Genomic DNA, 269,392 nt, shown 5'->3' with positions numbered 1-269,392 from the left:
GGGAAGTCCTTGAAGTCTGTCTCCTTCCCGTTTCCCGCAGCTGAGAGCTTTGTGATCTGGGAAGGTGCTGTGGGGTCACAGGAGATCTCCCCCTGTCCCCACCCCGTCCGTCACCCTGCCGCTCCCTGTGTCCGGCTTCCTCCCTCCGTGTGCGGTCCCTCGTCGGATATGCATACGTATACGTACGTCCGCTTGTCTGGTACAGGCTTGATGATTCGCCCCAAGACTGAGAATCTTGATGTCATTGTCAACGTCAGTGACACTGAAAGCTGGGACCAACATGTTCAGAAGCTCAACAAGTTTTTGGAGCGTGAGTGAGGGGCCGGTGATGTGGCCGTGCAGGGGCTTGGGCAGGCGATCGGGGGACCCTGGAAGCAGGACATTGGCCCCGTGACTCTCTCTCTCTCTCTCCCTCCCTCCCTCTCTGTCCCCCGCCTCCTTAGCTTACAACGATTCCATCCAAGCCCAGAAGAATGACGCCTGCCGCCCTGGGCGCTATTACGAACAGCCAGACGACGGAGTCCTCAACTACCCGAAGCGTGCCTGCCAGTTCAACCGGACCCAGCTGGGCGACTGCTCTGGCATTGGGGACCCGACCCACTATGGTTACAGCACCGGGCAGCCCTGTGTCTTCATCAAGATGAACCGGGTACGGGTGGCCTTGGTCACCAGGGAGAATGAAGCAGGGGGCTGGGGTCATCATCTGCGGGCAGTTGCTTCCTTTCACTGGGGCGATCTGGGGAGGTTTGAGCAGCTTCGAGAACCGGAGGCGTGGGGCCGTGGGAGGCCAGGTTCTGTGGAGGGGGGAGGCTGGACACGTGTGTCTTCGCCACCTTGTTTCTCTGACTCCTCGTCCTCTCTCTTCATTCCAGGTCATCAACTTCTACGCGGGAGCGAATCAGAGCATGAATGTTACCTGTGTGGGGAAGGTGAGTTTGTGGGGCCCTGTCCACCTGCCCGTCTGTTTGCCCTTCTTGGCCTGCACGTAATTCACTCGTGTCTTTCTGTCTCCTTTGCTGTCAGAGGCCCCGTCACTCTAGGGACAAGGGGGTAAGAGGGCGTGCCAGCGTGGCTCCAACTCCCAGGGGCTCCCACCACTCTTGCTTCTCTCTAGATGCTCTCGCGTGGGTAGACACCCACCTGTCTGAGCCCACCCAAGCCTCGGCCTCTGCTTCTATGCCTGACCCCTTCCACCTTCTCCAGTCCCTGATCACCGTGTCTTCCGCTCCCCCTCCCGTGTGTCTCACCTTGCTCTTCAGTTCTTTTTAGGTTTCTGGTAGTTAGGGCCACCTGCCACCACTCAGTTGTCCTGGGAACCCTGCGGCCCCCTCCTCTGTCCTCTCTAGAAACTTCCCGTCCCCCTTTACACACGCGCACGCACACACCCTCCCCTTCCTTCCGAGCCCTTACTCACTCATCTGTTCTCTCTTGGCTCTGCTCCAGAAACCGATTGCTGAGACCGGGGTAAGAAGGTGGTGTGGGAGGATAAGTGGGCGGCTCCAGGGTCATTAACACCCTTCAGGACTTCCCAGTCTGACGGAGAGACAGGACAGCCCCTCCCGCACACATGCACACACAGACTCACAGCCCAAGGGAAGCAGATTGGAGCCAGAAATCACTGGGGGCGAAGGAAGAGTAGAGGGCAGTCTGGAGAGCTTCTGGGTTCCTGCCGCCCCTAACCCGCTCTCCCCCTACCCTCCTGCTCCCCCACAGCGGGACGAGGATGCTGAGAACCTCGGCCACTTTGTCATGTTCCCTGCCAACGGCAGCATCGACCTCATGTACTTCCCTTACTATGGCAAAAAGTTCCACGTAAGTTTCGTGGGAGGCCCGGCCCGGTGGCTCCGCCCGGGGAGCGGGGTCCTTGGGGAGGAGGCTGGAGTTGCCAAGGGCCTGGACCTGTGCTCTCCTCCTCTGGCCCAGGTGAACTACACGCAGCCCCTGGTGGCCGTGAAGTTCCTGAACGTGACCCCCAATGTGGAGGTGAACGTAGAATGCCGGATCAATGCCGCCAACATCGCCACAGACGATGAGCGGGACAAGTTCGCGGGCCGCGTGGCCTTCAAACTCCGCATCAACAAAACCTGAGGCCCCTTCCTCCTGCCCCCACCTCTTTCCTATGGATGCCTCTGGAATGTCCCTGACCCTGCCTGATCCCTCCCTCACCCGCCCCAAAGGTATTTTTTATAACAGAGCTATGACTTGTTTGAGCCTCACGCCCCTTTTCTTTACTTGTGAACCCAGCCTGATGGCCATTGTGGTCCCCTGACTTCCCTCCCGTCTCCACCCTCCCCTCCGGATTCCAGCTCCGTCAGAGGCAGGGAGGCAGGATCCCAGGAAGGCCGGCCCGAGGAGTTGGGGGCCGTTCTGGTTCTGGTTTAGCTGTGAGTGGGGTGTCTCCACCCCTGCTGTCCCCAGAGAGCAATAGAAAATGCCTGCCTGCCCGCCCACCTTCCCACCTGCCCACCTTCGCACCTGCCTTCACCCTCGTCCACCTCCCCCCCGCCCCCCACGCATCTCCCTCCATCCCTGGTTTGCAGACACGAACGTGGCCCTCCATTCACCTTCCTCTGTCTCTCCCACGCTTTCTGCCTCATCGACACCGTCACCGTCTTGGCGGCTTCTGACTTTATCCGGCTCCTCCGGCATTGGCAGGGGTGTCCCCATGTCCTCTCCATCCCCGTTCCCTCCTCTGAACGACAGCTGTCTGTAACTGAGGACGAGGTGGCTCGGTGGCCCTTTCCCTGTCTTCTGGCACATTTTTCTCCTCGCCCTGCGGTGACTGGCGCGAGCTGGGGACGAGGGTCTGGAAGAGGAGTCCCTGTTGGTTCTTCTTGAAAGTTCTCTTCCTGTCACCCAAACAGGCACTCCTCGGAGGGATGGGGTTGACCTAGGCTGAACATCCACTTTGTTTTTTTGCCGCCGACGGCTCACTGTCTCCCTGTTTGTTTTCCCAGAATATCCTTCAAGTTCCCTTTCCCCAGAGCGCTGGGGGAGGGCAGCCATTTTGGCTGGGTCCCCAGTGGCCACCTTGGAAACGTCAGCTGGCTGTGGGACTGTTTCACCTCCTTCCCCTGGGCCCGGAGCCACCCCCCCTCCTCCCTCTGGCTCCTCTTAGCACGTTACCAACTAATCACTAGCTCCTCCCCTCTCCTCTGCCTCTCGGCCTAAACGCTGCCAATAGCCCCCCAGTCTAGGCTCTGAACTTCTCGGCCCATCTCCTTCGGGACCCCTTGGCGTTTTTAAACGACCCCGTAGTGCCCATAGAATGTCACATGAGGGGCCTCTGGTGTTCTTGAGTGAGCGTGCCCTTCATTTCTGCCCTCTCTAACTCCCCATTTCTTTTCTGACCCTGCAGCCTCCACACCGCCCCCCCCCTTCAGATGGACCCTTCCCTCCTCCCCTCTCACTGGATCTGAGTCTCTTCCCTTGGGGTCCCCCATGTTTTCCTGCATTCCCCTCGCCCCAGTGGTCTCTCTCTGCAGTTATTTAATGCCTGTGTCAGATCTACTGTAAAAAGAGGATAAAGTACAATAGAATGAGAGCAATTATATATATAAATATATATCACACACGGAACCCTGCGTGTGGGTTGTTCCTTTCTGAGCATTCGGGAGAGCTCTGGGAAGGGGAGGGAGGCGATCTGGGTGATTTGGGGGTCGCCTGGGCCTCGGGGGTCCTGCTTCCCAGCTTTGACTTCTTCATCCAATGTCCAAACGTCTACCTTCCAGATCGCTCCTTCTTTCATACTGTCTTTGAGACGGCTCAGAGCAAGAGAGGCAGGAAGCCTACATCCCTTTGTTGGGCGATACTTACGAAGTGCCTACTGTGTGCATTCTAGGCGCCGTGAAGATACACTTATGAAAGAGACAGACTTCCTGCTCCCAAGGAGCTCCCCAGTTTAACGGGAGAGGTGAGGAACACGCGAGAAACTCTCCTGCCAGGTAGACCTAAACATGCCTCCAGGGAGGGGAGAAAGCCAGTGAGGAGAATATTCAGAGCGGTCAACGGGCTTTCTTTCTACTCCGGGGCTTCCAATGGCAGGTTTCTTAGAGCCTTAAAGGGTGGGGTGGTTGGGGAGAGAGAACAGCCTCCGCAAATGCCCGGGGACATGGGGAAAGTGGACCGGAAGAAACAGATCTCAAAAAACAATGTGAACCGTTAGGACCCTGATTGGGGGTGAAAGTATACACACAGCATAGGAAAAAAAAAAAAAAAAAAAAGGGACGGACAGGTGCACAGTACGGTGTTTACTGTGACATACGTGGATGGGTTTAGAGCTACTTTTTATTTTCTTGGGCTTTATTTTTGTTGGTTTGCTTGCAACGAGTCAGGATTTGCCTCGCAAGATAGCTTTATTGCACAAGCATCCGTATACACGATTTCATCACGAATGAGTTGTATACGCACACGCGAACGCACGCGCACAACCTGCTGGGGTTTGCTCGTTATCATGCCGGAACTGGATCCTATCATACCCGCTTTTGTGCATTTCACTGTTTTTCACTCAATAAATTTTCTTGTGCCATTATGCCACCTGGTAGAGCTCGAATGCATATATTTATTTATTGAGTTATTTAATTTATTAAAATTTTTTTCAATGTTTATTTTTGAGAGAGACAGAGACAGAATGCGAGTGGGTGAGGGGCGGAGAGAGAGGGAGACACAGAATCCGAAGCAGGCCCCAGGCTCCGAGCTGTCAGCACCCGGAGCCCGACGCGGGGCTCGAACTCACAAGCTGTGAGATCATGACCTGAGCCGAAGTCGGACACTTAACCGGCTGAGCCACCCGGGCGCCCCTGCATATATATTTTTTAGATGGCTGCGTGGTATTTTTTTCCCGTTGGGTCATTCTTCCCTGAATCTGTTCAAGCTCCTTGACAGCTACAGATAGAAACTGTTTTCTGCATTGCAAAATTCTGCCCTGCCCCCCTGCCCTAAGCAATGTTTGCCTCTTTGTTAAAAAGTGTTAGGTCTTCCTTCACATGTCTAGTTTTTTTTTTGTAGTTTCTGGGCATCCAGTCACTAGAGCATATGCCTATTATCTAGATTTTTGTGGGTGTTGGCGGGGGGCGGGGGGAGACTGGATTTTAATTTCATTAAAATTTTTATTTTCCCTTCAATTCCCCTGATCTTTATTTCTTTTTACGTGTGGTGTAATTCAGAGTTTTACTTTTTAGTTTTCTTAACCTCACTTTACTTTTAAAAAAATCTAGGGAGCCTGGCAGGCTTAGTTGGTAGGACGTGTGGTTCTTGACCTTGGGGTTGGTGAGTTTGAGCCAAATGTTGGGCATAGAGTTTAGTCAATAAGAAAACTATTTATTTATTTATTATTATTTAGAAATCTTTTTTTTAAGTTTATTTACTTATTTTAAGAGAGAGAGCATGGCGGTGGGTAGAGAGAGAGGAGAGAGGGAATCCCAAGCTGGCTCTGTATTGACCGTGCAGAGCCCAATGTGGGGCTTGAACTCATGAACTGTGAGATCATGACCTGAGCTGAAGTCGTATGCTCAACTGACTCAGCCATCCAGGAGCTCCAAGGGGAAAAAAAAATTTTTTTTTAATGTTTATCATTTATTTTGAAAGAGAGAGACAGGGGAGTGAGCAGGGGAGGGGCAGAGAGGGAGGGAGAGAGAGAATCCCAAGCAGGGTCCACGCTATCAGCACTGAGCCCGATGCGGGGCTCAAACTCATGAACTGTGAGATCACGACCTGAGCCGAAATCGAGAGCCAGACTCTCAACCAACCGAGCCATGCAGGTGCCCCATACGCCAAGCTATATTCACTTGATTTCGGTCGTTTTAAGTGTGTTTTCTGTTACCATAGGAAAGTAAGTAGGTTTCCCTCCATCCTTTTTTTTTTTTTTTTTTTTTTTTAGTAATCTCTACATCCGACACAGGGCTCAAACTCATGACCCCGAGATGTTTAAACATTTATTTATTTACTTTTTTTTTTCAATGTTTTATTTATTTATTTATTTTTTTGGGACAGAGAGAGACAGAGCATGAACGGGCGAGGGGCAGAGAGAGAGGGAGACACAGAATCGGAACCAGGCTCCAGGCTCTGAGCCATCAGGCCAGAGCCCGATGCGGGGCTCGAACTCACGGACCGCAAGATCATGACCTGGCTGAAGTCGGACGCCTAACCGACTGCGCCACCCAGGCGCCCCTATTTATTTACTTTTTAAAAAGGTAATCTCCATGCCCAACATGGGCTTGAACTCATGACCCTGAGGTCAAGTGTTCGTGCTGTTCTGAGCCAGCCTGGTTCCCCTCTCTGTGACTTTTTTTTTTTTTAATTTTTTTTAACGTTTATTTATTTTTGAGACAGAGAGAGACACAGCATGAATGGGGGAGGGGCAGAGAGAGAGGGAGACACAGAATGGGAAGCAGGCTCCAGGCTCTGAGCCATCAGCCCAGAGCCTGACGAGGGGCTTGAACTCGCGGACCGCGAGATCGTGACCTGAGCTGAAGTCGGACGCTTAACCGACTGAGCCACCCAGGCGCCCCATCTCTGTGACTTTTTGAGAAGATAAAAAATATTTATCTACTATCTACCTTATTAAATTCTAACTCCAAGAGTTGTTTATTATGGTCTCTAGAGTGCTTAGGCGCATAGTCCTATGATCAAAAAGGCAAAGAGATACTTAACCAGTGTTGTTTTCTTTCTTTCTTTGATCCTCTTGAATGCATTATAACATTGTCCATATGCATCCCTGTATGGTTCTTTAATCGAAATTCTCTTAGTGTTTAGCCATTCGGATATCTCCTTGTATTCTTAATTTTTTTTGAAGGAATGGATGCTGACATTTAATCAAATTCCTTTCAGCATTTCTCGACAGGATCATATTTTTCTTCCTTAATTTGTTAATGTCACGAATTATGTTGATAGCTTTCTCTACAAAATCAACTTTGTGCCCCCGGAATGAACCTTTACTTACAGCGTTAGTCTTCTTTTATTTATTTTTTTTTTTAAATTTTTTTTTTTCAACGTTTATTTATTTTTGGGACAGAGAGAGACAGAGCATGCACGGGGGAGGGGCAGAGAGAGAGGGAGACACAGAATCGGAAACAGGCTCCAGGCTCTGAGCCATCAGCCCAGAGCCCGACGCGGGGCTCGAACTCACGGACCTCGAGATCGTGACCTGGCTGAAGTCGGACGCTTAACCGACTGCGCCACCCAGGCGCCCCAACGTTAGTCTTCTTTTAATTCATCAATGTATTCTGATACTATGTTGAGAGTTTTGCTTCTAAGTTAATTTAGCTTCCAGGTTTTTACAGTCTTTATTATCAGGTTTTATATTAATGAAACCACAACTTTACATAAATTGGAGATTTCATTCTTTTCCTGTGGCACAGAATAGTTTAAGTTGCATTGGACCAATCAATGGTCCTTGCTGTGTTTTCAACAAGCCCTTGAGTTTTTTAAAATTATTATTATTATTGCATTTTTAAGTAAACTCTACGCCCAACGTGGGGCTCGAACTCATAACCCCGAGATCAAGAGTCACATGTTCTGACTGAGCCAGCCAGGAGCCCCTTCTTTTCCTTTTATAAATTTATCTTTTTTCTAAACTCCTGCTTTTGGGGGTGCCTGGATGGCTCAGTTAGTTGAGCGTCCAACTCCAGCTCAGGTCATGATCTTTCTTGCATTCTGTGAGTTCCAGCCCCGCGTCAGGCTCTATGCCGACAGCTCAGAGCCTGGAGCCTGCTTCGGCTTCTGTGTCTCCCTCTCTTTCTGCCCCTCCCCCCTCACGCTCTTTCTCTCAAAAATAAAATAAAAACATAAAAAAAAAAAATAACCTCCTACTTTTGGATTTTACCCTTTCAACCAAGTTTGCTTTCTTTTTCAACAATTTGTATCATTTTTAGGATGCATGCTAGGTTCCTTTGGTTTCTCTTTCTCCTTTTTTAATATTTATTTATTTTTGAGAGAGACAGAGCGTGAGCAGGGGAGGGGCAGAGAGAGGAGACACAGAATCGGAAGCAGGCTCCAGGCTCCCAGCTGTCAGCACAGAGCTCGATGCGGGGCTCGAACTCACAAACCGTGAGATCATGACCTGAGCCGAAGTTGGACGCTTAACCGAGTGAGCCACCCAGGCTTCCCAAGAAATATCCCAAATCCCAGTGGTACAGGGCTAGGGCTCTGAACTTGAGAGCAGGGGCCACGTCTGCCATGGGCCCCCATGTTCTAGAACAGAGCCAGGCAGAGGAAGGCACCGGTGAGTGCCTGTAGCCTAGACAGATGCCTGGATGAACGCGACGGAAGGAAGGCAGGTAGGACCAGAGAGTCAGGGACCCAGTACAGGTCACCTCTGCCCATCGCAGAGTTGGCCTGCGAACCCAGCCTTGTTCCCAGCCCAGTGATCTATGGGCTCACGGGAGTTTGGGCAGAGCCGGATCGGATCTGCTTTCTGAAGGAGCAGAGCAGAAATGGACCCGGTCCCATTGCTGGGGATGCAGTCTAGGGAGATGCGAGTAAGGGGTGCCGGGTGCTGGTCAGAAGGCATTTTCAAGGTGACCCGTCTGGAGGAGTGAGGAGAGGGAAGAAGTTTCGAGAGCGCTGGTTTGCCAAGGCCCCGGAGGGTGGGGAGAGATGGTGAAGCTTCAGGTCTCTGAAGGAGATGGTTCCAGGTCTCCCGGGGAGCGTTTGGCGTTCCCCGGCGAGAGAAAAAGGTGGTCTTGAGGCCAGGGGGGCTGGTGGGTGCACGGCCATCTGGGACCCTTGGGGCAGGCCACGCCACTCCCCATAGGCACCCTCAGCCTGGTTGAGGAAGCTGAGAGGACGCTGGCCCCAGAACCCTCTCTGGACCTTAGCACCCCTCCCTCTGCCTCCAGGGAGGAGGTGGGCCAAGCCATGTCCCCAGTGTCTGGCCGCCCCTCCAAGCGCTGGCTCTGGCAGCAGTGGGTGATGGAGAGAGCTCCCCCCCCAGCCCCCCTCCCTGGGAGCCAGCAGCACCGAGGAACAGGACAGGCGGGGGAGCAGAGCTCCCCAACCTCAGCTCTCCTCCCTACCCCAAGAAGCCCTTTGAGGTTTTCCTGGCAGAGTTTAAAGCTTCAATTCATTGAATTGCCTGGCCTGAGGCCCAGGATGAGGGGATGCCGGGAAGGCCCCAGCCCCGCACCCCGGCCCTCACCTTAGCCGCCCCCACTTTCCTGGGACCCTGGCTGGCAGGCCTCCCCGGCTGTCTTCATCCAACGGCACCCACCATCTTCCTCCTCGGGGACCCAGGTATCCTGCCCCTTTCTTGTGAGCAGATGGCCACCCCGGAGGCTCAGGCTTGCTAAATCAGACATTTAAATCCCATAATCCTTGGTGAGAGGCTGACAGAGGGGGGCAGCAGCCCAATCCTAGAAGCAGGGGCAGGAGAGAACCTTGTGCCAGCCCTGGTAGGGCAGGGGGGCGGGGGAGGAGGGACAGTTGGTTCCCGAGTTATGAATGGAGTCCCCCCCTCCCTTGTTGTCATGCAGCCCGCAGACTGACCCAGTCTCCAGCTTTTGTTCTCCTCCCGGAACCCCGGCGTGGCACCCCCCCTTCCCCCCCCCCAGCCCCCACTCCCCGGACACTCAGGTGGCTGCCTCCCAACATCACCTCCTGACTCGCCCCTGCGGCACGGCAGGCCCCACGCAGCCTCCACGGGCACCCGCCCCTCAGACACACAGGTGTTAGCAAAATTTTATTGTAAAATAAGAAACCGATATAAAAAGGGGATATAAAAAGGGGAGAGGGGGAAGGGTGTGGGGAAATACGCAGATGTGCCTCGAAGAGTGCAAAAGAAATTGATCCTGAGGAGTCGGGGGCAGGGAACAGACCTTGATAGATACAGATCCTACACCAGGGATCGGATCCCTCGCGGGCGTAGGACAGAGTCAGACTTCCTTTTAGGAAGTGAGGTTCGGCGAGAGGGAAGACAGGATTCGGCCGGGCCAGCAAGGAGGGGACCCCTGACCAGCTGTCCCGGTCGTAGGAACTTGATCATCCCATCCACCAACAGGGACGTTAGGGAATCAGCACCCGTGAAGGCACCAAGTCTCAGACATCGCGTAATAAAAAAACTGTTTGGGGGCAAGACATATATCATTTCATTAACCCTCACAACAAACACCGTGAGGTAGGTATGGTTATTAGCATTTCATAAAAATGGACAATAAAATCAGGACAAATTCAATAGCTGGTTAAAATGGTAGAGAACTGGGCTTGCGGCCCAGCGTATGATTGGTTCTAGAACGCTCTTTATAGGCAGGAACATTCTCCTGTCTCCCTCACGGTTCCTCATAGTAAAAAATCTTTAAAAACTCGGTTGGAAGGTCCCACCTCCCCCTACTAACCAACTACGTAGGCCAACTTTGTTAGCAGAGCCTTAGGCTAAGGTAAGTGGAAAAATTCATGGTGTTTCCGAGGCATACCTGTACCAAGCAGGGGAACAGACCAAGCTTGTGTGTTCAAGCTCCCAAGTCCCAAAAATGCCAGGGAAGGAAGACAAGGGTGAGGGGGTCAGTGGGGGGGGGGGGGACCGGAAGCGGAAGGACATCAGTCTGAGTCGAGCCCCTCTCTCTTCAACATTGGCTTTTTATGGCGGGAGGTAGACTGCCCCTTCTTAGCCTTCAGGTGGCTGTTGGCGAGACAAGGGGCAGGGAAAGAGATGACGTCAGTGAGTGGGAGGCGTGTCTCAGATCCAGGCTCTGAAGGGCCCCAGGCAGGAGCAGGGGAATTTAAGCTGAAATGGTCACTACCACCCGCGGATGTGTTTACTGAGCACCCGGGGTACTTCTGGGTCGTGTCGTCGTCTTTCGCCACCCCGTCTGACAAACAAGGAAACTGAGCCCAATAAAGGGAGTCGCGAAGCCACGCAGACCTGCTGGCGGTCGGCAGGGCTGGGGGACTGTCTCAACCCTGCAGTGTCTCATACTCCCACATGGTTATCAGGCCTCTATTTGGGACCCCAGCTCTGAGCTAGGGGTTGCTGGAAATGACCAAGAGGCACGAAAGGGGGTGCAGGATACAACTGGGGGAAGACTGAAGCATGACTGAGCAGGGCAGGTCCCACTTTCAGGGCACCAGTTCCTTTTTGCCTTGACAGTGGGATTAGAATGGAGTCCTGTGGCCTTTCGCGGCAGGAAGGCAGGGCAGCGGGGCTGGGAGAGGGCCCAGGTCACTCACCTGGAGTGAGCCCTGCTTCCGCCTGGCTCCTTTCCACTCTGGGCATCCTTCAGCTCCAAGGCCTCATTCAGCTCTCGGAACATCTCGAAGCGTTCACGCCCACGGATCTGCGGCAGGGGAGGAGGGGGATAAAGAAGTATTAGGGCGAAAGTCACAGTACCACTTAACGCACCTTGTGACTGGAGATCTGAAGTTAGGCACAACCTTGAGCCATTGTCTTAAGGCACCACTGCCCCCTACTGGCAAACGCCCTAATTGCAGGCAAAGCCGTCAAGCAGAAAACCACATTTTGAAACAAATCTTCAACCCAGTAATATTAACTTCAAAGGAATCGGGGCACCTGGGTGGCTCAATGGGTTAAGCATCCCGCCCTTGATTACCTGAAGGGTGAAATATTCTCCATCCAGTGGCTTCTTCTTTTGTGGGGGAGTAGAGCTGGTGCTGGGGGGCAGCGCTGGGAAAGAGGTGAGGAACGGCGAGAGAAGAGTAAATTTTGAGCCGAACTGCACCCTCCCTGCCTCCTCTCGTCCTGCCCGCTTACCTCGCTTAGTGCTCCCAGGGGGCGGCTCAGGGCAAGGCTCCCCCTTCTTGCGGAAATTTTCCTCCTCGGTGCGCCGGTCTCTCCCAGGACAGGCACAAACTCGTACCTCGAAGCTGTTCCGTCCCAGCAGCTTCCCACTACCCACGTAAGAAGACAGAAGCTGGAGGCAGTGAGGGAGATGGGGCCCCCCTTACTCCCCACCTCCTTCATCCTATGTGGAGCCTAAAAGCCTAAGGAGTATCGAGAAGCCGGGTAAGAGAAGGTCCCAAAGCCAGAGAAAAGAAAACTTGGAGGCGGAGGGTGGGGGACAGCAGAGGGGATTCCACAGGCGGGGATGGGAATGAGCGGGAAGGACGGGACGGGCGGTAGCACGGGAGAGAGTGGCCTGGGGCAGGGTGGCGTGCGGGTCCCTACTTGGAATCTTCCAGGGTGATGATGGTGATGATGGGCCTCCGGTTCATGCCCCCCATGCAGGAACTGTTACACATGAAATTGTAGTGGATGGTGGTACAGTCAGAGCCGGCCTGGGAGAGAAGATCCGGCCGAGTGAGGCCACCCAGCGCCGGGCAGGCCTGCAGTGTGTAGGCTGGTTTCCTCAACCGTGGATTGGGGACCACCCGGCTGGCCGTGCACACCGCACACGGCCGTGGGGAGGTTGAATAAGAAGGAGAAAGCCCCCCCCCCATCTCCCCCCTGGACGGCCGCTGACAAACCCCTCCCCCACCTCCTCCCAGAGACCCCAGATGCCAAAGCAGACCTCGGGCGGCTCGTAGGGCACCACGACGCTATGTCGGAAAGTGTTTCTGTCGTCCAGGTACTTGGCATGCAAGTTTCCTTCCACTCGGATGAGATGCTGGGGAGGCGCCAGACCTGAGAGCAATCGGGGAGGAATCAGGGGCCGGGGGACCCTAGCAGCAGGCCCTGCCCCATCTGTAGCCCCCGACGGCTCACCATCGCTACTGTCAGGGCAGCGCTCGTGGTGGGGACAGCGCCTCACGACCTCTGTCATGAACTCTGACTTCTTATAAATGGCCATGGCTCGGACACAGGTTCCCGGTGGGGGCGGCGATCGGACCCACAGCTGCACGGGGCAGGTCTTTGCCAGCTGGCAAAACAGCTTGTTGAGGGGAGGGGAGTACTGTGAGGGAAGGAGAAGGGATGGACAGGTCAGGGGACGAGTGCCCGGGGCGGCGGGGGGGGGGGGGGGTCACATGCACCAGCACCACTTACACACCAACCGGAAGCCGTGGGGGAAAGGTGGCTCCGGATGGCGGGGCTGGGGGTCTTTATCCCAGAAGCTCACTTACAAAAGCCAAGAAAGGAAGGAGTGAAGGAAAAAAGAAAAGTTCCAAGGCCCCGTGAGCGAGGCTGACTGGAACAGGACGGGTGCCGGAAGCCCAAGGTCAAAGGGGAAATGTCAACTTTGGGACAGGGGCAAGGCCAAAGGTCACGGGCCAAACTAAATAGGTCGGATGTAGGAAGACTGACAAGAAGGTAAGAGAGGAGGAATCCCAAAGTTCTGAACAGAGAAAGCCAGGGGGGCTATGGCCTGGAAACCGGCCCCTCAGGGCCACTGACCGTGCAAGTAACCGACTTGGCTGTCCCCGACTGCAGGAACCCTAAATGGAAACCATAGGCGCCCGGGTAGGTCTTCTGCGAAGGGACAAAAGATGACAGGGGCCAGGAGATGGCTGGCGCAGGGGTGGCTGGTGCAGGGGCTGCTGGTGCCGGAACCACTGACATTCCGGAAGCATCATCTGGTGCTTCATCCAGCCAGTTTGCGACATCTTCCGAGAGCGGCAGCTCATTCATCGCTGAGGACAGCTCGGAAGACTGCAGGGGGGAGAGGCAGGAGTCAGAGGGCCAGGTCTCCGGCCCCTGTCCCCATAGTGTCCCCCCCAGCAACCCCCCACCTCCAGTCCTTACCAGAACATTGTTTTCGGGAAGTCTGAAAGAGAAGAGCAGAACGTCAGTGCTGGGGTTTGTTTTCTACAGAGGCTCCACCGGGGGGCTGGGGAATGGGGTGGGTGGGCAGGACTGGGGGGTCCTGGGGGGCTGGCAGGGAGCCGCCCCGCCCCCCACTTACAGGTTCCACAATTCCGAAAATGTCTCCTGGCTCAGAGGGGGCTCGATGGTGAGTTCCAACGGCGGCTCCTGCATTGTGGCCCCTGGGAGGACAGTGCGGCCGCTGTGGAGGGAAGGAGGGTCCGGCATGAGACACACCCAACCCCGGGGTCCCCCGTCTTCCCGGGAACAGGGCTGCCCCTGCCCGACCCTTTGCCGGCCCCTCGCACATGTCCTCCAGACACAAAGGTACCCAGAGAGGGAATCCCAACCCTCCCACCACTGAACCCACGAGCCTTCGTGGAAGGGTACCCTACTTCTGCTCTCTTTCCTGTTAAGAAGGATGAAGTGACTGTCAGCCACTCCCTCCACCTGGGGGACGATCCCTCCATGGACCCCTGACATTCCCCGCCAGATCCCTTCATCACAAAGCCTTCTTCTTTCTTTTTTTTTTTTTTTTTTTTTTTAATGCTTATTTATTTTTGAAGGAGAGAGGGACAGAGCGTGAGCAGGGGAGGGGCAGAGAGAGAAGGACACAGAATCCAAAGCAGGTTCCAAGTTCTGAGCTGTCAGCACAGAGCCCGACGCGGGGCTCGAACTCACCAACTGTGAGGTTCAAGAACCTTTGACAGGTGTCCTGTCAAAGAACCACCAGCCAAACTCTGTCATCTGATTCTAATTCCAGGGTGGTATGCCATCAGACACCTTTGCTTATTCCTTTCGGCTGTTGCCTCTGGGGGACTAGAAACTTCCTCAGTGCAGCCACGTTATCTGTTGTGCTCACCTCAGTAATATAGGTAATGCCAGATGCCTTGCATCTGGTTGGGCTCTCTAACTGTAAGTGAATTGTCGTGCCCAAGCCATGAGCAAGCGGGCTGTGAGCGGTCCAAGGGGCAGGCGAGTTCAGAGGGGTGGTCCCAGTCCGGGCCGGGGCACTTGCCACCATCTCGTGGCACCTTCCCTGACTCCAAGTTTATCAGCTTTGCGAGAAAACACACCTGCCGCGTGGGTCCAGGTTCATTGCTTTTTTGTTGCTGTCTCGTAGGGCCTTGACAAACTATCACCCCCCACCCTCGTCCCAAGCGGCTTTTTCCATTATAATCTCCCTTAACATTCGCCTCCACCTGCGTGGGATCCAGGGCGCGCTTTCTTGTGGGTTCGGTTTGTGAAATCCTTTCAAGCGCCTCGTCTCATTTGTCTCGGTCACCTGACAGGCGAGGAAGCCCGAGTCCCAGGGAGAGGTGAAGTGAATTGCGTGCCTGACACACAGGCGAATGAATGAGCTTTTATTCAAAATGACCGTTCAAACGTCTAGGAGTAAGATGCTTACTTCGTCACAGACGACTCTGCAGAGCCCTCTTTTGTAATCAGTTAAGGCTGGAGGTGCAGATTTGGGGTTGACAAAAGCCCTTGGATTAAGAGGTTGGCAAAGGGCTGCCTGTCACGGCGGCTAACGCTGGCTGACGGGGGTATTGGCTACGCACGTGCGTGGAAGGAAGCAAGAGAGGGCCCCAGCGGGGAGTGATCCCAAACATTTAATTTGTGGGGACGGACCAGGACCCCTCCTCCATCAGTGATCAAAAGAACTTTGAGATTTTATGGAAGGGAGCTCAAGAGAACGGGGAGGGGGCTCAGAAGTCAGAAGGGTTGAAATTGCACTGTTACACTTGCTGGGTGACTTTACCTATCTTAACAGGCTAGCCTTTTGGCTTCCTCCCATGCAAGGCACTGAGTTTTTGTGTGTTTAGTGAAAGGTCCCCAGGACCAGGGAACACGGAGCAGCTGTGGCAGACAGATCACGGGCTCGGGAGCTGGACAGGCTAGGCCTGCATCCCAGGCGCACCACCTAATATTCGCAGGATTTGGGGAGGTGAGGGTTAGGGTTAGGGTTACTTAACCTCTCGGAGCCTTAAGTGTCCTTTGCTCTAAAACTGCACCTTACTTATTACGGATGATGTAAGGAGCTGAGAAAAGTGCCTGGAGCGTAGGAAGAGCCCAAAATGTGCCACAACGGGATGTGTGGCAACGGTTAAGTCCGAGACTCAGTCCCGCTGGGAGGGACACAGCCCCACAGACAGAGGTCTCCCTCTCTTGGTCCTGGGCAGCAACTAAATTCTCAATGTTTCTCTCTCGAAAATGCACAATCACTAGGAAACCTTTTCAGAGCAGGTACTCCCCACGGAGAAGAGCCTCAAGGGCCATTAAATGAAACTGTCAGAAGCGGAACCAGACTTTCCAAACGTCTGGGGAGGCAGGACTTGACATTGATATCCCTGGCGGGAAGGCCATAAACTCAGCTGGGACTCCAAGGGCAGGCCCACCCCACTACCATCATGACAATGGCTGCTGTTTGTAATCAATCCCCACAGGGGCCCACTGCTTTCGGTGGCTTATCTCATTAATCCTCTCAAGAAGCCTATAAGGTAGGTGTCATCAGCCGAGGGAACCCGAGGTTAAAGTAATTAAGTCACTCACCCGGGCTCAGGGCCAGGGATTTGAACCTGGGCTGTCCACAGCCACCTCCAAGCTCTAAATAATTATGTCCCCCCCACCCCCGGGGCTTCATCCAGAGCCTTGTGCCAAAAACATTTGTTTTGGCCGAAAGCTATTTGATTGGGGGGGAAGAAAAAAAAAAGAGGGTTCTGGAAAGTAGTCAGGGCAGCGTCTGGTAAAACGGAACACCTTACTACTTTGTACCGGGAGGCTAGCGCAAAAATGTTTGTCAGTATGGTTCCCAGATGGCAGGTGATAAGAAACAATGTTACTATCAGCAGGGAGTGGCTAAATGACAGTGGTATCCTCACAAGAGAAATTTACTACAGCAATTTAAGGAAATGAATTTATTTGTATATGTGTATCTGGATATAGCTCAGAAACCTGTGGATTAAAAAATACAATTTGCAGGGCGGGAGGTGGGGAAGAGTCAAACACAGTAAAATATACGTAGTTCATGTAAATTAAAAATACAAAGACTACAGTTGACCCTTGAACAAGGGTGGGTGGGGGTTAGGGGTACCAACACCCTGTGCTGTTGAAAATCCGAGTGTATCTTTTGACTCCCCCCAAGTTTAACTACTAATAACCTACTGGTGAGCTAGGATCATTTTGATAGGATAGTAATGGTTTCAGAGAAAGGGGGATATGTATGCTCATGGGGGGGGGTACTGTCAAAGGGTTCTAGCTTGATTAATAAAGAAAAAAAAGGGGGTGCCCCGGTGGCTCAGTCGGTTGAGCGACTGACTTTGGTCCAGGTCACGATCTCGGTTTCTCTGCTCTCAGCGCAGAGCCCGCTTCGGATTCCTCTGCCCTTTTCTCTCTGCCCCTCCCCTGCTTGCGCTGTCTCCAAAAAATAAAAAAAATAATAAAAAAAGGATGGTAGTCATACATGTGTAATTAACATACGGACTCAGATAAGACAAAATATTGTTATAATTATTTGGTGTACTTACTTGGTGGGAATCTAAGTGTTGTGTATTTTTCTAAAATAAAGCTAAAGAAGGAAATGACATAATACTCTGGACAACTTCACAAACGTATGTCTAGCTGCTCCCCAGAAGCCCACCAATGTTTCTGAGGTAAAAAATCTACATAAGTCGAAATGCATAATTTTACCATTGAGATACCAAAATTGGACAAATTGATACAAGCTTGTGACCCAGCCCTGTCAAGCCCAAGATACTTTGCCATATTTCCTTCTAACAGTCGTACAGCACCATTTATTCACTTTCCTTTCCCCACGGATTCATTTTGGGGCCTTTGTAGAGGACCATTTGACCACACTCACGTGTCTTTTCCTGGGCTCTAGTCTAGTTCATGGTTGTCGTCCGACTGTAGCTTTATAGGAATCTTGAGGTCAGGTAGTTTAAGACTTCCAACTTTGTACTACACTTTCATTTTGGAGTCAGCTGATCAATTTCTACAAACGAACCTGCTAGGATTTTGCATGGTATTGAATTAAATCACTTTTGACCTCTCAACACTATTGAGTGTTCCATCCACGAATATGGTACTCTGTTATCTACAACTTCCGTAAATTCTCTCAGCAATATTTTGTAGTTTTTAATATAGAACTCTCGTCCCTTTTTTGTTCAATTTATCCCCAGGATGCCATGTTTCGGATGTTACTATAAGTGGCATTGTTTTTACAATTCATTTTCTGACTTCAGATTCAATGGTTGCTATTATATAAAAATACAGTTTATGTATATTACCTTTAAAACCTGTGACCTTGCTATAATCATTTATCAGTCATGGTAGCTTTGCTTTTTTAAAGATTTTTAGGGGCGCCTGGGTGGCTCGCTCGGTTAAGCATCCCACTTCAGCTCATGGTCCGTGAGTTCGAGCCCCGCGTCGGGCTCTGTGCTGACCGCTCAGAGCCTGGAGCCTGTTTCAGATTCTGTGTCTCCCTCTCTCTCTGCCCCTCCCCTGTTCATGCTCTCTCTCTGTCTCAAAAATAAATAAACGTTAAAAAAAAAATTTTTTTTAAGGATTTTATTGTTTAAGTAATCTCTACACCCGACGTGGGGCTTGAACTTACAACCCCGAGGCCAAGAGTTGCATGCTTTAGCGACTGAGCCAGCCAGGCAGTGCCCTTCATGATAGTTTTTCAATGAATTTTCTATTAGCCTGGCTAACACCTTCAGTACAATGTTGAAGGGGTGAGAGTCCAATCCTTTTCTATTTCCTGATCTTAGAGGACAAGCATTCGGTCTCTCGCTATTATGTATTGATGGTACTTGATTGGAGGTGCCTTTGAACAGCCTAAGTTTTCCTTTTTCTGGTTTGCTGGGGGGTTGGCTTTTCTTTTTTATCATGAAAAGGTATTGCATAATGTCAAGTGTTTTTTATGCAGCTGTTGAAATCATCATAGGATTTTTATCCTTCAATCCATTAATGTGGCAAATTACACCCATCGATTTTTTGAATGTTAATCATCATTGCAGTCTAGAGATAAACTCCACTTGGTCAGGATGTATTTATCATTTCTATATAATATCAGATTTGATTTGCTAAAATTTGTCACATTTTTGCATATATATGCGCTAGCAGGAATACGGGTCTAAATGTTCTTTTCATGCAATGTCCCTGTCTGGTTTTGGTATCAGGATTCTGAGGATTATCCTAAAATTAGTTTGGAAATGTTACCTCTTCTTTATTCTGCAAGAGTTTGTGTTAGATTGGTATTGTTTCTTCCTCAAAGTTAGAGAAGAACAAAGGAGAAATAGAATAGAAAATAGCATTAAGGTGGCAGACTTAAACCCAAATTTTACAATAATTGCATTACATTTAAATGGGCCAAACACTCCAATTAAAAGCAATTTAGTGGGGAAAGGAAGGCTGTTAGGAGCTAGGAGAACGGGATACCCATATAGGAAAAACCAAAAATAAAAACAAAACCTTGACCCGTATGTCCCATCATGATAAAAATTACTTTAAAATTAATTAATTATGGCTCATAGACCTAAGTATAAAGCCTAAAACCCTAAAGGTTCTAGAGAAAAATATCCTAGAGTATCTCATGACCTTGGGGTCAAGCAAAGGTTTTTCTAAACAGGTCACAGAAAATATTTGAAAGATAAAAGAAGAATCTTCTGCTGCTCCTCTTCAACAAATAGGCAAGCAACAGGTCAAACACAGGAGAAAACACTTGACAAAAGACTCCTATCCAGGATATATAAAGAACTGCCTGCAACGGAACACAATTTTTAAACAGCACATACACCAACTTAAAGAAATGGGGGGAAAGATCTAGAGTCACTTCCATTAAGACGTAGGAATGGCCAATAAGCAGATGGAAATGGATCATAGTGCAGAGGACTGCAAATTAACACCACAACGATGTACCCAATATTAGGAAGACTGACAAACCACACACATGTGAGGAAGGACAGATCTTGCTGGTGGGAATGTAAAACGGGACAACCGCTTTGAAATATAGGAATTTGCAAGTTTACATCTCCTCTCTTATCTAGCAATTCCACTCCTAAGTAGTCGTCCAAAAAAAAAAAAAATTGTACAAGAATGTTAAAAGCAGCTTTATTAAGAATAGCCCCAAACGGGAAACATCTCAAAGGGTCATCATAAGAAGAATGGATAAACAATCCATCGTTTATTCATCCAATGGAGTAGGCTAAACACAAAGCAGCAAAGCATTGATACAAGACTGATACACGCAGGAATGTCACACGGGTGAATGTCACAGGCATCACGCTGCAGGCGAGAAGCCTACACAAAGGAGCACATACTGTGTGATTCCATTTACAGGACGTTCTCCAAAGGGCAAAACTGGTGACAGAACCCAAAGATGAGGGTCAGAGATCGACTAGGAAGAGAGGCACATCCACCTTCTCCGGGGCGATGACAATGTGTATTTTGACGGGCTTTACGCGGTGGTTAGTTGCCACGACTCGTCTAATTGCAGTCGGCGGAAACGCTACCCCAATTTCGGAACAAGCAGCACGCCAGCACCGCGCGCGGGGTCCAGGACGCAGCAGGTGCGCCGACCGCGAGCGCAGGCTGGAAACACCGCGCCCCAAGTGACTGACAGGCGGGAAGCCGGCCCCCCGTCCGCTCGGCTCGGCGGGCCCCGCCCCCTCCAGGCCCGCCCCTTCCGCCCCCGCGACGTTCGCTCTGCGTCCGAAATCGGAATGGCTGGGCTGCAGCCGGATGCCGGAGAAACCGTGTCTCCGCCACAGACGGACCGCGCATCGTCGCCCGCTTTCACCATTTAATTCTCAAACGTACCCAGTCTCGAAAATACCCAGGGCTTGCCCTCGGCACGCTTTTTAAAACCCCGTCGCACGCAATGGTAGCGTCCGTCCAGATGGCAGGCAACGGGGTGGAGCACACCATTCAAAGAGGGGGAGGGACTGAGGTTTGCATCAAAACAAATACCCCTTCCCTCCCCGAAGCGGCTGCTAAGTAGCTCGGGAAGGACAAAAAAAAAGTAGAGGAGGGGGCTAGTAGCCTCCCTCCGCAAGTTAGAGGAGCCTGTCGGAATGACATTTTCTCTCTATGCCCTCTCGTCGGGTGCACAGTGAGCTGCTCCGGAAAAAGAAACCGGAAGCGCTCCTGTAAGTGGCAAAATGTAAATGCAGAGCCAAACAATAACAGGGCTCGTGGGCCTCTCCGGCCCGGACAGTCCTCCCGGGCTTCGCGGGCAAATCTCTCGTTGAGCACTTCCCACTTCCACAACTGACAGTCTAATTGGATTTGCTCCATCTAGCGGAGCCGGGGACCGGTTGGAAAGATCACTCCAGGAAGGACAAAGGTCCGGAAGTTATGGGACCTGAGCAGCTTGGGCTTCCCGGATCATCCCCCGAATAATCATTTCGGAATGGAGCCCGAGGTTCCACCAGGATGCTGTGGGCCCTAAAATCTCGGATCACGGGTCCCCCAACCAAATTCCGAGCGTCTCATATCCTGATGCTTTGTGCGTCCTATTTCAGGGTTCCCCACACCCAGCCCTGGGATGGGGGTGGGGTGGGGGAAGAACCCTTTAGGCCGGCTGAAGGTCCCACTCTCTTGTTCAGCTCTGAGTTCGGCTGGTCCTAACATCCCCATCATCCACACCGAGGCCTCCCAACATTGCATTCCTATGTCGGTGCCGTCAACCAAGCGTCCATTCCCCCAAATCGCTAAGTCCCCAGTGCCCCATCCCCAGACCCCACAATTCTCCCAAGCTGAAAATACACGGAGCCAAGAGCCGGTGACTCAGAGAGGACTCATCTGGCTCAGGCAGGAGCTTACCCGAACCTCAGGGGAGCGTGTCACCGTCCTGGGAAGCACGCTCCGAGGCCGGACGCCAGAGGACCCCGGAGCCCAGCAGCTACCTGCGCCTAGGATGGTGGCTCTGGACTTTTGAGAAGCTCAAAACTTTTAGCGCCAGACAGAGCACATGGGAGGGGAAAATCCCAATCCCAGCAACCCCCGCGAGGCTCCTGGCACAAAGCTGGACAGTCGCCATGACAAGTAAGGGCAAGCAGTTCGCCGGGGGGCGGTGGGAGTAAGACAGGATTCTCGTCGTGCTGGTGCTGCAGCTACTTGACACTGGGGTGGGGAAGTTCGACCAGCCAGAACTGGGAGGGCAGAATCGGTGGAAACCATTTTGGAAGACTCCCGCCACTGTGTCAAATATGAAGGTGGAAGAAAGAAAGACACTTGTCATCCCTCTCCCAGATAGCTGGATAGTTTCTTCTCATCGGCTAAAATGCCACCTTTTTAGGAAGGACTTCCTTAATATCCCAATCCAACGCATTCCTTCAGATACTCTGTATCACACCATCTTGTTTAATTTCCTTCACAGCCCTTGCCGCTCTCTGCAAAGATGTGTTCCTTGCCTTAAATACACAGCAACGTAAGCCTTTTAGGGAGGGCAGAACCCTTGTGCTGCTATCTTACTCATTGTTGTATTTCTCAGTGCCTGGTACGGTACTGGGTCGCAAGGAAGAGCTCAATAATAAATACTTACTGAATGAATGAAAAGAGACGGAAGTGTGAGGAATTTGGCGAATGAGAAGCAAAAGGATCAAAATCAAGTATAGCGCTAGCGCCCTCTTGGAGGTGAGGGGGGAGTAGGTGCTTTAAGAGTGACGGAGGGAGACGGCAGGGGGAGCTCAAGCCCTTCAAACAGAGGCGGAAGCTTTCGGACTACAACACCCAGCAGCCACCGGGAGCCCCAGGGCGTGATGGGTACGGTAAACCCTCGTGACCTGTTACGTGCTTGCCCCGCCCCTCTCGCGGGTCGCCCGCGAAATCCGATCGGGAGGCGGAGGTCCAATTGAAAGGTGAGGCCAAATCCCGCGAGAGCGCGTGGCTCTTAGGGACCGAGCGGGTTGAGGAACGCCGAGCTTGCCACCTTGGTGTCCCTGTGTCCGCCTCGCCTTCCCGGGGTCTTCCGCCCCCTCCCGGAGGAAGGAGGCAGGCGCAGGTAGGTGCTCCAGTTCGGCGTCCGGAGCCTTGCGAACTCTGCGGCGGGGCGAGGGTTGCCCGGCCGAGGCCAGTGTGGCCGCGCGTCCTCGGCAGCATGAACACGCCGGAGGCGCCCGTGTTAGCCCCGGACCCGGCCCCGGACCCGGCCCCCGCCCCGGCCCGCCTCTCTCCTCAAGCTTCCCTGACGGATAAAGACCCGGACCCTGAACTGGTACCACCGCCGGCCGATGGGGACGAGCCGCCCCGCTTGTCCCCAGATCCCAAGGCCGGTTCAGCCGGTTCCCAGGAGACGGGAGAGGGAGGCTCAGCTTCTATCTCCGCTCCCCCGGAAACGGGGTTCGGTACTCCTAGGGAGCCGAGCCCTCCAGTCGAGGAGCCAGAACTTTCTGAGAATGTGAGCACTCCTGCAGAAGAGACGGACAGGCCGGAGCTGGGGCCCGGAGAGCCCACAGCAGGTGTGCCTGAGGAAGCTCCTTCGGAGGATGAGGGATTCAGGTAAGTGGTGACGGCGTGGACGCAGAGATCCGAGGAGATTGGGAGCGTGAGATGTGTGCTTCTTCGCGGGTCTTGGGGCCCACTTCACCAGGCCCGTTTCCTCCTTGCCTTGTTGTCTCCCCATCTTCCTTCCAGCACCTGGAGCTATAGCTTCTCCCAGCTACCTCGATTTCTCAGTGGTTCCTGGTCGGAGTTCAGCACCCAGCCCGAGAACTTCTTGAAGGGCTGTAAGTGGTAAGTTAAGGGTAATGGGGCTGGGGGATAACCGTGCCCAGGATTTTTACCATAAAGAGACCTCCAGTTATCTTGGAGCAGAGCCCATCGAGGTGGGAGTTGGGAAGAAAGTAAAAGTTCCTCTTGGACTGAGCTTGCATTTCACCTAGAAATATGTGTCTTCCACTTTTCTCAGGGTCTTGGGGTGCTTACCTACCCCCAGAGGGAGCCTGGCACTTGGAAAATAGAGCCCTGCCCAGCTTTCTAACTCTTTCCTATTTCTAGGGCCCCTGATGGTTCCTGCATCTTGACCAACAGTGCTGATAACATCCTGCGTATTTATAACCTGCCCCCAGAGCTGTACAATGAGGGGGAACAGCTGGAGTATGCAGAAATGGTAAGGGTACGGGCTGCCTCTGTCCCGTCACCGGACGCTGCACGTGTCAGTCCTGCGCATGGCTGGAGAAAGTTGAGCCCACGTGTTTCCTGATCGCAAACAGAACGTTTCTTCACGAACGTTCACAGGTAGCACGTTCTACCCTGGACGCGGAGATATTTAAGGTGGTGTTTGCCCGTTCTTTACTCGCGAATGTGTGTTTTCCATCAAAGAACGGTGGGTTTGTCGTGGCGGTATTTAGTTGACTTACAGATAATTATTGAACGCCTGCAATGTGTCAGTTACCGTATTTGGTGCCGGCATAAAGTGCCGAAGGAGACAGAAGAGCTGGTTTGCTGTCTTGTGTGGGAGACAGGCGACAAACGTGGAAACTGACAAACGAGGAAGTTCGTTATAAAGGATAGCAAGTGGTGTGAAGGAAATAAATAGAACGAGGAGGAAGTAACCAGAGGACGCCACTTTACTTATGTATTTTAAGTTTATTTAGAGGGAGAGAGCTCGAGCACGAGCGTGCACAAGTGGAGGAGGGGCTGGGAGAAGGAGAGAAGAAGCCCGAGCGGGCTCCGCACCGTCAGTGCAGATCCCGACCGCGGGCGCAAACTCATGAACTGTGAGATCATGATCTGGGCCAAGATCAAGACGTTTAAGCGAGCCAGCCAGGTGCCCCTAGAGGAGACCACTTGAGATAAACTGGTCAGGAAGGAGCTCTGAGCAGGAGACGGTTGAGTTGAGACGTGAAGGGTGATGGGGTCAGTTATGTGAAGAACGTCCCGGGAAGAGGCAATGATTTTACAGAGGCCCAGGGCTAAGAGGGAGCTTTGTGTGTTCAAGGAACGGAAAGTAGGCCAGTGTGCCTGGACTGAGGCCAGTGAGGGGGAGAGTGTGGTGAGGACGGATTCCACAACCCATATCGGGTTGGATCTGGTGGGTAGGCCATTTGGGGTTTCTTTGGGAAGCCAGGGGAGAGTTTTAAGACAGAAGAGTGTGGGGCGCCTGGGTGGCTCAGTCCGTGAAGCGTCTGACTTCATTCAGCCCAGGTGAAGATCTCACGGTCCGTGAGTTCAAGCACTGCATTGGGCTCTCTGCTCCTTTTCTGCTCTCTCTCTGTCTGTCAAGCATGAATAAATGGTAAAAACGCACACACACAGAAGAGTGAAGGGATGGCCAAAGTTTAGAGAGCGGATTGTGGTGAGCAAGAGTGAAATCGGGGGGATCCATCAGGATGCGTTTATCACGGTCCAGGTGAGGGACGGTGGTGGCTGGGGCCAGGCGGTGGCAGGAGACGTGGAGAGGTGTGGATGGGTTTGAAGTGTATTTTGTAGGACCTGGACGGTACAGGGAAGGAAGCGATCACTCGCGACGTCCAGATTCTCGCAGCCCGGGGGACAGTGGTACGATTTACTCAGAGGAGGAAACAGATAGGAGGAGGCCCCGGACAAGTGAAGCGTTTTTAGGTCTGTGTGAAGTGTGAAGCTAGGGGAGAAGCCGGGGCTGGGATGTACTTTGGGAAGTGGAGGAGCACGTGGACGGGATCTGGCATCTTGTGAATGATTCAGTGTCAGGACCGTGTGGCTGGAGGAGGAGGAGGCTCACACAGAGCCCGGAGCGCTCAAGCAGATGGGGGTGGCGTGCAGGACGGATGGCAGAGGCCGAGGCAGGGTCAGGTCTGATGCTGCTGAGGGCGAGACGCAGAGAATGGCGGAAGGCGTTAGTGACCCTAGCGGGAGCGCTTTGAGAAAAGCAATGGAGGCAGGAGCCCAGGTAGAGCGGGTAGAGGAGGAGGTACAGACAGTTCTTTGGAGAGCTTTCTTGTGGAAGGGTGTCGAGAAACGGAATGGTGGCCAGAGGGAATGTGGGGCCAAAGAAGGGTTCGCGGGGTGCTTCTGCAGCATCAGGAATAACCCCGTAGACACGGAGGAATTGATGCTGAAGGGGAGAGGGGGGTAACGGGTCCCCGAGCGGCTGGCCGAGGACAGGATCCGGAGCCCATCAGAGGACTTGGTTCGGTGGGGAACGCTCTCTCGAGGTAGGAAGAGAGGCAGCCGTTTGGGGGTCGGAGGGTTTCTGGGTCTCCTCTCTTGGCTTCTCAGGGAAGCAGAGAGGGAGCTGACCTGCTGAAGGAAGGGGGTCTGTGGGGAGAGAGCAGGAGGCGGGGATGACGGGTCCCGGCGGGTCGAAGATCCAAACCGGCAAGGAATGCGGTAACGTGGCTGTTCCGTGCTCAGCGCCCGCTAGGAATTTGTTGCCGTCCGTTTAAGGTGAGATCTGTTAACTTCCCTGTGCGTCGCTTCCCAGCAAGCGAATCGACCCTGTTTTTCCTGTGTGCGACATGAGGATGACAGCAACAGCACCCACCCCACACAGCCGTCGGGAGCGGTAAAAGAGTTAGCGGAACGTGTGCGAACCAGCGCCTGTTCTGTATTCGGTGAACACCGGTGGCGGGTGTGAGCTGGGTCGAGCGTGGCAGAGGAGGCTGGTGTGGCTGGGGTTTGCCGGCCGAGAAAGGCGGGTGTCTCGAGAGCGTCTGCGGGGGCATCCGTGTGGCGGCGGACTCGGACGGAAAGCAGACGAGGAGGCGGATCGCAAATGTGTTTTCGATGAAGCGGGATAATTGTCGTGGTGGAAAGAGAGCAAGTTACCTGGCCGGGTGGGAGACGGTGGCCAGAGAGGGTGCGGTGACAGGAGCATCTGCGGGGAGCGAGGCAGTGAATCGGTCTCCCGAATCAGAGAGGGTGACAGAAAGGTGGGGGGCCGGCGTGGTGGCAAGAAGTACGGCTGGGGCTCCTGGCTGGCTCAGTAGAGCATGGTGACCCTTGATCTCGGGGTCGTGAGTTCGAGGCCCACATTGGGCGTTGAGATCACTTAAAAATAAAATCTTAAGGTGCACCTGGGTGGCTCAGTCGGTTGAGTATGTGAGTCTCGATTTTGGCTCAGGTCGTGATCCCAGGGTCATGGGATTGAGCCCCAAGTCAGGCTCCATGCTGAGCTTGGAGCCTGCCTAAGACTCTCTCTCTCTCTCTCTGTCTCTCTCTGTCTCTCTCTCTCTCCTCCCACTTTCTCTTCCTGTCTCTCCCATCCCTCCCCTCTCCCCTGCTCTCGCGCGCGCGCGCGTGCTCTCTGTTTCTAAAATAAAAGTAAAATCCTTTTTTTTTTAATTTTTTTTTAATGTTTATTTACTTTTGAGACAGGGAGAGACACAGCATGAACAGGGGAGGGTCAGAGAGAGAGGGAGACACAGAATCTGAAACAGGCTCCGGGCTCCGAGCTGTCAGCACAGAGCCCGACGCGGGGCTCGAACCCACGGACCGTGAGATCATGACCTGGGCTGAAGTCGGACGCTCAACCGACTGAGCCACCCAGGCGCCCCTAAAAGTAAAATCCTAAAAAAGAGCTTAAGGCAGTGCCTGGGTGGCATACTTGGTTAAGCATCTGACTCTTGATTTCGGCTCAGGTCACGATCTAGTGGTTCATGGGATGGAGCCTGGAGTCAAGCTCTGAGCTGACAGCATGGGACCTGCTTGGGATTCTGCCTCTCTGTCTCTCTCTCTCCCTCCCTCTCTCTCTCTCTCTCTCTCTCTCTCTCACTCACATACACAAAATAAATAAATATATATTTTTTAAATGCGGAGAAGCTGGAGTTCGGGGAAGCGAAAAGATTTGGAAATGGCTACCGTGAGCAAGGTTGACACTCACCCGCCCCCTCCTGTCCCTGAGGTGTGCCCTGGGGAGGAGGAGAACGAGAGAAAGTGGTGACGAGAGAAAGTGGTGACGGCCGCCTCGAAGATGGGGGCCCAGTCCTGGGGACGGCTTGGTCGCTTACCTAACAGGCAGAGGCCGCCCCTGTTGGCGATCTCTGTGCGACATACGGGGCGCTCCAGGCCCGGTTCTTGCAGGTGTTGTCTCGGGGGCCGGGTGGGCATGGTGGGCCGTCCCGAAAGAGCTCAGGAGCAGGGGTCGTTAGAAGAGCTTCTGGAAGCGTGGCAGGTTGAGAATTTATTGCACCACTCGTTTAAGAAAAACGGGAATGGTAAAAGAGAAAAGGTATCATCAGCCACCACTCTACAAAATTCAGCCTTTAAATTATCCCCTCTTCTTTCGGCCTGTACAGTACGGAGGCTTTTTATGTGGTTGTGTTCCTACTGTAGATGGTTTTGTACGCTGCTTTTTTGTTTCGTTAACAGTCGTCTCCTAAGTGATTTCCGTGGTGCTTCGGTCTCCATAGTTACCGTATTTAATGGTGTATGAGACTACACCGAGTGCCCGCGATTGATGATTTTCATACCTATTCCCCTGCTTTGGGCATTTGGGTTGTTTCCAGGATTTTTGTATCCTAAATTATTCAGTGAATGTCTTCACGTGCTTTGACGGAGATTCTTTTCCTAAGAGAAATTTGATGAGTAAGAAATACTCTAGGTCAAAAGTATCAATATTTGTTCCTCATCTTGTAGACAGATACCCAGTCTGTTTTCAAAAGCTCTTCTGCTTTTTTTTTTTTAAACTGCTGTTAGCCGTGTCAGTGTACGAGTTGTATCACGAGTGCACGCATCAGATGATTACACTTCATGTGTCTGCAAGTTTAGGATTTGGAAATGGATACAGTTAGTGTAGGTGGGGAAATGGGAGGAGGTCACTTTTGAGTATTTCCATACACTTGTTTCTTTTTTTTTTTTTTTTTTTTTTAGTGTTTGTTTATTTTTGAGAGACGGAGTGCGAGCAGGGGAGGGGCAGAGAGAGAGGGAGACACAGAATCCGAGCAGGCTCCAGGCTCTGCGCTGACAGCTCAGATGCGGGGCTTGAACCACGAACTGTGAGATCATGACCTTAGCCGAAACGGGACATTTAACCAACTGAGCTACCCAGGCGCCCCTCCCTCCATGCACCTGTTTCTTCTTCCCGGCATGCTTTCTTAATTCCTCTCCTCCCTTCTGTGCCTTTTCACGGAGCTTTCTGGAACTCCTATCCCTAACTCCCCAGCCTCAGTCCTGAGTTCTGTCCCTGCCCTGGGGCCCTTGCCCGAGGCTTTCGCTCCCTATAGCCCTGCCCAGGGGAACCTGCATATCTCAGGTTTGGAGGGGGGCTGTCCTCATCCCCCAAATGCTGCATCCAGACACTTGCGCTCTCTCTTGTAAAAACTTTTCCTTTGAGGCTTGTGCCGTTTGGTTCTCCCTCATTCACCAAGGACATGGGCACCTCATGGCTGTCCTGTGCACCCCAAGTCTTTCTACCGTCGTGGTGACGTCAGGTATCCAGACCGGAAGGCTGGTCTCATCCTTTCATTTTCCCTGACCCTTCCGCCCCTCTCCCCCCATCGAGTCCCCTTATCTCTCGGTTCCATCTGCTTCTCCCTACTCCACTGTCCCCGCTTTAAGTCAGGTCACTATTGGGGGCCTCATGTTACTGGAACTGTCTTCTCTCTTCGCTCATCAGAACATTTCTTTCTGACTGCCGATGATACGCTAGGTGTTGGGGAAAACGTGGTGAGCCGGACAGGTGTGATTGTTGCCTCCTCAGATGGGCACGATGCAGGGCGAGGGGCAGAGGGCTGTAGGAACACGGAGTGGGGCTCCTTGCTCCGCAAGAGGGGTTAGGGAAGGCTTCGCAGGGGAAGACGCCTCTGAGAGACTGGAAGCGTGATCGGCATTCAGCCAGGAGGAATTGTTGAGGGGAGCGAAGGAGGAACATTCCAGACCTGGATGCTGGCGTGTGTGAAAGCCTGTAGATCGGGAGTACGGTACGTTGGCAACTTCTGGGAGCTGGGAGTCCCACCGGGATGTGGAGATTCTAAAGGGGTGAGTACGGAGGGGTGCGCCATGAGAGGTGGGTAGGGGCCAACACCTGGTAAGGAGATCGGGTCTCATACTGAGGGTTACCCGGAGTCACTGAACGTGTTAAGTAGGAGAGTGACGCAGGGCCGGATTCCAGCCCGATGAGGTCTCCGCGGCCCGCACGTGGCTGCAGCGTGGAGAACGGGCGGGCAGGCTGGGGTGCGGCGGTGCGGGGAGGCCCGGAGAACACGCAGACTCGCACAAATGCTGGCAGGAAGGCGGTGGCTTTGGTGGGAACGAAAGGATGTGGACACGTTCAAGAGACCCCGGGGCGGCGGACCGGGCAAGATTTCGGATCGCCGGCCGTTACTTGGTCTTGCGCGGGCTGGACCAGGAGTGGAAAGTGGGTGAGGGGTAGGAGTGGTCAAGGCTGCCGCTCAGATTTGCGGCTTCCACACTTGGATGTGGAGCCCCGGGTGGGGGTGGGGGGGTGGGGGAGTAGGTTTGAAGGAGGCGGAAGCCAGGTCTGTCACAGACAAGCCGAGTGTGAGGTGCCCGTGGGATGTGTGAGCGGAGCGTTGTGCCAGGCGGCCTGACGTGTGTGTTCGGAGCGGGGGCTGAGGGCATGGGTGCGTGACATCGCGCCGAGGGCCAGCAAATAACTGACAAAGGGCTGTTACCCAGATGATTGAAAGACTCCCTTCCGATCCGTAAGGAGAAGCCAGTAACTTGGAAAAGTGAGCAGAACTTACGAAGAGGTGTGCTTAAGCGAATACTGAACGTAGGTGAACGTCTGACCCCAGTGGTCATGGGGGAAAGGCAACTTCGTAGTCCAGTGAAATTCTACTTCACAGCCTTTAAAAATAAGTTTTTTTAAATGTTTATTTTGTATTTGAGAGAGAAAGAGACAGCACGAGCAGGGGAGGGGAGGGGCAGAGAGAGAGGGAGACGCAGAACCCGAAGCAGCTCCAGGCTCCGAGCTGTCAGCGCAGAGCCCGACGCCGGGCTCGAACTCACGGACCGTGAGATCATGACCTGAGCTGAAGTCGGACGCCCAACCGACTGAGCCCCCCAGGCGCCAGCACAGCCTTTTATTGACAAAAACTTGGAGGTCTGGCCGCACCAAGGGGCCACGGGCACTCCCTTGCACGCCGCACAGCGGCGGTGGGAGAGTGAATCCCGGATGATCCCTCTGGGCCAACGGGTGACCCCATCCGGCAGAGTTGGCAGAGTGGGTGCCATAGAGCCCGGTCATCTGGCAGAAGCTGCGGAGGGGCCCTCCCACACGCGCACCAGAATGTTCAAAGCCCTCCACCCAACATACGGAAAAACGTGGGTGACTGTCAGCAGAGAAGGATAGTGGGGGTGCTGCCCAGCGGTGAAGGTGCCTGAGTTAGAGCTAAGCGTGTCTCTGCGGTGAAATCCCCCAGTCACAAAGGGATGCAAAAGGTCTGGTACCATCGGTATTAAAGGTAAAGGCCACGAAAGACCATGGTAGACGACGTCGTCGTCTGGGTGTTTCTTGTATGAATACATTTCTAAAGAAATGCACGAATACCTCTGAGGGAGGGTGTCCTTGGGAAGAAGTTTTAACTGTCTTGTATTTTCCTTTCTTAAGCTGGGTGGAGGAGTCACAGGAAGTTTTAAATATACTTCTTTGCATGTTTGAACTGTTTAATACAATTTTTTAAAGGATCTAATGGCATCTAGTAGGTGCTCAGTAAATATTGGTATCAATGGTTGGTTTGTAGTTTTTGTTTCTTTTCTTTACTTTTCTCTTTTTTCTTTTCTTTTTTCCTTCCTTTTTTTCTTTAAGCTTATGTATTTTGGGGCACCTGGGTGGCTCAGTTGGTTAAGCATCAGACTTCGGCTTCAGTCATGATCTCACGGCTTGTGAGTTTGAGCTCCATTTTGTTTTTTTTTTTTTTTAATTTTTTTTTCGACGTTTATTTATTTTTGGGACAGAGAGAGAGCATGAACGGGGGAGGGGCAGAGAGAGAGGGAGACACAGAATCGGAAGCAGGCTCCAGGCTCTGAGCCATCAGCCCAGAGCCTGACGCGGGGCTCGAACTCACGGACCGCGAGATCGTGACCTGGCTGAAGTCGGACGCTTAACCGACTGCGCCACCCAGGCGCCCCTGAGCTCCATTTTGGGTGAGCATAAGACCTGCTTCTCTCTCTCTCTCTCCCTCTCTCTCCCTCTCTGCCCCTCGCTCATGCCCTCTCTCAAAAAAAAAAATTAAGAAAATAAAGTTTAAGAATTTTTTGAGAGAGACAGACATTACAAGCAGGGAAGGGGCAGAGAGAGAGGGGGACAGAGGCTCCAAAGCGGGCTCCCCTCTGACAGCAGAGGGCCTGATGTGGGGCTCGAACTCATGAGCTGTGAAATCATGACCTGAGCTGAAGTCAGATGCAGGCTCAACCAACTGAGTCACCAGGCTTGTTTCTTCTTAAGTGTTTAAAAAGCAAAAGAAGAAGTCTGTATGGCATTTGGTGGCCCGAATCCGACACGACAGTCTGAGCTGATCCTTGAACGTTGAGATCAGGATTCTGTTCTTCGTATCGACACCATCTGCCTTCTCCCCCCGGTTAAGTGCCGACAGACAGTCCCCCTTTGGCATAAAGCTTCCGTAGCACGAGTCTGCCTCCTTTTCCTGCCCGTGACCCAGGCGTTCCTGCATCTCTGTCCAGGCCCCCGTCCTTCGAATGGTGGAAGGTGACACCATCTACGATTACTGCTGGTATTCGCTGATGTCTTCAGCCGAGCCAGACACCTCCTAGTAAGTGATGTCCTTTGCCTCCCCTCCGCCTTCCCCTCTCATCGTCCCTCCCCCCCCCTCCACCACAAGTTTCAAGGGGATCCTCTACGGAGAGCGGAGAGCGAGCTAGGGACTGGCAGGGGGCTCGGGAGGAGGGAAGGCTGCTGTGCCCTTCGATGCGGGCTGAGAGGGCCGGCCAGTTGGCTTCCTCCCCTTCCTTCGACAGCACCGGGGCCTCAGTGTCCGTGTCTCTCTCAGCGTGGCCAGCAGCAGCCGGGAGAACCCCATTCACATCTGGGATGCATTCACCGGACAGCTCCGGGCTTCCTTCCGTGCCTACAACCACCTGGTAGGGGCCTCCCCGCCCATCCCAGGGCTCGTCCTCGCCCAGCTCCTTCCCGGGGGCCACCTGAGGCTGTTTGCACGGCTTTCCTGCCTCTAGGACGAGCTGACGGCAGCCCACTCGCTCTGCTTCTCCCCGGACGGCTCCCAGCTCTTCTGTGGCTTCAACAGGACCGTGCGTGTCTTTTCCACGGCCCGGCCTGGCCGTGACTGCGAGGTCCGAGCCACGTTTGGTGAGCATCTGTGCCTCCCAGGGGAGGAGGAAGGGGGAGGACACTGCCACGTGCAGAGGGGCCTCGTGTGAGCCGGGGGGACCGGGCCCGTCACGTCGTCTTCAGTACAGCCCAGGGAGGCAGGTCGTACTCGGGGGGGAGGGGGCAGAGGAGAAAACAGATTCAGGGAGGGGGCGACACTCTCCCAAGGTCAACCTGGTTCACTCCTGAGCCCGTGCCCTGTCGGCCGTGTGCCTCTTGATCTCTAAAATCTTGGTCTCTCTGGGAAATTGGAAGTGAGGCGGATTTCGTTTTCCTATAAGCCTTTAGGTTTCCATCCCTTCGAGGAGAAACAGATTTGAGAAGGAAGAAATAAGTCTTGAAGAAGAAGTTTAGGTCCTTTGCGGGGATAGAAGGATCTGGGGAGCATCAGGGATCTTTAGCCTGCTTGAGGCAGGCGGGACAGGGGAGGCACTGGTTCCCTGCACGTGGAACAAGAGACAGAGATGCGTCCCTGATCGGCCCGGTTAATGTCCGGTGTCCTTGCCCTGTCCCCAACTTTGTTCCGTCCCTTTCTAGCAAAAAAGCAGGGCCAGAGTGGCATCATCTCCTGCATAGCCTTCAGCCCAGCCCAGCCGCTCTATGCCTGTGGCTCCTACGGCCGTTCCCTGGGTCTGTATGCCTGTGGCGACGGCTCCCCTCTTGCCTTGCTGGGAGGACACCAAGGAGGCGTCACTCACCTTTGCTTTCACCCCGACGGCAACCGCTTCTTCTCAGGAGCCCGCAAGGTAGGGGTCACGTCCTGAGATCCCAAAGAGGGTGCACAGAAGGCAGCAATGGGGATGCAGTCTGTGATGTGGCGGGGTCGGACGTGGGAAAAAACTAAGCCAAGCTAAGGGAGTGTCTGCAAACCTTGGGGGAAGCGGGGACGTCTCGTGCGGGAGGGGGAATGGACTCCAGGCCCCTGGTCTGTGTCTTCAGGATGCTGAGCTTCTGTGCTGGGATCTCCGGCAGCCCGGTCATCCACTGTGGTCCCTGAGTCGAGAGGTGACCACCAATCAGCGCGTCTACTTCGATCTGGACCCGTGAGTGACCGAGTCCTTCCTGCCCAGGGTCCCAGTGCCCCGGGGATGTCAGAGCCCAGCCGTAGGTCCCAGCCCCTGGCCGTGAGGGGTTCCTGCCCCCGGGGGTGATGACTCCGCGTCAACAGGCTTCTCTTCTCCCCAGGACTGGGCAGTTCTTAGTGAGCGGAAGCACCAACGGGGCGGTGTCCGTGTGGGACACCAGCGGGGCCGGACGTGAGGGGAAGCCGGAGCCAGTGCTGAGTTTTCTGCCCCAGAAGGACTGCACCAACGGAGTGAGGTCGTCGGTTAATGCCACAGATCTTGGGGCTCGGGCTGGGGAGGGACGGGGGTGCCGAGGGAACAGGCATCCTCTCTCAGGATGCTGACAGGCGCTGCCTGTCTCTCCCTGCAGCCTGCACCCCAGCCTGCCATTGCTGGCCACCGCGTCGGGTCAGCGCGTGTTTCCGGAGCCCACGGACAGTGAGGACGAAGGGGAGCAGCGGGGGGACCTTCCTCTGCTTTCCATGCGCCACGTCCGCTTTGAAAGTCAGCTTCAGCTCTGGTGGTGTGGGGGGGGCCCGGACACCGGGATCGCTGACGCTCACCGGGCCGGGCAGGGACAGGGAGGGACAGAGGAAGGTGGGGGCGAGTTGATATAAAAAGGTTTTATATGGTACCAAAGTCTTTGTGTCTTTGGGGGGAGGCAAATGCTGGGGATGGGGCCGGGTGGGGTACAGGTGGGCCCCCTTGTCCAGCAGCGGCGGGGGCCGGCGGCTCCTTCCCGACACCGACCCCGGGGTTGAGAGGTGGGACTAGGCGGGAGCCAATGGGGCTGCGGGGCTCGGTGTGAAGTCAAGGGAGTGGGGGTGGGGCTTCATGCCATTGACTGGCCGGTTGCTAGGCAACTCGGTAAACTGAAGGGGGGGAACCTGTTTGAAATCTCGGTCCCAAGGTGGGGGCGGCAGGGGTCAGGGCGAGCGGTGGCTGAGCAGGAGTGGCAGGAGCGGTGTGTCAGACTGTTGGGTGTGACTGCGTGAGACTGTGCAGACGGTGACAGACAAGACACCCGCTCACTCGCGCTCGACACTGTTTACCACCATCCGGCAGCAGAGGGACCATTACTCAGCTCTGGGGGAAGGGGAGCAGGAGCACCCGCCTCTCCCCTGGACTCCCCCAGGAGGCAGGCGACTGAGTGGCCAGAGTCAAGGACACATACGAAAGAGTAAAGGTGCCTCCCGAGAAACCACAGGCGTCACATTCCGTATTTCGGATAGATGCGGGACAAGGGCGGGAGTCTTCCATTGGGCAGCTGTCCCTGGTCCCGCTTCTCCATCCATCCGCTTGATTGGGGGTTGGGGTGGGGGGGGGAGTATGTTATTTCAGGCGGTGCCTCCGCCCCACCCCCTCCCTCGCCAGACACTGAGAAGGGGGCTCTGAAGAGACTGTCAGCGGGGGATCTGCTTTGGGACCTCACCATCAGAGGGAAGGGACTGGGGGCCTGTGACGGCAGAGGGGAGAGGAATGTCACCTCTGCCCAGAGATGCTGAAAGCGAGGGAGGGTTCTTACACCCAAAAAGGCAAACCCTCCTCCCTTCCCCCAGGATAATTGGAAACAGCCCTTCCGGCTGACTGTGGGTTTGGGGAAAGGTACTCCCTTCCCTCCCCCAGCCCCGCTTCTCCCCACAGCCGTCCAAGAAGGGCCCGAGTTTACCCCCTTAAACCCTCGCCTTCCACCCAATCCCAGGTAACAGGAGAGGGCCCAGGAGCCCGGGACCAAAAAAAAACAAAAACAACGACCCCAGGAGGAGGAGTTGAGCGACCTGGGTTGGGTTTCCGCCTTTACCCCAGACTCCCCGTGTGACCTTGGGCAAGTCACGGGGCCTCCCCGAGCCTCAGTTTCTCTCCCCCCCCCCCTGCAATGGGGAGCCTGCGGCTCTGCCCCTCCCACTCGACACAGGTAGTCGCGACGGCCAACTCAGCCCACTTCGCAAAGTGCGGAGCCTTCAAGGTTATTACTATTCTCTCCAGACCCGCCGGGAGCCGCGGCGGCGCTCCGGGCTGGGGGAGGAGGCGGCGGCTGCGGGAGCCACGGGGGCCGGGCTCCTCCGGGTGGCGAGGGCGAGGGCCTTTCTGGATCCGAGAGCGGAAGGTTCCAGCCGCTCGGGCGGCCCGGGGGCCGGCGGGGGAGAGGCGGCGGGGGGCGGCGGGGACAAAGGGGGCGCGGGGGGCCGCGCGGGCGGCCGGGGCGGGGCGGCGGGGCGCGGCGGCGGCGGCGGCGGCGGCGGGGCGGGCGGGAGGTGCGCGAGGTGAGGGCGGCGTGGGGGGCGTGGGCTGCGGGCTCCGCCGCCCGCTCCGCCGCGCGCTCCAGCTCCGGCTTTTCCCTCCGCCAGCCTCTCCCCCTCCCCGCCACTCCTTTAACTCCCCCCTCCTGGGCTCGGGACTGGTTTCCTCCCTTAGCCCGCTGCCCTCAATCCCGGCGAGGCTGGGGCTCCGGCTCGCGCCCCTCCCGCGCTCCCTCGTGCGGCGCCCCATGCCGCCCCCGCCCGGCCCCCGGCCGCCCCAGTCCCCCACTTAGGCCGGCGCTGCGATCCCGGGGCGCTGGAGCGTGGGCCGGGGGCGTAGGGCGCCTGCAGGCGGCCCCGGGAAGGGCTCTAGCGGGCTGAGCGCTCCGCGGCAGGGGCGCGGGCAGAGCAGGAAGCGGGTCCGCGTGGGAGCAGGGGGGCGGCCGCCACCGGGGTGGTCGGGGCCGGATCGCCGGGGCAGCCGAGGCAGGCACCGCAGGGGGGGGTGAGCGACTTTGGGGGAGTTGGTGCCCCGCCCCCCCCAGGCCTTGGCGGGGTCATGGGGGCCCCCCGTTCTGGGCCGGGGGGCGTGCGAGTCGGGGCCCTGCTGCTGCTCGGCGTTTTGGGGCTGGTGTCTGGGCTCAGCCTGGAGCCTGTCTACTGGAATTCGGCGAATAAGAGGTGAGTGGCCCCGGGCTGGGGAGACCCCACACCCTTCGGGCAGGGAGTAGGGGAGCTTCGGGGGTTCGGGGTGGGGAGCTGGCTTCTCTGAGCTGGGAGGAGGCTGGAGGGAGGGTGCCAGTGCTCTGATGCGAGCCGATGGGTAACGAGACAGAGGTGATCTTGGGAGCCAGACTCCTGGGTCGCCAACAGACACGGCTGGATGTGGGTGGTGATCGCCATGTGTCGGGAGTTGGAAAGACCCCACAGGGGGCAAGGATCGCAAAGTTCACGGGTAGCCGCCGGGAGGGTAGTGGAGTGGTTATTTGGGTTTGTGAAAGACGCGTGTCCTGTCGGGGGCTGGGCTTGGAGGGAGCCTGGTTAATGTCAGCTCTCCGGAGAGCCGCCGAGTAGGTGCCGCTGAGCGCGCTGGGGAAGGGGCAGGGTGCCTCCCTCCCCAGAAGGGACTCGGCGACGGGAGGGAAGGGGGCTCAGTTTGGGGGCTCCGGGGGACAGCTCACCCAAGGCTTCTCGACTCTGTCCACACCGTCAGTCCCCTAACTCTTGTCCACAGCCAGAGGGTCAGTGAGCCCTCGGCGGATCCAGTTCCCAAACCAGAAGATACTCCTGCCTTCCTGGCTTGGAGACTTTTTTTTTTCTGGAAGAAGCCTGGAGCCCCCTAAAGCCTCCTTTCTCTTGCATCTGGAGTCCTGAGGACTCCTTTGCCACACCCCCCCCCCCAATCTGTGTTGCAAACTCTTCCATCAGACCCCTCTGTTCCTTGGCATGCTTGCTTTGCTCTGAAAAAAGGCCAGGGGTCACATGAAGCTTCTCATCACACAGGGTAAGACAGAACCCCTGGGAGGTCATCTAGGACCCTGGCCTCCATGCAGATCCCACTCCCGCTGGGCAAGAGTTCTGTGGTTTGAAAACTTCCTGCCTCCCTGGGGAGCCTGTGTGAGGCCAAGGGAAGGGGGTCGGCTTCGGAGCCCATCGGATCCGAGGTCTTAATCCCAGCTCCGCTGCTTTCCGCTGTGTGGCCTTGGGCCACTTAACCTTTCTGAGTCTGTAGTCTCCACCCTGACACCTTTTATGAGGATTAGAGGTAAGGTGTTTGAACGTATTACACGCTCATTAGAGGAGAACTAGAATTATTGGTTGTGTTCTCTTGACTTCCCAGCCTCCCCTCCCTCCCTCCCTGCTATGTCTCTTTGGGTATAATCTCAAATGTCTTTCCTCCGGCTCCTACCCACCAACTCCCAGCTGCAGTTTGAGTATCAGGTGCAGCCTGAGGAAGTAAGTTAGGCTTATTCTGATAGGGTTGAGGAAAGGGGGGGGTAGGGTGTTCTGGGGGCTCTTTGGGATGTTGGCGGGGAGGGGGTGGGTCCTTTGGGAGTCTGGGAAGATAATGAGCAGCGGTCCCCGGGGACCCAGCTCTGAGACCTCGTGGCCGTTAATGCACAGGGAGGGGTCACAGGCATTGGCAAGTGGCAGTGCTGGGCCAGTGGATGGCTGGGTTGAGGGAGATGTGGGCTCTAGGCTGTGGTTAGAAAGGTCAACTCCCTGAATTCCACAGCAATAAGGCACTTTCCCTAGGAAGTCCGAGACCTGGAGGAGGAGGGGTGACTGAGCAGGGGGGTGTCTGGGGCACCTGGCCCCCAGACCGTGGTTCCCGTTAGCCTCACGTAGGGCCATGGCCAGGCCAGGCATTTAACTCCTGGCGCGTCCCCTGGCTGACTTGGGAGGCTGGTCTGGATTCCCCTCCCCCGACCCACCCCTGGTGCCTCCCTTGCCCTGAGATCCCTCAAATTCAGTGGTGGCCTGGGGGAGGGGAGGCTCTGCCCCCATGGCCGTGCAATAGTGAAATCACCTGGGATGGGTGGGCTGTGTGGTTCCAGAGAGGCCAGCTCCTTGGTAACTGGCATCCTGTTGCCATGGCAACGGGGCTAGTGATGGAGGAGAGATGACAGTGTGCATGTGGTGAGGGCGGGCTGGAGAGTGCATTTGGGCACCGAGGGCCTAGAGACCTGTGAGCCTGGCCTCCCACCGCTTCCGAGCCCTTAGCGTTTGCCCCGTCGGAACAGACTTTCCACTCAGACGAAGGCCGAAGGCCGGCCTGCCAGGGATGTGGGGTGAGGGAGGCAAAGCTCTGGGGGCCAGACCTTTAACACCTCTCCTTGTCCACCTCGCCCTCCTGACAGATTCCAGGCAGAGGGGGGTTACGTGCTCTACCCTCAGATCGGGGACCGGCTTGACCTTCTCTGCCCCCGGGCCCGGCCTCCTGGCCCCCACTCCTCTCCTAATTACGAGTTCTACAAGTTGTACCTGGTAGGGGGTGCCCAGGGCCGGCGCTGCGAGGCCCCCCCTGCCCCAAACCTGCTTCTCACTTGTGACCGGCCGGACCTGGATCTCCGCTTCACCATCAAGTTCCAGGAGTACAGCCCTAACCTCTGGGGCCACGAGTTCCGCTCACACCACGATTACTACATCATTGGTACTGCTGGGCGGAGGGCGGGGTCCGCGGGGAGGCTCTCCCCCACCCAACCCCAAGACTGAGGGGCAGGGGAGGAGCCGAGAGAGACCCCTGATGCCCCCCGGGGTGGTGTCAGGGCCAGGGAATGGGGGCGGAAGAGGGGCTCGACTCTGGAGTGCCAACTTCTCCGTCTGACTCTTCTCTCCCAGCCACGTCGGATGGGACCCGGGAAGGCCTGGAGAGCTTGCAGGGAGGTGTATGCCTCACTCGGGGCATGAAGGTGCTTCTCCGAGTAGGACAGAGTGAGTGGGGGGGGCCGGGGCGCACCTCCTAGGAGCCGAGGGAGGTTGGGGCAGCACCGTCAGGGTCCGGGGGCTGCTGTCTCAGCCCCTGCTGTCGGGTCTCCCCCATTTCCAGGCCCCCGAGGAGGGGCTGCCCCCAGAAAGCCTGTGTCTGAGATGCCCATGGAGAGAGACCGGGGGGCAGCTCACAGCCCGGAGCCCGGGAAGGAGAACATGCCAGGTAGGAACCGGGGGTCCAGTCTCCTGCCTTCCCCCCCCACCCCGCCCCAACCTCCTCTGCTCTCAGACCCCAGCTGCCCGCCTTCACCCTCTCCCTCCGCCTTCAGTTTTTGTTGGTTGTTTTTTTTTTTTGGGGGGGGGTGATACAGGAAACAGAAGAGGGGATGGGAGGGTGGGAGGGGAGTGGAAGCCGAGTGAGGAAAAGACTCAATTAGAAGTAATTACCCGAGCCAGTGTTTCAATCAGTGCAGTCAGAGAAGTGGGGGAAGACTGCCTCGCGCCCAGCTGAAGGGCTGGACCCACCTGGATTCTGAGTGGGATTTCGGGGGGAAGGGGAGGCGGGGTCCCCAGGGGGCTCGGGCGCTGCCGGGGAAACCCACGGGGACCCCCGAGGCCGGGTGTCCGGAGGCCCAGGTGGCTCCTTCAGCCCCTCCCCCTCTTTCCTCCTTCACCCCTTCCCTGCCAGGTGACCCCACCAGCAATGCAACCTCCCGGGGTGCTGAAGGCCCCCTGCCCCCTCCCAGCATGCCCGCGGTGGCCGGGGCCGCGGGGGGGCTGGCGCTGCTGTTGCTGGGCGTGGCAGGGGCTGGGGGCGCCATGTGTTGGCGGAGACGGCGGGCCAAGCCTTCGGAGAGTCGCCACCCTGGTCCCGGCTCCTTCGGGAGGGGAGGGTCTCTGGGCCTGGGGGGTGGCGCTGTGATGGGACCTCGGGAGGCCGAGCCTGGGGAGCTAGGGATAGCTCTACGGGGTGGAGGGGCTGCAGACCCCCCGTTCTGTCCCCACTATGAGAAGGTGAGTGGTGACTACGGGCACCCTGTGTACATCGTGCAGGATGGGCCCCCCCAGAGCCCTCCAAACATCTACTACAAGGTATGAGGGCTTCTCCTCCCCGGCTCTCCTGGATCCAGCCCTTCTCGGGTGCTCCTCCGGTTTAAGTCACGGTTGGAGGGCCACCTCTGGCATCTCCTCGACCCCTCTGCGCCCCCCCACCCCCCACCCCCAGCTCCCGTGCTCCTGGCTGTTGTCGCCCTCTCCTCCACTGTTAGGATTCCTTAAGACTCCTGCCCTCGGTTGGCCACGTGAGCCCCCTCCCCGTCTCTGTGCTCCTGGGTCCTCTTTCCTTGGGGAGGGGGCAGGGACCCAGCCTCCTCTCCTGACCGCGACCCGGCGATCCCTGTGCCCCTCACACGCCGAGAGCCAGGGGCGGGAACAGTCTGTCTTTTGTTGGCACCCCTTCCTTTCTGCCTCTCACTGGTTTTCTCTTCTTGTCTCTTCTCTCTCTTATTCTCTCTCTGTCTCTCTCTCTTCTGCCTCTAGGTCTGTTCCTCTTCCCTAGCACCCCCCTCCCTACGCCTCCTCTTACCCTCTTGGCTTCTTTCCTCCGCCTCTCCCATCTCCCCCGGGTGGGGGTATGTAAGCATTCGTGCCCTCGGCCCCCTCTTCTGACCTCTCTCACCGACCCTCCCCTCAGTCTGCCAAAAATGGGGGCCTTAATGGGGAAGGCTCTGGCACTCCACCCCAGCTCTCCGGGCGTGGGCAGCGGGGCCTCCTTCTCTGCCCTGCCCCGGGCCCCCTCGTACGTCCTCCGGCCATGTTGGGGTGGTTGGGTCATGACAGCCGCCATGAGAAGAAGTGTCCTGTTTTGTCAGTGGCCCATAGCAAGATACGAACCGGTCGGGGCACGGCGTGGATTTGGTCTGACGCTGAGTGGGCCACTGGGGACAGGAAGTGACTTGCTCCAGACGGGCAGTGGCAGAAGCAGTGCGGCAGAAACTGGAAGTGCCTTCGTCTGAAATAGGAAGTGGTCCGGCTGGAACTCCAAGTGGCTTAGTCCGGGGGGTGCTTGTTGGGAGGGGGTGGGGGGCAAGGGGGAGGCGGCTGGTTCTTACTCTGTTGGGGGGGGGCAGGAAGAACTTCCTGTTTGAGGAGGAAGCTGGAACTCACGGACTGTGAGAAGGTAGGGTGGACTGAGAAGGATCTTGCTTCCCCGGATCTCCCTTCCCTGTTCTCTGCGCTGCTTTTGGGACAGCGAAAGCGACTGCCATCAGCTGTGGTGGGCCCAACTTGTCATGTTCTTCTTTCCTTTCCCTACCCCGGTATAATCTCTGTCCATCAACGGGACTGTCCCAAGAACCCACGTGTTGTCCCCAGTAACCCGGAGGGCTGTCTTGTTCAGCACACCCTCTTACTTTCTAGTCCTTTCCGACTCCACGCGGCTCCCTTCTTAGTGACCAAAATGGTGGCCTACTGACTGGTCTAGCTGACCGTGGTACCTAGCAACCGTTTCCGTAGTGACCAGCTTGTACCTCTTCCTGCCCTCTAGTGCACCATGGGCCTCAGTTTCCCCCCAGCTCAGTCTCATTAGACCAGAGCTGCCCCTGGGCACCAAGTCGGCCACCTTCATCACCAGCCAAGATGGTTACTTTGTCCACCAGAGGTCATGTCACCTCTCTGGTGCGGTAGTTCCCAGCTCCTTCCTGATTTTTCTGATCCGCTCCTTCCAGAGAACAGGAAGTTGATATTGCCATGGGGGAGGTGGCGGGGTATGGCCGTCACCTCAATAGTTTTACTGTAAAAGGGAAATTTGAACAACAAAAACCAAAAAAAGGAAAAAAAGAATAAAAAAGAATAAAAAACTTCAAAAGTTGACAAGAAGGCTGGAGAGTGACTGGGGGTGAGTTGGAACAGAGAACTGGTAGCGGGCGGCGGCGGGGGGGGGGGCGCTTTCGAGCTGAGCTGGATCTCATGAAGCCAAGGGGAAGGGTAGGGAGACAGCTGGGTCGGAGGGGGGAGGTGGGCAGTACGTGGGGAAGGGGTAATGGGCTGGGTGAGAGGGCCGAGGCAGGGGAGGGAGAGATTGCCGATACATCCGATGGGATGCACGTGGATGCGCGTTCACGCGTGTCTGTTGCTAAACCAAAGCGCCGGAGACAAGGCAAGTGGCGGTCAGAGACACAGTGGACCAAACACGTTCGCAGGTTCGGGTCTCCCCGCCTACCCTCCCTGCCCAAGGCACCTGTGACTTGGGGAGTTTTGCCGTTGGGGACCAGTGTGGGGAGAAGCGCCGTGTGAGTACCCGCAAGACGCAGGGACCCGGGCGTCACGCGTCCCGCCCCCCCCCCCCCCGGCTCCCTGCGTACCCATCACCCGGGCTCTTCTCCCCCCAAAACCCCTGGTGCCCAGCCCCCTGGACTCAGCCCCATTCTCCGGCCACAAAAGCAGCCTGTCAGGAGCATGGCTGGAGCCGGTCGGCAGGGGTCACAACCTCTGCCCCGCCCGCCCCTCCCCTGACTTTAGGTGCCCTCCCGCTGTCTCCCATCTGCCTGGAGGTCAAGGGGTCCTCCTGCCCGGCTCTGTCCAACGGGACCCCTGCCCCTCCTCCTGTTTGAGCAGGATGCCTGGGTCCCGAGAGGCGCAGGTGCCCTGGGAGGGGAGTCGAAAACTGAGGCCAGGTGCTGGACTGTCTGGAATTCACTCCTGTCTTCTGAGCCCCGCACTGGAGGAGCCCGAGGTGGGGAGGCTCGAGGGGGGTGGAAAGGCTGGTCCCTGCCCCTTAGTGGGGGTTGGTGGTCATGGCAACATCCCCTTCTCCACACAATGGGAAGCCCCCCTCAGCCTCCCGCGTGGATGGAGCCGACAGCCCCATCGCTGGCTATCAGCCTCAGGGACTTGGCAACCGTCACCATGGCAACCCAGAGCCCAGCAACAGGGCCCAGTGTGAAAGGGAGGGGTCCCAGACCGGGGCAGGGCTGTGTGTGTGAGGGGGGCAAGGGAGCCGAGGGAGGGCCCCCCCCCGCACCACACACACACACACACACACGCGCGCACGCACACACACACACACACACACACACACACACACACATCTAGAGACACAGGTGGAGGAAAGAGAAGTGGGGATAAATACTCTGTGACGAACACCTCGCCCAAGCAGCCAAGACATCATAACGTGCTGAGAGACAGGAAGACACCTGGGGACAGATGCACAGCTGGGGAGAGGAGCAGCACGTTCAGCACCACCCCCTGAAGTACACCCCCTCGCCACTCTGGCATCCGCGGACTCCCCCCTGCACGCACGCCCGTTAACAACACGAGACCTGCCGCCTGCCCCACGCGTGGCGGCTTGTGCATCTTCCGGGCGATTTGAAAGCACTGGTGACTTCCACACGGAACGACACATGCCGTCCTGTCCTCTTTCCGGGTACAAGTACGCAAACATGCTCCCCGGGCGATAACCACAATAAAGCCAGGAGAGGGGAGGGAAGACGTTTGTTTTCTGTTTCCTGGTTTTTTGTTTTTTTTTTTTTTTCATTCACTTATCCACTCAGCATCACGTAAAGTGTCTATTTGGTCCCAGGCACCGTCTCGGGCACTGAGACTATAGATTAAATAAAGTCCCTGCTTTCACAAAGTCCGCATCCTGGTGGGGAACAACATAGTAACATCTCCGGGCAGTGACAAGCGGTGTAGACAGAACGGAGTAACAGCATGAAGAGGATAGAGATTCGCAGGGAAGATGCTTTAGGAGGTCGGGAAGGTCCCTCTGAAGAGGTGACCTTTGAGTCAGACCTTGAGTGAGGTGGGGGAAGGGCACGCCCCGGCGGAGGGAACAGCAAATGCAAAGGGTAGAGGTGAACTTGGGACATGTTTGGGAACATCCACAGCCTTGTGGATGTTCCAGATGTGTCCTGTCCTTCCCCAGCCTCAGCCTGGCGGGGAGCAAGTCACGTAGGGTCTAGAATCCACATGCGGGAAGCTGGTCTAATTCGGTATGTCCCCCCTTTTGTTTCTTGGGCGTGTGGTGTGTTTTCCTCCAGTAGAGTTTAAGCGCTGGGTGGGCAAGGACGATGCTCTGAGCTTTTGCGGGGGGCTGGGGGACCGCTGCTCGTAAAGGGTCTAGAGCAGGCAGGCAGGGAGGAACTAAAGGGACCGAGAGGCTGGAGACCATGGATTGTGAAGCTGTCCCAAACAGCAGAGGCTGTCCTGGCTGGGGGCTCACACTCTGCAGTATGTAAATTAGGTTGAGGTGTGTGTGTGTGTGTGTGTGTGTGTGTGTGTGTGTGTGTGTGGTTTATGGTGGGGGTTTTCAGGAAAGAGCTGCGGTGGGAATTTCTGATGGGGAATGGTTGACATCGTAAGTGGGATTTCAGTTAGAAAGAAAAATGGAGTTTCCTAAGGGGCTATATGGGGAATCAGGAACATAGGGCGCACCCCGCCCCCCCCCCCCCCCCGGCCCGCGGGAAAGTTTCAAGATTGGGCTGGGAGAAATGTGGCGGGCTGGGATACGCTCAGAGAGTGGAGGGGGGGGGGGGAGTCTGAAGAGGAGCGAAAACCGGGCAGGAGGAGAGAGGTCAGAAAGGTGGCAGGGAAGGTGGGGTCCTGAAACGAGTTCTGAGGGCACCGGGTCTGAGGAACCCCCCGACTCCCGCGGTGGATTGAAGCATCTGGGGTCCTGGTTCCCCCTCTTCCCCCGGTTGCCCTCAGAGGCCCAGGCATCAGCTCCCTGCAGCCCCAGTGCTGGCGGTGAGACTGAGCAGCCTTGGGGGGCGGCAGCTGGTGAGTGGGGAGGAATCTGTGTGCTCAGCAAACAGCAACCTCCTTGGTGCCCTGGTGGCTGCCTCCTCCCTCATCAATCAGCCCCAGCCAAATGTCCTAGTATTCCCACCACCCCAAGGGGACTGGGGCTGGGCCAGGGTCCCCAGGGGAGTGAGATGGGGATGCGTGGGGGGAGGTGGGGGTGGCGCCTGGCTCCCCATCTCTTGGCCTCTGTTCTCTCCTCTTCTGGAAGCTCTCAGCCCTTCGTGTCCCGGAACGACTCTCTCCTGGCCCCTACCATTGTGAGGGCATCAGCTACAAATCACCTGTGGGGGTCTGCCGGGGGACAAGGGGGGGAGAGGGATGAGTCAGGGCTGGAGAGAAATCTACTCTGGTTCTCACGGGACCGGCCCAGGGCACAGTCAGCAGGAGGCTGATGGCACAGAGGCCCGGTCCCCCCACGCTGGCCTCTCCATCCCTGACGGATGCTCCGGACAACAGGCCGGGACCCTGACTCCCTGAACGTCCTTGCTTCCCACCTTCTCCCAGCCCCCATTCCCTACTTCCCGCCAAGATCCAGAGGCCCGGCCCCCAGCTCACCCCAAATCTGCTGCTCCCCACTGGGGACTGAGGCCTCTAGACCTTAGCCTGCGGCTCTCTCCCCCTCCTCAGCCCTTGCTCCCCTCGGGGACCCAGGCGTCCTGCCCGCTCTTTTCACCATAACAACCATTCTTTTGGAGTTGCTTAAGACTTTAATATCATTTCATTAAGTCAGCTAGTTAGAGAAGGTTGGGGGCACAAAGAGACTGGGGTGGGCAAAGGACGGCCAAGGTAGGGGGGAAGCAAGGGAAGAGTCCCCCTCTCTCCGTGGAGATGGCTCTGAGACATCAAATATTGACAGTGAGAGAACAGAACTTATTAAATCTGGGACAGGGGTGTGTGTAGCTGTGGGAATGGCCGGATGCCTGGGTTCTGAGGGTAATGAAGGTCTGGGGGGAGGGGAAGGCCTGGCTGAGGCTGGGGGGTGCGGCAAGAGTAAGGGGCTTGTGGGCACAACCCTCCAGTCCCTCTCCTTTGGGAGGTATTGAGTCTCGGTACCCTGGCCGTGTGTCTCAGCTGTCCCCTTCATTCCCCCAGGGACAAGACCCCCCTCACAGCTGTGGTTGGCTCCCCTTCATCCCTCCCCCGTACCTCCACCTCTGTTGATGAGCTTTTCGGCAGCGTTTAATCGGATTGAGCAGTAATTAGCAAAGCGAGATGTTTGATTACCTATTTAGCATAATGGAGGGGGCTGGGATCCCTAGGTACAGCCAAGGTTGGGGGGGGGGGCAGGCAGAAAAGAAACGGGGTCTACACTGCATTCTTTTCCCCGGGGAGCCAGGAGCCCTGCCTAGAAGACTCCCCACCCAATGCCTCCCCTCAAATCTTCACTCCTTGGGGACTTTTCCCTGGGGGATCTGGCCAATCATGCCACCTCTCTCTGCCACCCGCTGCCTCTTTGGTTAGGGGATCTATCACCCACTTAGCCCTACTCGCTGCGCAGCTGGCTAGGGGTGTGGCAGGACCCCTCACTACTTCAATCCTGGCTTTCAGCCGGGACTCCGGCCCAGGCAGGGGGCCAGCAGAGCCCAGGAACCTACCTCCAGGATAGCAGGGGTGGGGAGTGCCCAGGCCAGGGGCTACCAATGCTGGAGATTAGGATAGGTGGGGTGCAGAGATTAGGATAGGTGTGGATTAACCCAAGGGCCCTTCAGGAGTCCCCGAGACGGCCTTGTAGCGGTGGACGGGCAGAACGAGATCTGTCAGGTGTGAACGGCAACCAGAAAAAGGGGGAACTGAGGTCCCAGCTTCTCCCCCCTCCGCATCCGGCAAAGAAAATGTCATCAATTTAGCTCCTCATGGAAATGTAATCAGTGGGCTCGCTGCTGGCTTTGTCTTAATTAGGCACTATTGATGGAAGCAGGGAGGGTGCCTACCCATTCCCCTGACTCAGCCTCCCCCCCTAGATCTCCGAGGCCTCCTTCCAGCTTCTGGCGCCGCAGGTACGGCCCGGGCTTGCAGGCGCCCCCTCCGCGGCCCCGGCCCGCAGCGCCCCCTAGCACCGGCTGAGGTCTGCCCCCCCATGGCACACCCCTCTCCTCTGGCTTCCCCAGGACTCAGCCTTTGTTCTCACGGAAAGCCGAGCCCCTCCCCGGCCCGGTCACCTTCCCCAGGGAGTCCCCGCCTCCCGTTCCCCCCAAAACGGGCGACGCTTCCCAGAGCCGATCCTCAGGTTCCAAAGACTCCAGTTCCGTTCTTCCCTCCCCTCCCCCGCCCCGCGCCGCCAGGCGCTCCGAGACCCCAGTCCGAGCTCAGACGAGGGAAACCAGCGGGAGGGCAGGGGTGCTCCAGCCCCGGTTTTTCCCCCGGACCCAGCTGCAGCCGCGGCTGCCTCGAAATCCTGGAGCGCCTTCTAGAGCGTCCACGAGCCCCGCAGGCGGGACGCCGGGCGCCACCTGCTGGACGCGCTCGGGAGCGCGCCCGCAGACCGGGGCGCGGGGTCGGTGCGGGGGCTCCGCCGGCGCTTTCGCCGTCCCGCGGGAGGGGGGCTCGTGGCCTCAGCCTCGGCCCTTCCAGACTGTCCTCGGGCCGAACCCCGCCTCCTCCGGCCTGCCGGCCACGGTGGCTCTCGCCGGCTCGCCGGGCCCTCTGGCCCCCGCTCCCCGCGGGGCGCACGCGGGCCGGGGCGGGCTGCCGGGCGGCGGAGCGGAGCTGCCCTGCGCCTGCGCCGAGGACGCCGGGCTCGCGGGCACGCGCCCGGGCCGCTCACCCGTCCCTGCCCGTGGTTGCCTTGGCGACGCGTGCAGGCGCGGGCGGGAGCGGGCCTCTCGGGGCAACTTCCCAGACGGAGCGGCCGGTCCGTCGGCCTAGGGAGGACGGGGTCGGCGTAGTGAGGTGTGTGTCGGGGGCGAAGAGGAGGAGGGGAGACGGGGGAAGCTTCGGGGAGAAGGGGCAGCTGTGGGGGAGGGGAGGGCGGCCGTGTCCGGGGAGAAGGGGGCAGGGGAGGTGGAGAAAGGGCAGTTGTGGGGGAGGGGAGAAGAAGGGGCGGTTGGGGTTGAGACGGAGCAGCGTGGGGGGGGGGGAGGCAGTTGTGACCGTGGGGTGAGGAAGCCCCTGCAAGGGCAGGTTTGTCGACGACAGGCAGCCACTTTGAGGACCTGGCCGCTGGTCCCCTGCGTCCTTCCTGAGTGACGGCGCGAGCCCTCAGGCTGCTGGAGCGGCCCCTCCTGGGGTCCGCCCTGGCGGATCTGGGGGTGAGCCCCTGGGGAGGGTGCTCCCGGCCTCGCCCGCGGACGCCCTCCCCTTCCCCCCCCCCCCCCCCCCGGGGAGGCTCCAGCCGCAGGCCGCTTCTCTGGAGGCCCCTGGCTGGGCTGCGGTTGGTTTTATCGATGCGTTGGCCTAACAGAACGCTTCTCCTTGGAGCAAAGCACGCATCCTTCAAGTCTGGAACTCATAACCTGTGACAGGTGGCTGTCGGGCTGGAGCCGGAAGGCGCGGCCAATCACACAGTGCCCCTGGGCCGCTGCAAGCCCGCCGCGGACGCCCCTGCTTCCGCCCCAGAGGCCTTCCTCCTGCCCCATTTTCTTCTCCCCCCCCCCCCACACACAATTGGAAATTCCGTGTCGGGTGACTTTTCTCCTTCCTTCTGCCAGTCTGTTCTCGGCCTTAGGAGTCAAATGAGGTTGGGCTTCACTATGGCCTAGTTCAGGGTTCCTCAGTCAACTATGCGAAGAGATCTTTTCAGCACCCACAAAACGGAGTTCCTACCCCCCCCAGCAATGAAAACCTAAAGAGATGTGTTGCAAATACTGTTTCTCTTTTTCTTTATATGTTTTGAGAGACAGCACGTGAGCAAGGGAGGGGCAGAGAGAGAGAGGGAGACCGAGAATCTCAAGCAGGCTCCTTGCTGTCAGCACGGAGCCCGACTCGGGGCTTGAACTCGCTCACGGGAGATCATGACCTGAGTTGGATGCTTAACCCACTGAACCACCCAGGCGACCCGCAAATACTGCGTTTCTTTGTTTAAGGGGGTGGCACATTTTAGCGTGGGTAGGAGGAGAATTTTCCACGTCCCCCCCCCCCCCCCCCCGCCTTGCTTGGGGTATGGCAGGAGGAAAGGAGGGTTGGAGGAGAATCATCTTGGTTTGCTTGGGTGACTTGATATCATGACAAGGGATGGGGGGACGGCCTTCCCCTCCCCGGGCCTTCTCTCCACCCATGGCCCTGAGGGGGAAAGTGGCTGAAGGTGTGTGTGACCACGCCTGGGTGGTTGATGGAGCAGGGTGAGGTATCCCCAGATATGAGTATGATATGGGGAGGGGGTTCTCAGTTTGTGAATTCAAAAGGGACCGCGTGTACGGAGCGGGGATGGGCTGGGAGGCGTGGATCCGGTTGCGGACCCCCAGCTGCCCGTGTGTCCGCAGGTGTTGCCCACGCCATGTCCAGCAAAGAGAAGCAGAGACTGAGTGGCCAGGGAAGCGCCAGCCGTGGTGCCCGCCAAAGAGCCTCCGAGGCCACCCTGGCCTCGAAGCCTGGGGACGCCGCCCTGCCTCCCCAGCCGGAGTCCGATTCCTTCAAGGAGGAGCTTGGTGGGTATACGCTGGGGAGGAGCCCGGAGGCAGAATGTGTGTCTTCAAAGAGGGTCTGAGGGTTGTGGGGGGGTTGAGTGGAGTGTCAGGCCTGATGCTGGGCTCCTGTCTCTGTGTTTTCCTCCTGGCCAGCCTTGTCCTGTTCTTTCCCTCCTCACAGTACCCCCCCCCCCCAACCCCCAACCACCCAGTGACCCCGGAGCTCACTAGCCGGTCCTTTCTTTCTCCTAGCCTCTTCTTCCTCCTCACTTCCAGTGTTCCAGGTTGCTCCGACCACACCGACGAGGGTTTGATCTCTTCCTTTTTCCCATCTTCACCCTGGGTGGCAAAACAAATAATGTTTCTCTTCCATTAAGCCCATCACCATGGAGACTCAGCCTGAGCGCTGCTTTCTCCCATCTGTTCAAGGCTCTTGCGTCTCTGCCTTCATTTTGGCGGAGCCTTGGTAGACTCAGGAGGGTCAGGTTCAGGGCCACACACACAAAAAGAAGCCCCATGTCTAGATTGAGGGAGCAGAGAGTTTAAAGAGGCTGCCTCCTGTGGCTTTGATCTCAGGGATGCCTCTCCTGTGGGTTGGAAGGTTTTTTTTGGTAGCAGTTGCTGTCGCTGGGCCGTGCCTTGGAGCTCTGGCCGGCGTAGATAGGACTGTGAACTAAGTATAGCCCCCACATTTTCCCACTGCAAGCAGCCTCTCAAGAAGGACAGAAATAGAATCCTCTTTTCATGTGAACAGTGGTTAAGCATGGGTGTGGGAGAGAGGTCCAGGGTCCACGGGATACCTAGGGTCCAGAGGTTAGAGACCAGCAAAGCGTTTTGTTCTGAGTTCTCCCAGAAGCATTAAAAATGGAAGTAGCTCCTGGAGGCTGGGCGCCTGGACCAGGGATGCGGAGGGAGCGGGAGGCGCGGCGAGGTTCAACCTGGAGACTCCTCCAGTGTGAGAAGGGAAGGAGAGTCTCAGTGGAAGCCTTGGCCATCCAAACAAAGAATCTATGACTCCCTTAGCTCTAAGCCTTTTTGTCGTTTGGTGGGGAGCTTCCCAGCTGACCCAGCAGAGGTTCAGAGGAGATGGGGACCTCCGCAGCATCCCTGCCACCCACGGTGATCCCTGTGCTCTTTGGAGCTGGGGAGGGGATTGAGGTCTGTCCCTGCTGGAGACAGAGGGGCCGGCCATGGTCTGAATGTTTTGTGCCCCTCCCTCCCCCAATTCATAACGCCCGATGTGATGTGATTAGCGGGTAGGGGCTTTGGGAGGTGCTCTGATCAGATCAGGAGGGTGGGACCATCATGGAGGGTGGGACCATCGTGGATGGGATAAGTGCCTTGGGAAGGTGGTTCCAGAGAGATCCCTTGCCTCAGTCCTCCGTGTGAGGACACGGTGAGAAGTCTGTGACCCAGAGGAAGGGTCTCGGTGCCCATGGTGCATCCTGGTTTAGGACTTGCAGCCTTCAGAAATGGGAGAGAGAAGTTTCTGCTGTTTAGAAGCCACCCAGTCTGTGCTGTTTTTCTTTTTTGTAATGTTTATTTTTGACACAGAGACAGAGCATGAACGGGGGAGGGTCAGAGAGAGAGGGAGACACAGAATCTGAAACAGGCTCCTGGCTCTGAGCTGTCAGCACAGAGCTGGACGTGGGGCTTGAACTCACGGACCGTGAAATCATGACCTGAGCTGAAGTCGGATGCCTAACCGACTGAGCCACCCGAGCGCCCTCCGTGCTGTTTTGTTATGGCAGATGCAGGGATAAAGGGCCTAAAACACACATTGGTAAAGGTGGGTAAGTGGGCAAACACCTTTTGGAGGTCTCTGTTGACAACCTTTGCTTCCTTAGGCGTTCCTCAATTCCCATTAAGAAAAGGAGGACAGGTTTATAATCCCATATTTGTAGTTTTATTTGTTTGTTCATTTGTTTATTTTGAGAGAGCAGTTGTGCGTGTGTGTGCAACCAAGGAAGGGGCAGAGAGAGAGAGAGAGAGGGAGAGAGAGAATCCCAAGCAGGCTCCGAGCCGAGCAGGTACTCGACTGGGACTCCTCCGGACGCGGGACTCCATCCCGCATCTGTGAGATCGAGATCTGAGCCGAAATCAAGAGTTGGGTGCTTAACCGACTGAGCCACGCAGCTGCCCCCATATTGTAATTTTAATTATGTATGTATGTGTGTGTTTAATTTTTTTACGTTAAGAAATTTTTTTAATGTTTCTTTTTATTTTTGAGAGAGACAGAGCATGAGCGGGGGAGTAGCGGAGAGATAGGGAGACACAGAATCCGACACAGAATCCGAAGCAGGCTCCAGGCTCTGAGCTGTCAGCACAGAGCCCGACGCGGGGCTCGAGCTCCCGGTCCGCAAGATCATGACCTGAACGGAAGTCAGCCACTTAACTGACCGAGCCACCCAGGCGCCCCCTCAAGCTTGCTAGTTACATTTTTACTGCACGTAGCCATGAACATCATATACCGGTATCATATCTCATGACTTGGATTTTATATATATAAATTGTGTTGTAGGAGACAAAACCGATATACTCTTTAAGCAGTGTTTTTTTTTTTTCTTTTTTGAGTTTATTCCTCCACTTGGAGAGTGCATGCGTGCAATCATGAGCGGGCGAGGGGCAGAGAGAGAATCCCAAGCAGGCTCCCTGCTGTCAAAACAGAGCTCTATGCAGGGCTCAATCCTACAAACCCGTGAGATCACGACCTGAGCCGAAATCAAGAGCCGGATGCTTAACTGACTGAGCCACCAGGCGCCCCCCATCCCCCACTTACCCTTGAGGTTGCCTCAGTCTTCTTCCCCTTAGCCTTGGTTCCATCTGGCATCTTGAATGCCTTCAGTTTTCTCAAAGGGCATTAGATTTCTTGGTTACCCGTCTCACCACCGCCAAGCTCCTGGAACCGTCTGTCCCATCTTTTTCATGATTTTCTTTCTTGGCTTCTGTGCCTCAGTCTCCCCTGTTGGGATTCCTTTCTGAAGTCGGAGTGTCCTGTTCCCCAAAGTCTTTTGGCTCCGTCTCATTTGCTGCTTCTTCCTTTCGGCCCATGGCAGGTGGGAGACCCACCGGCTTTACCCGTCTCTTGTGTGAGCAGCAGATCAGGAGGTAGAAACACACCCTCCTGGGTATTCTCGGCGTCCAGAGTGGGTGCGGCAGAAACGAGTGCGCCGACTGAGCGGGGCCGGTTTCCGTGGGCCCCAGCTTCTGCATGTGGGAAGAGCAATGGAAGGCCAGAAGCTGAAGGCCTAGAATAATCTTAGTACTGCTTGGCCTTCATTCCCCTGCCTCCCTCCACTCCCTCTACTCCTGCCCTTGTCAGCTTTTTCTTTCTTTATTAATTAAAAAAGATTTTTTTAACACTTATTTATTATTGAGAGACAGAGAGACACAAAGCATGGGCAAGGAGGGAAAGGGCAGAGAGAGAGCGAGACACAGAATTCAAAGCAGGCTCCAGGCTCTGAGCTGTCAGCACAGATCCCGACGTGGGGCTCGAACTCACAAACTGCGAGATCGTGACCTGAGCCGAAGTCGGACGCTTAACCGACTGAGCCACCCAGGTGCCCCCCTCGTCAGCTTTTTAAAAGAAAATTGGGATAGAATTCACTTACTATAAAATTCATCCCTTTAAATTTTTTTTCCTAAATGTTTATTTTTGAGAGAGAGAGAGACAGGGTGAGCGGGGGATGGGCAGGGAGAGAGGGAGAGAGAGAATCCCAAGCAGTCTCTGCAGTGTCAGCGTGGAACCCGATGCGGGGCTTGAACTCACAGACTGTGAGACCTGAGCCAAAACCAAGAGTCGGACACTTTACTACCTGTGCTACCCAGGCGCCCCCAGACCCTAGTCTTTTGGCAGCCGCTCCCCCTTCCCCTTGCCCCACAGATCCTGATAACCGCTAATCCACTTTCTGTCTGTATGGATTTGCCTGCTGTCCACATTTCACGTAAATGGGTCCATACAGTATATGGTCTTTTGTGACCGGCTTCTTACACCCAACATCATGTTTCTGAGCTTTGTCCCTGATGTAGCGTGGTACCTGACCCCTGTTCCCTTTCTTCTTTTAATGTTTATTTTTGAGAGAGAGCGCGTGCGTGCACGCGCGTGCTCATGTGAGTGGGGGAAGGCAGAGAGGGAGAGAGAGAGAATCCCAAGCAGGCTCCATACTGTAAGTGCAGAGCCTGATGGGGGGCTCGATCTCATGAACCATGAGATCATGACCTGAGCCAAGAGCAAGAGTTGGACAGACGCTCAACAGACTGAGCTACCCCGGCACCCCACCTCCGATTTTTAATGTTTGTTTATTTTTGAGAGAGAGAGAGAGACAGAGCGTGCATAGGGGAGGGGCAGAGAGAGGGGGAGACACAGAATCCGAAGCAGGTTCCGGGCTCTGAGCTGTCAGCACAGAGCCCGACGCAGGGCTCGAACCCACGACCTGTGAGATCATGAGCTGAGCCGAAGTCGGACGCTTAACCGACCGAGCCGCCCAGGCGCCCCACCTCCGATCCTTTTTTATGGCCGAACAATATTCCACCGCAATTTTGTTTATCTGGCCACTCGTTGATGGGCACTTGAGTTGTTTCCACCTTTTGGCTGTCGTGAGTAGTGTTGTTGTGACCGTGGGTGTGCAGGCATCTGTTCGAGTCCCCGCTTCGTTCTCTTGGGGATATACCTGGGGATGGAAGTGCTGGGCGGCGTGGTGACTGTGTTTAAGGAACGCCCTCATTTTTGAATTTTTTTTTTTAATTTTTTTTTCTACGTTTATTTATTTTTGGGACAGAGAGAGACAGAGCATGAACGGGGGAGGGGCAGAGAGAGAGGGAGACACAGAATCGGAAACAGGCTCCAGGCTCCGAGCCATCAGCCCAGAGCCCGACGCGGGGCTCGAACCCACGGACCGTGAGATCGTGACCTGGCTGAAGTCGGACACTTAACCGACTGCGCCACCCAGGCGCCCCTGAATTTTTTTTTTAACGTTTATTTTTGAGACAGAGAGAGACAGAGCACGAACGGGAGAGGGTCAGAGAGAGGGAGACACAGAATCTGAAATAGGCTCCAGGCTCTGAGCTGTCAGCCCAGAGCCTGACGCGGGGCTCGAACTCACGGACCGCGAGATCGTGACCTGAGCCGAAGTCGGCCGCTTAACCGACTGAGCCGCCCAGGCGCCCCATGGAATGCCCTCATTTTTGAATTTTTGTTCTTCCCAGAGCCAACATCGGAGGAGCCCGAGGCACAGAAAGAATTGCCGAAGCCTGAGGCGGATGTGGTAAGTTAGGGATTTCCCTGAGCCAACTCTTCCTCCCCGGGAGCCAGCCAGTCCGAGGGTTAGCTGTAAAATGGAGGACGAGGAGTTCTCTCCAGTCTGTCGCTGGCGTCTACTCCCTCTCCACTGGGAGCCTGCTTGCCACAGATTCAGCTCGCTGAGTCACGAGAAAGTTCTCCGTGCCCCGCACCCCTCCAGAGGGACGGGGCTTTGCGCGAGGGACAGGGCTCTTCACTTTCCCTTCCTTGTGTCCCCGCCTTTTTTTGTTTGTTGAGTTTTCAAATGTCTTTAATTTTTATTTTTCAGTGTTTGTTTATCAGAGAGAGAGGGACAGAGGGTGGGAGAGAGCGAGGGAGACACAGGTTCCGAAGCAGGCTTCAGGCTCCGAGCTGTCAGCACAGAGCCCGACGCGGGGCTTGAACTCGTGAACTATGAGATCGTGACCTGAGCTGACGTCAGATGCTCAACCGACTGAGCCACCCAGGCGCCCCGCCCCTTGTCTCCCCCGCTTTGAATCAAACCGGGACAGGCTCACCGCGTAAGGCCCAGCTGTGCTCGCTGTGGCTTCGTGCCAAGAACAAGAACTCTCTGGGCCCGGGTGTTAGCAGCCGAGCACTGTGTGCTATATCCGTGCTGTTTTTATTTGTACTTCTTTGATTTCAAGTGACACTGAACGGTTTTTTCATATTTTCAGTTTCTCTTTTTGCGACACGACACGTCCGTTTGTGTCCGTTTATTTCCTGGGGTGGTTGCGTTTTCCTCGTTGGTCCACCCTTGGCTCTACATGGGAGACATTTTAGAGCATGAAGTTTTCTCGACTTGGAAACTTCAGGTGAAGGAGATTCCTTCTCATCTTCCAGGAGCACTGGGAGAAGGACAGGGTGACTCCTCGCGTTTGTCCTCATGTCTTCCGGTTCCTTTAATTATTTAGAGGAGTTCTCCAGACTTTTTTTTTTTTTCTAGTCACCACTTACAATTTTTTTGCCGTCTAACTCGTGCGTTCTTCGGTGTTTCCCAGTCTTGTCTCTTCCCCTTCGTTCTCCCTCTCTGCTAATGCTAGTTTGCTTTTTTTTTTTTTTTTTAAGTTTATTTACTTTGAAAGAGAGAGAGAGACAGAGAATGCACTCACAGGAGGGGCAGAGAAAAAGGGAGAGACAGAGACAGGGTGGAGCCTGACTTGGGGCTCGAACCCACAAACCATAAGATGATGAACTGAGCCGAAATCAAGAGTCAGACACTTAACCGACTGAGCTGCCCAGGCGCCCCTGCCAGTTGGCTTTGCCTTGACGTCTCCCGTCCGGTGTCCCGGGCCGGCTGCACCCTTCTCCTTTTTCCAGCTCATCATCTTGGAGCCTGATTGCCTGCTTTAGGCTCATATCCTACAGGGTCCCTTGATTGAGTTTTACTCCGAGGTCGAGGATTGCTGGGCGAGGTGTCTTTGCAACCACAGGCATAAAGGAGATATCTTGGGAAGATCGTGTCCCCCATTTTCCTCTGTGGTCCGTTCTAGTTTCACTCGGCGAAGCGAGGGAATCTCACTGTCTGCTTTCTTCAGAAGCTTGAAACCTGTCATTCAGCTTATCTGCAGCCTTCCCTTCACCATCCTGGACCCGTCAGGCTTCTCGCCTCATGTCCTATGTCGCCACGTGCGCTTGTGAATGGGGGAAAGGACGCCTCCTGACGGCTGTACCTGCTTCGGCCCTCTGCTCCCCTCCCGTAGAAGCCCCTTTTCCTGTCCCGAGCCGTGCTGACAGGACTGGCGGGTGCGGAATGGACAGCGGACCACGATGCCGTCCTGGAACACTTTGCCCGGGACCCTTCGGAACCCATCCTCACCATCTTCATCGACCCCTGTGTGGGGCTGACGCTGGAGCTGGGCATGCCTGTACAGGTGGGTGCTCGGCTCTCCCGGACCCCGAGGTGGTCGGCCAGGGAGCTGAGGGTTTGCATCCCTCCATCATCTGAGTCTTACCTCCTGTGCCCAAGGTGTGTTGAGCCTCGTGGTGGGTCCGCTTGACGGTGGAATACAGAGGCATGAGGCAGGGTTTTGCTTTCGGCGATCTCGTGGTCTGGTGGGGGAGACAGACGTATAGAAACTATTCACAATGTGTTAGGATGCACGGGCAGAGCTTAATAGGAACTTTATGGGGACAGTACGGCCAGTGGGATGCTGGCAAGGCCTGGCGACAGAGGTGACATTCGAGCTGGAAAAGAAAGGTAAGTCCGATTTCATCGCGTCTGGGTGAGAGCTGTGTCGGCAGAGAACGCTTTATGGGCAAAGAAAAGAGCTGTGGGAGGCGATCCTGAAAAGGCGGGCTGGGGTCACTTCGCGGAGGGCCTTGTGTTTATGCTGGAGAATTTGGCCTCCCTCCTGCAGGGAACTAGCACAGCCTTTCGTGGATTAGAGAGAGAACGCTTTCAACCGTGTGGAAGACACACGGGCGAGGGGTAAGCCACGGGTAGGGAGACGGTTAAAAGATGGCTAGAGTAGAACGTTAGTGGTGGAATCTGGGCATTGTTGTAAACCTCTTGTAACTTTTCTATATGTTCGAAGCCTTTGAAATAAAGTGTTGGAAAAGAGAAAGGCCTTTGCTTTGCTTTTATTGGCAGCACGTACACAAAACGATAACGATAACGGAGGTGAACATGGCCGTGCGCCGTGACACAATTTGGGAAATGTTCCAGATCAAAAGCAAAAATAGCTTGCGGCTTTTTCCTGTACGTTGGCGTCAGGCAGCTACAAAACATCATGGAAAAAAAAAAAAAAGATCTCATTCGTAAAAGGAAGAAGAGTTTGCCAAAAATGTGTAGGACTTATATGAAAGAAAGCAAGTTTGTTGCAGGCCATGAAACCATGAGAGAAGATTTGACTGGATAGCCATATCCTGTTTCTGGGTGGGAATCTTAATATTATAAAGATCCTTTATCTAAAAAGAAATGTACCATTTTAAATTTTTTTTTTTTTTAACGTTTATTTATTTTTGGGACAGAGAGAGACAGAGCATGAACGGGGGAGGGGCAGAGAGAGAGGGAGACACAGAATCGGAAACAGGCTCCAGGCTCCGAGCCATCAGCCCAGAGCCCGACGCGGGGCTCGAACTCCCGGACCGTGAGATCGTGACCTGGCTGAAGTCGGACGCTTAACCGACTGCGCCACCCAGGCGCCCCGAAATGTACCATTTTAATGCAACTCCCATCACAGTGCCAAAGTCCCTAAACCCCTTACGTGAAGATTTAAAAATACATCCAGTCGGGACGCCTGGGTGGCTCAGTCGGTTGGGCATCCGACTTCAGCTCAGGTCATGCTCTCCTGGATCATGAGCTCGAGCCCCGCGTCGGGCTCTGTGCTGGCAGCTCGGAGCCTGGAGCCTGCTTGGGATTCTGTGTCTCCCTCTCTCTGCCCCTTCCCCCGCTCACGTTCTGTCTGTCTCTCAAAAATAAACATTAAAAAATATCTATCTAGGGGCGCCTGGGTGGCGCAGTCGGTTGAGCGTCCGACTTCAGCCAGGTCACGATCTCGCGGTCCGGGAGTTCGAGCCCCGCGTCGGGCTCTGGGCTGATGGCTCAGAGCCTGGAGCCTGTTTCCGATTCTGTGTCTCCCTCTCTCTCTGCCCCTCCCCCGTTCATGCTCTGTCTCTCTCTGTCCCAAAAATAAATAAACGTTGAAAAAAAAAAATTAAAAAAAAAAAATATCTATCCAGAAATATGCATGAAGAAGGAAAGCAATGTAGGAGAGTTGTGAATACGAAAACCTCTTCTAATTAAACTGAAGTAATTACAACAGAGCTGTACTGGGACAGGAATATACGTTGATATGCAACATTAAAGACACCAAGTACAGACGCATATATGTAAGCATTTTCTCTAAAAATTGCATTTAAAATCCGTGGGGAAGAACAGATCCTTCGGTGAATAGAATTGGGAAATACAGAAAAGTTTTCCATTAAAAATCTAATCAGCTGGGGAGAGCAGGGGGAAACAGGCAGATGTTGGTCAGAGGGCACAAGGAGATCAAAAGCAGAGGCCACAAAGCAAAAATACACACACACGGGACTACATCAAATCCAAAAGCTTCTGCACAGCAAAGCTTCTTCCATCAACAAAATGAAAAGGCAAACCTAAGGATTGGGAGAAAATACGTGTAAATCGTCTATCTGATAAAAGGTTAATATCCAAAGTATATAAAGAACTCCTACAATCCAATAGCAAAAAGAACATCCTGATCGAAAAATGAGCAGAGGGATCGAAGAGACATTTTTCCAAAGAAGACCTACAAATGGCCAACGGGTGTTTGAAAAGGTGCCTCCATATCATCAATGGGAGAAATGCAAGTGAAAATCGCAGCGAGGTATCAGATACCACCTGACACTTGTCAGAATGGCCATCGTCAAATAGACTCCCAAGAGTCAACAAACGTTGGTGAAGATGTGCAGGAGAGGGAACCCTCGTGCCCTGTTAGTGGGAATGTAAGTTGGTGCAGTCGCTCTGGAGAATGGGATGCACGTTCCTCAGAAAATTAAAAACAGAACTACCCGATGATCTGGCAATCCAGTTGTGGGTATCCATCCAAAGGAAATGAAATCGCTGTCTCAAAAAGATACCTGTACCCCACGTTCGTTGCAGCATTATTTACAATAGCCAAGCTATGGGAGCAGCCTAAGTGTCCACCGATGGATGGATGGATAAAGAAAGTTCCATGTACACACGATGGAACAGTATTCAGCAGTGAGAAAGAAAAGAAGCCCGGGGCGCCTGGGTGGCTCAGTTGGTTAAGCAGCGGGCTCTTGATTTAGGCTCAGGTCATGATCTTGTGGTTCATCAGGCTCCACACCGACAGTGCGTGGAGATGGTCTCTGATTCTCAGTTTTTTTCTCCTAAAAAAGTGAAAAACAGAAAGAAAGAAAAGAGAATCTTGCTACTTGCAATATCCTGGATGGAACTTGAGGGCATTATGCTGAAATAAGTCAGAGAAACGTAAATACTGTATGATCTCACTCATGTGTGGAATCTAGGGGGGACAAATCCCAAACTCACAGAAACAGAAGAGATTGGCGGTTGCTAGAGTCAGGGGGTGGGCAGGTAGGGGAAATGGTTGAAGGTGGTCAAAAGATACAAACCTCCAGTTTTAAGAGAAATCAGTTCTGGTGATATAATGTACAACCCGGTGACTATCGTTAGCAATAGCATGTATTTGAAAGTTGCTAAGGGAGTAGATCTTAAAAATTCTCAAGATGAGACGGAAAAAATTGTAAGTGCGTGAGGTGATGGATGTTAACTAAACTTACCGTGATCATCACTTTACATATATCAAATCACGTTGTACACATTAAACTAACAGTGTTATCGGTCAGTTATATCTCAATACAACTGGAGGGAAAGGGTACAGTTTCATTTATGCAAGGTGAATGGTTCTGGAGATCTATTAGCATGGTAACCACAGTTACCATGTGTGTGCACCTGCAGTTTGCTAAGAGGGTACGTCTTCAGTGTTCTCACTGCACACACACATGCACACGAGAAGAAAAAGAAAAAAATGGTACCTAATGAGATAGTGGATATATTCATTCGGTTGATTATGGTGATGATTTCACAGTGTATACATATATCAAAGCATCAGGTTGTATACCCTAAATCTATACATTTTTATTTGTCAATTATGCCTCAAGAAAGAGAAAATTTATTTGGTATGCTGAAATACATTCTAAACGAGATTACAGCCTTAGTTGTATGCTTCTGGGTCAAGATGGCCAATTGGACTTCCTTAAAGAATTATTACTCTTGGGGTGCCTGGGTGGCTCAGTTGCTTAAGCGTCCGACTTTGACTCAGGTCGTGATCTCACAAGTGTGTGAGTTCAAGCCCCGTGTCGGGCTCTGTGCTGACAGCTCAGAGCCTGGAGCCTGGTTCGGATTCTGCGTTTCCCCCCTCTCATGCTCTGTCTCTCTCTTTCAAAAATCAATAAACATTAAAAAAAATTTTAAAGAATTATCACTCTCGATAAAAGGAGCAAAAGGTAAAACCAGAAAAAAAAAAAAAAAACAACACCCAAGAGTAAAGAAGGAAAGAAGCATAATCCAATCTAAGAAACTTGATGAAGTGGGGACCAATGAAAGGTCTGTGCTCTGAGTGACAGAAATGTTCTTCCCAGGGGAATGGTGGACCCCCAGCAAGATGGGACCCTCAGGGCATGTAACAAAACCTGAAAAGGAAGAAAGCGCCCAGGTATTTCCTCAGAGATTTTACGTTCTTTTGAAATTAGCCTGAACCACCCGCCCATCCCCTCGTGCTATCCTCTTAGGCTGGCGAAGAGGGACTAAAACATAAAATACGCGATCCTTCCACTTGGAGGGGGAAAAGAAACACGGCTCTCCCAGCAGGACATCAAGGAGTCACCCACAGTCTGTTAGAGCAGAAAAGACGGGGTCACAGAAACTGCTCACGCATGTGGAAGGTGGAGAGGAATTGCGTGGCAACCGCAGGCATGTCACATCCAGGGGACACAAATGGAACAAAGCAGACACAGGAGGAAAAGAGCCAAGCAGAAGGAAATTCCTCACAACAGAATTTGTGCTAGGAACAAACCTAACAAGAGCGTGAATTCAATTTTTAAAAAGCTGGGAGGTGAAATGATGCAACATGGGAAATACATAAAACGGAGATTGCAAATTTTAGGAAATGAACATAGCAGCATGTGACAAAACCCAGTAGGTTAGAAACAGCGAGGGACTGACGAGCGATCGCTGCAGACCCGAGTTGCCAGGGAAGAGAGGCTCGAGATCATCATAGTGCACGAGGAAGAGAAAGCCAATGACGACACGATTAAAGGAAAGTTAATAAGACAGGTGATCTAATATAGAGTGCCAACGAATGAGACAATAGAAATTTAAAGATAAAGCACAAAAGAATTTCCTTGCCCTGCAGAAGGAACTGAATCTGGGAATTGGCAGAGCATACTTCTCTTCCACAAAATTTGTTACACGATGTTTAATGTCAACACACATCTTAGGTAAGCTACTGAACTCCAAGGGAATTAATTCTTCGGGAACATCGCCTAGGTGGTATTCCTGCCAAGAAGATTTAACCTGCATCTAATACTGAGGAAACAATCAGATAAATCCAAGTTAAGGGACATTTTGGAAAACAACTGGCCTGGACTGTTAGAAAGATCAATGCCATGGAAGAAAGAAAAAGACAGGGGTGGTGGGGGGGGTGGCGTCTGGGTGGCTCAGGTCGGCTCAGATCATGGTCTCACGGTTCGTGAGTTTGAGCCCCACGTTGGGCTCTGCGCTGGTGGCACGGAGCCTGCTTGGTATTCTCTCCCTCTCTCTCTCTCTCTGCCCCTTCCCCATCTGCACTCTCTCTCAAAATAAGTATAAACTAAAAAGAAAAAGAAAAAAAAGGAAAAGACCGGAGAACCGTGTGGAATGCAAGGAAACTGAGGAGACGCGGCTGTGTGTGATCCTGGATTGGATCCTGGGTGGCAAAGAACAGCCGTATGTGACGTTATTTGGACCACTGGGGAAAATTGAATATGGATTGTGTATTATATCAAGTATTGTATGAAGTTCAGTCTTCTGAGTGTGTGATAATTATGGTGTTGGATGTGTTGGAGAATATCCTTTTTCAGAGCTATATGCCAAAGTATTTAAGGGCTCCCTATCACGATGTCTACTGCTAACTCTCAAATGGCTCAGCTGGGAGAGGGAGCGAGCAAGAGGGTTCCCTCAAGCACAGATGTTGACAGTGATGAATCTAGATGGAGGGTGTGCTGTTCATTGGATTTTTCTTGCAATTTCTCTATGAGTTGGAATTATTTAAAACACAAAAATTTGGGAAAAGATGACTTAGCCCTCGCCAAAAAACAAATAGTCTGCCACGAGGAAACATTAGGCTAGTTGCCCACTTCTCTGATCACCAGGAAGAACACACTCAGAGTTCTCTCGGAAGGACAGTGTGCCCCAAGGGTATTATACCCAGCCGAGATGGTCAAATACAATGGCAACAAAGAGGTGGTCATTTTCTTTTCTTTTTTTTTTTTTAATTTTTTTTAACGTTTTATTTATTCTTGAGACAGAGAGAGACAGAGCACGAACGGGGGAGGGGCAGAGAGAGAGGGAGACACAGAATCGGAAGCAGGCTCCAGGCTCCGAGCCATCAGCCCAGAGCCCGACGCGGGGCTCGAACTCACGGACCACGAGATCGTGACCTGGCTGAAGTCGGACGCTTAACCGACTGAGCCACCCAGGCGCCCCAGAGGTGGTCATTTTCAATCTTGAAAGAACCCTACTTAAAAAAATGTATATTTATCATCAGTGGAAATCTATTCCATTAAGAAATGAACCAAATAGGGGCTCCTGGCTGGCTCACTCAGTGGAGCGTGAGACTCTTGATCTGGGGTCATGAGTTTGAGCCCCACGTTGGGTGTAGAGATTACTCAAAAATAAAATCTTAAAAAAAAAGAAAAGAAATAAATGAACCAAATAAAGAACTCAGGAATAAAGAATCTAGGAACGTTCAATTCATTTAAATAAAAATTAATACTAGGGGTGCCTGGGTGGCTTAGTTGGTTAAGCATCCAACTCTTGACATTCAACTGACAGCCACCCAGGTGCCGAAAGATTTTATGTTTTTATTTATTTATTATTTATTTACTTATTTTGGGGGGGGAGGGAGGGGCAGAGAGAGAGAGAGGGAGAGAGAGAGACTCCCAAGCAGGTTCAGCACTGTCAATGCAGAGCCCAACGCAGGGCTCGATCCCATGAACCTTGAGATCATCACCTGAACCAAAATCAAAAGCCAGACGCTTAACTGACCAAGCCACCCAGGTGCCTCAAAGATATTTTATTTTATTAAAAAAATTTTAATGTTTATTTGTGAGAGAGAGACAGAGTGTGAGCAGGGGAGGGGCAGAGAGAGAGGGAGACACAGAATCCGAACCAGCCTCCAGGCTCCCAGCTGTCAGCACAGAGCCTGACGTGGGGCTCGAACTGACAAACTGCGAGATCATGACCCGAGCCGAAGTCGGACGCTCAACTGACTGAGCCACCCAGGCACCCCAAAGATATTTTTAAGTGATCTCTATGCCCCAGATGGAGCTCAAACTCACAACCCCAGGTCCAAGAGTCACATGCTCTATTGACTGAGCCAGCCAGGGGCTCCTCCCCCGCCTTTTAAAAAGTTTTTATTTTAATCAGCATGGCAAGTGCTCTCCTTAATTCCTGTCACCTCTTACACCCATCTTCCCGCCCACCTCCCCTCTGGAAAGTATCAGTTTCTTCCCTATAGTTTAAAGTCTGTTTCTTTTCTCTCTCTCTCTCTTTTTCTAAGTTTATTTATTTATTCTAGTACGCTCTACATCCAACGTGGGGCTCGAACTCACAACCCCAAGATCAAGAGTTGCATGCACTCTCACTCGTACATACCACACTTACACCACACACACAGGCAAACCACACATATCCTAGAATCACGCCAATGCGCACCGCACACGTACTGCACAATATACCACACACACTCACTAATCTTAACACGTACACACCAGTAATACAGCACACAAAAGCCAGCTGAGCCAGCCAGTCACCCCAAGAGTCTGGTTCTTGGTTTGCTCCTCTTTCTCCTTTCCCCCTTTGCTCGTTTTATTTCTTGAATACTACACAGGAGGGAAATCATATGGTATTACATATATATATCATTTTAAGAAAAATAATAGTGTTAAGCTTTAAAAAAAAAAAAAAGACCCTAAATGCCAAAATTTAATTCTGGGCAGTGGGAAGATGGATGGTTATTAATTTCTTCTTTGTGATTCATTTTCAGTTTTTGGAATGAACTAAATTGTAAAGAGTAGTCAAATGCACGCCCACACGAAAGGCAGATCTGATCTTAGGGAGGAATGACCTTTCTGAGCATGTAGGGAAGTCAGGAACTTGAAAATTGTAAAGCTTTAACTACACGAAAGCTGTACATTTCTGGATGTGGGCAACGACAACAGCCACACAAACTCACCATTAACCAGGTTGAGGGGTAAATGGACAATTGGGGGAGACGTTCACGCAACTGAAATGGAAACACCCAAGTCAATTGCCTGTTAATTCCATTCCTCTCCTTCCCGCTTTCCCTATACCTACAAGTGCTTCCCCCATTCTATCCCTTTCATTCTATCCATCTGTCCAACATTTATGGAGCATCTAATGTGTCCCAGTCAACTGTACTAGGTTCCGGGACCAAGTTGGGCAGAATACACCGTCCCTCCCTCCCTTCAAGACATGCTCTCTGCATTTCCTCCCTGTGGTTCTGGGTGTGGACTCTGTTATGTCCCCTGAAAGACACAGGAAGCACACCGTGACACGTTTGGAGATGAGCCAGGATGCCCGAAGGGAACGTGGCCGAGACCTCAGCCAGGCCTTCGTGATCGGCGCCTCAGATCCTGTTGGGTACCATGCTGGGGTCTGGACGCTGATCTCTGACCTCCTGTCTTCCATGCAGACGCAGAACCAGATTGTCTACTTCATACGCCAAGCGCCGGTTCCCATCACTCCAGAGAACTTCCAGGCCACCGTGCAGTTTGGGACGGTGCGTGGTTCCTACATCCCGGCCCTGCTTCGGCTGCTCAGTGGCGTCTTTGCCCCTCAGATCTTTGCAAACGCAACCTGGCCCGAGAGTATTCGAAATCATTTTGCTTCTCATTTGCACAGATTCTTGGCCTGCCTGACAGGTGAGCAGAAAACCCCCCGTGCCTGGTTCCTGTCTGGTGCCCCACGGACGGGAGGGGCGAGCGAGGCGGGTGGGAGATTCCTCCCGAGTACCTGTGCGGCCCGGCGCGGAGTCGGTGCCTGTGTGTGTTTGCTGAACGCGTGGGTCGGGGTGCAGAATTTGCCTCCCGGTACAGGTACGGTTTTCTGCCGTCGACGGTTGACCAGATCCGCTCAAACGTAGAGTTGGGTATTTCGTGAGTACACGTGGGGTCAGGGGAAACGCGGGCGGTATGGGGCTCCTGGGGGGAGCGCATGCATCGTAGAAGAGAATGTTGAAGACGCGGTCCAGATCTTTGACCTTATTTTATGATAATCTCTTATTTTACCTCAACAAGGTTTCCCTCTTGCCTTCTGTCATTTTCCCTCTTGAGGTCAAAAAATTAGGAGTCGTAGTTTCTTTTGCCCGTTCTCCTGAAATCCCCCATACTTCCTGGGCCCTGGAATACCAACCACTGTTGGAACTGGGGTAGCATAAACTCAGTCCCGTCTGTGAACTTCCACGGTCCTTTCCTTTCCTTTCCTTAGATACTCGCTACAAACTGGAGGGGCACACGGTTCTCTACATTCCCGCAGAGGCCATGAACATGGAGCCTGAGGTGGTAGTTAAGGACAAGGAGCTGGTGCAGCGGCTGGAGAGTGAGTGGCTGGCATTGCCAGTGTGTTGCGGGGCCGAGGGGACAGCGGAGGGGCAGCCCAGAGGCCGAGGAAGGAGCTGGGTTGGGAGGGCTGCGCGGGCGGCGGCGGGAAGGACACAAGGGGGAGCAGCTTAAAGACGCGCGAGAGGTTTTGTGCTCTCCCCCGCAGCCTCCATGATCCACTGGACCCGGCAGATAAAGGAGGTGCTCAGTGCCCAGGAGTCCGTGGAGATAGGAGAAAATTTAGGTCCTTTGGAGGAGGTTGAGTTCTGGCGCAATCGGTGCATGGACCTGTCTGGCATCAGTAAACAGCTGGTGAAGGAGGGAGTGAAGCACATCGAGTCCATCCTGCACCTTGCCAAGTCGTCCTACTTGGCACCCTTCATGAAACTGGCCCAGCAGATCCAGGTTGGTGAGCGGGCCAGAGGATGGAGGCTTAAGGGGAGCCCGGGGTGGGGGCTCAGTCGGTGAAGCGTCCGACTTCGGCTCGGGCCATGATCTCGCCATTCGTGAGTTCGAGCCCCGCGTCGGGCTCTGTGCTGACGGCTCGGAGCCCGGAGCCTGCTTCGGATTCTGTGTCTCCCTCTCTCTCTGCCCCGCCCCTGCTCACACTCTCGATCTCTCTCTCTCACTCTCTCAAAAATAAATATACGTTAAAAAAAAAAAAGGATAGAGGCTTAGCAGAAAGTGGACAGTGGATGGGACAATATCAGGTGCTAAGGAGGAGCCAGAGTAAGCACCAACAGCAAAGATAGATCCACCCAGTGTTTGGACTTGCACTTGGTGGGGGGGGGGGGGGAGTACACAAGGAGGAAGACACAAGGTCCCAAGGAGCTTATGGTTTAGTTAGGGAGACTGCAGTCAGTCAACAAATAAGCACTGAGTACCTTCTATGAGACCCACCCCTATAATCTGTCTCCACGAACCCCACCCCTACAGTCCAGCTCAGAAAATAAGGCTTCCACAAAACAGAATCACTAGATGGCATGGGGTCAAAGAGGAACCCATAGGGTTCAGCCAAGAGAATTGCAAGATAAACACTTAAAAAATAAATTTAAGGGGTGCCTGAGTGGCTCAGTCGGTTAAGCGTCCGACTTCAGCTCGGGGTCACGATCTCGCGGTCCGTGAGTTCGAGCCCCGCGTCGGGCTCTGGGCTGACGGCTCGGAGCCTGGAGCCTGCTTCCGGTTCTGTGTCTCCCTCTCTCTCTGCCCCGTCCCCATTCATGCTCTGTCTGTCTCTGTCTCAAAAATAAATAAACGTTAAAAAAAATTAAAAAAAAAATTTAATAAAGTATGACGAGATGATTCTGTTAGCTTTGGGGACATGCAGAAGGGCAGAGTGATCTGTGGAATACAGGCAGAGAAGGCGGAGGCCTTCTCTTCCCGGGCAGGATTTTGAGCTAGGTCTTAAGGGAACTGAGCCACAGCTACGTGGAAAAGTTTAGAACCCTGCTCGAGACCAGGGCGGTGAGGGATACTGGGCGAAACCGTGAGGGTGTTCGGTCAGTTGATCAACAGTTATTGAGTGGTGCGGGGTTCTGAATTCAGCTGGAGACGCTGGGGGAGTGGACACAAACCCCGAGCGTAGGGAATCCCAGTCTGGTGGGAGAGATGGGACTCCCCACGGGAAAAGACACCAAGGCCCCGCGGTGGGAAGTACGAACGAAAGCGGACAGGTATGAACTCCGCTCTTGAGGGCCCACGGAGACCTGAGATGCCTGGCTAGGCTCTGAGAGGGGCAGGCCAGGGCGGGGTTCCAGATGGGCAAACGGTGCTGGCTCCGGGCCGCTTCTTCCCAACGGACGGGACTCACTCCTCGTTGGTCTTCCCTGCCAGGATGGCTTCCGGCAAGCCCAGTCAAACCTGACGTTTCTGTCGATCCTGAAAGAGCCCTACCAGGAGCTGGCCTACATGCAGCCTAAGGACATCCCCAGTAAGCTCCCCAAGTTGATCAGCCTCATCCGCATCATCTGGGTCAACTCTCCCCACTACAACACTCGGGAGAGACTGACCTCCCTCTTCCGAAAGGTGCGTGTTCCGCAGGGGTGGGGCGGAGGGCTTTAGCAGAGGGGCCCGATTCGCTGAGGAAGGGGCATCCGCAGTTCCAGGCAGTGGGGAGCGGCCCGGGGGTGGGGGTGGGGGGGTTCGGACAGAGACCCGTGGCTTCTTCAGCTCCCGCGGGCTCCGGGTGGGGGTGGGGGCCTGGGCTGGACAGCCTGCTTCCGTGGTGGGGGAGGCAGGCAGCGCAGACCCCCAGGCTGAGCTGGGCAGGAGGGGAAGGCTTCTCATCTCCAAAGCCGGACACGGCAGGGGGCGAGAGGCAGGTTTGGGAAGGGACGCCGGCTTTTGAGGAGCGGGACCCACATTCCATCTGGGCTGACCGAGACAGGGCGCTGAGGCGGGAAGTGAGCTGGGCTGCAGCAGGGAGCAGCGGGGAAGGGGCGGGTGCCCCTCGGGCCACCCATCCGCCCGTCCGCCCGTCCGCAGATGAGCAACGAGATCATCCGCCTGTGCTGTCACGCCATCTCCCTGGACCGTATCTTCGAGGGCTACGTCACTTCCAGCAAGGAGGACCTCCAGGGCTGCATCTCGTGCTGCCAGGCCTGGAAAGACCACTACCTACAGGCCGTGCAGATGCATACCCAGTACGCCGTGCGTCCCCCACGGTCCCGTCTGTCACCCCTGCCACTCCCGCTGAGTGCAGATGTTTAAAGCCTACGGATTCCGGTTCCGAGACCCGGTCCCAGTTCTCTCCGGATGCAGATACTCTAGTGCCTAGCCCTGGCTCCTCCTCTCCCTCGTCCCGGGAAGCCTTCCTGGCTCACTCCTCCTTTCTTGGCTTTCTTGGCTTTCTTGGCTTTCTTGACCCGAAAGTCTGAAGTTCTAAAACTTCTAGAACGGAGATGCTTTGCCTCCTCTCTGCTTCTCCTCATCTCGCGTCTCCTCCCTTCAGGGCTCAGGAAAACTGCCTCTTGGGGTCCCCTTTTCTAAGGCCCCCCCAAACCCAGGACTCCCAGTTGGAGCTTCGCGCAGGCCGTTTCCTACATTTTCATCCGGTCCACCTTTCTCTGGATGTAGGTTCTCCAACCGGGGCTGGGTCCTGGACCAGACCAGCATATTCGCTCAGGTGGATGCCTTTGTGCAGCGCTGCAAGGACCTCATTGAGGTGGGCAGACTGTCAGGGAGGGAGGGGCGGGCGCAGTGGACCCCAGACCCCGGCCAGGGGCCGAGGAGACAGGGCAGAGGCTGAGCCGGGAGCTTACTGCTTGGACTCTGCATAACTGTGTGCCCCACCTCTGTCCCGTCCTTTTAGAATCTTGCCTGTTATCACTGCCTGGGTGTCTTCTAGTTCATTCTGCAGCCCCAATTCATCCCAGTAGCTCCTTGTGTCTGGTGGGTCCTCCTTGGTGTTTAGACATCTTGAGCCAAACCGAAGAGCTCAGGGCCTACGAGGTCAGAAACAAGAGCAGGGAGGCCTGACGCTCGCTGACTTCGTTGTAGGTCTGTGACTGCCAGTATCATTTTGCCCGCTGGGAAGACGGCAAGCAGGGTCCCCTTCCCTGCTTCTTTGGGGCCCAGGGGCCCCAGATCACACGGAACTTGCTGGAGATCGAGGACATCTTTCATAAAAACCTCCATATGCTGCGGGCTGTCCGCGGGGGCATCCTGGACGTCAAGAACACGTCCTGGCACGAAGACTACAACAGGTGAGAGTGCCCGCCCCCCCCACATCCCGCCCCTGCCCCGGGCTGGGGAGGAGGGGGGTGGGGCGGGGCATAGGGGGCGGGGCTGGAGGAGGGGCCGCAGTAGGTGATGCTAGGCACACCCCGTTAACCAGTGAGAGCCTGTTTCCTCCACTAAAACAGAGGGCCTAGTGGTAGAACCCAACCTCACTGTATCGCTTTGCGGAACGAACGGAGTCGGGCACGTGACGCCCTTTGCGCCTGGCACCGGGGACGCCCTCGGTATCAGCCCGGGGGGAATCTCCCTCGGGGCGTGGCCTTGAGGCAGGTGAGGGCGCCTGCCAGTCACGGCTCATCACGCTCATCACGCTTCTCTAACGGCGCAGGTTTCGTTCTGGAGTCAAGGACCTGGAGGTGATGACTCAGAACCTGATCACCTCCGCCTTCGAGTTAGTCCGAGATGTGGAGCAGGGAGTGTTACTGCTGGACACCTTCCACCGGCTGGCGTCGCGGGAGGTGCCGCCCGCCCCCCTCCCCCGCCCCGCCCCGCCTGGCCTCTCCTCTGCCTCCTTCAGTTCTTCCTGATCCTTCCCGACTCCGTGCCACCTCCAGTCGTGCCCTCCCACGTCCCCCCTGTCCTCCACCGCCAGAGCCTCTTCTTCCGTCTGCTCCCTGAGTTTCCAGATGGCCCCGGGAGAAGGTGTCCTCCAGCTTGAGTCCCTGGGGGGGACCCTGGATCCGCCGGGGCGCGGGTTCAGGCTGTCTCCCTTCTTCCCTTAGGCCATCAAGCGCACCTACGACAAGAAGGCGGTGGACCTGTACATGCTGTTCAATAGCGAGCTGGCCCTCGTGAACCGGGAGCTGAACAAGAAATGGCCGTACCTGGAGCCCTACGTGGCCCAGTTCTCCGGACAGGCGCACTGGATGCGGATCCTGCGGCGGCGCATCGACAGAGTCATGAACGTGAGCGCCTGGCCTCTCCCCAGACTCGTTCTCGTGAGGCGGTGGAGGTTGGGGGCTGTGCCCCGTGCTGGCCGGGGACCCGACCCGGGAGTTTCCCCAGAGCGTCTCCACGGTGGGAGCCTGGCAGGTGCGGGGCCTGGACAGGACGAGGCCGGAGCTTGGGATTCACAGCGACGGCGGGCGTGGTGGGTGGAACGTGAGTCCCGCTAGGATTTTCCTGTCAAGCTGGAGAGGAGGAGCCGGCCCAGCATCTGGGAAGCTGGGCCGTCAGAGGAGGAATACGACCTTGGGCAGCTGTGGCCCTTGAAGGGCCTGGTCTAGAACAGCAGGCATGAAGAACCAGAAAAAACCCAACAACCTCTAAAGGGCAGTTTTGGGCGCGTAGGTCTAACGCTCTTGAGGTATCTGCCATCATGTGATTGGTTCTGGTGAGAACCAGGCGGCCTGCGGACAGCGGAGGCCGCTTCACGGTCGCTGAGCTGGGACTTGGGGAGGAAGGGCCCGTACTGGTTTTCAACGTCGTACCTCTTCCGTCCTCACCTCCCGTGATTTACTTTTTTTGCCAACTTCTCCTGACCCGAGTTTCCGTGCTTCCCCTGCGCGCTGCTGACTCCCTGGCCGCCTCCTGTCACCTGTGCGCGTGGCCCACCTCCCCCCCCCCCACCCCGGGCGGTCGGGGCCGGCCTCCGCTGCAGGCCGCACCCCGTGTGGGCCCGCGGGCGGGGAGACGGTGCCTCGGAGGACGGTGGCCAGCGGGCTCCAGCCACCCGTTGTCCCCACCCCCCCTTAGTGTCTCTCCAGTGCCCACTTCCTGCCCCACATCGGGACCGGAGAGGAGAGTGTGCACGCCTACCAGCAGATGGTCCAGGCCATCGATGAATTGGTTCGAAAGACTTTCCAAGACTGGACGTCAACGCTGGACAAGGACTGTATTCGGCGGCTGGACACACCGCTGTTACGGGTCAGCCAGGAGAAGGCGGGCATGCTGGATGTCAACTTTGACAAGTACGGGACCCAGTCCCACCCCTTTCCCTGTGCTCGGCCGTCTCCCGCGCCGCTCCCTGCGCCCCGCTCTCCCGAGGCCTTAAGGCCCTGCCCTGGGTTCCTCGCGCCATTCCCGCTTCGAAGTCTCTCTTATGCTGTGGTATGCGTGCTGTCACTTCCTAACTTCAGTTCTGCGCTTTATCTCCAAAGCGCAGCCCCCGGTAACCCCCTGGGCCGGCGATGTAGGCGTTCGGCCACTAGATGGCCACGACGGCTCAGCTAAGTCATCCGACCGCGAGCTGAGGTGCGGGCTTTCCTGGGAATCCGTCAGGCCCTCTCCTACGGCTTTTACAATGATGACGTTTTCGGGTTCCAGTGATTTAAAATGTAGTTAATTCATGTAATCGTCGCTCAGAAAGATACGCTCAGGGCCCTCTGTGTGCTGGGAACCGAGTTAGGCACTGGGACCGTGTCAGATGGCGAAGCCCGTGCCCTCTGCCACTCTGGAAGGGAACTGGGGCCGTACTGCCTTCCGTTCCGTAGAAGATGCAGACGGGAAAAATAAAGAAGGAGCTATGCAAGACATCTGTCTGTAGAGATCGCAAGCCTTCTGGTGACAGTTTTTTCTTATTTGGAAGGAAATAACTTTCCACTTGATTGGTTTGGCTCCCTCTTGTCATCAGCCAGGCCCTGTGATAAGAGCTGCTTCCTGGGCTTCTAAGGCTGTTGCCACGGGCACTGGCTTTACCTCCCAGAATGTCCTTATTTGTTGGGCACGCGTGGCAGGGGCTCTGCTAGAGAAGGCCTGCGTGGAGATGGAGTCCGGGGTGGGGGGTGGGGTCGGACGGAACTAACCAGGGGGAGAGGTCACGTCGTGGTCGAGGAAGGAAGGGGAGACCCAGGCAGTCGTTGAGAAGGGCAGAGACGCTCGAGGCCGGACATGAGTGTTGGGCTGGGGAGGGGCGTCAGACAACGGCTTTGCTCAGGCTCGTGAGGTTTGGAGGTGTAACCAAGCATGATCCTAGAGAAATGGCTTCATACATCAACACCCCGCTTTGGACGAGACAGAGGGCGAGGCCGGGCTTACCCCGGCCGTGACATTTGCAGGCGCGTAACGGGGCTGGATCTGCAGGGCGCATTGTCCCGTCAGGCTGGGTGCTCCCGAAGGCGCCGTGTTGGGAGAGGCGCCCAGACGCACCTGGCCTTGCAATGACATGAATACTTAACCCGCACGGCCCGATGGTTGTCCTTTCCCCCGGAATTCAAGGCCTGCCTTCACGTGACGGAATTTTATAAAGTCCCAAGGATCCGTATGTACGTTTTGAGCGTGAGAGAGGCCGTAGGTAAGCATGGGCTGGTGGCTCTGCCTCCGCCCCATCCTCAGGGCCAGACACAGCAGGGTCTCACCGCGGGAGGCCACCGGTCTGCCGCGTGACCTCAGGCAGGCCGCCAAGCTCCTCTGGGCCTGCGGTTCCTTATCTACCCGAAAAATCCACTTGCGAGACTGTCATGAGGAGAGCTGGCTTGTGTAGCAGCCCTCCCAAAGAACAAGCAATAAACGTTGTTTTCCTTTCAGGAGAATTGCCCGTAAAACTCGGTGAACACAGTGTATTCGAAGCAAATTTAGCAAGGTGGTAGAATACGTAATTTTATTATTTTTTTTAATAATAGTTTTGATTTTTAAAACAGTCAAACCTTTTACAAGGGGTGATGTGAGGTACACGTTACAAAATCGACAAGTTGCACTAGGGTAGAGAATGGAGAATCTCGCTCCACAGCTGCCCCCCTCCCCCGGCTTGACTCAGTTTCTCTTTAAAGAGTCAGTGTTACCAGTTTCTTGTGTAACATTTCAGAGATAAGAGTCTATATGGACATAAATAGCTTTTTTAATGTAAATAGTAGCATGCTATCTACGCTGTTTTGTATATCCATAGTGTTTTCAAAATGATTTTTTTTTCCCATTATAAAATCATCAACAATTGTAGAAAGTTTGCAAAATGCAGGGAAGTAGAAGAGAGGAAAAACATTTCCCCAAAGACAACCCCTCTTAACAGTTCGGTATGTTTTTTTCCACTTTTTTTTTTTTTTTTAAACATTCATTTATTTTTTGAGAGACAGAGACAGAGTGTGAGCAGGGGAGGGGCAGAGAGAGAGACACACACAGAATCCGAAGCAGGCTCCAGGCTCTGAGCTGTCAGCACAGAGCCCAACGCAGGGCTCGAACCCACGAACTGAGAGATGGTGACCTGAGCCAAAGTCAGTCGCTCAACAGACTGAGCCACCCACTCACCTTTTTCCACTCTTTTTTTTTAACCCCCTACTTAATGTATTTGTGTGTGTGTGTGTGTGTGTGTGTGTGTGTGTTTTATTTTTAAAATCTTTAGTGGGTATTTTAAAATTATAAAAATAGTGCATGCTCACTGTAAAAAAAAAAAAAAACTTGACGTAGAGGTATATACAGGAAACTGAAAAATCCAGCCCCCAGCCCCCTGCTCCCTAGAAGTAGTCCTGATTACCATGTAATTAAAAATAAACACCGCACACAAAATAGGATCACCCTGTAAACAGGATTTTTGTAACCTGCTGCTTTTTAAGGGTTAACAAGGTGCATGGGGGGTTTTCATTCTGTATGCGGAGAAGTATGTTTTCCATGGTTTATAGCATCCCATAGCTTGGCTTATAAGTTGTTGTACAGCTTCTGTAAGGTTTGTGAATAGTTTGTACCAGAGGATTTCAAGCGGGCCTCCTGTACCTTGTTGCCACCCCTCCACAGCGTGTGTTTGCCTGATGTCCGCGCATCCTGTCCGTCGGGGAGAAAACTTTCCTCTGTGCTGTGATCACCTCCCGTCAAGGAGCATGTTCGATACTCATCTAAACTGCCATTTGCATAATCTTTATAGCAGAGCTTCACAAGGCAGCTTCGGGCCAAATATTTATGGCCTAGGTTTAACTGAAACCCAAATAATGGCCAGACGCTTCTTCCAGAGAAAAGTGATTCCTCTGGAGTTGTTTTCCAGAGGGATCTGTTAGAAGCTGCTTTACATTTTTGTGGTTTTAAGATAAAACTGCCTCAGTAAATAACGTATGGGGCAAAAACAAAAACAAAAAGAACAACAACAAAAAAAAAAACCCAAAAAACCAAACCCGTGATCGTAGAGAAGGACTTTGAAGAGTCTGGGCTCATCAAGCCAGCAGAGAAATCCAAGGTGGTTTCAGCTCTTCTGAAGCATTACTGCTCCCCGGACGGAGGTGCAGATGACTGCGTATCAGGCTCACTCTGCTGTGCTCACGGTCTAGATAAGATCTCGAAATAAGCATGCTTCTCAGATGGCCTGACTGTTGCGCAGAATTTCCTGCCTCTGCCTTAGTTCTGGGAGCCTTCCAGTCCCTAATGGCACCTGTTTTATTTCACCGGGGGCTTTGTTACCCCACCTTATATCCCAAATATTTGAACTCCGGAGTCCGAATTGGCTTTGGCCGACGTTTTATGGCCGGACCAGCCTTGCAGACTGCACTTAACTCAAACATATCCCAGATGCCGCCTGTCCCCTGGCTGAAGAGAGCTGTGTTATCACAGTATACACAGCAGACGCCTCTGTGCAGCGCGGTGTCCCCAGAGCGGGACAGGGGCCACGGACGTCTGTCAGTGTTCCGGGTGTAGGGCTTTGACTTCCTCCTTTCCTCCCAGCCACGCGGGGCCTTCTCTCCGGGGTCAGTTCATTCTGGGCTGTCGGCACTAGCCTCGGCTGGCCTCACTTTCCTGCCTCTACTGCGTGACCGCTGCTCTGAGGATGAATTACGAAATATTTTACAGAAATAATTTCCCAGACTAGTTTTTTTTTTTTAAGAAATTTTCTTTGTCAGGGACTCCTGGGTGGTTCAGATGGTTAAGCGTCTGACTCTTGATTTCAGTTCAGATTATGATCTCGTGGTGAGTGGGTTTGAGCCCCGAGTCGGGCTCTGTGCTGACAGCTCGGAGCCTGGAGCCTGTTTCAGATTCTGTGTCTCCCTCTCTCTCTGCCCACCCCCCTTTCTCTCTCTCAAAAATAAATACAGGTTAAAATTTTTTGAAAAAAATCTTGTCAAGATGAGGAAATGAAACATTTTGATGTGCTGGTGGGTGGTACGTGCTCAAGCGGGCTGGCTGTGATGTTTAGGGAGACAAATTCAGGGCCTCCAGCTTGAAAAACAGAGGAAGATATGCTTATGCAGCTCAAAATGTTCCCATATATGTTTGTAGCCCTCTATCCTAACCTCTAACCCATCTACAATTTTTTTAATGTTTATTCATTTTTGAGAGAGAGAGAGAGAGAAAGACAGAGACAGAGACAGAGCGTGAGCAGGGGAGGGGCAGAGAGAGAGGGAGACACAGAGTCCGAAGCAGGCTCCAGGCTCCGAGCTGTCGGCACAGAGCCCGACGCGGGGCTCGAGCCCACAAACCGCGAGATCATGATCTCGTCCTCCTGCTGTAGGACGACTCTTTGGTTTCGAAGGCCTGCTACGCAGGGGTCAGCCTGGAGCTTCCCCTCTGCCCACCCCCCCCCCCCCGCCCCCAGCCTCTTTTGTTGGATTTCCTATTTCCTTGTCTTCCTCTCTCTTGGTTTGTACCCTTGTTTTGGTGGAGCACACTCTTTAGTAACTTTCTGAGAAATGGTGCGTGGGAAGCAAATGTTTTGAGTTCTTATGTGAGTGACCACGGTGGTTTCCTGCCCTCTACCTGTCGGGCGTTTGGCTGGACTTGGAGTGCCGGATTAAAAGTAATTTTCCTTTTGTTTTCACCTCCTTTACTTTGGAGGCTGTCCTTAGCTGCCTGGTAATCCACTGTTCATTCACATTTGAGACACTCTCCTTCGCTTGAAAATAATTTCCCTCGCCAGAAGTTTGCTCTCCCGTAGAGGTGAAAATATAATCCTTTGCAAAACTTCAATTGTGATATTATTTTCTTATACTGTCATTTCAGTGCTTGCCTGTAGAACAGACACAAAACATTCTGGAATTTTCACCTCAATATTCTTCCAAGTAACATTTCAGTAATATTCAGAACGTAGAGTTTTGTGAGAGCATCTTCAGATTGTGGGGCTTTTTGTTGTCTGTGATTAAAAAGTGCAATTTAAAGGAAGGAAGGAAGGAAGGAAGGAAGGAAGGAAGGAAGGAAGGAAGGAAGGAGAAAGGAAGAAAGAGAGAAAAAGAAACCACACGGGTTTTAAAAATCAGGTCATTTTTATTCAAGGTTTTTTATTTTGAAAATATTCTATGTTTCCTTCTGGTATTTTATCCTTTACACTTAGATGTTTGATCCATTTGAAATTTATTTTGATGGAGGCAGACAAGTTCAGGGGCAACTTGGGTGGTTGTTTTTTGTTCAGTCCCCAGGTGGCTGGCCAGGTGACCTGATCTCATTTACATCATAAAACAAATTCCCGAATAGAATTGTGTGTCTATTTTGGGATTCACCATTCTGTTCTGGTCTCTCTGTCTGTCTGTCTGTCCGTCCATAGGAAGGAACCAAACTGCTTACTTACTGACCTCATTGCTCTCCCTTTTCAGAATTTTCTGGGTTATTTTTAGTATTTATTTCCCGTAAGAACTTGAGAATCAATCTGTGTAATTCCACAAATAGTTCCGTGCCTATTTTTATAGGAACAAGGATTGGGTTGAATTTATAGGTTAATTTAAGAAGAATGAACATCTTTAAGATTTGAGTCTTTCTACCCAAGAATAGCATTTTTTCTTTCAATGTATTTGAATCCATATAAAATGTCTATAAATCGTTTTTTTCCAAATAGATTAACCAGTTAACAAGAAACGTCATAATATGTATAAAAATTTGTTTCCATACAAATGTTATATATAAATATTTCTTGTTAATTCGTTATTTTATTTATCTTATTTTATTTTATTTTATTTTTTTAACGTTTATTTTTGAGAGAGAGAGAGACACACACACACACACACACACACACACACACACAGAGCGAGTGGGGGAGGGGCAGAGAGAGAGGGAGACACAGAATCCGAACCAGCCTCCAGGCTCTGAACTGTCAGCACAGAACCCTACGCAGGAGCTGGAACCCACAAGTGATGAGACCATGACCTGAGCCAAAGTCGGATGCTCAACCGACTGAGTCACCTGGGCGCCCTGTACTTTATTTTTCTTGCTTTAATTGTCCTGGGTCTCTTTTCCTCCACGATAATGTTCAACTGGTTACAGTTTTTCTATTGGAAGATTGCGATTTTAATAAGCTAATTTTGTACCCAGCCACTTTTACAAATAATCTCATGGTTTAAAATAGTTTTCCCCTCCAAATAGCATTTCTTGTTGTGAGGTGTATCATGCACACAGACAAGTACTTAAAGCTTATGCTACCACTTTAACAAACGGGCACGAAATAAATGCCCTGGCAGCGATGGCCCAGCTCACGGAGAGCACGTTGCTGGCAGTTCAGAAGCCTCCATCTGTAATTATTTCTCAGTTGCATTAGTCGTCAGCGCTTAAAATGCAGGCGATTTGATATAAAAACTGGCTTTCTGGCCTCTCTTGAAGAGTCAGACCCTGCACTCAGGCTGGGCTGGGCCCCTCCTTCCCACCTGGTGGCCCGTGCCTGGAGCCTTGACTCTTTTAGATGACCTTGCGCTGTTGAACGCAACTTTAGGCCGATGTCAGCTGTCACCGAGCGTCGCACTTGGGGGACATGTGCCTTGGGGACAGCAGAAGTTCCGAACTTTGCTTTGACCGTAAAACCCGACCAAGTCGGTGGTTGGTTGGATGCTGGAAGGTGAGGCTCTGGTTCAGGCGGCAGGACGGCGCTGTTCCCCGAGACAGGGGCTCCCCCTCCCGACCCCAAGTGCAGAGCGCACAATGAGCTTGTTTCTGGACGTGTGCAAGGCACTTGGGGCAAGGTGGGGAGATATCTAGGAGGCCGTTGGGCGTACGAGCCTAGACTCACGTTAGCTCTGTAGATCTGGGGGCCAGCAGCTTCTAGAAGGCAGCTGAAGCCTTGGGCATGGACAGGATCATCCCAGGGAGAGCGCTGGATGTGCAGGACTTCCAGGAGCCTTCGCTCCTGAAGACAGTGTGGAGTGTCCAGTGCCTAGCTGAGTGGTATTTCCAGGGGACACTAGAAAGAGAAGGACACTTCTACAGCCAGGCGGGGCAGCCACAAGGACAGCTGTGGCCCAGGAGCGAGATAAGAGCGTGTCCAAGGACGGCAAGGCAGGGAGGAGTCCAGCATGAGGTTCAGGCCTGCAGAGAGAGGAGGCAGGGCCAGCCAGGCCTGAGGAGGCCGGCAGGGTTTGGTGACAAGACGTCTGGGGGAGACTTGATGCAGGCAGGTGTGGAGGTGAGGGGACCGAGGAGTTTGCGAGGACAGTTGTGTGTGGAAGGTGTGTGGTAAAGGGGCGGTAATGGGGTGCAGGGCGCGGTACCCGCGGGAGGAGGTGGAGTCCGGGCCAGGTGGGGAGAGGAGGGTGGGTGTGCGTGTGTTGGTTTTGTTTCAGTTTTTCCAAGATTGTAGGAACTTGGCCTTCCCTGACTGTTGATGGACGGAACTGGCAGGTCGAGGAAGCAGGAGGACCCCGGGTTAGGACGCGGAGCCCAGGAGGAGGGTCAGCCTTGGGTGGGAGGAAGGCTTCTTCTGTCAGAAACGGGAGGAACCCTGTGTGTGATGCGAGTACTCAGGCTCGTAGGTTTCGTAGCAGGAGGGACACCAAGTGCTCGCCTCATGGCTCCTGGATCTCTGTGCTGAAGGAGGTGAGGCTTTCCACAGAGACGGGGGCAGGGGGGTAGATCTGAGAGAGTGGGGAGGCTCTGGTGTGACAGCAGGAGGAAGGGCAGACCGGTGAGACCTCCAGGATGCAGGGTAGAGGGCCCTCGGTGCGCCCATCTGTGTGGTCCCGCCTCGCTCGGCCGCCGTCCGGGTGCGCAGCGGGGATGACAACAGATTTAGCCAGGGTGGGGGTTCCGCCAGGTGGCTTACACTGATGAGCCAGCCAAGCCGGTGAGGATGGCAGGAGGGCGGTGGAAGTGACAGATGGCAGGGTCTGTGGTGGAGGAGGCAGTGATGGGAGGGGACACATAGCTGGGAAGAGAGCCCAGAGTCAGTGGTCTGAAGGTGTCTGTGAGGTCAAAGAGCAGGTCCTTTGGGAGGGCTTGAGGGCGAGTCCCTGGACAGGGCTGTAGGGGGGGTGGGGCAGCTGGGCTCCGGCAGAGCCGAGTCTGAGTGGCTGATCCCTGAGGTGGAGGACACAGGACCTGGGAATGATGGCTGGCTGGAAGGGAAGGGGTTGAAGCTCACCGGGTAGGAGGGCCACAAATGCAGTTAAAATTTCTCTGGCATTTGGGGTTCCTGGGTGGCTCAGTCAGTTGAGCGGCGTCCAACTTCAGCTCAGGTCATAATTTCACGGTTTGTGGGATGGAGCCCCGCATCGGGCTCTGTGCCGACAGTTCGGAGCCTGGAGTCTGCTTCGGACTCTGTGTCTCCTCCTCTCTCTGCCCCTCCCATGCTCATGCTCTGTCTCTCTCTGTCTCTCAGTGACAAATAAACGTTAAAAAAAAATTGCTTTTTAGATTTCTCTGGCATTGCGTTTAACAAAGGAACAAGAAACAATTGAAATCAAAGTTTTAAAAAGTTTACTTGTTTATTTTGAGAGAGATAGAGCACAAGTTGGGGAGGGGCAGAGAGAGAGAGGGGAGAAAATCCTAACCTGGCTCCGCTCTGTTAGTGCAGAGCCTTTTGTGGGGCTCGAACTCACAAAACTGTGAGATCATGACCTGAGCCAAAACCAAGAGTTGGACACTTAACCAGCTGAGCCCCCCCAGGTGCCCCTGAAGTCAATTTTAATACTCAGGCCAATATTCCCCAAGTATTATCATTCCAGCGTGTAATATAAAACTTACTAATGGTGAGTTTTCTATGCTTTTTTTCCCCCCTTGCAAAGTCCTCTCTGTCTTCCATCTCTGTGTCTTTTTCTTTACTTTCCAAGAAATTTCTGTCAATTTTATTGTTAATGGGCTTGTTTTCGGCTATCATCTTTAACTTCCAAGAACCATTTAGGTGTTCCCTTCTAAAGCATCTTGGTTTCGTTTCACAGATAATTCTTTTGTATCTTTTATCTCTCTCAGGGTGTTAGCGACAGTTGCGTTTAGTTTTCTTACTTGGTGTGGACAGTCTTCTTTCTGTGGCCTCTGTCCCCTCTTGTTTCCTTCTCGTTGCCTTTTGTTTTTTCCTTCCGCTGTTTGTTTGTTTTGGTCCCTGCCTTTTGTGCCAGGAAGGACAGAGACTAATGTTTTGTGATCCTTGGTTGTCCATATTTAAGGACAGGGAGCTGGAAAGCAGATTGGATGCTCGGCTGAGCAGGTGAGCAGGTAGTGGGGCTAATCAACAGTGAGCCTCAGGTTTATCTGGGGGGCTGTTTTCAGGGGACTCCTGAGATCACGGTCCTTGGGACTTGCCCTCTCAGGCTGGCCAGAGGTCACAGAAAACAGTCTGAGTGGCTCCGTCGATTGAGTGTCTGACTTTGGCTCAGGTCATGATCTCACTGTTTTGTGTGTTTGAGCCCCGCATCAGGCTCTGCATTGACAGCGTGGAGCCTGCTTGGTTCTCTCTCTGCCCCTCCCCCGCACGTGTGCGAGTACACGTTCTCTCTCTCTCTCAAAATAAATACATAAACATTAAAAAAAAAAAAACAGGAAAAAAAAGAAAGAAAATAGTCTTTCAAACTTTGTTCTGGAAGGTGTGGATCCAGTGGCCTGAGAGCCGGTTGCTGGGGGGGGGGGAAAAGAAAGCAGGGGGGGTCTTAACATTCATTGTGCATATGGGCCCTTAATGTCCCCTTCTGTCAGTATGTTACCCTCTCCCTTCAGCTGGGCCTGGGGTCCCCAGTCTAGGTCAGGCACTTGAGCTGCTTTGCTTTACTTCCCCCCACCCTTGCCCCCAGGTCCCTGCTGATTCTCTTTGTGGAGATCGACTACTGGGAAAAGCTGCTCTTTGAGACCCCCCATTACGTGGTGAATGTCGCTGAGCGAGCAGAGGACCTGCGCATTCTTCGGGAAAACCTGCTCCTGGTAGCTCGAGACTACAATCGGTAAGGCGGCCTCCCGCATGCACTCTGTGCCCCCTCTGTGTCTTATCTGCCCCATGATGTCATCTAGTTCCTACACTATCTGTCCTTTACCTTTTACTGGCTCAAAAAAAAAAAAAAAACAACAAAAAGCTTTCTCCTATTCTCTGGTATGGTCCCGTGATTGCTCCTGGCCCTTGCTTTTATCTTCTAGCTTCAGAGCAGAGGGCAAAAACAACCGGGTCCCCTGCAACCCCACAGGGCACTTGGACCACGTATATCGCGGGCCTAGGTCACTTTTCCAGGAATGAAACTGGGGGCATTAGGATTATGAGCACAGTGTCATATCAGATGTGTTGAACCAAGGCCACGCTGGCACCCCTTTTCTTGATACCCTTGGTACTTTTCTCTGGAGTGAGGCTTTGTTCTGGGACGGGTACCTTTCTGGTCCCGGTTAAAGCCCAAGTGGGTGGAACCACAGTTCAAGTGTCTGTCTAGAACCGCGCTGTCCAGTATAGTGGCCACCAGTCGCACGTGGCTCTATTTTTTTTTTTAATAAAAATTTTTTTTTAATGTTTATTTATTTTTGGGAGAGAGAAAAAGACAGAGTGCAAGTAGGGGAAAGGCAGACACAGAATCGGAAGCAGGCTCCGGGCTCTGAGCCGATGGCACAGAGCCTGACGCGGGGCTCGAGCCCGCAAACCGTGAGATCATGACCTGAGCTGATGTTGGACGCTTAACCGACCGAGCCACCCAGGCGCCCCTCTTTCTATTTTAATTAATTAGTTGGAATTAAGTAAGAATTTTATTTTTTTTTATTTATTTATTTTTTTTTAATTTTTTTTTCAACGTTTATTTATTTTTGGGACAGAGAGAGACAGAGCATGAACGGGGGAGGGGCAGAGAGAGAGGGAGACACAGAATCGGAAACAGGCTCCAGGCTCTGAGCCATCAGCCCAGAGCCTGACGCGGGGCTCGAACTCACGGACAGCGAGATCGTGACCTGGCTGAAGTCGGACGCTTAACCGACTGCGCCACCCAGGCGCCCCTTAAGTAAGAATTTTAAATTGAGCTATTCACTCGCACAGGCCACATGTCAAGTGCCCCACCGCCACATGTTGTTAGTGGTGACCCTGCTGGACAGCACAAACTGTAGAAGGGTTTCCATTATCGCCAAGAGTTTTATTGGAAAACACAGCCCAGCTCGCGAACTTTCAGATTTCTCCACCGAGTGTCCTGGTGTGGGGGAGGGGTCTGCAGCGTGTGTCCGGCCGGCTGCCAGCCTTCCCTCGCACACAGGATCATCGCCGTGCTGTCCCCAGATGAGCAGGCCCTCTTCAAAGAACGTATCCGATTTCTGGATAAGAAGATCCGCCCTGGACTCAAGAAACTGCATTGGGCCTTGAAGGGGGCCAGCGCCTTCTTCATCACGGAGTGCCGTATCCACGCCAGCAAGGTGGGTCATGGTCCTGAGACTCGGAGGGTCTGTGAGGCTGACCCGGAGGCCGCTGCGTGAATCATCAGGGCCCGAGTCTCGGGTGGTGGCGGAGAGACAGAGAGAGGTGTGTGTGCTTAGAGGCAAAGCGTGCTTAGGGAGGGACTTGTCCTTTGTTCCTGTTTTTGTCTTTCAATTAAGCCACTCTAGCCAGAGGACAGGTGGGGGGGCTCGGGCTAAGCGGGGAGGGTCTCTCCCCACGCTGAAGCCGTGGGTCTCTCCCCCACGGGTGTGGCCTGCCCACAGCTGCAGACCATCGTGAATGACTTCAAGGCCTCCACTCTGACCATCGGCTGGCGAGCCCAAGAAATATCCGAGACGCTGCTGGTGCGCATCAGCGGCAAACTGGTGTACAGGGACCTGGAGTTCGAGGAGGACCAGAGGGAGCACCGGGTGGCCGTGCAGCAGAAACTGATGGGCCTGTACCAGGACGTGGTGGCCATCATGACCAACTCCTACGAAGTCTTCAAGAACGACGGCCCTGAGGTGGGGGTCCTCTGGCCAGGGCTTTGTGGCTCAGCGAGCCCCCCCCCCCCCCGGGGCCACCGGACCTGTCTCGCGGTTTCTGCCTCCTACCCTTAGTGGGTGCTTCTCAAATGTCCCGTTCCAGTCTTGGTTCCGCCCAACCTTCCACCTTTCCAACCTTCTTCCTTCGGGACTCCGCAGCCTACGGGCTCGTTTCCTTCCCCACTGGCTGGTTCTCTCTCCCGGGACCTGCCCCGTGTGTCCTGAGGGTTTCCCTGTCCCCCCCACCCCACCCCCACCCCACGCTCCCGGCCAGATCCAGCAGCAGTGGATACTGTACACGATTCGCTTGGACCGCATGATGGAGGATGCCCTGCGCCTCAATGTGAAGTGGTCGCTGTTGGAACTGTCCAAGGCCATCAACGGGGATGGAAAGGCCATGCCGAACCCGCTCTTCCGAGTGCTGGTCATCCTCCAGAACGACCTACAAGGAGGTGTGGCGCAGGTGGGGACCGCTACCCCTACCGCTCCACAACTCCAAACTTACTTTATTTTCCGTTTCCCTCAATCCTGAAACTTGGCCCTCGGCCTCGACTTTATCCTGAGGGCCTCGGGGGCCCGTGCTGAGGTGTTTTTCCACCTTGCCAGTCCTGGGGCTGGTCTCCTCCACGGCCTGTGCTGAGGCCGCCTCCGCTGTGCTCCCCCCCACCCCGCAGGTGGAATTCTCACCCTCTCTGCAGACCCTGGCGGGCGTGGTCAACGACATCGGCAGCCACCTCTTCTCCACCATCTCGGTCTTCCGCCACCTCCCTGAAATTCTCATCAGGCGCAAGTTTCAGCGCGACCCCATCCACGTCGTCGTGGGTGAGTGGGCGGTGGGGAGGGCGCCGGGCGCAGGGGCGTCAGGGGCTCGGAGGGCAGGGTTGGGCGGGGCCGGCAGGAGAGGCCAGGGCCGCTTCGGACACGTGGGGCCGGGAAACCCCGGGTGGGGGTCAGACTGGGGAAGGTGGCGAGGGCGGAGGGCGGGCCACGGCAGGCGGAAGTTGGGGGACTAACGCCCGGGGGCTCCGGGACCGGGGCGGAGGTGAGTGCGGCGCGCTTTGCTGGCTCTTGAAGAGCGAGACGAGGACATCAGGAAGATCCAGGCCCAGATAAGCGGCGGCATGGCCAGCAACGCGAGCCTGCTGCAGACCTACCTCAAGACCTGGGACTTGTACCGGGAGATCTGGGAGATCAACAAGGACTCTTTCATCCGCCGCTACCAGCGCCTCAACCCCCCCGTGTCTTCCTTTGATGCCGACATCGCCCGGTGAGGAGCCGAGGTGTCCGGGAGGCGCAGAGCCCCGGGCACGGGGCTGGGCTGGGGAGTGCCGCCGAGGCGCGTGCCCTCCGCTCCGGGCGAAGACCGCCAACCGGCAGGCGGCCCGTGCCCCCTGGGCCCCCAGGGTCCTGGGAAGCAGGTGTGACCCTTTCCTACCTGCCAAGGTTGCGAGGTCATCGAGTATACGAGAAAGCGCCTCGCGGGCCCCGAAGCCCCGTGCGGAGGTGCTCATTACCCAGGCTTCAGGGGGTGAGGGCCGTGGCTCAGGCATACGGGGCGCCGGGGCGGTGGGGTGGAAGGAGAGAGAGTCCAGCCGGGACGTCAGGAGAGGCTTCGCGAAGGGGGTGACGGGAGGCTGGGCTCGCCCGAGTGGGCAGGGTTTCCACAGGCAGACGTGGGCAGCGGGGAGGGCATTCCGGGCGGAGACAACAGCGCCCAAAAGGCATAAAGACGGGAACACGTGAGCGCGTTCAGCAGGGAGCGAGCCGTCTCGGACACAGGTACAGGAGCGGAGGTGTGCAGGGGGCTTTATACCGAGCAGACAGTGTCACCCTCCCAAGAGCAGTAGGGTTTCTGTTCACATCGCTGTGTGATCGACGGGAAATCGGGCATCAGGACAGCGTAAATAACCTGAGGTCACCGAGCCCGGGAGCAGCGGTGGGCACTCAACTCAGATTCGTGCGACTTTAAAGCCTTGAATGCCAGACTGAGGAGTCTGACTGGCGGCCCCTGGGGCAGCGGTTGGGAAAATGACGTGATCCCAGCCGTAAGGCTGGGCTGCACTGACGCGGGAGCAGGGGGATGCCTCAGAGCTGCCACACGGGTCTGGGGGGGCTGGTAAGAGACCGGAACCGGAACTGGCCGCGGGGCCGTGGGCTCGTCCGCCGCTGGCCCGGCCCGAACGAGCGGGAACGTGGGTCCTCGCAGCTACGCCGAGGTGGCTAACAATGTGCAGAAGGAGGAGACGGTCCTCAACGTCCAGTTTGTGCTGCTGGACTGCTCACACCTCAAGTTCTCGCTGGTGCAGCACTGCAACGAGTGGCAGGGCAAGTTCACGGCCCTGCTCAAGGAGATGGCGGCCCGGCGCCTCCTGGAGCTTCACACCTACCTGAGGGAGAACACGGAGAAGTAGGCGCACAGGCCGGGGCGGCAGGGGTGCGGGGAGGGCGGGCTCGGCCCCTTCCACTCGCAGGCTCCCTCCCCGCCTGCCTCCAGAATCAGCCACCCTCCCCAGACGCTGGAGGAACTGGGGGTCAGTCTGCAACTCCTGGAGACCCTGCAGCACGACCTGCCCGGCGTGGAGGCCCAGATCCCCCCCATCCACGAGCAGTTTGCCATCCTCGAGAAGTACGAGGTGCCCGTCCAGGACAGCGTGAGTTCCCGTGTGCGGTCCAGCCGGGGCGGGCCCGCACCAGCAGTGGGGCGTGCGGGACGTGGGCCCCCAGGGGCTGGGCCCCGTGCGGTCCCGGGGGACCGCTGAAGAGCCAGCCGGGCAGCAGGTGCGAGGTTCCAGGGCCCCTGAGAGCCAAAGCCAACTCCGTGATAATCTGGGTCAGCTTCTGGATTTCTCTGAGGCCCGGCAGCTCGTGGCTTCATTTCTTTGGGCCTCGCGGCAAGTGGAACTTGGCCACAGACTCTGGTCCGGAGGATCAGAACGGAGGCCTTGAAAGCATTGGTGAGAGGGGCAGACCCCCTGCTCGTGGGCCATGGTCCCCTCGTCGACGTCCCCAGGTCCTGGAGATGCTGGACAGCCTCAACGGGGAGTGGGTCATCTTCCAACAAACGCTGCTGGACAGTGAGCAGATGCTAAAGAGACACAAGGAGAAGTTCAAAACGGGCCTCATCCACTCGGCTGATGATTTCAAGAAGAAAGCCCACAATCTTCTGGAAGACTTTGAATCCAAAGGTACCCCTTTCTCGACCCTTCTCCCCTTACCTCTGTCGTGACCCAGCCTTTCTAAGCCCAGGTCCCCAGGGAGGCAGGAACAAGGATGAGCAGAGGGAGGACGGTGCTGCGGAGGGGAAGGAGCCCTGGCACCTGCCTTTGGTGCCTCCCCTGCGTGGGGGCCGCGCCTGCCATCGCCGACTGTTGGTTGGAGCGCACCCGAACTTCTGGTTTTCTCACGCCTTCCCGTGGCCTGCCCATTTCTGCTTCTCAAGCCACGTCTGAGAGTTTTTGCTAAGATTGACCGTCTTGCTCTCCCTCTTGTTTTCCTTCCCCTCCTCGTGTGAGGAGAGGGAGATGTGCCCACAGAGAGGTAGGAGAGCCATGACGGGCCTTCCAGGGGACGACGGCCTCGAGCAGGGGATCTGAGCCTCACCCTGGTCTCCCACAGGCCCCTTCACCAGTAATGTGGGACACCAGTCCGCCCTAGAGCAGATTGCCCAAATGCGGGCCATGCTGAATGCCATGCGGGACGAAGAACAGAGTCTCCGCTCCAACCTGGGCATCTTCAAGATCGAACAGCCAGTCTCCAAGGACCTGCAGAACCTAGAGAAGGTGGTGTGCCGGGCTGGGCCCTTGTGGTAACCAAAGGATGGGTCAGGGGAAGGAGCTTGCGGCCTAAGGGCCGGACCAGTGCCCACCGGCAACGTAGTACGAGGCTTCCGTTTCTCCGCGGCCTCGCGGACACATCGTCACCCCACGCCCTTTCTTGGGGCCAGCCGTCCTGCCAGGCCTGGACGTTGAGGATCTTTTCCCGGGCTTGTCACTTGACGAGCCCCTAAGGCAAGGCGGCGGAGAAAGGGACGTGACCCGATGAGGCAGCCCTATGACGCGGAGTGAACGAGGGGGGCAGAGGACCCGCGTGTCTGTCAGGGAGGAAGGTGGGGGGGAGTCCTGCCACCTAATGCATCTTCTGCCCTTGGCCGTGAAGGAACTAGACGCCCTGCAGCAAGTCTGGGAGATCACGCGGGACTGGGAGGAGAACTGGAACCAGTGGAAGATGGGCCGGTTCCTGACCCTGAAGACAGAGGCCATGGAGACCATGGCCCACGGGCTGTTCCGCCGCCTCACCAGACTAGCCAAAGAGTACAAGGCGCGTGGAGGACGGAGTGAGGGCCGGGGGATGGGCCCGTGCGGGGAAGGCGGTCAGGGCTTCTGACGTCTTCCGTTGTTTCGCCCAGGACCGCAACTGGGAAGTGATCGAAACCACTCGCTGGAAAATAGAGCAGTTCAAGAGGACCATGCCGCTCATCTCGGACCTGCGAAACCCGGCCCTTAGAGAGAGGTGAGGCCGCTCCTTCGCTCCTGGGGGCCGCCCCTCCTGGCCTGTGCCGTCACCTGGTCCTCTCAGTGTCCCCTCCCCGTGTGCGTGGCTCTCCCCGCCCCCACACACAAGCACCCGTCTCGAAGCCTTCGCGAGAGCCTGCCGCGTCCTCTGTCTTTCCGCTATCGCTGTCCCTGCTCCTCTGGCCTTCCAGCTCCGTCTGTCTTTCCTTCCCGCTGTGTCTGCCCTCATTTCATGTTCTGTCACAGCTCAGTGACAGACACCTTGCTTGACACCTTCTGTCATGCAAACGGTTGTATTCTTTTTTTTTAATTTTTAAAAAACGTTTATTTATTTTTGAGAGAGAGAGAGAGAGAGAGAGAGACAGAGCACAAGCAGGGGAGGGGCAGAGAGAGAGAGGGAGACAGACTCTGAAGCAGGCTCCAGGCTCTGAGCTGTCAGCACAGAGCCTGATGTGACCCTCAAACCCACGAACCGCGAGATCACGACCTGAGCTGAAGTCGGACGCTTAACTGACTGAGCCACCCAGGTGCCCCATTCTTTTTTTTTTTAAGTTTATTTATTTATTTTGAGAGAGAGAGAGCGGGCGGGCATGTGCAAGTGTGCACGCGAGCGGGGTAGGGGCAGAGAGAGAGAATCCCCAGCAGGCTCCACGCTGTCAGGGAGGCTGGAACTCACAAACGTCTAGATCACGACCTGAGCCGAAATCTACAGTCTGACGCTTAACCGACTGAGCCACCCAGGCGCACCCAAAAGGTTTTATTCTGATGTAGTCCAAGGTATTACTTTCTCCCTTCATAGTTTTTGGTTTTGGACCTTGTTTAAGAAGATCTCCCTTTGGGGCGCTTGGGTGGCTCAGTCGGTTAAGTGTCAGACTCTTGATTTCGGCTCAGGTCATGATCTCACAGTTTGTGAGTTTGAGCCCCGCATTGGGCTCTGTGCTGACAGCATGAAGCCTGCTTGAGATTCTCCCTCTCTCTCTGCCCCTCTCCAACTCGCACTCTCTGTGCCTCTCTCAAAATAAATAAATAAACTTAAAAAAAAAAAACAACACACCTCCCCTGCCTAGAGTTACACACGCATTTTCTCCATACTTTCTTCTAATACTTTATAATTTTATTTTGCAAGTTTTTACACTTTGTATGCATCCGGAACCCATTGCATGATATAGAAGAAGGCTTTGCAGCCGTTGAGGATGGAATAAATGGTTTTATAAGAGGCATTTTAACAATCATCTATTCCTCTAGAAGGAAGTAATCGTACTTCTTTTGCATTGTGTCCATTGCAGTGTTTCTGGGCCATGCTTCACTGTCCAGTATTCTGTGGTTAAGTACAACTTGACCGCTTCACTTGCTTAACGCCCCCTGGCCTCAGTTTCCTCACGTACAGATGGAAGAGCTAAAAGTCCGCGTGTATATGGGTCGAGAGCATTAAGTGAGCTGTTTCACGCAAAACGCCTAGCCCTGCCTGTTGTCGACGGTAAACCCGCCATTATCAGTCTCAACTGTCTCTCCAGAGAGTCACCAGTTCCGTCTCTGTATTTCCCCACCGTGCCTAAGATTGCGTTTAGGGCCCGTTTAGTAAATATCTGTTGAATCGCGAATCAATTCATGGACAGAATCGTACTGTCCCAGTGGGAGCAAGGAAGCCTGTGGGCTGATGATGCTGACGCTTTTCAGTAGGCCCTCGCGGCCGGCCTCATGGTCTGACCTCCTGTCCCTGGCTGCAGGCACTGGGACCAGGTCAGGGAAGAGGTCCAGAGGGAGTTCGATCAGGAATCTGAGAGCTTCACCCTGGAGCAGATTGTGGAGCTCGGGATGGACCAGCACGTGGAGAAAATTGGGGAGATCTCCGCCTCAGCGACCAAAGAGCTGGCTATAGAGTCGGTATGACAGAGCCCCCTCCCATACCCCCCCGCTCCCGGGACACCCTCCACCGTGCCAAGCTTTCCACGATCTAATGGCCCCTCCGCGTTCCTGTTCCCTTTGGGGACTGACTACCAGATCGCTCTGTCCCCCAATTTCTTTCCGCAGGCCTTAGAGAACATCGCCAAGACCTGGGATGGGATTCAGCTAGACGTAGCTCCCTACAAGGACAAGGGTCATCACCGGCTCAGGTAGACAGGGCCTCGGCGCGCTGGGTGAGGGCAGGGCCGTGTGGCCTGGGCTGCAGACCGGGCCCGAGGGCTGGCAGGTGGGAGCGGACTACGATTTGGATGCCTCCCCGCTGCCCCCTCCGACCCACAGAGGCACGGAGGAGGTGTTCCAGGCACTGGAGGACAACCAGGTGGCCCTGTCCAGCATGAAGGCTTCCCGTTTCGTCAAGGCCTTTGAGAGGGAAGTGGACCACTGGGAGCGCTGCCTCTCCCTCATTTTGGAGGCCGTCGAGATGGTGCTCATGGTGCAGCGGCAGTGGATGTACCTGGAGGTCAGGACTCACTGCCCGAGCGGCCCCCGCAAACCCTTTCCTCCTCTCTCTCTCTCTGCAGGTCTGACGCATTTGCCCTGTTACCAGCCTCATTTCCTCACTCTGAAGTCATTCCTTTTTTTTTTTTTTTTTAATTTATTTTGAGAGAGAGAGAGAAACAGCACACACAAGCAGGAGAGGGGCAGAGACAGAGAGACAGAGAGAGAGAGAGAGGGAAAGAATTCCAAGAAGACTCTGTACTGTCAGCTCGATCCCACAAACCCACGAGATCATGACTTGAGCCGAAATCAAGAGCTGGACACAGGGCGCCTGGGTGGCTCAGTCGGTTAAGTGTCCGACGTCAGCTCAGGTCGTGATCTCGCGGTTGGTGAGCGTGAGCCCCGCGTCGGGCTCTGTGCTGACGGCTCAGAGCCTGGAGCCTGCTTCCGATTCTGTGTCTCTCCCTCTCTCTGCCCCTCCCCTGCTTGTGCTCTGTCTCTCTGTTTCAAAAATAGACAAAACTATTAAAAAAAATTTTTAAAAAAAGAGTTGGACACTTACCCGACTTAGACACCCAGGTGCCATATCTTTTTTTAAAAGTTTATTTATTTATTCTAAAGTCATTCTTCCGTCTCAGCCCTGAGCATCTGACTCTCGGTGATTGCCTTTTGCCTTCAGTTCCCTCCTTGAAAAGCCTTTGCTCTCTTTTTGTTTTTCTTCTTGGACCAAGTGTCTGGCCTCCCAACCCCAACTTGCCTTCCACAACTTAGGGCGTCTTGCCCTTTGGCTCCTTCTCTTCCTCCCACTGTCACTCCTGGTCTGGGAGCAGGGAGTGTGGGAGACACAGCCTCTCACCGCAGTCCTTGGCCCCTCAGAATATCTTCCTGGGAGAGGACATCCGTAAGCAGCTGCCCAGTGAATCAGCCCTGTTTGACCAGATCAACAGCACCTGGAAATCCGTCATGGACCGCATGAACAAGGACAGCAATGCTCTCCGGGCCACCCACCACCCAGGTCTGTCGAGCTCCACCGCCTCTGATCTTGACCGAGCCCGGGCGGGGGCCTGCTGTGCGTGGAAGCCGGGGCCACATGCTTCAGCGGTCAGAGGACTGACAGTCGTACCTGGCCTCCGTCCCGTGACCATCGCCTCTTCCAAGCTTTAGAATAACAGTTCAGCAAAACAAACTAACTCATCTCACATTTGGGTGGAGTGTACTATATGCTTATAGAGAGCGGGATACAGAGTCAGAGTTGAGTTCAAAATCGGCCTCCTGCCTTCCAGCCAGTGTGGTTTCAGGGGGCTTCCTCCATGCCACGGTCTCCTCCCTGCAGCAGGGGCGGGGGCTCGCGGCAGCTCTTTCTTAGCCTTCCTGCGAGGCTTGTGGAGGCGTATGTAATACTCAATACGGGGTCTGGCGTGTGCTCAGTTACTAGCACTGTGCCTCAGGAACCTTCGCTGAGCTGGTTCACTCAACGGGACGATGCAGGTAAATGAGGTAACGCAAATCGAGCGCTTACCACATCAGAGGCGCAGGGTAAGCCCTTGGTGACTATTAGCTGTTGTCATCGTTACCTTGACTTTAATTGGTTTATCAGGTTAACTGGTCTTGATTGTAGATCCTTTGGTAAGCGTGGGGATGGGGTGAGGGGGTGGGGGAGAGACGCACACACAGAAGGGCCTGGTTGATTGTGGTAGGCTGGGGTAAAGAATCAGCGAGTGAGGTTTGGCGATGGGCACCGAGAACGGGTATCCTGGGAAGAGTTGTGTCAGGGGCTGTGGAGAACTTCTTTATTTTGCTTTGGGCCAATTTCACAAAATTTTTAAAAAATGTTTATTCATTTTTGGGATTCAGAGAGACAGAGCATGAGTGGGGCAGGGGCAGAGAGAGAGAGGGAGACAGAGTCCGAAGCAGGCTCCAGGCTCTGAGCCATCAGCACAGAGCCCGACGTGGGGCTCGAACCCACGAGCTCTGAAATCGTGAGCCAAAGTTGGATGCTTAACTGACTGAGCCACTCAGGTGCCCCAACAATTTTTCATTTTCCCAAGAACCTTGAGTGTACGTATTGAAAAAACCATAGTTTTAATTATTCTGGTAAAACACAAGTATTAGGCTGTGCATAGTTGAACAACAACATGCATTTGTTAGAGATAGTATTCAAGGTCATTGGCAAAATTACATTTTGGAACAATTTGTAAACAAAGCCATAGAAACAAGTATCCCTGGGCTGAAGACGAAAACCACACTCCTCTCGGCCATGGCCACGGAGTCTCCTGTGGTCTCTGCGGGCCACTTGGACGCCCAGCAGCCCACAGACTCTATTCTTGGAGGTGTGAGGATCCCCTCAGGGTTCAGATTCCAGGGCACTCATACTTTCTTCAGAATGCTAGAAATTGGGCAAACAAGGAGACCTAAGGTTAGGAGGAAGCTAGGATTGCTGAGAACCTGCCAACGTGAATCCTTTTTTTTTTTAAAGTTTATTTATTTTGAGGGCGGGGGGAGAGAGAGAGAGAGATTGAGAATCCCAATAGGCTCCACACTGTCCGCGCAGAGCCCGACATGGGGCTCGGACTCATGAACCGTAAGATAATGACCTGAGCCGAAATCAAGAGTCTGACTCTCAACCCACCGAGCCACCCGGGTGCCCCCTTGAATCCATTTTCTTTAGTGCCTTGAATTGTTCTTTGAGGTGGGTGTTGTGATTGTTTTATGGACAAAGAGGTAAAAGCTCAGTGAGGTGAACCGACAGGCTAATTAGTGGAAGAGCAGCCGTTTGAATGGCCGCCGTCTGTCCCTCGGTCTAGCGCCCCTGTCGCTACGCCTCTAGGGACACTGGCATCCCGGTGGTCGCAGACCTCTGTCACTGCGTGCGTCTGATCTACCTTTACCTCTCACGATTTAACATGCTGGACTGTGTGCACGCAGAATAGTCTCTTATTTTCCGAAGCTTTTGGGGTGACCTCAGAGCCCCGAATTCCTTGCAGGAACCGGACCATTGTTCTAAGACCGTAGGGAGATGGGATGTCGTGATGTTCACAGAATCACATACACCGTGTAACTAATGCTTGGCGTATGAACGCATCATAGTGTGTAATAAACACCGGTAATGAATTAACGAAGAGCATGGGATAAGTGTGATAGAGTGATTCGGAGACACTTCTCGGCTTCCAGAAACCGAAAGTCCCCCAACGTTCGAGGGCTATATGGCAATATGTCCCCCAACGTTCGAGCGATGGCAAAGTGCATACGGGGGGACGCCCCACCTCTACTCCAGGCGATGGTGAAGGGCCGGCAAATGTCACTCACTGCTCTTCCCCCAGGCCTCCTGGACACGCTGATCAAAATGAACACGATTCTGGAAGACATTCAGAAGTCTCTGGATATGTATCTGGAGACCAAGCGCCATATTTTCCCCCGCTTCTACTTCCTGTCCAACGATGACCTCCTGGAGATTCTGGGCCAGTCCCGCAACCCGGAGGCCGTGCAGCCGCACCTCAAAAAATGCTTTGACAACATCAAATTGCTGAGAATGCAGAAGGTCGGGGGAGCTGGCCGGGATGGGGTGGAGGGCAGGGGACAGATGCCGATGTCACCGTAGTCAAGGCCTTGGAGGGGACCGTGCCCTCCACACAGGAGGGGGATAGTCATGATTCTGGATCATCTGGGATGATCCAGTACTTGTCAGAACTGGTAATTTTGGGGGGTGGGGAGAGGAGCAGAGACCACCCCCAAAGGGCCCACGTACCTTCCAGGGGGATGTCAGGAGTGGGCAGGCCAGACCGTTAGCGCTTCCTGTTTTCGCAGGTTGGGGGCCCCAGCAGCAGATGGGAGGCTGTGGGGATGTTCTCGGGTGACGGCGAGTATGTGGACTTCCTGCACTCAGTACTCTTAGAAGGGCCCGTGGAGGTGAGTTGTGGTGAGGGTCGAAGCGTCAGGCCGATTCCTTTTCCCCTCGGAGAGTTCGCTCGGCTCCGTGAGGAGGGAACGTCCCTGGGAAGGGACGTCAGTCACTCTCCGCCTCCTGAAAACTCTAACCTCTGCCCTGAACCTGAAAAACACACAGGCCGCCCCCCTCGCCTCTGCTTCCCTCAGGGGCCCGGCCAGCGGCTGCCGGATCCTGCTTGTCCCCCCGGGCCCAGAGTCCCAGAGTCCTGTTTCCTGAGCCCCTGCCCTCTGGGGACGCTTGTCCCCAGCCCCGAGGCCCAGCCACCCTGCCCTCTTGCCTCCCCCAGTCCTGGCTTGGCGACGTGGAGCGGACCATGAGGGTGACCCTGCGGGACCTTCTCCGGAACTGCCGTGTGGCCCTCAAGAAGTTTCTCAACAAGAGGGACAAGTGGGTGAAGGAGTGGGCTGGCCAGGTGAGCTGGGCCAGGGCAGGTGGGGGGACGAGAAAGACGGAGCCGCATGGGAGCAGCAGACAGAAAAAGGCAGAACCTTGTGTCTTGTTCCCCCCACCCCGTTCTGGGCTCGGGCCTGGCTTCCCTGCGCGCCGGCCCCTTAGCTCCTGCCCTTGGACGCGTGCCCGTCCCTCGGGGCAGATATTGAGACAGGAGTAGCGCCGGGTCCTGGAAGGGGCCGGGGGCGGGGGGCAGAGGTGTGGACACCGCCTCTGCGCACCCCAGATGGTGATCACTGCCAGTCAGATCCAGTGGACGGCTGATGTCACCAAGTGCTTGCTGACGGCCAAGGAGCGGGGAGACAAGAAGATCCTCAAGGTCATGAAGAAGAAGCAGGTGGGGGGCCTACAAGTATGGGGTGGGCCTGCTGGGGGTTGGAGGGGTTAACGCCGGAGTCAGAGGTCAAGGTCAGAACGAGGGTGCTTGGTGGCGGAAGTCCAGCCAAGAAGGTCTGGCGGACGCTGGGGATCAGGCGTTTCGGGAGCTGAAAGTCGTGTGAGGCTGGGATGAGGCGTGTTGGGGTTTGGTTGAGTTGCCCCCCCCCCACTCTGCCCCCTAACCCCCCGACAGGTGTCAGTGCTGAATAAGTATTCAGAGGCCATCCGGGGGAACTTGACCAAAATCACGCGGCTGAAGATCGTGGCCCTGGTGACGATAGAAATTCATGCCCGGGATGTGCTGGAGAAGCTTTATAAGAGCGGCCTCACGGACGTCAGCTCCTTCGACTGGCTCAGCCAGCTGCGCTTCTACTGGGAGAAGGTGCGGGGGGCCCGGTGCTTCCGCTCAGCCCACGGTCCCCGCCGCGCCGGCACCCCAACGCTCCGTCCCGCCTCAGTTCCCTCAGCCGGCTCAACTCTGTTGCCTCCCGAATCAGGACCGACCATCGCTACCGTCGGTGCTCAGCGGGGCCCTCGCTTGACCGGGAGCCCGAGAGGCTGCGGCCGGCCGTTGCCGTGGGTCGGGGCGTTCGTGCGGCGTGAAGCCCCCACCCCTGTTTTCCACCTGGGCCGTAAACCCTTCCCTCCAAACTCTGAACCGAACCCCTAATCTCCTAACCGCCGCCTCCCCACCTCCTCGGTCGTTGTCTCTGTCCGGCTCCAAGCCCACCTCTCTCTTCCTCTGCCCCGTTTCCCCAGGACCTCGACGACTGTGTGATCCACCAGACCAACACGCAATTCCAGTATGGCTACGAGTACTTGGGGAACTCCGGCCGGCTTGTCATCACGCCCCTGACAGACAGGTCGGCCGTGCGCGGCGGCCACCAGGGGGCTGGGGCGGGGGCAGCACCTGCTGAGGGCGGGCTCCCGGGAGTCAGATAGGCCCTGTCCTCCATCCTCAGGTGTTACATGACGCTGACCACGGCACTGCACCTGCATCGGGGGGGCTCCCCCAAAGGTCCGGCGGGCACGGGGAAAACCGAGACTGTCAAGGATCTGGGCAAGGCCCTCGGCACATACGTCATTGTGGTCAACTGCTCCGAGGGCCTGGACTATAAGTCCATGGGCAGGATGTACTCGGGCCTGGCCCAGGTCAGTGCCCTGCCGCCCTGCCCCAGAGGCCCCGGGTTCTCGTTTAGCCCCAGAGAGTGAACTGAAAGCCGGTCTGGTTCACTACTTTGTGGCTGACGACACCGTATCGCCTCTCGCCTCGGGTGGCTCTTCCAGTCGGGGGATGTCCCTGCACCTCCCTCAGCTTCCCTCGGGGCTGAGTCTTGCTTATTTGAAAAATGGAAAGATCCTGTAAGTGTTAAGTGAGCTGATGTACGTCAACTGGGGCGTGGCTAGGCACTCGGTGCTCACAAGATCCCCTGCCCCAGTCCCTTTGCAACCCACACCTTTTCTGGCTCTCCCCGACACTGTCCCGTCTGCTGGAATGTTCTGGAATGTGGCCAGAAACCACAACAGGGCTACGCTGCCCCCAGCCCACCCCAATAGCACACACGTTTTGGAGGCCGCCCCACCTATCAGAGCGTTCCGGGCAGGGCGTGCTGGTTTCTAGCATCTCCCCGTGTGCGGAGGGGGGGTACGTCTCTCGCTCCCAGCGACTCTGCCCCCACCCCCCGCCCACAGACCGGTGCCTGGGGCTGCTTTGATGAGTTTAACCGAATCAACGTGGAGGTGCTGTCGGTGGTGGCCCAGCAGATCCTGTCCATCCTGTCGGCCCTGGCTGCCAGCCTCCTCCGCTTCTACTTTGAAGGCTTTGAAATAAACCTGGTGTGGTCCTGTGGGATCTTCATCACCATGAATCCCGGTATGGGGTGTGGGCCACGGAGCCGCTGAGGCTCTGCGGGGGAGCACTGAGTGTCTGCCCCCACCCCCTCCCAGGCCGGTGTGTTTAGCCAAGGGAGATGTGGCTAAAGACAACACAGTGTGAGACAAGGGTAAACACACGACTTTCTGGGAGAATGGGAGGCAATGTTACGTCCTCCCTAAATGGGTTGACGGCCGCTTGCGTGTGTATGTATGTCCCTGGTCCTCTGAGATGCTTCCCTGTCTTCTCCCAGTGGGCGAGCTCCCCGAGTTCTGGCCTTCCTGCCATCCCTTTCCCAGAAATAGGGAATTTCTCCCAACATGCAGACCCTCGTTCCCTGGGAACAGCTCCGGGGGAAGGGTCCGCGGGGAAAACAGGGAAGGGTTTAGGTACCGAAAGAGTCTTGAGAAACAGCGGTGATTTTCCATCAGGACTGTCGTGAGTCACACACGGAGCTTGGACAGATGGGAAATTGTTAGCTCGTGATTGGAGTTTGAAACAGGGCCACGCGGAAAGGAGGGAAGGGGCCAGAGTTAGGAGAGCAGGGCCAGGGCCGAGGTGGGGGGCGGGGAGAGCATGTGGTCGGAGTTGGGGAGACTGTGGGGCATGCCAGGGTTGGGGAGGGTGGGGCTGAGTGGGGAGTAGTTTGGGCTCTTAAGAAATGGCGCTGTTTTCCAGGCTACGCCGGGCGCACAGAACTGCCTGATAACCTTAAATCCATGTTCCGCCCGATCGCCATGGTGGTGCCGGACTCTACTCTCATCGCGGAGATCATTCTCTTCGGGGAGGGCTTCGGCAACTGCAAGGTAGGCCGATGACGTCCTTTCGGAATTCTCTTACTTCCCTTCTCGGGCTGTTCCCTGGATGGAGGAGCGCCCCAGCCTCCCAGTCAGCTTATCCTACGAGGAACGGAGGCCGTCGTCGGTAGGACGTGGGGGCGGGAGAGCTCGGAGGAGGGAGTTCTCCCCTCCGTGAAGCCCCTAACCCACGTTGGGACCGGTCCCGAGATCGTCCTGCTAGAATTGTCCACAGAGCGCATCCCGGCCGCCTCAGGTGCCGGGGCCGGGCTTCCTGTATCTGTAACCGTCCCGCGTGAAGGAGAAGGGTTTCTGGGGTGCTCGATGCTCCCCCCCCCACCCCGTTTCGGCTCCCCAGATCCTGGCCAAGAAGGTATACACACTGTACTCGCTGGCCGTGCAGCAGCTGTCCAGACAGGACCATTACGACTTCGGCCTGCGCGCGCTCACCTCCCTTCTGCGCTATGCCGGCAAGAAGCGCCGTCTGCAGCCCGACCTGTCTGATGAGGAGGTGGGTCAGGGACACGGCCCCTGGGACTCAAGCTCCGCCGTCACGGGGCCCGTGCGCCCTCACCGAAGCTTTCCAGGTCCTGTCCCCGGTTGGGATCCCCGCCCCCCGCCCCCCCCCCCCGACTTCTGCTGTCCCCCGTGTGACCTGTCGTACTGCTGAACATGCGTTGTTCCTGCCCCTGCGCTTCGCCCCTGCGCCTCGCCCCCTGCGCCTCACCCCTTTGGAGAGGAAGGGCCCGATGAGAACCCAGGCCCTGGCCGCTCAGGCCCGAGGCTCCGTCTTTTCCCGCCCAGGTTTTGCTGCTCTCCATGCGAGACATGAACATTGCCAAGCTGACCTCGGCCGACGCGCCGCTCTTCAACGCCATCGTGCAAGATCTGTTCCCCCGCACGGAGCTGCCCGTCATCGACTACGGCGAGGTATCTGTCCCCCGGTCCTCCCCCACCCTCCCGTGTGAAGCGAATGTCTTTGTTCTGCCCTCCACTGGCCGTGACCTCCTGTGGGACGGTTGACCTGTCCGGGCTTCCTCATCTCCGGGACCGCTCAGACACTCGGCTCTCTTGCTTCAGCCCCCCGCCCTCCTGACTCGCTTCACGGAGCCCTCTGAGCCCTTCTATTTGCTCTGTGCCCAGCAGCGCCCCCTGCCTCGACTTCTCTCCTCACGGGGAGGTGGGGGGGCAGGGTGCTGAGAGGCGGCCAGGAGCTGCTGATGCGTGGAGCCATAGAATGGAAGGGGTGGGCCGGAGGGTTCTAGAAAGTACAGAGATCTCCTTCTCCTGGAACGATAGTTTAGATCCCCTGAGTGCTCCTTTCTACTGCAACCACGACCATGCTGGATAGAAATACGTCTTTGTCGACGCATTGCTAAGCTGGCAAGAAAGACCATTTCTGGGACGAGGAGGGGGGTAAAAGTAGGGAGATAGTAAAACAACCTTACAAGGAAAGCGTCCTCGTTATTCCCGTTTAACAGGTGAGGAAACTGAGGCTCAGAGGGGCAACTTTCTCGGGTTCACGTAGCTGAAGCTGGGGCCCCAGGCAGGCTGGCCCGGAGCCCGGTCCCTCCACTCCACACTGGGTCCGTCCACGGCCGGAGTGCAGGGGGCCCCGGTGCCATATCTGCTGGGCTGAACGTGAGCCTCCAGGCACTGGGGACCCTGTGAGAGTCCCTTATAGGCCTCATCCCTTCTCCCTGCGTTTTGGCTTCCCTCAGCTGCGGGAGACCATCGAGCAGGAGACCCGCGATATGGGCCTGCAGGCCACGCCGTTCACGCTCACCAAGGTGATCCAGCTGTATGAGACCAAGAACTCCCGCCACTCGGCCATGATCGTGGGCGGCACGGGCAGCGGCAAGACGGCCTCGTGGCGGATCCTACAGTCCTCCCTGTCCTCCCTGTGCCGCGCCGGGGACCCCAACTTCAATATCGTTCGGGTGCGGAGTTGGGACAGCAAAGCCCCCGGTGGACGGCCAGGGAGGGTGGGGGCAGGAATGCACAGGGTCGGTGGGGGGGGGGGGCGGTGCGGACCAGGAGGGCAGGGCTGGGGGAGATGAGAGAGAGCAGGGCGGGCACAGAGCCCTGGATATAAAGGGGGCGGGTGGAAATAAGACGACGTCTTGGGGTGGTGCCTGCCGGCACCTCGATACCTCCTCCTGTGTCGGTTCCAGGAGTTCCCCCTGAACCCTAAGGCCTTGTCCTTGGGGGAGCTGTATGGGGAGTACGACCTCAACACTAATGAGTGGACAGACGGCATCTTGTCCAGTGTCATGCGGGCGGCGTGTGCAGGTGCCCAGAGGGTCACGGGGTGGGGACGGCAGGTGCCGGAGTCGCCCGAGGGGTTGGGCGGGGGGACCGGAAGGCTCACGTTTGGGAGACGACCGCGTGGGGCATGCTGAGTACAAGGGGGCTCGTGCCTGCCTCTCCGGGGACACGAGTGGGAAGGGAGATCTGGGGAGAAAGTCCTGGCTTCCTGACCGTCCTCCTCCTACCAAGACGAGAAGCCCGATGAGAAGTGGATCCTTTTCGACGGCCCCGTGGACACGCTGTGGATCGAGAGCATGAACTCTGTCATGGACGATAACAAAGTCCTGACCCTCATCAACGGGGAGCGTATCGCGATGCCCGAACAGGTGCCGGCCCTGCGGAGCTGGGGACCCGGGGCAGGAGGCAGGGCTCGGTGGGGGGGAAGGGGCAGCTCTGAGGGACCAGGAAGGGGGAGGATGCCTGGGTTCAGGGAGACCCATCTCCCACGGACGGTGGGAACAGCTGATGGGAAAGAAGTCCGTGTCGCCTTCGCCGACTGCCCGGGGTTATGTGTTCACCGGCTGTGAAGACCACCCTTCTCTACCCACCCACCCACACAATGCAAGCGAGCCATCGAGAGAGACAGAGACAGAGACAGAGAGGTTTTCCATAAGCTTAACCTTGAACAAGCTCTAAATTCTTTTAAAACGCAAGTCATTTGTAAGCCATAGGCCATCAATCACCCTGCCCCGCTCGGCGCTCGGACAGAGACACTTGGGGGCATCGAGTCCCGAGTGATTTCTCCTGATGGGAGTGGGGTGGCCGAAGGATGAAGCTCTGACCCAGCGTGTCCTCAGGTGTCGCTGCTGTTCGAGGTGGAGAACTTGGCCGTGGCCTCTCCCGCCACCGTGTCTCGCTGCGGGATGGTCTACACTGACTACGCTGACCTGGGCTGGAAGCCGTATGTTCAGTCCTGGCTGGAGAGGAGACCGAAGGTGTCCAGGGTGGGGTGAGGAGAGGGCGGGTGACCGGTGCGGCCTGCGGGACGTAGAACGAGAGCCCTCTCTCGCGGACTCCAGGCTGAGGCCGAGCCCCTTCAGCGCATGTTCGAGAAGTTCATCGACAAGATGCTGACCTTCAAGAAGGATTATTGCAACGAGCTGGTGCCCCTCCCGGAATACAGTGGGATCATCTCCCTCTGTAAGCTGTACTCGGCCCTGGCCACGCCAGAGAATGGGGTGAGTGGGGGCGGCGGAGCGGGGCCCGGGCCGGGGGGCTCGTGACCTTGCGGGGCCGACCCCGGGGAACGGGGTGTCTGAGACGCGGTTTGTACACAGACCTGAGTAGAGCGGGGACCCCAGGGGGAGGCCTCACTGACCTCGCGCACGTGCGTGGCTGTGTGTGCCTGTGCACACGTGGTCGAATGCCAGACTCAGGCCTCTGACGGCTGATGGTACACAGTGAGGCATCACTAGAATTTCCTACCCATATTGGGGAGCCGAGGAGAGTTCGTTTTGTTCCTCATTTCTCCGTCCTTTCAAAAAATAGATATTAAGTTTTGGTCTACGGGAGGCCCTGGGCTGCTGTTCCTGCGGGAAGGAGCTCCCAGCCTAATCTGATGAGGGGGCTTTGGAAATTTTCACATTAATTGACGTTTAAGAGCAACGTTATCCAGTTCAGAATTCTGGAGTAAGGACCAAAGTGGGATATCTGTCTGTTGAGCTTAAATCACTGCCTAGAAGTGGTTTGTATCGTTTTTGAAGACATCACCACACAACCAAACCCTTGACACGAGGTCGTAGAACAGTGAGGACCTCTGGCAGGGTATGTCATTCCTGGCACAGCTGATACAAACTGAACCTGTGTGGAGGGACTGGCAAGGTGATGGATGGACGAAGGACGATTATACGGTGTCAGCCGTGCGGGCGCCGAGGAGGGCTGGCCAGGTGGCGGGGCCCGGCGTCGCGTGCAGAGGCCTGGAGGGCGGGATGGTGGGACGCGTCGTGAGCTGGGATGAGCTGCACGGATAGGCCAAGGAGTCTGGACTGTGATGGACGGCAGAGCTTCGGCATGGCTCCCCACCCACATCTTGGGACTGAGGAGTGTTCGGTATTCCGGACGGGGTAGCATCTTCTGTGTCCCCTTATCTGTCATTCTCGGAGTCTTCATTCAGAACCTTTCTCAAGAACTTTTCACGCACGGCCTGAGGCTGTTTCCACGGAGCCCGTTAGAGACCGGGCGAACCGTGCCGAGTTAGCCCCGTGTGCGCCCCACGCCCGGCTGCAGCAACAGTACCTGCCACGAGCCCCCAGGGGTCTAAACGTGCTGTCTCTCGGGGCGCCTGACTGACTCAGCCGGTAGAGCATGTGACCCTTGATCTTGGAGTCATGAACTCGGGGCCCACACTGGGCCTAGAACTTCCTTAAACAAAGCCAAACAAAACAAAACAAAACAAAACAAAACAAAACAAAACAAAACAAAAAACAAAACAAAACAAAACAAAACAAAACAAAACATAAGGGGCACCTGGGTGGCTCAGTCGGTTAAGCGTCCGACTTTGGCTCAGGCCATGATCTCGTGTTTCTTGGGTTCAAGCCGCACGTCAGGCTCTGTGCTGACAGCTTGGAGCCTGGAGCCTGCTTCGGATTCTGTGTCTCCCTCTGTCTCTGCCCCTCCCCTGCTCATGCTCTCTCTCTCTCTCTCTCACTCTCTCTCAAAAATAAACATTAAAAAAACCTTTTTTTAAAAACACACAAAAAAAACATGCTGTTTCTGCTATGAACTTGGTACATTTAAAATTTTGATTTAAAAAATTTTTTTTTAAACGTTTATTTATTTTTGAGACAGAGAGAGACAGAGCACGAGCAGGGGAGGGGCAGAGAGAGAGGGAGACACAGAATCCGAAGCAGACTCCAGGCTCTGAGCTGTCAGCACAGAGCCCGGCACGGGGCTTGAGCTCACAAACTGTGAGATCATGACCTGAGCTGAAGTCGGACGCTTAACCGACTGAGCCACCCAGGTGCCCCTTAAAAATAAAAAATAAAAATTGGGACGCCTGGGTGGCTCAGTTGGTTGAGCGTCCAGCTTCAGCTCAGGTCGTGATCTCACAGCTCGTGAGTTTGAGCCCCGCATCAGGCTCTGAGCTGAGCCTGTTTCCGATTCTGTGTCTCCCTCTCCCTCTGCCCCTCCCCTGGCTCATACTCTATCTCTCTCAAAAATAAATAAACATTAAAAATTTTTTTTAAATAAATAAAAATAAATAAAAATAAAAATTTTCATATTAAGCCAGAGACCTTTTTGATCATCTCTGTCCTTGCAGTCCTGGTCTGCAACCCCCTCTAGATGAGTAACTACTGTGGAATGTGTGCACATATCATTTCAGACCTTTCCAATACATATTGACATACAGGCCTGTAGGCAGTCGTAGAAAATGTGATATTTAAAAAACACATCAGGGGCACCTGGGTGGCTCATTCGGTTAAGCATCTGACTTCAGCTCAGGTCATGATCTCACGGTTCGTGGGTTCGAGCCCCGCGTCGGGCTCTGGGCTGACCGCTCGGAGCCTGGAGCCCGCTTCCGATTCTGTGTCTCCCTGTCTCTCTCTGCCCCTCCCCCAGTTGTGCTCTGTCTCTCAAAAATAAATAAATGTAAAAAAAAATTTTTTTAATAAAAAATAAAAACCATATCACGTTATACACCTCATGTACACATACAGCAATATGGGTTTGAGTTCTGTATCGGTATCCGTAGATTGATTTTATTGCTTTTAACCTTTGCACGCTGTTCCACTGTAGAACATGGCATTTTCTTTTTTCATCCCTCTACTGGTGGACATTTAGGTCATCTCGTTTTTTGCAGTTTACAGACAAGTTGCCACGACGCCCCGGGCCCCGGGTCCTAGGGCACCTGTGGCAACTTCTTCAGGGCAGACGTGGTGTGGCCACGCCACTGCTGTGCCTTTATGACACAGCAGCAAAGAGCGTCAGGGCAGCTGCCGACTTACCAGAACTTTCAGGTCCATCTGAACGCTTTAGGTTTAGGTATACCTACAACCACACGGTGTCTCCAAATAAAACCAGGAAGGGAGGAAAACTCTAAGCTTTTGCTGCGATTTGCCACAATAGATCCCCCTCCTTTTCTTACGGATGGAGACCGAGTCCCTTCTCCTGTTCCATCCAGGTGAACCCAGCCGACGGCGAAAACTACGTGACCATGGTAGAGCTGACCTTCGTGTTCAGCATGATCTGGTCCGTGTGCGCCTCCGTGGACGAGGAGGGACGCGAGAAGATCGACAGCTACCTCCGAGAGATTGAGGGCTCCTTTCCCAATAAGGCAAGGACACTCAGACCCAGCCGTCCGACGTTTCCTGTTTTTCTAGCACCCACGAGGTTCCCTACGCCAGGCTCTGCTTGAGTTTCAGCCGTGCCAACCCGGGCCTCTTTCTTTCACCCAGCGGGCTGTGCAAACTCCCGGCCGGCCGGGGACAGCTGGAGAAGGCTTTGGTGGCCTCACACGTGTTCCCTCCTTAGGACACGGTGTACGAGTACTTTGTGGACCCCAAGATGCGAAGCTGGACGTCGTTTGAGGAAAAGCTCCCTAAGACTTGGCGTTACCCCCCAAAGTGAGAGCGGGGCCTGTGGGGGGGGTCGGGCTTGGGGCCGTGGTTGGTGGGAGATGTGGGCAGAGAGCCGGGGCCTCGAGGCAGATGTGCGCTGCAGAGGAGGGGGGCTGGCTCCCAGAGGAGGCGGCTCTGGAACGCCGGAAGCAGGACGCCCGGCCTCCGGGCCCCTCAGGAGGCAGGGTTGGTGACATCTGAGGGAGATAAACGTCAGGAGGCGGGAGGAAGCGGACGTTTGAAAGGAGGTGGCCAGGCCCCTCGGACGGGGTTTGCTTTCCTCCCTAGTTCCCCCTTCTACAAGATCATGGTGCCCACGGTCGACACTGTTCGCTACAACTACCTGGTGAGCGCCTTGGTGGCCAACCAGAATCCCACCCTGCTGGTGGGTCCCGTGGGGACCGGAAAGACGTCCATCGCCCAGAGCGTCCTGCAGTCCTTGCCTTCCAGCCAGTGGTCTGTGCTCACCGTCAACATGTCTGCACAGGTGCGTCGTGGGGCCCAGGCCCTCCCTGCCTTCCGCGCCCTCCCTCGGGATCCAAGTGCCTGACCACACTCCTCCCGAACCCCGAGTTTCTCCCGGGAGACCCAAGCATTCACCCCGTACCCCTTCCACCAGACCACGTCCAACAACGTGCAGAGCATCATCGAGAGCAGGGTGGAGAAGCGAACCAAGGGGGTCTATGTGCCGCTTGGGGGCAAAAGCATGGTCACCTTTATGGATGACCTCAACATGCCGGCGAAGGACGTGTTTGGGTCCCAGCCCCCCCTGGAGCTGATCCGTCTCTGGCTTGACTACGGCTTCTGGTACGATCGCACGAAGCAGACCATCAAGTACATCCGAGTAAGCATCCGGAGATGGGGAGGCTCCTGTGATCCTATATTCCTCTCCACACGGGTGGGGCCGGCCGCCTCCGGCCCCAGACTCCCGGCTCCTCAACGACCAGTCCCTGTTGCGAACTCACCTCGGTGACTCTGCCCTGTGCTTGGTGGCCAAAGGGTCCCGTCCTCCACCTCCATGCCTTCCCCACGCTCACGTGACTCCCCTGCTGCCGTCCAGGGTGTCCCTGACTCGGGTCCCGCCTCCCCACGTCCCCCTGTGGGGCACCCCCAGGCAGTCTGCACCCACGGGATTCTGAGCATCTTGTTTCTTTTTTCCAAATTCACGGGCAGCAGCCCTTCCATCCCTCCCACCGGGGCGGGGGGGGGGGGTCCGTCTGTCTGGCACTCAGGGTCAGAAGCTCTCCTGACGGCTAGTGTATTCTTGTGTTTCTGGGAAAGAACACGCATGCACACACACATACACGCTGAAAAAAGAGGGGGAAAAAGAAAACCAAAGTCTAGAAAACATAGTCAAACTTTTTAAAAAATCTTTTTTAATGTTTATTTATTTATTTATTTATTTTTAAAATTTTTTTTCAACGTTTATTTATTTTTGGGACAGAGAGAGACAGAGCATGAACGGGGGAGGGGCAGAGAGAGAGGGAGACACAGAATCGGAAACAGGCTCCAGGCTCCGAGCCATCAGCCCAGAGCCCGACGCGGGGCTCGAACTCATGGACCGCGAGATCGTGACCTGGCTGAAGTCGGACGCTTAACCGACTGCGCCACCCAGGCGCCCCTAATGTTTATTTTTGAGACAGAGAGAGACAGAACGTGAGCAGGGGAGGGGCAGAGAGAGAGGGAGACCCAGAATCCGAACCAGGCTCCGGGCTCTGAGCTGTCAGCACAGAGCCTGACGTGGGGCTCGAACCCACGAACCGTGAGATCGTGACCCGAGCCGAAGTCAGACGCTTAACTGACTAAGCCACTCAGGTGCCCCGTAGTCAAACGTTTTTTAAGTTACTTCCATTTTCTGGTTTTGGTACATGGATTATAATGAAATTAAAACAAATATGTCACTTTAATAATTCCGAACAAACTGTCCCTAATCCCTTCCTTCCCTTCGCCTTCCCTGTTCCCTTTCTGCTGTCCTGGCCCCTCTCCTCTCCTCTTACTGCCCTCATCCGGCTCCTCTGACATCCTCCATATTCCTGTGCCCCGTGTTGCCCCTTTCCTGCCGGTCTCTGCTCTCCAGGACATGTTCCTGATGGCTGCCATGGGCCCTCCCGGGGGCGGACGGACCATCATCTCCCCCAGACTGCAAAGCCGCTTCAACGTCATCAACATGACCTTCCCCACAGTGAGGGCGCGATGGGGGCCCGGGGAGGGGGGGCCGTAAGAGGCAAGCCATCCGTGTCCCAGAGAACCAGGAGGCAGATCCAGGAGGGGTGGGGGGACCTCCGAGCGGAGGCGTGCACAGGGAGCAGTAACACGGTGGGGGGCTGCTGTTTGTGGGAGCCCTTGCTTCTCCTGAGCCAGAAGAGTGTGGCTGGCCATCTCTGGCCTGTGCAGCCTTGTGGTCCTGGGGGAGGCGGACTCAGGGGCCCCAAAGACGCTAAGGAACGCCAGGGTTCGGGGAGGTGAGTGAGGCCTCCGGGGCACCCCAGAAGCCTCAGTCGTCAAGATACATAACATTCGAATGCAACATTCAAATAGTCAAAGCCAAAAATTCGTGGTGAACAAACACCACAATGTTAAATAAATCCGAGACCGGTGGTTGCTGAGGGATCTCAGAGCCTGAGGCAAAAGGAAACTGCAACAATCCTGACCCCATCTTTATTTAAAACGTGCGTATGTGTTCACCATGGATATTTTGCATTAATTTCAATTTTTCTTCCTTAATTTTTAAATGTTTGTTTACTTTTGAGAGAGAGGGGGAGAGGGGGAGAAGAGAGAGGGAGAAGAGAGAGGGAGAGGGAGACTCCCAAGCAGGCTGTGTGCTGACAGCACGGAGCCCGACGCCGGCCTCGATCCCACAAACCAGGAGATCGTGACCTGAGGCGAAACCAAGAGTCGGATGCTTAACCGACTGAGCCACCCGGGGGGCCCCTGAATTTGACTTTTAAGTACTGCGTTAAGATGTTATTTCTCTTGATTTTGTGGGTTTTGCGCCCCTTTATGTTCGGCCCCCCGGGATGAGTACTTAACTCCCCTCGCCGGGGTCCGGGCCCTGGCGGCCAGGCCGGCAGCCTGCGGGAGTGAGCGTGAGGGCCTGTTCCCAGGAGTCCCAGATCATCCGGATATTCGGCACCATGATCAATCAGAAGCTTCAGGACTTCGAGGAAGAGGTGAAGCCCATCGGCAACGTGGTGACCGAGGCCACGCTGGACATGTACAACACGGTGGTACAGCGCTTCCTGCCCACGCCCGCCAAGATCCACTACCTCTTCAACCTGCGGGACATCTCCAAGGTGAAGCTCCCTCGCCGGGAACGGCTTTGTCGGCTTTCCTCTCAACGCTTGGGACTTGGGACGGGGTCTCTTCCCTCCCGCCATCCCACCGCCCCACCTCTTCCCCAGGTGTTCCAGGGCATGCTTCGGGCCAACAAGGACGTTCACGACACCAAGTCCAGCATCACACGACTCTGGATCCATGAGTGTTTCAGGTGCGACGCCCGAGCCACCACCGGCCCAGGGGGCCCCCCTCCTCCGTATGCCCCGCCCCCTCCTCCTCCGTATGCCCCGCCCAGGGGGCCCCCCTCCTCTTATGCCCCGCCCCTCCACCCGCCCAGGGGGCCCTCCCTCCTCTGTATGCCCCGCCCCCACCCCACCCGCCCAGGGGGGCCCCCCTCCTCCGTATGCCCCGCCCCCACCCCACCCCACCCGCCCAGGGGGCCACCCTCCTCTTATGCCCCGCCCCCCCCGCCCAGGGGGCCCCCCCTCCTCTGTATGCCCCGCCCCCACCCCACCCGCCCAGGGGGCCCTCCTCCTCTGTATGCCCCGCCCCCACCCCACCCCACCCGCCCAGAGGGCCCCCCTCCTCCGTATGCCCCGCCCCCTCCTCCGTATGCCCCGCCCCACCCCACCCCCCTCCTCCTCCGTATGCCCCGCCCCACCCCACCCCACCCGCCCAGGGGGCCCCCCTCCTCTTATGCCCCGCCCCCACCCCTCCCGCCCAGGGGGCCCTTCCTCCTCCGTATGCCCCGCCCCCTCCTCCTCCATATGCCCCGCCCAGGGGGCCCCCCCTCCTCTGTATGCCCCGCCCCCACCCCACCCCACCCGCCCAGGGGGCCCCCCCTCCTCCGTATGCCCCGCCCCCTCCTCCTCCGTATGCCCCGCCCCCCCTCCTCTTATGCCCCACCCCTCCACCCGCCCAGGGGGCCCCCCTCCTCTTATGCCCCGCCCCCCCCACCCGCCCAGGGGGCCCCCTCCTCTGTATGCCCCGCCCCCACCCCACCCCACCCGCCCAGGGGGCCCCCCTCCTCCGTATGCCCCGCCCCCTCCTCCTCCGTATGCCCCGCCCCACCCCACCCGCCCAGGGGGCGCCCCTCCTCCGTATGCCCCGCCCCCTCCTCCTCCGTATGCCCCGCCCAGGGGGCCCCCCTCCTCTTATGCCCCGCCCCTCCACCCGCCCAGGGGGCCCTCCCTCCTCTGTATGCCCCGCCCCCACCCCACCCGCCCAGGGGGCCCCCCCTCCTCCGTATGCCCCGCCCCCACCCCACCCGCCCAGGGGGCCCCCCTCCTCTTATGCCCCGCCCCCCCCACCCGCCCAGGGGGCCCCCCTCCTCTGTATGCCCCGCCCCCACCCCACCCCACCCGCCCAGGGGGCCCCCCTCCTCCGTATGCCCCGCCCCCTCCTCCTCCGTATGCCCCGCCCCACCCCACCCCCTCCTCCTCCGTATGCCCCGCCCCCACCCCACCCGCCCAAGGGGGCCCCCCTCCTCTTATGCCCCGCCCCCACCCCACCCACCCAGGGGGCCCCCCCTCTTCCGTATGCCCCGCCCCCTCCTCCTCCGTATGCCCCGCCCAGGGGGCCCCCTCCTCTTATGCCCCGCCCCCACCCCATCCCACCCGCCCAGGGGGCCCTCTCCTCCGTATGCCCCGCCCCACCCCACCCCACCAGCCCAGGGGGCCCCTCCTCCTCCGTATGCCCCGCCCCCTCCTCCTCCGTATGCCCCGCCCAGGGGGCCCCCCTCCTCTGTATGCCCCGCCCCCACCCCACCCGCCCAGGGGGCCCCCCCTCTTCCGTATGCCCCGCCCCCTCCTCCTCCGTATGCCCCGCCCCCTCCTCCTCCGTATGCCCCGCCCCCTCCTCCGTATGCCCCGCCCCCTCCTCCTCCGTATGCCCCGCCCAGGGGGCCCCCCTCCTCCGTATGCCCCGCCCCCACCCCACCCCACCCGCCCAGGGGGCCCCCCTCCTCCGTATGCCCCAGCCTCACCCCACTCCCTCCCGACAGAGTCTTCTCTGACCGGCTGGTGGATGCTGCAGACCTGGAGGCCTTCGTGGGCATCATCAGCGACAAACTTGGCTCCTTCTTTGACCTCACGTTGCATAATCTTTGTCCCAACAAACGTCCTCCCATCTTCGGTGAGCTGGCGCCCCCGCCTCGGGCTGCGGGTGTTGGGAGGCCCCCCGGGGGGAGGGCTGGGCCATGGGGTCCCTGGGGGAGCCTGGCCACGACCGGGCCATGGAGATCTGAGCCCGCTTCCCGCGGCCCAGGGGACTTCATGCGGGAGCCCAAGGTGTACGAGGACCTCACAGACCTGGCTGCGCTGAAGGCGGCCATGGAGACGGCCCTCAGGGAGTACAACCTGTCCCCCGCCGTCGTCCCCATGCAGCTGGTACTCTTCCGGGAGGCTATCGAACACAGTGAGCACTTCCTCCGCCCGGCCCGGCCGCGCCCCAGCTCCCGGCGTGGGCTGTTCCCGAGCGAGTCCCGGGAGCTGCTTTCCTTTCTGGCCCCAGGTGGCCAGTGGCGACGGTGGGGCTCTTCCTCGACGACGAGGATGTGGTGTCGGGCAGACAGGGCTGCGCTCGCGGTGGACTCGCTGCCTCGGCCTCAGGCACCCGCCGCTCCCCCCCGCTTCGCGGTCCCTGTACTTCAGTTTCGGGCACCCCGGTCCCTAGGTCTCTAGCGTAGGGCCCGGTGGTCCCCCGGGGTGTCCCAGAGGCCTCACCGCCCTCGTCTCCCGCCCCCCAGTCACACGGATCGTGCGGGTCATCGGACAGCCTCGGGGCAACATGCTGTTGGTGGGCATTGGGGGCAGCGGGCGCCAGAGTCTGGCCCGCTTGGCCTCTTGCATCTGTGAGTACGCCACCTTCCAGATCGAGGTCAGCAGACATTACCGAAGGCAGGAGTTCCGAGAAGGTAGGCGTGAAAGATCCCCTGGTGACCGGGGAGCGGAGAGGCGGAAGCCGGTAGCCAGCCGTGCCAGGCGCGCGGGGGGCGTGCCGGGCTCGGGTCGCAGGCTGGGGCCGGGTTCCCACCTCTCAGAGGGGGGGACAAGGGACGGGATGGTGAGTCTGAAGTCCGTCTGTCCCCCCTCCCTCCTGCCCTCTTCTGGCCCAGATATCAAGCTTCTGTACCGCCAGGCGGGGGTAGAGCTCAAGCCCACGTCCTTCCTCTTCGTGGACACCCAGATTGCGGATGAGTCGTTCCTGGAGGACATCAACAACATCCTGAGCTCGGGCGAGGTCCCCAATCTCTACAAGACTGATGAATTTGAAGAGGTTCGAACCCTTCCCTACCCTCCCCCAGCTTGAAGAAGCGCAGATCCCAGAATGTGCTCCCTCGGGGCCCTCTGTCCGTCCCTCCCCCGCGTCGGGGGCGAGAGCCGCTCCTCCTCCGTCACCCCCAAGTAGCCTCAAAAGCCACACCCTGTCCCGTCCGCCCAGCCTCGGCCCCCACCCCTCCGACTCTGCCTCGGGAACCGTGGCTCCCCCAAGCGCGCCTGGCTTCCGTGCAGATCCAGACGCTCATCTCGGAGCAGGCCAAGGCCGAGCAGGTGCCCCAGTCCTCCGACAGCCTCTTCGCCTACCTCACTGAGCGCGTGCGCGACAACCTGCACATCGTTCTCTGCCTCAGCCCCGTGGGCAACTCCTTCAGGTGAGTCCGGGGACAGCCTCTCCCTGCCTGTCTGTCCTGCCCGCCCCCCCCCCCCCCCGCCTTCCCCCGCACCCTCTGGGGTCCTGAATAGCCCGCTCTCCCCCCCTGCCCGCCCTAGACCTCGGCTCCTTTCAGGTTATTCCTGCTGCTACATGGGAGTTGTCTGCTCCCTTGTGCTGTGACTGCATTGTTTCGTTGTCACTTTGTTTTGTTTTGTTTTAACATTAAAAAAAAATTTAATGTTTGTTTATTTTTGAGAGAGACAAAGGGCATGACCGGGGGGAGGGACAGAGAGCGAGGGAGACACAGAATCCAAAGCAGGCTCCAGGCTCTGAGCCGTCAGCACAGAGCCAGACGCAGGGCTTGAACCCACCAACCATTGAGATCATAACCTGAGCCAAAGTTGGACGCTCAACCGACTGAACCACCCAGGCGCCCCTGTTTTAAATTTTTGAATCATGATTTTAAAAATGCAAAATTACATACAATTTACCATCATCACTGGTTTTCAGGTGTAGGGCACAGTGTCATTAAGCATATTCACATCAGCGTGTGACAGATTTCTAGAACTTTCTCCTCTTGCAAAATTGAAATTCTACACCTGTTGAATAATCCCCCATTTCTCCACACACCACCCCCGCCCACTCCCCGCCCCGGCCTCTGACAACCACTGACCCCTTTCTGTTTCTGTGAGTGACTACTCTAGATACCTCCCGTAAGTGGAGTCATACAGTTTTTGTCTTTGTCTGTCTCGCTTGTTTCGCTCAGCTCAGAGTTCTCAAGCTTCATCCATTCCTTCACCCAAGGAAGTCAGAACTTCCTTACTGTTTAAGGCTGAGTAATAGTCCGTTATGTGTATATGCCATGGTTTGCTTACCCATTCTTGGAGTGACCGGGTTTTAAGGGCATCAGAGAGGAGGAGGGAGACAGAATTGTACGGAGAGGCCATTTGGGCCACCCTTTTGTTTGGTTTTATATTAATGGTATTATTGTGCCAGGCACTGCGCTAAGCATTTTACACGTATTGCCTCCCTGAGTCAGCTAACAGCCCTGGTTGGTATTCCTGTTGTTCCCATTTTATTTATTTAAAAAAATTTTTTTAACGTTTATTTATTTCTGAGACAGGGAGAGACAGAGCATGAACAGGGGAGGGGCAGAGAGAGGGAGACACAGAATCTGAAACAGGCTCCAGGCTCTGAGCTGTCGGCACAGAGCCCCGACGCGGGGCTAGAACTCACGGACCGCGAGATCATGACCTGAGCCGAAGTCGGCCGCCCAACCGACTGAGCCACCCAGGCGCCCCGTTGTTCCCATTTTAGAGATGAGCAAAGTGATGTTCCCTTGCTCGAGGTCCACAGCTGGGTGTGAACCAGGCCGTCTGTCCCTAAATGCTACACTGAGCCAGCTCTGAGGGGAGCCGGACCTGGACGGGTGGTGGGGGGGGGGACACAGGAGCATGAGGAGGGGACACGTGGGTTTCTGGAAAGCGGCCGGACCCGTGAGGGAGCCAGGAGCTGGAGGCTGCCTCTCTGGAGGGGACTGACCTCTTCTCGAAACCCGTCACCAGGAACTGGATCCGCCAGTACCCGGCCCTGGTGAACTGCACCACCATCAACTGGTTCTCCGAGTGGCCCCACGAGGCCCTGCTGGAGGTGGCCGAGAAGTACCTCCAAGGAGTGGACCTGGGCACAGAGGAGAATGTGAGGCCCTCCCCACACGCCCAGCCCCGCCCTCCCTCCCGTGTCCCTTCTCTATGTGCCTCCACTGTCCGTCTTGCATCCTTTTCCGTGGGCCTCAGATCCACAGGAAGGTGGCCAAGATCTTTGTCACCATGCACTGGTCCGTGGGGCGGTACTCCCAGAAGATGTTGCTGGAGCTGCGGAGATACAACTATGTCACACCCACCAACTACCTGGAGCTCGTGTCGGGATATAAGAAGTATGGAGAAGGGTGGGGGAGGGCGGGGAGGGCCAGGGAGCTTGGTAGCTTTTGAGGGCGATGGGCCGAATGATGTAATGGGAAAGATCCAGGAGCCAGCCCCCCCCCCCCCCCCCCGCCGCGGGGCTGGCTCCACGACCCAGGTGCTGACCCTGGAAGGCAGGGATGTGGGGTGGGGGTCTCCTCCTGTGCAGGGAGTTAACAAAAGAGAGACGGGGTTCCCTGGGTGCAGGGCCATTTCCAGAGCCCTCTGGCCTCGGCTCTTCCCTACACCCTCTCTGTCCTTATTTCTGGAACGATGTGTCTTTTTCCAACCTCAGTACAATGGGGACATCGCCGTATATACCAATGATATGTGTGTCAGCCCTGAATGTTTTCTAGACTTTCTACCCCCCTCAAGAATTATATATTCATTTATTAAGTCATACTGAGTATCTTTTTATGTACCCAACGCAGTAATAGTTTGCTTTGAAAGATGTAAAAGAAATGTGAAAACAAGGCTCCCCTTATTTATTAGATTCAGTGTTTTGATCAAGGTGAAGGACAAGCCATTTGTGAAAAGAATGGTCATCCCCATTCATTCATTCATTCGTTCATTCCTTCAACACGTATTTTTTTTTTAATGTTTATTTTTGAGACAGAGAGAGACAGAGTGCAAGTGGGGGAGGGGCAGAGAGAGAGGGAGACACAGAATCTGAAACAGGCTCCAGGCTCTGAGCTGTCAGCACAGAGCCCGACGCGGGGCTTGAACCCACGGACCGCGAGATCATGACCTGAGCCGAAGTCGGACGCTCAACCGACTGAGCCCCCCAGGCGCCCCTCAACACGTATTTTTGAGCATCTGCCACATGGCACTCACTGTTCTAGGCACTTGCAGCGGTTGGCAAAGTCAAGTCCTGGCCTTCCCTTGGCGCCCAGGCTTCCAGCCTGTTTACGGTTTGCCCAGACATTATGCTAAGCCTTTGATGCACATTTCCTCGCTCGGTCCAGAAAATAATCCTGCACAGATGCTATTTTTTTTTTTTTTTGGTCTGTATAATGTTCAAAACTTTTTGAGTAAGCTGTTAACATTTAAAATGGGAGGCTTAGAAAAATCCGGATTTCCAGGTTTTCTTTAAAAATGAGACATTTCAGGGCACCTGGGTGGTTCTGTTGGTTGAGGGTGCGACTCTTGATTTCGGCTCAAGTCACGATCTCATGGTTCAAGAGATTGAGCCCTGAGTCGGGCTCTGTGCTGACAGCATGGAGCCTGCTTGGGATTCTCTCTCTCTCTCTCTCTCTCTCTCTCTCTCTCTTTCTCTCTCTCTCCCCCCGTCCCCTGCTGGTACACGCGTGCTGTCTCTCTCTCTCAAAATAAATTAAAAAAGAAAATCACGCACTGTGGCAATACGGAGCCCACATTCCTTCCCACGTGGGGAAACCAGGGTGGAGGTGGGTGAGAGGTGGTCACCCCCTCGGGACAGGCTTGTGTCGTCTGGTTCACCGCAGCCCCCTGCTTGCTGTGCACGGGGTTGGGGGGGAGCAGCGGGAGAGCCTCAAGTAGGGACACGGCGATGACAACAGTGTCTGACAAGCTGCTTTGACAGTGGTGCGTGGAATAAATCAGAGGGTTGAGGGTCTGGAAGCAGGAAAGCCAGCTGGGAAGCTGTTAGCAGGGATTCAGGCAGGAAATGCTAAAAACCTGACTGGTGGCGGTGGTAACAGGCGGGAAGGGGGGGGTGCCCAGCCTCCCCAGGCACCTTACCCTACTCTGCGCCCCAGGTTGCTGGGAGAGAAGCGGCAGGAGCTGCTGGGCCAGGCCAACAAGCTGCGGACGGGATTGTTTAAGATCGACGAGACCAGGGAGAAGGTGGAGGTGATGTCCCTGGAGCTGGAGGAGGCCAAGAAGAAGGTGGCTGAGTTCCAGAAGCAGTGTGAGGAGTACCTGGTCATCATTGTGCAGCAGAAGCGGGAAGCAGATGAGCAGCAGAAGGTGGGGGGTGGGGGGTGTCCCTGTGCCCTGGTTCTGCCCCCCACGCACCCCACCACTAGTGACCGGGGGGCAGGGGCTGCCCCGGGCACCGTCAGCGACCGTGTCAGGGGACGCGGTGCCCCTCGCATCTTCTTTAAGCTTATCTCTGATCGCTATCGCTCCCCTGACACTGGCCCCCTACTCTCGCCCAGGGCGAAGACAAAACCCTGCTCCCTGTGCCTCCCTAGGCCGTGACAGCCAATAGTGAGAAGATCGCAATCGAGGAAGTCAAGTGCCAGGCACTGGCCGACAATGCCCAGAAGGATCTAGAAGAGGCGTTGCCAGCCCTGGAAGAAGCCATGCGGGTACGAAGGCCCAGGGAAGGGAATGGGACCAGCCTTCTGTGTCCTTGAAGTCCCTGGGGACGTGGGAGGAAGAGGGCGTCTCGGTGGGGTCTCGTCTCCCCCCCGTCAAGCGCCTGTCCCACCCCCCGAGTTGCACGGCCCTGCTCCCTGAGCGAGTCCCTTTGCCCAGGCTCTGGAGTCTCTGAACAAGAAGGACATAGGAGAGATCAAGTCTTACGGACGGCCCCCCGCCCAAGTGGAGATGGTCATGCAGGCAGTCATGATTCTTCGAGGCAACGAGCCCACCTGGGCGGAGGCCAAGAGGCAGCTAGGTAAGCTAGAGACCCAAGGCGCACTCAGCGCCAGTTCGCCCCGTGCCTCTTAATCGTCTGCCGTGCGCCGGGAGCTCGGAGAGGCGAAGACGAACGACGCATCGTACCGACGCTCCAGGGCCGGTGGAGCCTCGTACGAAAGAGGAGACGTAAAGATCAGTCAAGATTCTTTGGCTGTAAGGAACAGAAAACAGCTCCCCTTCATTTAAGCAAAAAAAAAAAATAATAATAATAATAAAATAAAATAAAATTGAAGATATGGGACCATATCCCAGAATCCAAAGAAAGGCAGGAATACCTCTGGGGCCCTCAAAAGCATGAGAGTCAGAAAATGCGAAACAAGGGTCTTTGTGTTTCGTTCTCGTGGTTTTCGCGGCTTTGCGCTCTCTTGGCGGAATAAAGTCTGCGGGCCCTAGTTCAGCGACCCCTGCCCTGACGAGAATGTGCAAAGAGTGGGGAAGTAATGATGTGTGTGTGTTGGGGCAGGGACTTTGGCCCAGGGCGTCCGAGGTAGGTGGCTGGTGGGAGATGGGGCTGGGAAGACTGTAGGGCGTCCTGGGGGCTTGGAGGTTCTGGGGAGGGAGGTGAGGGCCGCGGGAGGAAGTGGGGATGCGGTCAGTGTTCTGGGCTGGGGAGCCAAGCCCTGGGATGGGGGTGGGGTGGGGGCGGGGGCAGGAACCACGCCCAAGCGGTGGAGGCGAGGCCTGGAGAAGGAGGGTCAGGCCCTCTGGCTGAGGCCCCCGGTTTCCATCCCACAGGGGAGCAGAACTTCATCAAGTCACTGATCCACTTTGATAAAGACAATATCTCAGACAAGGTTCTGAAGAAGATCGGGGCCTACTGCGCCCAGCCCGACTTCCAGCCCGACATCATCGGCCGGGTCTCGCTGGCGGCCAAGTCCCTGTGCATGTGGGTGCGGGCCATGGAGGTGAGCGGGGGCGCGGGCGGGAAGCGGGGCGGGAGCCCCGGGCTGGGGTGGGGGGGGAAGCCCTGGGCGGAGGAGGGGGCAGCGGCCGCTGCAGCCGGACTGTCTCCCCGCAGCTGTACGGGCGGCTGTACCGCGTGGTGGAGCCCAAGCGGGTCAGGATGAACGTGGCCTTGGCCCAGCTTCAGGAGAAGCAAGCCGCGCTGGCTGAGGCCCAGGAGAAGCTGCGGGAGGTGAGCCGAGCCTCGCGCCCGTCTTTTCCGTGGCGGTCCCTCTCCCCGGTTCCCGGGATGCTCCGTTGCCATCGATTTCTCCCCTCCTTCCCTCTGCCTTCCAGTCCCGTCCGCCTCCCGCTCTGTGCCCTTCCACACGGGCTGCCTCTGGCTCGGAAGCTGAGCACCCCCCCCCCCCCCCCCGTGGAAGGTTACGAAGGCACGGCTGGAGCCCTTCCCTTCCCAACTCGACTCGGAGCTGGCGGGCTCTCTCGTGGGCTTTGGGGCCGGGCCCGGAGATGGGTTAAGTGACGAAATCCGGGTGGCAAATCGGTGTCTGCCAGGGCAGGGGGACAGGGCAAGAGTGTGACGCGGGGAGGGGGGGCTGCAGGCCGGGAAGACTGTGCTTGGCTGGGGGTGGGGCCGCGCTGGAGGGAGAGGGAGTTCCTCACTGGGAGCGGGCTGGACACCCGCAAGGTGACTTCCTCCAAGACATGGGGACAAGTGGGGCGCCCGGGGGACTCAGTCGGTTGAGCATCTGACTCTTGAGCTCGGCTCAGCTGTCCGTCAGCGGGCCCTGAGTTCAAGCCCCACGTCGAGCTCCACGCTGGGCGTAAACCCTACTTAAGAAGGACGTGTGGGTGAACGGCTCCCGCAGGCAGGGCGCAGAGTGCTATTATCAGGAGTCCGAGAGTCTCCTCGCGTACCCGGTACGTTTTCCACCCCTGCTTCGATAGGATTTCATATCCACGCGGGGCGAAACTCAGAGGGTAGAAAGTACAGCCTGCGAGACGCCTCCCTCTCACCCCCTGCTGCCCTTCCTTGGAAACAGCCTCTCTCACAACTTCTCGTGTGTCCGCCCAGGGGCGTCCACGCTCAGATAAGGAAGTGATTTTCATTTCTGTACCCGAGCTCGTTCCATCCTGGTACCTCGTGAGCTCGTGCTGCCCTCGGACCCTGCGCGGGGTTCCGGCGGGCGGTGCGCCCTGGCTTGCGTGGCCGTTCCCCTTTCTGACGGGCAGACGCATCGTTTCCAAGCTCCAGATCTGATGCGATCTTTGGCCGTATGGAGGCCTTTGAGTTTTCATACAGCCGAAGCCGGTCACACCGTTTCCGGACGTTTCACCCGCCACCACGTATGGACAGCACGCAGGTCTAATGTCCTCAGATCAGATGAGGACCCTGAGGCTTAGCGAGATGAAGGGACTTCCGAGGTGCCGGCGGAGCTGGGCTGGAGCACACGCTGCCTGACCCCAAGCCCCGCTCGCCCCCCCTCTTTACTGCCGAGTGCAGTGGCCCTCGGGGCCTCTTCCGACCCCTTCTGTGCAGAAGCAGCCAGGCCGGGCGAGGGGGCTTCTGTCCTCACGCCCTCCTTCCCTGCCCCGTCCCTGCGGCCGCCGTTACCCCCCCCAGCCTCTCTCGGGCCGGTCACCCTTTCACCGTCTCTTTCGAGAGTGAACAATCCAGGGCTGGCGATTGGTTTGGGAAGGTTTCTCACCCCTGGATGGTTCCTATCCTGGGACAAATAATTACGTGTGACAAGTGGGGCCGTGGGGTCGGCTGCCGACAGCATCATTCACCGGAGGGTGGTTGTAGGGCACCCCACGTTAGGTCTCTTGAGAGCCCCTAGCCGGTAAGAGGAAGCAGACGGGCACCCCAGCTTTGCCCTCTGCCTCTGAAAAGGCTGTGGAGTGTCAGAGGGAAACGCACCTTTCGACAGGGCAGGCCTGCCTCCCCGCCCATTTGCAGGTGGCCCCGAGCCGATGCGGGGCTCCCCCACAGACCGGCCGGTACATATCTCTGGCAGAGCCTGAGCATTTTGAAGGCATCTTGAAAACTTCCAAGTCAGAGCCAGCCGGGGGTGGGAGAGCCTGTACTCAGTGCCGGGGCCCAGCGGTTTGGAAAGAGGCCCCGAGCTCAACTACATCGCTTATCAACTCAAATCTGGAGTAGATAGTTACTCGCTTGCTGGGGACCCTGAAAATATATTTTCCCGATTCTGACAGGCAGCAAGGGTCACAAACCACTGGCTTAGAAATTGTCTCGGGCACCTGGGTGGCTCAGTCGGTGAAGCATCTGACTCTTGACTTCAGCTCAGGCCACGATCTCCTCGTTCCTGAGATTGAGCCACGCGTCGGGCTCTGTGCTGACAACGCAGAGCCTGCTTGCGATTCTATTCTCTCTCTGCCTCTCTCTCTGTCCTTCCCCGGTACATGCCTGCTCTCTCTCTCGCTCCATCTCCCCCTCCCCCTCCCCCACTCGTGCTCTCTTTCTGTCTCTAAATAAATAAACTTAAAAAAAAAAAAAAAAAAGGAATTGCCCCAGAAGGCCCTGAAATGGGCCAGAACAGAAGCCTAATCTACTGAACATTCACCTTCTTTCTCTCTCGCGTCCCAGTCCTGGTCGTCACATCATCCCGTATAGCGTATCGTAGGCCGTGTGCCGAGACCGTGGGATGGCAGCCAAATGCTACAGAGTAATGACACACACAGATTCCACACATTTGACTACGACCCTGAGGGAGGGTGTTAAATTTCAAAGGTTAAGTCCCTGAGTAAACTGAAGTCCAAGTAAATTAAAATCTGAAAGCAAATCATCCTGCTTTTTCAGAGTTAAAAATCAAGAAGCCAACATTCTCAAGTCAAAGTCCCCAAACCATCCAGTCTCTTATTCTGCTCGGTCTCAGCTGTGCCCTCAGTATCTGGGGAGAATCTGTTTCCTTAAGCTGCGGCCGGGACGGGCCGTCAGTCCCTGGAAACGGAGGTCATTCCTGTGGGACCTCAGAGCCTGCAGCGGCTCCAAATCCTGTCTCTTGTGAGCATCATTTGAAATTCTAAAAAGATTCAAGGGGCGCCTGCGTGGCTTAGTAGGTTAAGCATCCGACTCGATTTCAGCTCAGGTCATGATCTCAGGGTCTGTGAGTTCGAGCCCCGCGTCGGGCTCTGTGTGCTGACAGTGCAGAGCCTGCTGGGGATTCTCTCTTTCCCTCTCTCTCTCTCTCTCTGCCCCTCCCCTGCTTGCACTCTTGTGCTCTTTGTCAAATAAACTTAAAAAAGAAAAAAAAAAGGGCCCAGGAGTTAACATACAGGATTTACAGACAAAAGTACGCTCCCAGGAACCGACAATTCTTGTTGCTCCAGAGACCGCGGAGAACACTCAGTGGTGTTTGCGGGAATGAGGACACGTGGAGAAAAGCTTGGTTTTTAGCTTCACCAGAATGGCAGGTATCTGGAAACCATGACCTGTGAGTTTACGTCAAACTGCGGAGACACCCTCCCACGGTAGATGAATACGAGATACGATCCAACCAGAAAGCATTTACCCTGCCGGGGGCAGGTTGGAAGCCCACACGTGTGTATGTATTTCTTGGAGAGGGGCAGTTATTGTGGCTAAAATACACGTAAGTTTTGCCACTGTAAACCCACCGTCGCCCATCGTGAAGTGTGGGATTAGGGAGCATTAAGATGTCCCCCGTGTTGTGAAGCCACATGGAAACCCCAAACAGAAATCCCGGCTGTGTCCTTTGAAGTATCTGACCCTCCCCCCCACCCCCACCCCCGCCGTGAACACCACGTCCCCCGCTCTGTGTCGCGACCAGGCGCGGTCACCCCACACCGCGGTGGCTCATGGTGCTGGCTGTCTTTGTGGAATTGCCGAGGCCCTACAAGAACCGCCTCATGGGCAAGGTTTTCACCTCGCCCCGTGCTTTTCCTAACTGGAAAGTCACCTCCAGCACATTCCTGAACCGAAGCTGCCATTTCTGCTGCTGAAGCTTGTGCCCCGGGGGACCTGGCCAGGCACAAGTCCTCTGCCGTCCGTGTCTCAAGCCGCAGCTTTTCCCTCCAGAACCCCCAAGTTCTTCCGGCATGCTCCCTTAAGGCACAGATAATACTTGCACGCCACCTGCCCTAACTGTGTCACCGGGAATCTCAGAACGGAACCCCTCCCTTGTCCCAAGGCTGTGGATGAGCCACGATTGCCTCCTTAGCCCTGAATTTAAATTTAAATAAAATGAGACAGCTGCTCCAGTGCCACGTAGGCTTGGCCAAAGCCATTGAAAGCTAGAACCCATAGTACACGCAGAATGTACAGTCTTGCCGTTGAAAACCAGCAAATGTCATCGTCCAGCCGTCAGTGCCCGGAAACTCCCCGACTTCAAGCTGGTCGGCGTGTTGGCCGCTTCTGTGCCGAGGCCACGGCGGACCTCGTCCTGCGGCCACCCTCCGGCCCAAGCCCAGTGTCCACGAGGCTGCTCTGTTTCAAGCAGTCCTGCCTCTGCAGAAACGGCCACTCACCTGTGGACGAAGCCACGGTCATCTGTCAAGGTCAGAATATCACAGCGTCGGCTTAAAGCCTTTCACCCAGGCGACAGCCAGACCACCGTAAAAACTCAGTGTGCCCAGTGGGAGCCTGTGCAAACCCTCCAAGTCAAAGCACGCGTCCATACCCCAAAGTCTGCCCTTGAGACCCCCAAGGCCCGCCCAAAGTTTCTCAGTGGGTTTCCCGGTCTGCAAATACACTCTGAAGGGATCTGCGAAATAGCAGCCTTCTGTGCCTGGGGGTTCTAAACACACTGAGACGTGAAACCAAAGGGGTTTGGCCAAAACATCACCTTCGGAGACCAGGTGGGAGGACGCGGCTGACATTGTGGGCAGGTGGGCCCACGAGGAGTGACCCCGTCGTCAGACGGACGGACTCAGTCTTGGGCGTCGCTGGGGGGCAGGGTGGAAACGGCCTGAGCTCGGTGGAGCATTCCAGCTTATTCTTTGCTGATTTCACCAGTCAGATGAGCCACGCACCTCCCTCCGGAGAAGGAGTATGCAAAGGCGTGGTGAAAGTCTTCCCACACACCAGGGAATGGCCAAGATAAAAAAAAAAAAAAAATCATAACAAAACATGGCGCCAGAAGACACAATAAACCCGGGGATGATTCATCCTACCGAGAAGCACTTACAAAGCAGATCTAATGGAAAAATTGGTGTCACCAGAGGGTAAATAAGGAAGAGATGACACCCGGAGAGCAGAAAGAGGACGGTAAGAGAAAAATCGCAGAGAACCGGGAAGAATTGTGGGAAAACGAAAAATGATCAAAGGATGGGCTGTTTGGTAGACGGTAGAGTCAAGGAATATACACAGCCACGCCAACAAGAAACCCAAACAACATACAAGAGAGATTGGAGACACGACCCAACCGATCAGAATTTCTGCAAGACAGAAGCACAGAATCCGGGGTGATAGGAAGCTATTTCGCAACCGGCTCAGTGTGCGCAGCGGCCCGTCGGCCGGCCCCCAGGCGCTCACGGCGCCAGCCCGGTCGTGGTCACGGAGGTGCGCGCTGTTGCACTGTTCGTGGCCTTTAGCTGTTACCGTCAACCTAGAGACAGAGCGCAGAAGGCTGTGACTTCTGAGCGGGAACGTTGTTGTCAGCCTTGACAACATAAAAATGAAAGTACAGGGGCGCCTGGGTGGCTCAGTCGGTTAAGCGTCTGACCTCAGCTCAGGTCACCATCTCACAGTTGGTGAGTTCGAGCCCCGCATCGGGCTCTGTGCCGACGGCTCGGAGCCTGGAGCCTGCTTCCGATTCTGTGTCTCCCTCTCTCTCTGCCCCTCCCCCACTCGTGCTCTGTCTCTGTCTCTGTCTCCCTCAAAAATAAATGTTAAAAAAATTTTTTTAAATCTTAAAAGTACAGCTAAAAAAAAAAGTGGGAGCTGGGTGTCGGTGGGGGTGGGGTAAAGATTGGGCGATGCTTTTGAGGAGATAAAGCAGGGTTTTAAGATGGTGTTCGGCGATATGAAGGTAAGGAGTTGAAGCATTCTCATGGGCAGGAACAGGGAGGAAGAAGTGTAGTCTGGAGGGGAGAGGGTCACCCCTGCGTCCATTGTAGCATAGAGGCCATAGAAATAGTTTCAAACGGACAAACCAGGAAACGGCAGTATGGAATATACCTGAGCGTGTGCAAAACGCCTCTTGCGGAATATTCAAGAAGCAGGTCGCGTTGGCTACCTCGAGGAGGGAGCAGGGTGGATGGGGGGGGCGGGGCAGAGAGACTTTTCATGCCCATAATTATCCCTTTTGAATTTTTAAGTCACTTATTCACAAAGCAAACAAAATAAAAAAGAGGCAGCAGTGTACAAGGACGTTCGTTCCAGCATTGTTAATAATAGAACATGCTGGAAAGACACACATGTCTATCAGAAGGAGACTTGTTATATAAATTACGGTTCAGTCATTCACAAGATTATTTTGCAGCTGTTAAAGAGAATGAGGCAGCTTGACGAGAACCGATTTGGAGACAAGAAAAAAAATAAAGTACAGTAGTATGTTAGCATTTATCTTTATGAAAAAAATTCATCCAAAGAGATACTTCCCGAGCGCCGGGCACTCTTCTAAGTGCAGGGATTTGGTGGCGAGCAAGGGCCTGCCTTCACCATGCATGTATTTATTACAGGTGGACCCTACGCACGGACTGTGTCTGGAAAGCTATAGGAGAAACGGGCTGGGGCAGGGGCTGCGGCAGGAGTGGGAGGAAGTCAGATCCTTCACCATGTGTGTTTTTTTTCCTTCTGATGTGGATTCACTCTTTACAAAAAGACATAAAAGAGGAAAATTATGCTTTAAAAAAAGACAAAGTGGCGGTGAGGTGTGATAACGGTGTTACGATCGTGGGGGAGATGTCCTTGTTTTGTTCTAGATCTGCACCGGGACGTCTCGAGGCTTGACGCTTCATGAGTCTGTAACTTCCTCTAAGACACTTTGGCAAAGAACCGTGGATGAAATAAGACTGGCGGAATGTTAACAACTGTTGAATGTATGTGGCGGGCGTAGAGGTATTCGTTATGTGATTCTTTGTCCTAGGTTTGCAACTTTCCATAATTTTTGAGTTAAAAAGATAAAAACCGCAACCAGATTAATGTATGTATAAATATGCATGTATGTATCTTAAAAATAGTAGCCTAAGCATAATATTCAGAGATAGGGAGGCAGCTGCCAGAAGAAATAAAAAGAGAAATAGTTCAAAATAATTCGCTACTGAAGAACGGGACCAGGAGTGGAAGAGGTTTTGTTATAACTCCTTTTTATCGTATTATTTAGGTCTTTAACCTTATGCATACGTTTCTTGTATAAAAAATAGAAACAGTGAAGACAACACCACATGCAAAATAAGTAATGAAATCCAGAACGATCGTGGGCTGGCTGCTTCCCCACAGACACAGCTCCGCGGGAAGCCCAATTATAATCAGTGTTGCTGACGAGCCTGGACTGCGCGGGCGGGGGGGGGGGGGGGGAGGCAGTCACGTGAACCTGGCGACAGGTGGCACGCAGGGAAGACCGCCGGACAGCATGGCCTCCGGCGGGTTTAAGCCCACCTGTGCCAGTGCAAGGGCGCCCCTCTCTTTCTAGACCCCCAGCCGGTGTTTCGTCCCTGAGTGGCCCGGCTGACTCACCCCTTCGGAGTGACCCCTTCTTTCCCTGGATGTTAATGCCTTCTAACATCACTACCCAGGCTTGACCTGGAAGGCGTGCTATCACCCGAAGGTGACATTTGGGACCTCCACTTTGCCTTTTTTTTTTTTTTTTAACGTTTATTTATTGTTAAGAAAGAGACAGCGTGAGCAGGGGAGGGGCAGAGAGCAAGGGAGACACAGAATCCGAAGCAGGTTCCAGGCTCTGAGCCGTCAGCACAGAGCGTGACATGGGGCTCGAACCCCTGAACCGTGAGATCATGACCTGAGCTGAACCTGGATGCTTAACCGACTGAGCCACGCAGCTGCCCTGGGTGCTTTTGCTTTAAAGACAGTTTCTTGGGGAGTTAGTCTGTTGCGTTTCCAGGGTCTTTTGGAGGTCAACCTCAGTGGTTGGGCCCATGTCCTGCGCCCTGTGCCCTCCTTCCCACAGCCCAGATGAGGCCCGGTCAGGGGCACCAGGCCGGCACGTGAACTCTGCACAGTTGAATCCCCATCCCTGTGTGGGTCCCTGCACCTGGGCCTTTGCCCCGAATGGAGTCCCTCTTCCTCTCTCCAACAGTTTCTAGATTTTTCTTTCTCTCTCGAGGTCCTGCCTTCGGGCCGTGCCACACTGGCGTGGGGGTGGCAGTCGTTTCTGTGCCCTTTGAGCCTCTCTTGCCAGTGGGACTCATGTGGCTGATTGTGCTCCAAGGGGACTGTCTTCCTACCCGGCCTTGAGTTTCATGACAAGAAGTTTCCTGGCCCAAGAAAAGAGCGGCGGAGGGGAAGGGAAAGAAGACCTCACGTCACCATACATATTTTGTCTTGTTTTCTGTCTGCGACGGCCCTATGGGGTAGGGGTTAGCATCGTCACATGGCACACCGGGCCACGGAGGCCCCAAGGCCTCGAAACGGCAGATGGGCCACCGGAACCCCGAGCAGCGCGGCCACAAGAGTGGCGTTTGAGCCGTTCGCTCTGGTCCCTCCCAGGTGGCCGAGAAGCTAGAGATGCTGAAGAAGCAGTACGACGAGAAGCTGGCCCAGAAGGAGGAGCTCCGCAAGAAGTCCGAGGACATGGAAACGAAGCTGGAGCGAGCGGGCTTGCTGGTGTCAGGGCTGGCCAGCGAGAAGGCGCGCTGGGAGGAGACGGTCAAGGTGAGCTCTGGGGGCCCCGCCCGGCTCTCCCCCCTGCCCGCCAGGTCCCAGAGCTCCACCCCCTGTCGGCTGAGGGACCCTCGGGGGACATGGGGACCCCCGGGTGCAGGGACATCCAGGAACGGGGGACGGGAGTTCTCCCCCCTCCTATACGGTGAGAGCAGTGGAAAGCGAGTCTGTGCCATTGGGAGGTGGCTCCTGTATTTGCACAGGCCTGGGGGGCGAGCGCCAGGGCCTTTGCTGCAACCCACGGACTTGATGACTTTACAGAAACAGTCCCCCCCCCACCCCCCCACCGCATCCTGTCTCCGCCTTTATGGAGCCCCTGGCTTCAGGAAAGGGTTAGGCCTTATCACCAGAATGTAAACAGGATCACTGTGAAAGACAGCGACTCCGAAGGGATTAGAACCAGGTTGGACTCCTCAGGGCCGAAGGTTTAGGACAAAGCGCCTCTTTGATGGAGCCAGTGTGGGGGGGGGGGGGGGGAGAGCCAGCGCTCCCCAGTGCCCAGGGCCCTCCTTACACCCCCTGCCCGCCCCCCGCCCCCCACCCAGGGCCTGGAGGAGGATCTGGGCTACCTGGTGGGTGACTGTCTCCTGGCCGCCGCCTTCCTGTCCTACATGGGCCCCTTCCTGACCAACTACCGGGATGAGATCGTCACCCAGATATGGATCAGGAAGGTGAGGCAGGGCTCAGGTCCTCGTGAGCTCTTGGGCTCCGAGACCAGGGCTGCGGGGAGGACGGGGAGACACCCGGCAGGGGCCGGGGACGGGGGCAGGGGCCCCGGGGCGGGGAGCGGGGAGCGGGGCTCGGGCCTCCAGGCTGACGTCCGGGGCTCTTCCCCGCCCAGATCTGGGAGCTGGAGGTGCCGTGCTCACCGCGCTTCACCTTCGATAACTTCCTGTCCAATCCTACCAAAGTTCGAGACTGGAACATCCAAGGGTTGCCCTCGGATGCCTTTTCCACAGAGAATGGCATCATCGTCACCCGAGGCAACAGGTAAGGAGGCTGCCGGGAGCGGGGGCGGGGCAAGGGCGGAGCCTGTCTTCTGACTGACCGCCCTCCTTCAGGTGGGCACTGATGATTGACCCTCAGGCCCAGGCCCTGAAGTGGATCAAGAACATGGAAGGAAACCAGGTAAAGGCTGGCGGGAGGGGCAGGGCGGGGGCTGCTCTTGGGCCCCTGGCGTCTCTTCCCAAGCCTGCCTCTTCCTGAGGCCCGACCCGGAGTCAGATTTTACTTTGGGCCCCTCAGCGTGTCTCCCGTCTCTTTCCCTTGCTCTCTAGGGCCTCCAGATTATCGACCTGCAGATGAGCAATTACCTTCAAATTCTAGAAAAGGCCATCCAGTTTGGATATCCAGTGCTGCTCCAGAACGTTCAGGAGTATCTGGACCCCACGCTCAACCCTGTGCTCAACAAATCTGTAGCTCGAATCGGTGAGGGTCCAGGCTTCCTATGGGGTTGGGCTGGGGGACAAATCCTAGAGACCAGCCAGCCGGGCCACGAGGTGAGGGGTTGGGGGGGAGGGCCGGCCCTCAGACCGCGGCCCTCCGCTCACACAGCCCCGGGCTGGGCCCATTAGGGCAGCTGGATGTGGGCTGGGGGCTGGGCCAGCCCGCACCTGGTCACCAGGGCTCCTTTGCCCTTGACCCTGGCCCGGCTGCAGGCGGCCGGCTGCTGATGCGCATTGCAGACAAGGAGGTGGAGTACAACAGCAATTTCCGTTTCTACATCACCACCAAGCTCTCCAACCCCCACTACAGCCCTGAGACCTCGGCCAAGACCACCATCGTCAACTTTGCTGTCAAGGAACAGGTGGGGGCGGGGGCTGCAGCCTGGACCCAGCTAGCGAGGAGCAGGAAGCACCCGGAGAGACAAAGGCCCCCTGCGCTGGGCGGCAGGGGATGAGGCGGGGGGAGGCGTGACCGGGTGCCAGGGGTGTGCCGTCACCAGAGCGCGAGTCCCACCGCGCGTCCCCGTGCTCCCAGGGCCTGGAGGCTCAGCTGCTGGGCATCGTGGTCCGGAAGGAGCGGCCGGAGCTGGAGGAACAGAAGGACTCACTGGTCATCAACATCGCTGCCGGCAAGAAGAAGCTCAAGGAGCTGGAGGACGAGATCCTTCGGTGAGAGTGCACCCGCCGCTGCCACCCAACGCCCGGTCCAGCCAGAATCCCGGGTGTGGGCGGGCTGGGGCGGGAGGACTCCCCACCTCCCCACCCGCCTACCTGCGCTTCCCTTCAGGCTGCTGAATGAGGCCACGGGCTCTCTGCTCGACGACGTGCAGCTGGTGAACACCCTTCGTACCTCCAAGATGACCGCCACCGAGGTGACCGAGCAGCTGGAGACCAGCGAGACCACAGAGATCAACATCGACTTGGCCCGCGAGGTGAGCCTCGCCCCTCGCTCCACGCCCAGCCCCGTGGCCACTGCCCCCCCCCCACAATTCCACTCCCACCAGCACCATGGCCGCTTCCCCCCCCACCCCTGCCCTGACCGTCCCCACCCAGCACCGTGGCCGCTCCCCACCACCCCTGCCCTGACCCTGTCCCGCACCCACCCCCCCAGCCCCGTGGCCGCTCCCCCCGCAGCCCCTGCCCTGACCCTGTCCCCCGCCCACCCCCCCAGCCCCGTGGCCGCTTCCCCCCCCTACTCCTGCCCTGACTCTGTCCCCCATCCACCCCCCCAGACCCGTGGCCGCTCCCCCCGCAGCCCCTGCCCTGACCCTGCCCCCGCCCACCCCCCAGCCCCGTGGTCGCTCCCCCCGCCACCCTGCCCTGACTCTGCCCCTCCATAGGCTTACCGCCCGTGTGCCCAGAGGGCGTCGGTTCTGTTCTTCGTGCTCAACGACATGGGCCGCATCGACCCCATGTACCAGTTCTCGCTGGACGCCTACATCGACCTCTTCGTCCTCAGCATCGACAAGAGCCACCGCAGCAACAAGCTGGAGGACCGCATCGACTACCTGAACGAGTACCACACCTACGCCGTGTACAGGTGTGCGCCCCGCGCCTCCGGAGCCCCCCACCGCCCCCGCATCTGCCAGGACGCTCCCGCGCCAGTGCTGCCCCGGCGCCACGGCCACCGGCCTGTCCCCTGCTCCCCGTGGGGACAGAGCGCGAGCTCCTTGAGCCGTGCTCGTATCTGCTAGGGTCCACGCTGCCGGCGCATCTCCAGTGGCCACGTGCCCCGCGAGCCCTGGGAATCTCGGTGAAATCCAGATCCACATCCAGCAGGCTGGGGCGGGGCCCGGTCCCGGGTAGGGGGCGGGTGGGGGACCACACTCTTTGTCCTCCTGCTTCCTTCAGGGTCCTCCCCCTGACCAGCACCCACAGCCCCCTCCCGGCCACCCAGGCCTTGAGCCCCGCGGGTTCACTTGCGAATCTTTCTGCAGACCGTCCCTGCTCGGCTCCCCACGGCTGCTCCAAGGCCCGTTAGCTTATGCTCCGGCTCTCCCGGGAGTCCTCCCTGCTCCTCCTCTTCCACGCCTGCACCGGGCGGCTCCTCTCGGAAACTGTCCAGCGGGGGCCCCCTGCCCTGCCATCCCTCGGAGGCCCGGCCACCCCGTACAGGGCCCATCACATCACCGCTTAATCGATGGGCTCTCTGTCTGTCCTCCCTCTTCAGCTGACTTCCTCCAGGACAGAGGCTGGGGCTCAGAGATGACTCTGCCTTTAGGACCTGCACAGAGTAGGGGTCAAATCGATGCTGCGTGTTGTTTAATGGAAATGAATGACTGGTTTCACCAGTGAGCTCTCTAGGTCCCTGAGGGTTTGGCCGTTGACAAAAGGTTTGGGCTAGATGCCGATTAAGGCCCTGCTTGTGCGTGAGGCTCCGCGATTGTAGGACCCGCACTCAGTAACCATTCACGTTGTGCTTCCTGTCCCCTCCGCCCTCCGGGTGCCCGTCTCTCAGGTACACCTGCCGCACCCTTTTTGAGCGCCACAAGCTACTATTCAGTTTCCAGATGTGTGCCAAAATCCTGGAGACCTCTGGCAAGCTCAACATGGACGAGTACAACTTCTTTCTCCGCGGGGGTGTGGTGAGTCGGTCAGAGGCGTCGAGGTTGGGGACGGGGACACGTATGACCAGGACTCCGGGCCGGACCGTCAGGCCCAAGGCTCCAGCGAGCGAGCCAAGGAAAAGTGCCAGGAGCAGGTGTGTCTGGCTCCCTGGGGATGCGGGGGGGGGGGGGCTCTCACATTACAGGTGAGGACTTGGGGCCCCTCTTACCTGTGACCCACTGACAGGTGTGGTCTCTTGCCTCTTTCACTGCTGCTCAAGCCCCTCCTTTCCCGGCCTGGGTTCCCCTGGTCACCATTACATGCTCCCCCCCCCGCAGGCACCCTCAGCGCCCCGTCCCGTATTGCTTTGCTTGGTGAAACCACCACTCTGGCTGGATCTTACTCTCCTGTTCCTGTGTGGCCCAGGAGCCTGGGCCTAGCTGGAGAAAAACACTCCCACACCGAATGGACTCCCTTTAAATCCATTAGGCCCTTAAAACTGCCAGACAGGGGTGCCTGGGTGGCTCAGTCAGTTAAGCGTCCGACTTCGGTTCAGGTCATGATCTCACGGTCCGTGGGTTCGAGCCTCGCATCGGGCTCTGTGCTGACAGCTTGGAGCCTGGAGCCTGCTTCAGATTCTGGGTCTCCCTCTCTCTCTGCCCCTCCTCTGCTCATTCTCTCTCTCTCTCTCTCTCTCTCTCTCTCTCTCTCTCTCAAAAATGAATAAACTTTAAAAACAAATTTAAAAACACCTGCCAGACGGTGACACCACGTTTCCTGGGCTGGCCTCTCTCCACCCTCCTGGACGATGCCGGGCACTTCTCCTCTCATCCGGGTTACCAATAACTAAGAGCCTCCCAATGCTCCCCACCCCCAGTCTGTCAGCATGCCCACCTCCCTGGTGTCACCTCCCATGGCCTGCCCTGCCCCCCCCCCCCCCCCAGGGCTCCTGCATTCACTGTCCCTTCTGCCACAGGTGCGCCCGCAGCTCCCACTCACCAACTTTAACGCTGGACTCAGATTGCGCCTCCCCGAGACCTCCTTGACTTTCCTATTTAATACTTCAAACTACCCCCAGAACTCCCAATCTTTTGTATGCTCTTCAGCTCATTCTACTCTGGCGCGACCTTGCCATCTTTACCTAGCACTGGATAACTTAATTGTTTATGTCTTTGGCTCATTGTCTGCCCTCCCATGTTGGAAAATAAGCCCCTCAGGGGCAGAGATATGTGCCCTTTATATTCAGCGCCGCATCCCAGTGCTCAGAACACACAGTGGGTGAGCAGTGAGTATTTGCTGAAGAGGGTGAAGAAGGGAAGGGGCCTTTCTGCAGGGCGAGGTCATTAGGGCGAGAGACAGTGTCACCAGGAAGCCAGCAGAGGGCGCCAGCTCCCCAAATTTGCACCGAGAGGTGTCCGCTAGGTGCCGGGGAGACCCTGCCCCGCCCCCCCCCACCCACCCCCCCAACTGACTTCCCCAGTCCAGGCAGAGCCCAGTGCCTCTGGGACTCCCATAGTCCTTTCCTCGTGGTGCCCGATGCAGGGTCTCGGCTGCCTCATCATTAAATGCTTTGGAGGGGTTCCGGTCAGTCCCCTTCCTCCTCTCTCCTTGCCCAGGTCCTGGATCGCGAGGGCCAGATGGATAACCCGTGTACGAGCTGGCTCGCCGACGCCTACTGGGACAACATCACAGAGCTGGACAAACTGACCAACTTCCACGGGCTCATGAACTCCTTCGAGCAATACCCTCGTGACTGGCACCTGTGGTATACCAGCGCCACCCCGGAGAAGGCCATGCTGCCAGGTGCCCCCTCCCCGCCGGGCCCTTCCCCTCGTTCCCTGTCCCTGTCCCCGTCCCCTCCGAGCGTCTGCTTCCCGGCCCTCTCCGTCCCCAGGCGAGTGGGAAAACGCCTGCAATGAGATGCAGCGAATGCTGATCGTGCGCTCCCTGCGCCAGGACCGGGTGGCCTTCTGTGTCGCCTCGTTCGTCGTCTCCAACCTCGGCTCCCGCTTCGTGGAGCCGCCCGTGCTCAACATGAAGCTGGTCGGTGGCTTGGTTTCCTCCTTGCCCCCCGCACCCCCGGTCCTTCCTGCCTCGCTCTGCGGGGCCCCCAACCTCTGCTCTTGGGCAGTCCCTGCTCCCCCGACCCCGCCCCGCCTCACGTGGCCTTCTCACACCCGTGCTTCTGGCAGGTTCTGGAGGATTCCACCCCACGCACCCCGCTGGTGTTCATCCTGTCTCCCGGTGTGGACCCCTCCGGCGCCCTGCTCCAGCTGGCGGAGCACATGGGCATGGCCCAGCGTTTCCACGCCCTGTCCCTGGGCCAGGGCCAGGCCCCCATTGCCGCCCGGCTCCTGCGAGAGGGGGTCCTTCAGGGTCAGTGTCCCGTCCTGCTCCCCCACCCCCGTCCCTGGTGCGCGTCTTACTCCCCGGAAGCCCCGGCCTCCGTCACGCTACCGTGACCGCAGCCCCCACTTCTCCACAGGGCCCCCGGGCCCCCTTCCCCCAACACGCGCGGAATCGGGGGCGACGCGTGGGGACACGCGGGGCTCGGGGAAGGGCTCCCACTGAATCCAGTGCCCCCTTGCAGGACACTGGGTGTTCCTAGCTAACTGCCACCTGTCGCTGTCTTGGATGCCCAGCCTGGACAAGCTGGTAGAGCGGCTGCAGGTGGAAGAACCTCACCCTTCCTTCCGCCTCTGGCTCAGCTGCAGCCCCCACCCGGGCTTCCCCATCTCCGTCCTGCAGGCCGGCATCAAGATGACCACGGAACCGCCAAAGGTACGGCTCTCTTGCGGCCGGCGCCAGCGGGAGGCCCAGCCTTGACAGCCGCCTGGCCGTCGGGCTCTGCTCCCCTCTCGAGAGCCCCTGGCCTCTTCCCTCCGAGCGCCAGGCTCTTAGCACAGAGCGCCAGTCTCTAACACCGCTAGCCGCTTACCCGTGCCCGGCATCGTCCCTTTGCCAAATTCGTTTAGAACACACACACCCTGTCAGGTAGGTACCGTCGCCCCCATTTGACAGAGAGGAAACTGAGGCACAGAAGAGTAAACAGCTAGTCCACAGGACCTTCCTGCCTCCCGGCATTTCCTTCCACCTCTCCCCAGTGGCCCCGGCTTCCGGCCCTTCTCCCTCCAGCTCTGCTGAAATGTTTTTCTCCGGCCCGGAGGTCACCACTGAATGCAGCCACACCGCTCACGTTCCTGTGTCCCCCCCCCCCCGTTCACCTCTGCTTACGCCACTCGAGTAGCTTTTCGGTGCTTTTAGTCAAGACGGAAACCCTTGCTGACCCGGCCTGTGAGCCCCCCCTCCCCCCACCCTGTGCCTCTGGGCCCCACCTACCCCTTCTCCCTTCCCTCTCTTCGCTCCACCCTCAATTCTTAAAATATCTTGTTCCTCTTCCTCCAGACTCTGCACCGTCCTGCCCCAAGGCTTCCGCGCAAGCTGCCGGGCACCCCCACCCCCACCCCGCCGCCCCCTCCTTCGCCCCTTCGGGCCTCGGCCCTCCTCGTTGAGCTCAGCATCCCAGTGAAACACTCTCATAGAACCTTCCTGCTGGTCCTTTTACCGTGTGAGTTTGGTTCTGACGAATGCCTGCTGTCTTCTCTAGACTGGAAACTCCGCGAGGCCAGAGGACACATCTTTTCTCTCTCTCTCTCTCTCTCTCTGTCTTGCTCACCTTGTGACTAGCACCTGTACGTAATAGGTACTCAACCAGTAAGTCTGGACACATGTCTTTCATCATGTAAATCCTCCTCGCCTGCCTTGGGGCAGTTGACACAGTGAACTGTCCCCCCACCCTTTCCCTGACACGCGCTTGGGGTTCTCCCTCTGTCTCCCGCCACATCACTTATCACGCCTGTATTTCCTTTTCCTCTTGGCCTCTGATCGTATCTCCAGGCTTGGCCCTTGACCTCCAACTTGGCTCATTCTCCGTTTCCCCCTTTCACAACTCGATGGAGAAATTGTCCTCTTCCTGATCCTGCCCGGTCCTTGTCTCTGGCCCCGGGAAGCAAACGCACTCCCGGGTCTGAATTCCATCTGGCAACGAGGCGTTTCCTCCTGGCACGCCAGAACCATAAATCCCGTGCTCTCGGAGCAAGTGGCCAGCCCGCCACCGCAGATGATCTCCTCGGCCCAGTTCTGTTAGCGGCGCCTCCGTTTTTCGAAGAACCTCTTTTTGCTTTCCAAGAAAGGTGTATGCCTTGGTGGCTAGAGGGCCCTCTGTTGGCCGAGCGCCCCGCGAGGGGCACAGGTGTGTCAGAGCGGAGGCAGGTGCCACTTCTGGCCGCATAAGAAGGTGGAGGCCACCTGGAATCTGGGGGCGGCCTGGGAGGAGGGGGGATGGTCTGCGGGGGTGGGGGGGGGTGGGGAGGGGGGAGGGGAGGCTCGCCCTGGCTCCACCCAGGGGAGATTTGTCCTCACCACCCGGGGTCTGCAGAACCTCTGGGCGTGAGCCAGACCTTCAGGGAAGGCCGAACATTCACGGCATACTTGTTTGCAACAGGATTTCTCTCGGTGGCGAAGAGGGCACTATTTTTAAATGTTTTACTTGGAAATCATTGGAAACTTACGCAAGAGTTGTAAGAACAAGATTACTCTAGGGTTCCTGGCTGGCTCCGTTGGCAGAGAGTGTGACCCTTGATCTCAGGGTGTTGAGTTCAAGCCCCACATTGGGCCTGGAGCCTACTTCAAACAAACAAACAAACAAACAAAAACAGGAGAAGAAGAACACAAACACTATGTCCTCACAGCCTCACACCCGTGGACTCGTTACCCAGACTCTTCCATTGTTAACATTTTGCCTCACCGGCCTTATCATTTGATCTCTCTCCGCGTCTCCACGCACACGTGCTTTCTCCGAACGCCGAGAGTAAACTGGGAAAGACATCATGGTCTTTTCCCACTAATACTTGTGTATTTTGGCATAAAGGGCTCAATCCTGAGAAGGATTTTTATTTTTTTTCAATACACACTACAGCACAGCTGCCCAACCTCAATAAACGGGTAGAGCGTTTGAACCCCATCTATTATATATTCCAATTGTGGTAAAGGACCCGGTCATGTCCTTTTTAAAATTCTCCCCCAGCACAGGATCCGTTCTAGGTCAGGTATTGCAATTTTGTTGTCCTGTGAAAGAGGCCAGTGTTTGCATCGGGATACACGAAAGCAGCCCCAATAGTCAAGGGGACGGTGGCTCATTCGAGTCTTACAAGTAAGATGGTCCCCATGACCACAGCCCCCAGTCGCCGGTTCGGGTGCGATTCTGGAGTGGTATTCTTGGTTGGATCACTGCCTGCCTTCTAGTCCTTTCCTTTTCATTAACTATTAAGCAGATACAAAAGAATATAAAATACAAGAGGGGGTGCCTGGGTGGCTCGGTGCGTTGAGCGTCCGACTCTTGATTTCAGCTCCGATCACGATCCCAGAGTCAAGGGATCAAGCCCCGCATCAGGCTCCGCGCTGAGTGTAAGGCCTGCTTGGGATTCTCTCTCTCCCTCCCTCCGCCCCTCTCCCCTACACCTGTTTGCACCCTCTCTCTCAAAAAAAAAACCAAAATTCTAAAATATATGCAAAGATATAAAGGATCCCCGTTCATTTTTAAAAACATTTGAAACATCTTTATTTAGTTTTGAGAGACAGAGCGTGAGCGGGGGAGGGGCAGAGAGAAGAGAGAGAGGGAGACACAGGATCTGAAGCAGGCTCCGAGCTGTCAGCACAGAGCCCGACAGAGCCCCACGTGGGGCTTGAACCCAGCAACCATGAGATCCTGACCTGAGCCGAAGTCGGATGCTCAACCGACTGAGCCACCCAGGCGCCCCCATGGATCCCAATTCAGTACACACCTGTGTGCCCATCTTCCTGTGTAAGAAAGATGATTCCCATTCCCACCGCCCTCCCCACTCGGCTGCAGCCACTTTTCTCAAGGTGCGTCTGGCTAACGCACACATTCATCTGCGCCTTGCTGCTTCCATTCAGCGCTGGGTACTTGACATTGATTCACGCTGCCTATGTTTCACGGTTCCTCATATGCTCCACAACCTAATCCTTCGTCCGCTTTGTGTTTTGCGGGTTGTCTTTTTGTCCCCCCCTCTTGTTAACTATTATTATTGGTGAATAGAGATCCTTAATTTGTATGAGATGGAATTTAGCTCTTCTCTTCTTTATGGCTTGTGCTCCTAGGTCTCGTTCAAGAAATCTTTGCTCACTGCGAGGTTGTAAAGGCACTCCCTTGTCTTCAAAACCGTTTTATAGGGGCACCTGGGCGGCTCCGTCGGTGAAGCGTCCGACCTCGGCTCAGGTCGTGACCTCACGGTTTGTGAGTTCGAGCCCCACATCGGGCTCTGTGCCGAGAGCTCAGAGCCTGGAGCCTGCTTCGGATTCTGTGTCTCCCTCTCTCTCTGTCCTTCCCCTGCTCGCTCACTCTCTCTTCCTCTCAAAAATAAACAAACACAAAAAGAAAGAGTTTTATACCCTGACTTTCACATTCATGTGTCTTAACCACTTGAGACGGATCCTTGTGAGTGTGGAATGAGGCAGAAGTCTAATTTTGTTGCCCCCCAGCCCCCCACGTAGATAACCCACTCTCCCAGTACCATCATCAAATAGCCCACCATCACCCTTGCGATGTTCGATGCCTGCCAGGCCTTAACTCCCCTTTACACACACCTAGGTTTCTGAGCCCTTTATCTCTGTTCACTGGTCAGGTGGTTTATATTCAGGTCAGTATGTACCGTCTCAGTTCCTGTTTGGCTCCATAATAATGCTTGATAGCTGGTAAGGCAAGTCTCTCTACCTGATTCTTCTTCAGGCTATGCCATGGCCTTTGATTCTCCAGCAGAAATGTTGGAATTAGCTTGTCAAGTTCCACAAACAAAACCCTGTGGATCACTTTGCAGGAAATCAACGTCTTGAGTAGATCGAGTCTCCCAATCCATGATTATAGTACGTCTCTCTCCACGTAATCTTTATTTCAATAAAGTTTTGTCATTCTCTCTGTGAAGATTTGTACATTTTTACTGGACTTATTCCTAGACACGTTACATATTTTGATGTTATAAATGACAGTATTCTTGCTTACATATTTTCCCGACTCCATTCTGTCCCTCATAGACGGGGCTTCTTAAAGCACCGTTTCAACCTGTTGCGGTAGTACTCGAGACAGAAAGTGGCCCCGTGACTCCTGGTGAACCACGGCCCTTCTGACCCCACCTGAGTCCTCGAGCTTGACTTCAGTTAGACCCATCTCCTTACTTATTCTCCCCTTTGTGCCTTTATTCCCTCAATTCTTTCCATCTCCAGGAGACCCATGCCCTCCTCTCAGCCTGGTGACCTCCTTCCCGTTTGTGAGACTTAGTCCAAATCCCGACCTGTTCTCGAAGCCTGATAAATCTATCACGTGGCATGCCCCTCCTCGATGATACACTACGGCTCCTCTAATCTACACTGAACCTCTGTACCTAATGGTGTACGTTTTTGTCCGTTAATAGTTGCACGGATAGGTCCTCATGTTTTCTGGTATTCCCAAATCGAGCCGGCCTGCCCGCCGTCGAGAACATCATGGCTGAGAGGATCAAAAGTGGGGGGACAAGGAGGCAGAGCTCCCAGTAGCCCACACAGTGCCCGCGTGCAAGTTAGAGAAAGGCACCCACCCAGTCCTGTGAATCAGTGCACATCCTGGCGCGCGGGTCAAGGGCTGCACTGCAGCCCTCACTGACCTCTTCGGCCAGTGCCCTTGTGCAGTAAGCAGCCTCCACAACTGTGGCGGTGCTACCGGCAGGGCTTGGCACGATGCACGTCACCCCACCTCCGCGCTGCACTGTCCCCAGGGCCTAAAGGCCAACATGACGCGCCTCTACCAGCTGATGACGGAATCGCAGTTTTCCCGCTGCTCCAAACCTGCCAAGTATAAGAAGCTTCTGTTTGCCCTCTGCTTCTTCCATTCCGTGTTGCTGGAGCGCAAAAAGTTCCTGCAGCTCGGCTGGAACATCGTCTACGGCTTCAATGACTCTGACTTTGAGGTTTGTGGTAGCAGGGGGCCGGCATCCCAGCGCCCCCTCTCCTTACACTTCCCGCCTTGCGGCTCCTCCCCCTCCCCCCCCCGCCCCGCCCCCTGCCACCGAGGGAAGTTCCTCCCCTAACTGTGTGTGGGGGTGGGGGTGGGGGCTGGGACCACGCACAGGTGTCGGAGAACTTGCTGAGTCTCTACCTGGAGGAGTACGAGGAGACACCCTGGGATGCCCTCAAGTACCTCATCGCCGGCGTCAACTACGGCGGGCACGTCACCGATGACTGGGACCGGCGGCTGCTCACCACCTACATCAACGACTATTTCTGTGACCAGACTCTCTCAACCCCCTTCTACCGGTGAGGGGGAGGTGGCGCCGAACAGGGGGCCAGAGGACACCCGGCAGACCAGGTGGCAGGACTGGGGTTGCGGGGAGCGTTGGAGGGGAGGCCAGGAGGCGGGGTGGGCGGGGTTTGTGGGGCCGGGAGGGGAGCAGGTGCAGGTTGCTGGACGCAGGGGGCACCCGCGCCTGCAGAGGGGCCAGGGTCTTGGCCTGGCGCCGAAGCCCCAGAGTGTGGCCCACAGCGTGGTGAGAATTATGCTATGGGTCGCCAGGTTGTCAGCACTGGAGACTTACTTCATCCCCAAAGATGGGAGTCTGGCCTCTTACAAGGAGTACATCAGCATGTTGCCCACCATGGACCCCCCTGAGGCCTTTGGCCAGCACCCCAACGCGGACGTGGCCTCCCAGATCACTGAGGCGCGGACTCTCTTTGAGACTCTGCTGTCCCTGCAACCCCAGATTACACCCACCAGGGCGGGAGGCCAGAGCCGAGAAGAGAAGGTAGGCAGGGGTGGATGCCGGGTTCGGGGCGGGGGGAGTGGGGGTGCGGGGAGGAGAGAGGCCCCCCACTCAGAGCCCCTGCCGGGTCAGGTCCTCGAGCTGGCTGCAGATGTGAAACAGAAAATCCCTGCAATGATCGACTATGAGGGGACCCGGAAACTGCTGGCCATGGACCCCTCCCCCCTCAACGTGGTCCTTCTGCAGGAAATCCAGAGATACAACAAGCTTATGGAGACCATCCTGTAAGATGGAGAGGGGCTCGGTGGGGAGGGGGCGGGAGGAAAGGCGCCCCCCAGCCCCCCGCCTGAGATGGCTCTGCCAGGCCCTTCTCTAAGCTCCCACCTCACCCTGCCCAGGTTTTCCCTGACAGATCTAGAAAAAGGCATCCAGGGCCTCATCGTCATGTCTACAAGCCTGGAAGAGATTTTCAACTGCATCTTCGACGCCCATGTCCCGCCACTCTGGGGGAAGGCAAGATGACCTAGCTGTCGATCCTCCTGCAACAACGAGCTGACCTCTGGCCCCGGTGCCCCCAGCCTCCCGGTTGCAGGAGCAAAACCAGGGAGCCTGGGTTTTGGAGCCAGACAGATTCAAATCTGAGAGCTGGCTCTGCCGTTCACAGACTGGCTTTGCGGTCATTAACTCAGGGACTTAGGGCGAGTCACTAACCTCTCTAGAGACGCGTCAGGGATTCCTAGTGCTGCGTGCGACTCTCAGTAGGTGCTTCGTGAACGGTAACTGGACAGCGCTGTTGCTGGCGTGGTTAACTAGCGCTCGCTCTATGCTTCTTTCCCGGGAGGGGGCTTTTGGAGACAGCTTTGCCAGCCGTGACGGGGGACCCGGCCGACACCACGTCTCCTCCTATCTGCCCCGAGCGCACCACGTGAAGATCTGCACGCGTGAGCGAATGAACGCGTACACACGCACCGCCTCCCCCTCCCCCAGGCGTACCCCTCACAAAAGCCACTGGCCTCGTGGACACGGGACTTGGCCACGCGAGTGGAGCAGTTTGAGCTGTGGGCCAGCCGGGCCCGGCCTCCCGCGATCTTCTGGCTGTCCGGCTTCACCTTCCCCACGGGCTTCCTCACCGCCGTGCTGCAGGCCTCAGCTCGGCAAAATAAGGTGAGCCACGTGCTAAGTGTGACGGGGGGGGGGCCACCTGCGATCGCTCCTCTCTGGGGGTCCTCCCTTATTCTCGCCTTCCTTCCCCAGGTTTCGGTGGACAGCCTCTCCTGGGAGTTTATTGTTTCCACCGTGGATGACAGCAACCTCGTGTACCCACCCAAGGTGGGAGCCAGAAGTGCTCCGACTGGGAGCAAAGGCGGGTCTGGTGGAGGGGGGCGCTGGGAGCAAAGGGGGGAAACAGCTGGTTGGCAAGGGAGAAGGGAGGCCAGAGGCCAGGGGTGCCGGCAGCCTCGGGGCCAGACTTCTCCCCGTGTCTTCGCAGGACGGCGTGTGGGTCCGGGGCCTGTACCTGGAGGGCGCCGGCTGGGACTGGAAGAACTCCTGCCTGGTGGAGGCGGACCCCATGCAGCTCGTCTGCCTCATGCCCACCATCCACTTCAGGCCGGCAGAAAGCCGCAAGAAGGGCGCCAAGGGTGGGATGGCAACCCCTCCTCTGCCCCGCCCCTCCCCCCACACCTGTGCCTGCTCTCCCAGAGGCCCCGGCGCGCTGACTCCCATCCCCTCTCCTTTCCCTCAGGCATGTACTCCTGTCCCTGCTATTACTATCCCAACCGGGCAGGCAGCTCAGACCGAGCCTCCTTCGTCATTGGCATCGACCTCCGGTCCGGGACCATGACATCTGATCACTGGATCAAGAGGGGCACCGCTCTACTCATGAGCCTGGACAACTGAGGAGGCCTCCTCTTCCTCCCCGCTTGAGGGAGGGTCGGGGACTCTAGGGGCCAAGACTGATAATGCACTTCGGACCAGGGCTGGACTTAAAACTCTGGCCGTGGCCGTGGTTGAATGCGCCGCGGGATGGGGCCCTGGAGATGGCTAGCCTTTTAATAAAGGTGGAAGGATTGTCTTGGAGCTCAGAGCAGGAAAACACCCGCAACCACAAGCCTTAAGCCTCTCAATGGGGTGGTGGGGGTTCGGGGAGGGAGGAAGCCCGGATCTCACAGAGGAAGCGAACCCCTGCGAGCTACTGCTTTTGGACTGGGAAAGGAGCTTGGGAAGCGGGAGGTGTGGCCTTGAACGAGGGGGCAGGGCTGTGGGGCCTAAACCGGGTGTGGCTAAATCTCGGGGCTGGACTTGAGCGGGCGGGGCGGGGCTTATTTTGGGAAACGCGCGTGATCCGAATGGAATAGGGGTTCGTCCGGCAGGGATCGGGGCCGGACCCAGTAGGTTGCACCCAGCACCCGGCACCGGGTATCCTGTTCGGCACGTGCGCTGAGGCGAGCGGCGCAGGAGGAGGAGGGGCGGGGCCCGAGGGGGGGGGGACTTCGGCGCGAGGGGAGGCGGGACCAAGGGAAGGGGGCGGGGCTGGGGCGCAGGGGGGGCGGTGTTTGTGTTGGAAAATCCAACTGCGCCACGGGGCGGAGCGGCCCCCCCAGCCCCGGCCTGGGAGAGGGGGGGGGCCGCTCGACCCCCTGGGAGACCTTGGGGAGCCTGAGCACCTGGGACACCCCAGAACCAGGTAACGGGGGGCCGCGGGGGCGTCTGGAAAGAGGGAAACCATCTCCGCGCAGGGGGGCGGGACGCCTGAGTCTCAGACTTGTAGAGCTGGGGGTGGACGTTTCGGTCCCTGCAAAGGCACTGCAAAGAAGATCGGGGCGCAGGACGCCAGGGTTCCCCAGAATGCAGGGCGGTGTGGGGGAAGAGCGGGCGGGCAGAAGCCTTGGGTTCGGATGTCAAGAGGGGCCTGAAAGGACTCGCAGTTCCCCTGGGGCCGGGATTTCCCCTCCGCAACACTAGGTCGGGGCGGGGCGCGACGGTGCCTAACAGAAGGGCAGGACTGAAGGTCAGAGTCTGCAGATAGGCCAGGGTGATGGCCCTCTGAGGTCGGGTGTGGTCGGGCAGGGGTGCGTCTCCGGTCCCGGGGCCACTTCGGGTCTCCCTCCAGTCCCTCCCACGGTGAGGTGTGTCGCCTCAGCTTTAACCCTCGCGCCAGGAGCGCCGGGAGCCCGCCTCCTCGCGGGAGTCTTCGTGTCCACGCACCCCGCCGCCCCTCCATCCGTGGTCCTGCTACCCCACTCTGATGCTCCTCGCCCTCGCCCGGCTCGGGCCCTGCTCCGTGCGGACCTTCCCAGCGCAGCCACGAGATGGCGAGGGCGAGACGCGCAGCCCGAGCCGCGGGAGCAAGGGGGGGGGGGGGAGGTGGCCGGCGGAGGGGCTGAAGCCCCCCGCCCGGCCAGAGAGAAAGGTGGGCCGAGGTGGGCGTCTGACTTCCTGTCATCTCGGCCCCTCACAGGAAATTGTGGGCGGGAGGGCGAAGGGCAGAGGCTGGGGAGGGGGCTGGACTCCCGTCTCCGCCTCCCTGCGCTGGAGTAAATAGTGGGGAGGGGGCACGCGGCTTGGTTACCAAGCAACGCAGATTCGCTTCCTGTCTGCTGTGGCTTGTGGCTGTGACCTGGGGGCGGGGCGACTGCGGGGAAGGTCGGGGGCAGGACGCCTCGTTCTCGGGACGGTACGAGCCCGGGAAGGACGGAGGGGAGGCCGCGAGCTGCGCTGCCGCCGAAGGGGGCTCGGCGGGCGTCCGGAGGGAGGCGGGACCCGGGCGCCACAAGGAGCGCCGCTCCGCCGACCTCCCGGGGGTTGCTTGCCCCGTTGCCGGAGTAACCGGAGAGCCAGACTCGGGAGCCGGATTCCCGAACTCTCGTGTCGGGCCAATCGGCTCCCGCGGAGGCCCCTGACGTCAGGGCCCTGGCAGCCAATGTGGAGGAGGCTTTATAGAGCGACAGGAAAAGGGAGAGGGGAGGGGGAGAGGTGGAGGAAGGGAGGGGGAAGCTGCTCGGGACCCGCACGTGCACTCCCACACGCTCGCGCCCACCCCCCTCCCTCCTCCGCACGCGCCCTAGTAGCCCCCTGCGCCTGCGCGGCGAGTCGCAGCTTGCAGCACTACCGCCGCACCCCCCCCCCCCCCCGCCTCCCCGCATTTGAATGTGTGTTTGCAAACTAGTCCTGGGCTGCGCTCCTCAGCCCCTCGGGATCCAGGCGTCTGGATCCGCCTGTCCCCTCTCGCTGGGTCTCCAACCACCACTGCCCAGCCTTGCGTGGGAGGGGTCGGCTACCTGTTTCCCACCGACCCCCAGCTGGCGCCCCACTCTCCCAGGTGGGCTGGGCGGAGCTGCGGTTTCCGGCCCCTTCTGCTCCGCGGGCGCCTTCCCGGGCTCTGGCTTAGGTTGCCTCCCCAGGGGGAACGGAACGGGTATCTGCGCCCCTTTGCGAGGCTTCAGTCGCTTGGGCTCAGCTGCTGTTGGCAGCGCGGGAGGGCGCTGCGGGGAAGTCCCGGCCGGCCCAGGTGACTCCCGCCGGGCCACCACGCCCCTTTTTCGCGTGGATGCCTCCTCTTTGATGCACCCCCAACCCTTCCCATCCCTAGCGTGTCTTCCCCACTCCTCCTCGTGCTCATGCACTTCCCCGGGCTCCTCTCGGGCTGTCTGTCCCGGGCTCCACTCGTCCTTCTCGGCTTCTCCCGGTTATATAACTCTTCCTCTCGCCGTGTCCTGGTTTCAACTCCACAGACTCCGCCCTGGAACGGCGCGGGGAGGGGCAGGAGAGTTGGGGACCCAGACAGGTTCCGGCTGGCGGCCGGCTGGGCCACGGGGGATCCCGCAGATGGGAGACGGAGCCCCGCGGGACCCGGTGCCCCCGCCCCCCACCCGAGATCTCGCCCGGGAGAGAGAAGGCACAGTATCTGCGAGAGGCGTGTCGGGACTCCGTCAGAAATGTGGGTTGGGAGGTCAGGGCTGGAGGCGGGGAGGAGGAGCCGAGAAGCCCGAGTCCCTGGGGCTGGAGTGGTACTGGGAGTAAAAGAGATAAAGGCAAGCCGCCTGGGTTCCTTCTTCTTCTCCTTTTTGGGTTCCCAGAATTCCTAAGGCTATTTCCCAGGAAGCTTAGCCGAAGGCCCCTTTCCGCCCCTAGGGGTCAAAGGTCTGTGTTAGAGGTGGCCTGGGATGATGTCACCAGTGCACGTGCCCTGGGACGGTTGCCAGGCCGGAGGCCTCCTCCCCTTTCCATTCCGCCTCCCCCTCTCCCCCCCCCCCCACCTCTGCCCCGAGTCCGATTCCAACCCCGTGCCATCTTTTCCCCCTCTCCCTTCCCTTGGCCGTAGCAGCCTGCAGGTGGGAAACCCTGGCCTGGAGTTTTGTGAGGGGGAGGGGCACGGGTGTGGTGTGGCCCAAAGACTTTGCCCCTTTGCTGGGCTACGGGAACCCGGGGTCACTTTTCCCCAGGTGGGTATGAGAACTTTCCTTCCCAGCCCCCTCCGCCCCGTGAAGGAGCCTCCCAGCAGTCTTGCCGCTTTCCCACCTGCTGCATTGCTAAGTGTCCTATTGCCCCCCTCCCCATTTTGAGTTGAAGTGGGAGTGGTCGCAAGATAGCTACTCCCAGGAGAAGAGCTGTGTGTGGTTTGTGGCGTTCTGTAGACAGCAGCTCATCTCTGATCGTAATTAGTGACACCCCAACAGTGACGAAAAGGGTCAGGAAGCAGTGTTAGACTGAAGAGTACAGGTCTTTATTCTGTGTAGGTGGGTGGGTCACTTTCCTGAGGGAGGGGGACTCGGTTGATAGTTATGACCGTCCTTCCCTATGGAGTTAAGTTCCCGGGTTTGGTTATGATCTTAGAAAAAATTGGTTTTTCTTTTAAAGTGTTCCGGAGCTTGGGCTGTCAGGTCCGACCCGGATTCTGTTCCCAGCTCTGCCACTTAGTGGCCATAGGGACTTGGAAAGGTCACCACCTCCCAGAGCCTCACATTCTTCATCTGGAAAATTTAAATATCAATACATACCTTCTTGGCTGTTGGGGAGGTGGGGGGGGGGGGGATGAGATAATTTATGCAAAGCACTTCGCAAGGTGGCTGGTGCAGAATAAATACTGAATGAAGGCTTGTTATAAAATGCTTATTATTGTGGTTAAATCATGATAGTTATGATTTTTGTGACTGTAGTTGTTAGGCCTGGTTCCAGCCGGCCAGGACCTTAGGAGTTGGTTCTGGAGGAGTGGAGAGTCGGGTCTTAATTTGGCGGGTGGGAGGGAGGGGGCTGGGGATTAGCTCCCGCTGCTTTGTGCACTTTATTTGATGAGGGCTTTAGTCAGATTTGTATTGCTTTCTTTAGGATTATTTTTCCCCCCCTCTTGGAGAAGAAACAGCTAAGACTATTCCTCTGGCCGTGAAAATAAATAATTGTATTGTGGTTCTTGATTTTTAAGCAAGACCCCAGTCCCCTCCCATGTTCTCTGGAGCCTTTCAATTTTGCAAAGGGACTCTACAGCGGGGACGGGGCTTGGCTGAGGGGTGTGTAAAAAGGTTGGGGTGGGTGGGTGGAGAGAGACTAGTGCTGGGGGCTGGGGGGGGGCGGGTAGTTAAAGGAAGAGACCGGAAGGGAGGAGGAGGGAGCCTGCTGGTGGGGAGGGAGGGAGGGGAGGAGGAGGTGGAGGAGGAGGAGGAGGAGGAGGAGGAGGAGGAGGAGGGAGGGGGTTGGGGAGAGCCTGCTACAGTTCTTTGTTTGACTCCGGGACTCAGGGACGGGGAGGAGGAGGGAGGGAGGCAGAGGCTGCGAGCGCCGGGGCAGGCCCAGGAGGCAGAGGAGGGACCGTCTCCCCCGCCCCCCCAGCCCCCACTCCCCCCCCTGCTGCTCCCCCCCTCCCTACCCGGACTCCGGGGGCACCGCCGGGGGACAGACACCCAGCAGGTAACCCCGGCCTGGCTCGCCCTCCCTCCTCGGATTTTCCTCCACACCCTCCCGGATGACCCCTTTCCCCGATTCTGTCTCCCCGTTTTCCTCCGGCCTTGCCTCTTTTCCCTGGCCCTCCCTGTTCCATCTCCCCCACTTGGGCTTGTCGCCCGCTGGCCGCGCCGCCGTCTCGTGCAGCCCGACTCCCTTCCCCTCGCCCAACAGCCTGTGCGCCCCAGGTCTGCCCGCGGCACCTTTCGGGGCTCTGTCTCGCCGCTTCTCCTGGCTTTGCTTTCCTTCCGACCTGTCCCCTGGGGCTCTGAGTAAGGAGGCAGCCCCTGTCTTTTCCTCGCTCCCCCAGCTCCCCGCCCCCCCCAACTCTGGCCCCCTTTCTCCTTCTAGCAGTCTCTAGGGGTGGGGAGAGAACCGGAATTTGGGGGGCCCTCCAGAGGGGCAAGGGGCTGTGTGTCGCTGGGGAAAGGGGCTGTGAGTGTGTGTGTGGGGTGGGGGTGGGGGCGGCTAGAGACCTGGCTGTCTCTCCGTTGTCCCTTTAAATGGCCCTCACATTTCTGGGGACTCATGGGGGGGAGGTGGCAAGCCGCCTGCCTGGGGGGCAGGGCCCTCGGTTTGTCCACACAATCAGGGGTGGTAATGATTTAAAGGGACAGCCTCGGTGTGGCCGGCCGCTGCCACCCTGCGCCGGCGGGAGGGGGAGCCGGCAGGCCGTGTCTGGGGAGGCTTGGCTGGTGAGCAGGGCATTTGAGGCTGAATCTGTCGAGGGGCCTGCCAGGTCTGGGACGGTGCTGCGGCTGGGACCTATGAGGAGGGGTGACAGCTCGCGGGGGCAGGGTTGGGGGCACTCAGCCTGGGCCTTCTCCCAGGCCCCACCTTTGGGTTCTCGGACTCCTTGGCCAAGAGTCCTTGAGTCCATACTACGGAGTCTGTTGGCCATCAGGTGGAGACCACCGGCCGGTGTGCAGGTCAGCTGCCCGGCTTGGGGACATTGGAGCTGGCCCTTCGGCTTCCCTTTTGTTGTTTGGCTCTGTGCACAAGAAAGCCCCAGCCCCTCCCCCAGCTCCCCCTTCCCGTCCACATGCCCCCCCCCCAACACACACACACCCACCCCAGCTGTTGGACAGATGAATTACAGCCTCCGGCTTGGGGCCAGGGCTGGTGAGGGATTAAAGCTCTGGGGCTGGCCCTTTAAATGGCTGTGGGCCCCTCCCCCACTCTGGTGTCCAGACACCCCATACACACCCTGGTGACCCCCTTGGCTGCCCCTCACTCCTTCTTTGGTCTGTCGTGAGGCCTGCCACTCCCCTCTCTCTAGGCTAGACCCTTCCCAGCACATCCCCTTCCCCTACAACACAGCCACATACACAAACACTACAGACTGCACGCGTGTGCCCGCACGCACACGCACACACACACACACACACACACACAGAGGCAAGCACACGCACACCCTCTGGTCCCACGTTCTCAACATCCCTGTCCTGGAAGGTTCCAGCCTCAAGCTTCCTTTCTGTAGCACAAGAACTTTGCCTGCCCGGCCTCCCTGGCCTGCAGCTGGCCACTACCTGGCCTATGGGGGGCGGGGGGGGGCCCTGCCTGGGTCAGGAGTGGCTCCTCCCTGGGGGCAGTGTCATCAGCAGCCCAGGCAGCTTGCAGCACATTGCGTCATGGAGGCTGGGGGCTGGAGGCCTGAGTCTCTGGGGCAGGGGGAAGGATGCGGGCTGGCCGGCCGGGGAATGGGGGGACTAGACTGGGAACCCCAATGTCTGGGACCTCAAGGGCAGGCAACTGTGACTAAGGAAGCAGAAACCATAGGTCTCTGAGGAGTGAGTCTGAGATAAGGGCCAGACTTAGGTCTGACCCTAGACGGACACCTGATTCTTGACCCTGGACTTAGAAGACCTAGCTTTTTGTTTCGGAGGGGAGGGAAGGGACTGGGCCTCTGTCACCTTCTTGGGCCACAGAGAGGAAGGAGGTGATGGGGAAACAGGATATGGCCTTGAGGGGTGGGATGCAAGGGAGGCTTGCGGCAGAGGCCACTTTCAGACCCAGGCCCAGAGTCAGTCGTTGTGGAGGAAGGCTCCTCCCTGCCGGGCCCGTTCATCTCGTCTGGCCACCTGTGCTGCTCTCCAAGACCTGCCTGCACCCGCCTGGGGGAAGAGGAGGGGGCAGAGTCCAGAGGGTGGGGTTGACTGGTGTCTTGATAAGGTTAGGGGTAGGGAGGAGGCTGAGCTGAGGGCAGAAGATTGCAGGCCTGGGGCCAGGATTGAGGCCGACTTGGGTGCCGACGTGGGGGGGGGGGCAATCGGGGCTACTCTGGGCCCAGGGACTGTCAGCAGGAGAGTTCGGTCCGAAGGGGACTCGTGGATTGGGTGTCCACTGTGGACGTTCACAGATGCCGTAGCACGCTCCCCTTACCCTCTGGTCCAAGGCTGCTTCCTAAAGGGGAAGGCTGGAGGACCACCTTGGGGATGGCTTTTTCTGGTTGCCATGGAAACGGGTTCTCTCATCCCATCTGACCACCAGCACCAGGCTTCTCCTCAATAAGAAGACAGGGAGCACAGGGAAATTCTCCAGCCTGGGAGACCCCACTTCTAACTGGCTTTTTTCTTTCAGGTTCCCCCAGGCACCATGCCAGCCCCGTAGTACCGCCCCCCCCCCCCCACCCACCGTGGTCTGCTGCACCCCACCACTGGGGCACTGGTTCCAATGAGACAGGGCACATCAAATTCCATCTGGTAAGTTCTGCTCCTGAGCAGCAACCCCCACCCCCACCCCCACCAGTCCAGCTCTGAGCATCCCCCCACCATGTGGTGCTGGAGTGGTTCAGCCTTCCTGGTTTATGGAGCGCCCCTCTGTTGCCCCTGAATGGTTCAGCCCTGTATTTCACCAGCCTCTCCACTACCACCAAAAAATCTCCCCCCAGTGCTACAACTCAGTTACTTCTGGAGTTGAATTAAACTAGAGTTTGCAAGGCTGGAAGGTAGAGGTGAGATAACCTGGGGGGATTTTTCTTGGGGTGAGGGTGCCCTATAAGAGTTGGTGCACAGTGTGGTTCGTGCATGGTGATTGGAAATTGATTTGGAGATACCGGAGGCCATGGCCACAACAGCCTGCCGCTGTTGCCATGGCAATCGTGGCATCTCACCTTGCCTTCCAGCTCCCTTTCTGTTCCATTCTGTCCCCACTGTGCTACAGCATTTGCCTCCTCCCCGCCCCCCCCCCCCAAGTCTTACTTCTCTTCTGCGTCCCTCTCTCTTTGGGCCAGTTCTCTGCCTGAGGCTCTGTAGGAGAGGAGAGGATACCTAAGCCAGGGACTTAAGTTCTCTGAGTGTGTGTCGCACTGAATTTTTGAGTGGGACTGTTTTCTTCTGTGTTTCTGGATTTGGCAAGATGGTTTGCACATTGGGGTGCCTCAGTGGAATTGTGTTGAATGAATGTGTTAACTGAATGAGCTTCACTGCCAAGAAAGCAATGGCTTCTGAGATCTGCTACAAGTGTCCTACCCACACCTGCTGTCGAGGACAGGGGACATTTGCGATGCTGGAGATGCTGGGGGTAGAACGGGGTCGGGGCGCAGGCAGGCTGACCCAGGAGATGGCCTGCGACGATAAAACCAAGGGAGGGAGAACAGGACAGAGGCAGATAGAAGAGTGGAAAGAATGAGGCCCTGGGAAGAAGCCCAGTTCTTCCACTCTCTTGCAGAGTGAACTTGACCAAGTTACCTAACCTCTCTGAGCCTCAATTTCCTCATCTGTAAAATGGGTTAAAAAAAAAAAAAGTACTTCCTAACTCAGATTTGCGGTGGGGGGAGTTTTAAAAAGGCATGTAAAGTGCTTAAGACGGTGCCTGGTGCCTACTAGTAAATATTCACTAAATGCTAGCAATTATCATCATAATGGGAGCTGCAGGGAGCCTTGAGGATCAGCTAGGACGTTGAGGAATAGGACGGAACTTGATCGAAGGCAGACAGACGCCCAAATATCTGACTCAAACAGAAGGATCACTGATCCGGCAACAAGACGTCAGGATTCGGGAGGGGGGGGGGGTGAGGCGAGGAGTCTGCGGGGTCAGCCTGCTCCAGTGTTTCCCGGACTCTGTTCGGGAACATGAAGGCAAACACAGAAGGGCATGTGCAGAGACACACGTGATCACGCAAGTGATGCAGAGGCAGACCCAGACAAAAGACCGAGACAGGAGCCAGGCAGACACACAGACAGAGACGGCCCCTCAGAGTCATGTAGACAGGCATAATGACAGGAACGCGTCAGACACAGGCACTGAAGGAGACGAGATGAGCAGATATGCAGGTGCACACAGAGACAGACACCGGGACGACCCACACACAGCCGACCTTGTCAGACACACTGGTGAACACAGCGGTCCAGTCAGAGGCAGACACAAGGCTCGCAGTGACACATAGCGGGCCGGGGCCGGCACTGTCACTCCTCGGTGGGGGGCGGGGAGGGGCCAGCAGCGGGGGAAGGCTGGGGAAGGGAATCCCGAGCGGGCGGCCTGCCCGGGTGGCTGAGTCACAGCGGCGCCCCAGCCGGCGGCCCTCCCCTCCGCCTCCCCCCTCCCCCAGGTAAGAAGCGAGCCTGTAACCCCTCGCTTCCACCGGGCGGAACGAGGCCTGGCGGGGAGCGGGATGCGGCGGGTGCCGGCCCCGGCCCCGCCTCGGCGCGTCCGCGGACTGCGTGCGGGTGGGGAAGACCGTGTGTGCGGGGTCTTGTCTCTGGCCGGCATGTGAGTCTGCGTGCGCACGTCTGGCCCCTTCCCCCGCGTCCCGCGCGGCCGCAGCGGTGCGCGCCGGGGGCTCCTCAGGCCTGGAGCCGGGAGAGGGTTAAGTGGGTGTGATTGATGGAGTGGGTCTCTCTCGGGGCTCCGGGGGAGGGGGCCGGTTAAAGTCCCCGAGTCCAGAGCCCGGATGGAAGGGGCGGAGCTGGGCTTAACCGGGAGTGCCCGGATGGAGAGGGCGTGGCCTCGGCAGGAGAAGAATTAACCCTTTCTGGGCGGCCGGCCCCGGGGACTGTGGGTCGGGCGGGAGAGGCTGGGAAGGAATGTCTGCCCCAGAAGTATACCGTCCTCCCAGCCTGGCTGTGGCCGCGCGCGTCTTCCTCTCGCCTGCCTTCGGGGAGTCTGTGGGTGTCTGTCTTTGTGACTGCTGCCCGTGGCCGTCCCCTCCCCTTGGTTAGTACGGACACCGGGAGTCGGGGAGGGCTATTCCTGCCCCAGAGCGAGAGTGGAGGTGAGAGTGGACCGCGAGCGGGCGCCGGGGAACAGGTGTGAGCGCGGCGTCGAGGCTGGCGGGCGCGGGGAGGGGCCGTCGTGGGGGAAGACGAGAGGGGAAATTCCGCGGGACCGGTGGTGAGCGGTGTGTGGGCTGAGTTGTGTCTGCCTCTGACTGTGTGTCTGTGTGTGTTCAGGGAGGCGAGGGCTGAGTCAGTGGGAATAGGGGAAGGTTTTGTGGGTGACTCACGCTCTCCCACCCCAAGCCTGAATCAGACCCCGAGGGAGGGCTTTGTACGGGGGGCGGATGAGGAGTCAGGCGCCCGGGTCCCGGTGAATCCGAGGTGGTTGGCGAGAGTGAATGTGTATTTAGTGCACAGGAAGTTTTTGTTCTCCAGTGAGGGCTGCTGTACTCTGAGTACCGGCGTGGGGGGTTGTGGACAAAGGTGGAAAGGGGCTGGAGGGACGGGACTCAGTGCTTTAGGGAAAGCTGAGTCAGTTCCCCGTGGGAAAGGGGAAGTGGTGGAGGGGAAGTGTCATCATCGCAGAAGGGGAAGCTGCATTTCCTGGTAGCTGGCAGCGCCCTCGGCACCGCTTCGCAAACGGGGATCTGATCCTGCGGTGCCTGAACCCCCGCCCCCCCGCCCCCCGTTAGCCCATGCGTGGTCCCGGACTTGGGTGGGGGAATGTGGCCCGGGCTACCCTTAGACCGCAGTTAAGAGCTCTGCTCGTCCCAGGGCTTTGGCAACCGACCGAAAGTCAAGTGTGGTGAGCAGAGAGAGTTCGGGCAGAAACTCCGCTAGAGCCGCGGACGCCGTCCGCAGAGCCCAAGCGTTCGCAGGGCTCGGCGGGGAGTGGCGCGCCGCGACCTGTAGGGTCCGGAGCTTAGCACGTAAACAGACCACCTTGTCCTGCGGAGAGAGGACTGTTTTCACCAGAAACCCGCCTGCCCTTGCGGGCTGGGTGGAAATTTCCCCACCGCGCAGACTTCTCTCGGCGAAGGCGAACTTTCCAGCCGCCCCCAGCCCCTCGTCGCGCGCGCTCCCCCGGCTTCCTGCCCGGCGCTCGCTCCAGCTGGAGCGCTGGCCCCGCCCCCGCCGCTTTGTACTCTACGCTCGCCTCTCGCAGCTCTTTGTACTCTAGACTCTCAATGGACCGATCCCGGGAGCGGAGCCGGCTCCCTACCTGCGGGGACGCCGGGTAGGCGAGGAAGAGGCGCGGGGACGGGGATCCTGGGCTCAGGCGACAAGGAAGAACTGGGGCCGAAGGGGAGGTGCCCAGAAGGGGGGCGCTGCGCCCGTCGTGGGTCGAGGCGGCACCGACGGGAAAGGGCGGGGGGGGGGGGCGCCGCGAAGGAGGAAGTGAAACGGGTTCTGGGTTCTTTAAGGGAGTGGGCGGTGAGAGTGGGACAAGGGTGATGTCACCGCCTGTTGGGCCCCGCCCTCCTCCCTCCCGAAGGACCCCCCCCTTACACTTACACACGCCGCTTCCGCTGCGCAAGTAGCCACGTCACGGGCAACCCCCGAAATCCCCCCTCCCTTGGGGGGCGGGGGCCACGTGGGCCGTGGGGAACCGCGTGGCCCCGACGGGGAAGGGCATAGAGGATACGGGAGCCACGCGAGAGGGGCCACTCGGGACCGCTGTGCGCGTCTTCTCAGAAGTTGGGGGATTAAAGGGAGATTTTGGTTTTGGGGGTCGGTTGGAACTGAAGACCTAGAGAGCCAGGGGAAGTGGAGGAGCTCCGGGAACTAGGTAGGCTGGGGGCCCCGACCGTAGTTTGGGATAGGGTCAGGCGTGGGGGGGGGGGTGGTGGTGGTGGTGGTGGTGGTGGTGGTGGAGCGCTCGGATCTCGGCGCGGGCGGGTTTGGGTACCGAAGTCGCCGTGACCGGCCAGCTCTCAGCAGTCACAGGGGGCACCCGGGGTGGGAGGTGAGGCACGGGGCGAGGTGAAGGGAGGAAAGGCAGCGACGCCTTTGTCTGCGTTGTGCCTCCGTTTGCCGTCGGCCGGTCTTAGGGCGCCGGGGCCGGGGGCGTTTCGGGCGGTCCTGCCGGGAATACCGGCGACTCTATGGGTGCGTGGGACTCGCGGGTGGCGCCGTCCCCCAGGCCGGCCCGAGCGTGCGACGTGCCGCCTTCACCCGCAGGGGTCCCGGGCCCTGCCTGCGCCGCCGGCCCGGGTGTCGGGTCCGGGATGGAGACCCTAGGTGGGAGCCGCGGGGTCACCCCGGGGTCACCCCGGGCCGAGCCCGTCTGACCGGCTCCGCCGCCCCTCCTCCCCCGGCCGCGGCCGGGCTAACCTCGCTCTCATTGGTCCCGGCCAGGCTGTTACTGAGGCGGAGACACGGGTGATGATTGGCTTTCTGGCGAGAGAGGAAGTCCTGTGATTGGCCGGATCTCAGGAGCTCGCCGACGCCGTGCGAGGACGCTCCCACGGAGGCCGGGTAAGCCGCCGCGGCGCTGCCCGTCCGCCCCAGTGGCTCCCGGCAGCGAGCCGCCGCTGACCGGCCGTCCCGCTCCCTGCCGCTCTCCCGGGCCTCCGGGGGCTCCTTGGGCGGCGTGGCCCTCCCCTCGGGGAAAGCCAAGGCCCGACTCCCGGTGCAGATGACTGCCCGGCCGGGCCCCTGGGCCTCAGCTGTGCGCTGGCCGGCTCACGGCACTCCTCCTCCTCCTCCCCTCCGCAGAATTGGCTGTGAAGGGCCCTGGGTGGCCGTCTGGGGGCAGTGGGCACTCCTGTCAGAGCGGCTGGAGCGGGACCGTCGCCCCAGAGAGCTGGGGCAGGGGGCCGTGCCCGATCTCCAGGGCTCCTGGGGCCACTGCTGACCTGGTAAGGGAAAGACCAGGGCTGGGTCGGCCGTGTGTATGCTGCTGGCTCAGGCTGTGCCCCCATGAAGATCTTGATCTCTCCTTGACTCAGGCTGGATGCATCGGGCAGTGGACCCTCCAGGGGCCCGCGCTGCACGGGAAGCCTTTGCCCTCGGGGGCTTGAGCTGTGCTGGGGCCTGGAGCTCCTGCCCGCCCCATCCCCCTCCTCGAAGCGCATGGCTGCCTGGAGGCAGGTGAGAACGTGGGGCACCCCTCTCCCCATCTCCACTCTTCGGTCACTCTCTGGGTTTCTGCTGATCTGTGGACCCCAGTGGGGTTCTCAGCTGCTTTCCCTTAGTCTCTCAGCGCCCTCATTTCTAAGTAGGGCCGGGACCACTTCATCTTGCTGCACGTTAACAGACCCCTTCCGTCTCTAGGTGCTCTGCCGGCATCGGGCAGCCCCCACTCTCTGCTCCCCTACCCCCTTCACATGGCAGTAGCTCTGGACACCCCAACAAACCGTATTATGCTCCAGGGTGAGTACGGAATCAAAGGTGCTGTGGATGGGACGTAAGCCTGGGGCCTCAGAAGAGGTCCCCCAGGCCTGACCAGCCCCCACAACCCCTTCTGCCCGGTAGGACCCCCGCCCCGAGACCCCTCCACGGGAAGCTGGAATCCCTGCATGGCTGTGTGCAGGCACTGCTCCGAGAGCCGGCCCAGCCGGGGCTGTGGGAGCAGCTGGGGCAGCTATACGAGTCCGAGCACGACAGCGAGGAGGCCATTCGCTGCTATCACAGCGCCCTTCGATACGGAGGAAGCCTGGCTGAGTTGGGGCCCCGCATCGGCCGACTACAGCAGGTGGGATGAGGCGGGGCCCGGGGCGCTGGGCTTGTGCCTTCTGGCTAGGCGCCCTCATCCTAACGTGTGCTTCTGCCCCCAGGCCCAGTTCTGGAACTTTCACGCCGGCTCCTGCCAGCACCGAGCCAAGGTCCTGCCCCCCCTGGAGCAAGTGTGGAACTTGCTGCACCTTGAGGTGAGATGGGGGCCGGTGGGGTGGGGTGGGGTGGGGAGGAGGCCCCTGGCTGGATCTGCACATGTGTCATTCTCTCTCCTTCCTTTTTGTCTTCAGCACAAGCGGAACTATGGGGCCAAGCGGGGCGGTCCCCCCGTGAAGCGAGCCGCTGAGCCCCCAGTGGTGCAGCCCGTGCCTCCTGCGGCGCTCTCAGGCCCCTCGGGGGACGAGGGCCTCAGCCCCGGGGGCAAGCGCAGGAGAGGCTGCGGCTCTGAGCAGGTATGGTCGCATGTAGGCCGCGGGCCGCCGTGGGCAGGACTGGGCCGGGGTGCCGTTCTCACGCTCTCTCTTCTTCCAGACTGGCCTTCCCCCGGGGCTGCCGCTGCCCCCGCCGCCACTGCCCCCACCGCCCCCGCCGCCGCCCCCGCCGCCGCCCCCACCCCTGCCTGGCCTCGCCACTAGCCCTCCATTTCAGCTGAGCAAGCCAGGGCTGTGGAGCGCCCTGCATGGAGATGTCTGGGGCCCCGAGCGCAAGGGTTCAGCACCCCCGGAGCGCCAGGTGAGCCCCAATCGATTGCCCCTCGTCTCTTAACCACAAGTCCCCCGTCCCCCACGTGTCACTCGTGGCCCTTTGCCTCTCCCACAGGAGCAGCGGCACTCGCTGCCTCACCCGTATCCGTACCCGGCTCCGGCCTACGCCGCGCACCCCCCTGGCCACCGGCTGGTCCCGGCCGCACCCCCAGGCCCAGGCCCCCGCCCCCCAGGAGCAGAGAGCCATGGCTGCCCGCCTGCCACCCGTCCCCCCGGAAGTGACCTTAGAGAGAGCAGAGTTCAGAGGTCGCGGATGGACTCCAGCGTTTCACCAGCAGCAACCACCGCCTGCGTGCCTTACGCCCCTTCCCGGCCCCCTGGCCTCCCCGGCCCCACCAGCAGCAGCAGTAGCAGCAGCAGCAACAACACCGGTCTCCGGGCCGCGGAGCCGAGCCCAGGCATTGTGAGCTCCGGACTGCGGGTGGACTGCGGGTGGAGCGGGCGGTGCCACCCCCCCCACCCCCAGCAGCCGCCGACCGCCTGTCCCCTGCTTGCAGCCCGGCGCTGATCATTACCAGACTCCCGCGCTGGACGTCTCCTCTCACCAAGGCCGCCTGGGGCCCTCGGCACACAGCAGTCGGAAACCGTTCCTGGCGGCTCCCGCTGCCACTCCTCACCTGTCCCTGCCGCCCGGCCCCCCCCTCGCCGCCTCCGCCGCCCTGTCCCCGCCTCTTACGCCCTCCGCCCCCCCCTGCCTGGCTGAAGGGCCCGGCCTGCCGGGCAGCCCGCGAGGATGGGGAGATCTTCGAGGAGCTCTTCTTTGGGTCTGAGGGACGCCCCCGCCCTCCCCCACCACCCCTCCCCCACCGCGAGGGCTTCTTGGGGCCTCCGGCTCCCCGCTTCTCTGTGGGCACTCAGGATTCGCACACCCCTCCGACTCCCCCAGCCACCAGCAGCAGCAACCATGGCAGCCACAGCAGCAGCCCCACAGGGCCCGTGTCCTTCCCCCCGCCTCCCTACCTGGCCAGAAGTTTGGACCCCCTTCCCCGGCCCCCCAGCCCCAATCTGAGCCCCCAGGACCCACCTCTTGCGCCCTTGACTCTCGCCCTGCCTCCAGCTCCTCCCTCCTCCTGCCACCAAAATACCTCAGGAAGCTTCAGGCGCCCGGAGAGCCCTCGGCCCAGGGTCTCCTTCCCAAAGACCCCCGAGGTGGGGCCGGGCCCCCCCCCAGGCCCCTTGAATAAAGCCCCCCAGCCTGTGCCGCCCAGGGTCGGGGAGCTGCCTGCCCGAGGCCCGCGGCTCTTCGATTTTCCCCCTACCCCGCTGGAGGACCAGTTTGAGGAGCCGGCTGAGTTCAAGATCCTCCCCGATGGGCTGGCCAACATCATGAAGATGCTGGACGAATCCATTCGCAAGGAGGAGGAACAGCAACAGGAGGCGGGCGCAGCCCCCCCGCCCCCGCTGAAGGAGCCCTTTTCGTCTCTGCAGCCTCCGTTCCCTAGTGACACAACCCCGGCCGCCACTGCCACCGCCGCCCAGGAAGAGGAGAAGAAGCCACCACCAGCCCTGCCGCCACCGCCGCCTCTAGCCAAGTTTCCTCCGCCGCCCCCGCTCCCCCCACCGGCCGGCCCGGCCAGCCTGCTCAAGTCCTTGGCCTCCGTGCTGGAGGGACAGAAGTACTGTTACCGGGGGACTGGAGCCGCCCTCGCCACCCGGCCCGGGCCCTTGCCCGCCACTCAGTATTCGCCAGGCCCCCCATCAGGTGCTACCGCCCCGCCGCCCGCCTCGGCGGCCCCTAGCGCCCAGGGCTCCCCGCAGCCCTCCGCTCCCTCGGCATCTCACTTCTCTACCTCAGGCGGGCCCTGGGCCCGGGAGCGCGGGGCGGGCGAAGAGCCGGCCCCGGGCCCCATGACCCCCGCCCCGCCGCCCCCACCCCTGCCTCTGCCCCCTGCTCGGTCTGAGTCTGAGGTGCTAGAAGAGATCAGTCGGGCTTGTGAGACCCTTGTGGAGCGGGTGGGCCGGAGCGCCACGGACCCGGCAGGCCCGGTGGACACGGCGGGCCCGGTGGACACGGCGGGCCCGGTGGACAGTGGGACCGAGCGGCTGCTGCCTCCCGCCCAGGCCCGCGAGGAGAGTGGCGGGGTGGCGGCGGCGGCGGCGGCGGCGGTGGCAGGACCAGGCGGCAGCAGCAAGCGGCGGCAGAAAGAGCACCAGAAGGAGCACCAGAAGGAACACCGGCGGCACAGGCGGGCCTGTAAGGACAGCGTGGGTCGGCGGCCCCGAGAGGGCAGGGCAAAGACCAAGGCCAAGGCCCCCAAAGAAAAGAGCCGCCGGGTGCTGGGCAACCTGGACCTGCAGAGCGAGGAGATCCAGGGTCGCGAGAAGGCCCGGCCCGATCTTGGCGGGGCCTCCAAGGCCAAGCCACCCACGGCTCCTGCCCCTCCACCGGCCCCCGCGCCCCCTGCCCAGCCCACAGCGCCCTCGGCTCCCGTTCCCGGGAAGAAGGCTCGCGAGGAAGCACCAGGGCCACCAGGTGTCAGCCGGGCTGACATGTTAAAGCTGCGCTCACTCAGCGAAGGGCCCCCCAAGGAGCTGAAGATCCGCCTCATCAAGGTGGAGAGTGGGGACAAGGAGACCTTTATCGCCTCCGAGGTGGAGGAGCGGAGGCTGCGCATGGCGGACCTCACCATCAGCCACTGCGCTGCTGACGTCGTGCGTGCCAGCAAGTAAGTTCCGGGAGGTGCCCCCCCCCCCCACCAGGCTGCTGGCCCGGCCCAGTGGGGGGCTCCCTTCCCCATCACCCTGATATTCCCGCCCTCATGTCCCTATCTTCCCCACAGGAATGCCAAGGTGAAAGGGAAGTTTCGAGAGTCCTACCTTTCCCCTGCCCAGTCTGTGAAACCGAAGATCAACACTGAGGAGAAGCTGCCCCGGGAAAAACTCAACCCGCCCACACCCAGCATCTATGTACGTATGACCCCCCTGCCATGGGTTCTGAGACTGCGTCTGGGCCGTCGGGGGCAGTGGGGGAGGGGGCTCAGAGCCCGGGGCAAGGCTCTCACCCTGGCCCTGTCTCCTTGTCATCTCTCAGCTGGAGAGCAAACGGGACGCCTTCTCACCTGTGCTGCTGCAGTTCTGCACAGACCCTCGGAATCCCATCACCGTGATCCGGGGCCTGGCGGGCTCCCTGCGGCTCAGTGAGTATGGAAGGGCAGGAGGGTGAGGGGAGGCCTCGGAGGGCCCCCATGCTTGCAGACCCCGGACCGCAGCTCTCACGAGCTATCCTCAGTCCTCCGCAGGCCCTACTTGAGGCCTTGGGCTTTCTTCCCATCACTGTGTCCCCAGCACTGGATAGAGGGGCAGGGGATGGAACCCAGGACCTGGTTAGGGTCACTTTTGGTTTTCTTGATCGATTAGGATGAGAATACAGAGTATGCAAAACCCCTGCCGGCCCATGGTTTGGGGATTTTTTTTTTTTTAAAGTTTATTTATTTCGAGAGAGAGCGGGAAGGGGCAGAGAGAGGAGGGAGGAGAGAGTGAGAGTGGGGAAGGGCAGAGAGGGAGAGAGAGAATCCCAAGCAGGCTCCACACTCAGCACACAGTCTAATGAGGGGCTCGATCCTACGACTGTGAGATCATGACTCAAGCTGAAATCAAGAGTCCCAAAGTTGGTTACTTAACCCATCGAGCCACCCAGGTGTCCAGGGCTCTCTTTTTCAGCGCTTTATCGTGCAAAAAAATTTTTATCGGGCAGAATTCCAAACAAAGGTACTTACGTACAAACGGAAACCACACAGAAACATAAAACGCAATCGTCTTTCCTCTGTGTCCGTAGTGTTCTCTATACCCGTATATCCTTCCTTCCCACCACTGTTAGCGTGAAGCGTGTTCTAGGCTTGTACTTAACTAAATCTCTGGTTGGATCCAGCGATAACTTAAGGAAACTGCCATTCGTTGAGCACCTATTAAGTGCCAGGTGCAGTGCACCTGTGGCCTCACGCACACCTGAGGACTCTCCTGGAGGTGCCTCGACACAGAGCAGCAGCAGGAGAAAAGGGGGTCGCCCTGGGAGGGCCAACCTTCCCAGCTGCGTGTGGGGCTGGGCTGGGCTGGGCTGAGCTTCGTGAAGCTGGGGGCGGGGGAGAGACTTGGGGAGGAAGAAGGCCCTCGCTCCCTGCCCTCCGCCCTTGCCCCGACGCCCTGCTCGGTCCTGCCTTGCAGACTTGGGCCTCTTCTCCACCAAGACGCTGGTGGAGGCGAGCGGCGAGCACACGGTGGAGGTGCGCACCCAGGTACAGCAGCCTTCGGACGAGAACTGGGACCTGACGGGCACGCGGCAGATCTGGCCTTGTGAGAGCTCCCGCTCGCACACCACCATCGCCAAGTACGCGCAGTACCAGGCCTCGTCCTTCCAGGAGTCCCTGCAGGTGCGAGGGGCTGCCCTGGCTGGGGGTGCGGGTGGGGGCGTTGGGTTCCCGGGGGCGGCACTGACCCCAGCCCGCCTCCCCGCTGTGACCCAGCAGGAGGAGAAGGAAAGCGAGGATGAGGAGTCAGAGGAGCCCGACAGCACCACGGGGACCCCTCCGAGGTAGGTCCCGGTCGTCCGCCGCCTTCGTGTCCTTCCCCTTCCCTTGGCCGGCGGGTCTCCGTCAACCCGTGCTCTTTGCCCCGGCAGCAGCGCGCCAGACCCGAAGAACCATCACATCATTAAGTTCGGCACCAACATCGACCTGTCTGATGCCAAGCGGTTAGTGCGGCTGGGGGCAGGGGCGCTGCCGGACCGGCAGGGGTCGGGGGCGGCCTCTCACTTCTGTGGCACCTTCGCCACCGCAGGTGGAAACCCCAGCTACAGGAGCTGCTGAAGCTGCCCGCCTTCATGCGGGTCACCTCCACGGGCAACATGCTGAGCCACGTGGGCCACACCATCCTGGGCATGAACACCGTGCAGCTGTACATGAAGGTTCCCGGCAGCCGAACGCCAGGTGCGCTCCTCACCCGGGCGCGCGCGAGGGGGCGGGGCTGCCGCTCCGCCAGCCAATGGGGGCCCGGGGGCGGACCGGGCGCGGAGCGCAGGCCGGGCTGCCGCCTGCCATGCCGTTCTCTGTCGCCCCCTGCAGGCCACCAGGAGAACAACAACTTCTGCTCCGTCAACATCAACATCGGCCCTGGCGACTGCGAGTGGTTTGCGGTGCACGAGCACTACTGGGAGACTATCAGCGCCTTCTGCGACCGGTGCGCGCCACCCTGGCCCCGCCAGATACACCTCCTCCCACCCCCCCCCCAGTCCCGCCCCGTCCCTGTGGCTTCCGTCTGACCCTGTGGCCACCGCGCAGGCACGGCGTGGACTACCTGACTGGTTCCTGGTGGCCAATCCTGGATGACCTCTATGCTTCCAATATCCCCGTGTACCGCTTCGTGCAGCGCCCCGGAGACCTGGTGTGGATTAACGCGGGCACCGTGCACTGGGTGCAGGCCACCGGCTGGTGCAACAACATTGCCTGGAACGTGGGGCCCCTCACCGGTGAGAGGGCGGGGCCCGTGGGGGGTGAGCCCCGTGGGGGGTGAGCCCCGTGGGGGGTGAGCCCCGTGGGGGGTGAGCCCCGTGGGGGGCCGAGCTGGACGGCAGCCGCCGGCTGCCAGGGAAGGGAGGGCCTGGGGGCCAGCGTGGCCGCGGCTGCTTGAGATGCCTCCGTTTCCCCCTCTGGCCCCGCAGCCTATCAGTACCAGCTGGCCCTGGAACGATACGAGTGGAACGAGGTGAAGAACGTCAAGTCCATCGTGCCCATGATTCACGTGTCCTGGAACGTGGCTCGCACGGTCAAAATCAGCGACCCGGACCTGTTCAAGATGATCAAGTGAGCGCCCCGCTTGGGAAGAAGCCCATCTCCACCCAACTTGGCCCCGCTCTTGTCCTTTCTGTCCGATTCCGCCCCGTCTTCCTTCTTCTCTGCCCCAGACCACGTGCCCTGCGCTGTACCCGCTCCCGCTCCGAGGAGCTTTATTTTCCTGCGGCCCAAATAGACAAGAGCCACATGTCCACTGTGAGCGATGCCCAGGTCAGGGGCCGTGACCCCAGCCTGGAGCCGGGAGGCCCCGCCCCGCCGCGCTCCGTCGGCCTCACGGCCCCCCTCGCCTCCCCTCCCTCTGCCCGCGCGCAGGTTCTGCCTCCTGCAGTCCATGAAGCACTGCCAGGTGCAGCGCGAGAGCCTGGTGCGGGCCGGGAAGAAGATCGCCTACCAGGGCCGGGTCAAGGACGAGCCCGCCTACTACTGCAACGAGTGCGACGTGAGTGGGCCCGCCGCGCCCCGGAGGGAGGTGCCCCGCCGCCCCCGCTCCCCGTGACCGCCCCCCTCCCCTGCGCCCCGTCCCAGGTGGAGGTGTTCAACATCCTGTTCGTGACCAGCGAGAACGGCAGCCGCAACACGTACCTGGTGCACTGCGAGGCGTGCGCGCGGCGGCGCAGCGCGGGCCTGCAGGGCGTGGTGGTGCTGGAGCAGTACCGCACCGAGGAGCTGGCGCAGGCCTACGACGCCTTCACGCTGGTGAGGGCCCGGCGGGCGCGCCCGGGGCCGGGGCCGGGGCCGGGGTGGGGGGGGGTGGGGAGGGGGGGCGGGGGGCGGGGCGCGGGCGGAGCACGGCGCCCGCCCCCGCGCCTGAGCCCGCCGCCGCCGGTTTTCTCCCCGCAGGCCCCCGCCAGCGCGTCGCGATGAGGCCGGACGCCCCGCCCGCCCGCCTGCAGGGCGCCGCGGGGCCACCAGCACACGCCTGGGCTGGACCTAGGTCCCGCCTCTGGCCGGGAAGGGGGTGTCGGGCCCGGCCCTTCCGCCCCATTGGCAGCTCCCCCTCACTTAATTTATTAAGAAAAAAAGTTTTTTTTAACAAATAAGAGGAAAAAAGGAAAAAAAATGGGAGACGGGGGAGGGGGCTGGCAGCCCCTCGCCCGCCAGCGCCTCCCCTCACCGACTTTGGCCTTTCTAGCAACAGACACAAGGACCAGGCTCCGGCGGCGGCGGGGGTCACATACGGGTTCCCTCACGCCTGCCGCCCGCCCGCCCGCCCGGCGCAGACGCTCGCGGCTCGTGTTTGTACATAGACGTTACGGCAGCCGAGGTTTTTAATGAGATTCTTTCTATGGGCTTTACCCCTCCCCCAGAACCTCCTTTTTTACTTCCAATGCTAGCTGTGACTCCCCTGTACATGTCTCTGTTTATTCACTTGGTTATGATTTTTGTATTTTCTGGGTTTTTTTTTTCTTTTTTTGTTTGTTCGTTCTTGGTTGTTTTTGGTTTTTCTTTTTTTGTTCGTTTTGTTTTTTAATTTATAACAGTCCCACTCACCTCTATTTATTCATTTTTGGGAAAACCCGACCTCCCGCACCCCCCAAGCCATCCCGCCTGCCCCTCCAGGGACTGCCCGCCGCCGGGCTCTCCCCGCGCCCCAGTGTGTGTCCGGGCCCGGCCCGTCCGTCTCCGCCCGTCCGCCCGCGGCTCCAGCCGGGTTCTCATGGTGCTCAAACCCGCTCCCCTCCCCGACGTCCTGCACTTTCTCGGACCAGGCCCCCACTCCCGACCCGACCCCGACCCCGCCTGAGGGTGAGCGACTCCTGTACTGTAGGGGAAGAAGTGGGAACTGAAATGGTATTTTGTAAAAAAATAATAATAATAATAAATAAATAAAAAAATTTAAAGTTTTAAAGAAAGAACTATGAGGAAAAGGAACCCCGTCCTTCCCAGCCCCGGCCAACTTTAAAAACGTGGACCTTCCCCTCACACCCCTCCCTCCCCCACTTTTCTTTTTAAGCGTGAACCAGCCCAGGGCCAGGGCCTCACTGGGGCAGGGACACCCCGGGATGAGTTTCTCTGGGGCTTTATTTTCGTTCCGTCGGTGGTTTTTTTCTCCCACGCTGGGGCTGCGGAGGGGTGGGGGGTTTACAGTCCCGCCCCCTCGCACTGCACTGTCTCTCTGCCCCAGGGGCAGAGGGGTCTTCCCAACCCTCCCCCTATTTTCGGTGATTTTTGTGTGAGAATATTAATATTAAAAATAAAATCCGAGAAAAACATCCGGTTTGGATACGGTGCTGGGGCTAGCGGGGCGCGCACTTGGGGGGAGGGCTGCCCGGCCGGGCCTCCCGCGCAGACCCCGGCGGGGCGAGCCCCTCCCCGAGGCGCCTGTGGAATGTCCAGCGCGCCGGTCCGCTCCTCGGTCTGGGGTGGGGGGGGGGTGCCCGATCCCGGAGCCGCATTCCAGGATAAGGGGGGGTGGGGAGAGGCCGGGCCGGGGGAGGGGCAGGAAAGAGGGCTATAAGGGCCGCGGCCCAGGCGGGCGGGAGCCAGGCCGACCATGGCGGATGTCCCCGGGGCGCAGCGAGCGGCTCCGGGCGGCGGCCCGGAGCCCCGGGACCCCCTGGACTGCTGGGCCTGCGCCGTGCTGGTCACGGCCCAGAATCTGCTGGTAGCGGCCTTCAACCTCCTCCTGCTGGCGCTCGTGCTGGGGACCATCCTGCTGCCCGCTGTCACCATGCTGGGCTTCGGCTTCCTCTGCCACTCCCAGGTGAGCGTGCGCCCCGAGGTGCGCGGGTGACCGCGGGCCCCGGTGCTGGAGGCGGCGGTGGGGTCCGTGGGCCCGGGCCGCTCGGCTCGGGCCCGACGCCGGTTCTGCTCCCACAGTTCCTGCGCTCCCAGGCGCCGCCTTGCACGGCGCACCTGCGGGACCCGGGCTTCACGGCCCTGCTGGTCACCGGATTCCTGCTCCTCGTGCCGCTGCTCGTGCTCGCCCTGGCCAGCTACCGCCGCCTTTGCCTGCGCCTCCGCCTGGCCGACTGCCTCGTGCCCTACAGCCGAGCCCTTTACCGGCGCCGCCGCGCCCCGCAGCCGCGGCCAACCCGGGCCTCACCAGGGTCCCAGGCCGGCTCCACATCAGGGAAGGTCTGGGTTTGAGGACCCTCGAGTCGGGAAGCACCTTCACGACCGCACCCGCTTCCAGTCGCCCCAAGGACTTGAAGCCCGGGGGTCTCCCGATCTTCCCTGTCCCCACCCCTGCCCCAGCCGGGTCCCAGCATCCCCTTGGGGGAACCGGAGCATCTGTGGACCCAAAGCTGGCGGAAATCCGCCACGCCCCGGAAAACCCACTTTCTTACTACCTACATCTGAATCCTGGACATCTGGGCTGGACCCTGTGCACATCACCACTCCACCCCCAGCCCTCCCCGCCTCCCACCATTCGGACGAACCTCGCCTCCTCCTTTCCCGGTGCAGCTCCTCTAGTATTTACGGGCTGGGGGGCGAGGTTCGAGGGGTAAGGAGTGACCCCACATCAATAAAGAATTGATGAACTGAATGCGTTGCTTGGGATCCTGGGAACAGTGAGATGGCACAGATTCTATCACCCCCGCGCGATGCCCAGGAGCAGGAAACATGGGGGGGGGGGTGCTCAACAGCGCATCCTTCAGCCTCCCGGCCTTCCCTTATCGCATTAGCCCGTTCTTCCTGGCCAGACCCCAGAGCTCTCTCTGTCCCTGACCCTGAAGTCACCTCTCCATCAATAGAGAGGAGAGGGCCCAGCCTCTGTCGCCTGCCCTGCTCCCCTTGGGGACCCGAGCCCGTTCTCTGACCCCAGCTTGGAGGAACTCGGTGTTGCCAGGCCGGGGAGGGAAACAATGGGCCTTCCGGAGCAGGATGACACCCCCTCCAGTCACAATTCTGGAGCAGCAGCGTGGGAGGGAAGATGGAGGGGCCCACCCTGGGGCCTGTTAGTCCTTAGCTCATCCCCACCCCCCGAACCCCGGGGAACCTTTGGCACCCCCGGACGCCCAGGCTGGGTGAAGGAGGGCTGAGAGCGCTCCCGACGTCCCAGCTACACTCGGACACGAGCCACTTCGTTTACAGGTTTAATGGTCTGAAAAGCCTGCGCGATCGTGGTCAGAGATAGGGAGGCCCCGCCAGGCTCTCTCTTTGCACCTCAATAGAAACGATGTGGTGGCCGGGTACCATGGCCAGGCCCAGCACACGGGGTTCTCCCGCAGAGAAGGAATCTGGAAAGAAGGGTCAGAGCATCAGGGAGGCAGGCCAGCGTCGGTCCCGCCCCTTCTAGTCCCAGAAAACTGGGGTGCAGCGGGGGGGGGGGGGGGAGGAGTGCCTCGCGGTGAGGGCTCCGCCGCATTCCCCGGGGACTGACCCGACGGTTTGAGGAACTCCTGCGCCGAGCCCAGGATGACATTGCAGTCGCGGTCGGTGCACAAGAAGCAGCCGACCAGGGTCCGTCCATCTGTCATGCGAATGCGCATAGTCTTGTTGAGCAGCGCCTCCAGCTGCTGCCGGGCCCGCGCAGCCGGCGAGTCCTCGCGCTCCCCGTCTGAGTCCTGCGCGGGGCGGGACACGCGCTGAGACTGCGCCGCCCACCCACGGAACCACAGCTCCCGACAGCCCGCGGGGCGCTCACACCAAGCCCAGAGGCTGCCGGGAGCTGCAGTTCCCCCTTCCGTCCCCCCATCTTGCTCCCCGGCTGCCCCTCAATCCCAGCACTCGAGCCCGCGCTAACCCCGGCGCTGGAGCTGCTTTGACGCCGGCTGCAACAACCGTTCTCCTCGCGTAGCAGCATGGTTGGTCCGGCTCCGGCCATTTGCCCCCGGGCCTGCTGAGGGCCCTTCAACTTCTTAGGAACCTTTCGGGTCCGGTGGTCTGAGATCTCGCGAGTGCTCCCGACCTCCTTTCTTTCGCGAGATCACCTTTCCTCCTCTTAGTCTCCTGGGCAACTGCAGAGATCTCGCGAGCTTCTCTTCTCCGACGCTGAGGCTCGCTGAGGTCTATGGCGCCGGATGGCTTAACATATCGCGAGAAGTTTTGCCTCTTTAGTTTTAGACCTAGCCGTTAGGGACCCTGGAATTAGCGAGAATACCTTTTTTCGTAATCGCACTCCACCCCACCCTCCCTTGCTTTTGCTGCCTCGCGAGACAGTCAGTCCTAAATATCCCTTTGTAGCCCAGACCACTCTGAAAACGGAAGGTGTTCGCTTTCGCCCGGAACCCTTGAGCACGCAGCCCGATCCCTTGAAAGCCAGATTCGGACTACGTTTCCCGTGAGCACGCGCAGCCCACGCTCCGCCTCCTTACCCGCGCAGTGTTTGATCTCGGTGGCCGGTGGCCGGAGAGGGACAATGGTTTCCATGTCAGCAGATAAACGCGCTCGCGAGGGGGAAGAGATGCAGTGCGCGAGAGCGTGCCGAGAGCGACGAAGCAACGGGAGATGGTGGCCGATAGTGCAAGAGCCATGCCGCGCCGAGGCCTAGTGGCCGGGCCAGACTTTGAGTTTTTCCTGCGTCGGTATTTCACGCCGGCCGAGGTGGCCCAACACAACCGGCCGGAAGACCTTTGGGTATCTTACCTGGGATCCGTGTACGACCTGACACCGTTGGCTCAGGAGTATAAGGGTAGGGGCCAGCTCTGGGCCAAGGCCAGGGCGTACGTTCGGGGGGGGGGGGGCGGTGCCCCGTTCTTGGGTGGCTAGCATTGACTGCGGCTGCTCCTTCCCAGGAGACCTGCTGCTAAAACCCATCATAGAAGTCGCAGGCCAGGACATCAGCCACTGGTTCGATCCGAAGACCAGAGACGTGAGTTCTGCTGGAACCCGGGGTTGGGGGCGGGGGGGGTAGGGACACCGGAGAGCGGGGTGGGGAGGAGAAGCCGGGGCGGGCCGGGGTCGGCGATGGTGACTGCTCCGAGGCCCCTCCCTGAACCCCGCTTTAAAGGTCCGCAAGCACATAGACCCGCTGACCGGCACCCTGAGATACCGCACCCCCTGGGGCCGCTTTCTGCACGTCCCGCCGCAGCTGCCCCGTTCCGACTGGGCCAATGATTTCGGGAAGCCCTGGTGGCAGGGGTCGCGTTATGAGGTGGGGCGGCTGTCCGCCAAGACCCGGAACATCCGCATCATTAACACGCTCACATCGCAGGAGCACATGCTGGAGGTGAGAACTGGTGCCCGAGGGCAGGTCGGAGGGGACGGGGGAACCCCAGCAAATCGCCAAGGAGATCTTCAGGCCCTTAGATCTCCATGACCAGTGGGAGCAGCGTTTTCTCCCCCTCCAGGGGCAGACGGGGAGAGCAGACCACCTAGGTCTCCAGGGTGGGGAATCGGAGGCGTGGCCCGATCACGGGGTACATAAGCCCGGGGCACAGTTCAGGCACCTCAGTGACGACGGTCCTGAGAAGCTCTTACGGTGCTGTGTTTGGGATAGTGACTGTAAGCAGACTCTCTTATTAGTGTACTCGATTGTAGGGGTGAGGGGAGGCAGCAGTGGCTGTGACCCTTTAAGGCTGTTTGTTAGAAGTGGCTGCCATAAGGACCGTAACGCTTGGGGGCCATTCACTGCATGCTTCCTCTTGGGGACCGTGAAGTGCCTAAAAATACTGTCTACCAAGGGAGGCTCTCTGATCCCAGCTCTATCATCTTTTGGGCTCCTGGCCTTTGTTTGGGGGCGTGTGCGTTCATTCCAGAATTCCGGGGGTGGGGGGTGCTTTCATGTTCTGCAGGTGGGGGCCCTGGAGTCGATGTGGGAAATCCTACACCGCTATCTCCCCTATAACGCACATGCTGCCAGCTATACGTGGAAATATGAAGGGAAGAACCTGAACATGGATTATACCCTGGAACAGAACGGGATCCGGGATGAGGACGAAGAATTTGACTATCTCAGTATGGACAGTGCACCTTATACACCCGCGATACTGCTGTACTTCAACGATGACCTCACAGAACTCTAGGAAGGGAGATATATGCTCATGTAGACTTAAGATATATTTTGAGTTTGGCTGCTTCTGTGTCCTGTAGGAAAAGAGGTGCGTGTGGCGGTGCTGGAGCCAGACCCCCTTTCTGCTCCGGCCGCTGGCCTGTGGTTCCCCATGTGTCTCTGAGGTGTACAAGTCCTGTTTCCCAGGCCCACTACACTTTGCTCTGAGAAAGTCGGAGAGCATGCGAGAAGCGCATGAATTGATTCCCAGGAACGATCCAGAAGGTGCGGGATCTCGGATTAGGGAGACGTAGAAGGGGTCAGTCAGAGCTCAGGCAGAACTGTCCGACGGTCAGAGAGAGAGAGGTCCCCCACGGGGATGAGCGACGGAAGAACCTCGTGGCAGCGATGGAGACGGGCCGGGCCGCAGGGAGACAGGACCTTCCCCAGGCGGGGACGGTCCTGGCGCAGGAAGCGTCGGTCCCTGGCCAAACAAAACTGCCTTATTTCCCTTCTGAAGAGCAGTTGGCAGTCGCAACCCAAAGGGAAGAAAGGAAGCGGGCGGTTAGCAGGTAATTCAGGCTAGATCTTAACCCTACAGGCTTCGTTTGCCCTGCTTAATACGACGACCCTGTAAGAGGGACATCATCACCGTAAGGCTTTGGAAGCTTAGAAAGACTTTCTGTCCCCGTTCGGCTTTGTTAAGCGATGGATGAACCTGGCGGCATCCCAGCTAGCGAGTGGAGGGGAGCTCCCTAGGCTCGGCAAGGTTTAGTGGCACGAAGGCACACTACTTAGTGGCTGGGGGACAAACTCGAGAGAGCATCTCACCGTCCGAGGCTTGCTGGAGGGACGGGACGCCGGAGCCCTGTTGTGTGGTTTGGTTGGTTTCTGCAGTTACGGTCTTTGGAAGGGAGTCAGCAGAGTTCTGCAGTGGCCGAGCGGAGGCAGGGGGGAGGCAGGGAGGGCTGCCAGCCGAGCAGGAGCTGTTGAGGCTGCTTCCTGGTTGATCCCACAACAAAATTTTCTTTTTCTGAGGAGAAGAGGTAGATGCGGACCGGCCGCAGGGAAAACGAGTGGAGGAAGGGCCTTTAGATGGGGGACAAAAAGCAGGCAATCATGACGGGCCTGGGCCCCTCAGGGAAGGAAGGAATGTCTGCCTTGCAAGATGGCAAGCCTTACAACAGTAATCTAGAGACGAGCTAACGAGGTCAGGAAACTCATGTGACCAAGGGACAGCCAGCGTGGCGGGGGAGCAGTGGCCAGATGTGTCCCCTTCAACCTCAGCAGGGGCGGGGAACGAGAATGACAGACCGGTGGGCTTCCTGACGGTCGCAGGCCCAAAAGAATTGGGGGGAGGTGCGTGCACCTGCTGGCCAGGGGTGCCGGGGCCCGAGCAGGGGACCGTGAGGCGCTGGGCGGGCCGCCGAGGTGCTTTCTGAGGGGCTGGCCGGGAAAGGCACGGACGCAGGTGGAGACAGGTGCTGGCCTCGGCCCTTTCTGAGCTCCCCGTGAGACCGAGGGCTTCCGCTCAGTCCCATGTAACGCGAGAGGGGCCGTGAAGTATCTGGATCTTTCTGATGTTTGGTCCACTCTGGGGTTGTTTCACATGCGTCCAGTTAAACCGACGCCTCAAGAACCCGAGCCAAGCGGCTGCCCTGGGGCCTGTGCCTCCGGGAGGGGCCCACACCTGCCCCCCTTCCAGAGTCTCCTACCTCGGTGTCTCCTGCCAGAAACACACGCCTCTCCTCGCACCCTGGTCACTCTCCAAGTCATTCCCAGCTCCTAAATGTCCCTGGAATCCATCCTCTTTCCGCTTCTGCCCCCGCACACCACAGTGTGAGTGAGCTCTGGAAACCAGACCGAGGCCTCTGGCTTTCCCCCTTCAGATTCTTCAGCGGCTTCTGGTTGCTTTGGGAATAAAGCCCTCGAAGTCCAAAGATGCTGTGTAAACCGGCTTCCGCCCACCTTGCAAGTCTCACCTTTGTTCTGTGTGTTCCAGCTGCACGGCTGTCTCGCAGTCCATGAAATGTGTGCCTGCCCCAGAACCTTCACGCGTGCTGTTCCCTCTGCTCGCACACCCTTCCATCTCCCACCTAGCTGAATCCTCAATGGTTCTTCCTCAGGAGAGCTTCTGGGGTTTCTTGGTGTTGAAAGCAAGACTCTCTGCTAGATCATTTCTTAGCGCCACACACATTTCAGAGTACTTCCTACAGTTTAAAATTATGGATGTAGCTGGCTGGCTGGCAGCTAGAGAGTAGGGACCATGTATGTCCACCCTGTTCACCGCTGTGTTCCCGGTGCTGGGCACACAGTTGCTGCTCAATAAATTTTGATGGTATGACCTCAAATGTTGAGTGAATTCATCCGTCTGGAATAACTACTGGATGGGATGTTGTGTCCTGGGAGGCAAGTGAGGCCACCTCCAGCCACAGGCTTCTGTCCTGGCTCCCTTGGAACCAAGCCCAAGCCCTAGGGGCCTTCTTCTCACCAGATTTGGGGGAAACCTGTCATTCCCGCGGACGGCCACCAGGTGGCCGTACTCGCCTACGGAGTCGGCGGCGGGGGCGGGGCGGCTAAGGGAGGGAAAACCCTCGCAAGTTCTAAAAAGGTTACAATGAAAGGCGGCCCCGCCGGAATTTATAGGCGGGAGGGAAGGATCAGAAAAGAAGTTAAAACCACATGGCTACTATTTTATTAGCTTTGGGTTTACTCCTGTTCTAGATTTTTTCCACAAGCTCATGCCAGGAAAGGAGCGCAGTCTGAGAAGTAAAACCCACGGGACAGCCCAAGGTGGGGGTCTGATTACAGGGGTGGGTGTGCTCGGTAGATCGCAGAGCTGCGGAAGGGACCGACACCCACGTTTCAGAGAGAATACGGCACACGGGTTTATTAACACGTATGGGCTTTAGCGCGGACGCGAGTAAAGTTTTTCACGAGGCACCGCTTGGTTCTCTAAATACCCAAGGCTGGGTATTTGCGGGAGGAGTATGTAAATAACGCCTGGGCCTAAAATCTAGAAAGTAAATAGCACTGAGTGTAGGGTCCAAGTCCTCTCCTGGCGACCTCTTTGGTTGTGGAGGGAGGCGGGGGGGGGGGGGGCGGAATACCGAAAGGAAAGCTGCCTGTCCTCAGGAAACCACAACAGACTCAAAGGACTCAATGGGCAAGTTTCCCCTGAGCCCTGCTCCCTAAGCGCATAGCACCAAGGATAAAGACCCGGTGTCCCCGCAGGGAGCCTGCCCGCCCAGTGGGAAAAAAGACACACACACACACACACACACACACACACACACGGAAAGATAAATGAAAACAGTACATGATAAAGGACCAAATCATGGCATAGAAAAAGTTTCCACCCTCCTGGCAAATCGCAAGTGGATTCTTAACCTGGATCTCCAGAAGGGCAGAGGTAGTTTCTAAATATGGTGGGGTGTGTGTGCGTGCGTGTGTTTGCCCGTGCGTGCAAGCTCAGATACGTATTATTTTGGAGAAGGGTGGGTGCTATAACTTCCATCGGTCTCAAAACGGCCCGACCCCCTGCCCCTGAAATAGTAGACCCCCCCCCCCCACCAATTGAAAGACCTCCGGAAGCGAAATATCAGAGGCGGCGATAACCACGTGGTCCCGGGATTCCGGCCACCTGTCTCCATGCTCATCTGTTACACCTGTGTTGCCACGGCAGCCAAGCCCAACGCCGTAAGCCCTCGGGGCTAAGTTTATGGCCAGTCGGAAACATTTTCCTACCGTCCCGAATTCTGATCTGGACGTACCTCGGAGCTGAGTGGGGGGATCTACCCTTCAGGCTTGAGCCTAACGCCCCGTCATGACGTCAGGACGAGTTCAATGCTCCCAGCCCGCCCAGCGAGTTTAAGTCAACCACACGGAAGTGTTGATACTGGGAGAACGGCCACTTGCTGACGGAGCAGCGAGCGCAGGTGGAGGGGTTGCTGGTAGAGAAGCAGAGTTTGAAGCCTGAACGATCCTGAAAGTCGAAGGTTAGGCATTCCAAACACGAACAGGTACGCCGCCCGAGGACCGGGTCCTCTAGGCATAAGGGAAACACTCAAAACAACAACCGTAAAGCTGTGAGTATGTGAAGGGAGGTCGCCTAAGAGGGGTCAGGGGTAAAGAAGGCCGAGATGAGGAGCAAGGCGGTGGAGAGACTGCTAGAATGAAGTCCCCCTCTCACTGGGAATGGCTCAGTGGCCGCCTTTTGGAAGCTTGCGGTTTAGTGGGAACTCGGGTGTCCAGCGTCCGTCTGACCTAATCACCCCTGTCTGTATCCGCAACGGCCACGTCGTGCCCGGCACAGAGGGGTAATGCCTACCTGCTCCAGGAATTAACCGTACACGTGATCCCTGCTGACATGTGTGAACCCAGGACCCGAACAGACCTGCATGATGTGATGTCCCCTGCCACTTGCCGGCTCCGTGTGGGGGGAGCCTGCGAGCCGTGGACAGTAACACCTGTGCTCATCAATGGCGCCCGCCCTCCTGTAGAGCAGTAAGGAGGCTGACATATCCCCCTTGTCCTTTATGTCTTTTTAGGTTTTATTTTGTATTTGAGAGAGAGAGCAAGCAAGCAAGCAGGGGAGGGACAGAGAGACGGAGACAGAATCCCAAGCAGGCTCCAGGCTCTGAGCTGTCAGCACAGAGCCCCACGTGAGGTTAGAACCCGAGCAGTGAGGTCATGACCCGAGCCGAAGTCAGTGGCTTAACCATCTGAGCCACCCAGGCGCCGCATCCCCTTGACCTTAGAGGACAGCCTGGAGAGAACGTATTTGGCTGCGTATCACAGGAGGTCGACTGCCGGGGCCTAACTACAAAGAGTGAGTTTCTCTCAAACGCTGAGTCTGTGGCGTAGTAATTCTGCGGGCCGGGTCATCGGGGTCTCCGGGAGCTCTTCTGTCGTTCTCGGGGTCATCGCCTTTCTGCTGCTCTACCGCTAGCCTGCACGGTGGGCAGGAAGGAGGAAAAGGGAAGGAAGATCGCGTCTCTATCGAAGCAAACATCTGACCTTTGGCCACAGCTCACGGGTAGGAAGCGCACTCCACAGGGGACCCTTGGCTGCAAGGGAGCTGGGACCCCGTGTTTTCTACTGACGTCCACGACACGGGCGGGGAGCACCACCCTGGACGGAGGGTACGGATACCGGGTAGGAACCAGTGATCCTCCCGCAGTCACGCTCAGGCGCTGTATTCATCCATTCGTTAGCCAAAAACCAATGTGGTTGTGCCAGGTACTGTCTGGGGTCTTGGGGACACAGAAGGGAACGAGGCAGGCGAGGCTCCTGCTTCACTGGGACTTAACGATCTGGCGGCATAAACGGTGAACAAACGACAAGATCATCTCAGATGGCACTAAGGGCTATATGCTAGGTACGCCTGTGCTCACACACGCACAAACATATATAAATACACACACGCACACATGTGCTAAAAGTACTATAAGAACAGAGACGCCAGGGGCAGCTGGGTGGCTCAGTCGGTTCAGCGTCTGGCTTCGGCTCAGGTCACGATCTCAAGGATCGTGGGTCCGGGCCCCGCGTCGGGCTCTGTGCTGATAGCTCAGAGCCTGGAGCCTTTCTCAGATTCTGTCTCCCTCTCCCTCTGCCCCTCCCCTGCTGATGCTCTGTCTCTCTCGAAAAAATAAACATTAAAAAAAAAATTGAAAGCCCTCGCCTCAAATCCAAGGGCAGGGCACAGGCCTCACTCCTCAGAGGGAAGAGGGGCAAAGTTACATGGCAGTAAAAGCATGTTGGATGTGGGACATTACAGTGGCCATTTTGGGGGAAACCCTTACCCTTGTCCGGGAGGCCCTGCAGGCCCAGGCTCTTGTGTCCCGAGTTGGCCTTTCACTTTCGGGCCCCCCCCACCCCCACGCAAGCTCTCTCCTGTCAGGGCCTCCACGTTTGTTGTCCTCGGCATGGAACATTCCACCCACCGCTCAATGTCTGGCCAGCTCCCGCCCCTCAGAGTCTCTGCCTAAGTGTCACTTTCTCAGGGAAGTCTTTCCCGATCCCTTCAAATACGGCAAATATTTCATCGCACCGCCTCGGGTTGCCTCGCAATGAAAGTACTCAGTGTTTCATTCACTGTTTAACGTCCGTTCCCCCTCCCTTCTTAGACTCTAAGCTCCGGGAGGGCAGGCATCCCGTCTCTTATCTGCCGCTAAACACGCAGCTCCTCGCTCAGCGCTCAGCCCAGGGCAGTTACTCAAAGTTCAGAAAATGAACAAATGGGTGAAAAATGCTACACGCGGGCTATGAAATGCCTCGGGGGACGTCGCAGCCCAGTCTGGGGAGGTCAGTGGAGGCTTTCTGGATCCGGCCGAGACCTGAAGGACCAGGACGAGGGAGCCGAGGGAGGAGGCAGGGGAGGGTAAGGAGAGTGGGGAGGACAGGCTTCCCGTGAGGAATAAATAGCACAGACACTGCAGGGTTGGGGGTGGGGGGTGCAGAGAGCTCAGGAACAGAAGGCAAAGCTAAGAGACAGGAGGCGGGGGAGGGTGGGCGACGAGGGGTGTCGAGGCCAGACCAGGTCGAGGGAGGCTTTGTGCACCTGGCTGTTGTTTGTGTGCTGAGATATAGTTCACACACGATATAGTTGCACGCCTTTCCGAGCATGCAAGTCAGGGTTCAGGGTTTTCCAGGGAGAACGGCACGATCAGACTTGCATTTTAAAGACGTGACTTGCCTACAACGTCCAGAGAATGGACTGGAGGGGGAAGAGGGAGGGGAGAAGAGGGGAGACGGGAGCCCACGCCACTGCCGCGGTCCAGGAGGGACATGGGGGTGGCTGGGACGGAGTGGCGCAGGAGGTCGGAGAAGACGGACCGAAGACAGAATTGTGCGGCTCAATAATTTCCCGGGAGCACGTCCGGGGCAGAGGGAGGAGACAGGGGAGGATGACGAGCGTGCGGGTGGACAAGGGGCTCCGACTGGGGAAGAAGGGGGTGTGTGGTGAGCCGGTGTCGGGGGGTAACTCTGGGGCGCAGATGCAGATGTCCCGATCTTCCTGGCTGCGTGGCTCTGGGCTAGACTCATCGGTGTGGGGACTGTCAGCTGAGTCACTGTTGCCAGATTCAGGGGTGAAGTCACCTTGAGGAATGACGGCGAGGGGCCGGGGGCGGCGGAGGAAGAGACTCGCAAGAGCCAGAGCGGCGAGAGTGACCGGGGAAAATGGCGCCACGGAAGCCAAAGAGAGTATCTGATGGGGGGTTGGGGTAAACAGTGTGAAACGTTCCACGGAGATCAAGGCGAGGACTTGATCGTCCGTGGACGGAACAAGCAGCAAAACAGGAGTCCGGCTTCGGTTGGATGAGGCGTGAACGGCCCGGGGGCAGAAGGAAGCCGACCTCGGAAGGCTCTGTGACCGTGCACAAAATGCGTTCCTGTCTTGAGATTACGTTTCTTTAACTGTAAACTATGAACAGTAGAAATAAGGTTTCGCTAAGGATAGCAGGCATGCGCCAGGGCGCGGTCCCTCCGAGCGGGAGATCAGAGAAGGTAAGGTATGGAAATGTGCCCAGCAGCACGAAAGGCCCTTCGAACAGGCACCCCAAAATGTGAGTTGTCTCTTCCTTTCCTTGTGCCAGCCGCTATATATTTAGTAACACACGCTTCCTGTGGGATTTCCTGAGACTCGGCATTATTCAGCATCCAGGTGACCTCGGTCAAGTTCAGGGAATGGGTCGACCGTATCTGCGACTCACATTTGGTTGCCAGCCCAACAGAAGTGCGCCTCCATTAGGAGAACTGGGTCCAATGACCCGTGGATTGTCTCCTGTGGTTCCCGAGCGGGGCTTATGTCTGGGAAGCGGGACAGAGCCCGGATCGGGGCCAGCTGTCGGGAGCAAGAGAACTAGAACCAGCCCTTTGCTCCCTCAGTTTAAGGTGCCGTTCATACCTCAGGTCGCCGACGCTGTCACCTTGAGTCACCTCCAGTGAACCTCTTGGAAGTGAGAAATGGCCAACAATGTGACTGTTTAGAATACTAGCTCCCAACTATCGAGTGTCTTCGAGTCAGCACTTTTTTTTTTTAATTTTTTTTTCAACGTTTTTTATTTATTTTTGGGACAGAGAGAGACAGAGCATGAACGGGGGAGGGGCAGAGAGAGAGGGAGACACAGAATCGGAAACAGGCTCCAGGCTCCGAGCCATCAGCCCAGAGCCCGACGCGGGGCTCGAACTCACGGACCGCGAGATCGTGACCTGGCTGAAGTCGGACGCTTAACCGACTGCGCCACCCAGGCGCCCCAAGTCAGCACTTTCTTAAGTGAGCTCACGGAATCCTCACCACGACCAGGTGAGGGAGGCAGGGGTACCCTGCCTCACAGATGCGGGGCTGAGACCTGAGGGCTAAGGAGTTTGCCCGAGGTCACATAGTGAATGGAAGAACTCGGGACACCAGGTGCTACCTGACCCCAAAGCTCAAATTCTAACGGGGTTAGGGGTGGACAACTTCATTCCTTGGCTCTGGAATACGTTTTTGGAGTTACACAGTTTGGGGATGTAGAATCTTAAAAAAAAAACAAAAAAACAAAAAAAACAAGTGATTTTAAGTTGCCAATCGTATCTAATTTAGTCTAAAATTAAAATGACCCTCATTCAGAGAGCTAGATGGCGAGAAGGCCCACGAACGGGCCAAGGGGCAGGAAAAAGCCGGCTTGGGGTCAGCATATACCATGGCAAATCTAGAATCTGAGGGACAGTCAGCCAGGAAAGGTGTCAGGGCAATTCTGCTCCAACAGCCAGGGCTTGACATGACATGGCATTTGCAGCCGGCCAGCCAAGGCACAAGCGTTAAGAATTGTTAAAAGGGAAGCGTCAAAAGGGAAGAAAGGTTTGGTTTTTGTCGTTTCATACAGGACCATTCCGTTTCCATCACGGTGGTCAATCAAAGCAGGTCTAAAGGAAGCAGAGAAGAGAAAGACAATGGTTTGTGGGAAAGGCAAAGAGCAAGGGAGAGGATTTAGCTAAAAAGCCAGCAATTGGGGCGCCTGCGTGTCTCAGTCGGTTGGGCGTCCGGCTTCGGCTCGGGTCATGATCTCGCGGTTCGTGGGTTCGAGCCCCGCCTCGGGCTCTGTGCTGACACCTCGGAGCCTGGAGGCTGCTTCGGATTCTGTGTCTCCCTCTCTCTCGGATGCTCCCCTACTCACACACTCTCTCTCTCTCTCAAAAATAAACATTAAAGAAAAATTGTTTTTAAAAAAGCCAGCAATCGAAGTAGAGGCAGATGTGAGATCACAGAAGGCAAGCAAAGACCATTTCCAGAAGGGCGTAGCAAGTTAAGAACTCAGAAACAGCCTCTCTGTCGGCAACCAGGAGGCTATGGATAGTCTGGTGGCAGTGGCTTCAGAGGACCTGGAAAGCGAGAGTGGTCCAGTAGGACAAAGAGGATGCGGCGAAATACACAGGCTTCGTGCCCATGTCTCCGGGGAGCTCTCTCTGATGTTCTGTCTCCTGGAGAGAGCTGATAAGGTCTCCTGCCGAAGTGGAAGGTGGAGGAGGTGTGGCAAATGTGAGGAAGCTTTGGAAAAGTGGCCACGGAGACCTGAAAGAAAGCGGACCAGGGAAAAGGATTTCTGAGCCGGGACGCCGGTGGGCACGGTCATGGTGTTCTCTTCAGCAGCACTCTGCACGCTGGGTGTGAGGGTCACAGTTAGAGGTGCGCGGGCAGAGGCTCAGGAGAGGACACGACACTGGCTGAGATGACAGGCCACAGACTCTACGTTGGACAGGGAAGGAGGTGAGGACCCGGTAGAGCCCGATGAGGGAGGGACTAGAGTGTCTTATGGGTCCAAGAACAACAGAGAAATGAGCTAGAGGGACAGAAAGTTGTGGGCAATGCGGGGGGGCTTGAACCCAGTTATTTCAGAAGATGTAAGTCCTGAGCCACCTCCACCGGTGTGGAATGGACAGAAAGGCCTCTGGTCAGGGTGTCAGGGGCAGGACTGAGCCCGTGTGAGTCTGTAGTGAGTGAGGGGAAGGATGAGGGCAAGCAGATGCAGCCTGAGAGTGAAGTGCAGGGCTATACAGCCCATAGGAGCCTTGGACAGGGGCCTGTCACCTGACATGGGGGAACCTGGGATCAACCGCTGGTGTAAAGAAATAGATTCCTTTACGTATGTGGTTTCCAGACTTATCTGCCACGTCACCGAACTTTGTAACCAAAAGTTTGATCCATTCTCCTATCTTCTCTCTTTCCATATACTTTTAATTTTTTTTAAGCGTAGTTTTCTTTTTCATTGCAGAACATGTGTTCTTTACAGAAAATTCCAGGTAGGCAAGCATAAAGATGTCAAAACAAAAGCACTCAATTCCTATCACTCAGCAGAAACCAGTGTGAACATCTTAACCACTTCCTCCTAGTACTTTCCTATCTGGCTGCGATTATACTACATGTATGACTTTATATTGCTTTATGCAACTAACGTTAGATCTTAAGTTGTTAAAAAGGAATCAGGATAGAAGAACAGTGGTTTTCTCTAGAAGGGGCACAGACTGGGAAGACGCTGGAAACTTCTATGGTGGTAGACATATATATTAAAAAATTTTTTTTAATGTTTGTTTTTGAGAGAGAGAGAGACAGAGCACGAGTGGGGGAGGGGGCGAGAGAGAGGGAGACACAGAATCGGAAGCAGGCTCCAGGCTCCGAGCTGTCAGCACAGAGCCTGATGTGGGGCTCGAACTCACAAACCATGAGATCATGACCTGAGCTGAAGTTGGACGCTTAACCGACTGGTGCTGGTGCTTGACGTATTTTATATCTTTACCTGGCTGGTGTTCATACAAGACTACGCGTATGTAAAAACTCAAAATGTACACCTGAAAAAAAACCCAACCAAACAAAAAACAAAAAGAAATTAGATCATAAGCATTTGCTTGTGCCATTTTGTCAATGTGGAAAAAGCTTAACAATCACTAAATCTAGAAGAGTATACAGGTATCAGCAACACAAGAAATGACGGGTGTTGGCAAGGGTCTGGAAAAAGGGGAACCCTCATGCGCTGTTGGTGGGTGCGCACACTGATTCACCCACTCTGGAAAACAGTATGAAGGTTCCTCAGAAAGTTAAAAATAGAACTACCCTACCATCCAGCAATTGCACTGCTAGGTATTTACCCGAAGAATACAAAAATGCTAATTCAAATACCCCGAAGTTTAGAGCAGCATTGTCTACAACAGCCAAACTATGGAAGCAACCCAAGTGTCCATCGACTGATGAATGGGGAAAGAAGATGCGGTACAGGGGCGCCTGGGTGGCTCAGTCGGTTAAGCGTCCGACTTCAGCTCAGGTCACGATCTCGCGGTCCATGAGTTCGAGCCCCGGGTCAGGCTCTGTGCTGACAGCTCGGAGCCTGGAGCCCGTTTCAGATTCTGTGTCTCCCTCTCTCTGACCCTTCCCCGTTCATGCTCTGTCTCTCTCTGTCTCAAAAATAAATAAACGTTAAAAAAAATTTAAAAAGAAGATGTGGTACATTGTAGATACAATGGAATATTACTCAGCCATAAAAAAGAAGGAAATCTTCCCACTGGCAATGAAATGGATGGGGCTATAAAGTATTATGCTAAGCAAAATAAGTCAGAGAAAGACAAATACCGTATGGTTTCACTACTATGTGGAATTAAAAAACAAAAACAAATGAGCAAAGGGGAAAAAGAGAGGCAAACCGGGAAACACACGCTTAACTATAGAGAACACACTGGTGGTTCCCACAGGGGAGGGGGATGGGGGTGTGTGTGAAAGGGGTGATGGGGGTTAAGGAATGCAATTGTGACGAGCACAGGGTGATGTACGGAAGTGTTGAACGACCGTACCGCACACCTGAAGTTAATATCACGCTATCCTGGAATTTAAATTAAAACTTAAAAAACAAAAAAGAGTACACGGGGGTCCACAGCACTCTTTCAACTTTTCTGTTGGTTTCCTTCCCACCTCGACTCACCCGGTATCCTGAATTTTATGTCATTATTTCCTTGCTTTTTCTTTGCGATTAGTTCCCTTCCACCGAATTGGAAAAATTGGAAAATTTTCAAACCTACAGAAAAGTTGAAGGAGGGCCGTGGACACCTGCATACTCTCTTTGTTCGTTTCGTAAGTTCAAAAGGTTGAGGTAACATAACATCAACCACGAAGAATATTACAATGAACACGTGTGTCCATCATCTGGTTTAGTAAATATAACAATAGTCATATTTTTTAAAGCCTTGTCTGACCTTCTTTTGAAATTATGAAATAGTTCTCAATAATAGGTAAAAATTTTAAAAACCTCCATAACATTTTAATGGTTTCTAAAAATTCACCCATAAAATTCATGATTTCTTTTGAAAAACATTTTTTAATGTTTTTGAGAGACAGAGACAGAATCTGAAGCAGGCTCCAGGCTCCGAGCTGTCAGCACAGAGCTCGATGTGGGGCTCAAACTCACGAACTGTGACGTCGTGACCTGAACTGAAGTTGGACACTTAACCAACTGAGCCACCCAGGCACCTCTAAAATTCATGATTTCAAAGTGTACAGGTCAGAAGCTTTCAGTATAAGGTTTACAAAATTGCATGGTTGTCACCACTACCTAATTCCAGAACATTTTCATCATGTCCAAAAAGAAATCTCATACCCGCTGGCAGTCATTTCCCCATTTCTTCTCCCCTCAAATTCTGGTCAATCACTAACCTGTTTCCTATCTCTGTGAATTGATCTATTCTGGGCATTTCATGTAAGTAGAATCATACGATATGTGGCCTTCCGTATCTAGTTTCTTGCACTCAGCATGATGTCGGCTAAGTTCTTCCATGTTGTCGTGTTTATCCCTACCTCACTCCTTTTTATGGCTGAATAATATTCTACCGTATGGATATACTGCCCTCTGCTTATCCATTCATCGGCTGATGGGCATCTGGGTTGTTTCCACTTTGGGGTTATGATGAATAATGCTCCCACGAAGATTCACATACAAGTTGTGGTGGGGACACACATTTCAATTCTCCTGGGTGTACACCTAAGATTGAAATTGCTGGGTCGTACGGTAACTCTGTAGTTCATGTTTTGAGGATCGGTCGGCGATCTTCTTGCCCTCCAGGAAGCACCTGGCGATACTGGTCATGCTTCCTTCCAGAAGCTGTCTCCTTGTTCCACGATAACACTATCTGGTGCACCTACCACTCTAACAACTTCTGTTTCTTCCTTTGGCTTCTCTTCTCCCTTGCCCATTCTTCAAAGTACCCCCAAGTTCTGGCCTCTACTCTTCACTTGATGTGCTAACCATTCTTACTGTTTAAAGAGGTACCAACACCTACTAGAACTTTCTACCATGAACTTACCCCCCCCCCAGCCTGATGGGGTCAACATACTACTCGCTAAGTACTTTCTCAATCAACATAGACCACCCTTCTTCCCTCTATCTGCTCCAAATTTTAGTGATCTTTTGGGGCCTACTTCAAATACAACTACACACGAAAGTTCTTCAGTGATCCCCCTCTCCCTACCAAGATCTTTCTTCTCTGAATTCTCAGATTTTATAGCCCATAGCAATTATCACGACCGCATATTGTTGATTAGTGTTTCTGATCTCAAAGGTCTCTCCTCCCTCCACCTCGCTGATCCTTTGGTCACTAAAAAATTTACAGGCTGCTTTAAAAGATGTACAGTGAAAAAAATAAGCTTTCCAGTGTAACTACTACAGTTTCTCGTATATTCTTCCAGGAATATTCCCCAGATATTTACATATTTTTTTTCTTTCATCAATGCTATCATTATAAATATGTTCTTCTATACCTTTCCTTTCTTCTCGTTGTACCCCAATTAGTTTTTTTCTTAATTTTTTAATGTTTGTTTAGTTTTGAGAGAGAGAGAGAGAGAGAGAGAGAGAGCATGAAGAGGGGAGGGGCAGGGAGAGAGGGAGACATAGAATCTAAAGCAGGCTCCAGGCTCAGCTGTCAGCACACAGCCCGATGCGGGGCTCGAATTCACGGACCATGAGACCATGACCTGAGCCGAAGTCGGATGCTTAACTGACTGAGCCCCCCAGGCGCCTCTACCTCAGTTTTTAAACTAGAACTGCACTAATGTTTTCAAAAGTTTAATTTCCATTACATCCGCTGATTATACTTTGCTTATGTATTTTTCTCCTCAAAAACCTAGATTAATGAAGAATAATTTCTTTACAGAAATCATACTACTTTTTAAGCCACTTGGTTTCATTTGCTAAGGTGATCACGAGGCTACTTAAATTTGTTTACACAAACAATAAATATTTTCTCATTGTAAAAGTTCAGAATTCTTTTTAAAAAATTTTTTTTCTTAAACATTTATTTATTATTGAGAGACACAGAGACACAGAGCATGAGCAGGGGAGGGTCAGAGAGAGGGGGAGACACAGAATCTGAAGTAGGCTCCAGGCTCTGAGCTGTCAGCACAGAGCCCAATGCAGGGCTCGAACTCACGAACTGTGGGATCATGACCTCAGCCGAAGTCAGTCACTTAACCAACTGAGCCACCCAGGTGCCCCTAAAAATTCAGAATTCTAAATAGAGGTAAATATTCCCCTTGACTACTCTTTCCTAAAAGTGGCCACTATTTCCTATTTGATACGTCCAGAATTTAAAAAAAAAATTTTTTTTAACATTTATTTTTGAGAGACAGAGCGCAAGCAGGGGAGGGGCAGAGAGAGAGGGAGACACCGAATCTGAAGCGGGCTCCAGACTCTGAGCTGTCAGCACAGAGCCCGACGCGGAGCTCGAACCCACAAACAGTGAGATCATGACCTGAGCCGAAGTCAGATGCTCAACTGAATGAGCCACCCAGGTGCCCCTGTCCAGGATTTTTAAAGGCATTTATAGATAGGTTAGATAGATAGATGACAGATAGATAGAAATGTATCTGTAGAAACATACAGCATTTTGTTTCTTTGAACATAAACTAAATGATATGATAATGTATATATAGTTCTGCAGCTTGCTTTTTGCCATTCAGTAGTAAAGAATCTTACCACATAGATGTAAATCGTTTTCTTAATTTCTTTTTTTTTAATTTTTTTACATTTATTTATTTTTGATAGACAGAGCACAAGTGGGGGAGGGGCAGAGAGAGAAGGAGACAGAATCCGAAGCAGGCTGTCAGCACAGAGTCCGACGCGGGGCTTGAACTCACAAACTGCGAGATCATGATCTGAGCCGAAGTCGGACGCTTAACCGACTGAGCCACCCGGACGCCCCGTTTTCTTAATTTCTTAATTGCCGTTTTCTCATATTTCTTAATTGACTTAGCTGGTCCTCACTGTTGGAGATCTGGGGCATCTCCAATGTTTTGCTATTCTAAGCAACGCTGTAATGAATATGTCTGCATGTTTGACCTTATATACACCCAAGTGCGAGGACTGTTTCTCAGGGTAGATGGTAGGAGGTGGAATTCTGTGTCAGACAACATGTAACTTTGCAAGTGTCCTAGAGGGGCAGCTGGCTGGCTCAGTCGGGAGTCAGCGTCATGAGTTTGAGCCCCGAGTTGGGCAGACACATTATGAAGGAGGAGGAGGAGGAGGAGGAGGAGGAGGAGAATGAGGAGGAGGAGGAGGAGGAGGAGGGGGAAGGGGAAGGGGGAGGAGGTGGGGGAAAGTAGCGGCAGCAGCAGCACAAAAGTGTACTAGACACAACTGAATGGACTATTGCCAGTTCTGGTACAGTTGTAACAGGTAGTAAGTCATATACGTGGCCATCACTTTCACGTATTAGCTCCTTTAAAACCCAAGGGCATCTCATTGGCCTTGACATCGTCTCGTCTCGTATATAGTAGAAAGAACACCAGACTAGAAATTGGAAGATAGGCTCAAGTCCTGGTTCCGTCCCTACCAACCAACTTGATCCTAGGCACTCCTTTCAACATCTGGGCCCCCGTTTCTGCACCTACAAAATTAGATGGAAGCGATGTTTCCTAAAATATGGTACCTACACCATCGGTAGCGGGCAAGATGCTGTTATTTTCACTGATTTTTGTTTCAATAATGACTTGTATTTTAAACTAAGTTAGGAAGTGATTACCCCATCGAATCAAGGATTTTATAGATATTATTTCTCAGTAATATGAAATTTACTTTATTTTTTTTAACGTTTATTTATTTTTGAGACAGAGAGACAGAGCATGAACAGGGAGGGGCAGAGAGAGAGGGAGACACAGAATCTGAAACAGGCTCCAGGCTCTGAGCGGTCAGCACAGAGCCCGACGCGGGGCTCGAACTCACGGACCGTGAGATCGTGACCTGAGCCGAAGTCGGGCGCTTAACCGACCGAACCACCCAGGCACCCCTGAAATTTACTTTTTAAAGGGTATTTGTTTGGGGCGCCTGGCTGGCTCGGTTGGAAAAGCACATGACTTGTGATCTCGGGGTTGTGAGTTGGGAGCCCCACGTTGGGTACAGAGATTACTAAAAAAAATACTAATAAATAATAGAAAAAAATTAAAGGACATCTGTTTAACTTAAAAGTGAACTGGCTTGAAGGAAAATAGCCCTCATCTAACAGTGTAGGTGGTCGGCAAGTAGGGCACATCATGAATAGGATACATTAAGAACTGAAGTTTCTTTCTTTGCCAAATCAAGAGGTTAGATTAAAGCTGTAGGTCCCAGGGGCGCCTGGGTGGCTCAGTCGGCTGAGCATCAACTTCGACTCAGGTCACCATCTCGTGGTTCGTGGGTTTGAGCCCCACATCGGGCTCTGCACTGACAGCTCGGGGCCTGGAGCCTGCTTTGGATTCTGTGTCTCCTTCTCTCTCCACCCCTCCCCAACTTGCGCGTGCGTTCTCTCTCCAAAAATAAATAAATGTTAAAAAAAAATTTTTAAGCTACAGATCCCAGACTTTTGGATTTCAATAACCAGAAAAAATGTAAAAAGAAAACAAGAAAGTTAGTGATCAACATGGAGTTGGGGACTTTTTATTGTCCTAAACACATCAATGACAACAACAAATATATGCCCATCACCATTATTTAAGACAGATATTTAAAATGTTTTGGATTATAAAACAAGTACATGTTGAAAAATTCTCCAGTTGTACAGAAGTATGAAAAGTCATTCCCTTTCTCTGCCTTCATAAAGTCTATTATGGACCTCCTTCCATTAGAAAGGACATTTTTTTTTTCAATGTTTATTTATTTTTGGGACAGAGAGAGACAGAGCATGAATGGGAGAGGGGCAGCGAGAGAGGGAGACACAGAATCGGAAACAGGCTCCAGGCTCTGAGCCATCAGCCCAGAGCCTGACGCGGGGCTCGAACTCACGGACCGCGAGATCGTGACCTGGCTGAAGTCGGGCGCTTAACCGACTGCGCCACCCAGGCGCCCCAGAAAGGACATTTTTAACAGATTTATAATTAAATACATAAGCATGCATATATGTAACATATTAATACATATGTTAGTATATGTATTAATAGTATATTATATAGTATATTATATATATAAAATGTATATAAAATTATATATATATGTATATATATATGTATATATATATATATGTGTGTGTATATATATGTATACACACACACATATATATACATGAAATGTATTATCTCAGGGCACCTGGGTGGTTCAGTCAATTGAATGTCCGACTCTCAGTTTCAGCTCAGGTCGTGATCTCACAGTTTGCGGGATCCAGCCCCGTATTGGGCTCCCTGCTGATGGTGTGGCGCCTACTTGGGATTCTCTCCCCGCCTCCCTCTCTGTCCCTCCCCCAGTCGTGCTCTGTCTCTCTCAAAATAAATAAATAAACTTAAAAAAAATGTATAATCTCAAAACAAAGGACAGATCTTCTCCGCAAAGGGCAGGTGGCAACCTTAGCCATTTGGAAGCCACTGGTTTAGATGATCTTCTCTCTAAAATTCCATGATTAAGTCTAGGATATCCTTAGTACTTCCATGACTTCCATTATTATCACCAATCTATATATTTCAAAAGACAATTAGGACCCTCTTTAACATTTCCTTGAGTGGGAAATCACAGATGGCAAAGCGCTTTTTCAGTCCTTTGACCTGCCTGTTCCACGAGCGCACGTCTGTGCTCTACCAGTCACTGTCACTGGTTCCCTACGTCAGAGTTGTAACCTGGGGTCCACAGATCTCAGGGTGTTCGTAACACTGTGAAAACATATGTGGTATTTTGCATACACCAGCTGATCCTGGAGCATGAAGGTCAGGGGCGCTGACCCTTCGTGCCGTAGGAAACCCGCGTCCGACGTTTGCCTCCCCGTAACGTAACTACCAATAGCCTACGGTTGACCAGAAGCCTTGCTGCTACCATTAACGGCTGATTAGCCATGTTTTGTCTGTGTGTTATATACTGTGTTCTTACTATACGGCGGTGAGAAAATAAAATGGTATTAAGAAAATCATAAGGAAAATACGTTTACAGTCGCGTCCTGCCTTGATCAGTACCGTAAGTTTACGTCGCCTGTTTACAAGATGAATCATCTGTCAGTCCCTGCGTCAATGCACGGGACTAATACTGGGCGTCAAAAATGAAAACGTGACATATGGTCTCTAAGTGTTTTTGTGCATAAGTTTGAACTTTTAAAAATAGATTTGTGTAATATTTTAAGGTAGGAGATGATAAAATACACTAGTAGCTACGCGTATTTTGTGCATTCATCTAATGCCCTTTTCTTAATTTTGTCGATGTTTCTAGGCCATGCAGTGCATCCCCAAGTTTTCTCAAATGATCCCACGTCTCCAAAATATCTTCGATATACTTATTGAAAAAATCCAGGGGCGCCTGGGTGGCTCAGTCAGTTAAGCGTCCGACTTCCGCTCAGGTCATGATCTCACAGTTTGTGGGTTTAAGCCCGCATCCAGCTCTGTGCTCACAGCGCAGACCCTGGAGCCTGCTTCGGAGTCTCTGTCTCCCTCTTTCTGACCCTCCCCCACTCGCCCTCTGTCTGTCTGTCTCTCTCTCTCAAAAATAAATATTAAAAAAAATAATTAAAAAAATGTACATATAAGTGGATCCGCACAGTTCAAACCCACGTTGCTCAAGGGTCAGCTGTATACTGTTTTTCTGGGGGAAGGGCTGATAACTTTCTATGAACCAGAAAAAGAAAAACAGAAAACAAAAAACAAAACTAGAAACACTTGCATTGGGTAAGTTTCTTGCTTTGGCTTTAAAGAAATAATCTTCCTATGGCTTAGGAGTCCCTTACAATTTTCTTCTAGTTCTTTCTCGGGGAGGGGGCCCTCCAATTCTGGTTTGCATTGGACAGGCCGCGTGCCTAAGGTCCTTTTTCTCACCTCAATGGTCTTCTCATTAAAAACAGGGACCCTTCTCCTCTGCCAATTAGTTAGTCATATGGCACCTTAACTTTGTATTTGGTTTTTATTTTTTGAAGCACAGAAAGATAGAAAAAGGCAGGGAAGTGGTGTCCACTTTGAAAGCGACTAGCAGCCCAGAGACAGTGAGACGTACAGGCACAGAGCCTACGGACGGACAGAACAGACAGATAAGAGAAAGAGAGGAGCCTGAAAACGCAGGAGAGACACGAGAGTGGTGTAGACAGACGATGGCAGACAGACAGGCTGGCAAGGACAGAAAGGAGAAGGAGTGACAGAGAGGCGGGAGAGAGCACCAGGCAGGCCGGCAGGCGTGGAAAGAGAGGGAGAAGGCCGAGCAAGAAAGGAAGAAAACAATAAGGATGGCGGGAGAACGACGTGGGAAACGGCGTTCCATGCCACACCGGGCTCTGTGGCTGAGAAAGTGCGGTCACATACATTACTGCAGGCAGACAGGGAGAACCCAGCAGACAGATGGGGTGATGGAGGGACGCAGGCCAATCAGACAGAAGAGAGGGAAGGTGGCCAATCAGAAGGAGGCTAGAAGGCAGCCCAAGACAGACACTTAGGAGGAAAGACAGAACCGAGAAAAGAGAGGTGAGAGATGGAGGGAGGGGAAGAGGGGAGAGACGTGGACACGGAGGCCGAAAGAGTTAAAATCAGGAGTCCAGGCAGTGAAAAAGCAGACAGGGAAGAATAGCGCATTCTCAGTAAAAGTTTCACCACGGTCTTTCCGAAGGGGCCTGGATGGAGCCTGTGCCTTTGTTTCCCCCCACCTCCCCCCACCCCTTCCCAAGAGTTAGCGTCACCATCTCGGAGGTGGCGGGGGAGAGGACCCAAGGAAGGAAGAAGAGGGAGAAAAGTTTTTGTGAGAAGCAATTTCTTAGACTAGAGGAAGACAGACTCCTTGGACGGGCCGAAGTCAACAGCCTGAGGGTGCTGCTGGGCCTAGAAGGATCTAGAGTCACATGCCTGTAAAGACTTGGGGGGAAGGCAGAGCAGGCCCCCATGCACAGGAGCCTGTGCTGACTAACCGGACCTGTGCGTGCACCTGTGGGCGCTTCCCCGTTTTTTTTCTCGCTTAATCCATGGTCGGTGATGAAGGGCCGGGGAGCTGTGCCCTCTCCCAGATAGCCCGGCGTGCAGACGAGGGCCCTTGGGGGGAGCGGGCCCTTCCAGAGCGCGCCGCACTGGCAGGAAAAGCGTGCTTCTAGCGACCGATCAAAAAGACAGGTGCCCGAGAGCAGACTCAAAATGATAAGGAACAAGAGGTGGCAAGCCAGGGGAGGCAGGAAGGCCTATGGACAGACTGACAGAGAAAGAAGCGTCCAGCAGAACTGGGAGAGGAGGAGGAAGGAGTGCGGCCCAAAGCGAGGAGACTTGCAGACGTGCAGCCCCTTCTCTGGAACAACGTCCAAGAAATGAAGAGTAGTGAAGCCGGCCTCAGGGAGAGGAGCAGGGCCCGGGGGAGAGGGACAGGAGGGAGGCTTCCTCTCCACAGGGTACTTGTAGCCCTCGAAAAATCCTGTACGTGTGTGTGCGTGCACGTGTGTACCATCTACTCAAAAGTGGGGGCGCCCGGGTGGCTCAGGTGGTTAAGTCTCCGACTCCCGATTTCAGCTCCGGTCATGATCTCCCCGTTCGTGGGTTCGAGCCCCGCGTCGGGCTCTGCGCTGACAGCGCGGAGCCTGCTTGGGATTCTCTCCCTCCCTCTGTCTCTGCTCCTCCCCTGCTCGCTTAACTCTCTCAAAAGAAATAAATACACCTTAAAAATCAATAAAAATTTAAAAAGCTGAGTGACGAGAGAAGACGAGAAAAGAGAAAGTGAGCGGAGATGTGGACGGCCAAGAGGCCGGCAGGCAGACAGCCGGGCCAAAAGGCAGGCAGACGCTCTGAGGGACCAGAAATACAAGAAGGGAAAGGGATGGCCGGCAGGAGGGCGAGAAGCGAGAAAAGGTAGGGTTGGAGGGGGTGGGGTATGGCCAGAAGGCAGGTAAGGCTTTGGGGCCTGGGGGTCACTGACAGGTGCGGGCAAGAGCGACCAGCGCCACTGACGGGACGCTGATACTGCTGGTATTGAGGAAGCCAAGGGGGAGGAAGCCGACGCGCAGTCAGACTGAAAAGATACAAGCATTAACCAGTGGGATGGCAGCAGGCGAGCGGGGTAGACAGGCGAGCAGACAGACGTAAAGGGCGGCAAGGAAAAATCATGAACTTAACAGGCATAAGTAAGACGGGAACAAGTAGGAGATAAGAGGCAGACCGAGATAGGGAGCCACGGCAGGGCCTGGAAGGTAGACAAACCAAGAGACGAGGGCTAAAAAAGTGACAGAGACAGGCAGGCGGGGAGACAGATGGCTAGAGAGAGAGAGAGAGAGAGAGAGAGAGAGAGAGGGGTGGGCAAACAGCCAGAGAAGCAGACAGACAACCAGAGAGAGGAAGAGGCTGCCAGGCAGTCGGGGAGGAGCAGACAGGCGGGCAGGCGGACACCAGAACAGGAGCAAGCAGGCAGAGGGGCAGGCGGAAGCAAGGAGAGCAGAGGGGAACCGGAGAGGTCAGCAGGAGAGGAAAGAGAACAGGGGAGGCGGGCGGGCAGAGGGGACACGGACAAGAGGGAGAATGGAGTGAACGAACAGATCTGTCTGCAAAGCACACGAGAGGGTGACGGACGTGTGGCCGGAGATCCACACCTGCAGCTCACGGGCACAGGAGGGCAGGCGGAGGCGCTCGGCGCAGGGGGAGAGGGCACCGAGGCAGGGGGACTGGGGCGCACATGATGTGCAGGGCTGTCCACATACACGTGGGGACACTCTTCACACGCACACATGCGCGCGCGCGCGCGCACACACACACACACACACACACACACACACACGGACCAGAAAGAGGAGGGAGGCAGGCACACGCGGGGAAGAGAGAAGTAAACAGAAACAAGACAGGGCTGGAAAGTCACTTCGAGGTAGAACAGCCTGAGCGGCCAAAGGGACGAGAGAATCAGTCTTGGAGAGAAAACACAGACACACACAGAGAGGCCCACACACAGAAAGAGGGGGACACCCACACGGGCTCGCACAAAGACACCGAGGGAAGGGATGGAACAAAATGGAACAGAAGAGGGACAGCAGTCAGACCCGGGCGCAGGGATGATACAAGAGCGGAGACGAGAGGATTCCAAAGGCCGGGTTCAGAGAAGGCTGGAAATCAATGCTCAGTCTAGTGCGTTAGTGTGTGTGTCCGGGGAGGGGGGTGTATGCCAGTAAAGAATGTTTCAGCCTCCCAAGCAAAAACTGGCAGGGTATTCCCTGTCCTGAATCCTGTCCCCCTTGCCGCCTACCTACCCCTCCCTCGTAAGGTGCTCCTGAACACTGTGGGGGGGGGGGGGCTGCTGGGTGGCTCCAGGGGGAGAGAAATAACCCAGGAGAGAAACTATCCCTCCGTGCCAGGGGCATGGGGTGGGCCTCAAGGAAGGGGCAGAGTGCGATAGAAAGAACCGGGAGGGAGGTGGAGTTCGGAAAGGTGACCAGAAGAAACAAACAAAAAAAGGGTAGAACGGAACCACTGTGCCTCCTTCCGCTAGCACTGCTCAACGGGCAAGTCCCAGGACTTCTGTGATCCAGTCTCTGGATGAGGCAGCTACTTTGGGGGACTCCTTTTCAGGCTCCCACCTGATCCCCCGAAGCCACTGGGGTACAGTGGGAAATCCTGGGCCAACCGAGTCAGAGGGAGACGTAAGGGTAACCCCTACCTCTTTCTCTTGCTCAGTCCCAGTACTTTTCTGTGGCAGGGTACCCGAGTTCCTTCCACTTTACCAGTGTCGGAGATCACGGAGGAAGGGAGGTACACTGCAACGCGAGAAAAAGAGAAAACAATTTCACAATTCTCAGACTTGACTCTTTCCCCCCTTATTCTAAAAATCTGTTCTACCAACCCCTAAATTAATTTCCCAAGTCAGATGAATTTTAAGAGTCGAGCAGTTGGGGGAGGGGGAGGGGGAGGTAAAGCAGCAAAGAGTGAAGATAAAATTTACAACAATTATAAATCACCGAAAAGGCTGGGCAAAGGGGAGAATCAAACATGGACTCCTTTGAAAAAAAAAAAAAAAAAAACTCAATCATCGGATCTATTCATATCTCCCCCCCCCCCAAGTCACTGGGATTTCTATCACTTTTTTTAAAAGAAAGGGGGAAAAAAATCCAGTACCGCTCCTCACTTGAAAGATACGTACACAATTAAATGCGTTTTGACTTCAGTGAGGTATGGAGAAACACAGTTATATATAAACATATATTTCATCTTTTCCTTTTCAATGCCTGAAGGGGAAAAAAAAAAAAAAAACCCTTCACATCAAACCACTCCCTTCTGAAGTATTCAGAAAAAAAAAAAAAAGCTTTTCTTTAAGAGAAGGGAGGTGGGGAGGAAGAGACTAGTAAAGAAAAGAAAAATATTTAAATCTAGTTGGACTAGTATCTAACTAGTTAACCTTTAACAATTTATGCTGATGTCAGACTGAGCATGAGTACTGATTAATGCCCCCCCTCAAATATTTTTTATAGGGGGGGGAGTTAGAAAGAGCAGCCATTTTTGTTTTATGCAGAAATCCTTCATGCCCCCCCCAACGTGCACACACACACACACACGCGCGCGCGCGCGCACACACACACACACACACACACACACACACACACAGTACACAAGGAAAATATCTCTATTAATCTGTGCACTAATCAGTTATGAAAAAAGGGAGAAATTTGTGGGTTTCTGGGTAAGGGCTTGGAGATGGGGGTGTAACAGGGAGGAGAATGGGGGGGCGAAAAATGAAATATTAAGCCAGCCATTTTGTTTTAAAAGGGGATTTTTCCCCCCTCTCCCTTTCTTCATGGAGGGGGTGGCGGTGCTGGGGGGGGGTTGTTTTAAAAATAATTTCAAGGCGGCCATCTTAGTGCCTCAGCTCTGAGAAATATTTCTGAGCGCCCCCCTCAGAATTTAAATATATTTAAAGCAACGGAGAGGGGGGCCGAGAGAAGTCGAAAACTTTTATATATATATATATATTTTTTTAATCCCCCTTTCTTGTTCTCTTGGGAGGAAGGGGAGGGGGGGGAAAGTCTCTCAATTTTTTCCAAGACAATTTTTGGGGGTGGTTCGGCCCCCCTCGTGAGCCGGCGGCCCCGAGGGGGGGTCTGGAGGGGGGTGGCCCGGGGGTTTGGGGGGCTGGGGGAGGCGGTGGGGAGGAGGAGGAGGACGCCGCCGCCGAGGAGGAGGAGGAGGAGGAGGAGGAGGAGGAGGAGGAGGTGGTGGTGGTAGCGGTGGGGGAGGCGGGCGGGCGGTGGGTGGGGGGGTGGTGGGGGGGCCAGAGCCACAGGATGGCTTCCCCTCTGAGGGACGAGGAGGAGGAGGAGGAGGAGATGGTGGTGTCGGAGGAGGAAGAAGAGGAGGAAGAAGAGGGCGACGAGGAGGAGGAGGAGGTGGAGGCGGCCGACGAGGACTACGAGGAGGACGACGACGAGGGAGTGCTCGGGCGCGGGCCGGGCCACGACCGGGGCCGCGACCGCCACAGCCCCCCCGGCTGCCACCTCTTCCCGCCGCCGCCGCCGCCGCCGCCGCTGCCCCCGCCGCCGCCGCCGCCGCCCCCGCCGCCAGGTAAGCGGCCGCCCCGACTCCCGCCTCCCCCCCACCCGCCCCCCAGCCCGAGCGGGAGCCGCGGGCGCGCGAGGCCGGGCGGGGGCGAGGCACCCACCGCGCGGCCGAGCCGAGGCGAATCCGGGGCGCCGTGTCGGGCCCGTGGCCCCGCGGCGGGCCGGGCGGGCCGGGGCGGCGGCGGGCGGCGGCGGCGGCGGCGGCGGGCGGCCGCGGGGCCAGGCCTCTTCCCCTCCCCCGCCGCACCCCTCCCCCGCCGCCGCCGCCGCCGCCGCCGCCCGCCGCCGCCGCCGCCGTCTCCGCCGCCGCCCCGGCTGGAGAGCGCTGGGCGCGAGCTGCGCGCGCGGACCGGGCCACTCGGTCGCGGCTTTCGGGGGAGGAGGAGGAGGAGATTTTTTTTTTTTTTACCCTCGGCGGGGAGGGGGTAGGCAGGAAACGGCCGCGGCGAAGCCAGGGCCCCCTCCCTGGCCGAGCGAGGGACCGCGGAGACCCTGGCGGCCGGACGGCGGCGTGGAGGAGGGGCGCGTGGGGGAGGGGCGGCCGCGCGGGCGCCCCCCGAGCTCCGGCCCGAGTGGGGTGGCACTGAGGTAACGGGGGCTCTCCGCGTGTTGTGGAGCGGACCGTGGTGCCACCCCCCCGAGGAGTTGGGGAGACGGGGATGGGGGGGGTCGGTGTCCGTCGGACCCCCACCTGCGGGGACCTCAGCGCCCGCCAACTCCGGGGCGTGCGGTGGCACGTGGGGGAGGGGTCGTGTGAATGTTTGTGGGCGGCTGGCGACCAGGGGCAGGTGGTGGCCACACTCCAGGCAGACCACTTCCTGGAGTCAGACCTGAGCCTACCGCCTCTCCCGCTCCCCCCCCCCCCCCCCAGCTCGCCATAGGGAGAGCACTCCTTTAAGATTGGGGAGCGAGGGGAGAGTGCCTGAGAAACCAGATGCCCCCAACTCCACCCCCTCTATCTCCAGTCTGCTCCGGGCTCTTTTGTGTCAAGTGCGGGGGGTGTGGGGGGGGGTGCCCAGCGTGACCCCGGCAGTCTGGGGTGGCCGAGCTGCCCAGCTGTGACTCTCACGTGGCTGCCATTCACTGTCACTCACTCTCTCGCGGAAACCACCCGCACCTTGATCACGCTGGGGGGCGTGAACTGCCCACCCAGCTGTTCTGCAGCTTGACCGTCACTCAGCACCCCTCCCCCGGGATAAGTCCCCCGGCTCGCTCTGGGCATTTCCACCGGTGGTGGAAGGGACAGACTGCCGCGTCGCATGGGGGGGGGGAGACAGCAGTGGCCCCACTCAGACCACCCTCCTAGTGGACTGATTTTTAATCTTGTGGATAGGGGAGCATCCTCAGGGTGTTCACATTTTCTGCTTGGGGATGAACGGGGACATCCGCACCCCCAGGCCCCTGGGTGACATGAAGCACAAATGCACCAAACTTCAAGACGTCTCACATCACGCTCTTTGTAAAACTGTCATATTGATCTGCGTGGTTTAGGTAGCAAATGTTCCCCTTGAGTTGAGACAAGCTTTGAGGGAGTGTGGGGTGCCTTCTTGGGGGGGGGGCGGCAGGAGACTGCGTGTCTGATGGAAACAGGACCCTCCCCCACCCCAGGCTTGTCTGAAAAAGGGAAAAGTTTTTAGAGAGTTATCCCAGAGAACCCAGGGATTTGCAAGAGGGGAAAGGAATAAAGAATCATGGGGAGGGGGGCGCCTGGGACACAGCAGACGAGCTAAGAAGAGGGAAAGGAAGGATGTCAGGTTGTGTTAGGGCACTGGCGGCTCTCACCTATTTGTACTGCGAACTTGGAATGTGGCATTCGGGTGTCTTTGATCCCGGATTTGGGTACGGGAGAGAGAGGAGCATGAAAGAATCTGAGGTCGAGGTGGGTCTTTGTGTCAGTTCTCCCTCCCCCTTTCCCCCCTGCTCTCCGAATAGCCGAGGAGAAACGTCAAAAAAAAAATTTTTTTTTTAAATTTGTATTTGCAGTGAAAACCCACCTCCCCGCTCTCCCAGGGCTGTCTTACCCTCCCCCTCCCAGCCCTCCGAGTCAAAGGAGTGACCCAGATGCACCCCCCCCCCATGACTTTCTGAGGCAAAACTTTGGGGAAAATATTTTTAGTTCGCTCGTTATTTCTGTCTGCCTGAAGTGTGGGCAAAAGAAGCCTCCTCGAAGGAAATTTGTGCGGGCCGCCCCCCCTCAGCCTTCTCCAGAATATGACTTTGGACGTATCCGAGGTCTATTGTTTTTCATTCTGCTTTGATTCTCACCATTTTGTTTTACATTCTTACCCAAGACCAGTTTGATCCCTTCCCCCCTCTCGGCTCCTTACATTGTTAAACGTCTAAAATAATAGCGCTCGTGTTGGTGGGGGAAGGGAGCAGGAAGCCCAAAAACTCATTTCTTCTCCCTCCCCCTTCTGGCAAGTCTCGAGAAATAATATAACATAATATATAGATGTGATTCCGTGGGGGTGGGGGTGGGGAATGATTGTGGGTGGTGCGGAAAATTCTGGTAGTTTCTTTGCAAAAGGTCTGAAAATACAAACCCACCCCCTGCGTGCAGTACGCATGTGCAACAGACCTATTATGGTGGTGCGTTGTGGGGGAGGGAGGGGAATTTGAGAAAAAATAAATATATGTGTGAGAGATTGATGGCGAGATTAGGAGGGGAGCGGGGCGGGCGGGAGGCGCGGCCCGGGGCCTGGCTCCTCCCGCCTCCCCCCTCCCGCCTCCCTGGCGCGCCTGGCCCCGCCCCCGCCGCGCGCCGCCCTCCGCCCCCGCCCGCTCCGGGCTCGGAGCCGGGGTGTGGGAGAGTCTGGGCGCCGGGCCAGCATTGAGTGGCTGCTGAGACCGAGGTTGGGACTTGGATTTGCTTTATTGCCCTCCCTTTCCTTTCCTCGCCGTTGCTCCCCGCCTCTCCCCGCCGCCGCCGTCCTCCCCCCCCCCCACCCCGAGTCCGGGAGCCTCCTGCCGGGGCGGGGAGTGCGGTGAACTGGCGGCGAGGTCCCGGGGCAGGTGCCCCCATCCCCGGCGGGGCGGGTGGCGGCCCGGGGCCTCTTCCCTGATGCGGAGCCAGTTGGCCTGCCCTCGCCACCGCCCCGGCGGCCTCCCGTTTCCATGTTCACATTAACCCACGTCTGGGGGGGGGGGGTTAGGGCGAGCTGGCCACGGGGCAGGACGGCTCGGTGACTTCCTACTCCAGCCCGCAAGCGGACTTCACGGCCCCCCGGGGCCCTTTACGGGCTCCCCCCGCCCCCAGCCCCGTCCTAGAATGCCTCCCTGCACCAGGGGGACACGGGATGTTTTGAGGACAAGTGACATTGAGGAAGGAGGTGCTGGGATCCTGAGGCAGTGGAAGCCCTGTTAATTGTGGCTAATTTCCCCTTGGCCCTTGTGCCACGAAGGATTGTGTGTCCTAGAGCAAGGGGCTGGGCCAGGCCCAGGCCCAGGCCCAGGCCCAGGCCCAGGCTTTCCTCCTGCATGGCTGCCTCGGCCCAGCTGGGACAGGTCTGGCTGGTTAGGCTGGTGCTTGCTGGAGGGGGGAGGGAGGCCATCAGTGTCTTCCCCAGACTGGCAGGGGTCATGAAGAAGGGGGGGAGCATCAGGGAAGCACCCCCCCCCCCCCCACACCCCGCCCCTGCCTGGGGAGAAAGCCAGGGACCTAGCCCTTTGCAGGTACAGGCTGTCCTCTGGATTTGCGCTCACCAGTATGTTCGAGTGCTGGTGCCTTGGAGGACGCACGTGCAGGGTGTGTCTTTGTCTCGTATCTTTGTTTGGGTCTCCCTCACGGCTTCTGTGTGAATGGGACTAAATTTGGAGACTGAGGGTGAGACCAGGGGACAAAGGGTGGGGCCCCTGAGTTCTCTGAGAGAGCAGGGGTGTGGAAATAGATCTGAGGGAGGGCTCCAGGCTACTTGGGAAGAGGAGGAATGTTCAGGGAGTTGTGGAGACTTTCGCAGGGTTAGGGTGTGACGAAGGAGCCAGACACTGCGGTCCTGCGGGCAAGACGTGAAAATGACTGGCGAGGACTGCTTTTCCTCCAAGGCTGTGTTGGGGTGACAGGAGGCTTGGCGATCGTCTGCGGAAACATAAATAGAGGCCTCCCTCGTGGCAAAAAGGATGTGAGGGCCCCGGGGTGTTAGTGTGAGAACCCAGGTGTCCACCTTTGGCTCTCCCCTCTCAGCATCTGGCTTAGGGAGCTGCCAGCTTGTGTCTCCCCACTCCAAGTGCTGGGGTCAGGCCAGGCCAGCAGCTGGGCATGGCTTCCCCGGTTCCTGGGCAGGGTGCCAGCTGGCTGAGCGAGGGGGAACGCAGGAGGGGCCCTGGCGGCGTCTGAAAGGACCTGCCACAGTCAGAGCCCATGGCCTAGAGCCTGCTCCCTTGTTAGTAGGAGGGGAGAGGAGGGAGTGGTTTGGTTGCTCTTCCCTCCTGACCCCTGACCTCCCATTCAGAACCCAAGCGCCCCAGAGTACTCGAAGCGCTCTCTGTGCGCATGCAGCGAAGGGAGGCAAGGTTTGGAGGAGTTCATGGCCGAGTTCCTGGAGAGTTGGGAACAGAAGAGGTGAGGGAGGGTGAGGTCCAGGGGCCGCCGAGACTGGAGGCTCAGGGTTTCTGGTGCTCTCCGCTCCAAAGATAAGGACGACCTTCGGCTGCTGCCTTCGGCCTTGGGCGTGAAGAAGAGAAAACGAGGACCCAAGAAGCAGAAGGAGAACAAGCCAGGGAAGCCCCGAAAACGCAAGAAGCTCGTAAGTGTCGAGGACTCCCGTCTCCACAGCGAGGCTCGGCAGACCTGTTCTCCGAGACCCGCGTTACCTCTGGTCCCCATTATGGAGGGGGGGGGGGGATCCTGAACTCAGGGAGGTCTGACGCCCCTCCCCGCTCTTGCTGGCCTGGAGCTCGTGGATGGCGGGGACAGGGGGCGGTGGGGGTGGGGGTGCTGACTAGCCTCACTCCCTGCAACCCAGTAAGAGCCCAGCTGCCCCCGGGACTTGCCTTAGCAGCAGGGAGTAGCAGTTGAGAGCAGAGGCTGCGGAGGCCAACGGGAGCCTGGTAGTTCTGTGTCTTCTTGGCGGCTTGTTTAGTTGTCCGTGCCTCAGTTTCCTCATCTGCCAAAAAAAAAAAAAAGTGGATAAAAATAGACGAGTTACTATCTCCAGGGATCTGTCGGGAAGACGAAAAGAGAGACGGTGCACGTTGTGTGCTAAGAACAGTTCCTGGCACGTGGTGGGACTGGAGAAATGTTATTTTTACTTCCCCTCCCTTAGGACAGTGAGGAGGAATTTGGCTCTGAGCGAGATGAGTACCGGGAGAAGTCAGAGAGCGGAGGCAGTGAATATGGAACCGGACCAGGTCGGAAACGGAGACGGAAGCACAGAGAAAAAAAGGAGAAGAAGACAAAGCGGCGGAAAAAGGGGGAGGGCGACGGGGGGCAAAAGGTGAGTGGGATTCGGGAGCGAGGGGGACAGGCCCGGGGAGCGAGGGAGGGCCGCAAGGAGGGGTGCGCAGTGGAGAGGCTGTACGGGGATGGGCTGGAGAGCCGGTGGGTCCGTGGGATGGTGAGGGCGGGGGAGGGGGGCCAGCGTGGGGGCTGGGGAAGCACCTGCCTCCCAGAAGCTTCGTGTCTCCCAGCAGGTAGAACAGAAGTCGTCAGCGACTCTGCTGCTGACCTGGGGCCTGGAGGATGTGGAGCACGTGTTCTCCGAGGAGGATTACCACACGCTCACCAACTACAAAGCCTTCAGCCAGTTCATGAGGTGTGGGAGGGCTGGCGAGTCCTGGTGACCAGACGCGTTCACTTAGGGAGGCCCTGAACCCCTCTAGAGTCAGATAAAGGCTAAGAAACTGCTCCCCAGCGAAATGCACAGCGCAGACACACAAAACTGCGCACAGAACTCCAGAGATGTCCCAGACTCCTACAGACCCGGGGACCGCAGGCAGGACCCCTGCACGGGGTGGGGCGGGGGGGGGCGGGTGTCATTCCTGCGCTAGGTGAGAAAACTCTCTAGCGACAGAGCACAGCGAGGGCCGACAGACCCAGTTTTCCCGAGTCACTTCTCCCTAGACTGAGGCTCAGAGAGAATATCAGTGTGGCCCGATTGCCTGGTTATCCAGGCCCCCGGCCCTTCCTCAGGACCCCGTGAGCATGGAGAACGCATCGCTGGCTGGGGAAGCTGAGCTTCAGTGACTCCCCAAGTAGAACAGGCCAGAGCGGACAGGCCTTCCGGGGAGCAGGCGCTTTAAATAGTGGAGTCCTCTGCGGGTACAGGTCCTGGCTCCGTCTGGGGCCCAGTTTCTTCTTTAATGTTCAGTTTCTGAGTCTGTAAAATCAGCACCGTCACACCATGTCCCTCATAGGGGGTCTTGCGGGGAGTTGCTGGGGTAAAGAAAGCCCAGGGCACTCTCAGGGTCTTCCCCGCCCCCGCCGGCCCCGGCCCCTCCGGGGCGTGTGCCATACTGGGTAGCTGTCCTCGGTACTGTGTCTCCCTTGCCTCACTGCTTAGGACAGTGCTTTTGTGATCACCGAGGTCACCTGTGTCCTCATGAGACTTTAACACTCCACCACAGAGCTCCACCTGCCACCCTTTGGGCTCCACCTGCTGGCACCCATTCATCAGGGCCCCTGGAGCTTACTAGAAAAATGCAGAGGATCTTGGCAACATGCAGTATTCGTTAAAAAATAGTTCTTTCTTAATGTTTATTTGCTTTTGAGAGAGAGTGTGAGCTGGGGAAGGGCCGAGAGAGAGGGAGACCCAGAATCAGGCTCTAGGCTCTGAGCTGTCAGCACAGAGCCCAAGGCAGGGCTCGAACTCACAAGTTGTGAGATCACGACCTGAGCCGAGGTCAGACACTTAACTGACTGAGCCACCCAGGTGCCCCCACATGCAATGCAGTATTATCTTGAGTATGAAAGGCATGATGCATGAGAAAGTGTTTTATGAACTATCAGATAGTCTAAGTATCTTTACTGACATCTTTTTTTGTTTGTTTCATCCTTTGTTATTTTCCGCGAATTTGTTTTCTTTTTCCCTTTTTTTATATTTTTTTATATTTTTTTTCTTTTAAGCTTCTTATTTATTTACTTTTAAAGTGACCTCATTCCTGGGGCACCTGGGTGGCTCAGTCGGTGGTTAAGTGTCAGACTTCGGCTCAGGTCATGATCTCGCAGTTCGTGGGTTCGAGTGCCGCATCAGGCTCTGTACCGAACACTTGCTCAGAGCCTGGAGCCTGCTTCGGATTCTGTGTCTCCTTCTCTCTCTGCTCCTCCTCCGCTTGTGCTCCGTTTCACTCTGTCTCTCAAAAATAAGTAAATGTAAAAAGAAAAGCAAAAAACTTAAAGTGACCTCATTCCTAACAGGCCGTATTTTCGCCACCCAGGAACTCTAGCTCGTTCGCAGACTTGGTTGCTGAGGGGAAATGGCAGTGTTCCCGGACCATCTGGGAAGGTTCCGAGTCTTCTGCTTCTATGTTTCCAGGCCCCTGATTGCGAAGAAGAATCCTAAGATCCCGATGTCTAAGATGATGACCATCCTTGGGGCCAAGTGGAGAGAGTTCAGTGCCAACAACCCCTTCAAGGGGTCGGCAGCTGCCGTGGCGGCGGCCGCGGCGGCGGCGGCCGCAGCTGTGGCTGAGCAGGTGTCAGCTGCCGTCTCATCGACCGCCCCCGTAGCACCTTCCGGACCCCCCACCCTTCCAGCACCTCCTTCTGCTGATACCCAGCCCCCACCCATCCGAAGAGCCAAAACCAAAGAGGGCAAAGGTGAGGAACTCTTCGCTCAGAACAGCGGTCACCCTGCTGTCCCGACTGCGCAGCCTCAGATCAGAGCATACAATTGTCTCCTTGGCCCTGACTGTCACCGCAGAGACGCTTTCCAGGAAGAGGCTGCAGGGAGACCAGAGGCCCCCGTGACCTCCGTTATTCCAGGGTGTCGTGACCTCTGCTCTTTCTCCCTCACCCCACTCCTCGTTCAGGTCCAGGCCATAAAAGGCGGAGTAAGAGCCCCCGAGTGCCCGACGGACGCAAGAAGCTTCGGGGAAAGAAGATGGCGCCACTCAAAATCAAACTAGGGCTGCTGGGTGGCAAGCGGAAGAAGGGAGGCTCGGTGAGCGGCCCCTGAAGTCCGCTGAGCACTGGAGGGGGGGGGGGGTGTCCAGGGCTGGGGGTCCGGACGCAGGGGTCCACGAGGGAAGCCGGAACAGGAGCCAGAGGCCTGGGGCGGGCAGCGGCGTGAAGCCGGCCTCCCTGACCACCACGGGGCTATGGGCAGTATGTCTTTCAGAACGACGAGGGCCCCGAACCCGAGGCTGAGGAGTCAGACCTGGACAGCGGCAGCGTCCACAGCGCCTCGGGCCGGCCTGATGGCCCTGTCCGCACCAAGAAGCTAAAGAGAGGCCGGCCAGGGAGGAAGAAGAAGAAGGGTGAGGGGTGCTCGCTGTGTGTGGCTTTGACAGCCTGCCTTCCTGCCGTTCGTCCGTGGTCTTCATTTTTCCACGCTGTCTCCTTTATTCAACCCTTCTCTCTCCCCGTCCTCCCTCTCTCCTCCTCTCTCCGTGCCCCGTGCCTCCCCTGGTGTGCGCAGCAGTCCTGGGCTGTCCCGCAGTGGCCGGGGAGGACGAGGTTGACGGCTACGAGACGGACCACCAGGATTACTGTGAGGTGTGCCAGCAGGGCGGGGAAATCATTCTGTGCGACACCTGCCCTCGTGCCTACCACCTCGTCTGCCTTGATCCTGAGCTTGACCGGGCTCCTGAGGGCAAATGGAGCTGCCCCCACTGCGTGAGTACGCGGTGCCCTCGGGGACCCCAGCCCCACCCCCCATCTTCTTCCTGCCCACCCCCCCCCCCCCGCCACCATGCTTGGGTTGTTCGGTGCCAGATGCGTGAGGTCCCGGGATCCTGGTTCCTCGCCCCCTCCGCCTCCGCCACCCGAATCCACGGCCTCGGAAACTGAGGCGTCCCGCCCCTTCGTTCGCACCCACCTCCTCTGCGCCTCTAGGGTTCAGGTGGCCCGTCTTGGCCTCTGGCTCCCGGTCTCGCCGCTCACGTCCTTCCTTCCTTCCACCTGTCTCTGTCTGTCCCTGGCCTCCCAGGAGAAGGAGGGGGTCCAGTGGGAGGCCAAGGAGGAGGAGGAGGAGTACGAGGAGGAGGGAGAGGAGGAAGGGGAGAAGGAGGAGGAGGACGACCACATGGAGTACTGTCGCGTGTGCAAGGATGGCGGCGAGCTCCTGTGCTGTGACGCTTGCATTTCTTCCTACCACATCCACTGTCTGAACCCGCCCCTGCCTGACATCCCCAACGGTGAATGGCTGTGTCCCCGATGCACAGTGAGTGCGCCCGCCCCACAGCGTCTACTGGCGGTCTGACTCCTCTCCCCCCTCTGGGATCCAGACATCCAGCGCTCTCCCCTCCCCTCCCCTCCCCTCCCTTGCCCTTTGACTCCCCTGTGGGACCCCTTTTCTCCTGCTCTAACGGTGGGCTGTGTTTGCCTCTGTGTCTCCTCCTCGCGCGTGTCTCCCCCCAAGTGCCCCGTGCTGAAAGGCCGCGTGCAGAAGATCCTGCATTGGCGGTGGGGGGAGCCACCCGTGTCAGTGCCGGCGCCCCAACAGGCGGATGGGAACCCGGATGCCCCACCCCCCCGCCCCCTTCAAGGCCGATCCGAGCGAGAGTTCTTTGTCAAGTGGGTGGGACTGTCCTACTGGCACTGCTCCTGGGCCAAGGAGCTTCAGGTACGAGGCCCCTCCTCTCCCCCTCCTGTCACCCCCTTGGCCGCTGCTGTCACTCGCTCGCCCCTCGGGCGCCGTGGTCCCACACCCCTCGCTCGCCCTCACGCTAGGCCTCTGGCCCTCCTCCTGCCGTTGTCTCCACGTGTGGTTCTCTGGCTCTCCGATCCTGTCCACGTCGGCCTCCCTTAGCTCTCCTCCTTCGAGAAAACCTAGCCTTCCTTAGCTCACTCTCCTTCTGTGTCTGTAAGCACGTGTTACCAGCACCCTCAATCTTGCTGACCTCTTCCCTGCGTCGTTTTGCTCGTTAGGCCCTCCTCGCAAGGCCCTGCCTGTCCTGCCTCGCGCACTGTCCGTTCTCCCGCTTTGGCTTTCCGCGTGTCTCGCCCCCTCTTTCACAGCCCCTTCCCCGGGCCGCTCCCCCCCCCCGGGGCCCTTCCCTGACCCCCCACCCCCCCCACTTCGTCCTCTTCGGATGCCGGGACCATCTCTCCCCCCGTCCTCTGCGTCCCATCAGTTGGAAATCTTCCACTTGGTGATGTACCGGAACTACCAGCGGAAGAACGACATGGATGAGCCCCCGCCGCTGGACTATGGCTCTGGCGAGGACGACGGGAAGAGTGACAAGCGCAAGGTGAAGGACCCACACTACGCAGAGATGGAGGAAAAGTACTATCGCTTTGGTATCAAGCCGGAGTGGATGACCGTCCACCGCATCATCAACCACAGGTGAGCCTGTGGCCCGTGGGCAGGCCTGCCGGGCTGGGCCGCTCGTGGTGGTGGCCGTGACCCCGCGTTCGTATTTGTCCGGGAACCAAACGCCTGCTCCCGCTGGATGACCCCCTTTGGGCCTGTGTCCTCAATGGGACAGACCAGGAGGAGAGTCCGGGCGGGCGCGACTCTCCTGTCGTCGCCTCTAATCTGATGACACGCGAGTCTGGGTGTCGGGGCATGAAAGCAAACATGGGAAACGTGGTTTAGCCAGGCCGCTGTTTGTAGTAGCGGTCCTTTCTTGCCGGGACTTGTTACCGCCCGGCGTTATTCTAGGTGTTTACCCATTTCGTTGCTGCCTTCCGCAGCAGAATGTGAGCTCCGTGAGAACAGGGTCACTTGTCTGTTTTGTTCACTGCTGGATCACCCCTGCCCGGAACGGTGCCTCACCCGTCACAGGCGTTCAGTCGATACTGATGAGACGAACAAACGATATAGAAGCCCAGGGATGTTTTCTGATAGTTGATTTTTAAATTTTTTTTGAAGTCTTTATTTTGAGAGCGAGCACGAATGGGGAGGGGCAGAGAGAGAGAGAGAGAGAGAGAGACAGAGACAGAGACAGAGAGAATCCCAAGCGGGCTCCGTGCTGTGTCAGGCACGGGGTCTGAACTCACGAACCACGAGATCATGACCCGAGCCGCGACCACGTGTCAGGCATTTAACCGACCGAGCCACCCAGACGGCCCTGATAGTTGATCGTTAAGAAGCCATCCGGAAAAAGTTAGGGCGGTCCTCGGCCATCCTGAGTTCCCCTGCAGTGTCCCGCCGTTGAGGATTAGGTAACAGATGCTACGTGTTTGCTGCTGACCGCGTTTGTTAACGATTTCCGTCTATTTGGTCCGTGTTCTTTTTCTCCTCCTGCTCCCCCTCTTGGCCTTCTGCCCCACAGTGTGGATAAAAAGGGGAATTACCACTATCTGGTGAAATGGAGAGACCTGCCGTACGACCAGTCCACGTGGGAGGAAGATGAAATGAACATCCCTGAATACGAGGAGCACAAGCAGAGCTACTGGCGACACCGGTGAGGGAGGCAGGTCGTGGGCTAGAGGGAGTCTGAGGCCGGGGCGCGAACGCTAACCCTCAGGCTGAGCGGAGGTACAGTAGGGACAGGCGCCCCACCTGGCGTGAGGGCAGGGGGAGCCCGCGCGGGGTTGTCCAGGGTGGGGCCGGTAAAGAGGCGGCGTGAGGAACAGAGGGAAGATGCTGAGTGATGGGGAAGAGGGTGCTGGGGCCGGGGGAGGGTCGGCTCCGGAGGTGAAATCTAAGGGGTGATGGTGAGGAGCCCCGGGGGAAAGGAAACGTGAGGAAGTCAGGTTGAGGGGAAGCGGGATGTAGGTCTGGAGGGGTTCAGAAGAGGGCGAACCCTCGAGGAGCAGGCCTCGCTCAGACCCGCTCTGTCCCCAGAGAACTAATTATGGGGGAGGACCCGGCCCAGCCCCGCAAGTACAAGAAGAAGAAGAAGGAGCTGCAGGGCGACGGGCCTCCCAGCTCTCCTACGAATGACGTGAGTCCTCCCGCCTGGCCCGTCTCCCGTTTCTAGAACCACGCTGATGGACAGCTTCCCAGGGGCTGTGGACAGGACTGCCCAGTTTCTGCGAGCTCTCTGAGCGGTAGCCCCTCCCTGCGGTGTCCAGCCTTGTCCCGGGAGTGGCGGGGAATTCTGGCAGTTTGCGAGGAAGCCGCTGGAAGCAGCAGCACGCAGGGCTCTCCCGCCGCCAGCCACCTCTGTCGTGCTGCCGGGGCTGGCTTTCAGGAACGAGGGGGAGGTCCTGGAGACTAGAACGTTCACAGGCTCGGGCCTAGTGGAGGGAGTCGTCGTCCACCTCCACGTCGGTGCCAGGGCGAGGGCGGAGGAGACCAAGGACCCGAGGGGCCCCGACCGTCCCCTTGAGTGTCCGGACTCCTTGCCTCCGCAGCCCACGGTGAAATACGAGACTCAGCCACGGTTTATCACGGCCACGGGAGGCACGCTGCACATGTATCAGCTGGAGGGCTTGAACTGGCTGCGCTTCTCGTGGGCTCAGGGCACCGACACCATCCTGGCTGATGAGATGGGGCTGGGCAAGACCATACAGACCATTGTCTTCCTCTACTCGCTCTATAAGGAGGTGCTGGATGCTGGGGCCCCCGAGGGGAAGAGCGGGGAGTGGAGGGCCCTCGAGGGCAGAGGATGGCAGGGAGGAGCGTGGCAGCCAGAGGACTGGGGTCACATCCGGACTAATGGTCCCCCCTACCCTCGACCCCCCAGGGCCACACGAAGGGTCCCTTCTTGGTGAGCGCCCCACTCTCCACCATCATTAACTGGGAGCGGGAGTTCCAGATGTGGGCACCCAAGTTCTACGTGGTGACCTACACGGGGGACAAGGACAGCCGGGCCATCATTCGGGAGAACGAGTTTTCCTTCGAAGACAACGCCATCAAAGGTGGCAAGAAAGCTTTTAAGATGAAGGTAGGCCCCTCGACCTTGTCTTCTCTAAGAGCCTCAGCTCCGTTATTTCTCTGCCCCAACCCCAATTTTAGTTTCTCGGCGCTCTCCCTCCTTTCCTCCACCTACTCTCACGCTTCTGCTCTCCTGTCCTGGAGACGTAGGGCGTCCATTCTGTCCTCACTGGCCATGTGTTGGTGGTTCGGGGGCCACGTTCAGTGATCCCTGCGTGGAGTCAAAGTTGGAGGACAGGCTGTCTGGATCCTCTTTGGCAATCACGGCCAGGACGGGGGGTGTCTGGTAAAGAACAGGGGTGGAGGTCTAGGCGCCTGGGTGTCGGGTGGCAGCCGAACGGACAATGGCTGTGTTGGCAGAGGGAGGCCCAGGTGAAGTTCCATGTGCTCCTGACATCGTACGAGCTGATCACCATTGATCAGGCAGCACTCGGTTCCATCCGCTGGGCCTGCCTTGTGGTGGATGAAGCCCATCGGCTCAAGAATAACCAGTCCAAGGTGAGCGAGATACCCAGAGCTCAGAGTTTTGCTCTGCTTCTAAAAAGGAAAGTTCTGGACTTTCTGTGGTCCGGAAGGCAAGATGCCTGGGGACCTCCGGTGGGGAGAGAGGGACAGACTAGGGATTCGGGGCCTCTCATCCTAAAGGGAACCGGAAAAGTGGATACCGTGGTCCAACCACTTGCCACTAACGGGCCCCTTCTCCTGCCTTTCCTTGCCCCACTTTCTAGTTTTTCAGGGTCCTCAATGGCTACAAGATAGATCATAAGTTGCTGCTGACAGGGACTCCATTGCAGAATAATCTGGAGGAGCTTTTCCATCTGCTTAACTTCCTCACCCCCGAGAGGTTTAAGTAAGTGACTCAGCAGGGCGGTCTGCAGAGATGAGAAGTGGAGGGACGGGGAACCTGAGTGGGCAGAGGATTCATCTAAGTGAAGCATGGAGCCTGAGGTCAGGGGCAAAGAACCTGATGGGCATTTCAGTTCCTTATCTTCTTCTGGCTGCTAGCAATCTGGAAGGCTTCTTGGAGGAGTTTGCTGACATATCCAAAGAAGACCAGATTAAGAAACTGCATGATTTGCTTGGGCCGCACATGCTGCGCAGGCTCAAGGCCGACGTCTTTAAGAACATGCCAGCCAAGACGGAGCTCATCGTTCGGGTGGAGCTGAGCCCCATGCAGAAGTGAGTTGAGAGCCGGGTGACCTGGATCCGGGGCTGGGGTTTGGTGGCAGCTTTCCAGGACGTGGCGACCCAGGGCGCCCTCATCACCGCCTCCTTTATTGTGTGTCTTCCGCGCCCTGGTCTTTAGGAAATACTACAAGTACATCCTGACTCGGAACTTTGAGGCCTTGAATTCACGAGGTGGTGGGAACCAGGTGTCGCTGCTCAACATCATGATGGACCTTAAGAAGTGCTGCAACCATCCCTACCTCTTTCCTGTGGCTGCTATGGTGACGCACGCACTGGGGGCTGATGGCGCGCTAGCTCTCTGAAAACGGGGCGGCGGTGGGGGGGGGGGAGCGGAGGCGGGGCGGGGGGCGTGGCACGGAGTTTCTGGGAGGAGTGGGAATGTGCAAGGCGTGGACGCTGGATTTGGGCTTTGGGCATTCTGGGCACAGTCAGAACACGGGGACGGGTTTCCTGATCTTCCCCTCCCTTCGCAGGAGTCCCCCAAACTGCCCAGTGGGGCTTATGAGGGTGGGGCACTTATTAAGGCATCTGGGAAGCTTATGCTGCTGCAGAAGATGCTGCGAAAGCTGAAGGAGCAAGGACACCGAGTGCTCATCTTCTCGCAGGTGAGCCGGTCTGTAGCTGTGTTGACCTCGGGCCGGTCCCTTACCTCGGTCCTGTGGCCACCACGGTATGAGAGGCTAGGAGGTCACACCCTGGAGGGCGTCTGGTCTGGCTGCGTTCATCTTGGCCTCTGATCCCTGTTCTTAACTAAGGTTGTGGAAAGTCGTCGGCCGGCTTCTTTTAAGCCAAATGGGGAAAGGCGGAGGGTGGGTCATCTGTCTGCTCAGGGTCGTCCCTGGGACTGGAACTGTTTCTTAACCAGGAGCGGGACAGGAGAGCCCAGAGCTCTTACAAATCCGATGAAAGCGATAGGTCCGCTCTCTGGAAATCTGCACGGACAGACAGTTATGTGCAGATTTTCTGGGCATTCGTAGGTTTCCCCGAAACCTTTTGGTGGGTCTCAGAGGAGAATCTCTGCCTCAGGAGACACAATCCTGAGCCCAGCAAGTATGACCAGAACGTGGGGCTTGAAGAACGTGAAGAGGGACTGGGCGGGGGGGGGGGGGGCAGCACCAGTGGAGCACGGGACGGGGCTGGCGGAAAGTGGAGGGATCGTGGTTGGGGTAAAGACGGGGCCCATCCTGCTGCTCCGTCATTCCAGACTCCGTCCTCTTCTCTTGGCATAGATGACCAAGATGTTGGACCTGCTAGAGGACTTCTTAGACTACGAAGGCTACAAGTACGAGCGCATCGACGGCGGCATCACTGGGGCCCTGAGGCAGGAGGCCATCGATCGGTTCAATGGTGAGCGGGAGAGGCCTAGGCCCCACTTTGCGGGCAAGGCCCATGCCTCCTGTGCCTAGGTTCCCAGCATGGCGGGCATTTATTTACCACCCCGCTTCCGAGCTGGGGGTGCGGTTGTCTGCGGTCAAGGAGTGTCTAGTTAGCAGGTGCCCAACCCCTTTCTCTGCCCCCAGCTCCTGGCGCCCAGCAGTTCTGCTTCCTACTGTCCACCCGGGCCGGGGGCCTGGGCATCAATCTGGCCACTGCCGACACTGTCATCATCTTCGATTCCGACTGGAACCCTCATAACGACATCCAGGTGGGAACTCGCCTCCTGGAGCCTCTGCCCCAGTTAGCAGGGAAATGTGGGCTCTGGGCAGAGAGTGTTGTGTCCTGCGGTCAGAAAGGAACCTCTCGGGAATAGATGAGCCTCCGTTCCCAGGCACGTGAGCTGCGTCACAGGCCCTGCCACCCCCCGACCCCAGTTCATCCCCACTGTCTCCTTGCCCCTGCAGGCCTTCAGCCGTGCTCACCGGATCGGCCAGGCCAACAAAGTGATGATTTACCGGTTTGTGACTCGAGCGTCCGTGGAGGAGCGCATCACACAGGTGGCCAAGAGGAAGATGATGCTCACCCACCTGGTGGTGCGGCCTGGGCTGGGCTCCAAGGCGGGCTCCATGTCCAAGCAGGAGCTGGACGACATCCTCAAGTTCGGCACCGAGGAGCTGTTCAAGGATGAGAACGAGGGTGAGAACCTTTTCCTGTGGTTTCTGGAAAGCAGCCCCTTGCCCTCACGGGAGCACTTGTCTTCTGAAACCCTTCCAGAAACGCTCCCCTGTGCAGCCTGGGGAGGAAGGTTGGCCTCTCTTCTTACACGGAGGGTTGAAGACAACCACAAATCTCTAGACTCCCGGGGAAAGGGTCTTCTCCCCTTTGAGCTCCTGGGAAAAGGAAGCAGATTGGAGGGCTTTTCACTGACCCTTTGCTAAAGTTCTGCCCGAGGTTCTGGTTGGAACTCAGGGTCCCCTCTCGTTCCCGGTCTCCACCAGGGGAGAACAAGGAGGAGGACAGCAGCGTGATTCACTACGACAATGAGGCCATCGCGCGGCTGTTGGACCGGAACCAGGATGCGACAGAGGACACCGACGTGCAGAACATGAACGAGTATCTGAGCTCCTTCAAGGTGGCGCAGTACGTGGTGCGGGAGGAGGACAAGGTGAGAGGCTTGGGGTCACAACGCTGTGTAGCCCCGGCCACCTCTGAAGGGTAGAGTCCCTCATTGGACCTCGAAGTAGGAGGCTCCCCTTCCGCTCCTGTCTTTTATGTGCTCTCTTCCCGTTGCACCCAGCAAAGGGCAGTAGTGGACCTCAGACAGGTTGTTTCCCTAACGGGCGAGAGCAGACTTTGCGGAAGACTTAGGCGAAGAAAGTACCGATAAACACAGAAGGCGGTGCCGCGGTGGCTCTGGGTGAGAGCGAGAGGGACGCAGAGGGCGCTGGAGGAGAGGTTTAGGAGACAGGCAGGTGGGAGCAGAGGAGAAGCACGTCGCTGGTAAGAAGGAAGGAAGGTGTGCGATGCCCGGGACATTCACGCAGAGTCCAGGAAACCGGGCGGCCGGGGGGCAGGGGCTTTGTCGCGGGGCAAGCACCGGGCGGGCGAAGAGGGAGGCTGCCAGCATTCGTTCTGCTGCCCTTCAGATTGAGGAGATCGAACGAGAGATCATCAAGCAGGAGGAGAACGTGGACCCCGACTACTGGGAGAAGCTGCTGAGGCATCACTACGAGCAACAGCAGGAAGACCTGGCCCGGAATCTCGGCAAGGGCAAGCGGGTTCGCAAGCAGGTCAACTACAACGACGCCGCTCAGGAGGACCAAGGTGAGGACCGCCCCCGACGGAGGAGCCGGAGAGGGCCGAGGAGGAGTCTGGAGGCCGGGGTGCATTTAGAGGGCCGTGGAGGGGCAAGAGGCTGGGAAGGGTCCGCGGGACCTGCCAGGAGGCCAGGCGGCTCATGGGCGGCCTCAGCCAGCTGGTGGCTGCAGAGGCCCCATGTGGGCACCCGGGGTCCTCGCCTAGTGCAGGACCTGCGGGAGTCGGAGGTGAGCAGGGATGAGGCGAGCGGCGAGCGGCTGTTCGGGACGTGGCCCCCGAGTCAGACTGCGGCAGTCACCTGGCGTCACCAGGGGGCCCGGGGCCGGAGAAGGGGAGGCCTCCAGGCAGAAAGGGCTTATCCCGGGAGCCGTCGCCAACCACTGTGCTGCCTCCCCACAGACAACCAGTCCGAATACTCCGTGGGATCGGAGGAGGAAGATGAAGACTTCGATGAGCGTCCAGAAGGTGGCACCTGTTTTCCTGATTTTCCACCTTAACCCTTCCTGTTTCCCTCCCGGAGCCCTTAAGTCCCCTGCTTTTGTGCAAACAAGTGCTTTTCTGGAGACGCGCTAAAAGGACGAGATTCCACCGTTAAAACTTGGAGTATGTGAACACATGGGCTTAGATGGCTGGATGAAAAATCGAGAAAGCTTTACATTCCCACGGGTAACCTGGCTCGCATCGAGTGTCTGTTGCCAGGGTGTTAACGTGCCTGGCTTCTTCCAGGCCTGCTGGGTTGGTAGGGCTGAAAGTGCCACGTGACCCAGGCCTTGCCTGGGTTCTGCGTCTTGTGGGCCTGGGGTGCTGAGAAGGACTGAGGGGTGGAGGAGGTGGGGGGCCCACTAACCAGGTCACCCTCCCCCTCCACACACACACCCAGGGCGTCGACAGTCCAAGAGGCAGCTCCGGAACGAAAAGGACAAGCCGCTGCCTCCCCTGCTGGCCCGAGTTGGGGGCAACATCGAGGTGAGAGCCGGGCCCAGGCCCCCGCGTGTTCCTTAAGGAGAGGATGAAGCCGGGAGTGGGGGACCGAGGCCGAGTCGCTGAGGGGAAGGACCAAGAAGCGAGATGCCGGGACGCTCACGGCCCGCTGCCCGCTCGCCCCGACCCTCAGGTGCTGGGATTCAACACCCGGCAGCGGAAGGCCTTCCTCAACGCCGTGATGCGCTGGGGGATGCCACCACAGGACGCCTTCACCACGCAGTGGCTGGTGCGGGACCTCAGGGGCAAGACCGAGAAGGAGTTCAAGTGAGTGCGGGCACCCGGGGTGGAGCTGCACGCGAGGGTACGAGCCGTGCGTGTCCGCTCCTTCCTCTTGGCCGCCACGTGATGTGACCTTACTCAACCGATTCATCACGCTCCCCTGCCACGCGGCGTTTTCCGGCTTGGTTTCCTGGGGCGTGGACTCAGCCTGCCCACCTCCCCTCGGCCGAGCCTAGAGCAGAGAGGCCTGGCTTCCTCCCCCACAGGGCAGGTGGTTAAGACGGGAACCTGGCCCCGGGCTGGCCTCGCCTCACATTTACTCGGTAGGGGAGCTGGTGGACAGGACGAAGAGCTGACTGATGGGGCCTAGGAAGGACGCACCAAGGCCACGGAGACTGTGGAGACACAAGGGGAGGGGCGGAGGCGGGAGATGGGGTTTGGAGGGCTGGTTGCGGTGCGATTGAGCGGCCCTGGGAGGACCGCTGGGGGCACCCTGGAGGCACCGTGGGAGTTTAGGGTTCAGGGGATGAGGGTGACATCCTCGCTGGCTGCTTGGGCCCCTCCTGAAGCTCTCCTAACCTGCGTCCCTCCCCACGCTCCCCAGGGCCTATGTGTCTCTGTTCATGCGCCATCTGTGTGAGCCCGGGGCAGACGGTTCTGAAACCTTTGCTGACGGGGTCCCTCGGGAGGGCCTGAGTCGCCAGCAAGTGTTGACCCGAATTGGAGTCATGTCTCTCGTCAAGAAGAAGGTACTCGTCTCCTTGGCCAGAGTCAAGCTGGCCACCTAGGCCCCGTGCCCCCCTCTGCCTGGCGACCCCGCGTTCTGGATTCAGGCTGGCGGGAGAGGAGACCCGGACGGGGCTGAGCTTCCTGTGTGTCCGGCGCCCGCAGCTGACCCCTGTCCCCCACGGTCCCGGTGCCCCTCTCAGGTGCAGGAGTTTGAGCACATCAATGGGCGCTGGTCGATGCCCGAGCTGATGCCCGACCCCAGTGCCGACTCTAAGCGCTCCTCCAGGGCCTCCTCTCCTACCAAAACGTCTCCCACCACCCCGGAGGCTTCTGCTACAAACAGCCCTTGCACTTCTAAACCTGGTAACGGGGGTCGGGACGCAGGAGGGGTGGGCAGGGAGCCAGCGCCCCGCGGACAGAGGAGTGGGAGACAGCGTGGGGTCTCTGCCTCCCCCCTGCAGCTACTCCGGCTCCAAGTGAGAAGGGAGATGGCGTCAGGACACCTCTTGAAAAGGATGAAGCGGAAAACCAGGAGGAGAGGCCCGAGAGGAAGATCGAGAAGATGGAAACAGAGGTGTGTGGCTGCCTGGCTCCCCCAGAGAAGGAGACAGTCAAGGTGTCCGGAATCTCTGCTTCATCCTGACCCCATGGTCGTCTTCTAGGCCGACGCCCCTAGCCCAGCCCCGTCGCTTGGGGAGCGGCTGGAGCCAAGGAAGATTCCTCTAGAGGAAGAGGTGTCTGGAATAGCAGGAGAAATGGAGCCTGAACCTGGGTACCGGGGGGACAGAGAGAAGTCAGGTGGGTTCATGGGCTTAGGGCTGATGAGGGGCTTCGAGTGTGGGAGTTCCCTCTTCCGGGGTCAGGGGATGAGGGTGACATCCTCCCTTCGTGTCCCCTTCCCCCTCCCACAGCCACAGAGTCAACGCCAGGAGAGAGGGGGGAGGAGAAGCCATTGGATGGACAGGAACACAGGGAGAGGCCGGAGGGGGAGACAGGGGATTTGGGCAAGAGAGGTAATGGGTGGAAGGACTGGACACCTGCGTCCCTGGGGAATCGGGCGGTGGAGTCTGGGGGCCAAATGCCTGGGTCCTGGGGGCGGGGGTACCGTTCCAGGGCCTGTCTGGTGCAGGGCGGGGTCTTCGGGGCTGGGAGGAGCCCCTGCCGAGGTGTGAGCTCTGCCCCGTCTGCCCCAGCAGAGGACGTGAAAGGGGACCGGGAGCTTCGACCGGGGCCTCCTCGGGACGAGCCACGGTCCAACGGGCGGCGCGAGGAGAAGGCGGAGAAGCCTCGGTTCATGTTCAACATCGCAGACGGCGGCTTCACAGGTGGGGGGCTGTCCCTGCCGCCTGCTCCTCACTGGGATGCGCTCGTCCTCGTGGGCACTGTCCCCTCCCGCTGTCCACACTCCGCACCTCCGCCCGGCTGCCGTTCCCCGAGTCCTGACGCCCGTCTCTGTCTTCTGCCCGCTTCTCAGAGCTTCACACGCTGTGGCAGAATGAGGAACGGGCAGCTATTTCCTCGGGGAGACTCAACGAGATCTGGCACCGAAGACACGACTACTGGCTTCTGGCTGGGATTGTCCTGTATCCTTTGATACGAACGCAAGAAAAAAAAATAGTTCTCCCAGCCCGGAGCGGGGAGTCACAGAGAAAGAAGAGTCCGCACCCAGGGAAGGGGGGGCCGTGCCACACTTTGGGGGAGATCAGGTCAAAGGGCAGGAGTGTTTTTTGGTCCTTAAAACATTTTCTTTTTTTTCAACGTTTATTTATTTTTTTTGGGACAGAGAGAGACAGAGCATGAACGGGGGACGGGCAGAGAGAGAGGGAGACACAGAATCGGAAACAGGCTCCAGGCTCTGAGCCATCAGCCCAGAGCCCGACGCGGGGCTCGAACTCACGGACCGCGAGATCGTGACCTGGCTGAAGTCGGACGCCCAACCGACTGCGCCACCCAGGCGCCCCTAAAACATTTTCTTAATGTTTGTTTAAATTTTTGAGAGGGAGAGAGACAGAGCATGAGTGGAAGAGGGGCAGAGAGAGAGAGAGGGAGACACGGAATTGGAAGCAGGCTCCGGGCTCTGAGCTGTCGGCACAGAGCCCGATGCGGGGCTCGAACTCCCAGACCGCGAGATCGTGACCTGAGCCAAAGTCAGACGCTTAACCGACTGAGCCACCCAGGCATCTCGAAAGAGGCGTTCGTGGCGCAGCCCATCCCTGTTAAATTCCTTGACGGCCCCTCCCTCGTCACAGCCATGGCTACGCACGGTGGCAGGACATCCAGAATGATGCTCAGTTTGCCATCATCAATGAGCCGTTTAAAACCGAAGCCAATAAGGGGAACTTCCTGGAGATGAAAAATAAGTTCCTGGCCCGGAGGTTCAAGGTGGGGATCGGAGAGAGAAGGAACAGCGTCGAGGAGGGGGTTGGGTCAGAGGTGGGACCAGGTCTGTGGGGAAGGTTGACGCCGTGAGGGTGGCAGCGATGCCGGGGGCCCAGAGCGGAGCGTGACCTCGTGGCCGTGCTGGGTTGTCACGGTCCATCCCGGTGTGAGGCTGGGGTGCTCTGGGCCGGCAGCGAGGGCAGCGTGGGGCCGCGGCGCTGCCCCCCCGCCGTCCCGCGCTCACCCTCCCGCCGGGCCCCCAGCTCCTGGAGCAGGCGCTGGTGATCGAGGAGCAGCTTCGGCGGGCGGCCTACCTGAACCTATCGCAGGAGCCGGCGCACCCCGCCATGGCCCTCCACGCCCGCTTCGCCGAGGCCGAGTGCCTGGCCGAGAGCCACCAGCACCTCTCCAAGGAGTCGCTGGCGGGGAACAAGCCGGCCAACGCCGTCCTGCACAAGGGTAAGGGCCGCGGCGGCCCCGCGCGGGGGAGGGCCCACAACGCTGCGTAAGTCTTCACCCCGCACCCCTCAAAATCTTCCCACCCCTCTGACCCCTTTCCCCTCTGAACCACCCCCCTCTGACCTCTAACCCCACCCCGACCCACCCGGCCACCCCGTGGTTCTAGCCTCTAGGGTTTGTGCGAGCCAGCCCTCGTCCGCGCCCACTAGCGGTCACACCAGTGCCCAGTGGAGGGACCCTCCCCCCTTCCCCAAACTCCGTGAGACTGTGCCGCGTCCCCTCCACAGGGCGGAACTTCTTCGTTGACCCACACGCCTGCCATACCGCTAATAGCACCCTCTCCGGGGCCTTGGCCTGTGTGTAGCCCCCAAAAATCCTTCCCGCCCCCGGTCCCACAAATCACGTTCCTCACGTCTCGCTCGCCCCACAAGACAGAAACTGCCACCGTCCCACCCTCTGACCCTGCCCCATGAAGCTTCCCGTTGACCTTCACCCCTTTCTCCCCAAGCCTCTCACCCTACTGATAATAGATTAAGTTCCAAAGCCCTCTAACCATCTAATCCTGTCTGACGTAGTGACTGACTCCTGGCCCCCTTGATTCCTGTTCTAATTCCTTGAATCTGTAATGCTGATCCTCTAACCTCCCTCCCCCTTACATATTAAAACCCTGATTCCTCGAATCTTCGACACCACTTACCACCTCCCACACCTCCTGACTATTTCCTCCCCGTCCTCCCCACCCCCAAAACCTCACTCTTGCAGTATGGGATGTTCTGACAACTCCCCGCCCCGTGTCTTCCAATGTCTTCCCCCCCCCCCCCCATCTCCCTTTTCTCCGTATTCCCGTTTCCTTTCCTCTCTCTCCATCTGTGTTCTGGTCTCTCTGATTCTTCACCTGATGCCTTTTCTCTCCCCCCCCCCCCCCCGAGTCACTCTTTCTGTCTACTCTGTCATTTTCTTGACCTCTGGTTCTTTGGTATCTCTGACCTCCTCCTCTTTCTGTCTTCCTGACTGTGTCTGTTCCTCTGACTCCTCGTCTTTTCCTGGCTCCACCTCTCCCTTTCCCTGTCTTTCTCTTGCCCCTCTTTCTCCGTGGCCCGGGCCCCAGTTCTGAACCAGCTGGAGGAGTTGCTGAGCGACATGAAGGCGGACGTGACCCGCCTGCCCGCCACGCTGTCCCGAATACCCCCCATCGCAGCCCGCCTTCAGATGTCCGAGCGCAGCATCCTCAGCCGGCTGGCCAGCAAGGGCACGGAGCCTCACCCCACACCGGTAACCCTCGTTGTCCCAACTCCACTTTTCCCCGTGGGCACTCTCCTGCCCACGTTCCCATCGACTCTAGACCGTGCGGAAAACCGCCTTGCTCCAACACGCTCCCCACCCTCGAGGCTCCCTGCGTCTATGCCACGCGCTCCGTAGTTCTGGAGTTGACCCGTGTTCACCTGACGGCGTCTTTTCTCTCTCAGGCTTTGGCGCCTCTAACGTGGGCTTGCTCTCTCTTGCAGGCCTTCCCCCCGGGTCCGTACGCTACACCTCCGGGGTACGGGGCGGCCTTCAGCGCCGCACCCGTAGGGGCCCTGGCCGCCGCAGGCGCCAATTACAGCCAGATGCCTGCAGGGTCCTTCATCACAGGTCAGCCGGGGACTCCTCCCCGCTCTTCCCAGTTCTCCTCTCCGAGCTTCAGCCCCGCTCAGCTGCCCGTTTACTGCTCCGGCCCATCCCGCTTGCGGGCACGTGTCCACTGTTCCACGGAGTGGAGTCGTGCTGGGCTCTGGCCTTCCCACCCTCTAATTTCCCTTCCAATCCCGTTGCCAAAAACCTAAGGCTTTCAGTGGTTCTGTGGCTTGGTCCTGCTTACCCGAGCCTCCCCCGTCTGGGTTACTTCTGGGGAAGAGAAGGTGAAGTCAGGAGGGTGGGTAATGGAGTTGGAACATGAGAGGGGTTCGCCCTCGTCTTCCCACCCCTGCTACCCTGGAAGATCAGAAGGGGCACGAGGTAACCTAGCAGTGAAGTGCTCTGGGCGGGAAGCCATGTCTGGGAGCGGAGTCAGGATTGACCCTTCCGCACCCCCTTCCCACACAGCCGCCACCAACGGCCCTCCGGTGCTGGTGAAGAAGGAGAAGGAAATGGTGGGGGCACTGGTGTCAGACGGGCTGGATCGGAAGGAGCCCCGAGCCGGGGAGGTGATCTGTATAGACGACTGACCGGACCCCAGGCCTGCCCATCACCCAGGCCTCGTGCCCGGGGCCGCCCCCCAGCTCAGGCTCTGGGACCTGCGGCCAATTCTCCACCTTCCCCACCCCTGGGGCCACCTCTGGGCTAGGAGCCCCCCCACCCCTCTCTACGACTCCTCTCTTCAAGAAGGGCCCTTTGTCTCTCCCTCCTCCCGTGCACCTTTCCCACCACGCTTTGAAGGCCATGCTGGTGCGAAGAGGTCTGGGTGGGAGGCGGTTAGCGGGGTCTTCTGAGTCCCTTTCTCCCCCCCCCCCCCCCACCCAACACACAGCTTCTGGATATGTGGTTGTGGGGAGGAAAGAGGTGGAGCCTCCCCAGTCTTTACTCCTGCAGTACGAGCTCCATCCCCTGCGGAGGTGGGGGTTAGCCTTGCCTGGCCTTTAGGAACTTTGTGGGGGGTGGGGGGGGGGACAGCTCTGAAGAGAGGAGGGGGACTTGAGAGAGGGAGGAAGGGAAGAGGAGGGGTGGCTGCATGTTTCCTTCCCTACCTCCCCCCCCCCCCCATGCGGAGGGCGAGCAGTTAAAGGGAGGGAGCCCACTCCCGGTCAGCCTCGGAATAAAGCCTCAGAATCACTGGCTGTTACCTCCTGCGCACCGGCATCTTGTGTTGGGAATCTGCCCCTCTCCCCAGGGACCAAGGACCACCCCCCACAGAGAGAGTAACGGTTGGGCGATACTCCCTCAAGCCAAAGAGGAGCTCCCCAATCTGTTCTAGGGATCCGGGTAACCTAGAAAGGGTGGGAGAAAATACTACAGGCCAGACATGGGGGAGCCCCCGGCTCTTGGGTTCAGGTTCTCGGAGGACTTCTGCCCTCCCTCCTGAAGGCCTGAACACGGACTACATTTGAGTGGGTCAGGCAGGGGGCCTCGTCAGGGGGACGACCTTGCCTTTGGGACCAGAACGAAACAGCGGGGGGCAGGCTGGGGAGACACGGGCATACCCTCCCCCCCCAGGAGGGGCCGGGGAGGGGGGCAGTTTGCATGGCGAACCCCTACTTCCTCTTCGCTGCCCCTCACTTTCTTGCTGCCCCCTTCCCAGTCTCTTCACTCCCCACTCCTGGGCTGTCCCCATCCCCTCTTCTGTATCAGGTGTATTGGTTGTACATATAAATTATACTTTCCTTTCTGTGTGCTCTGTTATTTTTGAGTGGGGGACTTCTTTGGTGGTGGGGGGGGAATAAGGAAAGAAAGGGTACTGCTTTCTGCCATTTCGTGTTACCCATCTTTCTTTTCCTTTCTTTTTTTTAAATCTCCTGACTTCCTGTTTCTTATTGTTTCCTTGGATCACCAACTAAAACTCCGAGGCTCTTTCTCCCACCCCAACCCTGGTGTGATGAACTCAGTGTAGAGATGGAGGGTGAGGGAGCAGCAGGCTACCACGCAGCCCTCAGGCTGAGATCAGAGACCAGGTAGGGCTTCCTGGGCAGGGGCGAAGTGGGGGGAGGGGACTGGGCACGATTCCGAACTGCCTCCCGTCCGTCCTTTTCATCACGCTTTCCACCTTCAAGTTGCTGAGTTCCTGCAGGAGTCAGTAGAGGTCAGTCCAGCCCCGCAGGCTCAGTTCCAAGTGGGGGGCAGAGCACCTTTTTTTAAAAAGGAGTTGGAGGGGTCATACTTGCCAAAGATCTGAACTGCTAGATCTCTCCTTGACACGTACTGTTCATGACCAGCGACGCTCAGAGGTTGAGACCAGACACTTAGGTTTTGAGGCTAATGTGTTAAAAAATAAAAGATCTACCCAACAAGCATTTATTGAGCACATACTATACATTAAACACTGCTTTTCGCCCTGGGGGATACAAGTCACAAGTCAGCCATTGCTCTCCTGGAGCTCACACCCACGAAAGGCACACACTACCTGAAAACAAAATAACAAGTTGTGCAACAGAGCACCTGTGAAGGAAGGGACCGCATTAGGTGGATGAGAAAGGCCTCCCCAAACAGGGAACATTCAGGCTAAGACAAGGACAGGAAGATGCTAAGATACAGTTATAAAAACTGAGGTTTGATATTTCATAAATTCACATTTTTAACTCAGGAGAAGTGCAACATAATAAGTGCGCACGTGAAAGATTTCTTCAGCAACAGAAAGTCCCTTTACGACCTCCAATAAAATGCAGATCGCTTATCCCAACTGTTTTCAATACTCCACCGCAGATGGTGATAGCCTCGCAAGTCTAGGATGTGGACCGCCGTTCTTAAATGTTTCTATGCGTACAGATCACCTAGGATTCTTGTTAAAACTCAAAAGAGTCTTGGGGCACCTGGGTGGCTCAGTCAGTTGAGCGTCCGACTTCGGCTCAGGTCATGACCTCGCGGTCCGTGAGTTCAAGCCCCGAGTTGGGCTCTGTACTGACAGCTCAGAGCCTGGAACCTGTTTCGGATTCTGTGTCTCCCTCTCTCTCTGACCCTCCCCCGTTCATGCTCTGTCTCTCTCTGTCTCAAAAATAAATAAATGTTAAAAAAGAAATTAAAAAAAAAAAACACAACTCAAGAGTCTGAAGTGGGGATCCTGAGATTTTGTAATGCCACTGATGCTGCTGTTTCTAAACTATAATTATACTCTCCTAACGTAACTTACAGGATTTTAAAATAGAATCCTGGCATAGGATAGAAGCTGTCCAATTATGGGGCACTAGTTTAAAATTCTGTGATGAGCATCTTTTTTATTTTTTCAGTAGCGACCGTGTTTTCCCTGTGACTGTGACAATGACAGATAATATCACAAGATTAAAATGTGATGCCTTCACCAAATGGCTCTCCTACCCTTGATAGGCCCTAATTAGGTGCCTCAGATAAAAAACGCCCTCTGGACCTTCTGATACCTGCCCTAACTGGTTGAAGGGAGATTGTGAAATGAAGCAAGGCAGACAGGCATCTCAATAATTTTACCAACACACCACTGGGAATGGGGAGACAGGCATACCAGCACTGGGGGGGGGGGGGGAGGGGAGAACCAATACGTCTTATTTTTCTCAGCTTTCTAAGGTGCCAGAGAGACGGGATTATTAACAGCACACAAAAACCGGCCTCCCCTCTTCCATTATGTCTTAAAAAAAATTTTTTTTCAACCCCATGGGGCACCTGGGTGGCTCGGGCAGTTAAGTGACCAACTTCAGGTGGAGCGCCTCCAACTGCAGCTCAGGCCGGTTCTTGGGTTGGAACCCGGCGTCGGGCTCTGTGATGACAGCTCAGAGCCTGGAGCCTGCTTCGGATGCTGTGTCTCCCTCTTTCTCTGCCTCTCCCCTGCTCATGCTGTGTCTGTGTGTCCCTCTCTCAAAAATAAGTAATAAACATTAAAGAAAATTTTTTTTTCAACCACTGGACACAGAATCGCTAAAATAGGACCTACTGTGCCTCCACGCTTCCCTGGACAAAAGCCAAAGTCACAGCTAAGGAAACAATGTCTCCTTCCCCCGGGGATGTAGATTTTGTTTCCACCTTCCCGGGAACGAGGCGGGCGCAGTCCGCAGAGAGAGGGGCGATTTGCTACAAGCCTCCCAGCTCGGCGTCCACACGCCTCGATGCGGTCCCTCCTGCCCTGGGCTCAGCCCCGGGAAGGGGGACGGGGGTAGCCTTGGCATCCCCCCATCCCCGCTCTAGAGCGTGTCCCGAGAATGCAGCTCCCACCTTTCTTCCGCCGCAGCTTCCAGGCTCCGCCGCTACAGCGTGCAGCGGGTCATGCGGGCCAGGTCCTTAATCTCCGGGCAGTACAGCACTAGGGGGGACAGACGGAGGGTCAGTGGCGGCAGGGGGACGCGGCCGAGGCCCTACGAACCCGGGCGCAACCCCCTCCCCGCAGCCAACCCCCCCCCCCACACACACACTCAGGCGGCCCCTCACCGTTGCTAGGCAGCGGACGCCGCCAGCGGCGCGCGGGCGCCAGCACCCGATGCCACAGCCGCCGGAGCGCGCGCCAGCCCGCGCTCCTGGGTCCCGTCCCCTCCTCGCTCTCCTCCTCGTCGTCGGCGTCGCCGCCTCCCCGCACCGGCCCGCCCGCCTCGTCCGGCTTGCGCTCGGCCCGTGCCCTTTCCTCCAGCCGCGACCACAAGTCCGGGTCCACCGCGACCTCCGCGGCCCCGCCGCGCGGCAGCGGCGTGGGCGCGCGGCAGAAGGGGCACGTGACGACTCGGCGCAGGCGCACCACGCCGCCGTCGCCGCGCGCCGCCAGCTCGCGCAGGCACGCGGTGCAGAGCGTGTGGCCGCAGCGGGCGCGCGCCGTGCCGGGCAGGCGGCGGGGCGCGCGGCCCGCGAGGTTGAAGGGCCGGTAGCAGATGCTGCAGTCCAGCTCGCCCCGCTCCGGAAGGGACGGCACCCTCGCCAGGAGCTGCATGGTGTCCGCCGCGGACTCGAGGGCTTCGCAGGCTCGGCCGGCTCCGTGGGCTGGACGAACAGGCCCTCCTAGTGGCCTGGGTCGACTCCTGGGGCGGGCGCCGCGGCCTCTCGCCGGTTTTAATAGCGACACCCCGCCCCTCGAGGCGTCACCCCGGTGGTTGGGTCGCTCCCCGCTGCGGCACGCGTGGGGGCGGTGGAGGCGCGAAGCCGGGAATGCAGGTGACGGCCGAGCGGGGTAGGTAGGTGACGCCCCGGGTGGCGCGGGGACTGGGCCGGCGGGAGGCACACCACCCCGCTCTCCCCGCGCCTTCCTTCGTCCCCCAACACTAAGCCAGCGCCCCCTCAATTCTGTGTGCAGATCTCTAGGCCCCTTGCGGCGCTGGCCCTCAGCCGCTGGCCCAGGGCGCTGCCCCGGTCTCTGCTGCCCGCTGGGCCTGTTGGTTCAGTTGCTCAGGCTCGTTCACAACCCCACCCGGACTTCCTGCCTAAGTCCATGACACTGCCCATTCTGCCCAGTCTTTAGGGGGCTCCTGGGCAATCTGCACGGATGCCGCCCTCAACTCACTTTATTATGCACGTCCTGCCTGTGTTCTTGTAAGGCTGGCCTCCCAAACTCATTCTCTTCAAACTGCTCACCTCTCAGCTGACATCTCAACTTAAGGAGGCACCTAGATGCCGGGACCATGGATGGCCTTCCTCCTAGGAATGCTGGGAATCCTTTCCTTCCTGAGGAGCCAGGCCTGTCGGACACCCACACACCGTGATGGTTTCAGCAAAGCAGCCCAGCATGAGTTCTGACTCAGGGGTCTGACTTCCCCCCACAGGTAAACAAGACATAACACAGCCCACATTCCCTCCTGGGACCACACCCACCCCAGCTGCCTCCTGGCCCTACCGTTCAGGTTTTGCTTGGAAGGTAATAGCACAGACGCTAAGGCCAGCTGGCTTGAGTTCAGATCCTACCTTGCAGCACTTAGGAGTTGTGACACTTTGAGCAAGTTACTTAACGTCTCTGGGCTGATTGCTCTCCTCGTCTGTAAGATGTGGATAATAATAGTGATGAATTTGTATATGTAAGGTGCTTAGAACCGGGCCTGGCCCACAGGAAACACCATGTGTTAGCTATTTTTATCCCGTGCCCCCAGCCTATGTTGTGTTGGCTTCTCAATACCCAACATCTTCAACACCCATCTCTTTTGATCAATACAGGTGGGGGGGGGCTGCTATATGCCCATGGCATTTGCTAGTTTTGACAGGCAATGTAGAGCTGCTTTTTTTTTTTTTAATTTTTTTAAATGTTTTATATTTGAGAGAGAGAGAGAGAGACAGGGCATGAGCAGGGGAAGGGCAGAGAGAGAGGGAGACACAGAACCCGAAGCAGGCTCCGGGCTCCGAGCTGTCCGCACAGAGCCCAACACGGGGCTCCAACCCACGAGCAGTGAGATCATGACCTGAGCCCAAGTGGGACGCTCAACCGACTGAGCCCCCCAGGCGCCCCAAGCTGGTTTTGTTTTTTAAGTAGACTGTTAAAGCTCTAAAGGATACTCTTTTTGCGAGGAGGTATATTATTACTTGTAAGCAAATATTTGAGAACTTCTGAGTTGTAGTGTCTTCGTGGTCACTTGGGGGAAGCTATCTACTTACGCCAACGATGCTGTCATAATTCACAACTTTTTTTGGAACTTCTCCTTGGACTGTGGTTCAGAGGCCTCCTCGCATCCTTTCTTATTTGCAGTTGGTGATTACGTGTTAACCATTTCGGGCAGATGTGATTATATAAGTGATTCCGAAGTGTTTGATAGCCAAAGCCTTAGACTCTAAGCTCCCAGACCTTTCCTTTCTCATTTGTCTTCAAAAACCCAAAGTGGTGCTTTCCTTGTCCAAATCAGCACCTCTTCCAGTGTTTCCCACCTCTTTCTTTACCCAGCTCCAGAAACCCAGGTGTCTTCCTTGACCCCACCCACTTCCTTTCACCTTCCTTTGGCAACTTCTCAGCAAGCCCTGTAGCCCTGTTAGTCTTGCCTCCTAAATGTCTCCCTGACCCACCTACTTTTTCCCCGCCTATAGAACACCGCAGCAGTCCCAGCTGCCCTCGTCTCTTGCCCAGACCCTGGGAGGAGCCTCTTGGCCAGTCTGTCCACAGCCATTCTAGCCTTCTCCAGGCTTCTCCCTACATGGCTTACAGTGACCTTCCCAGATCTCAAGCCCAACCAGGTCCTAACCACGCACCACTTCCATTCCTTCTCAAAACCTTTTAATGTCGTGATAACTTAGTGGCCTCACGTTCCTATGTCACGTGACTCTGCTGCTTCTCCCGGCAGGAACGGGAGTCTGTTCCCCTAGCCCTTGAATCTGGGCTCACCTTGTGACTCACTCTGACCGACAGAACATGGCAGAAGTGATGTCGTGGTCCTTCAGAGGCCTTGAGCCTCTGCCTTCATCCCCTCGCGCTGCCCTGAGTCTGTTATGTAAGGGAATTTACCAGCAGATGAGGCCGCGTGGAGAACCGAGGAGTTCCAGCCAATAGCCATCTGATCTCCCCACTCAGCGGACCTGCCAGCGGGATCCAGCCACGTGAGTGAGCCCAGGTGAAAACAGCAGAGAAAACAGCCAAGCTAATTTTGGGGGTGAATTGTGTGTGTCAGTGGATAACTGATAGGGTTTCCTATTGCCCTTTGGATGAAAAGAATATTCCAAAGTGCCCTATAAGGTCCTGTATGCCCTGAACCCACCCATGTCTCTCAGGTGGCTTCCATTCTCTTTAGACCCTCTAGCTTTGACCTTTGGCATGCATGTTCCTTTCTGCCAGAAAGCTTCTATTCCCCTAACCCTCTTACTTTCATGTGAGTAACCCGCACTCCTCCTCCAGCGCCCCGTAAAGCCTCCTCACCTCATCAAATACCACTGTAGCCTCAGGTAACACCACATGCTTGCCTCTGGACTTTGACCAACAGAAATTTGTGTTTTTGGAGGGGGGTGCCTGGTTTGCCTCTCCCATCTGTAAATTCCATGCAGGCTGTTCTGGGTCTGATTTTGTTTACCGCTGTATCCCTGTGCCATACCACGGTGGGACTCGATAAATAAATACTTGTTAAATTAGTGAACAGGGTGCGTGATGAATACAGTAAATGAGGTGTGACTACAAAGGAGGATTTCTTATGACCGCTTTACAGACAGCCTCTGGAGGGAATCCTAACAGGGTTGTTTGTTTTTTGTTTTTTGTTTTTTAAATGTTTTGACCAAGGGTTGGGGGAGACATTATTAAAGTAAATGGATAATCCTCCGAGGTAACCATTTAAAGAGAATACTATTTTGAATTTAGAAATCCTTGCATGTTTGTTACAGAATAAATAATCATCACGGTTTAGTCATACGGTTTACCTCCTTGTTTCCGTCAGCCTTCCAAAATGAGTGGGAGATGTTAGGCGTGGATGTAAGTATTCATTAGTGGATCCGGTTGGTTGCTAGCCAGCAAAGGGGAGGCTGCTGACTCTTCTCTTTTTGGAGATGGGTTTTACTCTGCTCCCTCCGCTTCAGGATCAGGAAGGGGCGAGGATGGGTAGAGAGGAGATGGTGAGGTTGTATTTTAAGGCAGGCAAAGCTCATCCTTCTCCCCTGTCTTGTGATCTGTGGAACTTTCCGCCCACTTTGTGTCCCAGGGAAATCAGAGTCCTGGGGGGGGAGGGGGGGAGATTAAGGGGTAGTGTCTGACATAATCCCATCTGAGGCTTTGCTTTTCTGCCACCCTCGTGCCTGATCTTTCACTGGTTTTCTCTTTTCCTTTATGATGCCTCCTTCCCTCCCTTTCTCGGCATCATCTCAACCGTAGACCGGTTTCCACTGCACCGTTTCTTCACCAAATCCCACAGCTTCAACCTCAGAGGAGCCCCTGCCGTTCAGCCACAAGAAAACCACCCAGGTGGTTCCTTGGCACACGTGTGCGTAGCAGGAAAAGGGAAATGAGATATACAAGAGGTGTGGCTAATGTCAGCTTTAAACACAAAGGCATGGGTGTCAGAGGGAGCGGCGACAGAACGATGAAGCCAGAAGGCTGGGTTCTGAGGCATGCAGAGACTGAAGGAAGGAAGGAAACTGGGGCCTGGGGTGTCGGGGCCTGGGTCCCCGGTGAGGGCAGTGACTGGAAGTGACTAGCAACGTGACGTCTCGGTCAGTGGAGAGAAAGCTAATATTGGACTTTCTAAAGGCAGGGAGCTAGGTGAAGGCCTGATATCTGAGACTGAGACCCCTTGCAATTTCAGACACCGTGAGTGGGGATCAAGCTGAGATTTTATTTACAAGTTCCCTGGGAAGTCTTACAGATGAGGGGCCATCATTATTGCTTTAAGATTATTGCCAGAAGGAGGACTGCAGGCCTCCACTGCCGGGTAGGAAATCCTGCTCAAGGCTCAAAAGTCTACCCCCGGACATTTTTATGTCAGCCCCACGTCTTTGCCGTGACCTAAAGGCTGTCACTATGTCCCCCTCCCCCCGCAAAGCACAGCCCAACTTTTCGGAGAGGCCCCCCCAACCACTTTCGCCAGCACATGCTATATGTATACATCTGCCATCGAATTTCCTTTGATCTGCGTCAGTGCTATGTCACAGTATTTCCCACCAGACCCCCTCTCGGCAAGAGCAAAGTACTGACACTGGTGCTAATTTTGAGCCTCCCCCCCCCCCCATCTGCTGGGAGGCAGCGTCCTCAAAGATGATCATTTCCTTCCCGCCAGGACCAGCCTGGCTGCCTTTGTACCAGATACGGTCACAGCCCCATTTCCTTTGTCCCAGATGACATCACAACTCACTTCTTATTAGGTTATTACCCCTTGATGACATATGAAGGGCCACTTTTGAGGTAATCTGCATGTCTCCGGGATCTGCCCTGTTTTTGTGTCTCCCCCTCCCCCGGGCCTCGGCGGCGACTAGGAGAAGAGAGAAGGGAGCGAGACCAAGTGGCAGAGAGGGGATGGCTCGGTAACTCATGCCCGGGGTCAGCAGGAAGGCCTAGAAGGACGCAGCGGGCGGCGGCGCACTACTTGCCCTGGCGAGCCCCGTCGCGGAAGGATATGGCTTTGTTCATGCGCAGCGCTACTCGAAGCCGGGACTCGTTAGTGGGCGGGCCTCATTAGTGGGCGGGGCCTCCCGGTTCCGGCCGGCCGCGGCGTGGAGGGATCCGGGATCCGGGGCGGGAGGGGGGCGGCTGCGGGGAGGCGCTCGCCGGCGGCGGCGGCGGCCCCGCTATGGGTGCCTGCGCCCCTCGACGGACTATTTCTTGGAATGCGGTTTGTTCCCCAGAAGCCCGTCTATCTCCGTCACCGTCTGCGGCGTCAGCTGGCTCAGCACCTGTAGGGAGGCAGTGGTGGAGAGGGCGCTGAAGGGCGTACGGTTCGGTTCGAGGGCCAGAGGAGCAGCACAGCGGGGCCAGGTGGCGAGAAGAGAGTCTCAGCCGCGCCCCTGCCTCGCCCTGTGTCCCTATGGGGCCTCTCCTCTGCAAAGTGGGGCCTCTGTAGTGGTTGAGCTCCCAGGTCCATAACGGGTTGGACAGCGAGGCCCTGACTGTTGGGGAAGGGGACAGAGATGGGCTCCGCCTCTGAGTCCCCGGCTCACCTGTATGGCTCCCAGGTGTTCTATCAGCTGCTCTGCACTTGACACCCCCAGCAAGACCGAGCTGACACCCTCGCTGCGGAGACACCACGCTGGGGCCAGAGGAGATAAGAAAGAGAACTGATGGAGAACAGCGGGCATACACACCTCAGAAGTGTCTCTGGGGAAGAGGGTCCTCCTTAGGGACAAACCAGTGTTGGGTTTGGGGGTTTCCCGGCAGGAGGTGAGGCCCGGCGGGGTCCAGGGCTGGCAGTGTCTCACCGATAGCAAGCTGTGCCACAGTGCAGCCCAGCTGGTGGGCGATGGGAAGAAGGTCCATGACTTTGGCTTGTCGCTTCTTGCCGTCCTCACTCTGCGCTTTGTCCTTGAGCCACTGGTAGCCCTGGGGGCCAGGGACAATGGGCAAAAGGCCACTCCCCCACCACCCAGAGCGGCCCAGATAGCCCAGTCCTGCCGTCCTGAGCCCCCAGATCTCACCTTGATGGCCCTGCAGGTATCTGGGACTCGCCCATCATACTTGCTCGTGATGAGGCCACAGGCCAAAGGGGACAAGGTGACTGAGCCAACACCTAGGAGGAAGAGGACTGGATGTGGGGAAAGGGATCTAGGTGACGGTTAGGCCAAGGGACAGGCAGGGATGGGGGGCTGCGAACCGATCTTGTGGTAGAGCTCTGGCAGTTGCAGCTGCACCTTCTCTCTCTGAAACAGACGGTGCTCCGCTTGCTCACACACTGGAGGGATCAGATTGAACTGTCTGGCCATGGAGTAGGCCTCCTGGGTTGGGGTGGGGAAGAGATGGAGATCAGAGCACTCTTTTCCCTGGGTTTCCACTCCCCCTCCCCCGGTGCAGTGGGGTTTGGAGCAGCCGCGTGAAAGGTGGGAACCAGTCGTGGGACGGGGGGGAGGGGGTAAGCGGGGCGGCATGCTCACCATGATTTCTGCAGCTCCCCATCGGGATGTCCCCCAGTACAGGGCAAGGCCCTGGTCAATGACATAGGTCATGGCCCGCACGATCTCTAGGCACACGGGAGAGAGGGCATCTCACTGTCAGACCCCTGGCATCCAGGACTCCGTATCTGTAGCCCTCTGCCTACCCCACCGAGACCCCAGGCGTCTCTGTGTAATCAGAGAGGTTGGTAACTGCACTTCACCTCCCTCCCCATCTAAGACCTGGGGTCTGAGCCTCCACTGTGCAGATTGGGAGGCCTCCTGAGCAGGGGCTGGCTTCCTGCTGAGAGTTTGAGGAAGTGCTGCTTTGGGGGATCGTCAGGGCTGGGGTGCTGGTTTTACCCTCCATGGGACTATTGGGGTCTGAGCGGTTGGCAAAGACGATGTCCACGTATCCCAACTGGAGGCGCTCCAGGGATCCTTGCAGGCCTGGGGAAGGGGTGGGGAGAGGAAGGTAAGCACTTCAGCCTCAGTTTCCCCGAAGGATTTAGACATTACCCCCTTGCCATGGCCACCTAGCTCCCCACTCCCCTACTCAAAGCCTCCAACTCAGAGTCTCGGAAGACGTTCCCAACTCCTCTGGCTTCTGTACCCAGCCCCGGCAGATTCCCAGCCCCTAACTCTCACCCTCAATGATGTGTTTGCGGCTCAGGCCTCGCTCGGTCTCTGCCCTGCAGAAAAAGATAAGTCAAAGATGAGGTGTGACAAAGATAGGGGACCAGGCCTGGCCTGGTGCCATGAGAAACTGGGACAGCGTGGGTCCTCACGGGCAGGACGCAGACCTGGGGTGGCAGCCGTACCCACACCTCTCCCATGCACCTGCACGCATTCTCTGTAGATCTCCCCACATAGAGTGTGGCGGCCACTTACTGTCCTCCCCAAAAAATCTTGGTGGTGACGACATAGCTTGATCTCCTGGAAAAAGCGAAAGAGAGACAAGCAAGAGAAGGGATGTTGGATGATCATTTCCCCAGCAACCCCTCAAAACACGGTCTCACCTCCATCCTTTGCTCTTGAGGATGTTGCCTAGGGTTCTTTCAGCCCTAGAAGAGAGACAACGCAGAAGCACTGATCCCGCCAGCGTGGGTCAGTTCCTTCCCCTCCTCCCGACCTTTCCCTTCAATGGATTTCCTCTCTCGTAAAGTGGACCATAAGCCAGGAGCCCATTAGGCTGTCAGACCATCCTGGACAAAATAAGAGGGGCTCCCAGAAGGAGGGGTACAGTCCTTTAGCTTTCATTCACACCACAAATATCAGTTGCACATCAACTGTGTACCAAGTTCTGTTCCAGGCGCCAAAGGGATAGAAGAAGATGATGAGAGAAGAACAGAGTAGTAAAGTGGGGGGGGGGGGGGTGGAGACACCGCATCATCTGGTCTGGTTCCAATCACCTGCATTGCCCTCTCCCTTCTTCGATCCTCTGCAAAATCCCCCACAGCGTCCAAGGCTCAGCTTGGATTCCGCTTCACTTTATTGAAAGTGTTCTCTGATTGCCACAGTCTACGGTCAGCCCTTCTTGTCACTTTCCATAACTTTTATTGACCCAATTGTTTGGCACTTAATTAGGAGCTAACCAACACGTGACAAGTCTTAAATGGTCTCGGTGGACTATTACTTTAGTTTTCCTGTTATTTAACCTTGCGTATCTCCCTGTGTCTTGGGTTTAACCATTTCAACCGTGAGCCTTAGGAGGGTGTGTTGTCATCCCACAAGCAGTGACTGCTCTGTGCTAGGCTCTGCGTAGCTACGTAGGTGACACGAGGAAGAGGAAGACAAATTTCACGGAAGGAGGCGCCTCCCAGTTGGGCAGCAAATATGGCTACATAAACCAGTAATTGACAGATTGTGCATCAGAGGGCAGTATAAAGGGCTTTGGGACCTGAGGTGAGTGGTGACCAGTTTGGGGAGCTGGACAATGGCTTCTCGGAGGAGCTGACATTTGGGCCAAGTCTTGAAGATAAGCTGAAGAGTTAGCCAGATGGAGAAGAGGCCAGGGGGAGGGGGGGGGGTGTTGGTGAGGGAGCTCATCTAGGGTTTAGCTACTCCCAGCGTGAAGCCATGGGTATGTGACGCGTGGCCTGGCATGTTTGAAAATTCAGCTTTGTAATCCTCACATCGTTGCATATAACGGATGCCCAGGATATAGGTGTTGGTTTTATTTCAGTTTTATTGCACAGGACGCCCTTCGCCCTCTAAGCTGAAGATGAACTTGTTGGGACTACAATTCCCATAGTGCTTTGGGGGCCCCTTGGCCGAAAGGTTGGAAGTTCGCGGTTACAGAATTCCCAAGGTCCCCCAGAGGGAAAACAAGAAGCCCCGAGGTTCTCTTAGCCTTTCAAGGGTAACTTGGCTTTTTCACCCCAGTCCTTACTTTCCCGCTGCGTACACTTCAGCCGTGTCAAACAGGTTTACACCATGCTCATAGGCTACTGTCAGCACGTCCTCTGCTGTCTAAGGAGGTGAGAGAAAGAGATGAAGACCAACCACTGGCCCTCAGGGACCCCCCTCACTGCACTCCCGCCCATGGCAGCTCAGCCCTGGCCTCCACATTCTCCCCCCCCCTCCCCGACCCCAGCCTCAGGTCCGCCATTCTCCCTGTTTGTTGTCCAAACCGCTCTCCACGTCCACATCCCTCTTTTCTGGCTCCCTCACAGCCCCTGGCCCTGCTTCCAGGTCCCATCACTGATAGATACCTCATCCGAGATTTGAGAACCAAATGTGACCCAGGTGCCTGCAAGAGAGAAGTCAGGTGGGAGGCAAGCCACGAAGGCCCCCTCCCTTCATTCCTCTTCTTTCGAACTCACCTAGGCCAAGACAGGATACTCGAAGACCAGACTTTCCCAGGTTCCTGCAGGATACAGAAGCGGCAGGAAGGGGTGGAGCCTCCATTAAGGGCATATATTCTCAGCCCCCAGCTCCTCTCCTTCCAGAATCAGAAGCCCTCAGTGTATCTCAGTCCAAAGGAACTAGATCCAGTGGGCCTACCGCAATGGGCAGTGCTATGCCCAAAGCCTAAGTGAACAAATAAATGACTCTGGAGCCGATGTCCAGTGCCCCTGTCCCTCCTAGCACATGGGAGGTGTGCTGCCCGGTTTGTATTTCTTCTGCTGGGGTCTTGTCTGCGTTCCAGGCATCTCTGGGATGTGGGGAGTTCAAGGCTGGGAGGAATGTGACAGGCTGATTGTGGTCAGTTGGTGAAATCAGACCCTTAGATAGAGGGTGCTATACCACAGGGCAGACACTGAGGTGGAAGGGGGTAAACCAAGTCAAGTTCAGGCACTCAGGCAGGCAAGGGTCCTTGGACAGGCTAGGCTGATGGGCCCCCAAAACGCAGCTGGGACCACCTGAGTGGACTATGACAGGAAAGGCCAGCTCTGTCTCTTCCTCCCTCCACTGCTGTGGGCTTGTGGAGTCTTGTCTCTGAACCAGAGAGCCCCCTCCTCCCAAGGCCTCCTCACTCAAAGCCAACACATGGAGGAGATCAGATTGCTCAAGTGACAAAGTCAGGTCAGATCAGTGACCTCTGCTCACTCCCAGGCAGGAGCCCCTCCCTTCTGCCCTAATGCAAGTTCTGAGAGCCCAGTGGGTCTCCGAGAAAGTCGGTTATGATTCAGTCCACCTTCTCCACCAAGCCCCTGTCCCTCAGCAAGGGGTCGAGAGATGTGCCCCATGCTTCCAAGAGCCCCACTCCCCTCCCCACCAAGAAAGGTGGCAGGAGACCCAGCCCTTGGGGCAGGGAGGGGGGGTAGTATCTGGGTCAGGCATCCTGAGCAGGCCAGAGTGAGAAGCCGTTTCCTTCCCCCCTCTTCCCAGGACACGGACCCAAGGACACTCCATCCCAGAGGGGGCCCAGCCTGGAGATCCGTGCATCCCTGGACTTCCTGGGGGTATGGAGGGGAGTTCAGGGGCATCCCTTGGCTCTGACAGGACCGGTCAGCCTTGGTAAAGTTGGTTTTCTCCTACTCAGGGGATCGACGAAGACAAAGAGAGAGGGACCGAGTAAGGGAGAGCCCCGGTGAAGGGAAGAAGAGGTGGAGTGAACTGGGATCTTCTTAGCGAAGATTGACGGGTCCTGGAGGCATCCCAGGAAACCTCAGGGGTCCGGAAAGGGGAGCAGATGGGGTGGGCTGCTCGGCCACCCCCATACCTGTATTTCATGCCAGTGCCTCGGCCGGTGCTCTCTCGGAGGGCCCCCGCGGGCGCTGGGGGTCGGGGCACCAGTGCGGCCCGGGCCTTAGGGACCGACCCTCCTCCCCCTGGAGGATTCCCATGCCCCCCGCCGACCGGCCCGCCGTTACCGCCCCCGGGGCCCGGCCGGGGTCCACACAGACGGTCCTCACTGCTCCGGCTGCGAAGGTTCTGCTCGGTACAAGCGATAGACACCTGCATGTCTGCTGGCCAGGGCGGGGGAGGGGGCTCCGAGGGGGCGGGAGGAGGAGGGAACAGGGAAGCCCGCGCGCGGACGGCCGGGGGGTGTAGTGGCGCGAGCCCTGGGAGAGCGGGAAGGCGGAGGAGGCTGCGGCGGGAGCCGCGGGGCGGGATCGGGCCCACGGGGGCGGGCTGCTGGAGGTCGCGGGGTTTGCGGCGGGAGGGGAGAGACGCGGGGGGCGGCACGAGTGCAGATACTCAGATACGGGGGCCCTGGTGCGGGGAGGAGGGGGAAATGGGTGAGGGTAAAGGTCGAGGGCGGTCCTCGGAGGATGGGCACCTAGGGACGAGGGGTGGCGGTGTAAGAGAGATGCCACCCCAGCCCAAACCGCAGCGGGACCGCTAGGCTCCCAGTAGCGTCGGCAGCGGGCCCAGATAATCAACATGCAGGCACCGCCCCCTCATCTGCATAAAGCCGCCCGCCTCCCAGCCAAGCCCGCCGCTCATCTGCATAAGCCCCTCCTCCGGAGGCTCCGCAGCTTGAATATTCTGTGTGCTTAGCGAAGCCGGGAGGAGGGTGGAAGCCGGGAGGAGGGAGGCTGGTTATCGGAGCCCCTGGGACCCGCAGCAGGTCGGCCTTCCTCGGCACAGTGGGTCTCAGTTGGGGGCGATTTTACCCCTCGGGGTCGTGTGGCCAGGTCTGGCGACAGTTTTGACTGTCACCCCTGGGGTTGGGGGGTGGGGATGTGCTATCAGCAGCTAGTGAGTGGCGGCCAGGACAAAACGCAGGACAGCCCCTTTGCCCCTAACAAGGGTTTATCCAGTCCAAAATGTCAACGCATATGGTCCCCACTTCTGGTTTGACTTACATTTTTTTAAATTTATGATGGTGCAAAAGCAATAGGCATTCAGTAGAAATCATACTCTGAATTTTGATCTTTCTGGGCTAGTAACATACTGTATGATACCTCTCTCCTGATGCAGGGCTGTGGCAGGAAGCCTCAGCTCCCAGTCAGCCACTGGATCACAAGGGTAAACCACTGATACACTTACATCGTGCTGTTTTTTACTTTCAGTATAGTATTCAGAAAATCACATGAGAGGCACCTGGGTGGTTCAGTCTGTTGAGCGGCAGTCCAACTCTCGATTTCACCTCGGGTCATGGTCCCAGGGTCGTGGGATTGAGCTCCGTGCCAAGCTCCACGCTCTGCGTGGAGCCTGCTTAAGAGTCTCTCTTTCTCTCCCTCTGCCCCCTCTCCCCTACACTCTCTCTCTAAAATAAAAACATAAATAAAAAACATAAATAAATCACATGACCTACTCAACACTATTATAAAATAGGCTTTGTGTTAGATAATTTTGCCCAACCATAGACTAATGTAAGTGTTCTGAGCACATGTGAGGTAGGCTAGGCTATGTTATGATGTTTGGTAGGTGTATTACATGCATTTTCGACTTATGACATTTTAAACTTACAACGGGTTTATCTGGACATAACCCATGACAAAGCCTCTTTACAGGCTCAGGGGATGTGGCCACCCTGGTTAATGCCTTCGTGAGTGGGGCAGGACCCCAATCAACCACTCAAACTGACACGCTTAGGCTGCAAAGGGTTACCAAAAGTTTATTCTGTACTTTTGCAGCATCAGGTAGGAGATAAAACTGGAGAGGGCCTGGTTTGGAGGTGTGAGGATTCCTGCGGGCTTCCTGCCTGGGCCGGGAGGGCACCAGGGAGGGCTTTAGGCTGTTGTCCTGGGAGGGCTGCTGGGGAGCTTGAGGGGGTAGAGGGGCATGCAGTGGGAGCCCTCACGTCAAACAGGTTAGGCAGCGCCCCAGGCAGACAGCGATTCTCCTGGCGGGTGAGGTAGAGTGCTTCCTTCAGCCAGCCCGGGCAGAGAAGAAAGGCAGAGAGCGGACGTAGGAGTCCAGTCGGGAGCGGAAGAGCTCACTTTGCACAGTTTGGCCCAGCGGGCACAGGGGATTCTTCACCACCAGCTCCACATACAGCTATGGAGGGGAAGGGTGTTAGAGCCAGGCTTTGTAACTTCTTATTTTCAACCCCAAACCTGGTATATAACCTCAGGGGTGTGTGAATGCAAAAGGATTAAGGGCTGGGAGTCAAGCCCTTCCTGAGGAGAAAGCAGTGGTGTTTAAGGACATAAAGAGTCCCCAGGAAACTCCTGACTTCAACAGAGCTATGATACAGTAAGATTAGGGCAGGGAAGCGGAAGGAGTCTTGAGGCTCTAAGTGGCCCTGGCTGTTGAGGAGCTTTAGGGGAAGGAAGGGTCCCGGGGGCTGGCACTGACCGCACTGTAGATGTGATGCAGTACATCTCGGATGGGTCCGACGCCCAAGTCAGTATTCATGACAACCTTGATCCCAGTGGGTGTCTCGTAGTAATGAAGTTTGTAACGGCTAGTTTGGAAGGCCAGGAAGCCGTCCTTCCTGCAGAGATGATGAGGACGTTAAGGAATGGGAGCATAATCTCTCCCAAAGAGATACTTTAGATCCCGTCTAGGTGGACTCCCTAAACACCTCATTTGTAGGAGCCTCATTTGGTAAAGACACCTCCCATTTTCACCCCTCAATTCGGCCCCTGCATGCAACCTCTCTACCTTCAGATTTCCCCCCCCCACCCCCCCCCCACCCCCCCACCCCCGTTCTGGCCAGCCCCAGCACTCTCGCTCCAGGCTCAGCCCCTCTCTCTCTGTCTCCTTCCCCTCTCTTGGGGTCCAATGTCTCTTCCACTCCACAAAGTCTCCCGCACTCCCAAATTTCCAAGACTGGCCCTCCTTCCCTCAACATCCCTTTTGACTCAGCGTACATGTCTAGCGGGGACATCTTGCTGACAAAGGAGCGGATAGAGAAGAGCATGCCGTACATCAGCTTGTACTCCTAGGGGAGAGGGACAGAGTTAGTTAGCTCTCGGTTGTTGAAGGAGACGGGGTAGGGGTGGGAACCAGCCGGGGTTTGGAGAGGAAGGGCTGGGCTGGGACTGTGTGCGTTTGGAGATGCGAGGTCACCCGGATTGCGCGGGGCCCTCTCGTCACCTCCTCTTTGGGGATCCCCGCTTGCTTCTTGCGGTGCCACTCGCTGTAGTGCAGACACACTCCATTCCGGTCAAACAGGTACAGGTTGTGAACAGTCATCTGCAGGGCAGGGAATGTAAGCCTCGCTCCGAGACCGCCCACAGCCCCGGTGCTCCAGCTTTCGGCCCCTGACTCCCCCAGCTGGCGGGGACCCCTCCCCCGGACTCACCGGAACTGCTCCCAGTGCCCGTCACTAGATACTTCCGGTTTTTTGCGGCGCCCCGCCCAACCCGCTCCCCAACCGCAGTGGCGGGGCGCTAACTCCGCCCCATACTTCCCCCAGCCAATCCGTGCCGCGGGAGCCGCGCACGCGCGTCTTGGGCTCCCGGGCTCCAGAAGCCGTCCGAGCCGCTGCGAGGAAGAGCTCTGGGCTGGTGACGTCATCAAGCCGTGCGAGGCGGGGCTGCGGACGGTGGGCGGGAGGCTGCCAACGGTTTTGAGCGCAGGGAGGGCGGTGAGGGTGGGTGTGGAGGCGTCCTTGGTCTCCCGGACCGGGGCTCAGGGGAGGAGGATAGCCCCTTGTCGACACCGTGGCAAACTGAGGGGGCTGAGGTCCGGCGGTGTGGCGAGGAGTCGCGAGGGGTGGTCGGGGTAGAGGATCGCAGGCTAGGCTTGAGGGCGGCGTACCTTTTAGAGACGTCTGAGGAGGTGACCGAGTGTTTACGAAGTTTCTCTCGGGAGAGCGAGGAGGGAGGGAGGCTAGGGAAACTTACTATGGTTTTCTTGCCAGAAGGGGTCGGAGGGGATATACAAGAGGGTTGACCGTGGGTGGAACAGGTGCATGGCGGAGGGGTGTGAGCCGGTGGGGAACCTGAGGTTCCTGCCTCTCTGAGACCGGGACCAGGTGAGGGGCACATAAGGCGGCTGGAGGGAAGTTAGGCCCTTATTGGGTTTGCGCCCATTTCAGTTTGCACGTTGAGTTCAGTTGACCCGTGATGGCCGGTGCCAGAAGTTGATCTACAGCTTTCAGCCCTCCAGGGAACTGCAGGGGTGCTGTCGCTCCTCCGTCTTCTGTCCCCACCCACTCCTTGCTGCACCCTCCTTTTCCACCGTTCCCAGGAGCTGTGGAAGGAAATGCTTTTGCCCTCTCCCATGGCCTCTGAAACCGCCAGAAACCTTTCCTCTAACCAGAAAGCCTCCATACCGTTAGTCACCAAGGATCCTGGGCTTGGAGCCTTCCTCCTTTCTCCCAAATCTTCTTCTTCCGTGTACTTTCCTCCCTGGCCTGTCCTACAGCAGGACCAGAAGTTCCCAGCTGTACAGTCTGCAGTTGTCTCTTCCTTGTACCCATGGCGACATCAGCTACGGTTCCCAGTTCACCCCTCCGGGCTGAGGATCTCCTGAGTGATTCATCAGAAGCCCCTGGGCTGAACCAAATGTCCTCTGAGGTGACCTCCCAGCTCTATGCTTCTTTGCACCTCAGTCGCCAGGCAGAGGCCACAGCCCGAGCCCAGCTGTATCTGCCCTCCTCCTCCCCACCTCCTCATGAGATGTTAGATGGCTTGGCCCAAGAGCTGAGTCACAGCTTGTCAGTTGGATTGGAGAACAACTTGAAGAAAAAGGTGAGAGAGGTGTGTCTTGGGGACCTCCAGGGTCTTGGAATTGGAGGTGGTTAAAAAAAAATGGCTTTGCTGAGATTTGAACCCCTCTTGTTGGATTTCACATTGCTTTTTTTTTTTTTTTCTCCCAACGTTTATTTATTTTTTTTGGGACAGAGAGAGACAGAGCATGAACGGGGGAGGGGCAGAGAGAGAGGGAGACACAGAATCGGAAACAGGCTCCAGGCTCTGAGCCATCAGCCCAGAGCCTGACGCGGGGCTCGAACTCACGGACCGCGAGATCATGACCTGGCTGAAGTCGGACGCTTAACCGACTGCGCCACCCAGGCGCCCCTCACATTGCTTTTAACTAGAGTCCTTTATGCTCGTTCCTGGGAGCAAATGTTTATGAGGCAGAGAGTGGCCCAGGGACACCATACTTGGGGAAATTATGAAACTTAACTAGTGTTTTTTGGTCAGAGACACCTGCACTGTGCTTTGATTGGCCCCCCGGGCACTAAGAGTGAGGATAAGGACAGCAAAACGTGCTAAGCTCCTCCCAGCTCAAAGCTATTTTGATTGTATGGTGTAAAGTTTGGCATCTAAATCATTAAAACAGCCTGATCAATCACACGTGCTACAGAAAGGATAGTTATGCGTGTTGCTAGAAAAAGTGTCGTAAACAATTTGCAGACCAGTTGGGTCTCTCGCCACGGACTGTACGGTCTTCGGAGAAGAGGTTTGCTCTCTAGCTGACAAGCGTCCTCACCAGTCTTGTCTTAATGTGCCTAGTTAATTCATTCCCACTACCTGTCTGGCTTCTGCAGACATTTGAGTTGAGTCAGTTCTGTTTTTCTTAGCTCTCCCAGGTGCCGGAGTAAAAATTCTTGGGTTGGCGGGGTGGGGGGTACCGGATGCCATCTGCCCTGGCGGTAGGTCGAACATAGGTTTTTCAGTGTGCATCTGATTTTCATGTTGCTTTTTTTTTTTTCCCCCTAGGATGGTTCGAAGCATATCTTTGAGATGGAAAGTGTTCGGGGTCAACTTCAGAGCTTGCTCCAGACCTCCCGTGATACAGCCCATCGTGAGTAAACCCCTTGACCATGAAGAAGTGCACAGACGTAAGGGGCGGGAGAAGGTGGAGAAAGGAAGACTCAGGTTTCAGGAGAGGCTCCGGTTCTTTGGGAGAGGGGCCAGAGGAGTGGGTGCAGTAGAAAGGAAGGCCCTCTCCTCTCTTCTCCTTCAAGTGGTCCCTGTTCCAAAGTCTTACCTGACCCTGGCTCTGGGGTCTCTCTGGCTGCCTGCAGGGGACCCCCTCACTCCAGGTGCTGGCTCAGAGAGACGAGAAGAGGACTCCTTTGACAGTGACAGCACAGCCACCTTGCTGAAGTGAGTCTCCCTTGGGTTCTGCTCACTTGCTTGCCTGGAAAGCCAAGTGTTCCGTTCCATAATTCTCTCCTTCCTGCTTCTGAACCTCTTAAGGCCCTAAGATGCTTGTCCCTTACCTTTCAGTTTTCATCCTTTCTCTCCTGGCTTCTAACTCCTTTACTTCAGGAACGTGGGCATCTCCTGCCTGGTACCTGGCTTTCTCCCAGGTATCTTCTTCCCCCGGAGGAGTTGGCTTGTTTCTGCTAAGACTGTTACTGCGGGGAGCGTGGTGTGCAGGAAGGAGCGCTAGAGAGTGAATCACAGGACCCAAGTGCTGTTGAGGGCCCTGTCACTGTCTAGCTCCGTGACTTTGGGCAAGTCTCTGGCCCTTTCTGAGTTCCAGTTTCCACGTTTGTAAAACGTCACAGTTGGACTAGGGGATCTCAAAAGCTTTCCCCACCCTGACATTCTCTACCTGGTTTGCTCAGCACCCGGCCCCTGCAAGACTTATCTCCGTCCAGCTCGGCCCAAGCCCTGGAGGAGCTGTTTCCGCGCTATGCCAGTCTTCGGCCAGGACCCCCGCTCGATCCCCCGGATTTCCAGGGCCTGAGGGATGCCCTGGATTCAGAGCACACCCGTCGCAAGGTGAGTTACCGAGGCTTCCTTTTGAAAGCAGCGACGATTAGAAATAGGCCGGGTGCTGAACAGGGCTGAGGGTTAAGGGCCTGCAAGCCGAGACTTTGCCTTCAGGGTGGTCGTCTTTGACCATCTGACCTAAAATGGCACATTCCTCCTCCCGGCGTTCAGTCGGGTTGCTCTGTTCTTTCTTTCATATAGCTGCTTACCACGGCCCGATACATCTCATTTCTCCCCTCTGAAATCTAAGCTCCACGAGGGCCATACCTTATCTCGTTCCGCCCTGTCTTCCTAAGGTCTAGAACATGCCTGACGCAAAGCAACGTCCCATAAGCGCGTGGTGAATGAACAAGCCTCGCTAGCTTGTGCGAAGGCTTTGCAGTTATTGGTGACCTAGCAAGCTTTATCTCCAGCCTATCTGAGGTGGGCAGAGAGAGGGACTAGGCAGAGGAAGCGTCAGAATCACTGGTTGTGTTGTCTCTTCCTTGATCTTAAGTCACTGGGCACGGATGAAAGGCTTTCTCCTGTCTTTGCCGTGTTTCATCACTGTGCCCGATGAACTTCTTGAGGCAGGAGTGACCTCCCACTCTTTGCCGTGTGGGCTGTCGCGCTGCTACCAGAGGGTTCATGGGAATTCTTCTCGGGAGAGCCAGGAAAAGGAAGAGCCTGGAAGCTAAGCCCCTGTCTCCTGAGATGGTAGGGGAAGGCGTTGGAGGCTTCAAGTTTCCTGCTCCAGAATTCCTGATTCTTCTTCTCCAAACCTCCTCTGTTCTGGGGACCCAAGCTCCCTGTGTCCAGCCCGTTTTCACCGAGAAGACCTGGGAAGTTTGACGCTTTGGTCAGCTTAGGGACGGTCACCCCCACTTGTCACCCTTCTTCCCAGCATTGCGAGCGCCATATTCAGAGCCTCCAGACCCGAGTGCTGGAGCTTCAGCAACAGTTAGCTGTGGCTGTGACTGCCGACCGCAAGAAAGATGTTATGATCGAGCAGTTGGACAAGGTGCCAGGGGGGCAGAATGCGGGCGGGGCTCTCCACGGGGGGAAGAGTAAACGGGGTGGCCGGCCGGCATTTCTGTGCTCACTCTGGGAGCTGGGGCCCGGTGTGGATTTCCCGATCCTGGGAGAAGGTGGCTGTTGACCCCGCTCCTGCGGGCAGAAAGAGGGCAAAACAATGATTTTGAAATGCCATCTGACTCTCCTCTCCTGAGACCCTGGCCCGCGTGGTGGAGGGCTGGAACCGGCACGAAGCCGAGCGGGCAGAGGTCCTTCGGGGGCTCCAGGAGGAACGCCAGGCAGCCGAACTCACCAGAAGCAAGCAGCAGGAGGTGGGCAACCTGGATCAGATGGCATTAGAACCGGGGTCACAGATTGGCAGGTGGAAGGGGGTTGAAGTAGCTCCGAAGCAGGGTTCCCGACTGATTGAGCCAGGGTTGCAGAAACCGACCTGCTCTCTTTTCACCATTTTTACTGTCAGAATTGCCTCATCTGTGTCTTCCCGGCTTTCCCCACACCCTGTGGTCTTCTCTTTGGCCCTCAAGTCATTTAGTTAGGTCTTCTTTTTCTTTTTTTTATTAAAAAAATTGTTTTTAATGTTTATTCATTTTTTGAGAGAGAGAGAGAGAGAGAGCGCATGCACAAGTGGGGGGAGGGGCAGAGAGAGAGAGAGACACAGAATCTGAAGCAGGCTCCAGGCTCTGCGCTGTCAGCACAGAGCCCGACACAGGGCTCGAACCCATGAACCGCGAGATCGTGACCCAAGCTGAAGTCGGATGCCCAACTGACTGGGCCACCCAGGTGCCCCAGGTCTTACTTTTAAAGTCTATCTCATTGACGCTTTTTGAACTATGAGTTCGTCAGTTCCCCTGTCTTGTGTCCCCCTGTCCCTGAAAGACAGTAACCCACCTGGAGCAAAGCCTTTCTGAGGCCATGGAGGCCCTGAGTCGTGAGCAGGAAGGCGCCAGACTGCAGCAACGGGAAAGAGAGACGCTGGTGAGAACGCTGGACTGGGTTGATTCCGGTGGAAGCCGCTAATTACTTCTGGAGGGGTGCTTGCCGTTGGCGGGTTGTGGGAGCTGCACTGGGGGAGTGTTTCCCGAAGACTGATCTTAGAACACTTGTTCTGCAAACAGGGCTCTGCCACCAAGTTAGCGTAAGAGACTCGGCAAATTATTTCCTCGTTAGAATTACCTGGGGGATTACTTTAAAATGTAGATTTCGGGGACCCACTGCCAGGGGTTTTGATTCAGTAGGCATATGGTGGGGCTGGGAGCCTAAATGTTTTCAGCAGTGTCCTAGCTGATTTTGTTCAGCCAGGCTTGGGAACTGTGGCGTAGGGCATGGCGAAGCCGGGTGTGGGACAAGACTCCGTCAGGTTTCTTACTGCTGAAGTGACAAGAGGATTACCCACGTGAACGAACAGCCAGGTTTGGAACTCACCGTGTGCATGACGTGTGCCTGCTACATGCAGGCTGGTACTTGTCATCTTTTAGTTTTTTTATTACTTTTTTTAATGTTTTATTTGTGAGAGAGACAGAGAGAAACATGAGTGGGGGAGGGACAGAGAGAGAAGGAGACAAAGAATCCAAAACAGGCTCCAGGCTCTGAGCTCCCAGCTGTCAGCCCAGAGCCCGACACGGGCTCGAACTCTTGGACCGCGAGATCATGACCTGAGCCGAAGTCGGCCGCTTAACCGACCGAGCCACCCAGGCGCCCTTGGTACTTCTCATCTTAACAGGCTTTGTCCAACAGTATGGGTGATGGGTGCTGGTTGGCTAGGACATGACTTTGCGGGCTGGATTTTCTGGTCTCCGTGGAACTTCTCTTGATGATGATAGTGATGGCTCTTGTGTACGGAGTGCTCACCGTGTGCCGGGCCCCCGTGCTAATTACTTCCTGTGCGCTTTGCACCGTAATCCTCACGAGGTAGACCCTGGCATGATGCCGTTTTGCAGATTGAGACGCGTGCCTCAGAACGCATAGGAAGGGACAGATTTGAACCCAGATGTACCTAATTCCAGAACAGAAGCTCTCATTTACTATATCCTAATCCCTTGGGCTGGCCAACTGCTGTGTTTCTCGTGGACGTAATTCTCAGGGCGCTGGTCCTCTGTGTGGGGCGAGGGGACAGATTGCTGGCGTTGGACGGGCTCGTAAGGAGCTTGGTTTCCCCTGGGGCCATAGGAGGAGGAGAGGCAGGCTCTGACCCTGAGCTTGGAGCTGGAACAGCAGCGGTGCCGGGCTCTGCAGGAAGAGCGGGACGAGGCCCGGGCCGGGCAGCTCAGTGAGCACCGGCAGCTGGAGACACTGAAGGTGGCCCTGGAAGGGGAACGGCAGGCGTGGGCCGAGCAGGAGCGCCAGCTGGAGGAGCGCCACCGGGCGCTGCGGGACGACGTGCAGGCCCAGCTGGAGCAGGAGAAGGTAAGAGTGGCAGGCGGGGAAGAGGGAGCAGGTGCGGGGCAAGATAGCGGAATGAGACGCGATGTCGGAACGTGGCGTGTAGGGGACTGGCACGGAGAGCGCAGGGCTGTCGCCGCGGGACGAGGCTGAGGGTGTTAGGCCGGCGCGAAGGGCTGGGGGGCGGCCACCACGCGGAAGGCAGAAGAGTGAGCTGGAACAGATGAGGAAGTAGTCACGTGTGAAAGGGAGAGAAGCAGCTTGGGTTTTAGGGTCGGGGAGGCTGACGCGGGGCCCGGGGTAACGGGGCGCGGGGACACGCGGCGCGTCCTTAGGTTTGATGTCCTCCCGCAGGGGAACACACAGAGGGAGGCCCAGGCAGCGCGGGAGGCCCAGCAGCAGCTGGCGCTGGCGCAGTCCGAGGTGCGGCGCTTGGAGGGCGAGCTGGACACGGCCCGGAGGGAGAGGGACGCGCTGCAGCTGGAGATGAGCCTGGTACAGGTCAGGGGGCGGGGCGTCTGGGGCGGGTTTCCTGCTGAGGGGAGGAGGGTCTGAGGCACAGGGACTCACGACTCCCAAGAGGAGCCCTGGCGAACGCTCCTCCCGGTTTTAACCAGAATTTTGACCTGAGCTTCTGCTTTTACAGCAGCTCCCCCCACCCCCAATCACAGGATGCAGTGCCTGGTACCCCAGGTGGTACTAAAGCCCGTGTGTGCCCCGGGTTTCTTGCCCACACGCACCTGCGACGGGGGGTTCCTTTACAGAGTAGTCACAGTAAGAGACGAGCAACAGTAACTCATTATAAAGTTGAACGCTCATGGGGCTCCCGGGTGGCTCGGTCGGGTGAGCGTCTGACTCTCGATTTTGGCTCAGGTCAGGATCTCGGGGTTCGGGGAGTTCGAGCCTCGACTCGGGCTCTGGCTGACAGTGTGGAGCCTGCTTGGGATTCTCTCTCTCTGCCCCTCCAAGATAAAAAAAAAATTTTTTTTTAAATTGAACACTTCTAAGTACGTACTGTAATAAAGTCATGTGAATGTTGTCTCTCACTTTCTCAAAGTATCTTAATGTCCTGCACTCACCCTTCTCCTTTTTTTTTTTTTTAATTTTTTAAAAAAGTTTACTTTTGGGGCGCCTGGGTGGCGCAGTTGGTTAAGCGTCCGACTTCAGCCAGGTCACGATCTCGCGGTCCGTGGGTTCGAGCCCCGCGTCGGGCTCTGGGCTGATGGCTCGGAGCCTGGAGCCTGTTTCCGATGCTGTGTCTCCCTCTCTCTCTGCCCCTCCCCCGTTCATGCTCTGTCTCTCTCTGTCCCAAAAATAAATAAACGTTGAAAAAAAAATTAAAAAAAAAAAAAGTTTACTTTTGAGAGAGCATAAGCAGGGGAGGGGCAGAGAGAGAGGGAGACACAGCATCCAAAACAGGCTCCAGGCTCTGAGCTGTCAGCACAGAGCCCGACGCGGGGCTCGAACCCATGAACTGCGAGATCGTGACCTGAGCCAAAGTTGGTGCTTACCCAGCTGAGCCACCCAGGCGCCCCTCACCCTTCTTGTGAGGATGGGGGAATGACAGAATGCCCCGGGATGGGGTGAAGGAGGTGGATGGCACAGGCGTTGTGACACAGTGTGAGGCCTCTGTTGACCTGACGATACTGTCCGAAGGGGGATCACCTGCTTCCCGACCGCGGGTGACTGAAACCGCCGAAAGGGAAACCATGGATGAGAGGGGACCACTGTGTGTGTAAAATGTGTGTTAGGGGAAGATTAATGAGGATCTGAGACCAGGTCAGTCTGCGAGGTTTTCCTTATTAACGGTTGACCTAAGGGGATACACCCAGTTTCTCCGTCAGCGAGACCTGTGTTTGGGAAAACAAACTCCTTTCACTTTGCACCAGCCGCTTGAGTTGGTGGACTGACCGCATGGAAACCAATGTTATGAACGACCAAGGGTGTTAGTTCCGTTCTGTAGCTGTTTGTAAGCTGCTGTCACCTTCTGACCTGGCGGGTGTGTGTTCACTGAGCCTGCCGAACGGCCCCTGCACAAGCTCCGTGCTGGGAGCTGGGAGCAGTCCGGGCCCACAGGAGCTCGCCAGCTAGAGCGGGAGTCTGTCTGGCACACAATTCTCAAAGTAGCATGCTAAGTGATAGTTGAGGGACAGGAGAACTACTCTTCACTCGGATGTCGTCTCGTTAGTGAGGTCTTCCCCAACCACGCTGAGTGAAACGTGCAACCTCTCACCGTCCTGTTCCCCTTCCCTGCTTGATCTTTCTTCTAGTACACTACATACTGTACTTTAAAATCTTGTGTATTTTTTGAAGGCAAGGGTTTTTGTGTCTTTGTTGTTGAATCCCAGAATAGTGCCTGGCTCTAGTACTATTCAAGCCCTTGATTTCATATTCTTCTATCCATTTTTTTTTAGGTTTATTTATTTGTTTTGAGAGAGAGAGAGACAGAGAGAGGGAGAGACAGAATCCCAAGCAGGCTCCACGCAGAGCCTGGTGTGGGGCTCAATCCCACAAACCATGAGATCATGACCTGAGCCCAAATCAAGAGTTGGATTCTTTTTTTTTTTTTTATGTTTATTTATTTATTTTTGTGTGAGAGAGATCGAGCAAGCACAAGCAGGGGAGGGGCAGAGAGAGAGGGAGGGAGACACAGAATCCGAAGCAGGCTCTGGGCTCCGAGCCACCAGTGCAGAGCTTGGTGTGGGGCTCGAACGCACAGACCGCGAGGTCGTGACCTGAGCCGAAGTTGGACACTTAACCAACTGAGCCACCCGGGAGCCCCGAGAGTTGGATTCTTAATTGACTAAGCCACCCACGTGCCTCTGTTCTATCCATTATTGAAAGGGAGGTGTTGACGTTTCTAGCTATTACTGTAGAACTGTCCGTGTTTTCCATCAAGTCTGTCAATTTTTTCTTTATATAATTTGGGGTTCTGTTAAATGCATATATGTTTATATGGTTATGTCTTCTTGATGTCTGTTTTTTTGGCTTAAATTTTTGTCTAATGATAACATAGCCCCACCCTAGCTCGCTTGGTTGCTATTTGCATGGACTATCTTTTTTCATCTTTTTATTTACAACCTCTTTGTGTCTTTGTATCTAAAGTGAGTTTGTAATCCAGACAACATATGGGTGGATTACGTTTTGTTTTTTAATCCATTCTGCCAGTTTCTGCCTTTTAATCGGAAAGTTTAATCCATTTCCATTTAAAGTAATTACTGGAAAAGAACCACTTATATCTGTCATTTAACTATTTGTTTTCTGTATGTCCTGCTTGGTTTTTGTTTTTTGTTTTTTCAATTCCTCCATTACTGCCTTTCTAAGGTACATTGATATTTTGTGTACCATTTTGATTCTCTTCACTTTTCCTTTTCTGTACATTTTAGAAGTTTTCTTAATGATTACCTTGGGATTACAATTAACATCTTAACAGTAACCCAGTTTGAATAATACTAGCTTTAGTTTCCATAGTCAGTGATCACTGTTGCTACACATCTGTGTCCCTCTGCTTTCGTGGTGTTATTGACACAGATTTATAATTACTGTTTTATGCATCCGCCTTTTATATCATATAGGGGAAAAAAGTTCCAAACTGAAAGTACAGTAATACACGGGGCGCCTGGATGGCTCAGTCGGTTAAGTGTCCGACTTTGGCTCAGGTCATGATCTCACCGTTCGTGGTTCTGTGCTGACAGCTCAGAGCCTGGAGCCTGCTTCAGATTCTGTGTCTCCCCCCTTCTCGCTGCCCCTCCCCCCTCTCAAAAATAAACATTAAAAAAATATTTTTTTCAAAGAAAGTACAGTAAGACAGACTTTTGCATTTACCTACGTAGTAACCTTTACCACTTTATTTATTCATATAGCTTCAAGTTACTGTTGAATTTCATTTCATTTTCGTCTACAGGACTCCCTTCAGCATGTTTCTATAGGTCAGGTTTGCTAGTAATGAGTGCTCTTAGCTTTTGTTTATCTGAGAATGCCTTAGTTTCTCCTTCATTCTTGAAGGATTTTTTAAAATGTTTACTTAGGAGAGAGAGGGAGAGAGAGCATTTGAGCGAGCAGGGATAAGGGGGTAGAGGGAGAGAGAGAGAGAGAGAGAGAGAGAGAGAGAGAGAGAGAGAGAGAGAATCCCAAGCAGGCTCCACACTCAGTGTGGAGCCTGACACCGGGCTTGATCCCACAACCCTGGGATCGTGACCTGAGCCGATAGCAAGAGTCAAGATGCTCAAGTGACTGAGCCCCCCAGGAGCCCCTTGAAGGATTTTTTTTAGTTGACGGTTGATGTGATTTTATTTCAGCATTTTAAATATATCATTCCACTACCTTCTGGGCTCTCTCACTTCTTACAAGACCTCAGCTGTGTTACTGAAGTGCTTTTGTAAGTGACAAGGTCCTTCTCGCACTTTCTCCGTTTGACTCTTGACAGTATGACTGTGATGTGTGGTAGTGCAGATCTCTTTGAGTTCATTGTGCTTAGAGACTGTTGAGTTTCTGGAGTGGGTGGATTTATGTCTCTTATCAAATTTGGGAAGTTTTTGGCCATTTCTTCAAAAAAATGTTTTTCTGTTCCCTTTCCTCTCTCTCATCATTCTGGGACGTCGCTGTTGCAGATGTTGGTATGATGTCCCTCGGGTCCCTCAGGCTCTGTTCATTTTTCTCGGTTGTTTTTTCTTTCTGCTCATTAGTTTGGGTAACTTCAACTGCTTATCCTCAAGTTCAGTGGCCCTTTCTTCTTCTTGTTGAAATCGGCCATTGAGCCCCTTCAGTGAATTTTTAATAGCTTTTATTTTTGAGAGCGGTTTTATGTTCCGGGCAATGTTGAGCAGAAGGCACAGAGACTTCCCACATCTCCCCTACCTCCGCAGGGACATAGCTGTGTCTGTACATGGTCAACATCCCCACTAGAGTAGCGCGTTTGTTACAGTCCATGAATCTCCACTGACACGTCATTATCACACAGAGTCCATAGTTGACATTAGGGTTTTCTCTTGGTGTTGTACATTTTATAGGTTTGGACAAATTTATAATGACACGTATCCACCTTTACAGTATCGTAGTTGGTAGTTTCACTGCCTTAAAAATCCTTTGTGCACTGCCTGTTCATCCCGTCTTCCGTCCGACCCCTGGCAACCACTGACCTATTTACTGTCTCCATAGTTTTGCCTTTCCCAGAATGCTATACAGTTGGAATCAAATGGCTTGTAGCCTTTTCAGACTGGCTTCACTTAGCGCTCTGCATTGAAGTTTCCTCTGCGTCTCTTCAAGGCTTGAGAGCTCGTTCCTTTTTAGTGCTGGATAATATTCCGCTGTCTGGCTGGACCACAGCTCATTTATCCATGCACCTGCTGGAGGACATCTGACCGCCTCTGACTTCTGGCAGTTATAAATAAAGCTGCTGTAGGGGCGCCTGGGTGGCTCAGTCGGTTAAGCGTCTGACTTCGGCTCGGGTCGTGATCTCACGGTTCGTGGGTTCGAGCCCCGCGTCGGGCTCTGTGCTGACCACTCGGAGCCTGGAGCCTGCTTCGGATTCTGTGACTCCCTCTCTCTCTGCCCCTCCCCCTACTCGCACTCTGTCTCTGTCTCTCTCAAAAATAAATAAAACATTAAAAAAAAAAAAGAATTAGGGGCGCCTGGGTGGCGCAGTCGGTTGAGCGTCCGACTTCAGCCAGGTCACGATCTCGCGGTCCGTGAGTTCGAGCCCCGCGTCGGGCTCTGGGCTGATGGCTCAGAGCCTGGAGCCTGTTTCCGATTCTGTGTCTCCCTCTCTCTCTGCCCCTCCCCTGTTCATGCTCTGTCTCTCTCTTTTCCGATTCTGTGTCTCCCTCTCTCTCTGCCCCTCCCCTGTTCATGCTCTGTCTCTCTCTTTTCCGATTCTGTGTCTCCCTCTCTCTCTGCCCCTCCCCTGTTCATGCTCTGTCTCTCTCTTTTCCGATTCTGTGTCTCCCTCTCTCTCTGCCCCTCCCCTGTTCATGCTCTGTCTCTCTCTTTTCCGATTTTGTGTCTCCCTCTCTCTCTGCCCCTCCCCCGTTCATGCTCTGTGTCTCTCTGTCCCAAAAATAAATAAATGTTGAAAAAAAAAGAATTAAAAAATAAATAAATAAAGCTGCTGTAAACATCTGTGTGCAGGTTTGGGCATGGACCTAAGTTTTTAGCTCCTCTGGGTAAATCCCAAGGACCGTGGTTGCTACATCATACGCTAAGAGTATGTAAGAGACCACCGCACTGTCTCCGGAGGGGCGGTACCCTTTTGGCCTCGCGCTGAGTGAGCGTTCCTGCTGCTCCGCACTTTCTCCAACATAGGTTGTGCCCAGTGGGTGTTGGTCATTTCAGTAAGCGTATGTAGTGGCATCTAAGGAAATTTTCGTATCATCGGTTGTACTTCGCAGCTCCCCGGGTTTCTGTTTGGTTCTTTTTTATAACTTATGTCTTTTCAGTGAGGTTTTCTATTTGCTCCTATATCATTCCGATTTCAGTTTGTTGTCCAAATAGTTCACGGAGCATATTTAAGACTGTTGACTTAATGTCTTTGATTAATAATTCCAGTGTCTGGGCTTCTCCAGGAAATGTTCCTGTCAGAGTCTCTTCTTCCTTTGTCTTTTATTTTTAAGCAATCTCCACACCCAACATGGGGCTCAAACTCACAACCCTGAGATCAAGAGCCGCATGCTCAGGGTGCCTTGGGTGGCTCAGTCGGTTAAGCGCCTGATTTTGGCTCGGGTCATGATCTCATTGTTCGTGGGTTTGAGCCCTGCATTGGGTTCTGCACTGACAGCATGGAGCCTGCTTGAGATTCTCTCTCTCTCTCTCTCTCTGCCCTTGTCCCACCTGTGTGCACTCTCCCTCTCTCTCAAAATAAATAAAAAGAAAAAGTTACCTCCTCTACCAACTGAGCAGCCAGGTGCCTCTAATTCCTTTTTTCCTTTGAATGAGTCATATTTTCCTGTTTCTTTCTACATCTTGTAATTTGTTGTTGAGAACTAGACTTTTTTTTTTAATGTTTTTATTTTTGAAGGAGAGAGAGAAACCGAGCATGAGTGGGGGAGGGGCAGAGAGAGAGGGAGACACGGAAGCTGAACCAGCCTCCAGGCTCTGAGCTGTCAGGACAGAGCCCAGTGCGGGGCTTGAACCCACCGACCGTGAGATCATGACCTGAGCCGTAGTCGGAGGCTCAACCGACTGAGCCACCCAGGCACCCCAAGAACTAGACATTTTGAATATTATAATGTAATTATGGAAATCATATTCTCTCTCTCCCTGGATTTCTTTTGATGGCTACAGCCGTCCAGTTGTTTGGTGACTTTTTCAAATTATTTTTGCAAAGTCTGTATTTCTTGTTGTGTGTGGTGACTGACAATTCTGTTCTGTTATCTGTGTGATTAGCCTGTGACTTGACAGATTTTCTTAAATGTCTGGATTCCTCTCCCAAATAAGTATATACGTTTCTTTAAATCTTTTTTTAAAAAAATGTTTAACGTTTATTTATTGGGGCGGGGAGGGGCAGAGAGGGAGACACAGAATCTGAAGCGGGCTCCGGGCTCCAGCTGTCAGCACAGAGCCCGACTCGGAGCTTGAACTCATGAACTGTGAGATCACTGAGCCGAAGTTGGACGCTTAACTGACTGAGCCACCCAGGCGCCCCTCTTTGAGTCTTATAACTGATGCCACCAGGGAGGCCTCTGCAGCCCAAGGCACGCAAAAGAAAGGTGTTCGTTTGGTCTGGTTCCTCAGGGAGCCGTCAAACTGATCAAAACACACAACCCCACATTTTTGGAGGACGGGGTCCTTACTCCCCCCGCCCCGCACTTCAGTCAGCCACTCTAGTTTCCCGGACCACAGTTTCCCTGGCTGCGGAGGGGCTGAGCGCTGGGGGATGGTAGCAGGTTGGCATATCAGCTCTGGTACCAGAGTTCAGCAGCCTCTGCTTTCGTCAAGCACTCTCCTGGTTGCTTAAGTGTCTGATCTGGTTCCAGAATTCCCAAATAGTGGATTTTGATCATTTTTTTTTCTCAGCTTATTGAAGATGTTTCAGCGGAAGGACCGACCCCTGCATTTTCCTACCCTGCTGTTTTCTGGGACATCACTGTTTTTAAATTCTGTTTCAAGTAAAAAAAAAAAAAAAAAAACACCATACAACATTATTAATGTTCTCTAAAGTCAACAGTCATTTAGAGGGGTTCATGTTATTTACTATTTTCTTTGCTGTTCTAACTTTCTTTGAACTCGGACCTCCTATCTGGATCTTTTTCTTGGTGGAAAAAAATCTCTCGTATGTATGTGTATGTGTGTGTTTTCGGTTAGTTATTTTAGTTTGAAAACGTCTTTATTTCACATTCATTTTTGAAGGAATTCCTGGATGTAGAATTCTAGGTTGGTAGTTATTTCAACATATAGAAAATACCATCCTGACTTTCATTATTGCTGTTGAGAAGTCAGCTACCAGTTGACCACTGTTGCTTTTAAAATTTTCTCTTTGGGGCGCCTGGGTGGCGCAGTCGGTTAAGCGTCCGACTTCAGCCAGGTCACGATCTCGTGGTCCGTGAGTTCGAGCCCCGCGTCAGGCTCTGGGCTGATGGCTCGGAGCCTGGAGCCTGTTTCCGATTCTGTGTCTCCCTCTCTCTCTGCCCCTCCCCCGTTCATGCTCTGTCTCTCTCTGTCCCAAAAATAAATAAACGTTGAAAAAAAAAAATTAAAAAAAAATAAATAAAAAAAAATAAAATTTTCTCTTTGTAGTTTTTATGTTTTACCTGGGTGCATGCATATATATACATACATATACATATATATATATATGTATATGTATGTATATACATATATGGATCTTTTTAGGGATTCATTTGGCTTCTTGAATCAGTATGGTGTCTTTCATCAGTTCTGGAAAATTCTCAGTCATTATCTTTGCATTGCCTCTGCTCCATTGTCTCTGCCATCTGTTTCTGGAACCTGATTAAACCTAATGTACCTTAGCTCTTCTTCTAGATCTTGTTGTTCGGTTTATATTTCCCATCTTTTGTGTTTCATGCTCACTCTGGATAATTTCCTATCTTCCAGTTCACTAATTCTCTGTTCAACCTTGTCTAATTTACTGACTGAGGTTTTAATTGTATGTATCGTACTTTTTCATCTTACAAAGTTCTCTTTTTATCTTCAAATTTTACTGTTTCATAGTTTCTTGGTTTCTGATATTTTCACATTTGTCTTTGATTACTTTAAATAGTTTTATTATCTCTAGATAATAATTTCAGTATCTGAAATGTTTGAGGATCCTTTTCTGTTGTTTCTTGTTCTTGCTGGTTCCCATGGAATTTCCTCGGGTCCTTTTCCTTTTTCTCTCTCCTTCCTTCCTTCCTTCCTTCCTTCCTTCCTTCCTTCCTTCCTTCCTTCCTTCCTTCCATTTTTGGTTTAATTTTAAGTAGGCTCCACACCCAGTGTGGGGCTTGAACTCATGACCCTGAGATCAAGAGATGGACCCTCTACCGACTGAGCCATCCAGGTGCCCTGGGTTCTCTTTATTTCTGATCGTATGTTGGAACTTTGTATTTGAAAGATTGTGGGGATAAGTTGAGGCCTGCAGTGAAGATTTGCATTTGCTTCTACCTGAAAGACACTACAAAACCAGGATTTAAACCACATTTTAAAGGTTGGGATTGCTCTATGATTAAAGCTGAGCTTTACTTTCATATAGGCTGTTCCACTTCTGTTCACCTTCATCCTGAGGATGATACATACTGGAGTCTCAATTTATTGTGGGGAGGGTCTCCACTTAGATATCAACTTATATGGGCCTTGGCTTTTGATTTCCGTTCATGTGCTCTTGAAAGACAGTCCAGACCGGATAGGCAGATACCTCCAGGGCAAAAGTGACTGTCTACCCTGCTGGCTAACCTGGCTAGGCGCCCATTTCCCTTTGCTTTGGCCTAGTAATTCCATGCTGGTACATCTTTGGTGCTTTTTATATATACATACACACACATACATACATATACATACACACACATATATGTACACACATGTATATGTATATATACAGATACATGTACCCATATACATATATGTGTATATGTGTGAATATGTACATATATATGTATACATATGTATATGTGTATCTGTGTGTGTGTGTGTGTGTGTGTGTGTGTGTGTGTGAGTATACATACATATACATACACACTCTCTTGAACAACTTCCCCTGCCAGTATTAGGAATGTGAAGATCTCATGCCTGTCTTGTACTCTAAAGTAGCTTGTAAGGTTGGATTTCATATGTATTTCTTTTCTTTTCTTCTTTTTTTTTTAATGTTTATTTACTTTTGAGAGAGCGACAGAACGTGTTTGGGGGAGGGGCAGAGAGAGAGGGAGACATAGAATCCAAGGCATATTCTAGGTTCTGAGCTGTCAGCACAGAGCCCCACATAGGGCTCGAATCCACGAACCCTGAGATCATGACCTGAGCTGAAGTTGGATGTTCAACTGACTGAGCCACCCAGGCGCCACTGTTTGTAAATTCTTACACATTAAAAAAAATTTTTTTTTAGTGCTTATTTTTGAGAGACAGAGACAGACAGAATGCAAGCAGGGGAGGGGCAGAGAGAGAGGGAGACACAGAATCTGAAACAGGCTCCAGGCTCTGAGCTGTCCATACAGAGCCCGACGTGGGTCTCGATCACGGACCGTGAGATCATGACCTGAGCTGAAGTCAGATGCCCAACCAACTGAGCCAGCTGGCTGCCCTCATATGTGTTTCCTGAATATTTGATATTTGACGGCCAATGTCCTTTCTTTAACGTTTTTGGAAATATTTAGGCTTTCTCTTTCTTGAATTATTTTTGGCTTTCTGTTTCTGTATATCCCTCTAGTCTAAACTTTCTAATTTATCGACTTAAAGTTGTACTTAATTTTATTTTTTTAACGTCCTTGGCATCTTTTCTACTCTTTCTTTCCTGATACTGCTCTCTTGTGTCATTTCTCTCATCCTTTCTTTTTAAAATCATCTTTGTTGTAGTTGAATTGAATGAGTTTTCAGAGAATTAACTTTTTTCTTTGGTTTTATTCTGTTGTTGTTTTAAAAATCTTGTTAAGATGGATGCTTGCTTATTCTTTTTCAGTCTTTTCTAAATTTCTCTATGAGTATTCATTTAAGTGCATCCTACAACTTATCCTATATGGTATTTTCCTTACTGTTTGGTTCTGAATGATATTCAGATTTTTAAATATGATTGATTTTTGACCTCCTGGGTTATTTCCAAACATACAGGCTTTTTCTTTTTATATTTTATTGTTGATTTATAGCTTAACTTTGTGATTAGAGAGCATGGTCTTTTTAATAAATTACGTATGTGTATTCCACACAGCTTTTTGTTTTGGAATATTTCTGTCTCAATGAACTGTTGCATGAATGGTATAACGAATGGCACTTAGATTCACCCATTGACATTTTACGATGTTTGTCTGTTGTCTGGTTCACTGTCCCTCTCTCTCCCTTCCTCCACCCCAGCACTGGAGAGTTTGTTGTAGACATGAGGGAATATGTTAGTACAGATAGATAGACACTGTGATTTTTAAGAGTTTTATAACGTCTCAATGAATGGGTGAATCATAGTTTTCTTAAGCATTTTCCTTTCTACGAGAAGTCTACATTGACTCTGGTTTTTTCACTATTAAGAGCAGCACTGCAGTGAACATTATTGCAAGTAGATGTTTGGCACCCCTTCTGTAGGATAGATTCCTTAAAGTGGAATTGTCGGCCCACAGGCAGTATATATTAAATTTTCCAATAGAAGAATTTAGGGGGGCACCTGGGTGGCTCAGTCGGTTGGGCATCCGACTCTTGATTTTGGCTCAGGTCATGGTCTCAGGGTTGTGGGATCGAGCCCTGAGGCTCCGCGCTGAGCGTGAAGCCTGCTCAAGATTCTGTCCCTCTCCCCTTCTTGCACTCGCTTTGTCTCTCTCTAAAACAAAAATAAAAATCAGCTTGTAAGAAGGTAAGTTTTATACGATGTGGGGCTTTCTTCCCCACAATTTTTAAAAACTAAACACAGAAAAGAACGTGTGTTGTTGCGAAGGGTTGATGCAGAATTGGAAACTGTCTGGGAGAGGGGAGGTGGGTGGGCGGCAGGAAGACACGAAGGGCCGTGTAAGCCATTTCAAGCAGCCAGAACTTTATTCTTCAGGCCGTGGGGGGCATTTGGACGGTTTCAAACAAGGAGATAAATTGAGCCCATCTGTATTCTAGAATATTCACTCAGGCACAAAGTGGGAGATCTGCTGGGGCCGACGTGACTGAGGGTGGAGGGTAGAATAGACGTGAGGAGATCAGCGAGACGTGAAATCATACTGAATTACTGTAGTAGCGAGTGAGGAGTAAATTTGCTAGCGTTTAGGAAGTAGAATGGAACGAGCCGGTTGGAGGCAGAAAGAAGCAGGAAGGGGTCTGGGATGACTCTGGGTTGAGACGGCTTGGTTGTTTCGGTGGAGAGCCGTGCCACGAACTAAGGCACGAAATACATCCTAGGAGGGAAAGGACTGAGAGTGGAAAACCAAACGAGCTACATGTCGAATGTTTTATTTGGGATGTATCCAAATACACATATTCAGTAGGCCTCTGTGTGAGTGGGCTTAAAGCCTGGAAGAATGGCCCAAGACAGATTAGGAAGTGTTTTAGGGTAGAAACAGTAGCAAAAAATATGGCCTAGAGGCCACGTGTTTATTATTGACATGTGACCCGGAGCGTCAGCTGCTGTGTGGTCAGGAAGAAGACTGAGGACCTTTCTGGGCAGCTGGGGCCGAGGAGCAGTCAGAACGGGCTCACGGAGCTGTGGCGTCGGGACCGTGGCTTCGGAAGGAAAGGTGGACGTGGGTGGTGGGTGTTCCAGAGATATCACCGGATGGGCTGAGACCCAACCTCTGTGGGACTTCGGAACGGCTGTGAGCGGAAACGAGGTTTCAGCGAGCGGGAGGAGGACTGTGAGGTGACAGACCAGAGACCACGCCGCAGCCTGATTGTGCTTTAGGAGGAGGGGACGGTGCCTCCTGCCGGGCGCCCGCTGAGCGTCAGGCCCTGGGCCGCCTCAGACACGTGAGAGGTCTCGTCACCCTGCCCGACCTTTCTTTTCGTTACGTGTAGATTTTTCTGCCCACGGCCCTCTTGACTTGTGTGTGCCACGTGCGTGGTGTGGGAGGACCTCGCGGCCCCGGGAGGAAAGGGGTCCTCTTTGAGTCCTCGTGACAGAAGTCTTGTTCTTTGGCCCTTAGGCTTGTGAGGGGGGTGCCGGTCGGTGGGCTTTCTGTCGCCTGGCGCCCTCCGTCCCGGGAACCGAGCCCTTGCCTCACCCTCCTTCACCACCAGGCCCGGTACGAGAGCCAGCGGGTCCAGCTGGAGTCGGACCTGGCCGTGCGGCTGGAGCAGCGGGTGACGGAGCGGCTGGCTCAGGCCCAGGAGAGCAGCCTGCGGCAGGTGGCCTCGCTGCGGGAACATCACAGGTGCGCGGCCCTCACCGGGTCCCCTGGTGGGCGACGTCACACGTCCATGTCCCCTGCGGTCCCTCTGCTGGCTCCCAGCCTGCTGGCTGCCATCGGGCCCGGACCGCGTGTGTCCGGGGCAGAGCTGCCGTCGGGTGAGCGGGGAGGGCGCGGGGGCCCATAACTGACGGGTGCGACAGATCTCCAGCCCCCCGGCCTTGGTGGGGACAGTGCCGAGCTGTGACCTGTGCCGTCTCCAGAGCTGCCCCGAGGCCTCGGACCTCCTCCTGTGCCAGATCCCTTCTCCCCTCCTGGATTTTTCTGGAAATGCCTCTTCAGTGAATCACCGTCCCGTAAATCTTCGCCGCGGCGTCTGCTCCCGGGGTCCCCGTCCCAACACGCCAGCTCTGTCCTTCCCCCTTTCCCGAACCCACCATGCCTCGGCCGGGCCGGCCGGCTCTCGGCCTGTCACACGCACGCCTTCCGCCTTTTCTCCCTTGATGGCGTTCGTCTCCAGACTCCGTCCTCCTTCCTCCCCCTCGTCCCCCCAGGAAGCAGCTGCAGGACCTGAGTGGACAGCACCAGCAGGAGCTGTCCGCCCAGCTGGCTCAGTTCAAGGTGGAAATGGCGGAGCGCGAGGAGAGGCAGCAGCAGGTGGCGCAGGACTACGAGCTCAGGTACCGTCCCCCCCCCCCCCCCCCCCCCGGGTCCCTGCCAGCCCGGAGCCCGCTCCCCCCGCCCCGCCCCTGCAGGCCTGTGGGCGCCGCCACCGGACCCCCGCCGCCTGGCCTGGCCTGCCGTCTCAGAGGCCGCGCGCCCCCCGTCCCGTCTCTCTCTCGTCAGGCTGGCCCGGGAGCAGGCGCGGGTGCGGGAGCTGCAGAGCGGCCAGCGGCGGCTGGAGGAGCAGCGCGCTGAGCTGGTGGAGCGGCTCCAGGCCATGCTGCAGGCCCACTGGGCAGAGGCCAGCCAGCTGCTCGGCGCCACCACCCTGCCCCCGGACCTCCCGGTACGCACGGCCCGCCCTCCCGCTGCTAAGTTCTGTCCTAGGGCCTGCCTGGGGGGAGGGGGACCCGCCTGTGTACCTTCTCGAAGAGGAACTGCCTCCTCAGAGGTCTTTTTGCCACGGTCACGGCTCGCCCCTACTGGCCCCTCGCCTCGGGCACGGCTGTCTCCCCCCAGCCCGGGGTGGGGGGGGGTGGCGGGGGGGTGAGTGGTACCTGCTACCAGTCCTGCCGGGTGGCCGCTGAGTTATGACGCGAAGGGCCGAGAATTGTCGCCCAGTCTTGCCCCAGAGTAGGGGAGGGGGGGTCTCACCCCAGCCCGTCTTTCTTTTTTTTTTTTTTTTAATTTTTTTTAATGTTTATTTATTTTTGAGAGAGAGAGTGTGAGCAGGGGAGGGGGGCAGAGAGAGGGAGAATCCGAAGCGGGCTCCAGGCTCCGAGCTGTCAGCACAGAGCCTGACATGGGGCTCGAACTCACAAACCGTGAGATCATGACCTGAGCCGAAATCGGACGCTTAACCGACGGAGCCACCCAGGCGCCCCTCACCCCAACCCTTCTTATGTTGGCATCTCCTACTTCCTTCTCATAATTACGAGATTTTTCTCTTTAAGCGAAAATATTTTTTGGAATAGACAATAATATGCACATGGTAAAAACAGAAATCCAAACAGTTCAAGGAGGTGCACGGTGAAACGTAATCTCCATCCTGCCCTGCACCGCGGTCTCTGGGCACGCTCCGCTCTCCCCAGAAGCAGCCTCTGCTCCTGACTTGTGTGCACACCCCGCCCTCAGTGGGGGGGCCTTCCCCACATGGCTGTGCGACTTTTCATTTGACCACGTGTTTGTCGTGAACATCAAAGTCGTTTCCTGTATTCTGTTTCTACTCAGCAGTTCTCAAATACCGTTCATCCATGCCTTTGTGCAGGCATCTCTCTAAAGTCTCTAGAAATGGAAGTTTAAGGTCGAAAATACACATTTTTAACTTTGATAGAAATTTGATAGACATTACCAAACCTCCTCTTATTTGGAATCTTAAGTTTGTAATCAAAGCGTCTGGGCCACATCTTGTCTCCTTAAATGCACAGGGCGTTGATCCTTGTTCTGTGTCTGTCTTGTGCCCAGGTCCCCGCCACCAGCCCCTCCAGCCCTGGGCCTCAGGAGCCAGAGAAGGGCGAGAGGAGGCTCTGGACTCGGCCTCCCGTGGCCGTGGCCCTGAAGCCCGCCTTGCAGCAGAGCCGGGAAGCTGGGGCAGAACAGCCACCGCGGGTTCTCCGCAGCCCCTCCCCAGACCTGAGCCCCCTGCTGGGCCCCCCTTTCCAGAGCCAGCACTCCTTCCAGCCCCTGGAGCCAAAGCCGGGCCTCACTTCGTCTGTTACCTCTGGTAACGGGGGACAGAGTCACTGGGGTGCCCCCTGTACATGCACTGCCTGACTGGCTCCTCTGACCCAGCTCCCTGTCTGTCCGGGCGGGGCTTGAGTGCTTGGTTCCCCAGATGTCTCGGGGACCGTAAGGTGCAAGGAGCCGAAATCCACTCAAGTTGGCTCAAATAAAGGGAGTGGGAACTCGCGGGGATCGGATGTCACTGGACTTCAGGAGAGCTGGCGTCGGGACCAGGGGCGTTCTCCAGGCTGATCTGGGGCCATCCGGGCCCTTGGCTCTGCCTCTCCCCGCACATCTTCCGCTGGTAGACCAGCACTCTCTCTCAGGTCTTGCTCTCATGACGTTGGTTCGCATGTGGGTTTGACCAGCTGTGACACTCCAGCCGATACTCTAGACCATCTTTTTTTTTTTTTAATTTTTAAATGTTTATTTGGAGATAGAGTGTGTGCGTATGCGTGTGAGTGAGTGGGGGGGGGGTCAGAGAGAGCGAGAGAGAGAATCCGAAGCAGGCTCTGCGCTGTCAGCACAGATCCTGACGTGGGGCTCAAACCCACAAACTATGAGATCATGACCTGAGCCGATATCAAGAGTCAGGCACAACCAACTGAGCCACCCGGGGGGCCCTAGACAACCTTCTAGAGACCTCAGTGTCTCTGTTTCTTGGGTCCAGTTCAAGGAGAGGCGATCTGATGGGTTGGTGACCACTTCTTGGACTGGCTGACCTTGAATGTGGCTCTCCCTGGCTCAGTCAGCTGCGACTTGGGTGGATGGGCACGCTCTGTGTGGTGCAAACATGACCACCAGGTCGAGTGAAGAATGAGGGCCGAGTTACATCAGGATTTTAAATCCAAAAATTGTGTAACCATAATTAAAAAGAATGAGGGCGTGTTCTGGTGAGGGGGACCAGAACATGTCTGTTAATCGTGAGCCATTCTGAGTATTGGTTTCTCTACTTCGAGGAGTTGATGGTGGGATTAATTTATTTAGAGCCTGAGCCCCACAGCTCTCTCCTGTGTCCACACTTTGTGGAACTCAGCTGTGCCACCTGCCAGTCGCCCCCAACCTTCTCTCTCCAGCTGTTCTAAACGTTGGTTGTCCTCCCCCAGCTGTGATGCCCTCTTACGTTACTGGGCCTCTTTCCTTGGGGGCATTTGGAGGGTTGATATGTGGAGGAGTCCCCTCCCCGCACAACACACGCTGGGCCGGTTCGCTTTCCAGCCGGGGCTTTCTCTACCGCCGGCGCCTTCCACCCCGATCACCGCCCAGAGCGGCCGTTCCCTGAGGAAGATCCTGGATCCGACGGGGACGGCTTCCTAAAGCCGGGGCTGCAGCCCCCTTCCCAGCTGGACGGCCTCAAACATTTTTTGCACCAGGTAAGCGAGGGCCCACCCATCCTACCTCATTTCCTTCTCCCCTTCCTCATTCTCTCTCCCCTCCAGGAGTCCAGGACTGTGGCTGCAGCCGCCTTTCGGGACTGACAGCTTCTCTCGCGGTCTGTCTAGATTCCCATCGCCTAAGTTCTGGAAGGCGGCCATCCCCGGCCCTTTCTTCCCTCTGCCTCCCTCACATTCCCAGGGCTCTTTCTTCACTGGTCCTCAGGGAGCCTCACTGTCTTGTCCCCGCAGCTGCTGGAGATAGTACCGCAGAGCAGCGAGGCCCCCTCTGTTGAGCTGTTGCCCCCAAAGTCTGGTGAGTGGGGAAGGTGGGAGCCACAGAGGTGCGAGAGCCTAACGGAGGCGAGGCGATAGGGCTTTCTCGGCTCCTGCTCTGTTTCCCGAGCCCTGCGTCTCTTGCCTTTCGCTAGGCCCCCTGACTGTCCCGTCTTGGGAGGAGGCCCCGCAGGTGCCACACCTCCCGCCCCCTGTTCATAAGACTAAAGTGCCCCTGGCCATGGCGTCCAGTCTCTTCCGGGCTCACGAGCTTCCCTCAAGCCATTCACAGAGCAGCGGCCTCCGGGCGGGCTCCCCAGAGCGCGATGAGCGGCCGGGAGGTGAGGAGGAAAGGTGCTGGCTGCGGGGCCTGGGGAGGCGGAGCGAGGGCCCTGGCGTGACGAGCGTCACCGTTGCGCCTCAGGTGGGGACGGGCTCGCACCAGCGCGGCAGCTGATGGATGTGTCGCAGCTGCTACGACTGTACCAAGCTCGGGGCTGGGGGGCTCTGCCCGCTGAGGACCTGCTGCTCTACCTGAAGAGGCAGGAGGAACACGGCAGGTACCAGCCTGGAGGGAGGGGAGGAGGGTTAGACGGATGGAGCCTGGACCCTTGGGAGATGGCCCAGGCAGGGGAGGGAGGGTTGGGTGCTGTCCACCGAGAGGCATCCGTTCTCTTCCGGGGCAGCCGGTGCGGGCAAGCGGAGGCCCAGCCGTCCCCTCTCTTCCTCTGCGACTTGCTGTTCCCGCCACTGTTTGTTCTCCTTCCCGAGAGACTGGGGAATAGCTTTCCCTCCGATGTCGGGGAGCCCCCCGTCCTCACCCTCCATTTGTGTGGCAGGACGGACAGCCGGGGGGATAATGTCCCCAGAAGGAACACGGACTCCCGCTTGGGTGAGATCCCCCGGAAAGAGGTGAGGGAAAGTGAGGCGGGGGCGAGGGGCGTGCAAGGGCCCTCACCTCTGTTTCCCGTCTGTCTTCTGTAGCGTGGTCTCCCCTTGGCTGGCTGACTGTGGCCCTCTCCATGCACGGTGCCTTTCTGGGGTGGTGGGGAGGCTGACCCCCTTCTCTCCTCCCTCCCCTCCCAGATCCCCTCCCAGGCTCTCCCTCGCCGCCTGGCTGCTGCAGCCCCTAGGACGGACAAGCCTCCCGCACGCAGGAAGGGCGGGCACCCGGCCCCCAGCAGCACGAGGAGTCGGGGGGGCATCTGGAGATGAGCCCCTCGCCCTGTCTGCTCTCCTCCTAATAAATGTTCCAGAGTCTGTATTCGGGTCTCTGACTCCTCGGAATTTGACAAAATGGAGATTTTATAAGAAGCTACTTTGTAAAGAAACCTCATTCTATTTAAGTATGTTTTTTACATGTTACACGTTTGTTTTCTCTTCGGGGGAAAAGACACGAATGCTTCGAAGAAAGCCCGCCTCTGGCTGGCTTTGAGAACACTCAGTGAGCTTAGGCCCGGCGTGTCACGAGCGGAGCATACAGGGTGATTGGCTGTGGTTGGGAGTGGAATTATGGGTGATTCTAATTTTCTTCTTCAGACATTTCTATATTTTCCACATTTTCTAAAGCAAGTTTGTATTAATAATCAGAACAGACAAACTTTTAATAAAAGAGTAAGTTAATTGTATGAAGAGTTTGAGTAAATATTTGATTCGTGGGGAGGCTTTTGGCTTTGAGGAGCAGTGACCCTTGCGGACTGCGTTAGCAGGGTGCAGACTGACCGTGCGCTCCGGCTCCAGGAGGCGGGTTACAGACTAGACCGCGGGCCGGAAGGAAAAGCCGCTATTGCAAGACCTGCCGCCTCGTACTCCCCAAAGCGAGCAAAGAAACAATATTGAAGGAAAAAAAACGACAGGTATGTGCACCTGGGAGGCCCCGGCCTCACGGCACAAACCCTTAAGGGCACGGAGTAGAGTTGAGCTCAAACTGCAGGACGACACCCGGGGACCCGGCTGAGGGCAGCGAGGACGGCAGTTGCGGCCCTGCGGGGCTGGCCGTGCCCCCTGCGTGTGGAGGGCAGCGCTCACCAGGCCTGAGGGGCGCGAGGCCCTTCCCTCGGCCCCCGCGTCACTTGGTTGGCTGCAGAACCGACGTGAGCGCACACGATTCACGGTGTCGGTCAAACGTGTGGGTCTTGTCCCCGCCGCCACCACGACGTCACTGTAGCCCCCAGGGGAGGGGAAAGGGAGACAGACAGTGGTCCTCGCCCCGCCCTTCCCAAGCCCCATCTCTGCCCCCCGGGGGAATGTTTGCTCCGCTGTTTTTTTACCCCAAGTGCATAAAACCAATTTGAACAAACTGTGATTTGTGCCACCCCCGTCGCCACTGGGAGGAGGTGGTTCTGTGCCATTTTTCAAAGCTGGTAGAATGAACGCCGAGCCTCACCTCGTTATCTCCTGGGTTCTGACCTGCCACCATCAGTCAACGTGCCCCACATTTTTCTTGACATGAGGGACGGTGTGGAGAATGTTGCCCAACTCTCCGGAACAAAATTAAGTCAGCACAGTGCTGACTTAACCATTTTGTGAGCTAAATCTAGGAAAGACCACTTCCGTTTTTAAAAAGCTAAATCGGACCCACATTAAAAGCCTATTCCTTCACTGAAGGCCAGCAAGGAGGCCGGGGAGGAGAAGACCCACAGACAGGCAGCCCCCCACCTTTTGCTTCCATAATCATCTCGGGAATATTCCGAGATGCGGAAAATGAGAGACTCTGCAAGTTCTAGAAAAGCCCACGTGCAGGGGAGGCGGGTGCAGCCTCTCACTCGGGTTTCGCTTAGTGTGGACGGCGTGTGACGTGGGACTTTGTCTCCTGAGAACTCCCACAGCCCCGTGAGGGTGGGGCGGGGGTTCTGGTGGTGGAACAGGCCGGGGTGAAGACTGAGCTACCCCAACAGCCCCAGGGGTGCACTGGCTCTGGGGCAAAGCGTATCTGCCTGGTAACCGCCCGGAGCAGCGGGGTGGTCCTGCTCCTTGTGGTCACCCGGGGTCGCCGGTTCTTTGGTCTCCTCGCTCTCACCAGGTCAGCGTCCACGGTTGTGTGCTTGAAGCGCATCGTGGTCCCGTGGGACTCCCAGCTGCCGAGGAGGGCAGAGAGCCACGCCCGGTGTTTTAAGTCGGGTACTTGGAAATGCCACACATCAGTATGGCTTCTAGGTCACTGGAAACAATTGCTGAGACAGCCCGTGTCAGCCCTCGGCGCTGACCCCGCGCGCGGATCAGGAAACCACTCACCCCATGGGTAAATGACCAAGGAGCTCAAGCGTCACGGGGGCCTTGGGGCCACGGAAACTCCGCCCGCGCTCTGCCGGTGGAGGACCCAGGAGAGACTTGGCAGACCCCTCCGGGAGACAGTCTGGCATTACCTGGCAAAGGTGGGGACGTCCGCGCTCTAGGACACGGTGAATCTGTCCCCGGAGACGTGCCCGTACGCACCAGGAGAGCAGCACGAGCCTGTGGTGGCAGAAACCTGCCAACTGCCGGGTGTCCGGCCGCAGCGGTGGCCCCCACGCAGCAGCCCAAACCGACGAGCTACAGTCACGCGCATCGGCGCGCATGAATCTTGCAAACGTGGAGCGGGAAAAGCCGGTTGCGGAAGAAAGTGCACAGACGTACGCTGTTCACGTCACGTTTGAAAGCAAGCGGTCCAATCCGGCGTGGGGGTGTTGGAGCCCACGGGGGTGAGTGGGGGCCCTGGCGGGGGGCGGGGGGCGGGGGGCGGCCTGGCTCGGTGCTGGAGGTGAGGGGCCGGCAGGCGTGGGAGCGCGGCTGGGAGACGCAGGGCATCTGCCAGAGAGGATGTGCTGGCGGATCAAGTCCGGGGTTGCGCTGTGGACAGCGGGGGGCTGGGATTTTCCCTACGGGAGAAAGGGTTTACAAACGCGGGAAGGGAGAAAACTAGAATTCTGCGGTGTTGGATTGGGACTCAGTGCGTCGGTGTGGACTCCCGGCCTCACACGTGTACAGATGGTTCTGGAAATTCAGACAGGTAGATTGGTGTGTTATATACGCATTCACATATTCCCCAGCACACCCCACCCCTGCTTAGTTTCCCAAGAGTGTTCTAATTATCACAAAACCGTGGCATCACGGAATAGAAATTCGTTCTCACAGTTCTGGAGGCGTCGGCAGGACGTGCTGCCCGCAGACGCTCGGGGAGGGTCCTTCCTCACCTCCTTCTGGTTTCCACTGCTGCTTGTGAGCGATCCTCGGCGTCCCTTGGCTTGTAGACACACGATGCCACTCTCTGTTGTCACGTAGGGTTCCCTGTCCCCCTGTGTCTTCACCTGGCCTTCTTATAAGGCCACCAGTCATTGGATTTAGGGCCCGCCCTAATCCCGTATGACTTCACCTTAACTGATCACATCCACCTTCTTTCCAAATAAGGTCACGTTCAGAGGTATTGGGGTTTAGGATGTAAACATACCTTTTGGGGGGATACGATTCAACCCATAAAAAGCCCGTTAACCATGAACACGCCTAGCATCCGGCCCTTGCCTTTTAAACGCCATTCTGTACTAAAAAGGAAGGGATCCTTGGGGAAATGACCGGTGCCAGGTCTGCATCAGGGAGAGGACGAGGTGAATCCGGACACTCTCTGTCCGGAGATACCGTCCGATCCCACAGGCTGAGGGTTCAGTCCCACATGACTGCCCCCCAGTTCAGAACCAATTGCGAGTAAGTGGGTGCCCAGGTTACCCACAGCTGCCGTCTGATTTGGCTCCAAGTAGGAGGTGCCCATGACCCCCTCGTCGGGTTCCATTAATTTGCTAAGCTCCCAGTCGTTGCCTGGTCTTCCTGGTGAGCGGCCCCCACTGGGAGCCCACCCAGGGTCACCTCAACAGAACCCAATTCCCCTCCCCCCCCCCCCCCCCCCCCCCGCCACCCAGGAGCTTACAAGGATTCCAGAGCCCTGTGTCAGGAACTAGGGGGCCGAGACCCACATATATTTGTCTCTGACTTCACAATAGTGCTCTTTGGCATTGTTTTTTCTTTTGCTGTATCAGAAGCCTCAAAAAAAAATTTTTTTTTTTTTTTTAAAAGGAGGTGTCCTGGGTTTCTCCCTGTCTTCTGAGATGCTCTCACTAGGAGAATTTTCACTCGGTACTGCTTTTTACAGTTTGAACTCCGTTTTTACCACGTACGTGGATTTTCTTCTAAAATTCGAATATAATATCTAATAGTTGAGCGTCAGGGAACAAAACGTCTCATTGTGTCTGCGCTGAAATGATTTAAGGCTGGCTCTGGGCTCTAAAGCCAGGATGACTAACCGCACGGTTTAACCACGCGGTGCGGACCCAGCGCTGGTGGCTGTGGCCGGGCCACATCAGTGCAGGAAGTCGGTGCTGCCGACGTTGATAATCATTTATCACCCCTGCCTGTTGGCTTGACTGAGGAAGAAAGACCAACAGCCACAAATTAAGTGTTTGTGTGCAGCATAATATTAAGGCTCCTTTTGCACTGGGAGGTCTTTGGTGAGGGTTAAATATGGAACATGAATATTTATAGGTTGTATTAGCCCGGGTTCTCCAGAGAAATAGAACCCACAGGATGTGTGTGTGTACGTAACTAAATACGTGTGTATGTATATAAAGAGAGAGATTTATTTGAAGGGATTGGCTCATGCAGTGGCAGAGGCTTGGCAAGTCCCATTCTGCAGGGCAGGGCAGGGCAGGGCAGGGCAGGGCAGCAGGCTGGAGACAGGAGCCAGTCGCCATTCGGGAACAGAGGCTGCTGACCGACAAAGCTCCTCCTTGCCCGAGGAGGCAGCCTTTCTGTTCCGGCCTCCGTCTGATAGGATGAGCCCACCTACTGTATGGAAGGCCCTCTGCTTTACTCAAAGCGTACAGACTTTAAATGTGTTATTTATTTATTTTGAGAGAGAGAGAGAGAGAACAGCAGAGGCCAGAGGGAGAGAGGGAGAGAGAGAATCCCAAGCAGGCCCTGAGCAGAGCCCGACTCGGGGCTCGATCCCACTGACTGAACCGTGAGATCATGATGAAATCAAGAGTGGGATGCTTAACCAACTGAGCCACCCAGGCGCCCCTCAAAGTCTACAGACTTTAATTTTTTTTTTTTTGTAACATTTATTCATTTTTCAGAGACAGGGAGAGACAGAGCGTTAGCAGGGGAGGGGCAGAGAGAGAGGGAGACACAGAATCCGAAGCAGGCTCCAGGCTCCGAGCTGTCGGCACAGAGCCCGACACGGAGCTCGAACCCACGAATCGTGAGATCATGACCTGAGCCGAAGTCGGAGGCCCAACGACTGAGCCACCCAGGCGCCTCTGACACTCTACAGACTTTAAATGTTAATCTCAAAAATGCCTTCACCGCAACGTCTAGAATAACGTTTGACCCACTGTCTGGGTTCTGTGGCCTAGCCGTGTTGACACATCAAATTAACCTTCACGTAGATTCTGGACCAAAAGATGGTTCTCATTCACAACTGTAGAAAATCTCCCAGCATTTCAGGTTGTCCTACAGCAGTCGTGCAGAGGCGTGTGTATATTCGAATAACCTATCACCTTTTGTTTAAAAAGAGTAGAAAATAGAGAAACACAGCTGTGGATCTTACCGAGGAGACAGTTGAGACCCGCGTGGAAAGCATTAAGTGGGCCCAAAGAAGCAAACCCGTTGCTTTACATGGGCTCCCACCGGGCTGACGCGTAAGAGCGTGCGTCTGTGGGCACGCAGTTCAGAACATAACGGTTTTTATGTCAATTGCTTTCACTCAATCTGAAGCCACTTGAGAACAGAGCCTGTGTCCTTCAGCTTTGTAAAGATTTCCAGGCTTAGAGCACATGGCCCGGCAGAGAGTATTTATGTGCTCCGTTGAGGTTTGTTGACTGAAGTTTAAAAATTTTTATATTCGGAGCACACGGGCGGCTCAGTCAGTTGAGCGTCCGGCTTCGGCTCGGGTCATGATCTCGCGGTTCGTGGGTTCGAGCCCCGGGTTGGGCTCTGTGCTGACAGCTTGAAGCCTGGAGCCTGCTTCGGATTCTGTGTCTCCCTCTCTCCCTGCCCCTCCCCTGCTTGCACTCTGTCTCTCTCTGTCTCTCCAAAATAAATAAACATTAAAAAATTTTGTATTCTCTTATAAAGCTTGCCCTTTGCAGAAGGTATACAAAACAAAATTATAAGAAAATACAAATTGCCTGAAATTGTATCACCCGGACAATCACATGTTCACAACAACATCTAGAATATAATGTTTGACATTTTCTTTCCATTTTTAACGCACATCCCAGAGGCTTCTTTGGAGCTGATGATTGTGGTGGGAATCTCCGCGTCCTTCTCTGGGGCCTGAGGATTCAGTCAGCTGCTCCTGGGGCCCTCTGGGCTGAGGGAGGCTGGGGGAGGGAGGGTCCTAAGACGTTTGTCTCTCTGTCACAGGCAAGGCCTCCGCCCCAGGTTCCTGGGCCTCAGCGAGTCATTCCACCGTTTCTGCTCTGGGTTTCTCCACCTTGGGCTCCACCCCAGGTGTCCCCCAGACTTCTCTGGGATTTCAGATTCTGTCCCCCCCCCACACCTTGAGGTTGAGCCTGGTGTTGGGGTGAGGGCCGGGTGCATTCAGCACACACTCAAGGCCTCTCTCCCCTCCGCCTTCCTGTCTTGGGGGAGAAGAGCTCAGCTGCACCCCATTTGCCAGAATCCTCCCTGATTCCCTGCAGGGCCCTGACTTTGGAAGGTTATGAGCCAGTAGACTTTTTCCCTTTCCGCGTTCACACAGTACCACTCTTTCCCTGAGGCAGTAAATGCAGATACTACACGGGAGAATGAATGAGGAAAGGGCTAGTGTTTAACAGGGAAGATGGGGAGAAGGTGGGTAATATTTCAAAATATTATCCTTCTATGCAAGAGAACGGGTCCAACTTATACCGCGGTGCCATAAAACTTATTTTGAGCCAAAGACTTTTGAGAATTAACAGATGCGGGAAGGGGCTTCGTCTGAACCCTCCCTTATCTGACTAAAAGCAGACTATCTGGGAGGCGATGCTGTCATAAACCCCCTCTTTGGGGTGGCTTCCTTCCCGAGAAGGAGATCAAGCGTGAAACTATCATAAATCCCCTCTGGGGAGGAGTTTCATGGCTTTGGAGGAGATAAAGAAGACCACTGAACCTACATACACAAGCATTATCACAAACCATCTTATCTCCCGCTTTGTTTCCAGAGAAGCCCATTTGTTCCTAAAGAAACCCATTTGTTCTTTGAATAGAAGCCTTTTCCTCCCTTCCCCCTACTAGGTATATAAACCCCTGTCTTTAGTTATTGAGCCAAATTACTTTCTGTGCAAACTCCTGCATGCATACCTGAATAAACTTGGTCTTTTCTCTTGCTGGTTTATCTTTCCTCAGATTAATTCACAGGCCCCCAACACTGAACCTAAGAGGGTAGAGGAAAGGTTTTTTTTCCCCCCTCCTCAACATGAGTAATGAGTTTAGGGTTTTAGGTAGAATTTGGACTCCAGCTTCCACAGAGGAATCCTAATCTTGGACAACCCACCACCGTAGAGCATTTTCTATCAAATACCTTAAAAATGATGATGACGCTTGC

The 269,392-nt window shown here is 56.4% G+C and overlaps 14 protein-coding genes, 2 long non-coding RNA genes and 1 other non-coding gene across 43 annotated transcripts in view; 10 read left to right on the top strand and 7 right to left on the bottom strand.

The window, feature by feature from the left end:
- The window catches only part of ATP1B2 (ATPase Na+/K+ transporting subunit beta 2), a 4,326-nt gene extending 2,054 nt beyond the window's left edge, over positions 1 to 2,272 (top strand). Inside the window, exons 3-7 of the mRNA XM_047090045.1 lie at positions 206 to 310; positions 444 to 649; positions 873 to 929; positions 1,714 to 1,812; positions 1,924 to 2,272. Coding sequence (XP_046946001.1) covers positions 206 to 310; positions 444 to 649; positions 873 to 929; positions 1,714 to 1,812; positions 1,924 to 2,088 — 632 coding nt within the window. The 3' untranslated portion in view covers positions 2,089 to 2,272. The remainder of the gene's footprint in view (positions 1 to 205; positions 311 to 443; positions 650 to 872; positions 930 to 1,713; positions 1,813 to 1,923) is intronic.
- Positions 2,273 to 9,661: 7,389 nt separating this feature from the next.
- On the bottom strand, positions 9,662 to 21,623 carry TP53 (tumor protein p53). 2 transcript variants are annotated; one of them, XM_047089898.1, is made up of 11 exons: positions 21,515 to 21,623; positions 13,788 to 13,889; positions 13,628 to 13,649; positions 13,280 to 13,534; positions 12,653 to 12,839; positions 12,459 to 12,571; positions 12,116 to 12,225; positions 11,702 to 11,838; positions 11,541 to 11,614; positions 11,161 to 11,267; positions 9,662 to 10,615 (listed from the first exon to the last, which is right to left on the bottom strand). In XM_047089898.1, exons 2-11 carry the CDS (start codon positions 13,859 to 13,861, stop codon positions 10,531 to 10,533), a joined length of 1,164 nt encoding a protein of 387 aa, XP_046945854.1. In that variant the 5' UTR covers positions 13,862 to 13,889; positions 21,515 to 21,623; the 3' UTR covers positions 9,662 to 10,530. The 2 variants fall into 2 exon arrangements, with proteins under 2 accessions (XP_046945854.1, XP_046945855.1); XM_047089899.1 differs by having other exon boundaries at positions 9,662 to 10,612.
- An 869-nt stretch (positions 21,624 to 22,492) lies between these two features.
- On the top strand, positions 22,493 to 34,602 carry WRAP53 (WD repeat containing antisense to TP53). Its single transcript, XM_047089960.1, has 10 exons — positions 22,493 to 23,191; positions 23,327 to 23,425; positions 23,690 to 23,801; positions 32,258 to 32,346; positions 32,584 to 32,674; positions 32,768 to 32,900; positions 33,459 to 33,667; positions 33,861 to 33,964; positions 34,107 to 34,241; positions 34,356 to 34,602. The coding sequence occupies exons 1-10, from the start codon at positions 22,791 to 22,793 to the stop codon at positions 34,600 to 34,602; spliced, it is 1,620 nt and encodes a 539-aa protein (XP_046945916.1). The 5' UTR covers positions 22,493 to 22,790.
- A 2,182-nt stretch (positions 34,603 to 36,784) lies between these two features.
- EFNB3 (ephrin B3) lies at positions 36,785 to 40,755 on the top strand. Its single transcript, XM_047090039.1, has 5 exons — positions 36,785 to 36,906; positions 39,087 to 39,379; positions 39,568 to 39,660; positions 39,776 to 39,880; positions 40,346 to 40,755. The coding sequence occupies exons 1-5, from the start codon at positions 36,785 to 36,787 to the stop codon at positions 40,753 to 40,755; spliced, it is 1,023 nt and encodes a 340-aa protein (XP_046945995.1).
- Positions 40,756 to 48,281: 7,526 nt separating this feature from the next.
- DNAH2 (dynein axonemal heavy chain 2) lies at positions 48,282 to 141,716 on the top strand. The gene is made up of 86 exons (XM_047089924.1): positions 48,282 to 48,348; positions 49,878 to 50,042; positions 55,227 to 55,285; positions 57,003 to 57,173; positions 65,763 to 65,991; positions 66,557 to 66,667; positions 66,836 to 67,074; positions 68,503 to 68,694; positions 70,168 to 70,373; positions 70,736 to 70,865; positions 71,130 to 71,312; positions 72,103 to 72,317; positions 82,233 to 82,379; positions 83,655 to 83,811; positions 84,097 to 84,336; positions 84,632 to 84,820; positions 85,032 to 85,179; positions 85,432 to 85,624; positions 86,564 to 86,764; positions 86,852 to 87,008; positions 87,368 to 87,542; positions 87,973 to 88,136; positions 88,513 to 88,674; positions 88,763 to 88,866; positions 90,596 to 90,752; positions 90,900 to 90,982; positions 91,113 to 91,293; positions 92,148 to 92,286; positions 94,592 to 94,809; positions 95,076 to 95,177; positions 95,504 to 95,629; positions 95,894 to 96,004; positions 96,239 to 96,427; positions 96,805 to 96,908; positions 97,008 to 97,197; positions 97,738 to 97,918; positions 98,597 to 98,724; positions 99,074 to 99,226; positions 99,520 to 99,645; positions 100,437 to 100,655; positions 100,890 to 101,007; positions 101,215 to 101,351; positions 101,823 to 101,960; positions 102,045 to 102,203; positions 105,146 to 105,298; positions 105,496 to 105,587; positions 105,870 to 106,068; positions 106,201 to 106,425; positions 107,659 to 107,763; positions 108,686 to 108,874; positions 108,983 to 109,068; positions 110,860 to 110,990; positions 111,123 to 111,272; positions 111,604 to 111,771; positions 111,973 to 112,133; positions 112,370 to 112,509; positions 114,077 to 114,209; positions 114,308 to 114,447; positions 116,209 to 116,419; positions 116,647 to 116,763; positions 116,933 to 117,074; positions 117,833 to 118,002; positions 118,116 to 118,232; positions 126,648 to 126,812; positions 127,367 to 127,492; positions 127,663 to 127,811; positions 127,883 to 127,949; positions 128,099 to 128,249; positions 128,480 to 128,628; positions 128,802 to 128,935; positions 129,054 to 129,198; positions 129,607 to 129,806; positions 130,725 to 130,851; positions 132,430 to 132,616; positions 132,708 to 132,856; positions 133,006 to 133,189; positions 133,404 to 133,594; positions 138,640 to 138,831; positions 138,993 to 139,177; positions 139,434 to 139,662; positions 139,753 to 139,904; positions 140,019 to 140,133; positions 140,608 to 140,784; positions 140,875 to 140,949; positions 141,110 to 141,260; positions 141,365 to 141,716. Exons 2-86 carry the CDS (start codon positions 49,892 to 49,894, stop codon positions 141,517 to 141,519), a joined length of 13,266 nt encoding a protein of 4,421 aa, XP_046945880.1. The 5' UTR covers positions 48,282 to 48,348; positions 49,878 to 49,891; the 3' UTR covers positions 141,520 to 141,716.
- Positions 126,464 to 134,921, bottom strand: LOC124519579 (uncharacterized). 6 transcript variants are annotated; one of them, XR_006964139.1, is made up of 6 exons: positions 134,379 to 134,921; positions 129,613 to 130,490; positions 129,038 to 129,150; positions 128,135 to 128,852; positions 127,691 to 127,916; positions 126,464 to 126,793 (listed from the first exon to the last, which is right to left on the bottom strand). It is a non-coding gene; the product is annotated as an uncharacterized LOC124519579 (long non-coding RNA). The 6 variants fall into 6 exon arrangements; XR_006964140.1 differs by lacking the exon at positions 134,379 to 134,921 and adding an exon at positions 134,038 to 134,165; XR_006964142.1 differs by lacking the exon at positions 134,379 to 134,921 and adding an exon at positions 131,043 to 131,373.
- A 4,782-nt stretch (positions 141,717 to 146,498) lies between the features above and the next one.
- On the top strand, positions 146,499 to 164,153 carry KDM6B (lysine demethylase 6B). Its single transcript, XM_047090059.1, is given in 25 exon segments — positions 146,499 to 146,523; positions 149,137 to 149,258; positions 154,071 to 154,190; positions 154,431 to 154,573; positions 154,664 to 154,805; positions 154,989 to 155,087; positions 155,190 to 155,409; positions 155,492 to 155,584; positions 155,681 to 155,842; positions 155,922 to 156,122; positions 156,210 to 156,557; positions 156,652 to 156,789; positions 156,791 to 158,820; positions 158,935 to 159,061; positions 159,186 to 159,291; positions 160,316 to 160,521; positions 160,618 to 160,682; positions 160,770 to 160,841; positions 160,928 to 161,076; positions 161,212 to 161,326; positions 161,428 to 161,615; positions 161,808 to 161,949; positions 162,253 to 162,379; positions 162,466 to 162,636; positions 162,781 to 164,153. Coding segments are annotated over 21 exon segments (4,920 nt in total). The 5' UTR covers positions 146,499 to 146,523; positions 149,137 to 149,258; positions 154,071 to 154,190; positions 154,431 to 154,573; positions 154,664 to 154,668; the 3' UTR covers positions 162,805 to 164,153.
- Positions 164,154 to 164,348: 195 nt separating this feature from the next.
- Positions 164,349 to 165,430, top strand: TMEM88 (transmembrane protein 88). The gene is made up of 2 exons (XM_047090060.1): positions 164,349 to 164,644; positions 164,761 to 165,430. The coding sequence occupies exons 1-2, from the start codon at positions 164,435 to 164,437 to the stop codon at positions 165,028 to 165,030; spliced, it is 480 nt and encodes a 159-aa protein (XP_046946016.1). The 5' UTR covers positions 164,349 to 164,434; the 3' UTR covers positions 165,031 to 165,430.
- A 537-nt stretch (positions 165,431 to 165,967) lies between these two features.
- Positions 165,968 to 166,927, bottom strand: NAA38 (N-alpha-acetyltransferase 38, NatC auxiliary subunit). The gene is made up of 3 exons (XM_047090021.1): positions 166,631 to 166,927; positions 166,268 to 166,451; positions 165,968 to 166,124 (listed from the first exon to the last, which is right to left on the bottom strand). The coding sequence occupies exons 1-3, from the start codon at positions 166,709 to 166,711 to the stop codon at positions 166,012 to 166,014; spliced, it is 378 nt and encodes a 125-aa protein (XP_046945977.1). The 5' UTR covers positions 166,712 to 166,927; the 3' UTR covers positions 165,968 to 166,011.
- A 195-nt stretch (positions 166,928 to 167,122) lies between these two features.
- LOC124519635 (cytochrome b5 domain-containing protein 1) lies at positions 167,123 to 169,660 on the top strand. Its single transcript, XM_047090020.1, has 4 exons — positions 167,123 to 167,518; positions 167,622 to 167,698; positions 167,837 to 168,055; positions 168,621 to 169,660. Exons 1-4 carry the CDS (start codon positions 167,335 to 167,337, stop codon positions 168,849 to 168,851), a joined length of 711 nt encoding a protein of 236 aa, XP_046945976.1. The 5' UTR covers positions 167,123 to 167,334; the 3' UTR covers positions 168,852 to 169,660.
- Positions 169,661 to 173,489: 3,829 nt separating this feature from the next.
- On the bottom strand, positions 173,490 to 193,939 carry LOC124519683 (uncharacterized). 4 transcript variants are annotated; one of them, XR_006964170.1, is made up of 3 exons: positions 192,355 to 192,435; positions 191,875 to 191,971; positions 173,490 to 174,132 (listed from the first exon to the last, which is right to left on the bottom strand). It is a non-coding gene; the product is annotated as an uncharacterized LOC124519683 (long non-coding RNA). The 4 variants fall into 4 exon arrangements; XR_006964172.1 differs by having other exon boundaries at positions 173,490 to 173,769; XR_006964171.1 differs by lacking the exons at positions 173,490 to 174,132; positions 192,355 to 192,435 and adding exons at positions 177,971 to 178,373; positions 193,867 to 193,939.
- Positions 193,468 to 219,202, top strand: CHD3 (chromodomain helicase DNA binding protein 3). 14 transcript variants are annotated; one of them, XM_047090105.1, is made up of 40 exons: positions 193,468 to 193,769; positions 198,395 to 198,507; positions 199,027 to 199,197; positions 199,394 to 199,515; positions 201,235 to 201,518; positions 201,731 to 201,861; positions 202,027 to 202,177; positions 202,339 to 202,535; positions 202,849 to 203,082; positions 203,281 to 203,484; positions 203,996 to 204,207; positions 205,139 to 205,270; positions 205,654 to 205,753; positions 206,166 to 206,357; positions 206,498 to 206,698; positions 207,049 to 207,186; positions 207,417 to 207,538; positions 207,694 to 207,867; positions 207,995 to 208,136; positions 208,350 to 208,481; positions 209,106 to 209,223; positions 209,397 to 209,521; positions 209,718 to 209,949; positions 210,252 to 210,418; positions 210,900 to 211,077; positions 211,471 to 211,536; positions 211,952 to 212,037; positions 212,186 to 212,319; positions 212,879 to 213,023; positions 213,204 to 213,366; positions 213,465 to 213,577; positions 213,666 to 213,801; positions 213,915 to 214,016; positions 214,197 to 214,328; positions 214,478 to 214,586; positions 215,253 to 215,385; positions 215,646 to 215,887; positions 216,950 to 217,113; positions 217,347 to 217,473; positions 217,924 to 219,202. In XM_047090105.1, exons 1-40 carry the CDS (start codon positions 193,493 to 193,495, stop codon positions 218,162 to 218,164), a joined length of 6,342 nt encoding a protein of 2,113 aa, XP_046946061.1. In that variant the 5' UTR covers positions 193,468 to 193,492; the 3' UTR covers positions 218,165 to 219,202. The 14 variants fall into 14 exon arrangements, with proteins under 14 accessions (XP_046946061.1, XP_046946062.1, XP_046946059.1 ...); XM_047090106.1 differs by having other exon boundaries at positions 199,391 to 199,515; positions 202,039 to 202,177; XM_047090103.1 differs by having other exon boundaries at positions 199,391 to 199,515; positions 202,342 to 202,535.
- LOC124519742 (small Cajal body-specific RNA 21) lies at positions 212,453 to 212,592 on the top strand. The gene has a single exon (XR_006964184.1). It is a non-coding gene; the product is annotated as a small Cajal body-specific RNA 21 (non-coding RNA).
- Positions 219,203 to 221,321: 2,119 nt separating the features above from the next.
- RNF227 (ring finger protein 227) lies at positions 221,322 to 222,409 on the bottom strand. The gene is made up of 2 exons (XM_047089631.1): positions 221,920 to 222,409; positions 221,322 to 221,794 (listed from the first exon to the last, which is right to left on the bottom strand). The coding sequence occupies exons 1-2, from the start codon at positions 222,407 to 222,409 to the stop codon at positions 221,739 to 221,741; spliced, it is 546 nt and encodes a 181-aa protein (XP_046945587.1). The 3' UTR covers positions 221,322 to 221,738.
- Positions 222,410 to 226,686: 4,277 nt separating this feature from the next.
- Positions 226,687 to 233,480, bottom strand: KCNAB3 (potassium voltage-gated channel subfamily A regulatory beta subunit 3). The gene is made up of 14 exons (XM_047090057.1): positions 233,111 to 233,480; positions 231,768 to 231,811; positions 231,657 to 231,694; positions 231,335 to 231,414; positions 229,962 to 230,006; positions 229,834 to 229,878; positions 229,591 to 229,634; positions 229,306 to 229,392; positions 228,946 to 229,031; positions 228,669 to 228,789; positions 228,493 to 228,584; positions 228,277 to 228,397; positions 228,019 to 228,107; positions 226,687 to 227,754 (listed from the first exon to the last, which is right to left on the bottom strand). Exons 1-14 carry the CDS (start codon positions 233,350 to 233,352, stop codon positions 227,677 to 227,679), a joined length of 1,212 nt encoding a protein of 403 aa, XP_046946013.1. The 5' UTR covers positions 233,353 to 233,480; the 3' UTR covers positions 226,687 to 227,676.
- Positions 233,481 to 234,935: 1,455 nt separating this feature from the next.
- On the bottom strand, positions 234,936 to 236,659 carry TRAPPC1 (trafficking protein particle complex subunit 1). The gene is made up of 5 exons (XM_047089812.1): positions 236,591 to 236,659; positions 236,383 to 236,481; positions 236,157 to 236,227; positions 235,639 to 235,777; positions 234,936 to 235,338 (listed from the first exon to the last, which is right to left on the bottom strand). Exons 2-5 carry the CDS (start codon positions 236,479 to 236,481, stop codon positions 235,210 to 235,212), a joined length of 438 nt encoding a protein of 145 aa, XP_046945768.1. The 5' UTR covers positions 236,591 to 236,659; the 3' UTR covers positions 234,936 to 235,209.
- Positions 236,660 to 236,838: 179 nt separating this feature from the next.
- On the top strand, positions 236,839 to 262,466 carry CNTROB (centrobin, centriole duplication and spindle assembly protein). 5 transcript variants are annotated; one of them, XM_047089809.1, is made up of 19 exons: positions 236,839 to 237,992; positions 238,959 to 239,043; positions 239,267 to 239,348; positions 239,816 to 239,972; positions 240,847 to 240,963; positions 241,172 to 241,288; positions 241,854 to 241,952; positions 243,144 to 243,380; positions 243,711 to 243,857; positions 256,695 to 256,828; positions 257,359 to 257,484; positions 257,651 to 257,813; positions 258,932 to 259,190; positions 260,408 to 260,562; positions 260,815 to 260,878; positions 260,994 to 261,179; positions 261,263 to 261,398; positions 261,678 to 261,730; positions 261,925 to 262,466. In XM_047089809.1, the coding sequence occupies exons 1-19, from the start codon at positions 237,711 to 237,713 to the stop codon at positions 261,969 to 261,971; spliced, it is 2,646 nt and encodes an 881-aa protein (XP_046945765.1). In that variant the 5' UTR covers positions 236,839 to 237,710; the 3' UTR covers positions 261,972 to 262,466. The 5 variants fall into 5 exon arrangements, with proteins under 5 accessions (XP_046945765.1, XP_046945766.1, XP_046945763.1 ...); XM_047089810.1 differs by having other exon boundaries at positions 236,842 to 237,983; XM_047089807.1 differs by having other exon boundaries at positions 236,861 to 237,992; positions 261,678 to 261,750.
- The last annotated feature ends 6,926 nt before the right edge of the window (positions 262,467 to 269,392 follow it).

Source organism: Lynx rufus, unplaced genomic scaffold (assembly GCF_022079265.1).
Source record: "Lynx rufus isolate CCGP_SWC_20201006 ecotype Redwood Valley unplaced genomic scaffold, mLynRuf1.p SCAF_28, whole genome shotgun sequence".
In the NCBI taxonomy this organism is placed as follows: Eukaryota; Metazoa; Chordata; class Mammalia; order Carnivora; family Felidae; genus Lynx; species Lynx rufus.
The sequence above is the reverse complement of the archived record's forward strand: the minus strand, read 5'-3'. Positions and strand labels throughout refer to the sequence as shown.

Bases quoted from the DNA above. Each gene is read 5' to 3' on its own strand.
- TP53 (XM_047089898.1), bottom strand. From the start codon at position 13,861: ATGCAGGAGCCGCCGTTGGAACTCACCATCGAGCCCCCTCTGAGCCAG. The intron at 13,650-13,787 runs GTAAGTGGGGGG...CTTCTCTTTCAG, and splicing joins TTTTCGGAATTGTGGAACCT to ACTTCCCGAAAACAATGTTC. The intron at 12,226-12,458 runs GTCTGCTTTGGC...CTTCTCTCCCAG, and splicing joins TGCCCTACGAGCCGCCCGAG to GCCGGCTCTGACTGTACCAC.
- KCNAB3 (XM_047090057.1), bottom strand. From the start codon at position 233,352: ATGCAGGTGTCTATCGCTTGTACCGAGCAGAACCTTCGCAGCCGGAGC. The intron at 231,415-231,656 runs GTATCTATCAGT...TCACCTCCTTAG, and splicing joins GTTCTCAAATCTCGGATGAG to ACAGCAGAGGACGTGCTGAC. The intron at 228,790-228,945 runs GTGAGCATGCCG...ACCCCAACCCAG, and splicing joins GGGGAGCTGCAGAAATCATG to GAGGCCTACTCCATGGCCAG.
- NAA38 (XM_047090021.1), bottom strand. From the start codon at position 166,711: ATGGCCGGAGCCGGACCAACCATGCTGCTACGCGAGGAGAACGGTTGT. The intron at 166,452-166,630 runs GTTAGCGCGGGC...CGCCCCGCGCAG, and splicing joins AAAGCAGCTCCAGCGCCGGG to GACTCAGACGGGGAGCGCGA. The intron at 166,125-166,267 runs GTCAGTCCCCGG...CCTTCTTTCCAG, and splicing joins GGAGTTCCTCAAACCGTCGG to ATTCCTTCTCTGCGGGAGAA.
- RNF227 (XM_047089631.1), bottom strand. From the start codon at position 222,409: ATGCAGCTCCTGGCGAGGGTGCCGTCCCTTCCGGAGCGGGGCGAGCTG. The intron at 221,795-221,919 runs GTGAGGGGCCGC...TGTCCCCCCTAG, and splicing joins GCGTCCGCTGCCTAGCAACG to TGCTGTACTGCCCGGAGATT.
- DNAH2 (XM_047089924.1), top strand. From the start codon at position 49,892: ATGTCCAGCAAAGAGAAGCAGAGACTGAGTGGCCAGGGAAGCGCCAGC. The intron at 70,374-70,735 runs GTGAGAGTGCCC...CTAACGGCGCAG, and splicing joins TGGCACGAAGACTACAACAG to GTTTCGTTCTGGAGTCAAGG. The intron at 70,866-71,129 runs GTGCCGCCCGCC...TTCTTCCCTTAG, and splicing joins ACCGGCTGGCGTCGCGGGAG to GCCATCAAGCGCACCTACGA.
- CHD3 (XM_047090102.1), top strand. From the start codon at position 193,493: ATGGCTTCCCCTCTGAGGGACGAGGAGGAGGAGGAGGAGGAGATGGTG. The intron at 199,198-199,390 runs GTGAGTGGGATT...CGTGTCTCCCAG, and splicing joins AGGGCGACGGGGGGCAAAAG to CAGGTAGAACAGAAGTCGTC. The intron at 211,078-211,470 runs GTGAGGACCGCC...GCCTCCCCACAG, and splicing joins CGCCGCTCAGGAGGACCAAG to ACAACCAGTCCGAATACTCC.
- WRAP53 (XM_047089960.1), top strand. From the start codon at position 22,791: ATGAACACGCCGGAGGCGCCCGTGTTAGCCCCGGACCCGGCCCCGGAC. The intron at 23,192-23,326 runs GTAAGTGGTGAC...TCTTCCTTCCAG, and splicing joins TCGGAGGATGAGGGATTCAG to CACCTGGAGCTATAGCTTCT. The intron at 32,347-32,583 runs GTAAGTGATGTC...TGTCTCTCTCAG, and splicing joins GCCGAGCCAGACACCTCCTA to CGTGGCCAGCAGCAGCCGGG.
- TRAPPC1 (XM_047089812.1), bottom strand. From the start codon at position 236,481: ATGACTGTTCACAACCTGTACCTGTTTGACCGGAATGGAGTGTGTCTG. The intron at 236,228-236,382 runs GTGACGAGAGGG...CCTCTCCCCTAG, and splicing joins CGGGGATCCCCAAAGAGGAG to GAGTACAAGCTGATGTACGG. The intron at 235,778-236,156 runs GTACGCTGAGTC...TCATCTCTGCAG, and splicing joins AAGATGTCCCCGCTAGACAT to GAAGGACGGCTTCCTGGCCT.
- LOC124519635 (XM_047090020.1), top strand. From the start codon at position 167,335: ATGGTGGCCGATAGTGCAAGAGCCATGCCGCGCCGAGGCCTAGTGGCC. The intron at 167,519-167,621 runs GTAGGGGCCAGC...GCTCCTTCCCAG, and splicing joins GTTGGCTCAGGAGTATAAGG to GAGACCTGCTGCTAAAACCC. The intron at 168,056-168,620 runs GTGAGAACTGGT...CATGTTCTGCAG, and splicing joins CGCAGGAGCACATGCTGGAG to GTGGGGGCCCTGGAGTCGAT.
- TMEM88 (XM_047090060.1), top strand. From the start codon at position 164,435: ATGGCGGATGTCCCCGGGGCGCAGCGAGCGGCTCCGGGCGGCGGCCCG. The intron at 164,645-164,760 runs GTGAGCGTGCGC...CTGCTCCCACAG, and splicing joins GCTTCCTCTGCCACTCCCAG to TTCCTGCGCTCCCAGGCGCC.
- CNTROB (XM_047089807.1), top strand. From the start codon at position 237,711: ATGGCGACATCAGCTACGGTTCCCAGTTCACCCCTCCGGGCTGAGGAT. The intron at 260,879-260,993 runs GTGAGTGGGGAA...GCCTTTCGCTAG, and splicing joins GCTGTTGCCCCCAAAGTCTG to GCCCCCTGACTGTCCCGTCT. The intron at 261,751-261,924 runs GTGAGGGAAAGT...CTCCCCTCCCAG, and splicing joins GTGAGATCCCCCGGAAAGAG to ATCCCCTCCCAGGCTCTCCC.
- EFNB3 (XM_047090039.1), top strand. From the start codon at position 36,785: ATGGGGGCCCCCCGTTCTGGGCCGGGGGGCGTGCGAGTCGGGGCCCTG. The intron at 36,907-39,086 runs GTGAGTGGCCCC...CCCTCCTGACAG, and splicing joins TGGAATTCGGCGAATAAGAG to ATTCCAGGCAGAGGGGGGTT. The intron at 39,380-39,567 runs GTACTGCTGGGC...CTTCTCTCCCAG, and splicing joins CCACGATTACTACATCATTG to CCACGTCGGATGGGACCCGG.